This window comes from Plasmodium vinckei (assembly GCF_900681995.1).
Source record: "Plasmodium vinckei vinckei genome assembly, chromosome: PVVCY_13".
In the NCBI taxonomy this organism is placed as follows: Eukaryota; Apicomplexa; class Aconoidasida; order Haemosporida; family Plasmodiidae; genus Plasmodium; species Plasmodium vinckei.
This window is the reverse complement of record NC_051305.1, coordinates 2,274,202-2,545,956: the sequence shown is the minus strand read 5'-3', so window position 1 is coordinate 2,545,956 and position 271,755 is coordinate 2,274,202. Positions and strand designations below refer to the sequence as shown.

At 22.5% G+C, this 271,755-nt stretch overlaps 67 protein-coding genes and 3 pseudogenes across 67 annotated transcripts, besides 3 other annotated features; 31 read left to right on the top strand and 39 right to left on the bottom strand.

Annotated features, from left to right (window-relative positions):
• Positions 1-476: 476 nt before the first annotated feature.
• PVVCY_1307000 lies at positions 477-2,545 on the bottom strand (annotated as a pseudogene).
• Positions 477-2,545: a sequence feature (PIR protein CIR protein, pseudogene).
• A 1,467-nt stretch (positions 2,546-4,012) lies between these two features.
• Positions 4,013-6,181, bottom strand: PVVCY_1306990 (PIR protein CIR protein; the record flags this gene model as incomplete). Its single annotated transcript, XM_037634817.1, has 3 exons — positions 4,013-4,285; positions 4,376-6,022; positions 6,164-6,181. The coding sequence occupies 3 exons, from the start codon at positions 6,179-6,181 to the stop codon at positions 4,013-4,015; spliced, it is 1,938 nt and encodes a 645-aa protein (XP_037490863.1).
• A 1,983-nt stretch (positions 6,182-8,164) lies between these two features.
• On the bottom strand, positions 8,165-10,848 carry PVVCY_1306980 (annotated as a pseudogene).
• Positions 8,165-10,848: a sequence feature (CIR protein PIR protein, pseudogene).
• Positions 10,849-13,411: 2,563 nt separating this feature from the next.
• Positions 13,412-15,279, bottom strand: PVVCY_1306970 (annotated as a pseudogene).
• Positions 13,412-15,279: a sequence feature (PIR protein CIR protein, pseudogene).
• Positions 15,280-18,683: 3,404 nt separating this feature from the next.
• Positions 18,684-20,342, top strand: PVVCY_1306960 (fam-a protein; the record flags this gene model as incomplete). Its single annotated transcript, XM_008626363.2, has 6 exons — positions 18,684-19,066; positions 19,207-19,444; positions 19,538-19,607; positions 19,719-19,828; positions 19,922-20,152; positions 20,307-20,342. 6 exons carry the CDS (start codon positions 18,684-18,686, stop codon positions 20,340-20,342), a joined length of 1,068 nt encoding a protein of 355 aa, XP_008624585.2.
• Positions 20,343-23,588: 3,246 nt separating this feature from the next.
• PVVCY_1306950 (fam-a protein) lies at positions 23,589-25,176 on the top strand (the record flags this gene model as incomplete). Its single annotated transcript, XM_037634816.1, has 6 exons — positions 23,589-23,725; positions 23,898-24,117; positions 24,209-24,278; positions 24,426-24,535; positions 24,637-24,861; positions 25,009-25,176. The coding sequence occupies 6 exons, from the start codon at positions 23,589-23,591 to the stop codon at positions 25,174-25,176; spliced, it is 930 nt and encodes a 309-aa protein (XP_037490862.1).
• A 3,096-nt stretch (positions 25,177-28,272) lies between these two features.
• PVVCY_1306940 (fam-a protein) lies at positions 28,273-29,834 on the top strand (the record flags this gene model as incomplete). Its single annotated transcript, XM_037634815.1, has 6 exons — positions 28,273-28,427; positions 28,568-28,802; positions 28,893-28,962; positions 29,132-29,235; positions 29,329-29,655; positions 29,811-29,834. 6 exons carry the CDS (start codon positions 28,273-28,275, stop codon positions 29,832-29,834), a joined length of 915 nt encoding a protein of 304 aa, XP_037490861.1.
• A 2,632-nt stretch (positions 29,835-32,466) lies between these two features.
• On the top strand, positions 32,467-33,931 carry PVVCY_1306930 (fam-a protein; the record flags this gene model as incomplete). The annotated part of the gene is made up of 6 exons (XM_037634814.1): positions 32,467-32,621; positions 32,766-33,000; positions 33,090-33,159; positions 33,328-33,431; positions 33,525-33,752; positions 33,908-33,931. The coding sequence occupies 6 exons, from the start codon at positions 32,467-32,469 to the stop codon at positions 33,929-33,931; spliced, it is 816 nt and encodes a 271-aa protein (XP_037490860.1).
• A 1,357-nt stretch (positions 33,932-35,288) lies between these two features.
• On the top strand, positions 35,289-35,655 carry PVVCY_1306920 (fam-a protein, fragment; the record flags this gene model as incomplete). The annotated part of the gene is made up of 2 exons (XM_037634813.1): positions 35,289-35,494; positions 35,643-35,655. 2 exons carry the CDS (start codon positions 35,289-35,291, stop codon positions 35,653-35,655), a joined length of 219 nt encoding a protein of 72 aa, XP_037490859.1.
• A 6,865-nt stretch (positions 35,656-42,520) lies between these two features.
• On the bottom strand, positions 42,521-43,730 carry PVVCY_1306910 (PIR protein CIR protein; the record flags this gene model as incomplete). Its single annotated transcript, XM_037634812.1, has 3 exons — positions 42,521-42,613; positions 42,718-43,560; positions 43,698-43,730. 3 exons carry the CDS (start codon positions 43,728-43,730, stop codon positions 42,521-42,523), a joined length of 969 nt encoding a protein of 322 aa, XP_037490858.1.
• A 1,712-nt stretch (positions 43,731-45,442) lies between these two features.
• Positions 45,443-47,499, bottom strand: PVVCY_1306900 (CIR protein PIR protein; the record flags this gene model as incomplete). The annotated part of the gene is made up of 3 exons (XM_037634811.1): positions 45,443-45,529; positions 45,617-47,362; positions 47,482-47,499. The coding sequence occupies 3 exons, from the start codon at positions 47,497-47,499 to the stop codon at positions 45,443-45,445; spliced, it is 1,851 nt and encodes a 616-aa protein (XP_037490857.1).
• Positions 47,500-49,895: 2,396 nt separating this feature from the next.
• Positions 49,896-53,188, bottom strand: PVVCY_1306890 (PIR protein CIR protein; the record flags this gene model as incomplete). The annotated part of the gene is made up of 3 exons (XM_037634810.1): positions 49,896-50,168; positions 50,259-53,036; positions 53,168-53,188. 3 exons carry the CDS (start codon positions 53,186-53,188, stop codon positions 49,896-49,898), a joined length of 3,072 nt encoding a protein of 1,023 aa, XP_037490856.1.
• Positions 53,189-60,742: 7,554 nt separating this feature from the next.
• On the top strand, positions 60,743-62,245 carry PVVCY_1306880 (fam-a protein; the record flags this gene model as incomplete). The annotated part of the gene is made up of 6 exons (XM_008624358.1): positions 60,743-60,876; positions 61,027-61,267; positions 61,359-61,428; positions 61,568-61,677; positions 61,781-62,002; positions 62,150-62,245. 6 exons carry the CDS (start codon positions 60,743-60,745, stop codon positions 62,243-62,245), a joined length of 873 nt encoding a protein of 290 aa, XP_008622580.1.
• A 994-nt stretch (positions 62,246-63,239) lies between these two features.
• PVVCY_1306870 (acyl-CoA synthetase, putative) lies at positions 63,240-65,501 on the bottom strand (the record flags this gene model as incomplete). Its single annotated transcript, XM_008624357.1, has 1 exon — positions 63,240-65,501. One exon carries the CDS (start codon positions 65,499-65,501, stop codon positions 63,240-63,242), a length of 2,262 nt encoding a protein of 753 aa, XP_008622579.1.
• Positions 65,502-69,847: 4,346 nt separating this feature from the next.
• On the bottom strand, positions 69,848-70,817 carry PVVCY_1306860 (fam-b protein; the record flags this gene model as incomplete). Its single annotated transcript, XM_008624356.1, has 2 exons — positions 69,848-70,540; positions 70,749-70,817. The coding sequence occupies 2 exons, from the start codon at positions 70,815-70,817 to the stop codon at positions 69,848-69,850; spliced, it is 762 nt and encodes a 253-aa protein (XP_008622578.1).
• A 2,552-nt stretch (positions 70,818-73,369) lies between these two features.
• On the bottom strand, positions 73,370-74,635 carry PVVCY_1306850 (exported protein IBIS1, putative; the record flags this gene model as incomplete). The annotated part of the gene is made up of 2 exons (XM_008624355.1): positions 73,370-74,287; positions 74,489-74,635. 2 exons carry the CDS (start codon positions 74,633-74,635, stop codon positions 73,370-73,372), a joined length of 1,065 nt encoding a protein of 354 aa, XP_008622577.1.
• A 1,794-nt stretch (positions 74,636-76,429) lies between these two features.
• Positions 76,430-78,986, bottom strand: PVVCY_1306840 (vacuolar fusion protein MON1, putative; the record flags this gene model as incomplete). The annotated part of the gene is made up of 3 exons (XM_008624354.1): positions 76,430-76,834; positions 76,988-77,108; positions 77,290-78,986. The coding sequence occupies 3 exons, from the start codon at positions 78,984-78,986 to the stop codon at positions 76,430-76,432; spliced, it is 2,223 nt and encodes a 740-aa protein (XP_008622576.1).
• A 971-nt stretch (positions 78,987-79,957) lies between these two features.
• Positions 79,958-86,662, bottom strand: PVVCY_1306830 (conserved Plasmodium protein, unknown function; the record flags this gene model as incomplete). Its single annotated transcript, XM_008624353.1, has 1 exon — positions 79,958-86,662. One exon carries the CDS (start codon positions 86,660-86,662, stop codon positions 79,958-79,960), a length of 6,705 nt encoding a protein of 2,234 aa, XP_008622575.1.
• Positions 86,663-89,772: 3,110 nt separating this feature from the next.
• On the top strand, positions 89,773-90,643 carry PVVCY_1306820 (thioredoxin-related protein, putative; the record flags this gene model as incomplete). The annotated part of the gene is made up of 2 exons (XM_008624352.1): positions 89,773-89,908; positions 90,135-90,643. The coding sequence occupies 2 exons, from the start codon at positions 89,773-89,775 to the stop codon at positions 90,641-90,643; spliced, it is 645 nt and encodes a 214-aa protein (XP_008622574.1).
• A 1,508-nt stretch (positions 90,644-92,151) lies between these two features.
• On the bottom strand, positions 92,152-96,534 carry PVVCY_1306810 (conserved Plasmodium protein, unknown function; the record flags this gene model as incomplete). The annotated part of the gene is made up of 1 exon (XM_008624351.1): positions 92,152-96,534. One exon carries the CDS (start codon positions 96,532-96,534, stop codon positions 92,152-92,154), a length of 4,383 nt encoding a protein of 1,460 aa, XP_008622573.1.
• Positions 96,535-97,931: 1,397 nt separating this feature from the next.
• PVVCY_1306800 (conserved Plasmodium protein, unknown function) lies at positions 97,932-99,572 on the top strand (the record flags this gene model as incomplete). The annotated part of the gene is made up of 1 exon (XM_008624350.1): positions 97,932-99,572. One exon carries the CDS (start codon positions 97,932-97,934, stop codon positions 99,570-99,572), a length of 1,641 nt encoding a protein of 546 aa, XP_008622572.1.
• A 440-nt stretch (positions 99,573-100,012) lies between these two features.
• PVVCY_1306790 (U3 small nucleolar RNA-associated protein 15, putative) lies at positions 100,013-102,310 on the bottom strand (the record flags this gene model as incomplete). Its single annotated transcript, XM_008624349.1, has 8 exons — positions 100,013-100,090; positions 100,209-100,276; positions 100,373-100,536; positions 100,654-100,745; positions 100,857-100,944; positions 101,085-101,170; positions 101,393-102,043; positions 102,143-102,310. 8 exons carry the CDS (start codon positions 102,308-102,310, stop codon positions 100,013-100,015), a joined length of 1,395 nt encoding a protein of 464 aa, XP_008622571.1.
• A 1,142-nt stretch (positions 102,311-103,452) lies between these two features.
• Positions 103,453-106,404, top strand: PVVCY_1306780 (ABC transporter B family member 6, putative; the record flags this gene model as incomplete). Its single annotated transcript, XM_008624348.2, has 1 exon — positions 103,453-106,404. The coding sequence occupies one exon, from the start codon at positions 103,453-103,455 to the stop codon at positions 106,402-106,404; it is 2,952 nt and encodes a 983-aa protein (XP_008622570.2).
• Positions 106,405-106,969: 565 nt separating this feature from the next.
• Positions 106,970-112,099, bottom strand: PVVCY_1306770 (conserved Plasmodium protein, unknown function; the record flags this gene model as incomplete). The annotated part of the gene is made up of 1 exon (XM_037634809.1): positions 106,970-112,099. The coding sequence occupies one exon, from the start codon at positions 112,097-112,099 to the stop codon at positions 106,970-106,972; it is 5,130 nt and encodes a 1,709-aa protein (XP_037490855.1).
• A 412-nt stretch (positions 112,100-112,511) lies between these two features.
• Positions 112,512-113,705, top strand: PVVCY_1306760 (conserved Plasmodium protein, unknown function; the record flags this gene model as incomplete). The annotated part of the gene is made up of 1 exon (XM_008624346.2): positions 112,512-113,705. One exon carries the CDS (start codon positions 112,512-112,514, stop codon positions 113,703-113,705), a length of 1,194 nt encoding a protein of 397 aa, XP_008622568.2.
• A 1,070-nt stretch (positions 113,706-114,775) lies between these two features.
• On the bottom strand, positions 114,776-115,529 carry PVVCY_1306750 (conserved Plasmodium protein, unknown function; the record flags this gene model as incomplete). Its single annotated transcript, XM_008624345.2, has 2 exons — positions 114,776-115,233; positions 115,448-115,529. The coding sequence occupies 2 exons, from the start codon at positions 115,527-115,529 to the stop codon at positions 114,776-114,778; spliced, it is 540 nt and encodes a 179-aa protein (XP_008622567.2).
• A 1,004-nt stretch (positions 115,530-116,533) lies between these two features.
• On the bottom strand, positions 116,534-120,066 carry PVVCY_1306740 (inner membrane complex protein 1f, putative; the record flags this gene model as incomplete). Its single annotated transcript, XM_008624344.2, has 3 exons — positions 116,534-119,698; positions 119,838-119,897; positions 120,022-120,066. The coding sequence occupies 3 exons, from the start codon at positions 120,064-120,066 to the stop codon at positions 116,534-116,536; spliced, it is 3,270 nt and encodes a 1,089-aa protein (XP_008622566.2).
• A 2,379-nt stretch (positions 120,067-122,445) lies between these two features.
• On the bottom strand, positions 122,446-123,951 carry PVVCY_1306730 (glycerol kinase, putative; the record flags this gene model as incomplete). The annotated part of the gene is made up of 1 exon (XM_008624343.2): positions 122,446-123,951. The coding sequence occupies one exon, from the start codon at positions 123,949-123,951 to the stop codon at positions 122,446-122,448; it is 1,506 nt and encodes a 501-aa protein (XP_008622565.1).
• Positions 123,952-125,413: 1,462 nt separating this feature from the next.
• Positions 125,414-126,812, bottom strand: PVVCY_1306720 (60S ribosomal protein L17, putative; the record flags this gene model as incomplete). Its single annotated transcript, XM_008624342.2, has 3 exons — positions 125,414-125,701; positions 126,149-126,417; positions 126,773-126,812. 3 exons carry the CDS (start codon positions 126,810-126,812, stop codon positions 125,414-125,416), a joined length of 597 nt encoding a protein of 198 aa, XP_008622564.1.
• A 1,611-nt stretch (positions 126,813-128,423) lies between these two features.
• PVVCY_1306710 (conserved Plasmodium protein, unknown function) lies at positions 128,424-129,464 on the top strand (the record flags this gene model as incomplete). The annotated part of the gene is made up of 1 exon (XM_008624341.1): positions 128,424-129,464. The coding sequence occupies one exon, from the start codon at positions 128,424-128,426 to the stop codon at positions 129,462-129,464; it is 1,041 nt and encodes a 346-aa protein (XP_008622563.1).
• An 806-nt stretch (positions 129,465-130,270) lies between these two features.
• PVVCY_1306700 (conserved Plasmodium protein, unknown function) lies at positions 130,271-134,638 on the bottom strand (the record flags this gene model as incomplete). Its single annotated transcript, XM_008624340.2, has 1 exon — positions 130,271-134,638. One exon carries the CDS (start codon positions 134,636-134,638, stop codon positions 130,271-130,273), a length of 4,368 nt encoding a protein of 1,455 aa, XP_008622562.2.
• A 1,171-nt stretch (positions 134,639-135,809) lies between these two features.
• On the top strand, positions 135,810-136,846 carry PVVCY_1306690 (conserved protein, unknown function; the record flags this gene model as incomplete). Its single annotated transcript, XM_008624339.2, has 6 exons — positions 135,810-135,897; positions 136,008-136,089; positions 136,172-136,235; positions 136,426-136,496; positions 136,580-136,691; positions 136,796-136,846. The coding sequence occupies 6 exons, from the start codon at positions 135,810-135,812 to the stop codon at positions 136,844-136,846; spliced, it is 468 nt and encodes a 155-aa protein (XP_008622561.1).
• Positions 136,847-137,333: 487 nt separating this feature from the next.
• On the bottom strand, positions 137,334-141,878 carry PVVCY_1306680 (phosphatidylinositol transfer protein, putative; the record flags this gene model as incomplete). The annotated part of the gene is made up of 4 exons (XM_037634808.1): position 137,334; positions 137,421-137,483; positions 137,580-137,698; positions 137,823-141,878. Coding segments are annotated over 4 exons (4,239 nt in total).
• A 3,737-nt stretch (positions 141,879-145,615) lies between these two features.
• Positions 145,616-147,301, top strand: PVVCY_1306670 (transcription factor with AP2 domain(s), putative; the record flags this gene model as incomplete). The annotated part of the gene is made up of 1 exon (XM_008624337.2): positions 145,616-147,301. The coding sequence occupies one exon, from the start codon at positions 145,616-145,618 to the stop codon at positions 147,299-147,301; it is 1,686 nt and encodes a 561-aa protein (XP_008622559.2).
• Positions 147,302-148,458: 1,157 nt separating this feature from the next.
• Positions 148,459-149,280, top strand: PVVCY_1306660 (conserved Plasmodium protein, unknown function; the record flags this gene model as incomplete). The annotated part of the gene is made up of 1 exon (XM_008624336.1): positions 148,459-149,280. One exon carries the CDS (start codon positions 148,459-148,461, stop codon positions 149,278-149,280), a length of 822 nt encoding a protein of 273 aa, XP_008622558.1.
• A 188-nt stretch (positions 149,281-149,468) lies between these two features.
• Positions 149,469-150,719, bottom strand: PVVCY_1306650 (N6-adenine-specific methylase, putative; the record flags this gene model as incomplete). The annotated part of the gene is made up of 1 exon (XM_008624335.1): positions 149,469-150,719. The coding sequence occupies one exon, from the start codon at positions 150,717-150,719 to the stop codon at positions 149,469-149,471; it is 1,251 nt and encodes a 416-aa protein (XP_008622557.1).
• Positions 150,720-151,517: 798 nt separating this feature from the next.
• PVVCY_1306640 (conserved Plasmodium protein, unknown function) lies at positions 151,518-152,566 on the bottom strand (the record flags this gene model as incomplete). The annotated part of the gene is made up of 3 exons (XM_008624334.2): positions 151,518-151,524; positions 151,681-151,768; positions 151,921-152,566. 3 exons carry the CDS (start codon positions 152,564-152,566, stop codon positions 151,518-151,520), a joined length of 741 nt encoding a protein of 246 aa, XP_008622556.2.
• A 1,778-nt stretch (positions 152,567-154,344) lies between these two features.
• On the top strand, positions 154,345-156,678 carry PVVCY_1306630 (conserved Plasmodium protein, unknown function; the record flags this gene model as incomplete). The annotated part of the gene is made up of 1 exon (XM_008624333.1): positions 154,345-156,678. One exon carries the CDS (start codon positions 154,345-154,347, stop codon positions 156,676-156,678), a length of 2,334 nt encoding a protein of 777 aa, XP_008622555.1.
• A 210-nt stretch (positions 156,679-156,888) lies between these two features.
• Positions 156,889-158,787, bottom strand: PVVCY_1306620 (ubiquitin-activating enzyme E1, putative; the record flags this gene model as incomplete). Its single annotated transcript, XM_008624332.2, has 2 exons — positions 156,889-156,952; positions 157,076-158,787. The coding sequence occupies 2 exons, from the start codon at positions 158,785-158,787 to the stop codon at positions 156,889-156,891; spliced, it is 1,776 nt and encodes a 591-aa protein (XP_008622554.2).
• A 603-nt stretch (positions 158,788-159,390) lies between these two features.
• On the bottom strand, positions 159,391-160,308 carry PVVCY_1306610 (conserved Plasmodium protein, unknown function; the record flags this gene model as incomplete). Its single annotated transcript, XM_008624331.2, has 1 exon — positions 159,391-160,308. One exon carries the CDS (start codon positions 160,306-160,308, stop codon positions 159,391-159,393), a length of 918 nt encoding a protein of 305 aa, XP_008622553.2.
• Positions 160,309-161,019: 711 nt separating this feature from the next.
• Positions 161,020-161,674, top strand: PVVCY_1306600 (small nuclear ribonucleoprotein E, putative; the record flags this gene model as incomplete). The annotated part of the gene is made up of 4 exons (XM_008624330.1): positions 161,020-161,067; positions 161,192-161,281; positions 161,394-161,518; positions 161,644-161,674. The coding sequence occupies 4 exons, from the start codon at positions 161,020-161,022 to the stop codon at positions 161,672-161,674; spliced, it is 294 nt and encodes a 97-aa protein (XP_008622552.1).
• A 999-nt stretch (positions 161,675-162,673) lies between these two features.
• On the top strand, positions 162,674-164,587 carry PVVCY_1306590 (lysine--tRNA ligase, putative; the record flags this gene model as incomplete). The annotated part of the gene is made up of 2 exons (XM_008624329.2): positions 162,674-162,864; positions 163,039-164,587. 2 exons carry the CDS (start codon positions 162,674-162,676, stop codon positions 164,585-164,587), a joined length of 1,740 nt encoding a protein of 579 aa, XP_008622551.2.
• Positions 164,588-165,161: 574 nt separating this feature from the next.
• Positions 165,162-166,804, top strand: PVVCY_1306580 (conserved Plasmodium protein, unknown function; the record flags this gene model as incomplete). Its single annotated transcript, XM_037634806.1, has 8 exons — positions 165,162-165,336; positions 165,463-165,535; positions 165,633-165,706; positions 165,855-165,934; positions 166,013-166,086; positions 166,206-166,371; positions 166,458-166,538; positions 166,679-166,804. The coding sequence occupies 8 exons, from the start codon at positions 165,162-165,164 to the stop codon at positions 166,802-166,804; spliced, it is 849 nt and encodes a 282-aa protein (XP_037490853.1).
• A 331-nt stretch (positions 166,805-167,135) lies between these two features.
• Positions 167,136-167,944, top strand: PVVCY_1306570 (conserved Plasmodium protein, unknown function; the record flags this gene model as incomplete). Its single annotated transcript, XM_008624327.2, has 2 exons — positions 167,136-167,175; positions 167,487-167,944. The coding sequence occupies 2 exons, from the start codon at positions 167,136-167,138 to the stop codon at positions 167,942-167,944; spliced, it is 498 nt and encodes a 165-aa protein (XP_008622549.2).
• A 246-nt stretch (positions 167,945-168,190) lies between these two features.
• Positions 168,191-169,414, bottom strand: PVVCY_1306560 (nucleolar preribosomal associated cytoplasmic ATPase, putative; the record flags this gene model as incomplete). The annotated part of the gene is made up of 1 exon (XM_008624326.2): positions 168,191-169,414. One exon carries the CDS (start codon positions 169,412-169,414, stop codon positions 168,191-168,193), a length of 1,224 nt encoding a protein of 407 aa, XP_008622548.2.
• Positions 169,415-171,578: 2,164 nt separating this feature from the next.
• On the bottom strand, positions 171,579-172,520 carry PVVCY_1306550 (conserved Plasmodium protein, unknown function; the record flags this gene model as incomplete). Its single annotated transcript, XM_008624324.1, has 1 exon — positions 171,579-172,520. One exon carries the CDS (start codon positions 172,518-172,520, stop codon positions 171,579-171,581), a length of 942 nt encoding a protein of 313 aa, XP_008622546.1.
• A 1,048-nt stretch (positions 172,521-173,568) lies between these two features.
• Positions 173,569-181,491, top strand: PVVCY_1306540 (conserved Plasmodium protein, unknown function; the record flags this gene model as incomplete). The annotated part of the gene is made up of 1 exon (XM_008624323.2): positions 173,569-181,491. The coding sequence occupies one exon, from the start codon at positions 173,569-173,571 to the stop codon at positions 181,489-181,491; it is 7,923 nt and encodes a 2,640-aa protein (XP_008622545.2).
• A 506-nt stretch (positions 181,492-181,997) lies between these two features.
• PVVCY_1306530 (cytidine and deoxycytidylate deaminase, putative) lies at positions 181,998-183,274 on the bottom strand (the record flags this gene model as incomplete). The annotated part of the gene is made up of 5 exons (XM_008624322.2): positions 181,998-182,047; positions 182,134-182,231; positions 182,361-182,436; positions 182,573-183,014; positions 183,215-183,274. The coding sequence occupies 5 exons, from the start codon at positions 183,272-183,274 to the stop codon at positions 181,998-182,000; spliced, it is 726 nt and encodes a 241-aa protein (XP_008622544.2).
• Positions 183,275-184,228: 954 nt separating this feature from the next.
• Positions 184,229-188,338, bottom strand: PVVCY_1306520 (tyrosine kinase-like protein, putative; the record flags this gene model as incomplete). Its single annotated transcript, XM_008624321.2, has 1 exon — positions 184,229-188,338. One exon carries the CDS (start codon positions 188,336-188,338, stop codon positions 184,229-184,231), a length of 4,110 nt encoding a protein of 1,369 aa, XP_008622543.1.
• A 2,636-nt stretch (positions 188,339-190,974) lies between these two features.
• PVVCY_1306510 (glutamate--tRNA ligase, putative) lies at positions 190,975-193,359 on the top strand (the record flags this gene model as incomplete). Its single annotated transcript, XM_008624320.1, has 1 exon — positions 190,975-193,359. One exon carries the CDS (start codon positions 190,975-190,977, stop codon positions 193,357-193,359), a length of 2,385 nt encoding a protein of 794 aa, XP_008622542.1.
• Positions 193,360-194,188: 829 nt separating this feature from the next.
• PVVCY_1306500 (nucleoside diphosphate hydrolase, putative) lies at positions 194,189-195,082 on the top strand (the record flags this gene model as incomplete). Its single annotated transcript, XM_008624319.2, has 3 exons — positions 194,189-194,578; positions 194,696-194,816; positions 195,006-195,082. The coding sequence occupies 3 exons, from the start codon at positions 194,189-194,191 to the stop codon at positions 195,080-195,082; spliced, it is 588 nt and encodes a 195-aa protein (XP_008622541.2).
• Positions 195,083-195,486: 404 nt separating this feature from the next.
• On the top strand, positions 195,487-198,043 carry PVVCY_1306490 (conserved Plasmodium protein, unknown function; the record flags this gene model as incomplete). Its single annotated transcript, XM_008624318.2, has 11 exons — positions 195,487-195,634; positions 195,761-195,931; positions 196,030-196,167; positions 196,261-196,439; positions 196,568-196,699; positions 196,838-196,930; positions 197,021-197,073; positions 197,157-197,232; positions 197,417-197,557; positions 197,653-197,744; positions 197,845-198,043. The coding sequence occupies 11 exons, from the start codon at positions 195,487-195,489 to the stop codon at positions 198,041-198,043; spliced, it is 1,422 nt and encodes a 473-aa protein (XP_008622540.1).
• An 855-nt stretch (positions 198,044-198,898) lies between these two features.
• On the top strand, positions 198,899-199,258 carry PVVCY_1306480 (conserved Plasmodium protein, unknown function; the record flags this gene model as incomplete). Its single annotated transcript, XM_008624317.1, has 1 exon — positions 198,899-199,258. One exon carries the CDS (start codon positions 198,899-198,901, stop codon positions 199,256-199,258), a length of 360 nt encoding a protein of 119 aa, XP_008622539.1.
• Positions 199,259-199,685: 427 nt separating this feature from the next.
• On the bottom strand, positions 199,686-205,219 carry PVVCY_1306470 (E1-E2 ATPase, putative; the record flags this gene model as incomplete). The annotated part of the gene is made up of 4 exons (XM_008624316.2): positions 199,686-199,755; positions 199,890-202,160; positions 202,283-204,407; positions 204,520-205,219. 4 exons carry the CDS (start codon positions 205,217-205,219, stop codon positions 199,686-199,688), a joined length of 5,166 nt encoding a protein of 1,721 aa, XP_008622538.2.
• Positions 205,220-206,179: 960 nt separating this feature from the next.
• PVVCY_1306460 (WD repeat-containing protein 16, putative) lies at positions 206,180-209,136 on the top strand (the record flags this gene model as incomplete). Its single annotated transcript, XM_008624315.2, has 8 exons — positions 206,180-206,825; positions 206,998-207,147; positions 207,246-207,365; positions 207,468-208,243; positions 208,351-208,618; positions 208,717-208,776; positions 208,874-208,954; positions 209,066-209,136. The coding sequence occupies 8 exons, from the start codon at positions 206,180-206,182 to the stop codon at positions 209,134-209,136; spliced, it is 2,172 nt and encodes a 723-aa protein (XP_008622537.2).
• A 238-nt stretch (positions 209,137-209,374) lies between these two features.
• Positions 209,375-210,785, bottom strand: PVVCY_1306450 (conserved Plasmodium protein, unknown function; the record flags this gene model as incomplete). The annotated part of the gene is made up of 4 exons (XM_037634805.1): positions 209,375-210,256; positions 210,386-210,441; positions 210,545-210,606; positions 210,730-210,785. 4 exons carry the CDS (start codon positions 210,783-210,785, stop codon positions 209,375-209,377), a joined length of 1,056 nt encoding a protein of 351 aa, XP_037490852.1.
• Positions 210,786-212,203: 1,418 nt separating this feature from the next.
• On the bottom strand, positions 212,204-213,495 carry PVVCY_1306440 (TBC domain protein, putative; the record flags this gene model as incomplete). The annotated part of the gene is made up of 2 exons (XM_037634804.1): positions 212,204-213,135; positions 213,381-213,495. The coding sequence occupies 2 exons, from the start codon at positions 213,493-213,495 to the stop codon at positions 212,204-212,206; spliced, it is 1,047 nt and encodes a 348-aa protein (XP_037490851.1).
• Positions 213,496-216,197: 2,702 nt separating this feature from the next.
• PVVCY_1306430 (conserved Plasmodium protein, unknown function) lies at positions 216,198-226,543 on the top strand (the record flags this gene model as incomplete). Its single annotated transcript, XM_008624313.2, has 3 exons — positions 216,198-226,009; positions 226,138-226,351; positions 226,460-226,543. The coding sequence occupies 3 exons, from the start codon at positions 216,198-216,200 to the stop codon at positions 226,541-226,543; spliced, it is 10,110 nt and encodes a 3,369-aa protein (XP_008622535.2).
• A 1,365-nt stretch (positions 226,544-227,908) lies between these two features.
• PVVCY_1306420 (elongation factor Tu, putative) lies at positions 227,909-232,169 on the top strand (the record flags this gene model as incomplete). The annotated part of the gene is made up of 3 exons (XM_008624312.2): positions 227,909-231,183; positions 231,398-231,977; positions 232,107-232,169. 3 exons carry the CDS (start codon positions 227,909-227,911, stop codon positions 232,167-232,169), a joined length of 3,918 nt encoding a protein of 1,305 aa, XP_008622534.2.
• Positions 232,170-232,815: 646 nt separating this feature from the next.
• PVVCY_1306410 (step II splicing factor, putative) lies at positions 232,816-233,625 on the bottom strand (the record flags this gene model as incomplete). The annotated part of the gene is made up of 2 exons (XM_008624311.2): positions 232,816-233,372; positions 233,562-233,625. 2 exons carry the CDS (start codon positions 233,623-233,625, stop codon positions 232,816-232,818), a joined length of 621 nt encoding a protein of 206 aa, XP_008622533.2.
• An 876-nt stretch (positions 233,626-234,501) lies between these two features.
• On the bottom strand, positions 234,502-236,223 carry PVVCY_1306400 (GTPase, putative; the record flags this gene model as incomplete). The annotated part of the gene is made up of 9 exons (XM_008624310.2): positions 234,502-234,528; positions 234,606-234,671; positions 234,809-234,869; positions 235,038-235,086; positions 235,152-235,224; positions 235,316-235,419; positions 235,572-235,673; positions 235,889-235,998; positions 236,108-236,223. 9 exons carry the CDS (start codon positions 236,221-236,223, stop codon positions 234,502-234,504), a joined length of 708 nt encoding a protein of 235 aa, XP_008622532.2.
• Positions 236,224-237,192: 969 nt separating this feature from the next.
• PVVCY_1306390 (conserved Plasmodium protein, unknown function) lies at positions 237,193-241,401 on the top strand (the record flags this gene model as incomplete). The annotated part of the gene is made up of 4 exons (XM_008624309.1): positions 237,193-237,204; positions 237,586-237,615; positions 237,710-237,868; positions 238,018-241,401. 4 exons carry the CDS (start codon positions 237,193-237,195, stop codon positions 241,399-241,401), a joined length of 3,585 nt encoding a protein of 1,194 aa, XP_008622531.1.
• A 1,271-nt stretch (positions 241,402-242,672) lies between these two features.
• Positions 242,673-248,315, top strand: PVVCY_1306380 (conserved Plasmodium protein, unknown function; the record flags this gene model as incomplete). The annotated part of the gene is made up of 3 exons (XM_008624308.2): positions 242,673-247,753; positions 247,919-248,018; positions 248,244-248,315. The coding sequence occupies 3 exons, from the start codon at positions 242,673-242,675 to the stop codon at positions 248,313-248,315; spliced, it is 5,253 nt and encodes a 1,750-aa protein (XP_008622530.2).
• A 120-nt stretch (positions 248,316-248,435) lies between these two features.
• PVVCY_1306370 (leucine-rich repeat protein) lies at positions 248,436-250,002 on the bottom strand (the record flags this gene model as incomplete). The annotated part of the gene is made up of 6 exons (XM_037634803.1): positions 248,436-248,583; positions 248,710-248,804; positions 249,050-249,249; positions 249,376-249,482; positions 249,683-249,731; positions 249,831-250,002. 6 exons carry the CDS (start codon positions 250,000-250,002, stop codon positions 248,436-248,438), a joined length of 771 nt encoding a protein of 256 aa, XP_037490850.1.
• A 651-nt stretch (positions 250,003-250,653) lies between these two features.
• On the bottom strand, positions 250,654-252,702 carry PVVCY_1306360 (ethanolamine-phosphate cytidylyltransferase, putative; the record flags this gene model as incomplete). The annotated part of the gene is made up of 3 exons (XM_008624306.1): positions 250,654-250,708; positions 250,868-250,941; positions 251,143-252,702. The coding sequence occupies 3 exons, from the start codon at positions 252,700-252,702 to the stop codon at positions 250,654-250,656; spliced, it is 1,689 nt and encodes a 562-aa protein (XP_008622528.1).
• Positions 252,703-255,355: 2,653 nt separating this feature from the next.
• On the bottom strand, positions 255,356-257,924 carry PVVCY_1306350 (conserved Plasmodium protein, unknown function; the record flags this gene model as incomplete). Its single annotated transcript, XM_008624305.2, has 14 exons — positions 255,356-255,402; positions 255,499-255,541; positions 255,702-255,766; positions 255,862-255,906; positions 256,027-256,087; positions 256,175-256,211; positions 256,349-256,416; positions 256,541-256,584; positions 256,714-256,744; positions 256,861-256,898; positions 257,039-257,195; positions 257,381-257,419; positions 257,564-257,655; positions 257,873-257,924. The coding sequence occupies 14 exons, from the start codon at positions 257,922-257,924 to the stop codon at positions 255,356-255,358; spliced, it is 819 nt and encodes a 272-aa protein (XP_008622527.2).
• Positions 257,925-260,630: 2,706 nt separating this feature from the next.
• On the top strand, positions 260,631-261,864 carry PVVCY_1306340 (DNA/RNA-binding protein Alba 4, putative; the record flags this gene model as incomplete). The annotated part of the gene is made up of 2 exons (XM_008624304.1): positions 260,631-261,167; positions 261,277-261,864. 2 exons carry the CDS (start codon positions 260,631-260,633, stop codon positions 261,862-261,864), a joined length of 1,125 nt encoding a protein of 374 aa, XP_008622526.1.
• A 1,282-nt stretch (positions 261,865-263,146) lies between these two features.
• Positions 263,147-263,548, bottom strand: PVVCY_1306330 (conserved Plasmodium protein, unknown function; the record flags this gene model as incomplete). The annotated part of the gene is made up of 1 exon (XM_037634802.1): positions 263,147-263,548. One exon carries the CDS (start codon positions 263,546-263,548, stop codon positions 263,147-263,149), a length of 402 nt encoding a protein of 133 aa, XP_037490849.1.
• Positions 263,549-266,046: 2,498 nt separating this feature from the next.
• PVVCY_1306320 (nucleoside transporter 1, putative) lies at positions 266,047-267,291 on the top strand (the record flags this gene model as incomplete). The annotated part of the gene is made up of 1 exon (XM_008624302.1): positions 266,047-267,291. One exon carries the CDS (start codon positions 266,047-266,049, stop codon positions 267,289-267,291), a length of 1,245 nt encoding a protein of 414 aa, XP_008622524.1.
• A 1,191-nt stretch (positions 267,292-268,482) lies between these two features.
• On the bottom strand, positions 268,483-270,513 carry PVVCY_1306310 (DNA topoisomerase 3, putative; the record flags this gene model as incomplete). The annotated part of the gene is made up of 1 exon (XM_008624301.1): positions 268,483-270,513. One exon carries the CDS (start codon positions 270,511-270,513, stop codon positions 268,483-268,485), a length of 2,031 nt encoding a protein of 676 aa, XP_008622523.1.
• Positions 270,514-271,755: the final 1,242 nt, after the last annotated feature.

The following is a 271,755-nucleotide window of genomic DNA, read 5'->3' as shown; positions in this document are numbered from 1 at the left end:
GATTCCGAGATTTTATCGATTGGGCCATAAACCATTAACCACAAATTAACAATAAATATAAAAAATACATAGTTCACCACATTTACCATTAAGTTATATTAACATGAAATCCAATTATTATAATTTGCCCTATACATATTTTTAATAACTCATTTTCTATATGTATTTAAAGCAATTCCCTAAACTAATACATAATAAAATTATACAAAATTAAATTCATTATAGCACTTAACCCTAGCCAGAATATGGGTTCCATATACACAACATCAAACCTAGCCCACATCATAAAAAATATCCAAAAAATATGAAAAAATGAAATAATTTACACATATATATTTATATTTTATTGATTATATTATTTAATTATTCTTATAGATCCAAAAATTGTTATCAAAAATTACTTATTTCCAAATAGACAGTTACTTAACATATATAAATAATTATTACTATTCCTGGAATAATCACTGTTCTTCGAATCATATATAATTATTCATTTTCTTCGTTATTTTTTTTATTTTTTCTCTTAAATATTGTCTTTGAAGTTGTTTATCAAATCCAAATAATGAATACTAAAATAAAATGTTAAGAAGCATATCATGTTAAAGTTTGCATATATTTAATGAAAATAATTTTGAATATTATATTTATAAATTTCTTATCATTTACCTTATATGCAATTCCCAAGAAAATTGGTATTGCAAATATCAATAAAGCTGGAATTAATTTGCTTGCTATCGACGAGCTTGATGATGTAACCTCAGAACCTTGTAAAGAAAGGTGTGGATTATTTTGTACATGACTTGGCGTAGAAGTTTCTACCGAAACTTGTGTTGTTTTTGTCGTTGGAAGAGATGGAATACTGCTACCATTGCATTTTTCATTACAATAACTTTTAAAATTATCATAATCAGTTGATAAACTAGACAATAATGTTGTATGTGAACTGTCATTAGTGTCATTACTATTAAGGAGTTTTTGATATTCATCACCAAATGTTTTAGCTTTTTTATAATGTTGGGTGCAATCTGCTGGGTTAATATTAATATCATTGTACATGCTACATAATAATTTTAATAAATTATAAAATTTAGATATAGTGTCCTTATTCAGATTCATTAAATATTTCGTATTATTTATAAGATTATTAATAATGCTAGAATAATCTTCACTATACCCTGAAACCAAGCTATGTCCCCCATTTTGATTTACATAATTATCATATGTTTCATTTAAATCCATGATGGTGTTACTATCTTTTAGCTTTAACATATAAATTAACCATATTATAATATATTCGCCAATATTCATATTACTTTGTTCATCATTCTGAATCAAATTAAACTCATGAAGTTTTTTAAAAAGGGATACAAACCCAGTCATAATTTTGTCGTTATCATCCTCACAATAATTATAACAATTTGTACCACAATAGGTTTCGCAAATTTTATCACGATCAAAATTATAGTTTCCATCATTGCCCAATGTATCGGGGAAATCCTTCCATATAGTCTCGAAAAATTTACACTAAAAAAGCAATTATTAGAAATATGGATTATTAAAATAAATTTTAATGTTGCTTATATATAATACTATGTTAAAAAATTGCATACCATTTCCTCAATACTATAAGATGGCTGTCCCATATTTTGTACAGAATATTTTCCAGAACTTTGTGCAGAAAGTTGTGGTGTTTTTATCGCTGGAAGATCTGGAAAATTGCAAGATTTATTTTTACCGTAATTATTTTTTAAATTATCATAATCATTTGATAATGTAGACAATAATGCTCTATGTGAACTTCCTTCTGTGTTACTAGAATCATTATTAAGATTTTTAAATTTGTTAACAAAATCTTTAGCATCTTTCGAATATTTCTCGCAATTTTTCGTTACATCTTCAATTTCATTATACATTTTACATAAAATTTTTAATGCTTCATAAAAATTAGATATTTCTTTAATACTCATATTCATCGAATTAATTTTTTTATTTATAAAAGTTTTATAAGTCTCATCACTATAATTTATTTTATCATTATAATGGGAATTTGTTTCTATATGGTTAGTATAGAAATCTTTTAACGTGGTGGTTTCTATATTTTCATATTGCTGAATTTTATAACTTAACCATAAAATAGCATATTCACCATATTGTCCCATTTCACTTACAAAACTACTAGGGTCACAAAGATTCTCGAACGTTATTAACAACCATATAAGCCCAGCACTAATTGTATCCTTATTTGTGTCACATTGTTTCATTGCACTCTCTGTCTTTTTAGGGCAGTGATCAGTGAGTATATCGCCATTATAACAAACACTTCCTGTAGATATACCTATTGGTAAACAATCGTCAATCTTTTTAATTCCTTCACACTACGAATATATTTTACGAATTAAACAACAAAAAGTATTAATATAAATGCTAATAAAATGAAAATTAATATAATTTATGAACGATACAACATATAAAACACATGCGAAGATAATATTTTATTTAAAAAATTGTATACCACACCCTCAATATCATAACTTGGATTTGCCATAATATGGAGATTATGAGGGACAATAATATTTATATATATTACGTAAATATTTGCTGTATCTATTTAAGCTCTTTTTATAGCAATTATATTTCGTTAAATATGTTATACTTATTTTATGGCAATTATCTAAATTACCTTAAATGGATAGTTGCTTAATATACTTTTGCCATATGTGTATATGATACATTTATACAAAAAATTGTATTATTACTATAATCCTTAAAAATATATAAATAGTTATTTAATACGATATATTACAGTTTTATATATCTGTTTCTTATAATATAGATTTTTCTAAAATTATAGTATTTTTAAATTAAGTTACATGCTCCATTTTCTAATTGCATATACATAATTTCAATATTATTTTTATTTAATATAGATAAATTCATGCCTGATTTTAATGTGTTCAATAACTTTATTTTTAATCCTATATACTTCAATTTATAAATATAACATATTGGGTTATCTTATAATATATTTTGAGCATCTTTCCTATGGTTTAAAATAACAATTAGAACGGAAACCATATTATTGAGCCATTTTAAGCTTAAATAAGTCTTTGAATACAAACCATTTTAAAAATAATACTTAGTAAATATTAAATATATAATCATAAATAAGTATTGATGCAAATTTTATAGTATAACATAAAAATATGTGTAATTAGATTGTTATATTACATTTTGAGAGGACAAAATATAATATAATTGCTCTTTTAATGCATAAATTTAGATAAACGTTCAATAAATGTTATATATTGCTCATTTTATAATATATATTTTATTTCTATAGTTATCAATGTATATGATCCAAGTAATTTATTAAAAACCCTAAAATAAAATAATTCTATTTTAAATTTAAAAAGTTGCAATTCATTAAATACTGTAATATAATACGTGACAATATGGAATAATAAAAGACATTTAATATAATTGAGTCGTTAACTCCTTCTCCATCAATCCCATTTTTTATAATATAAAACCGTATATCCCCAATTGTATATTTGACAAAATATATAACATTGATACATTTATAATGCACTCTTATATGTTATTGATTTATCATTCATTCAATAAAACAAATACTTATGTATCTATGTTAGAAAATTTCATATATAATTTTTTACTGAATATTTATAGAAAACAATTGTATGTAGCATATAACAAGGATTTAAGGGTGGCAATTATTATATTTTTTATTCATTCATTATTTTAATAATGTTTTTATTCTTAAAATTATATAAATAAATATATAATTGAAAATTAAGTAAACCATTCTAACAACATCATCTTTATATATATATTATAATTATATAAGTATATTTTTTAATTATACTTATGAATTCATTTACCTATAATAATAGTAATAAACAAATTTACTTATTTATAATTTTTAATAATTATATCGAGGTTAAAAATAAGGTTCATGGAATATTAATTCCAAAATAGAAGTTATTAATTAAATTTATAATTCCAAAAAATTTTCTTTTCTTTTATAGACAAAAAAAATTAACAAAAAAAATAAATTAATAAATGGTATAGGATCTGCCTGCATAAGTTTGTATATATTTAATAATGGATCTTTTTTTCTACCAACTGAATTTATAACCGGTTTTAGGTCTTTGTTCCTATCATATGAATTTATAATTATTTGTGTCTTTCTCTTTCCATCAGCTAATTTTATAACTCTTTTCATGTTTTTTTTTTCCGATTTTTTTGATGATCCAAATGATAAATACTAAAATAAAAATATAGAGAAATATATAATATTTTACAATAATGAAAAATCTTTATAAGTGTTGTATTTAGTAATTATATTATTATTTACCTTATATGCAATTAATAAAATAATGGGTATTAAAATAAGTGTAACCGAAACTCCAGTTAAACTACACTGCTCAGAAGTGCAACACACTAATGTGGCACTCATAAAATTTATTTTAGGTGTACAATCCCCTGATCCATTCCATGTAGTTGGAATTATATTCCAGGGGTTTTTCGAAATGGGGTCAGAAATTGGTGATTTTAACAATTGATCATTTATTTGGGCAGTTGTTTTTTGAGTAGATATATCGGTTTTCGAAGGGATCGACGTGGTAGACTGTGGTTGTGGAGATGATTGGTTTTGTTGCGATGGATTTGGCGATATAACTGCTGGTGAACCTATTGGTGGATCGGATGGTTGAGGTGGTGGTGAATCTCCAGTTTTTTTTGATTGATCACTACTTTGTGGTAAGTTATTTTCTGAGCTGCCTGATTTAGGAGTCCAAACTTGATTAAGTTGGGTAGTTATATTATCAATAATGCTGTTAAAATAATCATTAGATGCACTGTAAATACTTTTTAAATTAGCCGCAGCGTTATTATATGTATCACTGATTTGATCCTTAACATCATTAATCCTTTGCTCAATAAAATAGGAAGCTTTATCAAAATAGTCCTTTCCATTTAATAGGAATCCACGAAATGGTGACCACAAATCAATAGATTCTCGTAGTGTACTTGGTGTTCCGGATCCCCCTGATGCAGGATTGTCAGTTCCACCAGTTGGAACTCTTGGATCATTGACTCCACCACCCGCATTTAATTTTTTACTGTCTAAACCATTTTGTTTACCTTTAGGATCGTCTGGTCCATTTTTATTGATTTCCCCTGATTTTTGAGGTTCTTGTAATTTAGTTTTGTCTTGTGAAGATGATACAGGCAATGATTGCGATGATGGGGGGGTCGTTTCTTTTGATTTGGTAGTTTTTTTTTTTGTTTCGAGTTTACATTTTGGATCACTAAAATCAAATGCTTTAGAATCATTCGCAAAAAATACATCGTCTCCTTTTGGCTTTGTAAGTGTTTTAAGATCCCCTGCTAAATGTGGATATTTGTTTGTAATTTCCTTATGAACAGGGTTTCTAAAATTATAATATATATCTTTTAAATTATCCAACAAATGATGATATGAACTACATTTAGGAATACTTTTGTAAAGAGATAAATATTGATTAGAACATTCGGTAGAATAATTAATAAGTTTACTAATATCGTCATAGTTTTGTCTATAATATGCAATTGCTTTACATATAGAATTAAGTAACTTATAAAATTCGTTCATATACTTAAGATTAACTTCTACCAAGCCCTTTTTTTTAACTAAATTATCCAAATAAATAAAACCCATAATATTATTCTTTAAATATTTTTCATAAGCCTCATATAAAGTAATGTCGTCTTCATTGGCTATCTCAAATAATTTGTCGCTTAGCCACATCAAAAAAAATTCATCATAATGACCAGAAGTTTCCACTCCTTGTGTTTTCATATATAAATACGCGCTCATAACTCCAATACGTTCCACATTTGTTTCACATTTAATATTAGAACAATATTTATTATAATTTGGATCATTGATAATTTCATTTATCGTCATATCGTCATAATATTCACCATCAATAAGCCTATCAGCTGCAATAAATTTCGCACACTAAGAAAATATTTATAAAAATTAATAAAAATATGCATTTATGAAAAATTTATTCAAATAAAATTTAATATGATTTGTAGACAAATCAAAAACAATAAAATAAAGGACATATATGTTTTATTTTAAAATAAGGTTATTTACTAGTTCGTCGACCTCCATTGTAGTGGAATTTTGTTTTTAATTTGTAAATTGATATCATATTGTTTTTATATAAAATATTTATACTGCAACAAAATAAGTTAAACAATGTCTCGATTCATATATATAAAATTGGCAATAGTTAAACGCACTATTAGTATTATTCTCAATAATAATATTAATTTTAAATAAATATACAATAATATAATGAAATAAAACTTATATTAGCTTTTATTGCATTTTAGATAAGCATCCTTATTTTGTGACTTGTTTGAAACATTTTTATCGTATGCGAAGTATCGCTACTCTTAATAATATTGGAATAGCTTCATTGTATAATTTTGTGTAACCTTTCATGAGTTTAAATAAAACATATTTTCTAATCATTATACACTTTTATATAGAGAATTATGTATTCTCTAGATTTATAGTAAAGAAATCACAAATTTATATTATTATAAATATATAAAGAATTAGAAATATATTATTATTACAACGGTTAAAAATGTATTTGTATCTCATTATTTGAATGCCGTATATTAATATACGTTATTATTAAACGTGAAATATTACACATTTTATATTATTTCTAATAAGTATAAAACACAATTTGTGTTTAAATTTAATATTAAGAAATAATTTAATATTTTCTTTTTCTAAATAAATGATATATAATATGCTTAATTATCTTAATTAATATATATAAATTAATAATTCATTTTAGAACATGTAATAACTTTGCTTATGTGCTAACATTTCTTATATATAAATATAATTAGTGAATTGTTTTGAGTGCATATCTTATCTAATTTTTTAAATTTAAAACATATAATATACAAATTAAGTTAATTGAGCTATTACAATTAAATGAATATGAATATAAATTAGTTTTGGGGTAATATTTAGTATATATAAAATGTATATTATTCTTTTTATTCTTATTATCTATTTAATATATAATTAATTATAAAAGATATTTTAAACAATAAAGAAAATAAATATAATTTAATATATTATCCTTTAATTTAAAAGTCTTATTAATAGTTGGGTTTGAACAATTAATTAATTTGAGAAGCAGTATAATATGAGTTACCATTTTAAGTACACATTTATGTTTATATCCTAAGCATATATTATATATTTATAATAAAACGTTATTATATTTAGATATAAAAAACTATATATTTAGGGAAAATTGTAGAATTATTATTAGAATAAATAATATATAGCTTAGTAGTGTTAATATTAATATTATTACATTAAAAGACGCTTAACTAAAAATTATACTAATTAATTTTTCGTGATATATTCGTTTTCAGTCTTTTCATAAGCTAAATAATATTTATCCATGTATCCGAATCAAATAAAATAATAGATTTATTCGCATTTAATATGTTTACCTATTGTTACCATATTTTCTGGTGTTATTTCACTGTATATTACAACGCTACAAGTATTGCACTCAATATAAATACCTTAAATCTATGTAGAATGTTTCCTTATTTCATTGTTTTAGAATAAAATATTTAGCATACATATTTATTAATTTATATATGTATAATAACAAACAATATTAAAAAATTCAAATAAATTAATTAAAACATATAATTCCTATAAATATACTTTTATATAATAGTCATATGATATTTCCATAATTTTAAATTATTTTTGTGCCTAATTATTGATACAATATTTTGTTCATTTATATCTATATATTTTAGAATAATAACATAATTCTATATACACAACTTTCGGGAGTTATTAGGAAATTTACTAACAAAATATATCATAAAACATACTTATATATGTTCATTTTAATTATTTTAAAATGTATTATGTTTTAAATAATTTATTTATTTCTTAATTCATATACATATCAAGTATGAAAATATTAATTTATTGTATGAAGAATCTAAAATTCAACCCAAATAAAACAAAGCATTAATTAATAAAATATGAATTAATATTAAATGTATAACTTCGAAAATAAATTATTAATTAAATTTATAATTCTAAATAATTTAATTTTCTTTTATAAACAAAAAAAATTAACAAAAAAAATAAATTAATAAATGGCATAGGATCTGCCTGCATAAGTTTGTATATATTTAATAATGGATCTTTTTTTCTACCAAATGAATTTATAACCGGTTTTAGGTGTTTGCTCCTATCATATGAATTTATAATTATTTGTGTCTTTCTGTTTCCATCAGCTAATTTTATAACTCTTTTCATGCTTTTTTTTTTCTTCGAATTTTTTCCCGATCCAAATGATATATACTAAAATAAAAACGAGTTAAAATATAATATATTTCTTATATTTGTAATTATATAGTGGCAAAAATATATTTAAATGATATATTTAATAGTTGCACATTATTTACCTTATACATAATTGCTAAAATAATGGATGTTGAAATAAATATAATACCCATACCCATTGTATCATATTTTTTATTGGATCCTATATACCATATTGATTTTTTTTCGTTCATTTTAACAACATTTCCATTGGTGCTTCCATTCCCTGTGTTTGATGGACCCGTACTCGAACTTAGTAATGTAGATTTAGTAATTGTCGGTGTTTGAACTCCTCCTGTTCCAGTGGGTGAATCAGATTGCTGCAATGTGTTAGATGCACCATTTTGAACTGTGATTTGTAATTGATCTTGTGTTTGGTTAGAATGTAGCTGCGACGGCGATGGAATTTGTGATGGATCCTGTGATTGTGACAATGATGGATTTTGGGGATCTGATGGAGACAACGGTAAAGTTATTGATGGTGATGGAGATGATGGTAGAGATTGTAGTGGAGGTGGCGATTTGGGTTGTGACGGATCAGATGTATCCACCCCACCCCCCTAAACTATTGAATCCAGATTGATCGTCACTTAATTGAAAAGTACCGAATGAACTTAATTGGTCAGTTACACTATTAACAACACTACCAATATAATCAGTAGTTGCACTATAAGTATCTTTTGCAATGCTCACAGTTTTATCATAAGCATCTTTTACAGTGGACACAACGGTACCATAAGTATCTTGCGCAATGGCCTTAGCACTATTATATGCACTCGTGATTTTATTAGCGGTATTTGTTAAAATATTATTTGAAGATTGATATATACTGGAAACACTAGGCATATAACCCGTAAGATCGAAACTCATTCCCCAATTTCCTAGCCAACCTCCAGTGGATTTTCCTGATGGATGCGTTACATCCTGATCCCCTGATACCTTTGAGTCACTACTTGATCCACTACCTGATCCACCTTCTGAACTTCCAGGCACACCAATTCCATCACCACCTGATTCATCACCAGAACCTCCTTGGTTAGTATCTGGATTTTCTGAATCACCATTGTGATTCACTTTTTTATCCTCGTGATTTGTCTGTTGACTATTTGTATCCTCTTTTTGATCTTTTGGATTACTTACTACTCCATTTTGTATGTCTGTTGACGGTGTTGCACTTGTTCCAGATCCCGTAGTCATTGATGTTGATGTACTCGTTGGTGTTGTTATACCTGTTGATGCGGTTGTGCTTATTGGTTGTGTATATGAATCCTGCCCCGACGGTGATTGTGCAGATGGTCGTTGTTGTGACCCTGGTTCAGGTACTGGTGGTGTTCCTTGTGTGGTATTTTGCAAGTCATCACCATCTTCTTCTTCATCTAAATCTAAATCATCACCGTCATCATCAGAACCTAATAATTCGATTAAATTACTTAATTCGTTTTGGTCGTCTTGTTCCTCTTGTTCGTCTTGTTCCTCTTGTGACTTGTTTGCAATCTTGGATATATTTTTTTCGAACTTTTTATGCACTTGTTTGCATCCTTTAGTATTGAATTCAGATAACAACTTGGTTGTATCTATCGATGAAAGCATTATAAGCTGATTATTTAATTCTTGGTCATTGGCATCGAATTTAATAACACCACTTATAATATCATCATATATTGTTTTTAAATGATAAAATAATTGAAGATACGGATCACAACGATTAACAAAATTATAAAGTGTGTGATAAATAATATAGAATTGTTGAATATCGTATGTGTGTTCGTATGTTTTTGCATTAGGATTGTTATATCTATTAATTGTTTCACAAATTTGCTGAAATAAAAAATAAAATCCATTCATAATACCAATGTTAGAATCATTAAAATATTTTTTATTACGTAAGATGCTCCAATTATGAATCCCCCCCAGATTTTTACCTAAATGTTTCTCAAATGCATCTTTTATAGATATATTCGGATCATTTGATAATTTATATAATATATTAGACAATGACATGACCAAAAAATCAGCACTTGGGTCATTTTCACTTTCTAGATCCACATTCTTATTTTCAATTAATTCCTTATATGCATATCCAGAAATAGCAATCAGTTTTTCATAATTCGTTTCACATTTTCTGCCCCCATTATTTACAGGGCAATAATTATTATATGATCCATATCCATTGTTAAATTGTTCATCATTGGTCTCATAGTTGGTAAAAAGTTCATCAATTTCACGAAATGTACTACACTAAAAAACATTTTTTAAAAAATAATAAAATGTTTATTAACGAACAATCTATTAAAATGAAATTAATAATAATTAATAGCTCATGTAAAACATGGAATACAATAAATTATTTTTATCTAAAAAAATGTATTTACCGATTTCACGCCCATCACAATGGAGTTATGTTTTAATTTGTAGATTAATTAACATCATTTTCTATTTTATGTAAAACATATATACATGCTAAACAAGTTATATAACTACTTAAATTATATGCATAGTTAATATCATAAATCAAACATATTCCTATTATTTTTATTATTTAAATATAGAATAATAGTGTAATATTATTACCAAAGATATATTTTATTTTACCACAAATATCCTAATTATCTTAAATTTTGATCTGTTTAAAACATTTTGTCTTAGATGTAAAATACAGAATATACACAACATCACTATTTTTAATAGTAACAGGTATATGCCAATTATATAATTTTGTGTAATCTTTCATGAGTTTAAATAAAGCATGTCTCCTAATTATTACACGCTCGTACATAGAAGAAAACTATACATTTTCTATATTTATAGAAACAAAGCCAGAAATTCTATATTATTATAAATATATAAAGAATTAGAAATGTATTATTACTATAATTGTTAAAAATATATTCGTATCTCATTATTTGAATGTCATGTATTGATATATGTTATTATTCAATTTGAAATATTACACCTTTTATATTATTTCTAATAAACATAAAACACAATTTGTGTTTAAATTTAATATTTTCTTTTTCTAAATAAATGGCATATAATATGTTTATTTATCTTAATTAATATATGTAAATTATAATTCATTTTAGAATGCGTAATAAAATTTCTTATGTGTTAGCATTTCTTTATTTATAAATATAATTAATGAATAGTTTTGAGTGCATATCATATCTATTTTTTAAAATTAAAAAAGTATAATCTACAAATTAGGGTAATTGAGGTATTGCAATTAAAATAAAACATGAATATAAATTAGTTTTTAGTAATAGTTAGTATTATAAAATGCATGTTATCCTTTTCATTCTTTTTATCTATTTAGCATATAAATGATTAAGAAATGTATTTTAAACAATAAAGCAAATAAATGTAATTTTTTCGTACAATTAAATTAAAAAATTCTATAAATACTTTGGTTAGAATAATTAATTAATTTGAGAAGAAATATAGAATGCGTTACTATTTTAAATACACATTTATACCTATAACCTAAGCATATATTATGTATTGTATGTTTTAATAGATATATTCTCAGTAGAATTATAGAATGATTAATAAAATTTAAGTTATCTTACTTGACAATGCTGATTCTAATATTACCATATTAAGGCTTAAATAAATGTTATAATTTTTCATTTTATCTTGTATGCATACAATTTTAATCTTATCACTCGTTAAATAATTTATATAATGGATTTATACCCATATGGTGTATCAAGTAAAAACAATATATTTGTTCATATTTAATAATGTATTAATCTAATTTTATTGTTGTTGTTTCAGTTATAGCATTGTATACTACAATGAGATATATAATGCGCTTAATAAAAATACATTAAACCAATTTGTAATTTCCCTTGTTTCATTGTTTTAAAGTATAACATTTTAGAACATATATATTATTTCGTAATAGCAATATATTTAAATTATATATTTAGAGTTTGTATATATATAATAACCCAATAAAAATGTTATTAGTCCAAATAAAATTTGTTATTATCCGCCTTTTCGATAAAATTAATGTTTAATTATATAAAGCTCCCCAATAAAACAATATTTCAATATTATTTATTAGTAAAGTATTTTATTATATGTATAGGGGATATAATGACAACTCTAATTTTACCTGTTATATTATTTATAATTATTATAACAAAATGCTACATGAAATTTTATTAATAGCTTATATTTATTTTTGAACTATTTTAAAATATTATTTATTTATACCTCAAAGTTATAAAACTTAAAATATTGTATATATAGTTCAGCTTTTATTGTATTATTAAAAATGTTAGATGCATAAAACATCTTTTATAGATATCGTTGTATTGTCGAATCGCAATCGATATTTTATGCATCTATATTTATGATTACCTATTATATATTGTAATATGTTTAATTAAGCTTAAAAGTACACACATTAATATGAACATATATTGTAATGTAGAGGAATATTTTAAATGATTTTTATTATAATTTATTGCTACATATATAGTTTTATTATTACAGTTAAGTTGGTATAATATAATTTAAATCAAAATTATGATGGAACAAATAATATGCTTCATCAAATAAAGAAACATATTATGTTATTCATGATCCAATATAGCTATGAGTTAATAAGACTTATATAATAGATGATATGGGTTCATATATATTGTTATCCAAATGTTAGCAATAAAATATAAAATGGGAAGTTATAATATCGCAGCATTTAATATATATGAAGTAATTATGTGGCAGTATTATAACTTATGGAAAGCATGTTATGCGTCCCCTTTCATATTAATGCCTATGCTCTTTTAGGGGTGCGTATTTGGGATTATTTAGATATTAAAAATATGGTGATGTTACATATATTCAACCAATATTTACAGGCCCCCAATATTACTAAACTATAAAAATTTAACATAAATTTTGGCATTATAAAATATGAGTTCATATTTATTATTCAACTTATTAATATAAAGAATTATATTTTCTTTTATAAACAAAAAAAATTAACAAAAAAAATAAGTTAATAAATGGAGAAGGATTAACATATATATGTTTGTATGTATTTAATAATGTTATTTTGAGAGAGGGGGGTTTTATTCTTTGTATTGATATATTTTTTTCATCATATGGATTTATAATAACTATTGTTGTTTTTTCTTCATAATCTGAATCCATATTTGTTTTTACACCCCTTTTCCGATCAATTGGGCTTATAATTCTCTTTTCCCTTCCTTTTTTATCAACTAAATTTATAATTTTGTTTCCCATTTTTTTCTTCTTCATGGGTTTTCCACATCCATAATATAAATACTAATATAAAAACAGTAAAAATATATAATTATTTGTTTTTTATATATCATAAACTATGTAGATTTATATATTTTTTAAATATTTTATTTAGTAAACTTTTTACTATTTACCCAATACATAATTGCTAAAACAATAGTTATTGAAACAACTGTGAGAGCTATAATAGCTACTTTATTTCCTTCAAATTTAAATGACAGCAATCTTGTTATATTTCTATTTAATCCTATTAAATTACATCCTGAGACATTCAATACCTTTGATAATATATTATCCGAACATACTGTGGTTCCTCCAGTAGTTTGTGGTGGTGTTGGAGGATTTACTTTTTCTTTTTTTGATTTTTCAGATTCTTTTTCTTTATTATTTGGTTCTAGAATCTGAAATTTTGGAAATTTTACTTTTTCTATACCTTTTAGATATTTGGCACCTATACCAACCATATCATTAAAATTAGATGTTACCATATTGCGTATGTGATGGTCAATCCTAGTAGCGGCATGATTAAATAGTGGACTATATTTCTTGAAAATCTCTACAGAATAATCTCTAATATTCTCAAAATCTAATTCTTTACCAATATTTGATGGCTGGCTTTCCTTTTTAGTTTCTGAGCCATTTGGTGGGTTTTTTGGTTTAGGTTTTTGGCGCGGTTGTCCAAAAATTAAATGCAATTGTATACACCCATTACTTTGAAATTTTAATTCTGGGTGATTATCATTATTAGTTATTTCCGAAAAGTTAAAAATTTGTAATCACTATCTTTTTTAAAACTTCCTTCATAGCTAAGATTCTATATTCATCATATGTTTTTTTTAAATCAGTCAATAATTGAATGTATGGATCACATTTATTTTGCTCATCGTTAATTAATTTATACCTTCTATAACATTCAAAATCAATCTTCCTAAATTTGTTTATATCTAATTTGGATATTTCATTTTCTACAAGTGCTTTACATATATCCAGAAATAAATAATAAAATGTAGACATAATAGAAAGATTACTACCCTTCAAATATTTTTTACTATCCAATTTGTCCCAACAATTAAAGTTACTTCCAGATTGAACTATAACATCCTCATAATAATCACTTATACTGAAGGAAGGATCACGGGATATCTCACGAAATTTGGCAGCTAGCCACATAAAAACATATTCATAATTCTGATTAACATTATTATTACTACCCTTTTGTTTTTTATCAAATTTTGGTAATTCTGTAAGTAAATATTCGCATAAGGCACCAATTCTATCATAATTATTATTACATCCTCCTACAGGACAAAAATTTGTACATGAGCTATTAAATGCATCTTCTTTGACATTTCCCTCGATAAAAAGCTTGTCAACATTAATAAATAAATTGCACTAAAAAAATTTTTTTAATTTAATAAAAACACGTGTTAATAAAATTATTATTAAAATGAAATTAATGATAATTTATAGGTATTATAATATTCATAAATATAAAAGGAAACATTTTTATTTAAAAAAATTGTATTTACCACATCTTTGTTCATTATAACAGTATATTGTTTTAATCAACAGGCTATGGGATATCATATTTGTTAATATATATAATATTTTATAATATTTGATATAATTGTCTTCTATATATAATTATTATATACATTTAAACTTATATTTTTAAAATATAAACTAATATCAAATAATAATGCAATAACATTACTAAATTAAACATGCCTAAAACATTTTGGATTATATATATAATGCATATATGAAATATAATGATTATTAATAAAAACAAAATTGTTACATTATATTATCAATTTAAATAAGTATATATCTTATATTTATATTTTTTCACACATATATGAAGCAAGTGTAGTGTGTGTTTTAATATAGATGTTCCCATTATTATATACAGTAAATATATAGAAAAATATGAAATTTAATATTAGTAGGATTATTAAAAGGAATATTATCTCATCATTTACATGTCATTAATGTATATGTGTTAGTTACTATTCGCTGTTACATATTTCAACCTTTAGAATTATTTTTAATAGATATAAAAGAAATTCTTTATTTAAATTATAATACATACAAAATATGTTAGTTTATTACATTTTGTAGATAGTCCATATATAATGAATACACCATTTTATTTACCTACATTGTTAAAATCCAATTTAAAGTGCGCAATAACTTTTTTATATCCAAACATTTCTCTACATATAAATTTTATATATTAATATTTTATGGATGTAATTAGCTCTAAATACATTAATTTATTTACAATAATATTATAATATTAAATTATTCACTATTAATTTTTAAATTACAAAGTTTTGAGGTATAAATATATTTATATTTTAAATATAGTGTTATTACGAAATTATATTCTCTAAAATGTTGCACTTTAAAACAATGAAACAAGGAAAATTGCTAATTGATTTAAAGTATTCCTCTTTATTGCATTAATTATCTCATTGTAGTGTACAGTGATATACCATTAGTAACAACAACAATAATATTAGATTAATATATTATTAAATACGAACAAATATGTCATATTTATTTGATACTCTATATGGGTATAAATTCATTATATATATTCTTAAAGGTATGATAAAATTAATATTATATGAATGTAAGATCAAATTAATTATTACAATTTTTGGCTATGTATTCTTTAATATGGTGCTATGGTATTAATGTTGTCATTCAATATAATATTAATAATTCCATAATGCTCGTTAAAAATAATATGTTTACATTATAAACTAATTGATATGATATTATAAAATATTTAATACGTAATATATTTTAGGTTATATTGTCAATATGAATCTAAAATAGTAACCCATGTTGTTTGTTTTAAAACTTTATAATTATCAACCATTAGTTACGTTAACATTATAAAAGTCCTAATTTAAAAACAAATGGGATGATAATAACTACTTTCAGTCTTTTTTATAATTTTAAATAAGAATTAGCAATTCTTTATATATTAAATAATTAATATGGGTGAAATAGAACAATATATTTTAAAAATCTCTTTATATATCATGGTTTGTTTAAGATTTAATTATATGGAATATATTTTTAAACTTATATAAGAATAGATAATTTATATCAATATAAATTATAACTTTAACGTAAATGCAAAATATTGAAATGAAAAAATCGAGTAATATATATATTTACAATTTATAAATTTATTATACATATATCTATAGTGTATTTTTTATGCATTACTAAAAATGTTAGATGCAAAAAATGCCTTTTATAGATAATGTTGCATTGTCGAATCTCGATCGATATTTAATGAATCCATATTTTATGATTACCTATTATATATTAGTATTGTGTTTAAATAATATTAAACATATGCATATTAATCTGAAGGTATATTATAATGCAGATAAATGTTCCAAATGAGTTTTATTATTACAGTTTATTTGGTATAATATAATTTAAATCAAAATAATAGTGATACAAATAAAGAAACATACTGTGTTCCTCATGGTTCAACATAGCTATGGGTTAACACGCCTTATATAATAAGGGTTCTTATATATAGTTAGACAAAATTAGAGATAAATTATAAAATGTGAAGTTATAATATTGCCACATGTAATATATACAATCGAATTCGATGAAGGTATTGTAACTTATGTAAAATATATTATTCGACCCCTTTCATATTAATGGCTATGTCCTTTTTGTGGTGCGTATTTAGACATAATATTGAGATAAAACATACGGGAATGGTAAATATACTTTATCAATATTCACAGACAAAAATATTATCAAATTATAAAGAATTAAATTACAATATACCCCGAACCCGAAATCAAAACGAAAATTCAGTGAACGAAACAATAACCCATTATGCATAACCTTGACCCATAATACTTGAACACCTCGATATCGAAAAAATTAAAATAAAAAAATTAATTAATTTTATGTATATAAATATTTCTTGATTTTACAACTTATATTTCATTATTTTATTTTTATATTTTATTTATTTGTATTTTTTTTAATTTTATATATACTTTGTTTCGCTATTAAAAGCAATTTATAATTTGTGTTAATTTATAAAAAAAATATGGATATCAATATTACCACCAATAAATAATTTTTATAAAATTAACAATTTTGATAGAAAAATGTTATTTAGTAAAATTTGTATTAAAAGTGATAAAAAATTACAGAAAACGCGATTTATCATCATATATATTTTATCATACTATTATTTTGATGTAGTAAAAAATACTGTTATTATAATAATATTAGTAGCATAAAATTAGCTGCATTTCTCGGATTAAATTAAATTGTTTTTATATTTAAAAATATAATAGACATGCTTTGTATTAAAAACGATGTATTCTCAAAGAAATTTTATAAACAAATAGAAAAAAATATAAAAACAACTATTTAATATAATTATTAATAAAGCATATATATATTTTACATTATTTTCTTGCTCTTATATTTTTATTTTAAATTATTGATTTTCTATAGGTAAAAACAACAGTTTTTTTCTATTATATATAAATAAAATATATATATGTAATTCCATACGTAATGGGACACTTTGGAAAATTTAAATTGATTTTTAATTACATATAAAAATATAAAACTTACGTATTCATAATGTTATATATTAATCAAATTATGAATCATAATATTTTTAATATTCATTATTTATGAATATTTCTGTTATTGACGTCGTTTTTTGATTGAATTATTTGAATAAAAAATATATTAAATTTATAAATCTGACAAAAGCATACAATTTGTTGTTTAAATAATAATTTGTATTTTTTTTATATGTATTGGAAAAAATTATTTGCTTTAATTTTAATTATGTTATGCAACTTTTCGAGTTATTAATTTTTTATTTAAAAAAAATACTAATATATATTTTATTATTTTCTTTCTAAAGTTCAAAATGAATAAGTTTTATATTCAAATTTCTTTTTTTCTTTTAACCATCTTCGTATATGTGAATAACAAAACCCTTGCAACTGAGATAGCTCCAAAAACAAAAATCGAACAAAAAACAAAAATCCCGTCAATACCAAAAATCGTATCAATAATCGTATCAATAACCTTATCAAAAACCGAATCAAATACCGAATCAAATACCGAATCAAAAATCGAATCAAATACCGAATCAAAAACCGAATCAAAAGCCGTACCACAAACCGTACCAAATACCGAATCAAAAACCGTATCAAAAACCGTATCAAAAACCGAATCAAAAACCGCGCCAAAAACCGAATCAAATACCGAATCAAAAAAAAAAACCAAACCCTCAAAACATTATCCTACGTAAGAAAATACAAAATATATATATTACATATTTCATTATGAAAGTATTAAATATACACACGTGAAACAATGTTATAATGTAAACACAATAACTTTATTTTTGTTCACATTAAAAATATGTCCATTTTTATCAATTATAGCGCAGAAGAAATATATGAAAACAACAAACATCTATTATGTACCGATCCAGAAGAAACTAAAAATGCGGTCGAATATATGAAAGAAGCTGTAAGAGATTTTAAATATCATGCTTTAGATTTTGAACATTTTAAATATCGTCCAGTAAAAGATGATGCTCATGTGATTTTATATGAAAAGAGGCATGAAGATCATACAGATTTTCAAAAAATTCAATCTATATATGATAATCCCAATGAGGTATGAATTAACGAACAATATTAAATTTATAAACCAAATCAAAATTAAAAAATGATTATAATATATATATTTTTTTTTCTTTGCTTCCATTAGTTTAATAAAGTAATAAATAAGTTATGGGATCCTGATAGGGCCAAATATCCCAATACTAACTCTGTTAAAAGTATGCAAAAAATAAATAATTAGTCAAATTAGCATGCTATTGCTACTATTTATTCGGCATATCGTGATTTATTATTGTCATTGTTATATGATAATATTTATTATTTTTTAGGGAAAATTGTCCGTGTATACAATCCAAATTTAGTATTGATACAACAACGTTACAAAAATTCGACTTTTGGCCATTGGAAATATTTTTATGCTTTAGCTGCAAAGGTTGAAGTAAGAAAACTTATTCTCTTCTGTTTATATACAAGTTGTATTTTTCATGTTATTCACAATAATTTATTCAAATACACTTTATTAATTTTGTAGATATCAGAAGACATAACTATAATTGTCATGTCTTCACCAAATATAAATGACCACCACCCTTCTAAAAATGAATTTAAAAACACGGTAATAGAAAGTGCAAATTCATTCAAAATTGAAGTTGATTCTGAAGAAGATATTAGACAAGGAAAAATAAAAAAAACATTTGTTAACATAGCTGGATATTACCTTCATACATATAATAGTATTATTGATTGCATATTTGTCTCATCTGTAAGCGATATACAAATTTTAATAATATAATAATTTATTTCAACATTTTTTAAAAAAATATAGTTTTAAATAAATGTACATATATATAATATGTATTATATTTGCAAAAAATTTAAACGTTTTATATATTCATACATTTATGTTTTTTTATTAGGTTGATGGGCATTCTGCAATTAGCAAATCTGCCTAATCGGAAAAGCTTTAGATGATTTTTTTCCCGTATCGTAATATTAGAAGATTTTTGTTAATAAAACGATTTATTTCATTGCATAACGAGGGTTTTAAATTACCATCATAAATTGTTTCTTTGTTTTAAAAATGTTTTCTTTGTATATTGTTTGTTTATGTCTTTTAAAATTAGGATGCATTTATATGTATTAATTTAATGAAAACTACAAACGTAAATATTATAATTTGTGAAAAATGTTTCTTTATGGTATATTTTCATATTATTATGATAATTCACTTTTTGTATTCAACATCGATAAGTTGTATTTTTCTGTTATTATTTCTGTGATTTTAACTCTTCTTGTAACCCAAATAACTTTCATTAAAAATTAATTACTTCCAAATAGGACATGTCTTAATTATATCAATTGATGTCATATGAATAATCTATTAGTATTTTATTTCCCTCTTTAGTTTTTTGGCTCTTAAATTGAATCTTTAGAACTTTCTTCAATTGTCTAATTTTTTATAATATAAAATCACATATTTCAAATTGGATCTTTAACAAATATATAACAATGACTTTTTATGCTACATTATTATATGCCATTGATTTGTTATTCATTAATAAGACATATATTTATATATCACTGTTATAGAATACCATTATATTTATATATATAATGAATTTATATCCATATAGTCTATCGAATAAACATAATATATTGTTCATATTTAGTAGCATACTAATCCATTATTGTTACTATTATTGCTACTAATATACCACTGTACACTACAATGAGATAATTAATGCACTCAATAGAAATACTTTAAACCAATTACTAATTTTCCATGCTTCATTGTTTTAAAGTGCAACATTTTAGGGCATATATTATTTCGTAATACCACTATATTTAAAATATAAATTTATAAGTTTGTGGATATATAATAACCTAGTATAAATATTATTGTTCAAATAAAATTAATTATTATGTGCTTTTTCGATAAAATTAATATTTAATTATATGAATTTTTTACAATAAAATAATATTTCAATATTATTTGTAGAATATTTACTATCTTATATTTATAGGCATATAATAATAACCCTAATCCTATATAATTAATTTTTTTTAATTATTATAAAAATTTTTAGAACAAAATATATTTGCCATTTTATTATTATACTCATATATCTACATTTTAATTATTTTATAATATAATGCATTTTATCATTTTATAATATATATAAACTATCAAGATTAATATTGATAATATAATTTTATACCATTATGACAAGTAAATCAATAAAAACGTATAAACTGTTTCTATTAATATGAATTAATATTTTAACATAAAAATACAATATGATGTATAACAGCATATTTTTTATAAAAAATTAAATATATTATATTTTATGTATTATTAAAAATTTTAGATGCATAAAATATATTTTATATATATCGTTGTCTTATCGAATCTCAATCGATATTTTATACATCTATATTTATTATTTCCTATTATATATTGTAGTATGCTTAATTAATCATAAAAATTTCAGTATTAATGCATATTGGCTATATTATAAACAACTATTTTTAACGAATCTTATTATATTTTTGAAAGTTCATAAACAATATTAAACCACAAATATTGTATCATCCAAATAAAATATTTTGTTAAATACAAAAATTCGTCTAATAAACATAATTTATGTTATATATATATATATGTGTTAATATAATTTTAAATGTGGTTATTCACATTTCTTATATAATAGACTGTTATAATATATAATATCACGACTCAATATATATGGCAAACTCAAAATTAACATCAAATACAAAATATCGAGATTATACTTCAACATACTTAATATTTAATTTATAACACTCAAATGTAAGTGTTGTAATTTATGAATATGTATTGTTGTTTGGGACCATTTCATAATAAAGCTTATACACCTCTTTATGTATTGCAGATCTATGCACATTTAGCGACCAAAATACAGAAGTTGTAATATATGTGTTTGTTCGTTTAATAATTTATTATATATATTAAATAAATTAAATAGACTAATAAATATTATAAAAAATCAAATGTAAGTATATTCCTGAACCCTAACCCCAATGTACATAATACAAAAAACCCTTATTTCGAACACCTTAACATTAAAAAATATATAATTAAAAAAAAAAAAATTTATCGTATATAAATACTCTATATTTTATTTTTACAATTTTATGTAATTTTTACTGTATTCTTATTTAATTTTATTTTTACAAATTTATGTAATTTTTACTACATTCTTATTTAATTTTATTTTTACAATTTTATTTAATTTTTACTGCATTTTTATTTAATTTTATTTTATATATTTTTTTACATTTTGTATTGTTTTATATTTTATTAATATTTGGACAATTGTATTCAGATTAAAATTAAAAAATAAAATTGCAAAATCTGTGATTAACTATAACAGAAAATTTAATATACTGTTGTTATGATGAATTCAAATATTGTTATTGTAGTTGTAATTGTTGCAACCATATATAAATAATATATATAATTTCGATAAATTAAATTCATTAATACATAAAAATATAAAAAATATGTATACTCAAATAAAGGCAAAAAATAACAAAACAATAACTATGTATTTTATACAATTACTATTATATCTATTCCGATATAACCGTTTATTATCCATTACGCATATATGTATAATCATAGTTATTCCAAATCATATATTGTAAAAATTATATTAAAACGAATATTTACTTTTTATATTGCTCCCCTCTTTAGATTTTAAATTGTCTGTTTTCATTAAATAATTCAGGTATGTAAGCATATGTTTTTTTTTCAAGATGCATGTAAGTAAGGGCATGCAAAGTCCTATATATATATTATATTTTTTTTTGGATAGAACCTATAAAAAAATGAATAATACGCTCATAAAGCGTAGCAACAAAATATATTATATATAATTAAATCTGTATTTTTAAATATTATTATAATACTAGACAAATTAAAATAATAATATTTGTGGTACTCTATAATTTGTGACATTATTTTTCTTCTCTTGCAATGAGTTCATTTAAATAAAAAATTTCCCGTTTAAATAATTATAATAAATTTATTTTTTTATTTTTAAATATATATTAATTTTTTATAAATTTTTCGCATATTCTTTCCCTTCTATTTTAAATATACTTATATAACGTCTTTTTACATTTTTTAATTAATATTTTACTTATCAAATACAAAAATGAATAAAATATATATTAAGGTTGCTTTAGCACTTTTAGGTATCGCAGGATATATGCAAAATGTAGCATTTGCAAGCGAAACTGATGAAGAAAATTGTGAGGAAGACTCCCCCATCATCATTGATCCAACACCAATGTATGAAAAAATGAAAAAATATATACATATAATATAAATATGCATACTCGTGAAACTCATGACTTTATAATTATTAAATATTCATATTACCATTTTATAAATTCATTTTTTTCTTTTTTTTTTTACCCATTAAAAATGATCTCATTTTCACTAATAATATTTCCAATGAAAGATTTGAACAATACGAAGATGAGATAAGTGAAGACAAAGTAGAAGCTTTAGCAGCATTAAAGTATGTGGGCCAATCTTTAGATCTTTTAGAAAAACTTTCTCGGGTTGATGTACACGATTACTCGACCGATTCTACAGAAAGTGAACACATAATATATAATAAGAAAATTGGAAAAACGGATATTGGAAGACTTGATTTTACCATCCCATCTGCCTCTAAAGTATCAAATAACAAGCAATTTTTAACATATAAAAATAACTTAAAATTAAATAATCATTATTATATTTATCGATATATTTTTTTTTCATTAGTACGTTGATGTAGTAAGGCATTACTGGGATTTCAAATATGAAAAAAATCCAGATAAGAAAATTATTAATGGTACATAAAAAATAATCAATAAATTTAATATGTCCTTATCACTATTTACGTATCTTTAAATTTTACTATTCTTTATCCATTATTTTCATTAATATTTTCTTATAATCATAATATTTCATTTATATCTCCATAATGATCATTTTTTAGCAAAAGTAGCTCGTTTATACTGCAAAAATCTGGTCGTATTTGAAAAACATAACCCAGATCCTAATTATACACCCCCCAAAAAAATATATCGTCTATGCTCAAGACGTCCTGTAAGCACATTTTTTCCATTATTTTTCTAAAAATTCTATTATTTATATTATTATACATTAATTTACACAATGCATATATTTTTTATTCATTAATTTTGTAGTACAAAACAATATGTTCAATTTTAGCTCCTTCAAGAGCTCTAAAGTATGACGGTGAAATCAATAAAAAAACTGAATTGACAAAAGTTTACAAAAAACAAAAACCTATCGAATTTGATATTAATCCAGAGGAAGCATTATCCAAATTGCGTGATAATCTAGCCGGATTTGTAATTAAAAAAGGTGGCCATGGTGATAATAAAGTTCATGTTACTTATATCAACGCTGTAAGAAATCTCAAAAAATAATACCATAATCATTTTTTCTTATTTTACCATTTATCAAAATTTACTTTCTTTATAAGTCATATATTATATGATATTCACATACAAAATATTGAGATATTTTATATATTTATCCATTTTTTTTCGTAGATCTATGATAATGGCAATTCTACCGAGTTTGCCGACAATAAAAGACAAAGAGATCATGAATATACAAAAATCCTAAAGTTAGCACAACGCATTATAGATGATAAATATGATTATCGTCCACGTGCAGGTTTTCAAAGCCCTAACATATGTTGTTTACCCACATTTTAATAAAATTAATTTATCTTTATACAGAATGTCTATTTAAATTACAATCACAACATTTTGACTGTTTTTAAATGATTGTTTAGTATATAATTTCTCGTTCTTTTGTATTAAAATATATTAAATACGTTTATTTCGTCATGAAATCAAATAATTAATGTTATAATTCAATTACATTTTCTGTGTTATTCCCCTTTATATTACTTCGATCATTTTTTTTGACCGTTCGAAATTTATCTTTGTACTTTTGTTATTATCATAAAACTTAAAATTTCTTAATAATTAACTATATATCGATCATCATCATCAAATTAACATATAATTTACTTTTTTCTTTATTATTTATATTTTGTTCCTTAAACTTTGTCTTTGAAAGACTTACAGAACCCAAATAATCAATACTAATATAAATATTAAAAATTACAATTTATTTTATCACTTATAATAGCTTATTTCTTATATATGTTTAAAACAATTCATTAAACTAATAAATGTTATCAAATCATTCAAAATTATACAAATTAAGTACAATATAATACATGGACCTAACGCCAATATCTGTTCCCCAAACACTATCTTAACCCTGGCCCACAACATAAAAATTATATAAAAAATTATATTATAATATATTCCGAACCATAACTCAAAATGCAGATACAGTGAACAAAACAATAACCCATAATGCATAACCTTGCCCCATAAAACATAAACACCTCGGTATCAAGAATATTAGAATCGAAAAAAAATTAATTATATATATTTATTGATTTTACAACTTTATGTTTCATTATTTATTTCTACTTTTTTAATCATTTTTATATAAACAATAAATATTTGTGAATAACTTAAAATATTTTGGCTAATTGTACATATAACATATAATAATATTTTCTATAAATTCACACTTTTTTATTATTCTTCAATTAACGAGATATATTTTTATATTTTACTTAATGAGTTCTTAAATGTTGCAAGGTGATACTTATAAAGTTAATTATTATTTTGTAGTATTACAAAAAAGAGAACAAAATTCTAGGTTGGCATTTACAAAGTAATACCCCAAAATATATTAATAAAATGAATCTACAGCGTCACACTCAAATTTGAGTATTTAAAGCCAAATTTTATATAAAATAATAAAGAAAATATAAGTTATAAGACAGAATATACATTAAATATGCAAAACTATTTATTTTATAAATATGCATATCGAATATAAGATTATGTGCATACAAATAATAAATATTATGATTATAGCAAATGAATCAATCTTATTTCAATTATTAATTATTTTCGGAATATTTTTTCACAAATTATAAACAATAATGTAAATAAGCCAAAATATATTTCATGCAAGTAAATGTATTAGTTTTCTATTAGCAATTTATAATAAATAAATTGTATTTATTATAACATTTATACACTCAGCCATAAACTTAAAATATTAATAAATAAATATAGAAATGGAGAGCATAATCATATATCTAACCATAATAAGTAATCAAACCACAACAGCATGGAACTGGCTTGTACACTTTATCACTTAAATGAGTGTAATAATCAACACATTCATCTTTATCATCATTATAATCCTTGTTATTGTTATTATTTAATTGGGTTTCTCGTTGAGATTCTATAACATTTTTTTTGCTACTTCTCTTTATTTTTTTGATAGCACGAATTATTCTACTTCTTAAGTCAGATGTCTTAAATCGATCATTCTAGAAATAAATATAATAATATATATGCAACAACATGTAAATAAACACTATTATATAATTTTCTATATACTAGTTTATATTTTGTTTTGACAACTTTCTGTTCCGAGCAATCTATTGATACAGCCAAAATGACATACAAAATGATACAAACTAAACTAAATATCCTTTTATTCGTTTTTTTATTTATAAAAAGTTTTTCCACAAAGAAATACGCTTTAAATAATATATGATTTATTCTTTTTATCTTCCCTTTTATATATTATTGTTGTAAAATAATAATGCTATTATTTAATATTAAATTATTAGCAATATTCTCTTATACAATTTGTATAAGTTTGATTAATATAAACAAATTATTTGATATTTATGAAAGTATATTATAATAGAATTGTATGCTACTTCTATTTTAAACCATCCAAAAAAATATAATCCTGCAATTATAAGTTAACAATGTTTAATATTTTATTTTTACTTTAATATAAATAATAAAAAAAATAAATAATATAGTTTATTTTAAATGCATACAAAATATATATAACAATTTATTATAAATACATAAAAATGTATATATTTGTTCTGAATATTTTTGTTTAACTAAACAGTTATATTTAATATAACAAAATTAATTTTAATATTTAAAATATAAATAAAATAATGCACTAATTTATATGTATGTCTCATCACATAAATATATAATAACTACTATCATCAGAGATATAGATATATAATTTCGAAAAATTATATTTATGTTTTTTTCAAATAACAATCAATACTTGTACAGAATGCATTATTTTAATTATAAGAAAATAAGTTTGTACAATAGATTTAATCTAAATTTATTTTTGCATGTTTTTATTTTAAATTATTTATTTTCTATAGGTAAAAACAACAATTTTTTCTATTACATATAATAAATAAAATATATGCATGTGATTCCATATGCAATGCGACGTTTTATAAATTTTAAATTGAGTTTGATCAATTATAAAAATATAAAACTTACGTATTCATAATGTTATGTATTAAAAATATCATTTATATAATTAAAAATATTTATTTTAAATATTATAATATTAACGAAATTATAAATCATAAAATTTTTGATATTCATTATTTATGAAATTTTCTTCTATTGACGTCATTTTATGATTAAATTATTTAAATAAAAAATATATTAAACTTATAAATCTGATAAAATCATAAATTTTGCTATTTAAATAATAATTTGTATTTTTTTTAAATAAATATTTGTTTTTTATGCTTTATTGGAGAAAATTATTTGTTTCAATTTTAATTATATTTATGCTATTTTTCGAGCTATTAATTTTTAATTAAAAAAAATACTAATATAAATTTTAATATTTTCTTTTTAAAGTTCAAAATGAATAAATTTTATATTCAAATCGCTTTATTTATTTTAAGCATTTTCGCATATGCAAATAATGAAGCCCTTGCAGCTGACCCTGATCTAAAAAAAGTTACCCAAAAAGTTCCCAAAAAATTTAATACAATCAGATCAAGAGGTTGTTATCTTAGGTAAGAAAATGCAACAATATATGCATATTACATATTTCATTATGATCATATTAAATATCCACTTGTACAACAATGTTATAATATTAATACAACTTTATTTTTGTAAACATTAAAAATATTTTCATTTTTCTCAATGACAGTTCAGAAGAAATATATGAAAAATGCAAATACTTATCATGTCGCTGTCGCAACCCTACACGAGTGATCAATATTATGAACGATGCTGTAAAACAGTTAGAATACTATGCTACAACCAAAGATGGTTATGAACCATATTTAAAAAATCCTGATGATAAAACATCGTATTATGTAAAAAAATTTGACAATCAGACGAATATTGATAAAATTCAATATACAATTACTGGTTCGGATAAGGTATCAGTTAACGAACATCATTAAAATTTATAAGCCAAATTAAAAAATGATTATAATTTATATACATATATTTCTCTTTGCTTCCATTAGTATGATGAAACAGTAGACACGTTGTGGGATTCCGGTGTCCCCAATATTTTCAACGAAGACGTTCCTAAAAGTATAAAAAACATAAACAATTAGTCAAATTAACATATTATTGTTACTATTTATTCGCCATTTCGTGATTTATTATTTCCATTGCTATATGATACTATTTATTGTTTCTCATGTCTTCAAATTCATAATATTTTATTTTACATAATGCAAAATTATTTTTTTTTGAATAGTTCTCCATATGTACGGTCCAAATTTACTAGTTATACGAGAACGTTTCAAAAGTATGCATGAGGGTCGTGATAAATATTTTTATGCTTTAGTTACCAAGGTTGAAGTAAGGAAACCTTTCCTTTTCTATTTCGTTATAAATCGTATTTCTCATATTATTCACAATAATTTATGCAATATATTTTTATTAATTTTGTAGATATCTAAAGACAAAACTATAATTGCCATGACTTCAATAAATGGAAATGATGATAAGCTTTCCAATATAAAATATAACAACCCAATAATAAAAAAAGCAAGTTTATTCAATATTTACATAAAATCTAAAGATGATATTAAAAAAGAAAGTTTATTAAATACTTCCACAAAACCTAAAGATGATATTAAAAAAGAAAGTTTATTAAATACTTCCACAAAACTTAAAGATGATATTAAAAGTGGAAAATTAGAACAAATATTTGTGAACTTAGCTGGATACCTCATTGAAAAAAAAAGAAATAATGTTGAAGTCACCTATATCGAATCTGTAAGCGATATACAAATTTTAATAATATAATAATTTATTTCACAATTGCTAAAAAAAAATACGGTTTTAACGAAATATACATATTTATAATATATGCTATATTTTGAAAATTTTTAACGTTTTACATATTTATCCATTTATGTTTTTTTTCTTAGATTCAGGGATATTCTTCCATTTAACAAAAGTGAATTATTGGAAAAGCTTTAGATTATTTTTTCTCATATATATTTTTAAGAACCATAAAATTAGAAGATTTATGTTAATAAATTGATTTATTTTCATTATAATAATGTTTTGTGTATATAATTTGTTTATTTCTTTTAATATTAGATCGCTTTATATGTATTATTTTGTGAACACTACAAATATAACTGTTATTATTTATGAAAATTTTTTATTTATGGCAATTCTTTCATATTAACGAGTATGCAACTTTTGGTTGTATATTTACCCACTATCCCGAGATTAAACATACGGGATGACATATATATTTAATCAGGATTTATAGACAAATAAATATGGACAAATTATAAATAAATTAATTAAAATATGGTTTTAATTCAAAGTATAGGCTCCATAAAACAAAGCTGTAGCCCATAGTCCCAAACCTTAACCCCAAATATGGGTTCCCCAAAACGTAACTATATTTCCTGAGCCCACCCCCCAATATAGATTATAATTTTATTAATAAATGTGTTTAAATTAAGTGTATTTAAAATAATCATAAGTATTAACTATAAATGAGTATATTCAAAATCCATTAATATATATGCATGGAAATAATGATAAATGAGTTTTTGACAAATATAAAATAAAAATAAATTATATACGTGAATATGTATTAAATTAAAAATATATAAAATAAAACAAACACAAATATAAGTTATAAGACAGAATATACATTAAAATGCACAAATATGTATTTTATAAATACGTATATAATATATAGTTATACGGATACAAATAATAAATACTATGATTATATCAAATGAATCAATCGTATTTCAATTATTAATTATTTTTCGGAATATTTTCACGAATTATATACAATAATGTAAATAAACCAAAATGATTTCCATGTAAATAAATATATAGGTTTTATATTAACAATTTATAATAAATAAATTGTATTTATTTTGACATTTATGTAATCAATTATAAACTTAAAATATTAACACATAAATATAGAAATGGAGAGCCTATTCATATAGTTCATCATCCCAAAAAAAAACAGAAACAACAACATTTATCACATTCATCATAATCGTCATCATTTAAAATAATACGATCATAACTATACGTGTTATTATTATTATTATTTGATTGGGTTTCTCGTTGATATTTTATAACTTTTTTTTGTTACTTCTGTTTATTTTCTTGATAGCACGAACCCTTTTATTTCCTACAACAGATGCCTTAGATCGATCATTCTAGAAATAAATATAATAATATATATGCAACAACATGTAAATAAACACTATTATATAATTTTCTATATACTAGTTTATATTTTGTTTTGACAACTTTCTGTTCCGAGCAATCTATTGATACAGCCAAAATGACATACAAAATGATACAAACTAAACTAAATATCCTTTTATTCGTTTTTTTATTTATAAAAAGTTTTTCCACAAAGAAATACGCTTTAAATAATATATGATTTATTCTTTTTATCTTCCCTTTTATATATTATTGTTGTAAAATAATAATGCTATTATTTAATATTAAATTATTAGCAATATTCTCTTATACAATTTGTATAAGTTTGATTAATATAAACAAATTATTTGATATTTATGAAAGTATATTATAATAGAATTGTATGCTACTGCTATTTTAAACCATCCAAAAATATATAATCCTGCAATTATAAGTTAACAATGTTTAATATTTTATTTTTACTTTAATATAAATAATAAAAAAATAAATAATATAGTTTATTTTAAATGCATACAAAATATATATAACAATTTATTCTAAATACATAAAAATGTATATATTTGTTCTGAATATTTTTGTTTAACTAAACAGTTATATTTAATATAACAAAATTAATTTTAATATTTAAAATATAAATAAAATAATGCACTAATTTATATGTATGTCTCATCATATAAATATATAATAACTACTATCATCAGAGATATAGATATACAATTTCGAAAAATTATATTTATGTTTTTTTCAAATAACAATCAATACTTGTACAGAATGCATTATTTTAATTATAAGAAAATAAGTTTGTACAATAGATTTAATCTAAATTTATTTTTGCATGTTTTTATTTTAAATTATTTATTTTCTATAGGTAAAAACAACAATTTTTTTCTATTACATATAATAAATAAAATATATGCATGTTATTCCATATGCAATGAGACGTTTTATAAATTTTAAATTGAGTTTAATCAATTATAAAAATATAAAACTTACGTATTCATAATGTTATATATTAAAAATATCGTTTATATAATCAAAATTATTTATTTTAAATATTATAATATTAATGAAATTATAAATCATAAAATTTTTGATATTCATTATTTATGAAATTTTCTTCTACTGAAGTCGTTTTATGATTAAATTATTTAAATAAAAAATATATTAAACTTATAAATCTGATAAAATAATAAATTTTGCTATTTAAATAATAATTTGTATTTTTTTAAAATAAATATTTGTTTTTTATGCTCTATTGGAGAAAATTATTTGCTTCAATTTTAATTATATTTATGCTATTTTTCGAGCTATTAATTTTTAATTAAAAAAAATACTAATATAAATTTTAATATTTTCTTTTTAAAGTTCAAAATGAATAAATTTTATATTCAAACCGCTTTATTTATTTTAAGCATTTTCGCATATGCAAATAATGGAGCCCTTGCAGCTGAGCCTTCTCCAGGAGAAGATACAAAACACCTTATAAAAAAGAGTAATAAATTTAAACCATTAAGTCCTCATGATACGTAAGAAAATGCAACAATATATATATATATATTACATATTTCATTATGACCATATTAAATATCCACTTGTACAACAATGTTATAATATTAATACAACTTTATTTTTGTAATTATTAAAAATATGCTCATTTTTATTAATGATAGCCCAGAAGAAATATATGAAAAATACAAGGAAGTTGTATGTCGCTGTCACGACCATACACCAGCGATCGAACTTATGAACGATGCTACAAAACAGTTAGAATACTATGCTACAACCAAAGATGGTTATGAACCATATTTACAAAATCCTACTGATAGTATATCTTATTACATAAAAAAATTTGACAAAGAGACAAATATTATAAAAGTTCATTTAAATATTTATGATTCCAGTCAGGTATCAATTAACGAACAATGTTAAATTTATTAGCCAAATTAAAAAATTATTATAATTTATATACATATATTTCTCTTTGTTTCCATTAGTATAATGCCATAATAAACAGGATATGGAATCCCAAAGCTCCCAATATTTTCAATAAAGGCCTTGCAGGAAGTATACAAAACATAATAAATTAGTCAAATTAACATATTATTGTTACTATTTATTCGCCATTTCGTGATTTATTATTTCCATTGCTATATGATACTATTTATTGTTTCTCATGTCTTCAAATTCATAATATTTTATTTTACATAATGCAAAATTATTTTTTTTGAATAGTTACCCATATTTACAATCCAAATTTAATGTTTATTCGCCAAATTTGCGAAAAAGATTCTAATAGCTATGAGAAGTATTTTCATGCTTTCGTTTCAAAGACTGAAGTAAGGAAACCTTTCCTTTTCTGTTTCATTATAAATCGTATTTCTCATATTATTTACAATAATTTATGCAATATATTTTTATTAATTTTGTAGATATCAAAGGACAAAACTATAATTGCCATGACTTCAGTAAATGTAAATGAATGGAACCCTTACAATATGAATTATACCAACCCAATAATAAAAAAAGCAAATTCATTCATCAAACCTCCACGTTTTGAAAAACATTTTCCACAATGTTATGCACAAATATTTGTGAACTTAGCTGGATATCTCATTGAAAAAAAAGGCGATGCTCTTGAAATCACCTATATCGAATCTGTAAGCGATATAGAAATTTTAATAATATAATAATTTATTTCACAATTGCTAAAAAAAAATACGATTTTAACGAAATATACATATTTATAATATATGCTATATTTTGAAAATTTTTAACGTTTTACATATTTATCCATTTATGTTTTTTTTCTTAGATTCAGGGACATTCTTCCATTTAACAAAAATGCATAATTGGAAAAGCTTTAAATAATTTTTTCCTTCATATATATTTTTAAGAACCATAAAATTAGAAGATTTATGTTAATAATACGATTTATTTTCATTATAATAATGTTTTGTGTATATAATTTGTTTATGTCGTTTAATATTAGGATGTATCTATATACTAATTCATGAAAACTACAATCGTAAGTGTTATAATTTATGAAAAATATTTATTTATAGCATATTTTCATATTATTATGATAATTCACTTTTTGTACTCAAAATCGATCAGTTTTGTTTTTCTTTTACTATTTCTGTGATTTTAGCTGTTCTTACAAACAAAATAACGTTAATTGAAAATTAATTACTTCCAAATAAGACATGTATTAATTATATCAATTTATGCCATCTAAATAAGCTATTAATGGTTCGTTTTCATCTTTCGTTTTTTGACTCTTAAATTGTGTCTTTAACTCTTTCTCCATTTATCCAGTTTTTTAAAATATAAAATCGCATAATCCAAATTGGGTCCTTAACATATATGTAACAATGATATATATTATGTCATTGATTTATTATTCATTCAATAAAACAAATATTTGTATATAATTTTTATTGAATATTTATAGAAAACAATTGTATGTGGCATATAATAGGAATTTAAAATGCATATTTTACATTTTAGAAAAATTGTAGCATTTTTTCAATAATAAATAATTCATTTATAATAAAAATATTTTTTAAAAAGTCTTTATATATTATTAAATACTGTTATTAATAGAGTTTTGGAAAAAAATAATAATCAGACATTAATAATCCTTGAAAATGCAATCTTTATATATATTATGAAAATAAAAAATTATAATTTTATATTCAACTATTACATAAAAATAATATCTTATTTATCTCATTGAGCATAATCATTTATATCAATAAACAAATTTATTTATTATTATTGTTACATATTAACATTTACTTTAAATATAGTACCATAAACATCTGAGCATTACAAAAAATATAAGATATTAATTAAATTTATTATTCTATGGTGGCTCGTTTTCTTTTATAGGCAAAAAAAATTAACAAAAAAAATAAATTAATAAATGGTATAGGACCAACATACATATGTTTGTATATATTTAATAATGGAAGTTTTTTCCTATGAACGGAATTTATAGATTTTTTAGTCTGTTTTTTATGACTCGATGAACTTATAATTATTTGCGCCGGTCTTTTTCCTCCAATTGAATTTATAATCTTTTTCATGTTTTTTTTCACTCCCAAATCATATTTTTCATATTATTCACAATAATTTATTCAAATACGCTGTTATTAATTTTGTATATATCAAAAGACAAAGCTATAATTGTTATGTATTCAGGAAATATAAATGATCACAACAGTAAAAATACGATTCACTATAAAAATTTAATAATAGAAAACCCAAATTTATTCGAATCTGATATTGATTCTGACGACGACATTAAAAATGGAAGCGTGATCAAAGCGTTTGTTAACATATGTGAACACCTCATTGAAAAAAAAGACGAGGGTGTTATATCGCCTATGTCGTGTCTGTAACCGATATACAAACTTGAATAACTTATTCCAAAAATTATTAAAAAATATATTGTTTTAAATAAATATCATATTTATAATATATGCTATAATTTGCAAAAAATATAAATATTTTATATATTCACCCATTTATGTTTTTTTACTTAGATCAATGGCCTAATTAATTTCACCTTAAATAAACCATCCGAAAAGCCTTAGATTATTTTTTCCTTCATATATATTTTTCAGTATCATAATATTAAAAGATTTATGCTAATAACACGATTTATTTTCACACATAATGTTGCTTTAAATTAATATCATAGAGTGTTTTTTATTATAAGAACGTTTTTTTTGTATATCATTTGTTTATGGCTTTTAATATTAGGATGCAACTATGTGCGTCAATTTTGTGAATACTTCAAATATAAATATGATTATTTATGATAGTCCTTTCATAATAATGACTGCCCTTTCTTTACCTGCATATTTAGACTTTTAAAATTCATCTCGATATTAAGCATACGGGGTTTCATATATATTTAATCACCATTTATATACAAATAAATGATCAAATTATAATAAAATTAATAAAAATATAACTTTAGCCCAAAGCATAGATTTCTTAGAACAAAACTATAACCCATAGTCCAAAACCCTAACCCCAAATATGGGTTTCCCCAAACACAACTCTAAATCTGAATCCAAATCTCCAATATAGCTTATAGTTTTATTAATAAGTGTGCTCAAATCAAGTTTATTCAAAATATTATAATTATTAACTAAAAATGTGCATATTTAAAATCCATTAATATATAATATTATGCATGGAAGGGGTGAATGTGTTTTGACAAACGCTAAGCAAAGGTAAATTAATTATATAACGTGGTTATATATTAAATTAAAATGCATGTAATAATAACATTATGAATAAAACAAACAATAAATCAAATTTAATTATTCTATAAAATTTAAAAAACGTAACATTTGTGCTATAAAATATTAAATATATTATTTTTAACCATTTAATCAAGTACAATAAAGATTGTTTTTTAATATTCTTTGTAATTCATGAATCCGTGCATCCTCTCCCATAATAAAACATATGAAAGCCACAAAAATTGAAAATAAGATTGTCTGCCCCGTCATTGATAATGATATTATCACAAAAAGTGTTGCAGTCAACAACATCATCTTTATAATTATATTTTTTTTTGATTTTTTAGACTTTGAAATTTTTTTTAATTTCTTATAACAATTACTTGATTTAATTTTATTATATCCATTGTTGAATTTGCTATTGTCAATCTCAAAAATATTTTCACTTTTTTTTATTACTCTTTTATCTTGTATCGGATGTATTGATAATTCGCCATTCCTTTCATTATCGAGCTCTTTTTTTGCTTCATTTAATTCTTTTTGAATTTTATGAATTAATTTTTTCGTTTTTCCATCTACATTATTTAAATTGTGTCTTGTATTACTTTCTTTATACTTCTTTACATGTGAATCTACAATATTTCGAAGATATATTATATCTTCGTCATCATCATTGTAGTCATTAAATTGATTTACAAGACTCGAAGTTGATTCATAAAAATTATTCAAATCGAATTGGTTGTCTGCATCTGCTAATATCCTATTATTTTTAAAATTTATTATATTCCTTTCAAGATATATCTTTCTTTCGTTTATAAAGTATAATTCCTGCAAACAAATGAAATATTCATTAACATATATATAATTAGTTTTAATGTGTCTTTAACTTAGGATAAGCTTTTTGCCGATACATGAAACAATAATATAAGGTTAATGTATAACAAATAAATATGGAAAATATAATAAAATAGTATGTAACTTACTTTTTTGGCATATTCAAAATAGCAAGTAATAATTGAAAACAAAACATACTTTAAAATTTTGATTATCATTTTTAATTTTATTTATTAAATAAACGAAATAATGATGGTAGCTCCATATTTATTAATTTTTTGTTCTAAAATATATGAATAAATGAATATATTTATAAAAAACTATGACATTTATTAATTTTCCATTTTCTATAGAATTAATGTAACCGTTGTAATAAAATTTGCTATATTCATTAAAAGTGTTTATTTATATAAATATTATATTACTTATTTTTTCAAATAAATATTAATTTTTCTCTAAAAATACAACATTTTTAATATTTTAATTGTAAAAAAAATATATGTATATAATAATTTTTCTATAAAAAATATTTTTTTGAAATTTGTTATGCAAACTGTTTTTTAATATAATTTATAATATATTGGTATATTTAATGATACTGTTGCATATTTATAAACTTATATTTTTCTATTTTTGTTTACATACAAACAAATTTATAAGCATCAATTAAATAATAAAATATTAGATACATATATATGAATAAATACAAACATATAATGAAAACATAAACAAATCGTCGTTGTTATTTACGTTTAAATGGTTTTTAATTTATTATATTTTATTTACCGCTTTTTTGCAATTTTTTTTTTCATCGATTGGTATGTAATAATTTGGTATATAAATATATCCCAGAATATACAACATCAAATTTAATATTTTTATTGAAATCACATAAAATATTCATATCAACTAATTCAATACAAGCAAATAATCAATTTACATATTAATCACAAAAATAATACATATATAACCAATTTATCGAAAAGGATACAAATTCATTTTATTCCAAATCGAAAAAAGAAATATATTTAATGCTATTATCTTTTTTTTTCATCATATTAATTTAACAAATGTTAAGACACTTTTTGTATTTAAATAATACAATATTTTAACTTTTATAAATAATAATTAACGACAAATAAATATTACAATTCTGTTATAATAAAAAAATTATTTTATGTTTTGTTATAAAATATGAAATCGATCCTTAACCTGGCTCTCGTTTATAAAAATTAATTTTATTAATGGACAAATTTACTATTTAGTATTCTTTAAATTTATACATTTTTTAAATTCATTTCAAATATAAGTTAATTAAATTTATCATTCTATGGAATTGTCTTTTCTTTTATAAACCAAAAAAATCAACAAAAAAAATAAATTAATAAATGGTACTGGATCACCCTGCATAAGTTTGTATATATTTAATAATGGTGTCTTTTTCTTATGAACTGAATTTATAGATTTTTTAGTCTATTTTTTATGACTTGATGAATTTATAATTATTTGCATCGGTATTTTTCCTCCAATTGAATTTATAGCCTTTTTCATATTTTTTTTTCTCTTCAATTCTTTTCTCCATCCATATGGCAAATACTAGCGTAAATTATGAAAAATATATAATATTTTATAGTGAGGAAATATTTTAAAAAATTTATACTTCACAATTTTCTTTTTATTTACCTTATACATAATTAATAAAATAATGGGTATTAAAAGAACTGTAATGACAATCTCAGGCTGTTTATATCCTTTAGATATATCTATGGAGTTTACTAATTGTGATGTTTTGTCTTCCACATTGGTTCTAGTGTTTCCTATTCCAATATTTAGACTAGGTGTTTTTTTTCTAGAATCGACTGGTGATAGAAACTGTTTCTTATGGTTTGTATCTGAAGTTTTTCTTGTTTACTATGTGGTGATCTATGTTCTTGTGTAGGAAGTGACTCTTGTGGATTATCATTTCTTTGGCCAATTTGTACTGATGTTGGGATATCTTGTGATTCTTTTTACCTTCTGGTAAAGAAGATGTAGGCTCCAATCCATTTCCATTACTTAGTGGCATATTCTTTGATGCTTCAGTTTTTTTTCTTCTTTTGAGTCTTCTCCCTTATCTGTTAATTCGTTATCACTCTTTATTGAAGGATCTTCAAGTTCGGACGATTGACGGTCTTCCTGATGTTGAGAACCAGGTGATTCTATTTTAATATTTTGGGGCTGTGATTGTGGCAATAGTAGTACTGGTGATGTTGGTTGGTTTACATTATCTTTTGAATCTTCAGGCCCCGACTTCTCAACCTGCAATTCTTGCTTTTTTTTCACGTAAATCCTCACAACTTTCTATTTCATCTTCATTAAATTCAGGAAGTTGCGATTCTGAGTCGAACGTATTTTCTTTTCTAAAATTATCATATGACTTTTTTAAAGTGGATAACATATTACTGACCTTACACTCCTTTACATGATTATCTATAACATTTTAAATACATCTTATTCCATCATCATTAAAAGCATCTACAAGATTCAAATTTAATTCATAAAAATTATTTAAATAAAATTGATTGTCTACATCTGTTAATATCCTATTATTTATTAATTTTTTCCATTTCTATAGAATTAATTTATGTGCCATTATAATAAATTTAATTCTATTCAATAAAAGTATTTATGGATGTAAATATTATATTATTTATTTTTTAAAATATATATTAATTCTTTTATAAAGGATACACCATTTTTATATTTTACATAATGAGTTCTTGAATCTTGCAAAGTGATACTTATAAAGTTAATTATTATTATGTAGTATTACAAAAAAGAGAAAATATATTAATAAAACAAATGTACAGTGTCACACTCAAATTTGTGTGTTTAAAGTCAAATTTTATATAAAATAATAAAAAAACACAAACATATGTTATAAGACAGAATATACATTAAAATGCAAAATTATTTATTTTATAAATGTACATATAAAATGTAAAATTATAAGCTTACAAATAACAAATATTATAATTATAGCAAACGGATCGATCATATTTCAATTATTAATTATTTTTCGGAATATTCTTTCACGAATTATATACAATAATGTAAATAAGCCAAAATATTTTCCATGTATGTAATATATAAATTTTATATTAACAATTTATAATAAGAAAATTGTATTTATTTTGACATTTATACACTCAGCCATAAACTTAAAATATTGACACATAAATATAGAAATGGAGAGCCTATTCATATAGATCATCACTTTCTAAATAAAACAAACCACAACAACATGGTTCTCGCTTGCGCATTTTACCTTCGATATGGGTGTAATAATCAACACATTCATCTTTATCATCATTATAATAGTTGTTATTGTTATTATTTAATTGGGGTTCTCGTTGAGATTCTATAACATTTTTTTTGTTACTTCCGTTTATTTTCTTGATAGCACGAATGATTCTACTTCTTAAGCCAGATGTCTTAGATCGATCATGCTAGAAATACATATAATAATATATATATACGTTACAACATGTAAATAAACACTATTATATAATTTTCTATATACTAGTTTATATTTTGTTTTGACAACTTACTTTCTGTTCCGAGCAATGTATTGATACAGTCAAAAGGACATACAAGATGATACAAACTAAACTAAATATCCTTTTATTCATTTTTTTATTAATAAAAATTGTTTTTCGAATAAGGTGGTTTAAATAATATATATGATTTATTTTTTTTATCTTCCTTTTTATATATTATTGTTGTAAAACAATGATGCTATTATTTAATATTACAAATTGTTTAATTTTAATTTATATAAACAAGTTATATGCTATTTATGGAAATATATGTTGCTGCTATTTTAAGTCACCCACAAATTTATAATCCTGCAATTACAAGTTAAAAAAAAATTATATTTTATTTTTAATTTAATATAAATAATAAAAATAAAAAATAATATATTTTAAATGTATAAAAATATATATATTGTTCGTGAATATTTTTGTTTAATCAAACCATTATATTTAATATAACAAAATTAATTTTTATATTTAAAATATAAATAAAATAATGCACTAATTTTATGCATATACAATAACTCTATCATCGAAGATGTAGATATATAATTTGAAAATTTTATATTTATGTTTTTTTCAAATAACAAACCATTTTCGTAAAGAACAAATTATTTTAATTACAAACAAACAAGTTTATGCAACAAATTCAACCTAAAATATTTTTTTACATATTTTATATAAATAAGTCTTTAGTGTACCATAAAGGTTCATTTAATAACATCCTTGATACTTTATAAACATGTTTTTTATTTTTGTATGTCTACATCCAAATTAATATAATTTAATTGTGGTAATAAATATTGGATGCATATATATTGTAAATCAATTTATGCAAAAATATGAAAAACGACTACCAAAAATTATTATTTGCATCTAAATGCGTTCTTATTGTTATACTTCTCAAATGTTTAATATCATTTAATAATATTTTGTATTTTTTTTATAAAAATAGGTGAATGAGCCTTAATATGGCTCCCATATATTAAAACCCGAATTATTTATACTAATAAATGCAATATGCCTTATTTATTATTGTTTGAATTTTATATTGTCTTTTAAATACGAAAATAAAACTTATTAAAATTATCATATAAATAATTCTTTTCTTTTATAAATAAAAAATAAATTAATAAATGTACGGGATCAGTTTGTATAACATTCTCTATATTAATTAATTCCATTTTCCCACAATTTCTCATAATAAATATTAAATTATTTAAATCGAAGTTATCTTATAGAATCAAATCGACACTTTGGATTCATTTTTCTATATCGATTTCAATATTTGATCGATTACCCCATAAACCATTAACCATAAATTAACAATAAATATAAAAAATACATAGTTCAAACATTTACCATTAAGTTATATTAATATGAAATTCAATTGTTATAATTTGTCTTATATATATTTAAAACAATCCGTTAAACTAATAAATATTATCAAATTATTAAAAATTATACAAAATTAGATGTAATGTGGTACTTAACCATAACCCATATATGGGTTCCATAATACAATCTTAACCCTGACCCACTACATAAAATCATATAAAAATTATACAAAAACAATGCAAAAACGCAATAATATGCATAGTAATTTTATATTTTATTGATTATATTATTTAAATATTCTTATAGACACAAAAATTATCGTTAAAAAATATCGTCAAAAATGACTTGTTTCCAAATAGACATATTCTTAACATATATCAATCATTATTACTGTTCATGGACTAACCACTACTCTTCGAATCATATATTAACTTTCATTTTCTTCTTTACTTGATTTAATTTTTTTCTTATATATTGTCTTTGGAATAGTTTATTAATTCCAAATAATGAATACTAATATAAAAATGGTAATTGTATATATATTTTTTGATAAACGCATATAAGGGATCACAAAAATATAATTTAAATATTATAGTTTTTAATTCCTTATTATTTACCTTATAAGCAACTCCCAAGAAAAGTGATATTAAAGAAAATGTCGATAAAACTGGAATTACTGTGTTTAATATCGATGAACTTGATGATGTAACTTCAGGACTTAGTGTAGTAGATTGTCCAGAATCTTTTCCAGAAATATCTACAGGATCATCTACAGGGCTTTTATGGGTGTTTAATTCTGGAAGTGAATTAAAATTGGTACATTTATTACCATATTTATTTATTAAATTTATATAATCATTTGATAATGTAGATAACAGTTTATTATATGAAATGTCTTTTATATTATTAGAATCTTTATTGAGATCTTGAAATTTTTGAACAAATTCTTTAGCTAATTTCAAATTTGTTTCGCATTTCAAAGGTTCATCATGAAATAAATGATACAAATAAAATAATATATTAAATGGACCATTAAATTTAGATATTTCTTTAATATTCATATCCATCAAATATTTTTTTTTATTTATAATATCCTTATAAGTCATATTATCACTATCTTTTATTGTATCATTATAACATTCTTTTTTTTCTATATAACTATTATAAAAATCATTTAATTTGGCGAATTTATGTTGTGGTTTTCTATTTAGTTTATAACTTAACCATAAAATAACGTATTCGCCAAGTTTATCATCTTCTAATTTATACTTTTCCTTTATCGTTTTTAGCAAATAAATAACACTACAATTAGTCATTTCAAGATGATTATGACAATTGTCTTTTCCTTGGTTCCACCAGGAATTACAATAATCGTTGATTGATGTGTGTGCAGTATCAACTCTAAATACACCTTCCTCCGTCACATAAAAATAGTCATCGATCGTAGCAAATTCTCTATACTACAAATATATTTTATGAATTAAACAAAAAAACATATTAATATAAATGCTAATCAAATGAAAATTAATATAATTTATGGACGATATAATATATAAAACGCATGCGAAGATAATATTTTATTTAAAAAATTGTATACCACATCTTCAATATTATAACTTGACTGTTCCATAATTTGGAGATTATGAGAGATAATAATATTTATATATATTACGTAAACATTTGGTGTATCTATTTAAGTTCTTTGCATATCAATTATATTTCGTTAAACATTCTATACTTATTTTATGGCAATTATCTAAATTACCTTAAATGGAAAGTTGCTTAATATACTTTTGCCATATGTATATATGGTACATTTATACAAAAATGCTATTATTACTATAATCCTTAAAAATATATAAATAGTTATTTAATACGATATATTATAGTTTTATATAGTTGTTTCTTATAGTATATATTTTCTAAAATTATAGTATTTTTAAATTAAGTTACATGCTCCATTTTATATTCAAATTAGATAAATTTATATTATTTGTATTTAATATAGATAAATTCATGGCCGATTTTAATATGTTCAATAACTTTATTTTTAATCCTATATACTTCAATTTAGAAATATACCTTATTTGGCTATTTTATAATATATTTTGAGCATTTTTCCTATGGTTTAAAACAACAATTAGTACTGAAGCCGTATTATTGAGCCATTTAAGCTTAAATAAGTCTTTGAATGCAAACCATTTTTAAAATAATACTTAGTAAATATTAAATATATAAAACACAAATAAGTATTGATCCAAATTTTAAAGCATAATAAAAATATGTGTAATTAGATTGTTATATTGCACTTTAGAGGACAATATAAAATATATTTGCTCTTTTAATCCATAAATTTAAACAACTTTTGCTAAATGTTATGCATTCCTCATTTTATCATATATGTTCTACTACTATAGTTATCAATGTATATGATCAAAGTAATTTATTAAAAATCCTAAGATAAAACAATGCCATTATATATTTAAAAAATTATGATTCACTAAGTACTGATAATATAATATGTGACAATATGGAATAATAAAAGACATTTAACATGCTTTGAAAATTTAACCCTTTCTCTATCGATCCAGTTTTTTATAATATAAAACCGTATATCCCCAAATTTATCATTAACAATATATGTAACACTGATACCTTTATAATGCACTCTTACATGTTATTGATTTATCATTCATTCAATAAAGCATATATTTATATATCTCTGTTATAAAATGCCATTATATTTTTATATAATTTTTTACTGAATATTTATAGAAAACAATTGTATGTAGCATACAACAAGGATTTGATGGGGGCAATTATTATTTTTTTTAAAAATATTACTATTAATTTTTATAATAATAAATGATTTTATAAAAAATATATTTTTTAATCATTCATTATGTTAGTGATGTTTTTATTCTTAGAATTATATAAATCAATTTAGAATTGAAAGTTAACCATTCTAATAACATCATCTTTATATATATTATAATAATAGTAATAAACGAATTTAATTGTTTATTATTGTTATATATTAACATTTACTTTAAATATAGTACTATAAGAATCTGAATATTACAAAAAATATAAAATAATAATTAAATTTATCATTCTATGGTGTCTCTTTTTCTTTTATAGACAAAAAAAAACAACAAAAAAATTAACAAAAAAAATAAATTAATAAATGGTGCAGGGTTTCTTGCATAAGTTTGTATATATTTAATAATGGACTTTTCCCCCATAGATGGAATTTATAAATTTGTTTGTTTATTTTTTTCGACTATATTATTTTATAATTATTTGCATCTTCTTTCTTCTATCACTTAAGTTTATAACTGTTCATGTCGTTTTATTTACACCAAACAAATTTGTAGATTTTTTCATTTTTTTTCTTTTTAATTTCTTTCTCCGTTCAAATACCAAAAACTAACATAAAATTATAAAAAATGAATAATATTTTACAGTGAGGAAATATTTTAAAAATAGTACACTTCATAATTTTCTTTTATTTACCTTGTACATAATAGCTAAAGTAATGAATATTATAATAACTATAGTTGGAATTCCAATTTTTTTGAATTCTTTGAATATAAATATATCACCTATTCCTATTGTTCCATTTCCTTTTACTTCACTTCCAGGATCTTCTGTTTTAATCACTTGATCATCCACCGGTTTTTGAGGTTCTTTTTGATCAGTTCGATCAGAATTTTGGTTTTCAGATGGATCATGAGACGATTGATCTGTTTTATTTTCTTCTGTAGAACTTGGTAATAATGAGCTTTCCGAAGTTTGATGTGAATTTTTTTTGGATTGTGATGGATCATCCCCTCCTCCCTCTGATCCAGATTTATTATCACCTAAATGAGGAGGTTTTTCTACTTGGTTAGAATCGATACTTATATTATAAATCATTTCTTTTAAAAAACTACTATATTTATCGTAGGTAGTTTCTAAATTACTCAAAGCTGTACTATATAAATTCTTAATAGTGTCTGTGGTCTCTGTAATTCTTTTATTAATCGTTTCAAATGAAGTGGTAGCATCATTTAATTTCTCCATGCCTTTTAATGAGATACTAAAAATTAATGGTCCAGTATTAAAAGGGTCCACTGTCGTACTTTGAGTTCCATTTTCTACCAGAACACTATCTGAGACACCTTGTTCACGACCTGATCCTCCTTTATCATCTTGTCCACCATCTGTATTTAATGCCCGGTTATCTGTATCTCTTGTCCCATCATTTGAATCTTCTGATCCACCTACTGATGGTCCTGTATCACCACTTGCACCCCCTATATTTCCTTCAATATTGTCTGAAGTCTTTAAATCAATTTTAGAATCGTCTTGTACATTTGATGAACTTGATTCTCCTGTTTTAGTTTTTTCTAATACATTAATGCTTTGTGAAGATGATGGTCCTTCGTCTTGACTATCTTTTAGTTGCTTTAAAGGTTGTGGCGGTTGTATTTCTTCCGAAGAAGATGGTAATCCTGGTGGGTCCGTTGGTTTTGACATTGTAATTTTTTTATGCAGGGATTTACAGTTTGAATGATTGAAGTTATATGATTTAAAACCTTTCACCGCGTCCATCTCTTTTCCATCTGGTTTTGTAAGTGTTTGAAGTTTAGTTTTTAAATCAGTGTTTGAATCATTTCTCATAATAGCATCATTTCTAAAATCATCATATATACCTTTTAATTTATTCAATAAATCAAGATATGATCTGCATTTATGAATATCATTATAAATGGATATATATTGATTAGAACATTCGGTAGAATTCGTAATAAGGTTCGCAATTTCGTCAGGGTTTTTTTCATAATATGTAATTGTTTTACATATTTTATTAAGTAATTTATAAAATTCGCTCATATACTTAAGATTAGCTTCTTTCAAATCATTTCTACTAAAAAAAATATTCCAATAATCCAATATTCCTTTATGTTTCTTTAAATATGTATCATAAGCCTTATTTAAAGTAATTTTGTTGTCTTTGTTTTCGCTTTTGTTGTGTATCTCAAATAATTTATCACTTAGCCACATCAATAAATATTCATCATATTTATTATACTCATGATTTTCTATTGAAGATTTGAATTTCATAATTATATATTCGGCCACAGCATTAATACCAGCTTCATTTGTTTTACAAACACCATTATTACAAAATCCGTTGATGGTTGGCTCTTTGTTAATTATCTTCGTTTTGACATCTTTACCATTAAAATAACTATCAGCTATATTAAGATATTTACACTAAGAAATATTTATAAAAATATACATTAATTCAAAATTTGTTCAAATAAAATTTAATATAATTTAAACATAATAAAATTAAGGATAAATATGTTTTATTTTAAAATAAGATTATTTACCATTAGTTTGTGATCCATTGTAATGGAATTGTGTTTTTTAACTGTAGATTGGCATCATATTGTTTTTACATAAAACTTATATACTACACCAAATAATTTATGCAATTATTTGTCTTTATATGTGAAATTTCCAGTAGTTAAACACACTATTAGCATTTTTCTTAATAATAATAATAGTTTAAAATAATATACAATAATATAATTAAATAAAACTTATATTAATTTTTGTTGCAATTCAGGTAAGTATGCTTATTTTGCGTTTTTTTTGAAACATTTTTATCATATGCGAAATATCGCTATTCTTAATAATATTTGGAATAGCTTCCTTGTATAATTTTGTTTGACATTTCAATATCTTTAAATAAAACACATTCTCTAATTATTATACGCTATAATATGTAATAACTTTGCTTATGCGCTAACATTTCTTTATATATAAATATAATAATGAATAATTTCAAGTCCCATCTTATCTAATTTGTAAAATTAAAAAAGTGTAACACACAAATTAAATTAATTGAGCTACTACAATTAAAATGAATCATGAATATAAATTAGTTTTAGGATCATAGTTAGTATATATAAAGTCCATATTATTCTTTTAATCCTTATTATTTATTTAGCATATAAATAATTAAAAAATATTTTTTAAACATTAAAGCAAATAAATATAATTTAAAAATATTAATTTTTAAATTGTATTCATGTTTTGGTTGGAATAATGAATTAATTGGGGATCCAATATAACACGGATTACCATTTTAAGTACACATTTACACTTATAACCTAAACATATATTATATATTTTATAATATAAATTTATTTATTTAATATTTGCATTTTTAATGGAAACTTTAAAATTATTAATAAAATTAATGTTATATTGCTTGGTTGTGTTGATTCTAATATTGCCACATTAAACCTTGCTTAAATAATTGTTATAATATTTCATTTGATGTTTTATGCATACTATTTTTATTTTAGTATACCTTTAAGAATATATATAATGAATTTATATCCATATAGTATATCGAATAAATATAATATAATTTTCTTATTTAGTAACATACTAATCCATTATTGTTATTGGTATACCACTGTACACTACAATGGGATAATTAATGCACTCAGGAGAATTACTTTAAACCAATTACTAATTTTCATTGTTTCATTGTTTTAAAATATAACATTTTAGAACGTATATATTATTTCGTAATAACACTATATTTTAATTGCATATTGGATAGTTTGTATAATTAATGTTAAAAACTCATATGTTAATCTGAATATATGTTGTAATATAGACGAATATTCAAAATAAGGCTTATTATAATATATTGCTACATATATAGTTTTATTATTACAGTTCAGTTGGTATAATATAATTTAAATCATAATAATAGTGCCACAAATAATATTTTTCATCGAATAAAGAAACATATTGTGTTATTCATAATTCAATATAGATATGAGCTACTATCCCTTATATAATAAGGATTCTTATATATAGTTAGCCAAAAATCCCCAATAAATATAAAATATGGAGATATAATTTTACCGCATTTAATATATACGAACGAATTCGATGAAAGTATTATAACATATGGAGAATTTATTATGCGACCCTTTCATATTAATGCCTATGTTCCTTTTTTCGTTACATATTTGGGATTCATTTCGAGATTAAATATATATGGACGGTACGCATATTTAATAAACAGTTACAGACAAAAAATATTATCAAATTATAAAAAATTAAATTATAGTATACGACGAATTCTAATTCAAAACACAATTCTATACCTGAACCTAACCCCTCGATGCAGCTTATAATTTTATTAACAAATGTGTTTAATTTAAGTTTATTTAAAACGATTATAAATATTAACTAAAAATAAGTAAATTCCAAATTCATTAATATATAATATATCTCAGAATATACAATATCATGTTTATTATTTCTGGTAAATAGTATAAAATATTAATATTGATAAATGTAATCCCAAAAAATAATCAAATTACAATAGTAAATCGGAAAATAGCCATATAGAACCAATATATTGAAAAAAATACCAATTTATTATTATATGAAACCAAAAATGAAGTACGCTTAATAAGCAACGCTTTATTTTGTCGTATTCATTTAGCAGGTGGCAAGACACCTTTTGTATTGAAACAATACAATATTTGACTTTTATAAATAATAATTAAAGACAAAGAAATATTATAATTCAGTTATAATATATAATTCCATCACATAGAAAATTTATTTTATGTTTTATTGTAAATATGGAAAAAGCCTTAAATTGGTTCCCATTTATAAAAATTAAATATATTAATGGACAAATTTACTATTTAGTATTCTTTAATTTTATACATTTTTTAATTCGATTTTAAATATAAGTTAATTAAATTTATAATTCTATGAAATCGCGCTTTCTTTTGTAAACAAAAAAAATCAACAAAAAAAATAAATTAATAAATGGTGCAGGATCAGCCTGCATAATCTTGTATATATTTAATAATGGATCTTTTTTTCTACCAACTGAATTTATAACCGGTTTTATGTGTTTGATCCTATCATTTGAACTTATAATTATTTTTGTCTTTCTGTTTCCATCATGAAAATTTATAACTCTCTTCATGTTTTTTTTTTCCGATTTTTTTGATGATCCAATCGATAAACACTAAAATAAAAATATAGGGGAATATATATTTTTTTACAATAATAAAAATTCTTTAAAAGTGCTGTATTTAGTAATTATATTATTATTTACCTTATATGCAATTAATAAAATAATGGGTATTAAAATAAGTGTAACCGAAACACCAGTTAAACTACACTGTTTAGATGTGCAGCACACTAATGTGGTACTCATAAATTTTATTTTAGGTTTACAATCCTCTGATCCATTCCACGTAGTTGGAATTATATTCCAGGGTTTTATGAAAATGTGGTCAGAACTTGGCGATTTTACTAATTGAACATTTGTTTTGTGATTAGGTTGATCAACTTTTTGGGGGGGCAGTGTGTTAGGTTGTGGTTGTGGAGATGGTTGTTTTTGTTGTATTGTGGTTGGTGATGAAGGTAGTTGTGGATTTTGTGGCTGTGGTTGTTCTGGTGGTGATGCTGGTGGCGATTCTGGTGGTACTGGCTGTGGTGGTGTTGGTTGTGATAATGTTTGTATTGGTGATGCTACTGGTGGTGGTACTTCTGGGTCTTGTTGTGGTGCTGATGGTGATCCTGATGGTAGTTGTGGGTCTGGTTTTTGTACTGGTGGTGATGGGTCTGATTGTTGTACTGGTGGCGATACTGTGGGTGATTGTGATCCTGCTGGTGGTTGTACTGGTGATGGTGTTGATGGTGATGTACCTGGATCTCCCTTTCCCCCATCTGGTCCACCACTTGAACCTCCTTTTCCACCAGCTGCACCCCCAGGTTCACCCCCTAGACTTCCTTTTCCTTTAGATGGTTCTGGTTGCATATTGCTTGAACCTCCCGATCCATCACCGGATGCACCACTTTTACTTCTTTGTTCATTTTTTCCATCGCCTATACCTTCTTGACTATCTTTAACTGATTGATCACCTGATATAACACCTGGACCCCCAGATTCATGGACTCCACTATCTTGCCCACTACCTTGTCCACCATCTGGCACATTAACTGGATCTCCTGTTCCACCCGAAACTCCCTGCTTAGAATTTGGATCTTGATGTTGATTTACTACGCCTTGTTTAGTCCCTTGATTTTCCGATCCTGGTATTTGGGGCATCGATGGGGAATCACCCGCTTGGTTTGTTTTCATTTGTGGGTTATCTTTTGATTCCCCTCCTGAACTCCCTGGAGCACCATTTTGATCCACTTGCTTACCGCCTTGAGTTGTCTGTTGATTACTTGGGCCACCTTTTGGATCTTTTATATTATTTAATCCAGTTTGCATATTATCTTGAGGATTTTTTACGCCATTTTGTGTATCTTTTAATTCTGTACTTGTTACAGGTGTTGTAGTGGATGTACCTGGTGATTGTGGTATACCTGTACCATCTGAAGCAGGTGCTGAATTCTCGGAACCTTTTGTTTGATTACCTGATCTACTATTTGTACCTCCAGCTCCACCATCTGATATACTACCTGAATCTCCTGATCCATCTGGACTTTTTTGATCGCCACCTGATACATTACCTTTTCCACCTTTTGAAACATCTTTCCCATTATCGATATCTCCTGCTTCACTAACTTTATCAACTAATCCATCTTCTGAATCACCTTTTTCAGTATTTGTACCAGTCAATTCACCATTTCCTCCACCACCTGTATTTAATGGCCCCTTGTCTGTATCGCCTGTCCCACCATTTAAATCTTCTGATCCACCATTGTTACTGCCTTGATCACTTGATCCACTACCTGATCCCCCTGGTTCACTATCTTTGACACCTTCCCCATCATCGGAACCTCCTTTATTGGTAACTGGAGTTTGATCATGATTGTTTAAATCACTTTGAGGACGATTTTGATTTTCTGTGTCGCCGCCTGGATCTTTTTGCTCATTAGATTCCCCATTTTGTGATATATCTGAAGTACTCTTGTCAGTTTCTAATTTTGGTTCTTGTGGTTGGACTAAATTTGGTAATTGAAGTTGAGATTGTTCTATTGCAGTTGGTGATGGTATTTTCTCTTTATTATCTTTTGTCTGTTCTGGAGCCTTTGGTGGAGATTGTGGATCATGTTTTTGTGATTTTTGCAATGGTGGTGCTGGTCCTGGTGGTTCCACTTTTTTTGATGAGACTATTTTTTTTTGTTTTATGGGGAATTTACATTGTTCAGTACTGAAGTCATATGTTTTAAAACCTCTCACCACCTCCATCTCTTTTCCATTTCCTAGTGTAAGTTTTATAAGTTTAGTTTTTAAATCATTTTTTGAAGGGTTTTTCTTAATAGCAGAACTTCTAAAATAATCATATATACCTTTTAATTTATTCAATAAATGAAGATATGATTTGCATTCAGAAATGTTCATATAAAGGGTTCTATATTGACGACGGCAACCGATAGAATTTTTAGAAAGATTCTTACTTTTGGCACTGTTTGTTTCATAATCTACAATTGTATTACATATGTGATTAAATAACTTATAAAATTCGCTCATATACCAAAGATTAGCTTCTTTCAAACCCTCCATCATACCTAAATGAACCCAATAATCCAATTTTGCTTTATATTTCTCTAAATAGTCTTCATAAGCCTGCTTTAAAGTAAAAGCATCCATACGGCCTTTTCCAATATTTTTGCCTTTTTTTTTTTTGTGTATCTTAAGCAATTTATCACTTATCCACATCAATAAATATTCATCATAATCATTATACTGACTTTGTCTTTTTATTAAATTTTTGAATTCGCTATGTATATATGCGGCCAAAGCATTAATGCCATCTTCATTTGTTTTACAAACATCGCTACTACAATATCCTTTGATGGTTGGTTTTTCGTTAATTTTCTTCGTATCGACATTTTCGTCATTAAAATAACTATCACCTTCGAGAAGTAACTTACACTAAGAAAATATTTATAAAAATATATATTAATTCAAAATTTATTCAAATAAAATTTAATATGATTTGAATATAATTTAAACATAATAAAATTAAGGATAGATCTGCTTTATTTTAAAATAAGGTTATTTACCATTTGTTTGTGCTTGTTCATTGTAATGGAATTTTGTTTTTAAACTGTAAATTGACATCATATTGTTTTTATATAAAATGTATACACTGGAACAAAATAGATTAAACAATGGATCGATTTCTCTATATAAAATTGTCAAACATAAACGCACTATTAGCATTATTCTCAATAATAATATTAATTTTAAATTAATATACAACAATATAATAAAATAAAACATATATTCACTTTTACTGCAATTTAGATAAGTATCCTTATTTTGTGATTTGTTCGAAACATTTTTATTATATGCGAAATATCGCTATTCTTAATAATATTTGTAATAGCTTCATTGTATTATTTTGTGTAACATTTTAATAAGTTTAAATAAAACACATTTTCTAATTATTATACGTTCTTACATTAGAGAACTATGCATTTTCTTGATTTATAGTAAAAACATAACCAATTTTATATTATTATAAATATATAAAGAATTAAAAATGTGTTATTACTATAATTGTTAAAAATGTATTTGTATCTCATTATTTGAATACCATGTATTGATATATGCTATTGTTCAATGTGAAATATTACACTTTTTTATATAATTTCTAACAAATATAAAATACTATTTGTGTTTAAATTTAATATTATTCTTTTTTCTAAATAAATAAATAAATAAATATAATACGTTTAATTATCTTAATTAATAATTCACTTTAGAATATGTAATAACTTTGCTTATGCATTAGCATTTCTTTATATATATAACATAATTAATGAATAGTTTTGAGTACATAACTTATGTATGTTTTTAAATTAAAAAAGCATAATCTACAAATTAAATTAATTGAGCTACTACAATTAAAATGAATCATGAATATAAATTAGTTTTTGGGTAATAGTTATTATATATAAAATGTATATTATTCTTTTCATTCTTATTATCTATTTAATATATAAATGATAATAAATGTATTTTAAACAATAAAGAAAATAAATATAATTGTTTTCGTATAATTTAATTTTAAAATTATATTAATACTTTGGTTAGAATAATTAATTAATTTGAGAATCAATATAATATGAGCTACCATTTTAAGTACACATTTATACTTATAATCTAAACATATATTATGTGTTATATATTTTATAATAAAACGTTATTTGTTTATATAATAAAATAGATGCATTTATAACGAGCATTATGGAATTATTATATTGATTGATAACTTTAATGTCATAGCACCATAATAAAATATACTTAGCAACAAAATGTAGTATTTTATTTGATTTATTATGCATACAATTTTAATCTTATCATACCTTTAAGAGCATATTTAACTAATTTATACCCATATAGTGCATCAAATAAACATAATATATTGTTCATATTTAGTAGCATACTAATCCATTATTGTTACTATGATTGCTACTAATATACCACTGTACACTACAATGAGATAATTAATGCACTCAAGAGAAATACTTTAAACCAATTACTAATTTTCCTTGCTTCATTGTTTTAAAGTGCAACATTTTAGGGCATATATTATTTCGTAATATCACTATATTTAAAATATAATTTTATAAGTTTGTGCATATATAATAGCCTAGTATAAATATTATTGTTCAAATAAAATTAATTATTATGTGCTTTTTCGATAAAATTAATATTTAATTATATGAATTTTTTACAATAAAATAATATTTTAATATTATTTGTAGAATATTTACTATCTTATATGTATAAGCATATAATAATAACCCTATTTCTATATACCTAATTTTTTTAATTATCATAAAAATTATTAGAACAAAATATATATGAAATTTTATTAACATTTTATATTTTATTTTTTAACTATTCTAAATATAATATATATACCTCAAATCTATAAAATTTAAAAATTAATAATGATTAACCTAATGTTATACCTTTATGAAAATAAATAAAGGCTTACAAAACTATTTCTATTAATACTAATTAATTTTAATAAAATGTAAAGTAATCAGATAAAGCGAAAATATTATATATTGTTAAAATTTAATAAAATATTATACATATATCTATAATATAATTTTATTGTATTATTAAAAATGTTAGATGCAGGAAATGCCTTTTATAGATAATGTTACATTGTCGAATCTCGATCGATATTTAATGAATCCATATTTTATGATTGCCTATTATATATTAGTATTATGTTTAAATAATATTAAACATATGCATATTAACCTGAAGGTATATTATAATGCAGATAAATGTTCCAAATGAGTTTTATTATTACAGTTTATTTGGTATAATATAATTTAAATCAAAATAATAGTGATACAAATAAAGAAACATACTGTGTTACTCATGGTTCAACATAGCTATGGGTTAACAGGCCTTATATAATATATAATAAGGGTTCTTATATATAGTTAGACAAAATTAGCAATAAAATATAAAATGTGACATTATAATATTGCCACATTTAATATATACAAACTAATTCGATGAAAATATTATAACACGCGGAAAATATATTATACGACCCCTTTCATGTTAATGGCTACGCCCTTTTGGGGGTGCGTATTTAGACATAATATCGAAATTACCCATATAGGGTGGAAAATATATTTAATCAAATTATAAAAAATTAAATGAAAATATAACCTTAGCCCAAAGCATAGATTTCTTAGAACAAAACTATAACCCATAGTCCAAAACCCTAACCCCAAATATGGGTTTCCCCAAACACAATTCTAAATTTGAATCCAAATTTCCAATATAGCTTATAGTTTTATTAATAAGTGTGCTCAAATCAAGTTTATTCAAAATATTATAATTATTAACTAAAAATGTGCATATTTAAAATCCATTAATATATAATATTATGCATGGAAGGGGTGAATGTGTTTTGACAAACGCTAAGCAAAGGTAAATTAATTATATAATGTGTCTGTATATTAAATTAAAATGCATATAATAATAAAATTATGAATAAAACAAACAATAAATCAAATTTAATTATTCTATAAAATGTTAAATATATTGTTTTTAATTGTATAAACAAGCATAATAAAACATAATAATAAAGAGTGGCTATCTTGATGATTTTATTTTTTTAATCTTCGAATCAATGAATTTCCGTATGTTCATAGCCATATCAATCAAATTCGGCATAACTAAAAGCAGAAATGATAAGGCTGGCGATATGAATAACGCCAAAAAAGCTGCAGTCAACAAAAGACCCTTCATAAAAATTTTTTTGATGACGTTTTTCGTCTTTGGATTATTTTTTAATTCGTTTTTACTACTTGAACTAATCTCCTTATCCTCAGTATCCAAGAAATTTTCACCATTTTCCAATTGGCTAATGTCTTCATGTTCTGATACTGAAATATTTTCACCATTTTCCAATTGGCTAATGTCTTCATGTTCTGATACAGAAATGTTTTCACCATTTATTATTATTCTTTCGTTTTGTATCGGTTGTATTGGTATTTTATCATTCCTTATATTGTCAAGCTCTTTTTTTACTTCTTCTAATTCTGTCTGAAGTTCATAAATTAACTTTTTCGTTTTCTCATCTACATTATTTAAATTGGGTGATATATTACTTCCTTTATGCTTCTTTATACGTGAATCTATAATATTTCGAAGATTTGTTATTTCTTCGTCATCATCAATGTACTCACTGAATTGATTTGCAAGGCTCAAGGTTGACTCATAAAAATTATTTAAATCGAATTGCTTGTCTTTATCTGCTAATATCCTACTATTTTTAAAATTTATTATATTCCTTTCAAGATATATCTTTCTTTCGTTTATAAAGTATAATTCCTACAAACAAATGAAATATTCATTAACATATATATAATTAGTTTTAATTGTATCGTTAACTTAGCATATGCTTTTTACCAACATATGAAACAATAATATAAGGTTAATGTAAAACAAATAGATACGGAAACTATAATAAAATAGTATGTAACTTACTTTTGGGGCATATTCAAAAGAACAAATAATAATTGAAAACAAAACAAATTTTAAAATACTGACTTTCATTTTAAATATTATTTATCAAATAAACAAAATAATATATGTAGTTTTATATAATGATGATAACTTCATATTTATTAATTTTTTGTTCTAAAATATATTTATAAAAAATTATGACATTTATTAATTTTCCATTTTCTATAAAATTAATTAATGTAACCGTTGTAATAAATTTCGCTATATTTATTAAAACTATTTATAGATATAAATATTAATTCTTCTCTAAAAAATAAAGAAATTTTAATATTTTAATTATAAAAAATATATTTATATAATAATTTTTCCATAAAAAATATTTTTGCAAATTTGTTATACAAATAGGTTTTTAACATAATTTATAATATATTGGTATATTTAGTGATACGGTTCTAATATTTTATAAACTTATATTTTTATATTATTGTTTACATACAAACAAATTAATAAATATCAATTAAAATGATAAAATATTAGATACATATATTTTTTTTATATGAATAAATACAAACATATAATGAAAACATTAACAAAATATGGTTGCTATTTACATTTAAACGGTTTCTAATTTATTGTTATATTCCTCCAAATCTAAATACTAATTAATAATATTCTATATTTTATTTAACACTTGTTTGTAAAAATATTTTTTCATAGTTGGTATATAATAATTTTATTTATAAATATATCTCAGAATATACAACATCAAATTTAATATTTTTATTGAAATCACATAAAATATTCATATTGACTAATTTAATACAAAAAAATAATCAAATCACTTATTAAATCACAAAATTAATACGTATAGAACCAATTTATTGAAAAGGATACAAATTAATTTTTATTCCAAATCGAAAAAAAACAATATATTTAATGCTATTATCTTTTTTTTTCATCATATTAATTTAACAAATGTTAAGACACTTTTTGTATTTAAATAATACAATATTTTAACTTTTATAAATAATAATTAACGACAAATAAATATTACAATTCTGTTATAATAAAAAAATTATTTTATGTTTTGTTATAAAATATGAAATCGATCCTTAACCTGGCTCTCGTTTATAAAAATTAATTTTATTAATGGACAAATTTACTATTTAGTATTCTTTAAATATATATATTTAAAATTGACTACAAATATATGTTAATTGAAATTATAATTCTAAATAATTTAGTTGTCTTTTATAAAAAAAAAAAATAAATTAATAAATGGTACAGGATCGGCTTGCATAAATTTGTATATATTTAATAATAGATCTTTTTTCTACCAACTGAATTTATAACCTTTTTTATGGTTTTTTTTCTCTTCGATTTGCTTGTCCACCCAAGTGATAGATACTAACATAAAAATGGGGAAATCATATTTATGTAGAAAATAAATGTTAAATACATTATATTTACTAATTGCATATTATTTACCTTATACATAATTGTTAAAATAATGGGTATTGAAATAACTATAATACTAATACCCGTTATGCCACATTTGGTATTCGGTTCTATACGCCATATTGATGGAGCTTCTTTCACTTTAACATTTGCTACAGTAATTACGTTTTCTTTTTTTGTATTTGAAGGATTACTACCAGAACTTGTTAATGTATCTTGACCAAATGGTGGTGTTTGCGACGCTATATTTCCATCAGTAAGTCAATTTGGTGAATTGGTGTAGAGCTAATCTGTGAATCGAGGGATTTTGGATCTGATGGAGATGGTGGTAGAGATTGTAGTGAAGGTGGTGATTTTAGTTGTGACTGATCAAATGTATCCACCCCACCCCCTAAACTATTGATCCAGATTGATCATCATTTAATTGAAAAGTACCGAATGGATTAAATTGGCTAGCTATACTACTAACAGCACCACTAATATAATTAATAGATCTAGTATAAGCATCTTTTACAGTGGTCACAGTCTTATCATAAGCACCTTTACTATGCCCACAATGTTACTATATGCATCACTGATTTTATTAGTGGCACTTGTTAAAATATTCTTTGAAGATTGATATATACCCTAAACCTAAAACCTGAACCCTATATAAACGAACTGAAAATTAACAACAAATACAAGATACCGAGATTATACTTCAACATACTTAATATTTAATTTATAAAACTCAAATGTAAGTGTTGTAATTTATGAATATGTATTGTTGGTTGGACCCATTTCATATTAAAGCTTATACGCCCCTTTATGTATTGCAGACGTATGCCACATTTAGCGGCAAAAATCCAAAAGTTGTAATATATGTGTTTTTTCGTTTAACAATTTATTATATATATTAAATAAATTAAATAGACTAATAAATATTATAAAAAATAAAATGTAAATATATTCCTGAACCCTAACCCCAATGTACATAATACAAAAAACCCTTATTTCGAACACCTTAACATTAAAAAATATATAATTAAAAAAAAAAAATTCGTATATAAATACTCTATATTTTATTTTTACAATTTTATGTAATTTTTACTGTATTCTTAATTAATTTTATTTTTACAATTTTATTTAATTTTTACTGCATTTTTATTTAATTTTATTTTATATATATTTTTATATTTTGTATTGTTTTATATTTTATATTTAATTTTGTTACATAAAAAAATATTTTATTATATTTGTGTCAATTTGCAAGAAATAATGTGTATCATTACTATCACCAACAATATAGGATTTTGTCCATCTATTGAATAATATTGGAACAGTTGTATTAAGGTTAAAAATAAAAAATAAAATTGTAAAAGCTGTGATTAACCATAATGGAAAATTTAGCATACTGTTATTATGATGAATTGGAATATTGTTATTGTAATTATAATTGGTGCAACCATATATAAATAATATTATAATTTCAGATAAATTAAATTTATTAATACATAAAAATATAAAAAATATGTATACTCAAATAAAGATGAAAAATAACAAAACAATAACTATTTATTTTATACAATTATTAATATATGTATTCCACTATATCCGTTTATTATTTATTAAACATATATTATAACCATAATTATCCCAAATCATATATTGGAAAAATTACATTAAAACGAGTATTTGATTTTTATAGTGGTGCTCTCTTTATATTATAAATTATCGGTTGTCATTAGTTAATGGGGAGGATGTATACATATGTTTTTTTTTTCAAGATGCATTTAAATAGGTACATACACAATCCTATTTTATATATTTTTTAAAACTATGTATATTTTGGACTAACAAACTATAAAAAAAAATGCATGCACATAACGTGTAACATATAAAATATTATATATAAATAAAGCTACTTTTTTAAATATTATTATAATGCTAGAAAAATTCAAATCATAATATATGAGGTGCTCTATAATTTATGTACGCTCTTTTTCTTCCCCCGCAATGAACTCATTTAAATAAAAAATGTATGTTTATGTAATTAAATAAATTGTTTTTTTGAATAATTATTATTTTTTTATATATTCCTTGGATATTCTTTTCCTTCTATTTTAAATCTACTTATATAACGTGTTTTTACAATTTTTAAATTAATATTTTACTTCTAAAATCCAAAAATGAATAAATTATATATTAAGATTGCTTTGACACTTTTAAGTCTCGTAGGATTTATGGAAAATGTAGCATTTGCAAGCGAAACTGATGCAGATGGTGCTAAGGATATCAATGACGTTCAACAAAAAAATGATGAGTATGAAAATATGGAAAAATATATACATATAATATAAATATACATATTCGTCAAACACATCCCTTCATAATCACTGAATATTAAAAATTCCATCTATAAATTCATTTCTTTCTTTTTTTTACCCATTAAAAATAATATCACTTTCACCAGTAATATTTCGAATACAATAAATCAAAAACCCAATGGCACGATATATATTGACGTTGATGATGTTTTACTAGCAGTAGAGCATGTAAACCAAACTTCAGAACTGTTATTAAAACTTTCTGAGACTGGTGTAGAAGATTATTCTACCTATTCTACAGAAAATCAAAATTGTACTATATATTCTAAGAAAATTGGAAATATGGACATTGGAAGGCTCCATGTTACAATCCCATCTGCCTCTAGAGTAACAAATGCCAAACAATATTTAACATATAAAAATAACTTAAAATTAAATAATTGTTATTATATTTATCCATATGTTTTTTTTTCATTAGTACAATGATGTATTATCGAGTATCTGGGATTTCGATGATAAGCAAAAATCGTATAACAATATTATTAATGGTACATAAAAAATAATCAATTAATGAATTTAATATGTGATTATCACTCTTTACGCATCTTTCAATTTTACTATTCTTTGTCTATTATTTTGTTATATTCATAATATTTCATTTATACCTCCAAAATAATCATTTTTTAGGAAAAATTTCTCGTATGTACTGCAGATATTTAATCTTGTTTGAAAAAGAAAGCATAGATCCTAATTATATACCTCCCATAAAAAAATATGCTTTAGGCACATTAATTAAAGTAAGGACATTTTTTTCCATTAATTTTTTAAAAATTCTATTATTCATATTATTATACATTAATTTATACAATACATATATTTTTTTATTCAATAATTTTGTAGAAATCACATGACACAACTGTAATTGTATCTCCTTCAAGAACTCTAAATTATGACGATGAAATAAATCAAGAAACTGATTTGAAAAAATTTTACGTAAATGCAAAATCAATCGAAACTGACATTGATCCTGAGGATGCATTAACCAAATTAGGTGATAACATAGCCGGATTTGTAGTTAAAAGAGGCGACGATGATCAAGTTCATGTTACTTATATCAACGCTGTAAGAAATCTCAAAAAATAATAACATAATCATTTTTTCTTATTTTAGAATTTATCAAAATTTATTTTATCTATAACTCATATATTTTATCATATTCACAAACAAAATATTGAGATATTTTATATATTTATCCATTTTTTTTCGTAGATCTATGATGGTGGTAATTCTACCGATTTTTCCCACAATAAAAGAGAGAGAGGTCTTACATATACAAATATTCTAAAATTAGCACAACACATTTAATCTAGTAAATAACAATATCCTCCAAGTGAAGGTATTTCAATACTTTAATATTGGGATGCATATGCTAATGAAATTAATTTATCTTTATACGTAATACCTATTTAAATTGCCATCACAACAGTTTGATCGTTTTAAAATGTTTATTTATTATGTAATTTCGTGATAAAATTAAATAATTAATGCTATAATTCAATTATATTTTCTGTGTGATTGCTCTTTATATTAGTTCGATCGCTTTTTTACCATACAAAATTAATGCTTCGTACTCTTATTATTTTTAATATTATCATAAAACATAAAACTCGTTAATAATTAATTATTGTCAATATAGAAATATCATAAAATATATCGATCACCATCCTCAAATTAATATACTTATGATTTTTATCTTTATTATTTGTATTTTGTTCCTTAAAGTTTGTCTTTGAAAGCCTTTATGGAACCCAAATAATCAATACTAATGCAAATATTAAAAATTACAATTTATTTTATCACTTTTAATAGCTTATTTCTTATATATGTTTAAGACAATTCATTAAACTAATAAATATTATCAAATCATTCAAAATTATACAAATAAAATGTAATGTGATAGATAAACCTAACCCATAAATGGGTTCCACAAGCACTACCTAAACCTTGGCCCATTATATAATTTGAAAATATAAAAACGTAAATTTAAATATTAAAAATTTAAATGTTAATAAGCAAGTTGCTTATATTTTATGCGCATATTTATTTAATATATTTCCTTATTTTACGGAAATTGACAAATAAATTTATAAGACAGAAAATGACAAAAGTTTTTTGTGTAATAAAAGCAATAAACAACACGTTTTTAATTATTTTTAATTATTTATATAATTGGAATTACAAACAATTATATTTTAATTTATATATAAACAAAAAAGCATGTTTTTATGTAAGATACAAATGTAAGGGTGCACAAAAGATATAAAATGAAATTCATAATATGATGATAGTTTATTGTTGACTAATTTTTTGCAGGATGTTTTTGACCTTTTAATTTTTCTTTATATTTGGATTTCACTTGTTGGAAGTAAAAATCGTAATCTTTTATTAATTTAAATCGCTTTACTTTAAAAGTTGGTGTTAAATAATTGGAGGTGTCCCATAATCCCATTGTGATATATATATCATTAATTAAGTTATATCTACTTAAGTTTGTTTTATTATAGGCTTCTAACATATCTTTTTTAATATAATCAACATACTCTTTTTTTTTATTAACTTCTTCATCTAATACTTTATCCATAAACTCTTTTCTAGATATATTTAATTTCTTAAGTATACCATCATTTTCTAAATGTTGTGAAAACAAATTTTTATCAACAGATAAAATCGCCATCGGTCCATCCATTGTGTCATCAGCATATGCTACACAATAATTAATATATGGAATCATTGAGTATAAATTATTTAAACTATCTGTTTCTATATATTCACCTTGAGATAATTTAAGTAATCCTTTAGATCTATCTAAAAATGTAATGGATCCATTATTATTAATTTGTACAACATCACCTGTTTTAAAGTAATTATCTTTTGTGAATAAACTTTTTGTTAAATCGTCTTTTAAGAAATATCCTCTAAATAATTGATCACTTTTAATTAATAATTCTCCTTTTGGTGGTTTTGATTTAGCATCATATGCTTCCCATGTTGACACCTTATATTCAACAGTTTTTATATATGGTCCACCAACAGTATCAACACTTTTATCTTTAATATCTTGTAGAAGAATTGGCCCAGCTGTTTCGGTCATGCCATATCCTTGATATATACCAACATCTAATAGAAGTGATAACTCGTTTTCAACATCGGATGACAATTTTCCACCAGCATTAAAACACGATTTCAACGATGGGTTTATTTTATTTCTTATTTTTTTAGAAACCCCTGTAATAGATTCAACAAAGCGGTCAAGTTTACCATGTCTATGCGATCTACGTATGCCTAACGATGTGTTTACAATAAATTTTTTTACTGGTGGAAGTTTAGCTATTTCTGTTTGTATATCACCGTAAAGTTTATTAAAAACTTTAGGAACACCAATTAGTATACTTGATTCTGATCCTATCAAATCATCTTTAAAATATTTTATATTGTTACTAAATATATTTATTGAAACGGCTCCAGATAGACAATAGTACATAGACATTCTTTCAAATATATGTGACATAGGTAAATAAGATAAATGATATTTTGATGAAAAATACTCAAGGAATTGGGAATCTTTAGATGCTGCAATTGCATTATATAAATTTTTGTTACTTAGCATAACACCTTTTGGTTTTCCTGAAGTTCCAGAAGTATAAATAATCGTACTAATAAAATTTGGAGATTTATTTTGCTTCTTTTTAACTGCACCACGCTGAGCCAACTTTTCCATAGCATATTCCATCGTATGAATTTCTATGTTATGTTTTTTTGCATCTTGTCGAACTTTCATATATGTATCATATAAATTTTGTTTATCTTTTTCAAGAAGTTCTTTATATTCTATTTCTTCAGCAGTAGATGAGGATTTCTTCGTTTTACGGGAACCTTTTAAGGATTTTTTTTCGGTATTATTATTTTTATTTAATTCTTTTTGCTTCTTAGGATCATAATTTGGGATATGATCAAGTATTATAAGTTTTTTTAAATGTGGCAAATCCTTTATTCTTTCTAATATTGTTTGCGTATGTTTTAGGTCTAAACATAGCCATTCTAATTTAGATTCATTTAAAATATCAATAACTTCATCAATACTAAATCTTGAATGCATAACTAAGGTAGTAACACCAGTATTCATAGCAGCCATATCTGCTACTATCCAATTTATTGAATTATTTCCATATATGCCCAATATTTTAAATTTACCATCATTTTCTTTTTCGTCATATAATTTTTCAGGAACACCTCCATCATATGAATCTAAAACAGATGAAAATGCATTAACTTTATCTATCAACGTTTTGAATGTATATGTTTCAGCGCGCTTTCCATGTGCATTTTCAATTACTGCAGGCATATTCAGTTTTTTTTGTCCTGTTTCTATTATTAAATCAAGAACATGCTCATATCCTGGATTTGATTTATCTAATGCTTTGTAAATATTTGATTCGTTTTCGTTGGACGATGATGTATGTACTTTAGCATACAAAATAGAGCCCTCCTTTTTATCTTGACATTTATACTTCGACGGTACCAATGCATAAATAATTATCCCCAACAAACTATAAAGCTTCATTTTTTTATTATTAACAAATTCGATTATAAATAGTTAGATTGACTGAAAATGTGCTGCCATAGATAAATAACTATATTTTTTTCATGATATATAAGAAATGCATAGCTAAACAAGCGATAAATTGGCAAAAAAATACCAAAATCATGAATATTCTATATATTTTAGTGCACGTGTTTTTTTCAAAATAATTTTAAACAATTAATGTAATTTCATCAAAAATATCCATTACAACATTTATTCTGAACATTAGTCTAACAACTTCATATTAAAATGAATTATTCTATTATTTTATGTATGAATTTATATATACTTATAATATATATAAACATATAAATACAAATAAATATATAATCTAACAAAACATACAAAATTATAATTTTTTTTGGGATATTCAAATTAATTAAAATTTGTAATTTAAAATATATTAATATAAATAATAATATGTATTTTATTTATATAAACCTATATATTTTTATAGATAAAATATAATAAGATTATATCTATATATAGCATGCATGCATAATAATAACAACAATAATAACAACAATAATAACAACAATAATAACAATAATAATAACAATAATAATAACGACAATCATAATAATAACAAAATAATAATAATAATAATGTATAGGAATAAATAAAAAATCAGTGAAAAGGAAAAATGTGCCTACATAAGTTTATATTATGCAAACACCAATTTTAATTTTTTCAAATTTATATATGATAAAAAAGGAATGTCAATACCATCTCTCTCTTTATTCAATAGGTGATTCCTTTTTATTCTTAACTGCAATCGGCAGCAGCCCTTTAACGCCTATAATGCATAACATTAATTGAAAATATATAAGTAAAAACAAAATAAATATAATCTTTATATGTTCACACTATTTATTTTGTTTTATTTAACTTATCAAATGCTATGTATTATATTGATGTCCAATATATGCATACGGGTATAATCTTTACAGCTATATATTTTTTTAAAATAATTAAATGTACATAAATATATGGAACTTTACCTTGCCTACAAATAAGGCATTTTGTGTTTTGCATTCTGACATTATTTGTACACTTTAAAGAAAAATATAGTAAAAAAATGTCAAAATGTTTGATAATATTTACATATATTACGTACTGGGCATCCACGCCCTCTAATTATTTTGATATAAAACATGAGGTATGAATTAAAAAGACACATAAACTCTTTTCGCGTAAATATAACAACATATATATATTTAAAACATATTTAAATTATCGTATTACAAAGACACATATTCCTATATAGCGATATAGCGGTGTTTCGTTCTTCTGTAAGGAAAATTACAAATTCTCTAAGAAAAAATAAATCGGAGTGATATATGCAATGCATACATGTGTACTTATACATATATTATCATAAACCCGTTTCAACGAATTAAATATACTTTCCTGAGAGAGACATGCCAACTGAATTTGTTTATGATTTTAAGTCATTTATATCAAATATATTTAAGTTAATTCCTTTCTCGGGGTGGTTATATACATTTTATTTATTTATTTCGGAGATACTTTTGTAATAGTTTTATATTTCCCCGAGGAGTAAATTCATATTGTAACAAAGGTGGAAACATAAATAAAATATGATGGAATATATAAATGTGCATATGCGTGCTCTTAAAAGAATTTGTTATATGCATCTTAGCAGTTGTATAACAAAGTTTGCATTAATTAAAAAGGAAAGCCTAATTTCATAACTTATTGGTACATGTATTGTATGCATTTTCCATTTTAATCCTTACAACAATTCTCTTATTTCTGTAAATCCTTATTTGCAACAAAAATATATTAATATTTAACGTCGTAAAGAGCGTCCAAAAAATTTATTAAATAAACATTATTCCCATCATTAATAATGTGAAATGTCTTTCTGCGTAAATTTACGTAATTTCGAACTGTAGATGTTCTTTGGACATTTATATTCGGTCCTTTGGACTGTAGGTCATATAATTGGTTACTGCTTGTTCTCTACATATGGAAGTTATTGTGTATATAAAAATGTTTTTAATGAAATGTGCTGAATTTAATATAAAATCTATGTAATAAAATTGAAAAAAAGTGAAAAGTAATGCATATGTATACTTTAACACTATATTGTGCTTAAAATAATTATAGGGGGATTAAATTTGATCGTTCATGTCTATCGGAAAAAAAGAAAGATGAACAAAATCAAAATTTGTGAAAAAAATAATATGTATTCGTGCAGTTAAAATATGGAAGTATTTTATGACCATAACTATATAACCAATATGTATGTTCATAAAAATCAAGACAATTTTTATTCTTATTATATTATATTATATTTACTGAAACTTGATATTTCCATATAATTAATATTTAACATATGCCTAGTATAGTTATTTTACATTAAAAATAGATATTTATTTTAAAACAACCTTAAACCCTGATCTTTTATACATACAATTATAATATTATCACATGTTTAAGAATATGCATAACGAATTTATACCCATATATTGTATCAAATAAACATAATATATTTTTCGTATTTAGTAACATACTGATTCATTATCATTATTATTATTGCTGTTACTGATATACCACTGTATACTACAATGAGATAATTAATGCACTCAAAAGGAATAATTTAAACCAATGGATAACATTCCCATATTTCATAGTTTTTAAATAAAGTATTTTAGAATATATATTATTTCGCAATAACAATTTATTTAAATTATATATTTGAGAGTTTGTACATTAGTTCAAAGAAATTTTATTGTTATGTACCTTTTCGATAAAATTAATATTTAATTATATGAAATTTCCACAATAAAACAATATTTCAATATTATTTATTAATAAAGTATTTTACTATTTTATATGTATGGGTATATAATAATAACTCTAGTTCTATTTATCATATTTTTTATAATTGTTAGAGCTATAATATTAAATTTTATTAACATTCTTATATGCAATTATATTAACTATTTTAAATACAATATATTTCCAATTTATTTATACCTCAAAACTATAAAATTTTAAAATCAATAGCGATTAATCTAATATTGTACCTTTATGGGAAGTAAATTAAAATTTATAGAACTATTTTTATTAATACTAATCATTTTTAATAAAAATATAAAGGAAACACAAAAAGATAATAGTAACTATAATTGAAACTTCAAAAAATATTGTATTATAGTGCGATTTGTATTGTATTATTAAATATGTTAGATGCATAATAATATTTTATAGACAATGCCATATTGTCGATTCTCGATCAATATTCTATGCATCTATATTTTATGATTATATATTGTATATTGGTAATATGTTTAATTAATATTAAAAATATACTATTAATCTGAATGTATATTAATGTAGACAACTGTTATAAATAAGACTTCTTATAATTAATACCCAACCTCATATATAATGATATTATTACTGTTTAGTTGATATAATATAAATTAAAATAATTGGAGCACAAATTATAAGTTTTACCAAATATCAACTTTAATCAAATAAAGAAATATATTGTGTTATGCATAATTTAATATGATCACAGAACAACATATTTTATATAATAGACAATTATGATATATTAAATATCTATATTAATATATGCGACATAAACATTTTATTTTAATCATATTAAATCAATATTGACACTCAATATATATATTATACTTTATGGAAATATACGTTATGTGACCCATTTCATATTACTGGCTATTCTCTTTTTTAGTTGAATATTTAGATACAATCTCGAGATTAAACATACGGGATGGTATATATATATATATATATATATATTCAATTAACATTCAAAGACTAATAAATATTATAAAATTATAAACAAATTAATAAAAATATTACCCTATCCAAAAACATAAATTTCATAGAACAAAACTATAATTCATAGTGCAGGGTCCTAACCCAAAATGTGAACTTCTCCAAACACAATAAGCTTAAACCTAAGCCCTCAATATAGCTTTCATTTTATTAATAAATATATTTAAATTAAGTTTATTTAAAACAATTATAAATATTAACCAAAAATGGTAAATTAAAAGTCCATTAATATATAATATATATAATGGAAATAAGGATAAATGAATTTTTGGCAAATACTAAACAAAGATAAATTCATTATATAACGTGATTATATATTAAATTAAAATATATATAATAATAAAACAACCAATTAAATCAAATATCATTATTCTATGAAACATAAAAAAGTATAACTTTTATGGCACAAAATATTAAATATATTATTTTTAATCATTTAAACAAATATAATAAAACATAATAATAAAGAGCAGTTATTTTAATATTTATGGCATGTTTATGAAATTTAATTTAAATTTAAAGTCTCTCCAAGATTTCTTAGCTAAGGAAATTATATACGGTACAATTAGCTTTGTTACTTGACATAATTCTGATGCTATTGTCATAAAATCATCTCTTACACTATTCGACACATTAAGTGACGTGTTATTTGTTTCTTTTAAATTTTGATTAATTCCGAATCCATTATGATTATTACTTGATGAATTTTCATTATATTTATCTTGAGTCTCCAAAATATGCTCATAATTTTCCATTTGTTTAACGCCCTGATATTCTTGTACAGAGTTGTTTTCATTTTTTTTTATTACTCTTTTATCTGGTATCGGTTGTATTGCTAATTTACTATTCCTTATATTATCAAGCTCTTTTCGTGTTTCTTCTAATTCTTTTCGCATTTCTTGAAGTAACATGTTCGCGTCCTCATATTCATTATTTAAATTTGGTAGCGCAGTACTTTCATTATGGTTATTTATATGTGAATCTCTAATATTTCGAAGATATATATTTCCTTTATCATCAACATTGCGGCCATTAAGTTGATTTGGAAAACCCGAATTTGATTCATAAAAATCATTTAAATCGAATTGATAGTCTACATCTGCTAATGCCCTATTATTTCTAAAATTTATTATATTCCTTTCAAGATATATGTTTCTCTCATTTACATTGTATGATTCCTGCAAAATAATGAAATATTTATTAATATATATATATATATATATATATATATATATATATATATAATCAATTTAATTTGTTTCTTTAACTTTACATAAGCGTTTTACTAATATACGAAACAATAATATAAAGTTAGTATAAAACAAAATATATACGAAAACTATAATGAAATGCTATTAATATAAAAGGAAATCATGTGTAACTTACATTTTTGGAATGCTTCAAAGAACAAATAATAATTGACAAAAAAACATATTTTAAAATACTGATTCTCATTTTTAACTTTATTTATTAAATAAATGAAAAAATGATGATAGTTTCATATTTATTAGTTTTGTATTCTAAAATTTATGAATAAATGAATATATATACAAAATTATGAAATTTATTTCATTTATTAATTTTTTCCATCTCAATAAAATTAATTATGTAACAGTTGTAATCAATTTCATCATACCCATTAAAAATATTTAAGATATAAATGTTATATTATTTTTTTTTTCAGATAAATATTAATTCTTCTCTAAAGAATATACCATTTTTAATATTTTAATTATAAAAAAATTTTTTTTTAATTTTTTATGAAAATATCCTTTTAATATAATTTATAATACAATGATATATTTAATGATATGGTTTTAATATTTTATAAGGTTATATTTTTCTATTATTGTTTGCATACGAGCAAATCAATAAATATCAAATCAAGTAATAAAATTTAGATCATATATATATATATATTGAATAAATACAAGCATATAATGAAAGCATTAACAAAATATGGTTGCTATTTACATTTAAACGGTTTCTAATTTATTGTTATATTCCTCCAAATTTAAATACTAATTAATAATATTCTATATTTTATTTAAAACATTTTTGTAATTTTTTTTTTTTTCATAGATTGGTATGAAATAATTTTATTTATAAATATATCTCAGAATATATAACATTAAATATATTATTTCTATTAAAATCATATAACATATTCATATTTTCAAGTATATCTCGTATAAATCACAACAAATAATACATAAAACAAAAAATTAATGACAAATTACTAATTTATTATTATATGAAACCAGTAAGTGAAGTACATTTAATAAGAAACTCTTTTTTTTTCATCATATTAATTTAACAGATGTTAAGACATTTTTTATATTTCAACAATACAATATTTTGACTTTTATAAATAATAATTAAAGACAAAGAAATATTATAATCCAGTTATAATAGAGAATTTCATCATATAGAAAATTTATTTTATGCTTTATTATAAAATAAGATACAAACTCTTGGAATGTATCATATATATACCATACTTCTTTATATTAATAGGCAATTTTACTATTTATTATTCTTTAAATTTATACATATTGTAAATTCGACTTCAAATATAATTAAATTGATAATTCTAAAGAGTTATGATTTCTTTTATAAACAAAAAAAAAAAAAAAAAATAAATTAGTAAATGGTGCCGGACCAGCCTGCATAAGTTTGTATATATTTAATAGTGATTTTCACCCCACGAATGGGGTTTATTATCGGGTTTGTCATTTTTTTATAAATGATTTTATAACTATTTGCATCGGTCTTTTCTCTTCATTTCCTTTCACCATCCAAATGTCAAATACATAAAATTATGAAAAATATATAGTGTTTTATAGTGAGGAAATATTTTAAAATATAAAATGTTTTAAACATTTCGTAATTTATATATACCCCAAATTTTTGAAGGTTAAAAAATGTTGTATGATTAATCTAGTACTATACCTTTATGATACATAGATAAATAAATAAAAATGTATAAATCAATTTCAATTAATAAGAATTTACATACTAACATAAATATAATATAATAAATTCAAAAAATTTATATTATATATAATTCAATTTTAAATAAGTTTTTATAATATGTTAAAATGTACATAGAATAAAACTCGATTTTGCTATAGACGGTATTTTAATACGTCTTGACTTATATAAGATGCACTATATTTTATGTTTATCTATTATAATATATAAATAGTTTATTTAGTTGTCTTTGATATAATTTTATACAATATATATAATATTGTTATTGCAATTTGATTGAGCGGAATTATAATTTAAATTAAAAAAATGTAAAATGCAAATAAAAGGTTTTTTAAAATAAACATCCTCGTCAAACATAGTAAGGATGCCGCATATTGTGATATATATGATGAAACGTAACGCTGAACCTTTCTTATACAATAACCATTTATAATATAAGATATTATGAATTATTATGCATGGTTAGACAGCATTTTACATTAAAATATACAATGCTGAAATAATATTTGGATCATATTTAATTTATATGAACACGTTAGGTATAAGCATTATAACCGATGAAATACCTTTTATTGGTTGTTTCTTTTAATAATAATACTGCCAGCATTTTTATGTTAAAAATATGCAAGCTACAATTTGGAAAATTGTAATATGTGTTTTTTCTTTTTTATGATTTTTAATTTATATATACTAATATATTTTTATTTCTGTTTTAATAATGTTTAGCATCTCGGGTGTCGATAAATAAATATTATAAAATACTAAACAAATATATCGAAACAAAATGTAATTTAAAATATAAATAGACGGACAAATAACAAACACAAAACACTATTTCTTATTAATCATTTTTACGAAATGCTTCAAAAATGTTATGCTCATAATTAAATATCACAATATAACATTCATCTCTAATCAATATGTGTTATACTTTGCATATATATATATATATAAATAAAAAGAATTTTTAAGCATAAAAATTCACAAAATATATTATTTTATAATTAATTTGATCATAGAGGTTGAGCTTTATACTCCGTTTTAGATGCATTCGGATTTGTTTTTCTTATTCTTCTTCTTCTATTATTATTATTATTTGTGATGATACCAGAAATCTGTCCTATGGTGAAAAACAATAATATAAAATAAACTATAGATAAAACTACTGGTGATTGATTTTTTAAGAAATCCGGAATGAACAAATTATCAACCATAGTTTTTATTAACGCCATTTTTCCAAGGGTCGCAAAACCACTAAAGATATCATCTTCAAATATTTGATTAATACCCAAAGAATTCAAATTATCAGCTACAAAGCTGAAAGCATAGTTTTTATGCTCTTCAATTAATTCTTTCGCGGTATCGATATATTCTTTACATGCTCTTTGGAACTCGGGTGATTTTACTTTATTGGCGGCCTCTTGATAACATGTTTTGATACCATTTAATATGCTATCAACATCGTCGGTGAATGATTGGTAATCATAAGGTTTTTGTTGATCAGAAGTTTTTTGTTCGTTAGACGATTTTTTTTCATTAGTAGTTTTTTTTTCGTTATAGGATTTTTTTTCATTAGCCAATATTAAATTTAAAATGGAAGATATAGTATCAGCATAAGGTTGTTCGTCAGTTGATGGTGTTTCTCTAGCAGATGATGCTTCTCCAATGGATGTCGAATCATTATCATCTTTTTTTTTATCTTCGTCTTCCCCTTTGGTTTCTTCATCTGTTTTTAATATCGAAATGTCAGAGGTTAGCTCATTTATATTCGTTGGACTATTGGGACTCTCAACCGAAGAATCTTCATTGCTTTCTGTTTTATAATCTGTAGTCTGAGTTTCATTTTTATCCAATTCTGATAATATTCTGCTTTTTCCTAAAACCAAACCATTATGTTGGTATTCTTGATATGAGGATGTATTTTGGGTGCTCTAAAAAGTAAAAATACAAGTAAATAAATGTGAATAACGTTTTAGTTAAAGGATATAGTAAATTTTAAAATAAAAATAACACGTTTTATTATAATTAAAATTATGTATCATCAAATATATATATGCATATAGCACAAAAAGGGAAACATCTAAACAAAATATATTCAGATATTTTACTATTATTTATTATTTTTTTCATACATTGTCACAATTTTGGCATATCAAAAATAGCACGCTCAGCGCAAATAATTTTGTACAAGAAATTAAATTTAATTTCTTTCCCAAATTTTTGGATTGTCTCGTGGATGGTACTATACCATCATTATCTATCTTTTTTCCTTTCGTCATGTTTTGACTAATATATTTTCAAGAAAAATATTTTATGTAATAGTATAAACTAAAAAGATAATTAAATAATTAATTATTAATTAATTAACTATATTATTTTAAATTAATTTACAATGTATCCGCCAATAATAATATATTATAAGTATTAAAATTAATTTATGTTTTTCGAAAATATTTAAAAAAAAATTATTATATAGAAATAAAAAATAAAATAAAATATATTACTAATATATGAATAGGTTCATAAAAAGAATACATAGTTTTTTATTGTTGCAAAAATACTATAAAACAAAAATATAGTTCTTCGTGTATATTTCCACTTATCACAATTAATTAAAGATTTTCATATAATATATTAATAATTTAGGATCAAGCTTAAATAAAAAAAATTTCTGTTATTTGCATATTAGGTGCATAATGAAAAAACAGCATTTTTTATTAAGCGATTTTTAATTCAAATCATTATAAAATTTTAAAACCATAGGTTTCGCAAAATAACGATCTCGAAGAAACGAAATCATGGAATTATTAGGTTATATATCTCCTCATATAACTAAGCTTACAAATTGAATATTATGATATATTGTTCTATTCTTCACAAAAAAACTACCAACAAATACATTATCATGGTATTTCCCTATCACAATTTTTACAATACAATTATTTTTTTATGAATTCTAAACACTTTTATTGATTATTATGAAGCAAAATTTTATTATAAGAGTGTCATTAATATTCTTATTTTTTTTTTGGGGTATACCATTTTATAACTGGATATTTCAAACCTTTCAAAAACTATGAAAAAAAAAATATAGAATCCATGCATGAACTACATAATATTTAATTTTCCATAAATTGCAAATATTATATTGTTTGTTATCTATAAAAGATATTGGAGCCAACATACAAATTTAACTTCTTTCATTTTAACAAATTCTTACGTTATAAAACAACCCCTATTTTATACAACCAATTTAGTAATTAAATTAAATTTTAAATATAGTTAAATAATAACAACAAAAAGCAATCTTTATAAATTGTAATTTGTGTTAAATGGTTTAAAAACTATATCACATAATTGTAGTATTAATAATGTGCTAAAATCTAATATATTTTTTTCTAATTATGATTATTTATCAAAATAGTGATCTCCATTCTTACAATAATTATGCGTTATTCCATTTGGATAAATATAATAAGATCTATAATGAGTTTAAAGATTTTTATCTAATATTAATAGAACATGAAGAATTACAATTTATAATTCTATATATTCAATTAAAGTTGCTATTAATAAAAATTCTAAGTCATTTTATATAATTCTTGCCCCCTTCCTTTTTATTTATCTACACTTAGTTATAAAAATAATACAAACAGCTGCAATGCCATATAGTTTATTATTATTTGTAAAGAGAGTATACATTTCTTTTTATTTACATGTTTTTTTTTGGGCGTGAATCATCATAAATTAAAATAAAAAAAACGTATTCCTCTTAAATTATAGCTATTATGTATATATATTATATTTTGTAAATTAAAAAATTAAACAATGCTAAGAATAAAAAAAAATGGTAATAATATAATATTAACTAAATAAATACGTTAGGTAACAACCTAATGAATTATGCTGAAAAAAAGCGAAAAAAATATTAATTTTATTATACTAATTCAAATAATATATTTTATTTAATAAAAATAGTTCAATTTGATTATCACTATGTCTAATATTTCATATGCATGAGCATGCTACAAAAATTAAAAATCCTGTATCTCCTTTCATTAATATACCTCAAACTAAGAACTAATTTGTTTAATGTTATTAATGAATATTTCTTTATGATATTTTGCTATAACTTTTAAAATCTCATTAATACTTTCTTCATTAATATTAACATAGAATGGTACCGATAAATACAAATAATAAAGGTTTGTTTTAATGAAGTAAAAATTTTCATATTCTGTTTCCATATATATTTGTGCTGGTAGTTTAGAGTCTTTTATTATATCGTCACATTTTTGATATGCTCGAAAAATTCTTTTTATTTTATTGGAACATATTTTTGTGCTGTAATATTGTTTTAAATAAGGAATGTAATAACACATGTGAATAATGTCTATACCGGGAATATCAGGAAGTTCAAACGAACTGGTATTTGAAGCCTTAATTATTTCTTCATAACAACCTGAACTTGTTAGTGTCTATAAAAATATAATCAAATAAATCAAACAAATATACAAATTTTTTATTTGCACCAATAAATGCATAGCATACATACACAATAACCATAATATACATACATTTTTTGACATTACTCGTGCAAAATTAATTTAAAATTTTTTTTTCATGATAACCGTTTCAATCATGGAGGTATGGCTAGACAAGTGGAAAAAATCTTGAGACGACGCCCCGGAGCATATGTATACACAGAATATTTTATTTTTGATACAATTAATATATCCATACAAAAATTGGCTGCCAATAAAAAAAAATTATTAATATTATAATTTTACATTTTATTACTACCAATATATATACATACTGTTGTGATATTAAAAGGTATATTTATAAATATATGCAGGCACGAATGCATGATACTTATATCCATTTAAATATAAATTTAATGTAGTTATTTTTTCTTGGGATTTTTCAGTACTTTGGGTTGTATATAGGCAAACAAATAGGAATCCATGATTCTGCATTTTTAAAGGATTTCATAGATGTTATCATATTTATGAGTATTACTATATCAATCGAACTAATTGTATATTTTGAAACAGATATTCCTATAATTTTATCATTTATAAACAAAAAGGACAATAAAACATTGCTAATTTTGAATGAAGAAATTAAATTATGTATTTGGTTTCGATATTCTTGTTTTAATGGTAATGGCTCAAACCCATCAAAAATAGAATACATATTTTTCGAATAGGAAGAAATCATATTACACATAAGAAGGTCAGCCCCATCTAGCAAATATCTTACATCGAAAGATGGTTTTATTTTGAATGATTTTTCAATGCTTTTTGTTAATAATGATATAATTTGCAAATACATATAATTCAAAATGTTCAAGATATAATTATTACTCTCATTAACACTAGATATACATATTAAGCATAAAACTTCTTTATCTAAATATACGATTTTTGTATTTTTACTCACAATACATTTTAATGAGTTTTTTTCGTTTATGCTAGTTGTCTTATTACTATTATTATCTGTACTTGCATCAGAACAAAATGAAAATGACCCTATTTTTGATATTATAGCAAGTAATGTTCCATAAAAACTTGTTAAGTTTTCTTCATTTCCATATCTTGTAAAAACTGGTTTACCAGAGTAGGTAAAAATAAAAAAGTGTCTTTTATGCTTATACCATAGAGGATTTGTTTGATCTTCATGAATCTTTTTCTTTTCTAATAAAAATTTTGAATTATTTGGAGAATCATTATTACTACTGTTGTCAAACTTATTTAAGGTTTCGGTTTTATCTGATTTTTTATTTTCTCCTTCTTCATTTGACTTATCATTCACTTTTTCACTTATATTTTCGTTTAATTTTTCAACTAAATTATCACCAAATTCCTCAGTTTCTTTTTTAATTTCCCCCTCTTCCAATATCAGGTCGACAGAATTCCCATTTTCAAAAAATTTATCATCGGAATTAGTATCAACAAATAAATTATCATTTGATTCCTTCTCAATGTTTGTTGGATCGATAATCCCCTTATTTAAAATTAAATCTTCATTTTTTATCATATTTTCTGAAGACAATTTTTTATTATTATCATCCATCATTCCCATACTATATGCATCACTATTTATAAAATGTAAGTCATTATTGTTGTTATGCTTATCATTTTCTTCACATTTCCCTTTTTCAATGAAACTATGCTCGGTCTTTAATGTTATACTACTATTATCACATGTGCGAAGTTTATTGGTATCATTTTTGTCAGTTTCTTCATCTCCAAATACATTTGTTTGAGGATATTTATGGTTATTATTTATTTCTTTCTTTTCACTTTCTCGATCTTCGAAAAAATTTTCAAGATCATCGTCTGTATTTGAATTTATAATATCATCATATATTCCTAGTTTATATTCATCCCTTTTTAACTGTTCTTTATATGACTCTTTATTAACACCAAAACAATTTTCAAAATTATCATCAGATTCATTTATTACTTTTGCATCATAAAAATTTGCATCATCACTATTCAAAATGTCACTTTCGGCATAAAAAGAATAATCCATAATATCTTTTCCATTATTTTTGTAATTATATTGGCTTAAATCTTTCGATTCACGTTTTTCATTTTCATCATCATCATGCATATGTTCCATTTCCCTTCCTTATGTTCTCTATAAAATACATTTAAATATAACTTAAAAATAAGGATAAAAATATCCCCCAATATATATAGTATGTTATTATATAGAGAGAAATATATACACACAAATATGATAAACCTTATTATATTAATATATATAATAGTATGGTTTATTTAATGACATATTATTCTATTGATTATTTTATTCAAATATTTCATATGTAATTTTAATGGATCCTATATGTATTATATTTATTTGTTATTTTTAAAACCATTTTTATCAATAAATATGCTAGCCTTCATTTATTTAATTCTTTCCGTTTCTATAATAATACTATAATATAGCTTCCCTTTTTTCTTCATTTTTTTTGTTTTTTACTCATAGTTATTTTTATTTTTTTTAGTTTTATTAGTATATTTCATTTGTATGTGATATATTGAGGGTTAAAATTTTTTTTTTTTAAATATGCATTAAAGTAAAAAGAGGTAACATGCTTAAAATATATATACCTTCTATTGTTAATAAAAAAAAAGTTAAATGCCATTTCACAAAAGTATAAATGTACATTTTATGTTTAAATTTAATATTTACACGGAATATTCAAAAATTACATGGAAATTATCAACACAATTACCACTGTGTTTTTTTTGTGTACGATATTAAAAAGGTACGCATAATCCATATAAAAAACATAATATATAAATTAATTAGCATTATACCAACTCAAAAAATAGAATCGTATAGAAAATGTTAAAGTATAATAAGTAGCATATACTCAAATACATAAAGAAAATTTAATGAAAAAAATTATAAAAAAAGTAAATAATATAGATATAACCATATTGTGTAACATTTTCACAAAAATCTAAAATATTTAGCATCTTAAAAGATTTAAGCTATTTCTTGACAATACAACGAAACATGGGCCTATGCTAAAATTATATCATGCGAGTCTTATTTAATTTATTACTTTATATCGTTATTTATTTTTTGTCAGTAATACTCGAGTCATTGCTTAATTGTGCATTTGATAACGAGTATAAAACACTGTAAAATTGATTCAAATCTTTTATGATAACTGGAGGATTATTGCATTCTCTTTCTATAGAATTAAAATTTTCATTCATTTGTAGCGAAAGATCTAATTTATTTTTCTTAAAAAAATATAATGGCTTTTTAAATTCATAATTTTTTTTATATAAGTTGTAATTCCCAACAACATATAATCCGTATCTTGCTCGTGAAAATGCAACAATCAATCTTTTAATATTTTTCATATATCCAATACTTTTTGATCTAACTAATGAAATAATAACAAAGTCATTTTGCTTACCTTGATACTTATCAACAGTTGTTACTTTTTTGGGTATGCCGATTAATTTATTATATAAGCAATTCTTTTTTAAAATATCTAATATTAATTCTTTTTGACCATTATATGTAGTTAAAATTGTTATCATTTCATTCGGGTACCCTATCAGCCTCATATACATAAAAATAGCAACCGCCATTTCTGCTTCTAATAAGTTTTGATAGAAATATGGAACTGGTGTATATTCTTCTGATTCCACATGTATAAATTGATACGTATATGTAAATCCCGGATTAAAATTCTTTAAAAATTTATCCTTATTTATACAGTCTAAATTTTCAATTTGTATATTATATTTACTATAAAAATATTTATAAACATTGCATATTTCATTTCTCATACGTCCTTGCTCATTTAAATAAATTGATGGTAAATCTAATCTTAAAAATCTTTTATATAATGATTGCTCATAATTAGCATAATTTTTTATATATTTATTTTTTATTATAGGAGGTAACTGATTTGAATCTCCTACAAAAATAATTCTTTTTAACTTACTTTTATGATATCTATTTTCTTGAAGTAATAATGGTAAAAATGTATCATTTTCCGTTATTTGTGTGCATTCATCGATTATAATATTATCAAAATAAAATTGTAACTTTGCTATTTTACTTCTATTTATGCTTGCATGTGTACAAGTCATTGCAATGACTCTTGCTAATTTTGTTATTATATAAACTCCTCTTTCTTTCTGACTTTTTAATATCTCAAATGGCCTACAATCATGAAGGTGCTCAAAGATCATTACTATTTTTGATATGTAATATTTACTCACATAAAAATCGTCATCCGTTCCAAAAATCATATCATTTGCAATATCACCTTTAAATATATCATAATATTTTTCTTTGATCCCCTCTTTAATATCACAATTATCATTCTCTTCCTCACCAATACCCTTATCAGCTTGTTGATTATTTGAACTTTCTACACTTTCTGAATAATCTTCGGTTATTTCTTTTTTTTCATTATTTTTTATATTTTTACTAGCAAATATACTTATATAATTCAAGTATAAATCAATGTCAACTTTATATAATTTCAAATTTATGTATTTTTTAAAAGGGAATAAAACATGATATATGCTCAAATTTAATGTATTAATTTGATCCTTAGGATGTATAAAATAAAAGCATGCTTTATCCTCATCTAATATCTTTTGGTTTTCTATCCCTTTACAATTGTATGCATTTGCATTTTCACTCTTCCATATAATATTTTCCACAGCATCAGTATTTTTTACATATATTTTGGAGCACAAAAATAAGTTATATATATCTTGATCGTCAATACATGATGTAATATATGAATTAAAAATCTTATCCATATCCTCATCTTCATTTTTTTTAAACATATTAACATACTTTAAAAATTTTGAAACCCTTTTTTTAACAACATTTTCATAATATTGATTAGCAGATAAACAATTATAAATTTTATTATTATTAGTTGACTCTGATAATAGATTGGCATCATTCAATAATTTTTCTCTTAAATCAATCATATAATTTATTCTTCCATATTTTGAAAAATTAAAATTATCGTCTTCATCATGTAAAGAAACATTATTTAATTTGTTTACCAAATCAGGAGATTCTCCAAAATTGTTATCCCCATTTTTTGATAACATTTTTTCCAATTCCTCATATTCATTTCTTAAATTTTCTATATCTACTTCCCCCATACCAACTCTACACAAATATTTTTGATGAATTAAATTTTCCTTAACGAGCAAATTAAAAATATAATTTAAGCAACTGTTGCTATGTGTACATATAAGAATTTTCTCCTGTTTTTTATTATTAAATAATATATTTATTATTTTATTTAATATGCTTGTTTTTCCACTACCTGGAACACCTTCGATTATTGTAATACCTTCATATAAGCCACTTTTTATACATTCAATTTGCCTTTTTGTATAATTTATTTTATTTTTAGCATCATTTTCATTGCTTTCTTTTTTAGCTAGTTCCACATTTGTACTATTTTTTTTTTGAGAATGTATTAAAAGACCTTCAAGTGGATAATTTGGATCCTCATATATATTATTTTGTATCCTATATATATCATCTTTTGTACTTAAATGTTTTATTGAATTATTTAATATATGCTCAAAGATTTCTTTTATTCCCTTACTATCATTTATTAATATACCACAATCTTCTTCATTGGCTTCTGCACGTATTTTTATTTTTTTTAAAATCTTTTCAGCTTCCTCCTTACGAAGCTCTTTATCAATATAATTGTTTAAAATTAAAATATATTCCTTCTCATTAAATTCAAAATTAAAAAAAAATTCATTATCATAATAGTATACACCTTTAATATTTGATGTAAATTTAGAAACAAAATTCATATCATCAATTTTGTACTTATTAATTATACAAATATGATAATATAAACTTTCCAACATACTTTTTTGTAATGAATTTTTTTGGAGGGATTTTTTTTCATTTTCATATTTTATTGGAACATAACTTAAAAACAATGGCTCAATATATTCATTTATTATATTTTTTATATTTATTTTATTATTTTCATTTGATATATTTATATGGGATAAGTCTATACACACATATGCACCATTCGTTGTGCTAAGTGCATGTTTAATGCTTAAAAATGTATTTAAATAATTAATATCATCAATATTTTTTTTTATAAAATTTAAATTTTCTTTATTGTAAGCTAATTTTTTTTTTGAACCTTTCACATTCTTATCCATATTTTCCTTATTATTTTTAGTTGTAGTATCACTTTCATCATCTGAGTCGTCACTATATAAATCACCTACAATCTCCGTATTTTCCTTTTTAGGTAAATAATCTTGATAATATTTTATTGAATTCTTACAATATCCTAAAAATATATCGTGCACCCATGATGGTATAACTGCATCATCTGGGTTCATTATTAAAGTTTTAATATTATTTAAAATATAATAAAAATTATTTTCCTTCTGTTTTCGTCTTATTAATAAATTAAATGAGTTATATATATCAGGATTTACTACTATATCTCTTTGATACTGTGCATAATCCAAATATACTGTTATTTTTTTCAAAGTACATTTTTTATAATTTTCATCACCTTCGTCAGTTTCGAAAGCATTGCCATATTGAATTACCTCACACCCTCTTAAATAATTAATTCCTAGCAAATTTTTTAAATCATTATCATTAATCATATTTATTTTATTTTTATAATAATTTGTGTAATTTTTTACACTAACCAAAAATAAAATATCAGAAGTTCTAATCATATTCCATTCGTTGTAAACTTTTTCATATTGTTTATATTTTAAATCTATTAAAATTTCAGCAGTCACCTTTTTAGTAGTAATATCAACATTTACAATCTTAAATGAGTCAATTTTATTACTCATTCGCCTTTCATTAGCAAAGTATGTATTATCAAGTTTATTCACATCGTATACGATGGAATTTAATTGATATTCATTATATAATTTATAACTATATGAACTATTCCCATTATTATCTATCATTTTATATTCTTTCAAATCTTCATTATCATATGTTTTCCTTTTTTTTTCAAAATTGATAATACTATTACTACTATTTTGATTCCTTGAATTTACTTTGGTATCGAAATTTACAAAATTGGGGTCATCTTCTCCTCTTCCTGCATCATATTCATCGTTAATATTATTTTCATCGATTTCAAAAACATATTTACATATCGTATTATCGTTTACTTTTTTATTTTTGGGATTAGTCTCATATACATAATCAATTATATCTTTCCTTATATCATGATAGCTCTGTAATTTGAACAAATTATATATCCTAAATATATAATCGTTTATACATAAGTATTGCAAATTTAATTTAAACAAAGGCTTTGTATAAAGAAATGTTTTTTTTCGTTTTCTTTTTTTATCTTTTAAATCATCTTTTGTATCAATTAAAATATTTTCAAATAAATCCTTTTCGTTAGGATACTCACACTGCTTATCAATATCTTCAAATATATTACTTTTAAAACACAAGTTTTCCATTAATAAAGTTATATAAAATAATTTGTTTTTTTTATCAAATATTCTCATATGTTCAAAAACATAGATATTATTATTGCTATTTGATATTCCTGTTGTGGAATTTTCGTTATCATTCTCTTCCTCAGGTGTAACAATGTATTTTAAATTCTTACACAAAAACAATAATTCGTCACTTTTTAATTTAGAAAAGCTTGTTAATAATTCCTTTTTCTTATCCATTAAAAAAACGGATTTTAAATAATATTTTTGCAATACCTCGTGTTTTTGAAAATGCTTATAGCAAAAAACTTGAAAGTATTCAAAGTTTTTGTAATGTTCATTGTTTATTTCTAAATAAGTTAGTGAATCTCCTGAAAAATTATTTATATACATTTCAATATAATATTTAAAAAGCCTTATTAATTCTTTAAACTTTTTATTTTTGTTTAAAATTGATATTTTACAATAAATAAAGATGTTAAAATATTTCATCAAAATATATAATATCCTTCTTGAGTAAAGCTGGCTTAATAAGTCGATAAAAAATTCAATACATTTTTCAACAAACAGTATTATATATTTGTTTCTTTGTTTACGATTTGTTTTCACTTTTTTCCTCATGTTCTTTGTAGCATATTTTTTATTCTTCAATTTATTTTCATACTTCAAAAACATTTCTAATATTTCCTCCTTTTTATATTCATTAATATCACCAAACTTGTTGTCTCTTTCATCATCGCTAAAACCATGCATTAAATAAAATTCTATTGAATCATCATTTTCCACTCCTTCTTCATTATTATTATTATTATTTTTTGTATTATTCATCAAATTATCATCTTGATCTTCATCACTGCTATCAGTCTTTTCTTCGAGTAGTCCATAACCAGAATCACCTTCTTTATCAGGTAAATTTGATTTTTCTAAATTATTGATATTATGACTCTGTTCAGAATGAAGAAGCCTCAGGTTATGTTCATACTCTTCTAATTCTAAATCGTCAATATCGTTGTCACTACAAGAAGAAATAGATGAATTACTACTTAACTCATCAAATTCTGTGAATTCCCCTTCAATAATATCTAAAATTATTAAAAAATAATTTATCAAGTTGTAAAAAAACTCATTTTTATTTATAAATAATATAATATTTTCATCGTACTCATTTATCTTTGCATCATGGTTATCATTTTCAAAAGTTATTTTACAATTACTAGTATATACATTTATTTCACCATATTTTTTATTATTCAAATATTTTTTTTCCATCATTTTTGATATATTATCAAAAAGATTCTTCGCATCTTTGTTTTTTTTAAACAAAAAAAAATTTAAATAATCGTAATTTATACGTTTCCATATAAAAGGATTACACAAATCCAAGCACAACTTGAAAAGAAATTTCTTATCAATGCTTGAATATATGTTTATAAAAAATTGAATTACAAATGATTTTTCTAAAAAATCAAGTTTAAATAAACACTTCCTATAATCTTTTATTTCTTTATAAAAATTGTCTTTATGATCAGCATCATTTTTACTTGTTTTCCCATTATATTCATTGAAAACAAAATTATAATTTATCAATTTCAAAACGTTGTAAAATAAATTATTAAACTTTTGTATTAAAAAAAGTTTATATAAATTAAATCTTTCATTTATTTCATTAGCATCCTCATCGAGGTGTCCATTTTTTTCTACTTCTACCAGCTTTTCAAATTCGTCTATTTTATTGTAAATTATTTGATCCCATATTTCATGTTTTCCCTTTTCTTCATATTTATAACAAATTAAAACAATTAATGATAAAATATGTTTTATATATAATAAATGTAACTTATTATCTTCCACATTATCATTTAAAAAAAACACGTTATTGTTACTTAATGTGTATAAATTGTCATACATATTATATTTTGACCATATTATTTTTTCAAAATATTGAGAATTTTCAACTTTTTTTAAATCATTGAAATTAAATTTTCTTGCTTTCAACATATCATATGTTTTTCCTATAAATCTTAAACTATTCTCGTCTATTCTTTCACCATTCTCCCTATTTAAATCACTATCACAATTACTATTTTTATTTATATCATCACTAGTTTCTTTATTTTTCATACAAAACAAATCAAAATCTATATGATTAATTACAAATCCAGTTTCATCATAATTCTGATCATCATCATCATCATTTTGTTTTTCACCTTTTGAAACATTAGTATCTTCGAATTCATCTATATCATTTCCTTTTTTACCGAATATGTTTATCCATGACCTCTTACCGGATTTTTTATTTTCCAATTTCTTACTCATTTTATTTCATCCTTTTTATAATTTTAAATTTCCATACAAATTGTACTATAAAACTAATATCAACATGTCAATCTGTTATAATGAATTATCACTTAATTTTTTTTTGTGATTTTCTGTAAAAACAGAAAAACATACATTAAAATAAATATAAAATAAAATAGTAAAAAATTTCTTTCCCCTTTAAAAGTACGGCAAATATGACCAATCCTACTTTCCTTTTTCACATGAAATATAAATTATATATATTTATAAAGATTAGTATTATATATATATAATTTCTTATATCTATTACTCTTTTTTTGCATTTTTTAATGTCACAGTTACTAATATTATTTTCTGAAATCATCCAATACTATTTTATCGCAGTGAAATATTAAAAAAAAAAAAATCATACAAAATATTAAAGCCCATATTTTTCTCTGCTTATAAATTTTATAATCGTAGCATAATTCTTATTTATAAATGCAATATTAATGTTATAATATTTTGTTAATCATGACATAATAATATATATATAATTTTTTTCTCATTAATGAATATTCTATTAAATATGTTATGATCAATTTAATCTTCACAAATTTAAATGGAAAAATATGTTATCAATCTGAACACACCATATTTTGTATCTTTACAAAAAATTTGATAATAAATAATCATTAAAATACAAAAATTTAGTATGTATTAGAATTCATATGTTAATAGTAATTTTTTATAACAAAATTGTATAGAAAATGGTATTAAACCAGTATTATAAATATAAGTTCAAAAATATTGGAAGAAGAATGTTTTGTGATTCATCGTATTTCTACCATAGCTTTCATTTTTATCATAAGCAACTAATTATCAATGCTTAATAAATACTATATGATAAAGAACAAAACCAAATTAGGCACATTGCTCAACATGGGTATATATAGAGATATATAACATTTTGTTGTTATTTATTTTATATCAGCAATTTTATATAAAACACCTTCACAAATGTAAATAATGATAATATCAGTTATATCTTGTAATTTTATTAAATCTTAGATAAACTATTTGGAAACCATCAAAATACAAATATTTTGTTATTATAGAAAGTGTACAAACATAATTGTATATTAAGTTGCTATACAACTGTTCTAATGATAATCATAATATCAAACAAATGTGTAAAAATATAAAAAACAATTTTGGATATTATTATTTAGGTTTTTTTTACACAAAATATAACATTTTAATTCATAACAAATAATAATCATGAATGTAGTGTATCCATCATATAAGAATATTATCTACAAAAAATAGTAATACCGGATATTGCTTTTTTATATGAGAATTGTTATGTATATATTTAAAAAATATTTAATTTTTCCTTTCCATATATTATACCTTGTCTCTTAAATCAATTTATAAAAATTTATAAAAGATTGCTCTAAAAGTATTTAAAAAATTATATTATAACTAAGGTAAATTCATATGCCATTATTTGTTAAGCTCATTTTTTCATATTTTTATTTTGAATACACAATATACCAATGTATATATACACATATGTTATTTATTGCTATGCATATAACATCATCATTTTCATTTTAAAATAATAAATAAAATTATACAAGTTTTATAATATTAAAACTAAGAATTATATTAATTTTAATGGCAAAAGATAATTTAATATACTTCATAATTTCATAACAAATTTTCAATTCCTCATATGTTTCCTTAAACACAATTATTATACTACTACTTATTCATACTTTTAAAACAATCTTTTAATTCAGTTCTTTAATTATATTAATTTGCTTATGCCATTTTTTATTATATGCAAATATTTATTTGTTTATTCTGGAACACATATTTTTAATCATCATACTAAATATATACAACTAATACATATATTATAATATTTTGTTATATTTTTCACCTTTCCGAGAACATTATAAATATATTACCAAGGAATAAATAATAGTATACTCAAGTTTTATGATTTCTTAATACAATAGTATGCACATTCATATAAATATTAGATTTTTTTCCCATTCTTTGCAATATTCTTATAATAGTTAAGTATAAGACTTTTTGTGTTTTCTTAATTATTCATATAATATTTGTATAGTTGCTTAAATTCCATTTTTCATTACTCATGTCTTATCATTTTTGACGCATAGTTAAATAACCAACCCATTTATATACATATATTTTTTACGTTTGACATTTTTTTACACATTTTTTTAAGTGAGTTAATATTTTGGTTCCAATTTCACCTATTTTTTTTCATTTGCCATAATCATAAAAGAATATTTGGTTGAATTAAGAATATAAAATTTGTAAATAAGCAAGTTTTCATTGTATTTTTATTATGGTGTATTTATAAGTGAAATAAATATAAATAGTCAAGTTTTAATTTAAATAATTTATAAGCAATTTCTTTTTTTTTGATACTAAAAAATAAAAAAAAATACAAGCAGAAGTTGAGTTGAAATTGCATTTTTATTTATGATTTATTTTATTTTAATTATTATCGTGCTTGTTTATATATATATATATAATAGTTGTGTGCACGATGTAAATAAAAAATAGGAATAAAATAATACAAAATAATACGAATGAACCTTCATAAAAAAAAAGAAAATATATAAAAATAAAACGGCGCGCAACCATTTTTAATATATTAGCATGAATATGTACATTTTGGTAATTGTTAAAAAAATTAAGGCAAAAAATAATGCACGTAAAAAATAAATAAAAAATATACATATATAAAATATAATTTAATGCGTATTTATTATTAATCCTAAATATTTTTATGAATACTATAGTACCTTTGGATATATACACATTATATGTACTTTAAAAAATTAATATGTTTTTTTATAATTTGCAATTTATACGAAATCGTATTTTATTCAACGTTCTAGATTATATATTTATTATTTTATTATTTTTGCTTATTTATTTTTTTAACATAAATAATATATTATTGTATAATAATACATACATTTTTTATTACATTTTTAGAGGCATTTAACAATAATAATTATTATTTTTATAGCAAATTTTTTACCATTAAGAAGTATTTGACATTTTTTTAAAATCATTTATTTTTTTATTAAAATTTTTTAAAAATGGTAGGTTTTGCAAAAGGTTTCATATTTTTTCTTTTTCTTACACTTTTTAATTATTGTTATGCTCACGATGTAATTGAATTAAATGACTCAAACTTCGAAAGTTTAACACAAATATCAACTGGGAATACCACAGGTTAATATTATTTTATATTTTGTTCATATTATTTTATTTTATTTTGAAAAAGATAAAGACTTTTGCATTTATTTTATTACTATTAAGACGTGGTTCATAATTATTACTATTTGATGTGTTTGTATTGAAAAATATTGCAAACTCTAATGAGTATATATTATTATTATTATTTTTTGAAACATAATCATATAATTTTTATTACTGATTTTTTGTTTTCTTTTCACAGGATCATGGTTTATAAAATTTTACGCACCATGGTGTTCACACTGTAAGGCTATGAACAAGGCTTGGACCGAATTAGCTACAGAAATGAAAGGAACTACAAACATAGCAAAGGTTGATGTAACCACAAATTCTAAAACTAGAAAACGATTTAAAATCGAAGGATTCCCAACAATAATTTACTTTAAAAATGGAAAAATGTATGAATATAAAAGTAATGATAGATCTCTAGAAGCATTAAAATATTTCGTTTTAGAATCTTACAAACATGTTAAACCATTAGAGGCACCTACCCCTCTTAGCTATAGTGATATTTTGAAAGAATTAGCGCATGAAACTTTCTTAAATATTGATCGAATCTATAAATATGCATTCCCTGCATTAGCACTCATTTCTATTATATCATTTTTAATGGGAGTCATTTGTTGTTTAGCTATATGCAAAGCATGTTGTAAAAAAAATGCTGCTGCCGCTAATGCTAACGCTGCCGCTGCTGCAAAAAAAAAAGAATAAAACATCAAAAGAACTATTGTATTTTGTGCATAATTAGTAACTTATGTGTTTAGTTAAAAATACAAATACAGAAAAATAAATCACGGTATTTCCCTTAGGAAATGAATACGCACAAAATATAACATAATGTATCATTACATATGTTTAACTATAGAGACAATGCATTAGAAGGTCTATTAACTATGTAACAAACTATATAAGCAAAGAAAGAAATAATACCATACGGGAAAATATTTAAATAAAAAAAGTTAGACACATAAAAGGACTTTTATGTTTCCATTACATATATTTTCTATTTCATATTATGTAATAAACGTATATGTAATGTTTATTTATTTAAAGTATTTACATCGTCAGTTTTTATAATTCTTAAAGTGAATAATATATATCAATGAATATATTTTGTTTAAAGTATATTTTTTTCATTTTTTTAATTTTATATTTTTAGTATACTAACAAAACATAAAATTTATGAATCATGAAATTAAAAATTTCTTATAACATTTTTAATGTAAAAAAAGAAAAAGAAATATTATTTTAACGCTTCATTTTGTATGAGTATATTTATTCAACTATTATTTTATACTATACAATAATGATTTATACTCTTATATATTTTTCATCAAGAACAAGTTCTCTTTTATTTTTCTTTCCCTTTTTAATAAAAAAATATTCAAGTTGTTGTTACTATGATTCAACAAATTTAGTATCGATATATTTCAGATTATTTTTTTTTTCATTACAACAAAATAGTGAACCTATTTGATATTCTTGTTCTTTTTCGCATTTTTCATTTTTTGTAGCTTAACATAAAAATATACATATTTAACACACTTGTATTTATAAAATCATGTATTCCTATAAGCATATATTAACAAATCCGTAAATTATTGATGTATCTATGAATTACACAATTTTCATGATCTCCAAACAGGTCGAATAAATATGCTAAGAACATAGCTATATTTCACAATACTACATACCTTATCCATATCTTATTTTGTTTCCTTTAATTTGTAGAATAATAACAAAAGAAAATATCTTTTATAGGTCATATATGTGTGTTAATAAAATATGGCTTATCGAAAAATAAGCATTTTTTAGCATATTCTTCAAAAAATGTTAATATCCATACATTATATGTATGCATTTTTATAAACAAAAAATGAAGTACATGAAATAAATTCACTTTCTACGATTTACAAATTAAATATTTGTGAAAAAAAAAATATATATAGAGGTTTAAATAAAAATATAATGAAATTATCAACTCATACATAAAATAAATGCACAAAATTAATGAAAATATTGACACATATACACTGATAAAATGCATGGGCAGCATAGCCAAACATGCTATTCAAGTAAATTGGAAAAATATCCTACTTAACAAAAACACTGAGTATGTATTACTAAATTTAAAATAATCGCATATGTATTGCGCATTTTTATAACCATACTCATCATTACTTTTACCAAATTGACTCCATATATATATATTTATTATTTTAACTATAATTTCTAAATCGATTTCTATAAGGACTTTCATGATGAATATGATTGCTATCTGATCCATACCCAGCATTATACACATTTGGATTAAATTCATGATTACCCCTATAATATGTTTCACTAGGTGTTCTATAAAAATCTGTATTTCCATAGCTATAACTATTATGAGCATTGTTATTTTCATTTATATTATTCCTAAAATTATATAAATCATTCTTTAAATAAGAGTCATAATTATTATTCATATTTGATGTTTTAAATTTATTTGCATTATTCATATAATAATAATCATTCATATTATCTCCAGTTGGAATTTTGGGTCCATCTTGGTTATCATGCATTCGATTAAATTTCATATCATTGGGGGATGAATATAAATTGGAATTTTTCATATCACTAAAAATATTATCATTTTTCATATTATACATATGTGGATTTTTATATTGTAAATGTTTTGGATCCAAATGATTATAATTAGATCTATGATTACCATAATCATCATTTATTAAGTCTTCATCCTTTTTACTAAAAACATTTATTTTTTTTAAATAAGCCCATTTTTTATCAGATTCATTTAATTTTTTATTTTCATTTAAATAATTCGAATAATTACCATCTTTATTATTTTGATTCATATAATATTCATTATATATATCATTTTCAGTAAATCTACTACGTCGTTTATATAACATTGGGTTTGTTTCATTAATAGTCATATTATTACCAACTCCAGATGTAAAAAAGTTTCTCTCAGGATTTTTCATTGGAGTTTTGCTCATAAAATCTTCATGGGAAATCCTATTTGTGAAACTTTTCATTCTATTAGAAAAATTTTCCCTATATTCATTTGGTTTATTACCAGTTCTGTTATATGATATATAATTATTACCATTATCTGACATATAATCATTATCATAATATTTGTTTCTTCCACTTAAAGATCGTAAAATATCATTATTGGGCATATATGGATATCCCATTCTACCACCCATATTGTTATTTTCATCATTAATGTTATATAAAAATATATTTTTGGGGTTTTCTAAAACTTTTAATAATTTTTCATCTTCATTGTTAAAGTAATCATTCATTTTAGATACTTTATTTAAAGAACTATAAGATGAATAAACAAATGAATTTTTTATAGTAGCCCATTTTATAAATAACAAATATTCATTATCGTTATACTTGGTATTTATTACATAAACATGTAATGGGAAAAATACTTTTTTATGATTTTTAATAATATATAATAAATTATATTTAACATATTTCGTTAACTTTTTCGTATTTACATATATATATTCATTATATATTTTCCATTCATCTTTGAGTATGGGCTCCTTTTTCATATAAGTCGAATATAACATATGTAATGGATTACGGTTTGTTGGATATGGATTATTTTTTAATGCCTCAATAGCATTATAATCTAAATGCACATTTTTCCTTATCTTATATATATATACATAATCTGTTTCAGTATCGAGAGCTATCAAATGTTTATTATCCAATTTTTCTATTGTAAAAAATCGAACATTTAAAAAATTTCTATGGCTATAATCGTCACCAGAACTATAATATCTTGGCAACAACACATTAACAATATTCTCATTTTTTAAATTATATAAATGTCTTTTAACATCTTGAATATAATTAACAAACATTTTCCTAATCGAAAATTGATCATTTTCTTTATTATAATCAATTAAATCTCCTCTTTCGTCTCCACTATCATTCATATATAATTTAGTGTTAGCATCTTTAATAGTAGAAATATAATTATTAAAATCTTTTATATTAATATTTAACATGTTTTCAAAATTTGCGTCTTCTTCTTCTAAATTAGTTCCATTCTCTATCAACATTTCTAATATTTTTATTTGCTTCATATTTCCTTCAATATCTGTCACATTATCTTTTAACAAACCTCTCACCAACATATCATTGCTTTTGCTATTTTCATAATTTTTACCCGTATATGAGTTTAAATCAATAATAATAAAATTGCAATCGTATTTATAAAAATAATCACTATATCTTTTGTGCATTCTCATTTTTTTCTTCTTAAAAAAATGACTTACATTCTTTTTTTGTCTCCTTTTTTCAATTTCTCCAGTATATAAATATATACTATGACTATATAAATGATATTCGCAAATTGAATTGTAGTAAATATTCTGATCTATAAAAAAACATTTCACTAAGGAAAAACTGTTTAGCCCATCGCTTTTGGAATTCTTCTCATATAAATATATATACCCATTATCATTAAAAACGCAATAACTATTATTATTTATCCATAAGAAATTTACAAATCGAGAATTATAACAAACGTTTGGAATTTCGTATATGGAAAAATAAAAAAAATTACAAATATATAATGTTTTACTAGTTAATATTAAACAAAAAAAAACATTAGGGGCAAAACCAATCTTTATTACAGATCCATTTAAATATATTCTTTTACACAATTCATAAGAAAACTTCTTATTCTTATTTGAATAATAATCAATTAATAAATCGCAATGACTAATATTATTGTAAACTATTTTCCCATATATATATTCTATTTTTCCAGTATTATATCCCAATACAAAATTATTAATTAAATTACAATTATTAGAATTATTATCAAAACTTACACATGTAACATATTCACAATTATTTGTTTGGTCTCTCATTAAATGAGATGGTGCACTATATACATATTCTTTTAAATCAGATAATTTATATAATTCTCTCTTATACATATTATTATCCATATTGTCTGTCACCGACATATTACTATCATCATTACTGTTCATATTACTACTATGATTACCTCCATATGTATTATTAGTTCCTCCCATATGTTTATCTGAAAATTCATTATCATCATATATAAACTGTTTTGGATTTTCATCATTGATAGCAACATCTGGATATTTTTTCTTTATATTTTTCAAAATATTTGATATTAATATATCAGTATATTTTATATGCTCTCTTTTTTCATACCCCAAAATTAAATTACTCACATGTATTTTTTCATTTTTAATTTCTATATTTCCAATAATATTATTAAAATTGTTTTCTAATTGTTTAAAATTAATAAATATCATTTGTGCTTTTCCAGCAAATAAAATATCTTGAATTAATTCACCTTTCTCATTAATACAATTTTCGTATCTTTTTAAAAATTCAGAATATTCATTATTATCGTTTCCTCCATCTCCGTCATCATTTCCCATACCATCACCATCCTCATTGTTATCATTATCACCCTGATTTAATTTATTAACAAACTTATTTTTCATTTTTTTTAAATACTCAAATATTCCTGTATTTCCAAAATATTTTTTTTGTTCACCATTTAACACATATTCCAAATCCTGTTCCCTATTTCTTGCCTCTTTTAATTTATAATCATAATCAAAACTATGAATAAATGGTAAGATCGATGACAATATTACTATACCATTATCATTAGTATTATAATTACAATCCACACTATTATATATAAAATGTGGTGTAATATATTTTCTTCTTAAAAGAAAATCTTGATTTATTATTCTTGGATCATCATGTTTTTTTAAATATTTCATATATTCTTTTACATTTTGATCAAAATAATCTGTTAATGAATAATTCTTTATATTATTATAATCCAAAAAATTAAAATGAAATATTTTATTTAAAAATAATAAAATCCCTTTTACACCATCTTTAAAAGATAAAAGTATATGAAAAATATGTATTAAAATACTATCTGATTCTAAAATATTTTCAATTATAGTACTTTTATTTGTATCGAATGAATATTTAAGATTCATTGACTCAATTCCATGTTCATCTTCTTTTTCTTCACGTCCATCTTTTTCATCTCTATTTATTTTTAATTTATAATATGCATTATCATTTAAATATATATACTCTTCATTATTTTTTATCATATTTCTTGATAAATTATTTGGTTTCTCTTCTATTTGATAGTAATTATTTTCTAAATCGGTTTGATTTGTTATATATTCATAAACATTCTTTTTATTTGCATGTATATAATATACTATTTCATTTATTTTTACCAATTCATTGATATTACTTTTTTTTGAACTAGTTTCTCTTTTTTTCAATTCATTTTCTTTTTTTAATCGTTTTAAATACGAAAATTTATCATCTTTCTCAAAACCATTTAAGGTATTGTTGTATTTATCATATTTACTCTTTAAATAAAAATCCTTTTCATATTTTTCTTTTTCCAATAATATATCATCTTTACCTTTTATGATATCTCCACCTTTTAAAGCATCTTTATTTATTCCATAATCATTGTTGTTATGTCCATCGATCTTGTGAATTCTTTGCATAAAATCGTATTCTCCACTGAAGTCATTCATTATGCGCTTATTTACAATTCTCCGTTTTTTTTTTGTTTTATTCCTACTTCTTTTTTTGAGGAATGATAAAGAAAAAGATAGTGTGGAGAAATGCACACCTTTTCTAATGCTTCTTTAAGTATACACATATAAGTGTATATTTTTTTTTACTCGAAAAATTTGCTAAGTGTCTTTTTTACTACATAAAATTTACGATACTTTAAAAAAAAGGAAATTTGTTTTTTTTGTTTTCTCTCCACTCTTTTTCTCTTTTTCTTCTCATTTCAATTTACATTATGCTTAAAAGCACACATTTATATCATATACTTATTGAAAAAAACAAATTGTATAACTAAAAATTTGTATTTAAAAATAATCGAAAATGAAATAAATAAGTGTTGAATAAAAAATCTTATAATAAACTATTTATTTTTTTTTGCATTATGGCATAATAAAACACATGAATATGCATATATTAACAAAAAAAAAAAATGATAATCTTTTATAAAATATAGTTTTTCTTAAATTATCATTTTTCTCCAATATATTTATAAATGTATATAATATGCATGTAATTGTGTGTTGATAATTAAGTATTGATGTCTTTGTGTATATGCATTTATGGACGTATTAAGTATATGTTAAAAGGAATTAGGTTATTATATATCCAAGCAATTCATATTTAAATCATTATGTAAGTTTTTTTGCTCCATATTCATTCTTGAAAAAGGATGAAACTTACATAGAATAAAACAAATATTACATAAAAAAAATATATATAATAAAAAATACAGTATCTCAGTGTAATAAATAACAAGTTATATATATAATGTAATATATATAACATTATATACTACGAGAGAACAATTATTATATTCTTCTTAAAAGTTAAAAATAAAACAATAAAAATATAAATATAAATACATTAAAATATTACATTCATATATATAATACCATTGATTAAGTTTAATATAAAAAAAAATATTAATATAAATACGCATATAAGTTCCCTATACATTCATTAGTATTGTAACACATAAAGTTAAAATAATATTTCATCATTTTGTATAATATTAAAAAAAAGAAAAAAAATAAGCGCAAGTTTTATTATATATATTTTTTTTATATGCATATTATAAATGTATATATGTAAAATTAAATTATACTCATATTTTTTATTACGTATATTTACAAATATACGTACATATATAATATGCGGGTATGCTACAGTTTTATTGAGGTATTTGTTTATTGTATTATCATTTTTTGTATAGTTAATTATGCTTAATTTTAATTGGCTATTCTTTCATTTTTATTTTATGTTTTTATAAAGTATTAGAAATTTTCAATTTTTTCAACAATTACTACTAAAACAATGCCATATTAATTATGTCACACATAATTTTTAATTATATTCAATGTATCTTTGCTTCACCAATTTTAGTTGTAAAAAAATACCTAGGAAAAAATTATATAAATATTGCGATGAACAAACGTATATAAACAATTTGACATATTTATACATATACTATCACTTAGGCCCAAAGGTAGTAAACACAAAAAAAAACACATACAATGAAAACATAAACAAATATGTAGGGAAAATATCAAATCATTTAAAAATCAACAAAAATAATTCAAACTTGGTTTACTCTTTACAAAATATTTGGGATATATTTATATTTAACTACTTTGAATTTAGCTATAATTATAAATTAGTTTTTCTGTATAATCTATTTTATACGATAAATAAAAATGAAAACCAACCACAATCTTTAAATGACAAAAGATATCAAAAAAAAAAACATGAAATTTTAAATAATATATCTAAAATATTATTAACATATGACCTATTATACATATTCCAAATAAAAAATTTATATATAAAAAAGTTCATCGAAATAAATAAAGATAATAAAAAGAACTACCTTCATTTACTCGAAAACGAAAGCAATCAAAAGTATTCCCTTGTTCTATTTCATAAAAAAACATTTATCGAGCATTTAGTAGAATCAGCAAAAAATATCAAGGATTTATCTATTCTTATTTCAATTATAAGAAATATATTTTCTATATATCATAAGTTTGATTTCACTAGAATTTTAGACAATATATTAAAAAAGTTTTATTTGTTTTTTAAAAATATATCCATAATAGAAAACACGGATCAAACCAAATACTTAAATAATATTACACACATAGACAAACATAAAAAAATTGACCATACTAAAAATATAAAATTACGAGATATTATATATTCATTTTATCAGTTTACTAATCTTAAAAATGAAAAGAAATACCAATTCATTTTTTTAAAAGTTCTCTCAATAGTTAATCAAAACTACAAATATATTTATGATAATTCTGTAGACAATAATTTAAGTCAAACTAATAAATCGTTACCAACCCAAGAAATAAACAAACAAACTGATATCACCAATTTGTTTTTATCAAATAAAGATATTGAACAACTATTTTTTTTAATGAGCAATAACTGTTATGTTAAATATTATTTTGCTCCTCTCTTAGTTACACAATTTTATTTGAAGCTTTTTTTTTCAAAATATTTACAATCTGTTTTATATACCCATAAATTACTTACACAAAATTATAAAAATATAAACATAACATTTCCTATATATTTTTTTCAGTTTAATACTTTATCCTATATCAAATTTTTAAATAAAATAAGCCTACAAAATAATTTCCACACTTTTTATCAAGCTATATGTATTAAATATTTGTTAAAAAAAAAAAATTATGAAAACCTTAATTCTTTAAATAAGACATGTGAAACTGTTAACTATCCTTATGTAAACTACATTATATTCTATAAAAATGTCATAAATAAAATAATTGATCAATCTTTTGATGATTATATATCCAAATTAGAACAAAAAGAAAAATTGAATTACAACAATCTCAAAATAATTATGAATAATTCATATTTTAAATACTCAGAAAACTTTATTTATAATTTTTCGAAAAATAAGTTTTTTTACTTAATTTATCTCAAACAAATAATTAAAAAAAATATGTATAATAAGAAATATACATAATTTGTTTCATAATTAAAGATATCCTTCAAAACTACCCGAAAAATGTACATTTGTGGAGAATTTAAGCTCCAATTTAATTAACATCATTAGTATATGGAAATTAAAAAATAAAACAACACATATGCATTATTCAAAAATTTATAAACACTAAAAATAATTTATATATTTTAATTTGTTTTTTTTCATTAAACTAATTTTTTTTTAAGCAAAAACTATAACTATTATAAACATTTTTAATAGTTAATATTAATTTTATAAAAAATATATTCAAATATAATATATTTAAAAGAAAAACATATAAAAAAATTATATAGCTCAATTCGTAAATATAATCTTACGAATAAAACTAAAGAGACATATATTTGATATGAACAAAATAACACAATTTAACAAAAAATTAAATATCCTTGCATATTAGACACATATACTCATGTTTATATTTACTTATTTTTTAAATCATCAGTAATTTCTTTTAAGTTCTTATAATAATTTGATATTCTTATCATTCTACTAAAACCCTGTAAATTCAAAAAAACAAAATAAATTAAGAGAATTAAACAGTATAGAATAAATAACATAGGTTTATACCATAATAATATTATATATGCATTAAATTTGTTTTGTTCCTTATCCTACATATTGTAATTCCTTAAACAAATTCAAGATCTCTTTATTTTTTGAAGTTTCAATCCATTTATTTGCACCTATAAAATATAATCAAAAAGTGTGCATATAAAAACGTGTATATTCGCGAAATCATTATCCCCAGAGCAGTGTAAAACTTAATTTTCATGACTTACTTAAAAAGGAAAAGAAAAATTCAAACATTAATATATCTAAAACAAATCTGCTTTTGAAAAACTTTAAAATTCTTAATACTCTATCCTCACAAAATGTAGAGCATGCTGCAACCAACATGTTTTGTTTGGATAAATAATCTATTAATGATAATACGCTTCCACTTCTGTAAGTTTAAAGAAAAAAAAAAATAATAATGAGCTATAGAAATTATATAATTAAAAAATTGATAAAATACTATATATTATTTCAAATATATTTCTTATATATATTTATATATTACTCATAGTTAATTGTTGCCATTAATGCGTCGTTATATTTGAATGTTTTAATACATTTATTTATATTTTTATTTGTAAATCGATGTTTTTCGTCCTGCGAAAAAGATAAAAATTTTAATTCACATAATTGTCATAAAATACTTATAAATAAGAAAAATTAAATACCGGAAAAGATTCTAAATATTACATATTTATCTGTTATTACCTCTAAACTTATAATAGAATGCTTTCTTTTATTCTTGATAGTTTTTTTTTCACCTTCACAGTATGCATATATACTCCAGATTCCCTTACTATATAAATAAAAAAAATATATATATATATTTAAGTAATGAAAAAATAAGACTATTAAATATAAAAGATAATAATCAAATATTTCTTATGTATAGCAATAAATATCCAATTTTTTAATAATAATTTTTTTTTAACTTACCTTTCTGCTAGACATATAGTATTTTCATACATTGATACACATTTTGATGCTTGATGAGTTGAAAATATGCTTACAACTTTTGTTTTCTGTTAAAAAAAATGTGAAAAATAATTTATTTTAGATTAATGTTTGCTTTTCTCCCATGTAATAATGAATAAACAAAATTATAAAATATATCTCAATGCTATGTAATTTGTTTGGAAATTATTTATATATTTTTTATTATCTTTGTTTTATTAGCTATGATATGTAGAAAAAATAAAAGGGATTGAACATATCTATATACTCATGAATATTAATATACATACCTCTGGATGTTTTAATTGAGGATCTATAAAATATATACTTGCATCAATACTTGCTGCTACAATGTATTTATTAAAGCTATTTAAAAAATATATCGTTTTTGCAGTGATTATAATATCTTTTATAAAGGACATATTTTCAAGAGAATATATTTTGATAACGTTTTTTACAGCAACACATATATATTCATCTTTATATATATATATATATTCTATAGGGGATTTTAATTCTAATTTATTTGTATTCTCAATTTTATCTAAGTTGTAAAAATAAATATATCCGTCATAACTCGAGCTAATTAAATAATTATCTTCATTTCTTTTATACATACACATACTAGTTACGCTATCAATATGATAATCTAACGTATTCTCACATTTCCCTTCTAATATGTTCCAAATTTTAATAGTAAAATCCCGAGAACAGGAATATAATTTTTGAAAATTAGAACTAAAACACATATCATTAATTGATGATTTATGCCCCTTCAAATTTTTTATTCTATCAAAAAAAAATATCCCTATCAATTCTATATTCCCATTTTCCATACCAATTCCTAACATTTTATCATCTCGGAATTTTAAAAAGCTAACATTCTCTTTGCAACTGTATTTTTTCTGCAGCCAGTTTCCCTTTATGTCATGTAATGAAACCTAAACAAATAAATAACCATATAAAAATATACATAATAAATATATGCATATGTATATGCAATTTGTCCATATATACTCGTTTTGATGATTTTTACTTACCGTATTATTGCAGCCAATAGCTGCATATTCCTTCCAAATACTTACTGATTTAATCAGTGAGTCTGCATTTTCTTTTTTTACAATTTTAAAGTTAAATAAATAATCTTTATAATCTTGTATTATCGTTTTTTTTTTCCTTATTAGCTCTATCGGCTGAAAGAATGACATTTTTTATAATTCCTTTTTGGTTATTTATTTGTGTATTGATATGTATATATATTTATAATATCATTCAAAATAATTTATATTAAACAGGCTTGAGAAATATATAATTTATTTTCTGTGAATCATTCATTTTTTTCTTAAATATCATGCTATCTATAACATGCATACAGAACAATATATATTTAGAAAAATATAATAATGAATAATTCATATATTTTTATATAAAGGAATCAAAAACCACATTTTATCCTTCTTATTTTTCTTTTTATAATTTTTTTGTCAAAAAAAATGTATCTATATTTATATATATATTTACTCATTCATATATCTACATTTAAAAAAATGGAAAAATTATTATACATATATTCACGCATATGTTTTTTTTTCAAACACGACTCTGCATATTTTTAGTAAAAATTCCAGGAGATTATCCACATCATATTAATATATCCGTATATATATTTCCATGAAATATATTTAAATAAATAAATAACCAAAAATTACAACAATAAATATATATCTATATTTATGTATCTATGCTATGTATATATATTTTGATATTTTATCTTTTCAATTAAATATGCAACTATTGCATATGCAGAAGCTTGCATAATATTTTTTGAAATGATACATACTTCCTTTATATTATGTAACATATCCTTGTAAATTATGATATATATAATATTTTTTTTTCTTTATTTTTATGGCTACATAAAAATTGACATACATATATAAATGCTTATTTCCTTCTAATTATTTTGATTACATAAACATTTATTTTTTTAAAATTTGTTTAAATGTACTGCATTCGTATATTTTTTCGCTAGTCAAGTTTTTGACACTTTTTCACACATATAAAAAGAAAAAGAAAAATAATCAATGGGAAATATCAGGGGAAATGAAAGCGAAAAAACATACAATTTTATAACCCATTAAATGTCTTATTTTCCCCATATATATTGTATGCTATATATTTTTTTTCGGGGATTGCTTTATTCAAAGTATTTTTATATTTTGAATATAGTTAAAAAAATAAAATTAAGTTAAAGTATTTGTTACTTTTTCTGCAACATTTTTATACCTTCAAATTTCTTATAATACATATATACAATTATAAGAGTAAAGAAAAATATATTTTTTTAAATATGCATAATTATAACTGTTTAAAAAAAAGTTCAAAAATATCAAACCTTTTTTTTTGTCAATATGTATCCCCAACTTTAAACAAAAACCTTCTCATATCTTGTAAAGATATCAAAAGAAACAATCAAATATCAGACCATATTTATTTGGTTACATTAATTAGTAACACTAACAAGAAATATCAAACCTCACATATTTTTAATTCAATTAAAAATAAACATATTTTTTTGTCTTCCTATATTTTTCAAAAACAAACAAACAAAAAATTGTTAAATAATATATATAACAACCTAAATACAATTATTAACAAGAACAAAATTTTAATAAATAATTTATCAGAAAATAAAACAAGTACCAAATTACATTACAACTTTAATTACACTTCAAAATATACATCAAAAAATGATAGCTATAAACTTTTGTCAAACATACAATCGGGATATCCACTTATTTGTGCCTCCGATTCCCCTATATTAAATGATGAGTACACATTTATGATTCAAAATGTTACAAAAAATAAATTGAATAACAAAACAGACAACTTGTATAATTATAAAAATAATATATTTTATCAAAAAAATATTCTTTCCAACAAAAAATTAAATGACACACGATCCTATACCTTCTTAATCATTCGAAATAATTTCGGAACTAAAACAAAAAATGTAGATAAAAAGAGTGAAGAAAAAAATGTAGATAAAAAAAGTCAAGAAAAAAATGAACATAGTAATGAAAAAAATAAAACAAATATACAATTATACAACTATACAAATAATAATAATGAAAAAGACAATGATCCGTTAAGAAAATTTGAAAATATAGATGCAAAAGAGTTAGATACCATTTTACATAATTTAGAAAAAATTTACGAAAATAAAAATAGCAAAGTAAATATAAACATAAAAGTATTAGTATATCTATTTAAAAATTTTATATTTAAAAATAAAGAATTAAAAACAAAGATATTTCTTTCTTTTGCTTTTTTATTATGCTCAAAAATATCAATAATATATACTCCTATCCTTTTATCCTCATTTATTGAAAATGTAAATTTACAAACAAAATTATCAAACGATAGTTTGACTACACTATTTTCAAATGACCCTTGTGTTACTATATTATCAGCATATGTCTTATCCCGAGTTTTATCATCGACATTAAACGAATTAAGGAATAGTGTCTTTACTACTATAAGTCAACGAATATCAACATTTATAAGTAAATTGTTTTTTTATAAAATTCATAACTTAAATCTAAACTTTATATTATCTAAAAAAAATGGAGAATTATCTATGGTATTTAATAGAGGATGCAAAAGTATTACAAACTTGTTAAATGTAATCGTATTTCAAATTATTCCAATTATTTTAGAATTTATTCTTTATTTATATATATTATCATATAAAATACATTATAGTGTTTCTGCTGTCACATGCCTTAATATGCTATTATATATAATATTCACAACTTTAGTAACAAAAAGAAGAACTATTATTCGAAAAAATATGAACAAATCAGAACAAAATACATTCAATATATTTCTAGATTCTATACAAAATGTTGAACAAGTAAAATATTATACTAATGAATTACATGAATTAAATAAATTTATAAAAGAACAAAAAATATACGAAAAAGAAGCTATAAATGTTCAAAAATCTTTATCTTTTCTAAATTTGGGACAACAAATGATTCTTAATTTTAATCTATTTTTATGTTTATATTTAACTTACTTAAATATAGCCAATGATGTTTTCCCATTTAGTTATCTAATATTAGTAAATACTTTATTATTTCAGCTAGCTATGCCATTAAATATGTTCGGAACTATTTATCGAGAAACAAAATTAAGTTTAGTAGATATAGAATCTATGATTCAAATTTTGATTAAAAAAATGAAATCAATTAACCATGGCCATAAATATAATATTCAAAAAGGAGACATCATCTTTAACAATGTTACATTTAAATATCCACAAATTAATAACGATTCTTATCTCAAAAAAAATAATGTCGATGTAAATAATAAATCAATCCATAATATCAAACAAAATCCAGGAATAATAAAGTCTATTTGGAATTCCACTCTTATATTTTTTTCTAAATTTAAAACAAAGTCAGAAAAAATGAAAGAAAATATAAAATCAAATAATGATCTATATACCATTGAAAATATTAACAATATGAACCCCGAAATTAAAGACAATCTAAACAATGAACTTAGAAAAAATATAAACACCTCTTCTGATACTAATAATTCAGAAACAAAAAATAATTATATTTTTCAAAATTTTTCATGCCATATTAATGATGGGGAAAAAGTAGCTATAGTAGGAAAAAGCGGGTTAGGAAAAAGTACATTAATAAAATTGCTATTAAAATTTTATGAAATAGAATCAGGAAACATATATATAGATAATAAAAATATACAAGATATCAATTTATATACACTAAGAAGAAATATATCTGTAGTACCTCAAGATACTATATTATTTAATAATACAATTTCTTACAACATAAAATATGGAAATTTTCAATGTACTGATAAAGAAATGATTGAAGCATCCATTAAAGCGGAATTACATGATAAAATTTTAAACATGGAAAATAAATATGATACTATTGTTGGTGAAAGAGGTACTAAATTATCAATCGGTGAAAAACAAAGAATATGTATAGCTAGATCTTTTTTAAAAAATTCTAAAATTCTTATTCTCGATGAACATGCTAGTAATCTAGATAATGAAAATAAAAAATTAATAGAAAAAGCTTTACATAAATTATGCTATGGAAAAACTACTTTTTTCATTACTCATTTAATGGATAATTTACAAAATATGGATAAAGTTATTTATTTCTCTGGAAAAAATATTTATGTAGGTAAACATTCTGACCTTATGAATCAAAATGAAGCATATAAAGAATTCTACAACTCAAAAAATAATATAATTTAATGATATAGAAAGAGAATATTAAAATTTTATATAATTATACAAAACATATTTCATAAATTATCCATGTTTTATTTATTTTTTTTTAATAAACATAGTTTGTTATTTTTATAAACTTATACATATTTTTCACGATGCTGATTTGTTAGTTATGTAGTTGCTATGTGTATATATCCAACACATATATACTACCTAAATTTGTTTATAAAAAATTATATTTTTTTCTTATATTTTGTTATTCATTGTTTATTGTATTTTTTATGTTTTGGTTAAAATTAAAAAAAATAAAATCTTATATTCACAAAGACACAAAATGCGTGAATAAGCTTACAAACCATATTTATATAAATATGTGTGTGTTATATATACCTGTATATTTTTTTGAAAAATGATTAAAAAAAATTAATAAAACTTGTATAAACAAAAGTAAAGAATTGTAAATATAAATATGCATATATATGGATATGTAACAAAATTATTGGGACATTCCCCATTTTAATAATTACATACAAAAACAATCATAACACTATAAATGTGCTACCATGCCAATTTATTAAAAATGCCAATCTTATGTTTTCTTTTTTACTGAAAAATCAAGCATTCCATATTTTTTGTGGTAAGGCATTAAAGAAGGTCTTCCAATAACATCAACATTTTTCAGTGTATATAAATCAAACTCAAGATTTTGAAAAGAATAAAAAGTAATACACCCCAACCCTTGAATATGAATATCATAACTACTATTATCTATATTTATATATGGATTATTTATATTAAAATAACATTTTTTAAAATCATTAATTTCATTAAATCTGTCAACTGTAAATGGTGGATAAAGATATCCACTTTGGATTCTCTTCTTCAGAAATTCTTTTGGATCTTTTGAAAATCTTTTTCTTTTTATAATTGGAATTTTATCAGACATAAAAAATGACATTATAGAATAATATTTTTTTATATTTAAAATATTAATATATACTAATCCACCAATAAATATATAATCATTTTCATTAATATAAATTGAAGGAATTTTTTTTTTTAATTTTGTACAAACTACATATTTCATCTCATCAAAATTTAAATAAGACAAAATCGAATTATTTGAAATTATACCAGGAGTATCATTTATCGTTAAATTATTATTTAATTTTATTTTTATATTTTTTAATGTTGTACCTGGTATAATACTGCTACTGATTAAAAAATTGTTAAAACCATTATTCATATTTTTTTCTTTTTTTAAACTTTTTAGTAAATAATTTATAAGTGTAGACTTACCACTATTTGCATTCCCTACTATATATAAATTCACATTTTTAGGATTTTTTTTTTTTCTTGTCTTTCTTTCATATTCTTCTAATATTTTTTTATTCTCATCATTTTCATATAATTCACTCATAAAATCTTTATATTCCTCATTATGGTTTCCAATTTCTTTATATTCTTCATTATCGTCTCCAATTTCTTTATCTTCTTCCTCCATACCCTCCTCATTTTCTTCGTCAACTTCTTCAGTGTCTTCCTTTTTTTTTTTTTTTTTTTTTTTCATAAAGGCATTTTTACTTCGCATATAGGCAGTGTAAATTAATTTTTTCACATTATAACCAGTTTTTGCACTTACTAAAAATATATTATTAAATAATATATTTATTTTATGGCTTTTCAAAAAATTATGAATATACGTTTTAACAGTAAATTCTTTATACCCCTTTAGTAGATCTATTTTATTAATACAAAAATAAAACCCTTCAACTTTTTTTTTATCTGAATGAAGTTTTTTATAAATTTTAAATAATTTTTGTAAATTTGAATATATATATAAATCTAAAATATCAACTATATATATAATAAAGCATTTCTTTTTAAAAATATTTATAACATATTTTTCAAAATCATGTGCACTTATTTCATTGTTATTACTATAGTTAATTATTAAGTTATTTTTTATGCTATTTTTATATTTCAAATCAAAACATCTTTCACATATATACGGCTTGTTATCCACCATTTCGTTTTGACTATCCTTCATTTGTTCTTCTTCTATATACTCCATTTCTGTGCTATTTGCACCTTCTTCATTTGTTTCACTTTGCCTTTGAATGTGCTCCTTTGTTGATTTCATAATTTCTTCGAACTCTAGTTTATACTTGTCGTCAGTATTTTCATTTTTCCCTTTTTCATTTTCTTCATATATCTCTTTTAGTATACTATCTTTATCTGAATTTTCTTCATCAGTCATTACTTTTTCATATATATGATTTTTTAAATACCCCAATCTTTTTTTATCTATTGTTTGAAATGATATACCACAACCGACACATGTATCATTGCTTATTTTTATCTCTGCTTTCATATCCTTAAAAAAATTATTAATTTTTTCTTTTTCTTCTTTTTTTTTTTCAATATTCGCCTTATTCTCAGTTCCTATTATGTCTGATCTACGCATGTGCATATTATTATCTTGTAATAGTTTCTTTATAGATTCATCAAGTTTGATTTCCTCCATTTTACTTATTCCTTCATTCAAATTTGGGGGCTCATTGTAATTAAACTCGTCTCTTTCTTCTTCATTAATATTATTGACGTTATCAAACTTTCTGCTTTTCCCACCTTCCCTTTCTTCATTTGTAAAATGCTTAATCGCACCATCTAAATCCACAATGTTAATATGCTTTTTTATATTTTCCTTCATATTCTCTAAACTCAAAAAATCGTTTATTTTTTTTTGTTTCTCTATCATTTTTTTAAAATAATTTTTTTCCACCACATTTGGTTTTTCAATTTTTTCCCCCTTTTCAATATATTCTTTATTTTCATTTTTTTCCCCCTTTTCAATATATTCTTTATTTTCATTTTCCCCCCCCTTTTCAATATCTTCTATATTTTCATCTTTTAATTTTATAATATTATTAAAATTTTCAAAATCTATCAACTCTTTATCTATTTTTTTACTAAAATCTGTATCATCCTCATCTTCCACTAAATTTGTAAGATAACTATTTTCATTTTTTTTCTTATTTTCTTCTAGACTTTTTTCTCTATTTTTTCTTTTGTTTTTTTTATTATCATCAATGATTGAGTAAATAGGAATCCCATTCCTCCATTTTTCACCACCAAAATTTATCCCTTTTCGAGCATCAAATATATTTGACTCAACATTTTTAATAAACCTATATTTTTTTAATCTACATTTTGATGTTATAGGGAATACAAATAATTTTGAAATTCTATTACTTTTAATATTTCCATCTTCATCTTTTCCAAATAAATTAATGTATCTACTCTCGACTTTACATTTGTCTAAAATTTTGTTTACACTAAATAATTCATCCTTCTCATCAAATGTATAATTATTTAAAAATTCTTTAGAAGATAAAAATGAAAACTCCTTGTTTTCTTTTTTTATTTTTATTAAATAATTTAAAATATTTTTACTAAAATAACAGTCAAAAGATTTTAAAGTATTTATTAAATCATCAATATTATTTATTACTTTTCTATTATTTATATATATATTTAAATTAAATGAAATAAAATCATTATTAAAGAAATTTTCATCATTACTTAATAAATCATAAATATTTTTATTTGTTTTTTTTAAATCTTTTTCGCTACTAACTATTTGGTTGTATCTATCACTTGTAATTAATATCTCTTCTTTATCTGAATAATTATAATTTTGTAGAAAATTGTATTTTTTTTTTTCATCAACTTTGTCATTATTTTTATCTTTTTCGAACATTTTAATATCAAACTTATTTAATTCATAAAAATGTAAATCATTATCCCATATTCTTAAATAAGTATATAATAATTCCCTTTTATCTTTTTCTTCTATATTATCATAATTTATTTTTTTATTTATTTCTTTTATTATTTTCTGTTTTTTCTTATATCGTTTTTTATATGGAAGAGAATATAATTCGAATAAATTTATGTTTTCTATAAACTTTAGACTATCCTCACTTAGTTTATTTTTTTCATCACTATCAATAATATTATCATTAGGCTCTTTTCCTGTGTTTATCATTTTTATTTTCCCCAAATTTTCCAGATTTTCCAAAATTTTCAAATTTTCCACATCATATACTATAACACCTATATCCGTTCGAAATTCACATTTATACTTATTATCATAAATAAATTTTATTAAAATTATATCACTTTTATCTTCTTTTTGATCTTCCTTTTTTTCCTTCTCTAAATTATCACAATTTTTTATTAAAATGTAAGAAAGTGAATTTATTTTCTCGCCCTCTCCATCATCATTCCGTCCATTTTCATCCTCCTCATTTTCATTCCTTTCACTATCATCCTCCTCATCTTCATTCCTTTCACTATCATCCTCCTCATCTTCATTCGTTTCACTTACATCCTCCCAACTTTCATCATCATCACCATCATCATCATAATCACCACCATCACCATCGTCATCATTTGAGGGGTCTAACTCGAGTTTCCCTCCATATTTATTGTCCTTCTTCCATTTTGCAATTTGGCTGTTTTCTCTTTTTTTTTTTTTTTTTTTCTTCTTATCTTTATTCTCTACAGTTTCATTTTCCATTAGATCACTTATATCGTCATCATCATAAAGTATGTTTTCTACTTCCTCAATATTTCGTCTCTCTTCTAAAGCATTAAAATTATGCATATAATCATTAAATGTTTTTGCATTTCTTACATTAATTTTTTTTTTTTTTAAAGTTTTTTCTTCTTCTTCAACAAATTTTTGAAGTTGTATAACATTTTCCTTTTCTTTACATTTATCAAAAAGTGCTTCATTTAAAACCTTGTGTATTTTTTGTATATCAATATTATGTTTTATAAAAATATTTTTATAAGTTTTTTTTCCAAAAAATAAATCGATATATGGTTCTATTTCATTTAATTCCATGGTATTATATTCTAATTTTTTAATATACTCATTTAATTTTTCATCTTCTTCTTTTGTATTTTTATTGTCTATATCTATGTTTACTTCTTCTACATATTCATCATCTTCAAGCTCATCATTTGTCTTATTTTTTTTTTTTTTATATTTTTTTTTTTTTTTTTTCGTAATTTCCTCATTAACATCATATTCAAAGTTTACCAACTTCAATATGTTCATAACACTATAATCAAAGGAGTAATCAAAATTTTCTGTTTTTTTTTCTTCTTTGATTTTTAAATATTGAATTACTATATTTGTACATATACATGCTAAAATTGATATTAATTCACTTTTTTTTAGTCTATCATTTTCATTAAAATTATCTTTAAAAATACTATCAAATGTTGCTGAACAAATTCGGCTGTTTCGATTTAAGCTACACCCTTTATTTTTATATTTTACAGGAACATAAAAACATTTACCACTGTTCTGATCATCATATTGTGTATCCAACTTATCTAATTCCCCTTCATTAGCTAAAAAAAAACACGCTGGAAATTTCTTATCTACATGTTTATATTTTCTTCTACCATTTTGATATCTTTCATTATATTCCTTACTTTTTAATTTTGTAAAAAAGTCTCTCTTTTTACCAAGAGCTTTTATTTTCTTACTACCATTTATATCAAAGTTATTTAAATTGTTTGAATTATAACTTAAGAAAAATAAATTTTCAAAAAATTTTCTTCTTATATAATATGAATTACATTTTGTGTATATAAAACAAATATTAATTGTGAAAAACAAAAGCAATTTTAAAAACATTATAACACAAAAATAGAAAAAACATACACCAAAAAAGATAAAAATATATAATCCATAAACAAGCTGATCAAAAAAAAAAACAACAATCTCATAAGTGTACAATAATTTTATTTTTCAAATTAATAGAGAATCCTAAAAAAAAGAAAAATATGTATGTCATGTGCTTAATCATCAATCCTATTTTTATGCAAAACAAATACCCATAAAAATTTAATCGCATATAAATATGATATACCTACTGAAATATCCATACATATAATTATAAAAAAATATATTTAAATTTTATCAAAGTTATTATATAAAAAATATATATTTTTTTTCCATATCTGTAATTATATTTTCCATAAATATGAACTAAAAAGTATTTCATAAATATTTAAATATCCTATTTTTAATTAAAAAAAAATGAAGTATGGCTAAGCGTGGAAAGAAAACTGACAAAACTCAAAAAAATGAAAACCAATCAGAAAATAAATTAGAAAATAAACAAATTAAAGAAGAAAATAATTTAAAAAAGAAACAGGAAGAGTCACCTAAAAAAAATGATATTGAAAAGATAAGCCAAACAAAAGTTATAAATACCCATGAAGACATAATAAAGCAAACAGAAATTACGAAATTCATTACAAAACAGCCAAATAATATTGAATCAAAAAAAAATTTAGAAAACTTATTGGCATATTATGATTCCAGTGATGAACAAAATGATCAAGTAGAACCAAGCGAAGAAAAAATTAATCCTCAAACTAAAAACACAGCAAGTAGTAGTGAAGATAGTGAAGATGGAGAAAGTAGTGATGATATTCAAAACTCTGATCATGATATGTACAGTAATAATAAAAAGCATAATGAAGATACAAACAAAAGTACTATAGAAGAAACAAATCAAAATAATTCAATCAAAGATGATACAAAATTAAAAAATCATGAACATAATAAAATAAACGAAGAAAAAAATACAACCACCAATCCTAGTCCCAATAAAGAAACACATAAAATAAATCAAAATCATATGATAAATTATAATAATATGCCAATGGCAATGCCACTCAATAATATAAACAATGCATATCAAAATTATCCTACTAATATGCTATACCAAGATTATAATTACCCCACAAATTTTGCAAATAATAATTACCTTCAAAACTACCAAGCAAATTATAACAACTACTACAATACAATGTATAGTACAAATTACCATTCAACCTTCCCCAACTACCCTCAACCAACAAATAATACCTCCCAAATAAATGTAAATAAAAATTTCGATAAATTATTTAATAATCAATATTTTTCAAAAGATAATAAAAAAATTAATGCCGAATTTAAAAATATTCCAGTAATAAATCAAAAAGAAATATTAAAAGATTGGAAACCTACAATTGTAGAAGAAGAAAAAAAAAGTAAAAAATATGACATAAAAACAAAAGTTTACAACCCAACAAATAATACATTTGATAAAGTTATTATTCATGGAAAAAATCAAAAACGAAAACATCAAATAAATTGGCTAGCCAAAGAAGCTGTTGAAAAAGAATATGAAATATTACAAAAGGTTAATCACAATAAGCGACGAACAACAAATGATAAATATGGATGGTAAAGAATTTCTACAACATTCTAAATTAATTTATTTTTTTAACATATTTATTTCATTTTTTCTTATATAATCAATTTGTTTTGGATATTCCCTATAAAATATTTATCTCTCCTTTTAACCCTACATTATTTATTCCGTGTATTGTTGAAAGTTTTACTTTTTCACACTATGCATATGTGTGTGTAATCCCTTCATAACCTTTGAAACCCTATATTTTTTTAGTAAAACTTGTTATTTTTTTAAATTTTGAGAACAACAAAATTGGAAAAATGACCAATGAATGCAAATATTTTATACACACATCCTCATTTCCTTAACAAAATGTAATTATTGTTTTTATTATAAATATATAAAATTTATCATTTAAAAAAATTGTTTTTTTAAATATCAAGTTAACAACTCTTGAAAGAAAAATAACAACATATGACCGTTATTATTTAAAAAAATATACAAAAAAATATACAAAAAAATATACAAAAAAATATATATATGCGCAATTAACACAACATAATGAATTGAAAAAAATAATACTCACCCATATATATAGTATATACTACTTCCTTAAACATTATAAATAATTTTTAATAAACTAATTGTCTATAGCAATGTAGACAATGGTAGTACCAAATATACATTAAAATTAATACTTATATTATATATATATGTATTTTTTTGATTTTATTTTAATAATTAAATTTATAACAAAAGTTTTAATTAATAATCAACTATACAAAAAATCAATAAAATTAAAAAATTGGAATAATAAGAAATGTACCAATATTTATGCATAAAATAGTACACACTTTTAATAATCTTCATTTATATTTACTTAAAACTGAATTTATTTCATTTTTTTTCTTTATCTTATATACTAAAAAATAATAATATTAATATGTTATAATTTGTTTAATTCTGTAATGTGTAATAAATTTTATTGTTCTCGCATTTCAGCCATTTATTATATCCTCAAAAAAATCACCATTTTTTATTCGGTTGAAATTTCTTTCTTGTTTTATCAACCCATTACAAATATAATTTATAAACATATTAATTATATAATTAATTTATATTATTCAATTTTCAAATTTACTAAGTAAATGTTTATAAAATGCTAATATCTCTTGAGACTCATACATTATGTGATTATCTATTTCTAAAGCAGGCACACGAAGTTTACCTCCTTTTGTTTGTAACTCATGATAAAATTTACTTCTCTCAACTGAATCTTCCTTATTTATATTTTTTAATATAACAACAATAGGTTTATCGGTTTTTATCAAATCCTCTAATTTACTATCTTCATCCATATCTACCATTTCAACATGCTCATTACCTTCTAAAGCATCCATTATTAAAGAGCAATAAGAGCAAATAGAACTATGGTAAATATAAGTTATATATTGCTTTTTAGGTGTTTTATCTATAATACTTATTAATTTTGTAGAATCTTTAATTACTGGTAGCTTATTTATTTTAGAATTCCTATTCGAATTTCTACCTCTACTTTCTATTAATCCTAAAAAGGATAACACTATAACGATTAAAAATATTAATTTTCTCATTGTAATATATTTGATAAAGCAAAAAAAAGAAATAATAAATAATCGTAAATTATCTTAAATTATATATAATAAAAAATATATGTAATAATAAATTTTAATCAAAATTTATATTAAAAATTATTTCATGTAGACTCACACTAATTTAATTATATATAGATAAAAATCAAAAAAAAAAAATCGTACCTGTTTTTTTTTCCTTAATACATAGAAATCGAGCTAAAAATAAAATAGCAATAATAGCAATGTACTTTGAAATTTTTTTCATCCTTAAAAATCTATAACGTAAAAAATAATAAATTTAACCAATAAATTAATTTTTTTTATATTTATATATCATTGCTACACAAATCCCAATATTTCAGGCACATTAAATTATTCTTTTTACACTTATAAATAACTACTAAATTTTTAACATAAAATTATCAATTTATATATTATATCAACCTTTTTAAAATATTACTTAATTTTATTATACAATACAAATTATTAAGCTAAACATTTTTCCCATTATTTACGCAAGTCGAAATATATACACCCTTTCAATATATTTTCTCATATACAATATATTAAAAAAATAGTCTTAGCATAAATAATATCTTATGTGTAAAAAAAAATTACATAATAATTTTTTTTCGTTAGTAATTTTATTTTTTAAAAAGGCTAACCATTTTTTCTTTTTGAAATTATTTAATTTTTCGAATCTCAATCGAATATAGTATCGATTTATTTTCTATATTTATATATTCACAATTAGTTAGTAATGAATTAAAGTTAATAAATAAAAGTACTACACCCCTACTTGGCACAAAGGAAAAAAATCAATGTAAAAATGTTGAATATCTCTGTATTATATATAATTAAATGTATACACATATTATTATCCTCAAAAAGTAAATAAAGTAAAGAAAAGGTTTTTATACATGTTGTTTTACCACACAATAAATAAATAAAACGTTTTAATTATACAATATGATAAACTGACACATAAACAAAATAAAATATATACTACCAAACAAATTAAACCACAATAATTTTAACACCATCTTGTTCTTTCCAAACCTTACTAAAATCATAAAATTAATGAAATAAACGGACTAAAAGAAACTCAATTTCACACACAATTCATTCTAATGATGATAAAAAAAAAATCAATATACATATTTAAACAACTGCCACTTAACATGTCATAATATTTCTAAAATTGTTTTTCATTTTTTTTTTTCACGTCTTTCTATTCTTCTCTATGAACTAGAAAATTTACTCATTTCCCTATCTACGCATATCACCACTAAAAGAATAATTACTACCTATATTTTCTCCCATGTTATTTAATTCATTAGTAAAACTACGGTCGCTAATTTTTCTTTCATCATCTCCTAAATATTCAACAACATATGTGCTAATTCCATCAACTGATCCGACACTAGGACTTAAGTTTCTTGAGGGTGGTATACTATTGGAATTATTTAAACTTCTGTAATCATTACTTCTTATATTTTCTCGACTACCTGATTGGTACTTATATAATTGTTCTTTATTCTTAAATTCGTTTTTCATATCATTTATATATCCATAATTATTGTTTCCCTTACTTTTTTGAAATTGAGAATTGCGATCAAAATTCAACTGTTTCCCACTGTGTAATCTATTCGATGAATTTAAACCATTTCTTGTCATTCCACTTCTATTCCTACCTTTGACAATTATTTCTTTTAAATTAAACGTAGAAACACCGTTACTATTATTATTCATCCCTTTTATTGGGTTACTCGAATGACAAACATTTTTTGAAAAGTTAAATGCCCCATTATTACTCATACCTATTTTATTATTACTATTCAAACTTTTCGTAAATTGTAATCCATTTGAATTTTTATTACTATGCCTATTATTATTTCGAGACATGCTTCTTGGAACTTGCCTCATATTATTTCGTACACCTGGGTTATAAGAAAAATCACAATTTTTATCGAAATCTATTTTATAATATTGGTTTGACGACATATTATTCCTATCAATTTTATTTATTCCATTAAAATTTATATTGTTAGATGAATAGCAAATATCACCACCATATTTTATATTTCCCATAAGATTACTTGCACTCATTGATCTTTGTAAGTTGAAGTTATTTTTATTTACTCTATTAAATAATTCATTTCTAATTATTGGATTCAATGAATTTATGTCTAATTTTCGAGCATATACTTCCCGTCTACCACTACGCATATCATTTTCAACATACCTAGGAACAATTGTATCATGTGTAACAATGTAAGGTTTATGTATAGGTATTTCTATCACCTTTTTACCTTCATACTTATATACGGGCTTAATTGTTTTTGAAACTGGTACAACTACAGGTCTATCAACATATTTATTTATGTATACTGGTTTATCTATTATTTTTATTTTAGGAACTTTTACTGGAACTGGAATATCTATAATTTTTGGAATATTTTTTACTAATTCAATTGTTTGCACTTTAGGAACATATCTAATCTTTTCTATTGGAATATCTCGATATTTAATTATTGGAACATAATTCGGTTCTTCAATTATTTTTTTAACAGGAACTTTAACTTTTTTTATTATTTCATTTGGTATTTCCACTATCTTCTTTACTGGTACTGTTTTTATAACTTCCCCTATATCATCATAACTTTCATATTTGTCGACTATTTTTATTACAGGAACTTCAATATACTTTGGTATTATTTTTGTTTCAATTTTATTCTTATATACAAGTCTTTCTTTCACCTCTTCCTTTTCTACAACCTTTACAATTTCTTGCAACTCAGGAACTTCGACTATTTTGTCTCGAAAGTGTAATTCAGGTACTTCTATTTTAGTTTCAACATATTTGTTAATTGGCTTCTTTACTACCTTTTCTACTTCTTTAATTTCATATTTATTCACATATTTGTTAACTTTATGTATTACTGGAACCTCGACAATTTTTTCAACTATTTCTACTTCACGGTACTTGGGAATTTTTATTGTTTCAAATCCTTCATGCACTATTTTTTTATCAACAACATGGGAACTGTGAGTTGCTCTGGAATAGTCAGTGTGCGAACTAACTTTTTCAGATATTGTAACATCATTTTTTCTCACTTCATTTTCCAATATCGTATTTGTAGGCTTTAATAATTTATTTTCGATTTCTACTGTAGGTTCCTTAATCATACAATTACTAGATTCATTATTAATATGCTGACCATTACTATTATACATATCTAAATTTATTTTATTATCATAAACATTTCCAACGCCTGTAACTCCAAAATTAGATGCCCCTAAAGTTGACATAGGTAATGATGTACTTCCATTAATTATGTAATTTGAATTATCAATAACATTTTTGGTGCTATTATTGTCTATTGGTGTATAACTATTATACATATTTGTAAAGTCCATTTCATTCGTTATATATGGATTGCTATATAATTCATGTAAAGGCTTACTATATGCTTCTATGTCTTTATACTTATTTTCTATATTATTAAAATTTGAGTGAGCTGCGGTAAAATTTTCCTTAATTAATGAATTATTATTCCCATATAAATCAATATTATTACTAGTAGGACTGATCAAATTGCTGCTAAAATTACTATTATTATATGTAGGCAAAGTGTAGCTATTGTAATTACCAGCCAGATATGGGTTAAAACTGTTAGTGTAATTATTGAAATTCTTCTCGGGTATATTCAAATTATTATTCATAAAAAATTTCAAATTCTCTTTGTTAATAGCTTCTAAATAATTATCATTATACAAATTGACGGTGTTATAATTTGCACCAACAATAGAAGATGATTTAAATGTATCAGGTATATTGCAATAATCTAATTCGTTTTTTAAATAATTACTTTTGTTATCATAATATGGATATGGCAATGTACTATTAACAATAATATCACTACGTAAATTATTTTCAGTATTTATCAAGTTGCCTTTTTTAAATGGTATTATATGAGATAAATTTGTTATATTCCCACCAATTGGTATATCTGTTACGTTCTTCAAAAATTTTTTATTATTTTCTTTAAAATTATGTATTGCTTGATTTTCACTTTGTATTTGATTGCTGATACCTTCTTGAGGCTTTCCACTATATACTCCAAAGTTATTTTCTATCTTATTATAAATTATATTGTCACCTAAATTGATGTCTTCTCTTTTCAAATCTCCTTGTTTTATGTTATTATATGAAACTGTGTTGTTATCCTTATTAAATTCAGTCACTTTATTTATTTTGTATGAATTTTTTTTATTAGATTTTGCCGAAAAATTTTTCAAATGCGATTTACTGTTACGAACAAATGAGTCAGTATTATCAACATTTGAAATTTTTGTATTTGATTTTTTCAATATATTTAAATTAATGTTGCTGCTGCTGTTTGAATCTTCTTCTCTATCTTCAGATGAATCCTATAAAAATGTAAAAATATTACTCGAAATTTATAAAAATTTAAATGACACACATATATATGCAAAAAAGGAAAAAAACACGCCACACCGACATGCTTGTACATATATAAATATTTATTATCCATGCATTTATTATTACACAAAATTTTGTAGACGTAACAGAATCTTTCGACAACTTTTTTTCTAATAATGCCCTACTCTATAAAAAAATTAAAAAAATGATAAAAAATATTACTAAATGGGTTTTCAGAAAATATAAATAGATTATGAGAAAATAATTGATATATATCTTAACAAAATAACGAAAATAAAAGAATATTTACTTCTTCTCGCTTTGTTCTATTTGTTTTTATGGTATTTTTCAGCATATTGATAATTCAGCAGTTAATGGATATCTTAAGCATTCAACAGTGCACCCAATGTACAAAGATACACATATACATACACATATATATAATATTAAAACAAATTAATATACTTAATTCTAATATGTTATAGGATTATTTTATATATTTTTGAAATGTCTACTTTTTTATGATTTTATAGAACATTGCTGTCTATTCGGAAAAATATCATTATATATATGTATTTTTCAACAAAACTCTAGTAACTATTTAATGATTTATACAGCGATGTTGTACAATAAACAAAAAATAATAAATAAACAAAAAAACAATAAACAAATAATACAAAAAATAAATAAAATAAAACAAAATAATGAATATAGTATAACAAAATAATAAAATATTTCACATACACAACGTCTTTTTTAAATGGAAAAAATAAATATGAAAATATATTATATTAAAAAAAAAAATTTATTATTATGGCTTTTTTTTATCGATATTTTTTTAAATAGGCAAGAACAATTCTCAAAAAAAAATATATTATATATAACATATAAAAATTAGCGTGTTGCCTTATTAAAAATTATGGTTATTATATTAATCTCCAGTACTACATATATTTTTTTAACTTTTTTTTTATTACATTAACAAAACAGCTAAAAATTATACACACAACTAAAATTATGATTTGTTAATAAAAAAAAATTCTAAATGTTGGTTGTTGTAAAAAAAAAAAAAATGTAGAAAAAAATTTGTTCATAAAAATTAATGATTAAATATTAGTTAAAACTAACTAAAATTAAAATTTTGTAATATATATATTTATTTATTTATATTACTAAAATATAACTTTCATTTTTTATATTTTTGTATTCGTGCATCCTTCAATATATATATATTAATGAACATAAAATTTTTCTTTTATATATATAATACAACTGTACTATATTTTTTATTTTTTATCAATGTTACAAATATATTCAATAAATATTTAATAGATGATATATTTTTGTTTTGTTACAAAAAAATAGTATTTATAACATACAATTTTGTAGTCACGGTAAATAAAAATAGATAAACCATTGTTACCTATAGAAATATTTGTGAAAATATAGAAAAAAAAAAAACATAATTCAAATGTTTTTGAATAAGTGTGTGTGTGACAAAAAAATCAAAAGAAATTAAATTTAACAATTTTACTTTGTTATTAAAATCTCTTATTTATTTCTCCACACCCCAACAATAACACTATATATGTAGAAAAATTCTAATTCCCTCGGTGTTCCAAATATATATATATGTAAAAAATTATTTTCCAAAATTCCAAATTTTTTACAATGTTAATTTTGTAGTACATTGATTTAATATTTATCTATATTTTTTTACAATATAAAAATATACTTTAACTGTTTTAGCCAATTTTTCACACACCACATTTTTTTTATTTATACGTAGGAAACATTACTCTTGTTTTTTTATTTATTATTGTCCTTTTAAATATAAATATATATTACATACATATAGCAGTTCCCATTTATTGTAACGTCACATAAATGTACTTTTAATTATCGTTTTATACATATAGGAAAATATTAATTTAATTCCATAAGTTATTAAAAGTTGTTTAAATTTGTTCACGTGCTCCTTTAATAGCAAAAAATAAATAATAATAAAATAACACAATAGGAAAATAATAAAAAAAAATATGTATATATAACAAAATGGTAATACGTTTTAATATTACGAAATTTAAAGTGAATATTAAACTACACAATTTATAATAAAAAAATATATTATCATTAAACAATTTTGATGATAGCATAGCAACTATGCAATTTTTAGGTAGAAAATATTAAAAACAAAATAATCTACATTATATCTAATCGTCATTCCGCAATTAGAATTAATTTACTTTCTAATTTCATGCTGCCTAGCACATGAAAGCGTATGCATATTTTAATACATTTGTTTATATACTTATGTGCAACATTAGGCAAATATCCCCAGATAAGTATAGAAATCCATTTTATTATGTTTTTTGTTTACGCTTTCATATAATGCCTTAACATTAGGCATGTGCTTTAATAACACCACAAAATTCTTCGTTTTCCACATTAATACAATTATTACTACAATAATACTATATTATTATGGATGTTATATTTACGTTCTTATTGATACTATTATAACCATATATATATATATATATATTCCCCATAATTATAACTCGCCAATGTAAATAAGCTGTAAAATATTATATATACATTACAATGCGAGAAATTATGAAATTCTGGGAAAGTATAAAATGGTAGGTAAAGAAACGGTAATGTGCTTACATTAAAAAAGTAATAAAAAATATAAACAAATTCGAAACAATTATAAATAAAAATGAGATAAAGATTATGATTCTAATAATTCTTTATTAACGGCTTTATTCCATTCTTTCATTTTTTTGCTTCGACTCTTACTGTCCATATTGGAATTAAATGTGCATTCCTTATTTCTTATTAAACTTTTAACACTATCTAAATCTTTCCATAGTTTAATTCCCAAACCAGCTAATACAGCAGCGCCAAGAGCAGTTACTTCCTCATATTTCGATACTTCAATTTGTGTATTTAATATGTCTGCATTAAATTGCATGAAGGCTTTATTTTTAGTCATACCTCCATCACATCTCAAAAGATGAATCATTTCTATATTCATATCAGATGTTAATGAGTTTACTATTTCACTTAATTGGAAAACTATACCTTCTAATAAGGCTCTAACAATATGAGCCCTGCTTGTATTAAAAGACATGCCACTTATACATGCTCTAGCATCTGACCTCCATCTTGGAGCAAATAAACCACCAAAAGCTGGAACAAATACAACTCCTTCAGTGTCTTTACAATTTTCCATAATTTCACTTACTTCAGACGTGTTTTTAACTAAATTAACATTTTCTAACCATGATACACCCGATCCAGCTGTACCTATTGAACCTTCAAGAGCATAATTTGGTTTATCATCGTCGTTAAATTTATAACAAACTGTTGTGATTAATCCACAAGAAGAATATACAATTTTTTTTCCTGTATTAACTAATAAGAAAACACCAGTTCCATATGTACACTTTGCTTCTCCTTCATCAAAAATTGCCTGACCTATACATGCACTTTGTTGGTCACCTATACAACCACTAATTGGAACATTTAAATATTCAGGTACCTTTTCTGATTTTACTGAACCAAAATTATAACAATTACTTTTTATTTCAGGTAAAGAAGACATATTACTAATACCAAACATTTTACACATTTCTGGATCCCATTGTAATGTTTTGATATCCATTAAAAGGGTTCTAGATGCATTTGTTACATCTGTATAACAATTGCCTTTAGTTAAATTATAAATCAACCATGTATTTATATTTCCAATCATAGCTGTACCATTTTTTACCTTATCCTTTATAGTTTTATTATTTTTTATTAACCATAATATTTTAAAAGCACTAAAATAGGTATTAAAGTATGTACCTGTTTTTTTCTGAAAATAATCATTATTATACTTTTTAGAAAATTCCGTAACAAGTTTTTCTACTCTTGTATCTAACCATACTATTGCGTTGTATAAAGGTTTACCAGTTTCTTTATCCCATATTATAACAGTTTCTCGTTGGTTAGTAATACCTATACATTTTATTACAACCTGTTTATATTTTTCTTTTAAAACACTCATTCCTTCATTCATTAATTTATATAAATTCTCAATAATCTCCTCTGGATCATGCTCATACCAACCAGGCTTAGAACATTTTTGCTCATGGTTTAAGCTGTTCATATGCAACACCTTTAATTCTTCATCAAAGAAGATCAACTTAGTGGACTGAGTACTTTGGTCTATACTTAATATTACATTCATTTTGTGTGTTTAATTTTTAAAAGATAAACAGAAAATTTTAAGTTATAATTTTATGGAAAACCTGGATAAAAAGTTAAATACAAATTATTTTATATATGAATCTTCAAATAAAAAATGAAAAAAATATTTTAACACAAAATGTATTAGTTAACATTCGGTATTTTTATTTGTGAAACACACTATACCACAAATACATAAAAAATATATAGGTACATATAATCAAAAAAAAAAATGAGCAACATATAGTAACTAGGCATGTATATAATTGTATTATTTTTTATTTCTTACAAAACAAATGACGGAAAACAGTGTGTTAGTACTTTATCTACAAATATAATAAAAAACTTTACTCTTATTATTTATTTTATTATTATTATTTTTTTTATAGCGATTTAAAGCTCAATTAATTTTTTAACTACGGATAATCAACTTTCGCGTGTTTGCTTAAAAAAATCATATCCCCATAACCTATACTTATTATATAATATCACCAATTAGTGCACACTTTATTTTATGAAAGAACTTTTATATACATATAAAAAAATATATACACCTGTGACAGAGTATTACGCACACACTAATAGTGTATTTATCAAAAATGTAAACATATATAACATTAATAATAATTGATGAAAAGGGTTAAGCTAGTGTATTACAACAAAATTAATTACTCTTATTTGTTTCGCATTTTTTTAAGGTGTGTAAATAAAAATTATTTTTTGGTGTACATTTTACAATGTATTTATTTTTTTTTCTTTTTTCTTTTCTAAAATGTATATGCATGTAAATAAGCATAAGATCTTATTATAAGCAAATAATATTATTAACTAGTTTACAAAGCTTGTACACATAATTTGTATAGGTAACACACCTTATATTTAATTTTTTTTTTTTAACAAAAATAGTTAACCAAATTAATACAACATTTTGATATCATATATTTATATACTAATATTATAATAAAAAATTACAATATAATTTTTTATGTCACATAATATTTACGAATTTTTTTTTAAAGTGATAATTCACCATAATATATCATTCCCTATATTCTTCAATTTATTTACCGGCCTAGGAAAAAAACTAATACACCTTATTACCTCCTACACACTTGTACGTATGTTATTCGAACTACCCATAAAATAAAAAAATATATTTTACTAACCATTCTATTTAAAACCTATTTAAACTTATTTCGCATGATAAGCTTATGGCCTTATAAGGGCACAGGATGAAATTTTATAGAAATTCGATTTTTTTAACAATTTTATAAATATTATTTAATATAGTTTTTTGTTCGTAAAAATATGCACACATAAAATATATATATATAATGAGATTATGTTTTTTATTAAAAAAAATGATTTTTATAGGATATCCTTTTTTTCTTTAAGTTTATATATTCTTAATTATTCATAAATAAATTATATGTATACATATATCCATCACATTATATACAAAATTATTTGGCTAGTTTTTTAGCTTTATTAATTCTTTGCTGAGATAAATTTAACTTTACTAATTTTTTTAAAGTAATTCTGAAAGGTAATTGTTTTTGTTTTTCCTTATTTGTTAAAAGAGATTTTTTAGCGGGTTTTGTGATTTCTCTTGCAATTACTTGAATATGACATGGGGAGGACATAAATGGGTTGATTCTTCCGTGAGCTTTAAATGTTCTTCTTCTTCCTGGTCTTGCTCTATTAACCATTATATGTATTATCTTTAATTTTCCTATATCCAAATTTTTTGACTGTAAATTAATGTGAAAAATAAAGAAACAATTAGTATAATGTATATATTAATTATGTACAAAATAAGGGGATATAACTACATGTACATTATGCATATACAAAATGAACGACTACTACTATTATTATTATCATTATTTTTTTTTTCAGCCAAATGCCTCAAATAATCATGCAATAAAAATGAAAAATACATTTATTAAATATTAATAAGTACATAAAACATGTATTTAAAAATAATAATAAACAATTTTCATTTTTTCATACTCGTCATCGTTTCATCATTAAAAAAATAAAAAAAATAATAATAATAGTAAGTTGAAATAAAGTGAGTAGCAACATGAACACCAATAAATAATAAGGACAGCTATCATTATCGATCACAGTAATATACATGTATATATTCCCCCTCTGTGCTTCATATAAATTTATCTCGAATTTTTCAAAATTACCTCTGCATTTGCTTGAACATTATCAAGAACATTTAAAAGAAATTTGCATGACTTTACTGGCCATCTACCTTGGGTATGGTTAAATTCTTTTGCTTGGTTAGTTCTTCCAACACCACCATTATATCTACGGAATGGTATACATCGTTTTTTATCAATAACAGCATTTAAATATTTCTTAGCTTCTAATAAGTTCATTCTTCTTATTGCTCTTGCTGTTTCATAAGTGTTTTTGAAGTGCACTCTTAAATCCACAGCTGCTGCTTTTGCGCCTGAAAGGGATACGTAACATTACCAAATAATGAGTATTAACATAGTTATACACTTTCGTACAATCACGTCAAACATGTATGGCATATAAAACTGCCACAGAATATGTACATAATAAAACAGTTATAAACATACAATTTTACAAAACATTTATAAACATACAATTTTACAAAACAGTTATAAACATACAATTTTACAAAACAGTTATAAACATACAATTTTACAAAACAGTTATAAACATACAATTTTACAAAACAGTTATAACTATAAAAAAATATGCATATTTTATGTACATAGAAAACTTTAATATATTTCAACTATTTAACAGTTTAGTAGTTTATTTTTTTTTTTCCTTACATTTTCCTGGATTCCTTATTTGTTTAGCATATTTAACCATTTTCGCAAAAAATGTTTATATATAAAAAAAATTAATTAAAAAGCCTTTTACAAAAATAAAATATTTATTTTAAAAGTTCACTAAGAAAAAAAATTTATAATTAAATCATATTTCTTAAACAATAAGGGAGAAATAAAAAATCAATTTAAAAAATCATTTGAGTAAATAAGGAAACGATGAAAAAAAATATGTTATAAATAAATATGTATAAAAAATTATGAAATAAATAATGTAAGTATAATATACCGTTTACAATTTTGTGCTTATTTAGAAAACCCCAAAACTATGCAATATTAAATAAAGTAAGCATATAAAAATTGCATTGTTTTTTATTATACATACTATATTACATTTTTTAAATAATTGTTAATTAGCTATAAATTATCCCATATGACCATTTAAATTATAATATATTCCTTAAAAAAAAAGAATACTATTACATATGCATATATATATACATACATATGTAAATACATTGCCCGCCATATTTATGCAGCTTAAAAAAAGGAGAGCAAAGGGCTTTAACCGTACCCTAATAAATAATCTGCTATATACTCATTATATATATGCGTAAAGATTTAGCCGCTTTTTTAAACGCCCTTAAGAATAACCTTATTAAATATACAGTAAAAATTGCATTATATAGGAAAAAACGCTATTAAAAAATATATTGTAATAAATAGTACGCGTTTTTCTAAAAATTACCTATATATGCCTATATAATAATTAATAACACTTTTTTCCGCATTCGACATAGTACTATATATATATATGTAATAATTTTTATACGCGCAAAAAAAAGTATAGAAAAAATTTGATTTTAAAAAATAATATATAGCTAAAGCGTAATAAAAATAAATATTATATATGTAACATATAATATCATAATTAACTCATTTAAAAATAAAATTCATATTAATTATTTAAAAAAAATTAAACCTATTTTTTTTTTCTATTATACATATATTTATTATTACATAGCCAAAAATATATAATACTAATCATTATTTATATATAATTATTTTTCTATGTTTTTATATTATTACTATTTCCTTTTTTTTTGAATGGCTTGATGTTGTTTTATTTTTTTAATTTCAAATAATTGGGCCTAATTTTTTGTTTTATGTTTTTTAGTATTTATTTTTTCCCAACCAAATTTTTTTTTATTTGCTGAAATTTGTACTAATATAATATTTATATATGTATAGATTATATAAAATACTTTACTTTTTTAGTTAAGAAAATTTTATAAAATTTTCTTTATATTTATAATATATTAATTAGTGTAATATTAAGGAAGTAAATAAAATCTCTCGTGTTAATAATTTACAATATTATATATGTACAGTACTAACATTATATATATACATTCGAAAGTTGTTATATTTTGTTTATAATGCATTTTGATAATAAAATGTATATTTAGATAGTCTTAAAAATGTGATTGTATGCAACACCATAACATAGTGTTATAATATATATATGTGTGTATAATAAGTATATGCAAATATATATATATATATACATGTAAACATGTAATAACATGAAGGACAGAATAAATAAAGATCAATCAGTTCTGGAACAACAAATATTTAAAAGATTTTTCAAAAGATGGACGACCATTGCTATATAATGCCTGGAGAATTTGGACTTTTAGTCCAAGGAATTCTTGCAGCTAGTTCAATATCAATTTTAATAGCAAAATATATATTTGAAAAACCAAGACGAACATTATTAAATTTTTTCGAAGATGTTGCTTTATTATTACTTGGAAATACAATAATTCATTTTTTTAATATCTTTTTTAGTATGTATATTTTTCATTGTAAGATCTTGAAATATTTATTTAAAATAGATATGGATGAATGTTCTGTATATTTCACTCAAGTTATTTTAGATGGAACTATTGGATTATATTTGCAAGCCACCCTACTTGATATTTTTAAAGTTACGAAATATTTTAAATTTAGTTTTTTTCATAATAAATGTAAATCAATTGTTCGTAAAAAAAACAACAATTTACCTCGCTATCCTTCATTTGATTTAAATAATAATAGTAATGATAAGCAATCAACCGATGACTTAGCTTATAATAATAATGACACTATAAGTACTAGCCCAAACAATGACAAAACAACCAATGATGATTATACTACTAATATAAATCGTAACAACATCGAATTACCAGATTTAAATTCAAACTCAACAAATCTCAATTGTGACGATGACATAAACAGAATCCACACATCCATAGGCTATAATAATAATGAAAATTTTCAAAACAAAAATAAATTAATGCCATATAATACAGAATTAGCAAACAAAGAAATATGTATTAATGTAGATGGAAATAATAATTTAAAAAATGATGAGATATATATGATTAATAAAACAAAAAAAGATCATTCAATTAATTTAATTGATAACGTAATTTTATGGTTATCTGTAATTTTATCAGCAAAATTTATTGTAGTTTTTGTTTTTGTATTAACATCACCTATCTCTCATATATTTACTCTTTATACTATATCATATATTACAGATATAAGATATAGACTTGTAGCTATAATGGTTATTATACCGTTTTTCTATAATTTTGTATTATATTATATTTCCGATATTATAATTAAAAAAAAAAGTGTAATAAAATGAAATTAATAATCATCCTTAACCGTACAAATATGCTATGCATATATAATGTAAAATTTACATATATACATGTGTTTACACATTTTGTAATCTCTTACATATTATTGTATTTACCATTTTTTTTGGAATAATAATTATTATCATTATATTATTAGCATTTTTTTTATGGCCTTTTGATTTCAATAATTAAATATACTTATTTGAACTGATGATTTTATTTTTGTTTCAAACATGCTTTATTTTTATATCTTTTTTTTTTTGCACTTTTTTGAGAATTAATTTTTTTAGTTTATATAACAAGTGTTTAAAACATAACTAATTTTAATAATTAATGAATAAAATATATACTAAAAACTATCAACAAAAATTTTATTTTTTTTTCAAAAATAATATGTAGATAAAATACTTATCTATTATATATATAAAAACACGAATATTTCGCATATATAAGGTTTCAAAAAAAATAAAATACACAACTCCCCGTAAAATAATGGGTGCTATATCTAATGTTGAAAAAATCGGGAAGAAATATGAAAGACAAAATGAAATGAAGCAAAGCCAAAGAACAAGGGGTACTATAAAAAAATATATGCATATATGATAACATTATATAGGCCAAAAGACAAATTTATATTAAACAAATGCCTTAGGCATGAATTCGAAATAATCCTATATAATATTATCCATTAACATATTGACAAAAAAAAATTAGTAAAAAATGGAAAAAATTATTTTGCTTAAAAAGGTTACACATACTCTAGTCATATTTCTAATATGTGTTTGTATAAACAAAAATGATACGCTAAAAATCATGAGTCCAAAAAGTCACTCACATTTTGAATGTCCTCGCTATTTGACTCTTCTGTTGCATCATCACATGAACTATTTACATATATATTGTGTGTTATAATATTTTCAATTATATTTTGATAATTTTGTTTATTTCTCTCATTTTCTTCTTTAGTTCTAAAATAATTATTTAATGCTTTAAAACAAAAAAATGTAATAAAAACAATAAAACTTAAAATAAAAAGCAATAAAAGCCAATTTACATATTTCTCTTTCTTTGTTAAGCTATATACACCACCGTGTAAAACTTCTTGTACTATTTCTACTTTATATGGGTTACCTCCAAATTCATCAAATATTATTATAGCATTGATACCTTCAACTAACCAATCTGTTGGTATTCTCATATATCTTGTTAAAGGTATAGTAACTAAATTTTCATTATTTGCCATCTTTTCTTTTTTTGTTTTTGTTTTCGTTTTTTTTTTCTTTGTCTTTTTTTTTAATAACATATCTTCATTAATTTCATTTTCATAACTTTCTTTATCATCTGTAACCCAAAAACTTCCTAACACATGATTATTAATATAAACAAATCCCCTAAACAATCCATCTATTGTATCAGTTTTTTCATCATATGAAGTTAATTTTAACGAGTATTTTGATCTTATAAAATCTATCTTGTTAATATAATATAACAATGTATACCATGATAATGGTGAATTAACTAAATTTTTATTAACCTTATTAAATTTTTTTAAATGTTTAAATATTCCAGTTTTACAATAATAATTTATTTTATTAAAAAAAAAAGATAAAAATCCTGATGAGCACATTTTTAAAATATTTTTTGTAAGATTTTTCATTTCTAATTTTTTATTACTCATTAAAAAGTCCAAATTTGATCTACTATAATTCACATTCTTATTTATGCTACTCGTTCCAGTAGAATATTTGCCATTATTTATATTTTCCCCTTTATCTACATTTCCAATACTATTTTTATCACTATTTTTTTTTTTCGTTATATTTGTTTCATCATTATTTTGGGATATAGAAAATGTTCTATTTTGTATATCGTATTTTAACGCGGAAAAATCAAACATATTATATATATTTTTATACAGGTCTATAGATTTTTCGTTTTTCATTATTTCCCCATTTAATCCAACACAATTATATATATCATATTCATTTTGTGTAACAATAAATACAAAAGTATTTATACTTTCTCTTTCATAATAATTATGATTAATATTCTCTTCATACATTCCATTAATACTATCGTCATTTTCGTCATTTTCATCGAATTCAAAATCAATAAAAATTGATTTTTTCTTTTGTTTATTATTCTCCTGACTGTTCATATTATTTTGTTGTTTTCCATCATTTGTGTCTTTTGGCATATCAACATTTTTATCCTTATTACTATTATTATCGTTATTATTATTACTAAATTTGGACTTTTCACCTGACTTGTTCATATCATCTTTTTCGCTATTATTTTTTTTTTTTTTTTGTGTGTGTGAATTTAGGTTAATATAGCTATTTTGTTCAGAATTTTTCGATTGGGTATTTTTTCCATCATCATTATTATCATTTTCAAAATAATCGTGATCTCTTAGATCATTTAAATTTACATTTTTAATAAAATCTGTTCTAATATCTTTCTTTGGAAAACCAATTCCCAAATTTGTACAAATAATGTAAATATTTTTTGCATTTATAATTTCAACATATTTATACTCATTAAATCCTCCATATATAAATTTGTTATCTGCATATATATAAATATATAAACTGTGATTACTTAAAAATAACTTCACATAGTTTATATTATCTTTCATTACTAAAATATACCATTGAAATTTTGTTAAATCCAACGTTAGATAATAATGATTTAACACATTTATTTCGTATAAAATTTGAGAATGTTTATATGGAAAATTCCGTGAAAGCACATTAATAAATTTAGTTACACTGTCTGGTATTAAACTGTTATTTTTTGATTCAGATATGTTTTTTTCTTTTTTGTTTCTCTTTTTTTTATCATATTTTGAATTTATAGTGTCCCTCTTTAGGCACATACTCGGTCCTTCATTTATAGCTTCTATAGAATATAAATATTTATCAATAGGCTTGTATGTTTCTTTTTTTTTAACATACGAGTATTCATAACTATAATTATAAGATGAATCATAAATAACTTTTTTCTTATTTGTATTATATATAATACAACTAAAACTATTCATGTTGTAACTTAAATGGCCTAATCTGAAATAGTTAGTTCCTTTTATGCTATTATTGCAAATGATTTTTATAACATCATAGTCGTAAATTTCCATATTATTTGATATTTTTACAGGATGTATATATTTATCTTCTTTCAATAAATATTGACCATATTTGGATATTATTTTAAAAAGCTTTTTAATATGAGAATATAATGGTTCTTTTTTATTAAAATAAATATCTAAAGGCTGTCCAGTTTCTTTACTATAATGCTCTAAATAGGAATATAAGTTATTTATGTTATTTCCACTATAAAAAGGAAAAATATTTATAAATACACCACCTTTTGCTAAAAAAATTATTATGTTAAACATTAAATCTTTGTAGCTTCTTATATATCCTATGTAACTATTATAGTTTTGTTGAATTCCCTTTGTTTCGCTACTTTTATTACTTATATTTTCGCTTTCTGTTTTTTCATTGTCTGAATATGTTTCATCATCATTTTGCTCATTGCCACTATTTTCACTTTCATCAATGTCTAATTCAACAGCATAATCATTTTTATTATGTCCAAAATATTCTGCATTAAATTTGGGGGTCTTATCCTTATCAATAATATTCCCAGTATTACTATCACGACCTTTTACAAGACCCGTTTTTCCATCAATATTCGATTTTTCTGTATTTTTTGCAATTTGATCAACATTTGAAGATGATTTTTCTGATGCTTTATAAAGTATTGGATCGTCAAATTCCTTTTTTAAAATATTTGGTGAGCTAACATTATGTATACTATATTTAGCGCCTGTCCAGACTTGAGACCAAATACAAGGCTTATTCAATTTTATACATTCATTATCAAACCAATTATTTTGTAAATAATGATTATAACAATTATTTCCTGCATATGTAGTTATAAATTCATCTTTACTATATGGGTAATTTGTTGTTAAGACATTAATTTTTTTTAAGTGTTTTTGTACTAATTTATTAATCTCGTTTATATAAATTAATCCATCTTCATAAGCATGTATAACTTTTATATATGTATTAAATCGTATATATAATAAATACCCTAAAGTTAATATATAACTTCTTCTAATCCTTTTAAAAAAATTTATAACACAACTTAAAAATGATGTACCACTTTTTTTTTTATCATTTTCAAAATAACCTTCACTTTTACATATGTTTTGAAATATTTTTTTTCTTTTTAAATAAATTATTGCATACATATAATCATTATCAAATGTTTTGTCTATATTTATATATATAACTGGCCCATTGTTTATATTAATATATTTATTTAATTTTGGTAATATATAGTTAAACCATTTTATAACTCTTTGAAAATAATATAAACTGTATATATAATTATTTTCCACACTATTATTTTTATTATATGCATCTTTCTTTTTATTTATAATCTTTTCAATATCATATTTTTTAAGACTATTCAAATCCTCATAATTTTTCTCGTATCCTTTTTTATTTCTCTTCCATATATTCCAAGGGAAAAATCGATATAACCCTTTATTCCGATTTTCAGAATATGACTTGTTAATATAATTGTTAACTTTTTTATTAAATAAAATATATGGTGGTATATTTGAATTATATACATTATCGATATATGGTCCTATGTCTAATATAACAAACAACCCATTCGATGCACAAAAGTTTAATAAATAAAAAAGCTTCGAATTACTAGTGTCATATTGATCTTCTAAATATTCATTTTCAGGCCAAAATAAAAATGTATAAACTGTATTAAAATTTAATTCTTTTATTTTTTTTAAAACAATATATATATCTCTAACACTCATATGTATATATGGAATATACGCACTTAATATATACGTCTTATAATTATTAATATATATTAATCTGTTAATATGATTTACTTCATATCCTTTTTTTTCACTATTATTTATTAAATCTTTATAACTTGTCTCTCTACTATTTTTTATAAAATTATATGTTATAATATTTTTATCTCGTTCAATTTCTTTGTCTACAAATAAATCCTTAAACTTCGTCCAAAAGTTTTGTAAATGGCTTTTCCGTTTGGTAGTAGAACACAAACAGCCGCATTTTATTTTTAAACTTAAAAAAAAGAGGAATGAAAAACATTTTAAAAAATAAAAGTTCATTTTATATTTTGCTTTTAAATTTTACACTCATTGTGGCACATACACGTTTATACTTTCTCCTGATACCAACTAAATCAAACTTATTTAAAAGAAAAAAAACAATAATAATAAACCATTCAAATGTATAAACAAAAATTGTACTTATGCCCATATATATTATATCCATACATAATTATGCTTCCCTAATTCATTCTGATCGCCATACATTTTTCTGTACATATATGACACTTATTCCTCAAATATAATTTATACTTGTTTGAAAATATACACCATAACTATGTATATATAAACATATATCTGTTAATATACGTGTATGCGAGTATACCTACTAACACATGCTTATTATTATATCCTACCCCAGTTGGTTCTTACTGCTTCAAGCATTTTTCAAAAAGTTTTATACAAAATTATTCTTCTCATAAAAATTGGAAACACAAATTTAAAAAAAAAACTAATCAAAAATAAAATATTCTTAATCCATATTTATAAAAATTATTTTTTTATCTTAACATTCTTATCAAGAACAATTCATTTGAGGATAAATTATATATTTCAAAAGTATGCAAATATTCATAAAAAAAAAAAATTGTAATCCATAAATATATTATACATATATGTATACCATGCTTGGATCTTAAAAATATTGTTCACATTTTTTTCTCATGGTTTTCCTTTTTTTATTTTTCTCTATTTTTATAATATTAAAAAAATATAATAATTTATTTTTTCTTTAGTAAAGTAACCTATTAAACCAAATTAAAATAATCATAAAAATAGTATAAGCAAAATAAATATTTAATTTCATTACTATTCTTAGTTCTAATTTTATTGTATATCCTTCTTTTACTATATCACATCTTGACAAAGGTAAAAAAGTTAATATAAAACAAACACTCATATATTCACATATGTATGCATATACTGTAATCTTTGAAGATTTCCGTGCTCATCTAAAATTTATCTCATTTTTACAACATATCATATGCTTATCATTTCTTTGTAAATTTATTTACTTATCCCTTTACTTACTTCTTTACCTATTTTGTGTAATTAAGGAGAGTTATAAAATACTTGTCCGGGAAAATATCCCCGTATTATGTGACAAAATATAGATTCACCATTTAAACATAATTAAGTAAAAATAATTAAAATTTTATAAATTAATTAAAAAATGAAAAACACAGTCTTGCGAATAAAAGCTGAACTTGAAAATGTAAAAAGAATATATTGTGATGACGACTTTTTATGGGCTTTCAACAGTAAGCATTTAAAGTGTAATTATTATCATTTATTTTTCTCTCTATTCTTATTATAATTGTATACCCATTTATTTATGTATATAATAATGTACATTTGTTTTATTCTGTAGTAAGAGACAGCGTCTCAACTTTAACCAGAGAAAATATAACTTTTAGTAAAAATGATCAGCTAGCTATACCTAATAGCAGGGGGTATGTACATATATATTTGCATTTATTTGTCTAATATATTTATCAAAAATATATGCCCCAACTTTTTTTTAAAAAATTACAGAACAGCTAACTTTCTTGTTAAATGGACAGAGTATCCTAAATATTCAACAATTAATTTTGTAAATGTAATATTAATTTTTTTTTAAAACCATTGTAATTTTATTTCATTATATATTCCAATATCCATATATACAAAATGAAATTACATAAATATTCATCCCACATTCTAAAATGTGTAAACTATCCAATTTATTTCCTACACCCTACTTAGACCCCTATTATTATTTTTTTTATTTTATTATTTTTTTTATTTAGACAAAAAAGTCATGTTCTTACGATTCCGCTAGTAACGAATGGCAGGACTTTGCCACTTTTGAGTGCCGAGGGTATAAAATAAAAACTTTTACTTTCACCCCCCAAAAAAATACACATATAATATAACATTAATCAATATTGCTTATGCTTTTAGGATTGAACTTGCCGAGTTTATTCCTTCAGGGGATTTTATCATTGAAGATACCCAAGGGAAAATTTATTACAATGTTAATTTATTCGATTTAAATTGGTGTGATTATAATCAAGTAAGAAAGTTCATCTGTTGTGCTTGTGTTTTTACAAAAAAATGCATAAATATATGCATCCATTATGTAGTGACTATAAATAATGTTTACAAATTTTTTTTAAGGATCACGAGATGTGCGTAGGAGTATATAACTTAGAACATGAAATAGTGTAAATATACACTATATTGATTTGTATTTTTTATAAAGTTTGAAAATTAACAAAAAAAATTAATATAATATAATATATAAATGCTTTTACAATACATTATGTATGCATAGCTATATTTTATGTTAGCCACAAAATATATTATTACCTTTTCTGGTAAATAAAATATAGGCTATTTTTATACATTCATAATTTTTGAAAATAACATTTTTTATACAAAAAAAAAACAAATGATAAAATAATTAAATTTTTTTTCTTTAATTATTTTGGGATTTATTGAGAATGGGGAATGCATACACATATATTCCATATATATATGGATTGAAATTGTCTAAAAAAAAATCATATTCTATAAAACTAATCGGGTATTATGATACACATTATTTTTATTTGATCTTTGTAAAGGGTTAAACATAAACAATTGGATCTTTTCCTCACATCTTTGTCTTGCATTCTTTCTTCAATGCTCTTACTTTGATATATTCTTCATTTAATCTAGAAGCATAAAGAATGAAAAAAATAAAATTTATTACACCAATCCGGGCTTATTATTTTTCCTTTATTTTTTATTTTAAATTTACCAAACTGAATTTGAGTCATCATTATATTCGATTTCCATTTGAATATCATCCGTATTGCTATATCTAAGGGGAACCAAAAAAAAAGTGAAAATGATCACATTTGTAAGTACATTTTTTATATGCATTATAAAATAGGCATATTGTAAGAGCCAATCTTACCCTTTATCATCATCAACAATAATTTTATCAAAAATATTTCCACTCAATGTGTTGGTAATTGTTTCATTCCGCTTAACAATTCCACAAAACTGTCCTGGCTTTGCATACTTATCAATGAACTGAACAAAAATAGGCATAAAAGCGAATGTATATATACATGTATGGTAACTAAAGTGATATTCCACACTTTTATGCACAGATAAACACAATGAGGGTTTGCAAATAATCATTGTTAGGACATACCTTGACACTAGCCCAATTTCCCAATGTATCAGTAGCAACTAAGTTGTTACAAAATGTGTAGCTCAGATTTCCTTTTATCAAATTTGTTAAGGATATATTTGGAAATACAAATTTGAATTCATAATTATTGTTACTCTTAATTATTATATCATTATTTATAAATATATCTACTACACCCATTGATGAATCTGATGTGATATGTATTTCTGAATGTAATTTTGTTTTTGTTTTATAATTTTCAGTTACTATTGAAAATGTAATAGGCATTTCATTTATCATTGTTATATAAATATATGAATTATTATATTTCCCTTGAAATTTTTCATTTTTTTTTGGAAAAATCCATGATTTTTCAAATGTATTATATAACAATTTTAAACCACTCAATATATAAATAACATTATTAATAAATAAATTATCAGAATAAAAATTAAAATCAGAATGTCCATCTGTTAGCTTTTTTATTATTTTTTGATTTTTTATTTCATATAACTCTATCTTATCAATTATATAAAGAAATACTTTTGATAAATTAATAATAAAAAATATATCATCTATATTTTGTATTAATCTTATATATTTATTTGTGCTCATATATTTTAATCTAGTTAAATTATATATATATTTTATTATATTTTTTGATATATCCTCATTATTTATATTAAAAAATATATCTCTACATATTTCTTTTTCATCTTTTTTTTTATTTATATGTAATTTTATATTCTCTTCATTTTCATCTATACAAAAATTGTTTTTTTTAATTTTATCAAAATCAATTTCAGACTTTTCATGTCTTTTTTTGTTATCACTGGATGAGAATAATCTTACCAGATTTTTACATCTTTCAATATTTAAATAGTTATTAAAAATTGTAGATTTATAATTATAACATGTTAAATATTCAATATTACATATTTCATTTCCCTTTTCTCTAACTATATATATATCAAATCCTTCCCCTTTTACATATTCATCAAAAAGTCTATTTTTAATTACTTTAAAAAATTGTTTTAACAACCCAAGTATACACCATTGTATTAGTTTTCCAACTTTTGTTCTACTCATTCTTAATACAATATTAGACATCTTTTTCGTTGAAAAATTGGCATCATATTTTTCATTATTTAATGTGTCTACAGTCGTAGATATATCTTGTATGGACAACTTTTTTATATGATTAAAATTGGTGTTTCCCTTTTTTTGTTTTTCATCACCCTTATTCATGTTGCACTCGTTTAAATTGTGAGCCAAAATAAACTCCTTATCAAATTTATTTTTATTTTCAAGATTTATTAAACTGAAATATTCTTTCGAAGTTTTGTTTGTATATTGCACAATGATATAGGATCTCAGTTTTTTTTTATCACTCTCATTTTTTGAAGTACCAAACTTTTCATCTTCAACATGACTACTATTCATTTTATCAACTTCTCTACTTTCTTCCCCAAAACATTTTGTCATAAAAAATTTTCTAGGTCTATAAAATTCGTATATCTGTTTAAAAATAGGGATATCAAAATATAGGAAGCTACAAACATAATGTGTATATTTATTCTTCGAATTAATAACATTTTGATAATATTCCCCTTTGTGAATTTTATTATTATTCAATAAAATAGACATTACAACATTTATATTTGAATAAGCATTGAAGTAGCATTTATACACATTATAATTCCTACTATTACTATAAAATCCATAATAAGAAATTTGATCGTTATAAATAAATGCTCCCCAAAAGAAAAAGAAAATTGGTATAAAAATATAAAACAAAAAATTAAAAATTTTATGAAAAAATATATAAAACAAAAAAATTAAAATTATATATAAAAAATACTCAATTTTTTTCCCTTGTTTTTTTTTAAAAATAAATAAATTTTTTAAATGATAATTTAATCTATCATTTGTATTAAAACTAATTTTAATTTCTTTTAATAATTCTTTCACTCCTTTATATTGTATATCCTTATTTATCTCAAACATTTCAATACCCTCAACTTTTCCAAAAAGCATATTTATTATATCTTTCAAATTAAAAGATTGAAATGGTTTTCTACTTTTATTTCCTAATAAAGGGGATAGATATTCATCACAATAGCTGCTATTATTATCGTATGTCCACCTATCATTTACTTCTGACCCCTTATTATTTACACTATTAAATGATTGTAAACCTGTTGAGTTACTTTCAATTTTATTCTTTTTGGTTGCTTCTACCCATTCAAAGTTGTCATATTCATTAGGCTCATTAATTTTTAATGTTCTATCTTTGGTTATATCATTTTCAGCTTTTATTTCGTCACTTAAATTGTTAAAGGGTTGTCCATTCTCAACATTTTCCACTTTTATATTGTTACATGAATTTTCCTTTTCTACACTATTCTTTGAATTATTTGTTTCATTAATTAAACTAGCCATTTGAATATCTATCATACATTTTTTTGCTTGCATTTCATCATCCACACTTAAATAATATGCATTTTTATAAAAACATTGAATTAAAAAAACATTATGTCTACCTTTATATTCACCAACCCAATGAATTTGGGCATTTAGTAAATTTATTTCTCCTCGTAATTCATTTTTTTCATCATTAATATAATAATATAACTTATTATCTTTTATATTAAAATATCTATATGTCCATGAATAAAATATACCATCACCTATTTTATATAAATATTCACCATATTCATTCTTATTTTTTTTAAAAAAAAAATATTCAATAATTTCTTTTTTTTCCTTCTCTACCAATATTTTATCTCCTTCACTTTTGTCAATCTCATCAAAAAACTTTTCTTTTTCCTTACTTACATTTACATTCTCATCATATTCAACATTTTCTATTTCGCTTTCACCTTGTATTACTTCATACTCTCTCAAATCATATGCCTGATCATCATAATAAACTTCGATATTCCTACTATTCACAATTTGGCTTTGAATTTCATCATTTTTATTTCTCTGATTTTCAGACACCTCATTCTTATAATTTAAACTGATTGTATTTGAACAGGTTATACTATTTTTATATACATATTCTATATTATTGAAATGCCTATTTACTTTATTAATATCATTTTTTATATTTTCATTGTCGCTAATATTTGTGGAACTATCACATTGCGACTCTTCTTCAGTTGTTAAGGATTCCCCCGTACTACTATTTTGGTCATTTTCATTTTTTTCCGCTCCCTTGCTTGGCTCACTATTACTAATAGGATCGACAAGACTGACTGTCGAAATCTCTTGTCCCGTTTCTGGCCAAAATTTTCTGAGCTTTATTTGGACATCCTTTTCAATCTTTCGGATATCCTCGATTTTTAAATCAAACCATTCATCAATCCAACAAAATGCTTTTTTATGATATTTTAATAAGTTATCTCGAATCGCAGATATAATCCAGTTTTCTATTTTTGAACAAAATAAACCAAAATATGGAATATCTAAAGTTATTAATTTATAGCATGTCATTACATGTTTACTTGTTTCTTTCCAATTAGATTGAAAATGACCTCTTCCTGTTTTTTGACTTAAAAATAATGAAGGTTCTTCATTACTATTATATTCTTTAGAACCTACTTTATCATTAACTATATCTATATATATAATTTTTCTTAAATTTAATAAATCATCTGATAAATTTAAAGGATTATATTCTGTATCAAAACCTAAATGATGTGATGACTCTAATTCTATTCTCGCTTTTGGAAATCCACTACTTTGAAAAATTGTTTTAATATATGGATATGCATTCCAACATTGTTCTTCTATTGTACAATATTTTTTATCAACAAAATTTAATAACCATTTAGGCATTTTATGTAATATATTTAATTTTTTTAAAGTATATTGTCCTTTTGTATTATTTTCTACATATGATTCATTCTTTAATATAACAACACCTACACTATTTTCACTTCCATACTTTTCTGCCTCTTTAATTCTTTGTTCTGCATCTTCTAGTGTACCCTTTGCTACTAAATAAAGTTGACATTTTTGATATTCTTCAACTGTTAATGGCATACAAATTCGAAACTCTACTACTTTCATTTTCCATTAATATGAATAATTTTCTTCACACCTTATTTATCAATATATATTTCCTAACCATATGTAACTTTATCTTTCCCCATAAATCTTTCTCTTTATAATGTCCTTTTTTTTTTTGCTTTTTTATTATATACCTTTTCTTTTTACACTATTTTTATAACTCTCATTTTATTCATATTTAAATTGTTCTTTTTTCTTGTATCTCATTTATTTGCAAAAAAAAAAATTTTTTACACTTTTCACGAAAAATTCGTTCATTACTATTGTATATAAATACACATTTACACAAACTTATTTTGACGATTCCCATTTCATGTATCCATTTATATAGACTTATAACTATTTATGATATATATTACGAATTATTCTTAAAAAAATAAAATATATATAAAAAAAAGCACATTCCATATGTATATATATATATATACAATTTTATTTACCCTCTTAAATACTATCTTTTATTTTTTTATCTATTCCATACATTTATCCGGCACATAACTTTGAACATAATATTATTATCTTTATTTTGTTTCCCTCTATTTTTTTTAAACCTTTTTATCAATTAAATTTATAATTTAAACATAATCATACCTCATAATCTTGTTATTAACTAATTTTTTCACAAAAGAAAAAAATAGGAAAATTATTTTTCTAGACGAATAAAAAAAACATTTTCAGGCATATACACAAATATTATGTATACCCCTGAACCCTCAATAATCACAATAAATATGTCATAATAAAATAAACCATATGAATATTTCTAAAGATATATATGGTGAAATATAAATTTTATACCTTCATGACCTATACACACCTTATGACTTCTCAAACTGGCATACCATAATTCTTATTTTATTTTTATTTTAATATATAGTGTAATTTATCACCACCTATTTTTGAGCTATAAAAAATTATACCTGTTAATCCTCAACATTAACAAGGTTATTCCAAAAATAAAAAGTCGTACATTTTGTAAGCATACTTGTACACATAAATATATTTTTCCTTTTATTCAAAACCAATTATTTTTTAATTAATACGAATGTTAAATACTCTGAATTTTAGAACGCTCATAATTTACTCCCATGAAAATTTATGTAACTTTTTGAAGAACATACATATAGGCATGTTTTTAATTAAAATATTACATTATCTTTTTTAATATACTTTATTTATACTCATTTCTATAGTCGTTATATCAAACAATGTATACACTATACTTACTACTTAAATAAAAGAACAATGCTTTTCTATACAACTAAATTTGTACTATATATATGCACACAAGTAATATGTGTGTATGTTTATTTATTCAATTTCGTGGTTGTAAATCACTAAAAAATTATATAGCCAAATATAATTCATCGGTTCTTATTTTTTAGTTAAGCCGCTTGAAAAAATCCGATGCCATTCATATTGGTTTACTTTTTCCCTTTTCTTAGTTATTCGAACATTTCTATGTATTTAAATTTTTAAGTTATCCATATTTCTCCTTCCATAAGCAATTGAAAATTTTTAATAAAATGTATTGCTATGTATAAATAATTATTATATCGATATAAAAAATGTAAACCCCACTGTATTTTTATTTTTTTAACCTATCCCATTTTAATGGACTTAAATTTTTATTTATGGTGTAAATTTATTCAATCTTTTTAAAAATATATTTCTAAATTGTGCATAAAAAAGCTATTTATCGCAAAAGGAAATACATAATTTATTTTTAACTTCTTTAAATTTAAGTGTAAATTCATATTCATAAACAAAAATTACAAAAAAAAACGACAGTTGTGGCAAAAGAATGATGCACCTATACAAATTCAAGACTACATAAAATACGCACTTAATACAATAATAATTGTGCCACTAATTCATATGCTTACATAATATACATATGAGAACATGCTTATAGTCATTTATTTTTTTTAATTATGTATATTTATAAGTAGTACCTAAATACCTGTACCCCTATAAAACTCCAATACTATAACATATAAGGACATTTATATTTAAAAACAAGAAAAAATTTACTCCATATTTTTATGACCATTATTTATTTTGGAATTATAAATTTTATTAAAACATTTTTAAAGCTCTTATTATACATAATTGTATTTTTTTTAATTAAATCTTATTTTTCCCTACCACTAGTTATACATGCATAGTGACATATATACAACTACAATTTTATATATGCATAAATAAGTACATATAAGCAATTATATGAAAAAAACAAATAAACACACAATAAAATATATATATATAAGCACATATGCAAATACATACCTATGCTACCATATTTTTAGATTCTACAAGTTGATATAAGTGACTACTGCAACTCATTTTTTACTTTCACTTTTTATTTCCATTTTTACTTTCATTTTTTACTTTTATTTTTTTATTTATTTTATATATATATTTTTTTTTTTTTAATGAAAGCACAAAATAGCTAGTCCGCACATTTGCAACATACCAGCATACATACCTGTACACCCTTATATAACATAATCCCATATTTTCACATAATTTACATTTTTTATATAAAGTTAAGTTTTTATTTAAATATAAATAAAATTTATAGTAAATCGATAAATAGATAAATACATAAAAGTATCATAATCTTTTGTCTACAACTTTTAATAATTTTTGTACATATTTTTTTTTTAAAATAAAAAATTAACATAAAATTTATAGTTACATTGCTAGCTTTTTTTCTCATATTTTTTTTTTTTTTTTATTATGTTGTAAAATTATAACTTTTAATTATTCTTATCTAAATTTAAAGAGTGTCTTATAAAAAAAATTGTAAACATGTATTTATTTATATTATATGACTATAGATAAGCCCAAAAAAAAAACATAATAAAAAAAACACAATTTTGAAATATTAAAATTGTTTTTATATAATATATATTTTTTATGGGCATTTTATTCTCTTGTGAGAATATTTACATTTTAAAATTAGGCGTTTTATCTATAACTATATTATAAATATTAAGCTTGTTAATTTTATTATGTTCTTATAAATTTATATACACACATATATTTATATATTACATATATAGTTGTAAGCTGCTACTATTTTTCATTTGCATGCTGATCTTTGGTGTGATAATTTTATCTTTTTTTTTACACTCCATTTTTTAAGTACATTATACATATATTTTATTTAACTATTTTTTCCTTTAGATTTTTACTACTTGTTTTTTGTTAAATATAATCTACTAAATTAAAATTCTTAAATATATCGTCAAAATTAATATTTACAAATGTTGTATATATCCATTTAACCTTTAATTAGTCTCTCTTTAATTTTTATTTCATTATATGTGCACAAATACATGCATATACACACACACATATATATATATACATGTATAAGCCTACGTCAACTCCCAACTTCACAACTTCATATATGGAAATGGGTTATGAGGAATTTTGTTCTCCTCTTTTTTTTCTTTAAAATTTGCTTAAACCCTTTTATTTATATTATAAAATTTGAAAAAAACTTCATGCTTTATAATATTTATACGAAAAAATATATAAATGCAAAAAGATAATAAACACAAAATTGGGTCCTCTTAAATTTGTACACATACATATCCACATATATTTACTTATTTATATAAAATAAAAGTGTGTATACTCATATGAACAGAGTATTAGTTAGCTCTCTTTTCAAAATTCACAACGACGTTGATATATCACATACTGGTCTATAAATCGATTTTAATATGAATTGTTTACATGAGAATGAATTACCATACACAAAAAATAAAAAAAAAATTGAAAAATGCTACAAAGTTTGGGAAAAAATAATAAGTAAAGGTATAGGATGCAGAAAAGAAGAAATAAAAAATAATATAACTAAAAGAAAAAGAGACAAAGAAAGATTAATATCTACCTTATATGGTAGTGTATTCAAAGGAGAAAAATATCTTTTATATTCTAAAAAATGGAGAGGGAAAACTTTGAACGAAATAATTAATCAAGATAAAAAAAATTATCTAAATTTAAAGAATTTAAAAAATTTAAAAAATGTAGATAACTCATATTTTTGTAAATTGGCTATTGGATATTTAGATCAAGAAAATAATAGTTCTTTAAAAAAAAAGACAGATTTAGAATGTGCCCAAAATTATGATCAAAATATGGATAATAAAAATATGAATGCTAGTCTAAAAAAAAATCAAGCTATTAATAATGCCAGCCTAATCAATAAAAAAAAAAACCAATCAATAGAAAAAAATACAGAAATTCATAATAATGACGATGTATATGAAAAACTTAATTATCTAGAGAAAAGAAGTTATAGGAATAAAATAAAAGTAAATTCTAACTATAATTGCAACGCCATTAATAATAATTTAACACCAAATGATACTGACATTACAAATAGTAAAACTAATAATCATGATAATGTTCTTTTAAATAGCAACAACAATATCAATAACGATCATATAAATAATCGAGATAATCATATGTCTATTCATAATATTATCCATAACAACAATGAGATTAAAAATAGTAATATAAGTTCCAATATCAATAATAACAAAGAGGCTTATAATAACGATAACAATTATTATTATTATTCCCATTTTGATACAAATAAGAATTATAATAATAGCCAAATCCAAAATGATAATAAATGCTATGAAAAAAATAATAATGATAATAGATTAATAAAATATAAATACCTACCAACTGGTGTATTTTATAGTAGAGTATCCAGATCTTTTATAGCTAACTGGATTGATGATAAAACAAAAAAACAAATAAAAATGCCATATAAAATATCCGAATTTGGAGTAGAAAAATGTATGATATTAGCTATACTGTCAAGAAATTTAAGAATAAGTAACATAAATAATTGCCTAAAATATTATGATAAACTAACAGAAGATCAAAAAGAACAAATGCTTCAAGCTATTAGAACTACACAAAAAAGTGAAAAATTATTTAATGATATCCTTAAACCTAATATTAAAAATGTTACAAATTCCATTAATGATATCTGTTCTGTGTCTACAAGTAATTCCAATAAAAATAATGAAAATGAAACAAAAAGTTTAAATATCAAAAATAAAGTTATTGAAAAAAAAAAAGTAAAACAGTCATATAATAATGCCGAAAAATTACCAACAGGTGTCTATTTCTATCAAGGATCTTATGTAGCTAACTGGTGGGAAACCAATCAAAAAAAACAATTCAAAGTTCCATTTAAAATTTCAGAATATGGAATGACAAGAGCAAAAAATCTAGCAATCATTTCAAGACTTATTAGATCATCCTCTATACAAGAAGTAAATCTAATTTTAACACAAATGGAACAAAATAAAAACATCACCAAATTAAACTATACTACTATTTTAAATTTAGCTTTTAAATACATGAAAAATCCACCGAAAAAATATTAATATTCCTTTACGACTTATCCATATACCTTATCAGTATCTCTATGAATACTATAAAAAGCAATTCACATATATAGAGAGATATATGCTTAATGGTAGAACTCGAAAGTGAGCATTTTCTACACAATTATCTAGCATATTTGTTCGTAAATTGCAATTTTACAAAAAAATGCAAACCCAGTTTTGTAATAGACAAGGATATTAAATATGTATATATATAGGGCAGTTCGTTATGTTCACAAATTTTAATTCATAAAGTTTATACACTTTTAAATGTAAAACGGAAAGAATAACAAAAATACATGTTTGTGTACGAATTTTTACACACATTTTCCTTTTCTTTAATAACGCCTGTTTATGTTGTGGGTTTTCTTTAATCTATGCTCACGCGTTCTATCTTTGTATTTTTCTATATCTCTTTACACATTGTTTTTTTGTCCTACTTTTTTTCGTATATATATATCCATATATATATTTTTTTTTTTCTTACATTTGTTCTTTATTTGAACATAATATATTTCTACTTGAATATGGTCATATGAATTTAAATTATATATACTTTTATTATAGCTTAAACGTTGTGATTTTTATGTGTACATACGTATTAATGTGTATATCTTAAATCTAATAAATGTAATATACATATAATATTGCTGAGGCTTATATAGCAATAAAATTTAATTGTGTGCATATAATACTTACACACTTTATTTTTCTATATATATCCATACTCGCACATGTATACTACTTTGTGTTTTATTGTGCCAGTAATGAAAATATTATTTGTGTATATGACTTTTAATTTGTTTGTTTATTTAGTGCAAATTGCATTTTTTAGTTTTTCCATTATTATAAAAAAAATGAACTTATATACCTTCTATATTTTGGGAAACATAATGAGCAATTAAACTAACTCTTTTAAATACCATTATATTGCCTATAAATTGTTATTATAATTTTATCAGTAAATTTATAAAAAAAAAAATTGTTTTAATAGCTAGCTACTTATAATTTTTTTTTTAAGCTAGCCAACTTGTTAAACCATATTAGCTTGTTTGTATAAGTTCAATAAAAAAAAAAATAGACATTTTACAACGGCTAGCAATAGACCTATACACACACACACATACTAATCGCCTAACCATCCCTATAATTTAAAAATGGATAATTTTTTAATAAAGCTTAAGCAAATATCAGAACAATATAACAATCTGTTATTGGAAAAAAAAATAATAGACAAAAGAATTGCAAATGTAGAAGAAAATATAAATAAATATGAAGAGGTAAAACAGAAATCCATAAAAGAGGTTGAACTAAAGAAAAATCAATTATTAAAAAATAAAAATAAGCATTTAATAAAATGCCAAAAAATGGAAGAACTAAACAATAAACTTAATGAAATATTAATACGAAAACAAAGTATAGATGATGAAGAAGAAAAAAAAATTATAATAAAACAAATCGATACTATTAATAACACATATAATTTATTAAAAAATGTACAAAAATTAAATGATGCTATAGTTAAAGAAGATAATAATTATTATAAACTAATTAGCAAACAAATTAATAATAATGGTTTTAGTAATAAAAAAATATTAAATATGTTAAACTGTTTCATAATCAAAAGTAGGATAAATATACATGAAAAGGACTGTGATGAAAATAGTTCATTAAATAAGATTGGAAATCCTGTTTCGAGTGTGGATACTAATTCGAGTAGATCCATTCCTACAAAAGCCTCTACAACCAATTTCAAAACAATTCAAACTAATGAAATAATTAAAAAATTGATATACTTATTTTCGAACAACTATGAAACATTTCCTTTAGAAAAACAGCAATTCTTATTTGTTCTATTAATGAATATTTTAAAACATGTTATTTATCAAAAAGAAAAAATTGTTATACATGATAATGACAAAGACAAATCAAACCAAGTCATTCATAATTTTTTATATCACAATTATATATTATTGTAACTTTGTTATATTATTCTATTTTTGTAAACTTATTAACTATTTCGATATTTGTGTTTTTTTTTTATAAAAGCTAGTTATACAAAAAAAACGAAAAAAAATAAAAGTAATATTTTAAAAATATATAAATTATACATAGCATACAAAAAAAATATATGCACATCCAACACACATCATACATTAGCCTAAAGTTATATATACTTTTCTTGGCGTCGTTGTTTCCTATTATAATGTAATGGATAAAACTCTTCCTGATTTATAGTGTGATCGTATTTCCCTGTATGATTAATAACATATATAGCAAAATAAGTTCTTCCGAATTTTCGATTTCTTAAACCAATTAAATTATCAACCTTTTGTGGTAACATATCTATTTCTTTAGGATACTCTATAAAAATAAGAGCATCATTATCAAACAATTCACTTTTAGATATACTATGTACTAACTCACTATATATGATTTGCTCATATGGGGGTGTAAAAAACCCTAAATTATATTTGTCAAGTACATCAAATTTAAAAGGATTTTTTAATAATTCTAATACATCAGATCGAATTATTTTATTATTTAAATGTTGTATATTACATAATTTTAAATTTTCATAAATAGTTCTACAAGAATTTAATGATAAATCTACAAAAGTTACATTGTTAAGACCTCTAGAAATGCATTCTATACCTAAATTTCCACTCCCACTAAAAGCATCTATTACATTCATATTATTAAAATTAAATACTCCTAAATGGACTAGTATATTAAATAATGACTCTTTAACTTTACTCATCATAGGTCTTGTATAAGTATCTGGTGAATATAATTTTTTATTTTTAAGTATTCCTTCATTAATTGTTAATATTTTTTTCTTTTTATAATTTATATTAGCTGTTTCATTATATGTTTTTATTTTAAAAAAGTTATATTTTGATTTTATTTTACTATTAGGCAATCGTCTTATGTTTAGCTTTTCCTCTGGTATTCCATACTTGTCTTTTTTTATCACCTTTTTCTTTTTATTATTCAAATCTGGATTCACTTCATCTACCTCATTTTGTTCTTTTTCAAATTTTTTTTCATTTATATCTTCTTGGTATTCCACAAATTCTTCTTCCCCCTCTGATAAAGTATCATTATTTTCCCCCCTTTTATTTTCACTACTAAATATTTTACTCCCCTTAAATTTTGTATACCTATTTAATAGTTTATATTTTACAATGTTTGAATCATTCGGTTTTATAAAACTGTAAAAATATTTCTCCTTATCAAATCTATTTTTAATATACTTCCCTAAAATATTCCATTTTTTATTGGCCCTATAACATCGTTTACTATCAATATATGATTTATATATATCTTCGGGAAAATTTAATTTTTTATTTTCAACAAAATTTTTTTTTACATTTATTAGCAAAACTACCAAAGCTAATATTTTTAAAAAGCTCATTTGTCACAATTTATCATTTTTGATTTGTTTTTTACTCTATTTTTTGTCATTCCTTTTTTATTTCATTTTTTTTTAATAAAATAATAAAATTTGAAGTTAATTCGTATGAACATGTAAGCAAACTAGGGTCAACAAATTTTATTCATTGTCAATACCATTTTTATGTCATGGTTGTTTCTTTTAAAATTGTAAATATAATTAATGTGTGCCAAATAGTAAAATTATAATATGCATTTTTTTTTATGTGATATATTAAGAAATATAAATAATCAAAGGTTAAAAATATGAAGTGTCGTAAAATGCAAAAAAATAAGAGAAACGGAAACATGTAGGTATATAAAACAAAAAATGTAACATAGTCATACTAATGATATAATATGGAAAGGATAAAAATTAATAAATAAGTTAGTAAAAAATGAACAAATTAAAATTGTCCATATTTTTCAATTTAATTTTATCAAATAAATTCATTCTAATTATAAGAATTTTACACAAACTTTAATTTACCCTAAGGTTAAATGTATAGGCATATTTTTTAGTCCTATACAAATGCTAAGATTATCAAAAAAAAACATAAAGCCATAAAATATTAAAACATAAAAAAATATAATTATATAATACGTCTTATTATTCACAAAGAATATATAAGATTGCATATATTACTGCATATACAATAGGTAGTACATATTTTATAGATATGATCTGCATTCCTCCAGGTTCTTCGACGTCTTATGAAAAATTCTATATCCTTTTTCTATATTTTCAATAGAACTTACACAATCCAATCTTTCTTTTTCTTTATTTACTGTAAAAAAATAAATGACAACAAGCAATTATGCATTATAAATCGCATAAATGAATAAAAATGTTAGGAGATCAAAATTGAAATGCACAAATGGGTGTACATATTTTTCATGTAACTTAACAAAGAAATGCTACTTTAAAAAAAATTATTTCTTACGCTCGAGCCATAGTGAAATATCCAACATTATGTTTTTTATATCCTCCCTCAAATTGAATGTATATATCACCAATGGTATTAAACAACCCTGAATAATCTTAAAAAAAAAAAAAATGACATAAAAATTCCAAATAGCTAGCTAGCTAGCTAGCTTAGTAATATTTTTACATGTACAATATTTCATACGTAATATATATTACACAAACATGAATATAAAGTATTTCTAAAAAAAAAACTTACACCTTCGATAGGCAACTATAACATAATACATGCGTATATTTACTCCAGGTAAATGCTTAGGAATAATAACAATTAATTTTTTTTTTCCTCTAATATAATTAAAACTTAATCTCCATCTTGGCATATCTGAAGTAAGTTGAGTTTTTTTAGTAACAACCAAATTACTTAAAGAGCTCATAATTGAATTTGATAAATCTTTTTTTTCTTCTATTTCTATATGATGATTTTTTTTGAGAGTTATATTAAATTTATAGACAGAAAATTTACGAACAAATTGTTGATATATTATATTTGCATTTGAAAATATTTTTTTAACTGAAAAACTATCGTCATCATATGCTTTATTAAATTTTCTTTTCATTCGGCAAGTCCTTAAAGAAAAGTTATTACCATTGTGACTATTTCTATATATATTCCATTTAAATTCTTTTTCAAAATCATCATCACAATGAACATAAGCATCGATTTTATATGTCCCTAACACACCATCGTCTTTCAATAAATATGACTTTTTATAATTTTTAGCATATCTACTTACTTTCTTTTTTAAAACTTCTATATTTCCTTTTTTACTATTTTTTTTAGGTATATGCGCATGGATACCCAGAACAATACACATAAGTAGTAACAAATATTTACTCACCATTTTTTATATTTGTAATATTTCTATGTCGTTTTTTTATTTCAAATATGAATGTATAAATATGTTTATCACTTTTTTGTAACACTAAACATGTAACTATATTATTAATAACGGTCTAAATGTTTCACATAAATAACTAGACAAAATTATAAAAAAAAAAACAATTTCCAAATTTTATCACCACAAAATAGCGATCACATTAGACTGTAAAACATTGTTTATATATATTTTCTTTTTAATTAGTTCTCAAATTTTTAATTATTTTAATTTTGCGAAAATTTATTCCATTCTCTCAAAGTATATATATTCATAAAATTTTTTGTGGTTGCATTAGGATATTTATATGTCTGTCTTTATATTATACACATTTATAGAAATAAATGTCTATAAATATTTAGTTTTTTTTTTTTTTATAATTTTATATAAGCACTAATCCGCAGACAAATATAGACAATACAATTTTAGTCCCATTATACATAGAATTATTTTTTAATAATTTCAATGATGTATTCTTCTTAAAATGTTTCACCATTTTACTAATTGTATTTGTTTGAATAAGTAATGTAAAGTATAACACCAAAAGAATATGTATATATGTATTTCTTTATTTTTTCTTTATTTTATTTCCTAATCCTTTTTACTTCTGCCTTTAATTTTGTGAAGGAAGACAACATATTAGAAAGTGTGCACCAGAGTGGGCATTTATTTTATGAAAAATATAAAAACAATTTTAAAATAAATAAACAATTAAATTGAAATATAAGAGTATACATATTTTGACACATTTTGATAATTAAATTTTATTATAAATATTTTTCCCTTTCCATGTACCCACATATTAAGTCTAAAACTGTTTATTATTTTGTAAATATAAATATGCAATTATAGGAAAAAATAACAAAGCAACCCGTATTTTTTTATAAAAACATGTCGATTATTTTACTACGCATATATACATATATAAACAATGTAAAGACAAAAATATTTAGTGCCACTTTTTTAATTATTAATTTTAATTTTCAAAAATAACCAAACAACCAGATGATTAATACTTTATTATATTCCCCTAATATTGTCATGCAATAATAAAAATATTTAATTAATGAGGGAACATATTTTATTACTTTTTTTTTTATTATTTGTAAATATGCATAAATTGCAACAAGTAATTTTATGCTTTTCAAAGTTCATGCATTAAAAAAATTATAGTAATATATGTTCTTTTTTAGTATGAAAAGAAAAAAAGTTATCTATCATTAATTAAATAATTCCTTTTATAGTTATATCAAAATATTATTATTTTTTTTTATCATATGCAACATAATTATGCTTATGATTTATTTTTTTAAAAAAAATATATTATATAATAAATGGTAGTATATATTACTAATCATTCAATAGTAACCAATTAATTGCATATGATAAATCGATATACATATATTTTTTTTAAACTGCTTTAGTATTTATATTTTAATTAATTCATGTATATTATTCACGTTGCAAAGTTTGTATAAATTTGTTTTTGTGTGTTTAACAGTTTTTAAGTTAATCTTTCATTTTTAAAAGCTGCTCCTGATTTATATAATGATATAGGCTAATAAAAGGAAAACCACACTTACATAAATGTAAACACAAAATAAATTTGCATAAGCCTATTTTTTTCCCCCTACTATGTGAGAGTAATAATATATTTCTTTGCAATGCTAAAGGAAAAACCAAGAAATGCAAAAATAAAAAATAAAGCAACCACAACACTCATATAACATTCTCAACCGAAATAGATGGAGATAAAAAGTTTAATCTTCTATTTTTACGCACTCATATTAGCAATCATATATACAAAATGTGTACATACTATACTAATATCAACAGCATCAAACAATGATGGCGCAGCAAAAGAAGAACAAGTAAAGGTTGTCACAATTGTGAATAACACCATGAAATCAAAAATAGAGTATAGTAACAATTATCGAGAGTTAATATATTTACTAAGAGACATTTTAGCTACCCCCCAAAAGCCATTTAAAGAAACAACAATTACAAAGAGATTCAGACCATTAAATATAAAATTATTATCACACAATGCATTTTATAAAAGTGCTAGCAACGAAATAGTTAACTTTTTTAATTTGCTAAAAGCAAACTATAATCATTTATTTAATAATCATATTTCATCAGATAAATTAGATGAATATAATGACAACTTTGATGAGGCGCGTAAATATTTTAATAGTTTATTTAATGCAAATAAAAATAAAGAATATGACGTTGAGAAATATTTTCTCAGTTACTATAAACTAAAAAAATATATCAATTTATCAGTATCTATAAATTTTAGATTCTCTACTGGATTTATTATTTTGATAGCTCAAATCGATCAAGCTAATAATAAGTTTAATTTAAAATTTACAGATTATTTAACAAGATCTGATATAAAGGTATTAGAAGATTCTCAAACTGGATTAAAAGATAATGATCTCATTATTGAAAATTTAATTAGTACAATGAAAGGCCTTAGAGTTTATATAAATACTGGAGTATTTGATTCCCCTAAACGTCATTTAGAACAATTATGTTCAAAATATGATTATGATATTCCATCAAAAAATTGGCTTTCCTACTTCCATCCACACAATGAAACATTATGTCGTGTTCAAGTAGTTGGAAATGGTGATTGTTTTTTTTCTACATTAAAACATTTATTATTTCAAAGTGGAATTGATACTACAAATTATTCACCTCCTAAAAATGTAAAAGAAAGTAACTTTATTCCTTGGTATTTAAACACAATAAGAAAACACCCTGACAAAACACCCTTTAACGTAATCGATCTTAGATATATAACAACATATTATACTATTAAATATTTTCCGGGATATAATAAAGACAGTGATTTAGACTCAAAATCTTTAAAAAGTATGCTCGAAATGCTAACCAATTTGGAATATTCAAACTATAATTTAAAAAAAAAATCATTAATTACCAAGGTGCAATCTAAATTTTCAATTTCAAAACTTTTGGGTCTTGAGTCAGGGTTGGCGAAAAAAATAAAATCCATTTTTATAAAAAAAAAAGATAAAAAAGCACGTAAAACTAATAAAAAATCTATTCAAAAAAAGTCACAAAATGCAGATCCAAAATATAAAAAAAATAAATCTCAAGGAGTCATACAAGCACCAAACGAATCAGAATCAAATAAACCACCTGCTTTATCTAAACGTGATGTGTATACTAAAGATAATAAAAGGTATGATGAATATAGTGATGACGAAGATGAAGAAGATGAAGAAGATGAACAGGATGAACAAAATCAACAGAATGAAGAGGAAGTATATAACTATGACGAGATTTTGGAAGATCTTCATGGGTTCGATAACAGAATGTTTGAATTAATTTTTTTCAAATTAATATCACTAAAAGAAAATAATATAACTGATTTTGGAATTCGTAATATTCCATCAAATTTAATTCCAACCTTAAAAGGAAAAGTTTATAAATCCAAAGTTTTAGCTTCACATTTATACGCTAAAACTCCAAAAAGAGGTGATGTTTTTCCATTTTTTAATTTTCATGATGTAACGAAGCAATTACATCACCCATTTAATAAGTACAGTTACCATAACAAGGATATATATGCTGTTATTCTACATACAACTTTTCATAAAGTAATAACAAGAAAAAGAGATAAAAAAAAAACATATAGTATGTTATTTGCTGTACCTGGGGATGATTTATCTTACTCTTCAATACTTAATAATGATTATCATTTTGCACCCCATTCAATAATTGTTGAAACAAAAACTATGCAACAAAAAGCAGCTGCATTATTTTTCGGAAGAACAAGACCTGGACATTCACATTGGGGTGATGAAACTGATTATAATGCTTTTCAAAAAATGTTTAATATTGGATTAATCACATTTATGCACGACTCAACTAAATTATTTTTTCCTAAAATGAATTTTAATGAATATCCTAAATATTTTTTAATCTATTTTTTTTCGGAATTGCATTTTGAGCCTGGAGTTCATGTCTCTTATGACCAAGGTACCCCAATATATAATTTATCTTATGATCGAAATAACATTCCCAATTCCATACTAACCATATCATAATTATTACTCTATTGATACAATCACTAATTATGTTTTCATTTTTTACAATTTGTTTGATTTAAAATTCGAAAAAATTGTAAAACATATTGCCTTTTCTTCTGTTTCTTCTACTTTATTCTGTTTTATTCCGTTTTAGTTTTTTCAATTTTTCATAATTTTTTTTGTACCATTTTTATCTCGTTCCTTTTGATTTCTTATCAAGTTTGTTTCTCAATCTTTACAAACTCTTTGACTATTTGAAATACATGTTTTTATTAAAATATATCCATACACACTTAAAAAAATAAGAGAATGGAATAAATGAATCCCCATATGCTTATGCATTGGGAAAAAATACCGATTCTCTTTGACAACACATAAGATAAAAAATGCTTCTTACAATTTTCAAACTTATTACCTATGCATAAATTGTAAGGAACTTGTTTTTATAAAATAATAATTTATATGTGGCTTTAAATATATTGAGCATATTTTTATAACTTCCTGGGTTATTAATCCTGACATAATTGTAGTTAAATAGTTAGAAGAAACATGTTTAAGCTTATCTAAATCTTCAAATAATTTATTACTAATTTTTATTTTTTCCAATAACGTATTAACATTAACATCAATATAAGACATGCTTCGTAATTTTTGATTATCCATTTTGAAAAATAAAAATGTGCCATCTTTATCATTACAATTTTGTTTTACTACTTCCTCTTCTACTTCTCCCTTTTTTATGTTATTAAAATGGGTGTGCCTCCCAAAGTTTAGCAAGTCCTTTTTGTCATTGCAAAGTAGTAGTTCACTGCTTGCTAAGCTGTGCTCTTCCCTCAACCCGTCTGAGGAACAATCCCCATTATCATTTAAACTGCTACCTAAACTATTATCATGATTACATGAAACACTGTGTAAATAATAAAAATACAAAAAGTTTTCCATCAATGTTTGGTTTTTATTGACCCTCTCTTCACTATCAACAAAATTTATGTAAAAAAAATTTGAAAATAAATAGACAAAATGAGAAATTTCAAAATCCTTTTTAAAGTTATATTTTTTTTTTTTTTTTATAATTAAAAATTTAATCTCTTTTTCATCCTCATATTTTCTTTTTTTCAAAATAGTTTTAATCTCGTTTATTCCTCGAAATGGTTCTACATTTTTACTTCCATCATTATTGCCATTGTATAAATATGGCATATATTTTTTTTTTTTTATAAAACTTTTATAGATAATTAAAAATAAATATATATGGTTATTACACCCTTCATTAGTTATATAATTATTATTTTGTAAAATGAATTTTATTCTTTTTTTAATATTCAATAAATAAATAAAATAGTCTACCTTATTCAAATTTCCATAACTTATATTTGTTAATTTTATTTTGTCTTTAACACATTTTATTATTTTTTCAGATCTTATTGTCTCATTAATTTCATAAGAAAAGTTATGATAAATTTTTGCTAAAAATAATATTTTACTTAATTCATTATTTGTTTGAAAATTTAAATAATCTACATCATTTATATATTCCTTTAAGTCGTCATATAACGATAAAGCTATGTTGTAATAATAAGAAAAGGAATATGTACTATCATTACAACTTAATTTGTTTGGTTGTTTTTTCCCCATATATATATGCTTTCCTATTCTTATATTTAAATACCCTATAACATTAGTAACATTACAAGTAATTATTTTTTTATTATATTTTCTACACACTTTTTCAATTTTTAAATTATTTTTTACAGACAAGTTACATATCAATATATCATAATTATTATCATTCATTATATTATTATAAAAATAATCAATAGGATTATTAATAACACATTTTATATTTGCATTTTTATTTATATTTATCAAGTTCTCTTTTATTATATTACATTTATATTTATGTAATTTACTTGAATTGTTCAACATATAATATTTTAAATCATTCTCACCAACCTTTTGATCGTCTATAATTGTTAAGTTATGTACTCCACTCAATAATAAACCTTTACAAATTTCAAAAATTATTAAATCACTTCCTAAAAAACAAACACAACTACTCATTAAAATATCCTGATGTTCTTTTCCCCATAATGAAATTTGACGCTTATATTTCTCAAGCTCGTTCATGTTTTAAATTGTCAATCCATTTCTTTACTCCTTTTCATTATTTCTATGTAGAGAATCCAAATAGCAAGTAAAACTATACTCTTCAACCTACTCTCCTACATATATAACAAACATACTCATGATTACCCAACATGCAAGAACATACTAGCACATACAAGTATGGAATTCATTTATTTATCAAGGATTTATAAAAATGGTAGGAAATAAATATTCGTAATCAAACTGATAAATAAACAAGCTTTCAGATTTATGCTCCTTTCTTAATTATAGAAAAGAAATTTCAATTTAAAAATTTCTATAGCATAATTAAAAAAAAATTAAACTCCATTTAATTATTAATACTACTTAAACATAAGAAGTTATAACAACTTATTATTGTTAATGTTTTAAAAAAAATATTCATAATTCAATGTAAAACAAATTAAGCATATCAAATAAAAATTTAATAAAAAATTAAAGTATAAAAAATTAAGAGTAATATGCATACATCTTTTATATATACATTCCCCAATTTGGGTAGTGTATGAATTTTTTAAAAAATGAAAAAAAAAAAAAATTTACAAAAAAATTGTATCCCCTTTAAGAATGTTACACATAATGCAGCTAGAATAAGTTTGTTTTTTTTTTATATTTTTTGTTTTTACTTTTTTTTCTAAAAACATCATGCATATCAATACTATCACCTGTTTGAAGTTTCACACCCAAAATCTTTTCTGTTTCTTTTCTCTTCGATATATATTTTTTTATCGATTTTTTTCTTTGCATAAGTTCAGGATAATGAACTTTTTGACTCTTATCAAATTTACCACCTAATAATTTAATCTGATGATTCTCTACATTCTTTCTTTGAAATTTATTTAAATGAGGTAAAGTCAATTTTCGAATTTCATGGACAGCATCCATAAAAGTTTTTTTCATCTCTCTTTTTTCTTTATATTCTTTTTCTCTCTCTTTAACTTCTCTACTCATTTCAAACTTATTTTTTTTCTCATCCAGATTTTTATGAAAACGGTCACTACTCTTGCTATTACTCATTATGTTATCCTTTTTAATTTCCATCTTATCAAATGTCACTTTTTTTTTACTTTTTTCAATTTGGTTTGATTTATTATTTTTAACTTTTACAGAATCAAATAAAAGATTATTATATATAGGTTTGTTACTATTCAATTTGATATCCTCGTCTTTTCCTTCTTCACTATCACTTAATTCATTGCTATACATGTTTATATTATTTTTTTCTTTTCTAAATTCTGTTAATAAATTATTATCTTTTATATAACTATTTTCATTTAATTTATTTTTTAAAATATTATCATTATCAATATATTCTTTTTCTTTTTTTAAATCTGTCATATTTATTTTTTCTTCTTTTTTTCCATCTTCTTCTGATGAACTAAACCCCCATAATTCATCCATATATTTTTGTACCTCATCTTTTTCATAATTATTTTTTTTATTCTTTTTCTTTTTTACTTTATCACCTTTTTTTATTTCACTTTTTTCCTTCTTCTTTTTCATTATGTAGTTATATCACTATCATCAATAAATAAAAATTTTATAAAAATCTTTGGATAGTACCTCCATCAAACTATCTCTACTCTTTTTATTTTACTTTAAAGAGTTAGAAGTTTACTAAATATTTTAGCAAAGAAAATTATTTCATTACTTTTTAATTTATTTTTCTTTTAACGACAAATTTTATTTTCATAAAAAAAACGTGGCACAAAAATGACATTCATGTTGCTAATAATTATTACGTGCTGGGGATGACATACATTATTGAATTATTTTTTGGCGTTATAAAATATTAAATTATTTATATTTTTTTTTATTATTTAATTTGGTAAAAAATATATATAAATTAATCAACATAAAGGTTTAATTTTTCCTAAAGATTTACATAATTTTTTACAAGAAAAAAGGATAACCCTCTTTATGCTTTTTTTTTCCGTTTTAAATAAGCATACATATAAATATAGTTCTTCATATGCCATATTATCCATTTTTACATAATGCCTGTCCCTACATTTTTAAAATGTGAACTATACATGTAGCAATGATATACATTTATTACATATGCATAATACATAAGTACACCTAAAGCATAAACTATTTACTCTATTTCACAAAGGAATAGCTATAACTGCTATATAAAATAATACTAAATAATATACATATACCTTTTTTAATTATAAATTTTTACATTTTTCAATATATTCTGTAATCAAAATGGCGACTACGAATAAAAAGTTACAAAAAATTATGACCCAGCCAATAGTAATCATACATATCTATACCTCACAAAAAATAAAAACTCAATACCATATATTATTATTATTTTATTATTATTTTTTATTACTCTTATGAATACATTACTTGTCTTTGTTCTCCTTTTCTTTAGAACCAAATATTTCGGTTTTTCACGAACCAAACGGTTGTACAAATTTGGCTATACGATAAACCGCATACCAGAATCGAAGGAAAAATTCTCGTTAGTTTTTAGCAATGTTGAAATTTTAGAGAAATTCATATATATAAGCAAATATGCACACTTTTTCCCATTTTTTCCCCATTTCTTCCCCATTTTTTTTTTCATTTTTTAGGGCTTTGACGAATATATGAATATGGTTTTAGATGAGTCAAAAGAAATTTCCGTTAAAAAAAATACAAAAAAAGAATTAGGGAAGATTTTATTAAAAGGAGACACAATAACTCTTATTATGGAAGCGTAAGAAAAATAGCATACATGACAATGCTCCTTTTCCTATTTATTGCCATGCACATCCTCATGTACATAGTGTTATAAATAACCTTTCCCAATCTAATCCTTTTTATTTTTCTTACTTTTTACAGAAAAAAAGATGAAGAAGAGGAAGAAGAATAAGAATATGGACACTAAAATATAATTTTTTTACATTTCTTATATCCGTCCTATCTTATAAATTTCATTTTTTTTTATCATATTTTTTTTTTACTATTCCATCCCCATTATGTTTTCAAACTATTTGTACAACATAAGCATTGTTTTATTTATTATACTTTTTTAATATTATTCTATTTTTAAATGTAAATACCCTATTTATATAATTTCTATACCTCAACTTAACGCACATATAGTGCAAATCAAATTTCAAAAATACAATTCATTTTAAAGGAATATAACAAAATGATACTACAAATAACTATACATATTCTTACTTATTTACTAAACTTTCTTTTACTGTCTTATAAGTTCTTTTTTATAATATTCTTTTTCAAATTTAAACCCTTAAAGGTGCTAGCCATATTACATTCCCTTTAAGGGGAAACCCTCATATTACTAATTTAAAATATGCCACACTAAACTAATTAATATTGTAAAACAAAAGAAGAATTAAATTTTTTTATATGCCATATATTTATTTAAACATTCTTCTTATCCATAATTAACAACCCTTTTTGAAAGGGATTAAGATTATAGAACAAATAAAAAAAAAATTAAAAATGTGATATGCATAGTTGTGAAATATAATAATACCATTGACTTTTTCAAATAACTTAAGATGTAAAAATAAAAAAGCAATAAAAATATAAGTTTTAAAATAATTTATAAACAAATTAAAATAAATTAATTTAAACAAAATATTTATTATATATGTGTAAAGCTATTTCTTTTAATATAACCCATGAAATTGTATAAGTAAGCATATGCATATATAAATATTATACATATTATATATCTAGTTAGTGGTGAAAAAATATTTATATGCGCATTTATCAATCTATGTATTTATAATTCACTTTCCTACAATATCTTTATTTAATATTATTTAAAAAAAAAAATAAATCATATAAAATAGCCAAAACAGCCAAAATAGCACAAACCATAAAATTTACTCTACTTATGCTGACGCCTTTTTTACCTATTTTAAAAAAAAAAAAATTTATTCGACAATTTTTTTTTAATCATAAGTTCATTACATTATTCGAAAATAATTTTAAAACAAATATTATCAAACTTCATTTTACAACAATGACTGAAAAAAGAGAGCATGTCACTCAAAATCAAAAAAAAAGTAAACCCACACCTCCAAAGTAAGCCCATCAATCCATGCTATGCATATGCATATTATGCTACATTTTACCTGACTTGTTAATAAAAATGTTACACTTTTTTCAAACCTTTTATGCTCAAAACGGGCATATACTAGCTTAGAAATTATAATGAATAAACATTTTTATAATATTATTTTGCTTCACAATTTATAGGGACACAAAAAAAGATGATGAAGCAGAGTTAGATCCAAGATTGTACCATGAAAATCGATCTAAATTTATTTTAGATCAACAAGCAAAAGGTGTAAATATATACCCACATAAATTCGAAAGAACAATTACTATTCCTGATTTTATAGAAAAATATAAAGACTTAGAAAATGGAGAACACTTAGAAGAAACTATTTTAAATGTTACTGGAAGAATAATGAGAATTTCATCCTCTGGTCAAAAACTAAGATTTTTCGATTTAGTAGGTGATGGAAAAAGAATACAAGTATTAGCAAATTTTTCATTTCATGATAAAGAAAAATCAAATTTTGCTGAATGTTATGATAAAATAAGGAGAGGTGATATAGTAGGTATTATTGGATTTCCTGGTAAAAGTAAAAAAGGAGAATTAAGTATATTCCCAAAGGAAACTATTATATTATCACCATGCTTACATATGCTACCTTTGAAATATGGTTTGAAAGATACAGAGATAAGATATAGACAAAGATATTTAGATTTACTTGTTAATGAATCTACTAGAAATGTATTTATTACTAGAACAAAAATAATTAGCTTTTTAAGAAACTTTTTAGATAATCAAGGTTTTATAGAAGTAGAAACTCCATCTATGAATTTAACAGCAGGTGGTGCTAGTGCACGCCCATTTATTACACACCATAACGAGCTAGATATCGACCTTTATTTAAGAATTGCTACTGAACTACCATTAAAAATGCTAATAGTTGGTGGATTAGATAGAGTATATGAAATTGGAAAAGTTTTTAGAAACGAAGGAATAGATAATACACATAATCCTGAATTTACATCCTGTGAATTCTATTGGGCATATGCTGATTACTATGATTTAATTAATTGGTCAGAAGAATTTTTTTCAAAATTAGTATATCATTTATTTGGTACATATAAAATATTATATAATAAAGATGGACCTGAAAAGGATCCAATTGAAATTGATTTTACACCTCCATATCCTAAAATATCTTTAGTAGAAGAATTAGAAAAAATTACAAAAGTAAAATTAGAACAACCATTCGATTCTCCAGAAACTATAAATAAAATGATAAACATCATAAAAGAAAATAATATTGAAATGCCTAATCCACCTACTGCTGCTAAATTATTAGATCAATTAGCATCACATTTTATTGAAAATATTTATCAAAATCAACCATTTTTTATAATTGAACATCCTCAAATTATGAGCCCACTTGCTAAGTATCACAGATCAAAACCAGGATTAACAGAAAGATTAGAAATGTTTATATGTGGAAAAGAAGTATTAAATGCATATACTGAATTAAATGATCCATTCAAACAAAAAGAATGTTTTTCGGCACAACAAAAAGATAAAGAAAAGGGTGATGCTGAAGCATACCATTGTGATGCAGCTTTTTGTACTTCTTTAGAATATGGATTACCACCTACAGGAGGGTTAGGATTAGGTATTGATAGAATTGCAATGTTTTTAACAAATAAAAATTCTATTAAAGATGTCATTTTATTCCCTACAATGAGGCCAGGAAATTAATACTAATGCATATTTTTTTTTTTTTGCAAAATTTATATACATATCTGTGATATTTTTTAACATATACACATTAATACATATAATTATTTGAATGTATACTAATACTAGGCACATAAAATAATCATTTGCACTTTTTCATACTCCACTTAATTGCAAAGCATTTCAATATGAACTTTTTTTAAGAACTAAACTTTTTTTTTTTCAAAAACTTTTTTCTAAACTTTGGATATTATATACGATTTTGCTTCATTTTGAAATTGTATAACAACACTAAATATATACAGTTCTGTCTACATATTATTACAAATTTTTTAAAATATAAGGAACAGATTTTACAATGTATATACACCTCTCAAACAAAATTATACTTGTATAAAATTTTTTTTTATTATTATAAAACTTAATACACCAATTTGGCTATATATTTTTTTTTTTGCTTTTTTTTTCTGCTTTTTTTTCTGTACAAGCAATAAAAATTTGTATAAATAGGAATGAATTGTACATAATATTTTATAGCTAGCTATGAAAGCCTTTTCATTTTTTAGATATTATATTATTTCTACACCTTTCAAATATGAAAGACAGTCGCTTATGCAAATTTGATGTTAATTACTTTTTAAAGAGTTGTGTAGAATTAGAAAAGTCATATGAAAATATTTTAGATGAAAAAAAAAAAAATGAGTTAAGCCTCTCCGATGCGTTGAAAAATGTTCATTGTATTAAGGAAAAATACGAAAAAGAAAGGAAAAGTATGTATATAAAAATGTAGAGAACTATTTTGATGTACAACCCTTTTAGTCATTTATTACACACACATATATTATCTTTAGCATTCTAAATATGATTACATTTTCATCAAATTAAATAACTTTTAGATAATTTAGAGTTATCACAATATATTTCCAAATATACCGATGAATTAGTAAATAATCAAAATTGTACAGAAAAGTAAAATAATCCGAAAACATATTTTTTATTTAAATCAAATAATTTATGTTATTGCTATCCATATGTCTGCATATTTACTTTTTATCAAAATAAACAGCTATGAAATAGTGAAAAAGCAAAACACAAACTATAAGAAAAAAATAGAAACCCTTAAAAGGGAGAAAGAACAAGGTAATATTATTTAAATATCACCAAACTTGTTAAAAAAAAACGAAAAAATGTGTTTTACCCTACATGGCTAAGCATGTTCCCAATACATAACCATGTATATAATTGCTTGCTTACTTACTCATACCCCTACTCCATATGCATATCATAGAAAAGGCAAACTCAGAAGAAAAAATAAGAAATATGGAAAATAAATACAGTAAAGAAATCGGGCTATATGAAGTTCAAATGGTTAGACAAAAATAATCTGCTTATTATATTGGGTTGCTTTGCATTTATACATACTTACATTTCCATGCTCATTCTCAGAGGGAAAATATAAAAAAACTGAAAGAATTAGAAAATAAGCATACCGAATTAAAATCGCAAATATCTTCTAAGGAGTAATAAAACAAAACCATATTTTTTTTAATAAAAATTTATCTATACTAATAATGCAATGCTAAAATTTTTCTGTACATACATGTATATATAGGCCCCATTTTTATGGCTATTTTAGTAGTTTAATAAATCATAAGTCAAATTTCTATTCTCTTAGTTTACAGTTAAATAAATTATCTTTAGCATTAAAAGAAATTGAACAAGAACAAGAAAAATTAAAATTAAAACATGAACTCCAAATTAATAATCTGATAAAATCTAATGAGGAAAATATTAAAAAAAAAAAGGTATATAAAATTTTATAACTAATAATAGTATATTTACAAAGAGATTACCCAATTTATTTCACATTCATACTTCATAAAAATTATAGGACAATATAAAAGAAATAATAAACAATAGTGAGAATTTAACATTAACACATTTAAAAAATAAACACAAGCTACTACAAAAAGTAATACATACACATTTTTTATGCCAATTTATTTGTCTACTAAAATTATGTCGTATTTCTTATAAATATATTAACCAGTACAATTTTACACACACATACATATATTTTTTTTTTTATGACTATTGTTGTGTATATTTCAGAACTTTACAGCATTGGAAAAAGAACATTTAAATTTGAAAAAAAGCATAAATAAAACGACAAAAATACAAAGAACTTTAGCTGGAAATCCAACAAATAAAAACAATCAAAACTCATATAAAATATAATTATAAATTCGTTCTATAAACATTTTGAAAAATAAAAAAATACTTTTCCAATATTGCCAAATGGCTAGTAAAAAAAAAAAAAAAAAAAAAAAAAAAAAAAATCTAGCGATATAATATTATCTTATGCATACATAATACCATTTTGTGGAAATTGTGAATAATGATGTGGCATAAAATTTTAAAATATCATTTATAAAATAAGAACATCCCTAATAATAATAATAATAAATAGATTAAGAATAACATATTAATATTATTTCCTTTTTTTAATTTTTAAAAATATTATAAAAATGTTCATATGGATATATTACAAAAACAAGTTAAATAGCTAATGGTATTAGCTGATCATTTAAAAATAAAAGCCTTTTTTAGTATCATTAAATAAGTGAAATAATACAACTTATTATTCTTTTTTTTTAAAATGTTGTAAATTTTTTATTAAATAGCAGAAAAAAGGCTATACTAATATACATGTCATTACTTTTATCTTAGCCGATTTTGTAGGCACACAAATGTGTACTATATATATGTATGACATACATATGCATGCCCATAGACTTACTTTTTAATTAACGCCGTTAAGCTTAGTAAAATATAATAATGAAAGTGATTGTTTTATTTTTTTTAACTTTTTCGACAATAACTTTAAAATGCTTGTCTTGGAATGTCTCATTCCTTAAAGGGAAAAATAATTCGCTTTACATCAATAACTTTGCAATAAGCTCAAAAAATTTAAAAAATAATAATATTTTTTTACATACAATAAAAAAAAAATATATATCAGATAAAAAGTTTAGTTTAAAAGAAAATAATGATGAAGAAAATATTCAACCAAATAATAAAATAAATCCAAATATTTTTCGAAATCAATATAATTATATACCAACAAAAGATGAAGTAAAAGAAACATTAGAAAATTTTAAAAAAGAAAAATCTTTTTATTTTACTGAGCATAGTATACTCGAATTAATTAATATAGAAAATAATATTATTATATTAAATATTGAAGGACAATTCTTTGAAGATATTAATGTTGTTTTTTCTGAAGTTACCCGATATCTTTTGGAAAAATATATGGGGATATTAGGTGTCAATCCCTATAACATTAAATCACTTAATATAAAAAGTGATGACTCATAATTTGTTTTTCTTTTTTTTCTCCATTTTTTTTCGTACCATTACTTTTGTTGCATGCCTTCGATTATTTTGTCTACCATTTTTATCTATACACATTTGCATATACTAACTACACAAACATAATAATATTTTTAAAAAACCTGCATCCCCTTTTCAAATCAATGTAGCAAAATTTGTAATTATTTTTTCTATGCATATTAAACATGGTCTGTCAATGATAATATATTTTTTCGATAAAATTATGTCTGCTTACATGTCATAATTGTCATTGACATCTTTGTCTTCCCCATATTGAATTATAATATCGATTGAATTTATAATAAAATCTACATTATCATCATCATATATATTTAAAGGAACAAATGAAACTAAATTGAAATCTTCAATAATATTAGCAAAAGCTGAATTTAATCTATAATATTTTTTAGACATACATTTACTTGCTGTTATAATAATATCATGAGGATCAAGTGATAATATATCATTTAATTTTTCATAATTTTTTTTGTAAATATTTTCTTCAATGTCATCTGAAACATCACTACTATTATTTTGTGATAAGTTACTATCATAGTTATTTTTTCCATCAGATAAAGATCCATATGAAATACTAGAACCACTTCTACTTGTATAGTCTGAACCCCAAATATATTCTTCTTTAAAAGAAAGCTTATCATTATTACTAATATATTCAAGCTCCCTAAAAAATGAGTCATCATTTTCCTCACCATTGTCAATTGCATTCATTTTTTTTTGGCTAGTTTTCATTTTTTTTAGCTTTTTATTAATTTTTCTGTAGAGCTTTTTTTGAAAAAAAAAATTATTATTATATTTAAACTTTTTAAATTCTTCATAATAATTTTTACTTATTAAAAGATCACATTTTGTTAATATATTAATGTGTGGTAATTCAAAATTTATCATAGTTGATAAACTTGTTAAATATGCTGATAACAATTTTGTATTTGAACTAATAAATGAAATATCTATTAAAAAAACGACAATTAATTTAATATTTTGACATGTAAAAATGTCTAAAATTTTTTTAAAATAATCTGTATGTGTATATAATTCTATTTGTCCAGGAGTATCAATAATAAAATAATTATCATCATCATCATAATTATTTAATTCATCTTCAAGTAAATTACTATTTTCATATAATAATTCAATACTTTTTAATAATGCACAATTGGGTCCTAACATTTCTTCTTCCATTAAATGATTTACTTCTACATAATTTCTTATATCTATATCATATATCGTATTATAATAATCATTTAATTCTTTTTCAATATTTGAAGTTGTATTTATAGCTTTTTTTTTTTTTTCATAATAATATTCTTCACTAGCACTATCTAAATTAACAACATAACAATTGCGTTTTTTTATTTTCATAAATTCTTTCATCAATTTACAATAATTTGTTTTCCCACTTCCTGCGGGACCTACAACAACTTGCCCATATTTCATATTAACCCTCCAAAATTGTATGTAATAAAATTATTGGTTTTATATAACATTAAAAAATATATATATAGATTATTCTTCCATTTTATTCACATAAACTTTTAATAATATTTTAAATTATTCTTTAATATTATCAAGTTAATAATTTATAAAACTTTTTATCCATATATGATTTCAAAAAAATATTTACAAAAGCTACAAATCATTTGCTCACCAATTATATTTTTTTTAAACCACGTGGCTTATTTTTTCATGGATATTTTTTTTCATTACATTTGCATTTAATTTATAAAAAATTTTTAAATAACGACAACGACTTATATACACAAAAAATGTTATTCCTTAATTTTGTTTATTTCCATTTTTTTTGTAAAATATAAATTTTTAAAAGAAAATTTTAAAAAATTGTGTTGAAAATGATGTAATATTGTTTTGTTTATTTTTTTCAAATATATGTAGCCCCTCATTATAAGGCGGTCTTATTCACTCACTCAATCATTTTTAATTGAATTGATAATTAACAAGGAATGTTGTAAAATCATAAGTTTAATTTCATATAGTAAAATTTTATTAATAAAATTAAATGTATGCATATTAAAATTGTAAGTAGCCAAAAATTAAAAATAAAACAATGCCTTACATGTCCAAATAATCATGTAGAAAAATATATTAATTTTCAAACGGTTTTACATGAATAGCACCAATTAAATACATTGTTAAAAATATAAATCCTAAATTAATAACACACCATAAAACTCCACAAAATTTTGAATTACATTTTGTTAATTCTGCATATTTATATGCATCGGATTCCGGTGTTGTTCTTGTAATTAAGTCATCAAATATATCAACCATACTATACATTTCATTTAATACCCCCATAAAAGTCATAATAACTTTTAGGGGCCAATATTTTGCTTCATTAAAATACACACAAAATGCCCATATTCCCATTATTATAGCCAAAAATAAAACACAAAGAAATCGTAAAAAAAAATTGTTTGCGTAAAATATTAATACAACTAATAATAAAAAACATAAAAATGCTGCTGATGATAGTAAAGTCCATTTGTTAATATATGCCATTAAAATAAAAAACATTCCATAAAAACATGACCCAATATATCCTGCTGGGAGAATTAAAAACTTATTTCCACCAACGGTATTTGTGCAGCCTCCATGGTCTCTATTTACCTCTACATTTTTTGAAAAAAAAAAAAAAACATACATAATATAAAAGGTAACTATAATATGTATCTATTTACGCATATAAACTTGGATGTTCATAAGTGCTACTGCTCAAATCAAAAAATTTAACTTTGCTATACACACATGGTACATAAAATAAAAGATAACTATAATTGAACAAAGCAAAACAGGTTTATACATGCAATATGCAGATAGTTTTTTTAATTTATTTCTTCATTTCAAACCTATCCCTTTCACTTTGCCCCCCGTCATCCAACAAGCGGATGCATGAGAAAATTCATGCAAAAAAACCGTCAACAATTTAAACGGCTCTAAAACTTTACATTTCCAACATATTGTATTTACTATTATACAGGACAAAATAGTTATATAAGTTATATTTTGATTTTTATCACAGCAATATTGCAAACTAAAATCAAAATCCATTATTGTATTGCTAATTTAGTTATTTAGTTAATTTAGTTAATTTTTTTGTGTTTATTTTTATTACTATTCAGACAAAAATTATTAATAATAAAATTTAAGTTAAAATTATGTCTGTTCAGAAAATTTTGACAAAATTATATTAACATTCATATTTTTTTAATTTTAAAAAAGTACTTTTTATTAACTGTTGAACATTCAACTAAAAAAAATTATGAACATGGAATACAAAAAAATAAAAAAAATACTAGCGTTCATATTTTATTATATATAGTTAAATATAGAAATATGTGGATTATTAAATTTATTAATGTAATATCATCACATATACATAATTAAATATAGTTAAAAAATTAAAAGATATATATTATAAAAATTCAAACATTATAATACCGAGGAGGTATGCAAATAAATATATACATGCACACACATAATTTATTTTATTTATTATTATTATTTTTTTTTTCTTTCCGGTCAGGAAAATAAACTAATCCATTTATTCATATAGTATAACTATTTTATTTTCATACGTTTTTTAGCTATCTTCTTCCTTTGTCTTTTTAGGTAATAAATTAAGCAATTTTAATGTTTCCTCAGACAGACCAATATTTTCAATGATATTTTGTTTTTCATCAGTTTTATTTGGGATAGTATTAACATTGTCTTGTTTATCATTTATATGATGTATACTACTAATTTCCTCTTCTCTCATTATACTGTCTATAAGATTGTTATGTCCCTCCGATAGATTAATTTCATCGAGGTGCTTTTCATCTTTTTCAGTTTTAAATATAGCAGAGTCATAAGATTTATTTAAATAGCTTGCACTATATTTCATTTGACTTGTATTAAAATATCTTTCTCTGTTTGGTTCTTCGATTTTTGAAAAGTTTATTCTTATATTTGCATTTTCTATCAATTGCTTAACTGCATAACTATTGATTGATAAGCTATTTGCTTCTTTTACTCTATCATATAAATCCGTTTGGTTTTCATCTTCTTCCACTTCGAGGGTTTGTATTAAATCATTTGGCAAATCACTACTCAATTCAGGCATAGAAATGTTATGGTCTTGAATTTTTTTTACTATATTATTTATTTTATATTCATTAATTAAATGTAATGTTATTAAATTCTCAATAATAAATAATAATGGTACATCCATTTTATATTTTTCATTAAGCGTTTTAATATTTTCTAGAATTTTTTCTAATTTATTTTGATACTCTCGAAAGTTATCAATATTTTTTTTGTCAATTTTACTTATAATATTTGTTGTTGTTGAATTTTTATAATCCTCATAATCACTAATGCTAAATTTTTTTTTATTATTATGATACACACATGGATAATTAAGTAATTCAAATATATCTTTTATTTCAATCTTTACATTTTTTGCAAAATTTGATAAGGATTCAAAGAAAGACTTTATGAAAAAGTTACTTTCGTTTTCGCTATTTTTCAATAATGGATCCATTTTTTTAAAAGTTATAATATTAAAAAATCAAAATAAAATAATATAATATCTTTGTATTCCTTCTATATGAGTTGTTCTTATTTATGAGCATACTCCCCTAGGTAGTTTTACATGAGTTAGTACATATTCGTTTCATATGTTCTGCATTTTATTTTACATATATGCATACACAAAAACATAAAAAAAATTAAATCATACGGTATAGTACTTTCCTCAAAAATGTGTAGTAAAATATATATACATGCTCGTATTATTCAAATATACTCCCTTTTTGTCCTTAAAAACTTTTTAGTCTTCTTTTCAAAAACTTAATATTATGATATGCTAATTTGTGTTACTCATATTTTCATATCCTTTTTATAACATATTACTTTTCAATAAAATAACTTTACTATTTATACAAAAAAAAATAAATGTGTTTGATTAATAAAGTATACAAATATATATGTAATTTTTTTTCAAATTAATTTCCCTTTTTATTTCCACTTTTTTACGCATTTAAAAAAAATGAAACCGAGTTATGTATTTAAAAAAATACAGGAAATTTTCCATTTTTTAAAAAAAATACAAGTATATATTTTTTTAAAATTAATAACGCAATATTTTGTTTATATTATGATGATGCAGTGTTAAAAGTGTAACAGTAGGTATACTTCACATATTTAATTTATTTTACGTGATATTAAATCTATCATTATTTTTTTATTTTTTTCTTTATTTTATTAGCACGTCCTTTTAAGGATTACATATAGTTATTACAAATTTATGTTTTTTTGTTCCTTTTTATATCTCATAAATTCTCTATTAATTTTTTTCCATATATTGTAAAATTTATTACAAAAATGTATACAATTGTGTGTGTACATATAATATAAAATTTTACAAAAAAAAAACGATTTTTTTTTTATTTAGCCTAAAGGATATTGTAAAAATATATATGTGTAATAAAATGTATCTCTAAACAAAAGAATATTTATGCAATGTTTCACAAACATATCAGTATTGTGTAATTTACTGGTTCCTCTTTCTCATATCCCTGTTGCAAATCATGCTGCACTTAAACAGCTCATGCATACCGGATTTTGAAAATATAAAGGATTTGCTAAAAAGTAAGGATTATCATGGCGTAAAGGAAAATAAAGATATCAAAAAATTTTTCGAAGACATTAGTCTAGCATTTAAAGACTTTGGAAATTCATTAAAAACAATACATAACAATGGAAATAATATAATATCAAATATTCATAAAAACACCAATGATGATAATAAATTTGAAAACTTATATTTTTCAAAATGCTTTCTTAATGTAATATCTCTTATACAAATATTTTCCGAAGAAAATTTATCCTTAAGCGAACAAATCCAAACAAAAATTGTCAATAAATTAGAAGAAGAAGAAAAGGAAAGAATCGAATCCATTAATTCTATTTACAAAGAGGATGAGAAAAAAAAAGATGTTGAAAAATGTAGTGATAGTACTTCGATAAATAATAAGGATAGTCATGCTGAAAATAAAAAAAATAAGTCAAAGGATGAGGATAATAAAATTGCAAGTACCAATAATAATTCTGAGAATATTGCCAAGCCTACTAATCTGGGCCATAACCAAACTAATGAAATATTTATTGATAATATACCTCTAAATAATTTTGAAATAGAATTAAAAAAATGTTTAGAAAATAATGAATTTTCAAATCGATACTTAAATCATATAAAATATAAAAGACACTTCTTAGAACTTAACAGATTAAATATCAATTTGGATAAAGAAATTAATTCTTTTAAAGAATTAACACAAAAATTTGGAAAAAATGTTAATAAACTTCTTATGACCAAGTCAAAAGAACGAATACTAGCTATCCAAAATAAAAAAAAATCAATTTTTGAATTCTTATATGATGATATTGAAGAATTAAAGGAACAAAAGTTACATTTAATGGGTATAGAAAAAGATACCCCCCAATCTGGTGATAAAGATGATACACAAAATGAAAAACCACCTAAAGACAATGCTCATGCCACTTCAAATGAAAAAAATGAAAAAGAGAAAAAGGAGAGCACTATCAAAAAAGAAAATCTTTACTTGGAAAAGTTTGAAATAAGAGAAAAATATAGAATTGAAATTTTATATTCAAGCATTAGAACATTTATAAAACTAATTTCTCTTAAACATATTGATATGAATATTCTATTGCTCGAAAAGTCAGATCATATTAGTTCATATGATTCATTTGTAGATTATCAAAACTGGCTAAGTTGCGTTTTAAATAAAGATATTGATGTAGATAATTTACAAAAAAAAATTAAAAAATATGATATATTAACTAAAGATGAGCAATATATGTTATATCCATACAAAAAATCGTCTTCAAGTAATAATTCTAAAACTGTAAAAAAAAATAGCCAAAAAGAAAAAAAAAAATCTATAGCTAGTTCAAATTTTCGGAAAGGGGAATTGATGGATAGTGAGAATATTTCAATAAATAAAGAAAAGGAAATTTTAGAAGAAAAAGAACAAATCGAACAAAAAACGATACAAACAGATCAACAAAATTATAAACAAAAAAAAGACAAAAAAAAACGCGCTAACTCACGAAGGGATTGTCAATTCCCCGATAAGTTCTATATCCCTATAATCATAAAAAAAAAATATACCAAACTTGAAACAGTAGATCATATAAATGAACATGATCATATAAAAAACGAAAAAAACATGCACAAGCAAGGTGAAAATGAAGAAAAAAAAAACACACACATGGATGTTCATATTAAAACATATTTAAATGACAATAAAATAGATAATGAAAAAAATATAATAACATTTTTTAAAAATCGACAAAAAAATTATGAGAAATATTTACTCCAGTTCAGTAATGTAGGTGAAGGATATTTTAGTCGTAAGTGGCATTGGGGAATTAATAACCAAATTAATAATGGAAGTGAAAGCGAAACTGAAAGTGAAAATGAAAATGATAATTTTGTTAATACAAGTGAAAATGCCCTTGAAGATATAACACACTTTCGAGGATATTTTCACGAAGAAGCTCATTATATGTATCCCTTCAAATTTCCAAAGGGTATCACAAGTATATCCCATTTTAATAATACTCTAAATAACTTATATACAAATTCATTAGATTTCGGGGAAGATGATATAAATGAAAATGATTATAAACTATTGGCATATGAATCGATACTCCTTGTATATTATTCTTTGTGCTCTCAATTAAATATGTGCTTATTCTTTGATGATAATAAGAAAAGTAATGTTACTAGCCAATTATATAAAACGTTTCAAAAAAAATATTCACATTTATTACCAACATTAGAATGGAAAGAAAAGGAAAATACAATAGACAACCCTCCAAAAATTATAAATAAAATAGATACTTCAAAATATTATACAAAAATGAAAAAAATAAACAACAATAGTAATGAGCCAAAAAAAACTAAAGATAATAATAACACTTCAACACATTTTTTTTCTTCTTATAATAATGAAAAGAAAACGGATGATTTTTTTCAATATATGAGTTATATAGAAAATGTAAAAATGGAAAATATATTATTAATAAAAAGAATATTAACTATTTTTAGAATAAAATTAAATTTAGACTCAAGAACAAATAATTTAATTACTTTATTTACACTTCCTAATTATTATCTAAATAATGGACATACCTATTCTTTTCATATTCTTGATATAAGGTTTAGAATTATTCGAATTATGGATACCCTTGATTTGAAATATACATCAGATATAAACATTAAAGAAACACGCACACACAACTTCCGTCGTACTAATAGTAGTAGTAACAACACTAATACTGATTACACAATTTATGGGGAATGGATAAAGAGACAATTACATATATTTTATATTTCTTTATATTTAAAATTTAATCGATTTATTAAGTTTATTCCATATTTTAATTTTTCCCATTATCCTTACAATGTTAATAACATTTTTAGCAAATTTAAACAAAATGAAGAATATTTTAGTTACATAAATAAAACTACTGAAAATAGTAATTTTGTAAAATATATTAAACATGTACAAAAAAAAATACAAAAAATTCATAATTATATTCTTTCAAAAAAGAGGACAAATAATTCTGAACAAATAGGTCAAAATAAACAAGGTCAAAATAAACAAGACGACCTTCAAACAAATTTCATCGATTTTAAGAATTTGGAAAAAGATGAAAAAATTATATTTATATCCAATTTATTACTGAAAAATTTTATAAAATCTTTTCGTATTGTTTTTGAATTAAAATCAATATTAAAACAAAATCAATGGAACACTGGAAAATATGATGAAAAAATGAAATTATCAAATATGATTAAATATTTTACTAAAATTGAATATTACGATTATGAGATCAGAAATATTTTTAGTCAATGCACTGATATTGATAAGGAAGAAGAAACAATAAACAAAATAGACAAATATGATCAAGAAATAAATGAATCACCCATAAATACCAACATGGCTAGTCATAGTAACAATAGCAACTTATTTAACTACGATAAGTTAATTAAAACAATTTTTGAAAAAGAATTGAAAGAAAGCGATAATATACGTAACGCTAAATTTATGGGTAGTTCAATTCAAAGCTTTAATAGCATGACCACATCAAAACATTTAAAAACTAAATCACTTAACACAGAAAATATATACTTTAACAAATCTAACAATATATTAAAAAATAAATTATCAAAACAATTAAAAAATAAAATATTCTACAAATTAAATTTAGAAACAGTTTTACTTTCAAGTTGGTTTATGGATAGAAATTTATTACATTTTTTTTTATATTTTTATATGTCTTGTGTAATTGACAAAAACTCAGACATGAATACCTATTCGGATGCACCATATATAATACAAGGAATATTCTTTATTATGTATTATTTACAAACAGGAAATGATATAACATTAAAACCTAAAAATCAAGCATATGAAAATGGAAATGAATCAACATTAATTCCTATGTCTACTTTTATTTTGTATTTTTTTATTCATTTATTTTATTCATTTTTAGATAAAAATATGTTAGTTATATTGTCAAATGAAGATTTAAATGGAAATATAGAATTATTTTTAAACCCTCAAAATATAAATAAAAAAAATGAACAAATAAGTAAAACTAATAATGCTAATATTGGAGATCCAAAAAAAAAAACACAAAATATTATTACTTTACAAATTGCTACAAAATTTTATTATAGTTTAAAAAATTTTCATAAATTGTTATTCTATAGAACTATTGATGATACTATATTAGAAAAATGTGATGAAGCTATTGATTTAAATAATTTAGAGTCTTACATTTTCAATTATGGGCATGCTAATAATAAAGATAATATGAAAAAAGGATTTAGTAGTAAACTATCTTATGAAGATATGGGAAGGATGTCACAAAATGCTAAGAAAGGAAACAAATTTAGTGCTGGTGGTATACCTAGTGAAATGTATAAAAGTTTTGAAATAAAAAAAAAAAAAAAAAAAATATTTCGAAAATCTTCCAAAAAAGACAATCTGGTTACTCAAGTTTTAAATCTTAATGATATTTATGAAAAATTATTAATTGAAAATTATGTAAAAAAACAAAAACAAATTAATGATATGATATATTTAAAAAGATATCGAAATATTTTATTATATTATAATTATTATAATGTTGAAAATTTGGCTAGTCCCTATATTCCCAATACATTATCTTTTTATATGAACAAACAATTATATTCATTTGATCATTTTTTTTTAAATTCAATTTTATTAAATTATGAAAATAATGATGGAAATAACGAAAATAATCATAACTATTTATTTGATTATAATTTATATAAAAAAAAAAATAAAAAAAATCCTTTAATTGATAATTTTAGCAGTTTAGAAAATATTCAATCATATAAAGAAAGTGTGTGTGTTGATAATAATAATATGAACAGTCATAAAAAAAATGATAATTTTAATCCAAATTATTTAAACAACGATTGTAATTTCTCTTTAATAAATATAACACGAATTGAAAAAATAATATCAGATATAAATATTATGAAAATGATAAGTTGTGATTTTAGAAATTATTTAATACTTATTTTATCGAACTATCGAAAATTTATTGACATGTATTCCTTATCATATATTTTGGACATGTTTTTAGTCATACACACATTTTTTGAAATAAATAAAAATAAAACAAATTTGGAAGAAAAAAAAGAAGACACTCTTAAAATATCTCAAAAATCGATAACTAACACAAATTCGAAAATAATAGAAAAACATACATCCAACATTCTCAATCATAACAATAATGTAAAGTCACAAAATAATGGAGCTACCAATTTTATAAATTATGAGCCCTGCCAATCCAACCCAGAATTTTTAACTTGCTGTGAAATTGAAAACTATTTTAAATTCTTTATTTATAATTCTGTTAAGAACATTTTTTATAATATTTTTTCTACAACGAAAAATGAAATTGAAATGAAGGAAGCAAAGAAAGCAGAAGAAGAAAGTAAAAAAAAAACACAAACCGAAATTTTAAGCTCAAAAAGTAAACAAGTTGATATAAACCCGTTTAATAATTGTATTGATAGCTCTACAAATGCAAAAAAAAGTAAAGAAAATAATAATGAACAGAGTATGGACAAAAGCCAACTTGATGTTACTAGCCAAAACATGGAAAATGATGAAGAAGAAAAAATACCTCTTATTTATGAACTCGTATATAATCAATTTGGTGATATGGTTAATAAATATATTAATGAAATAGTTATGGAAATTTTATTTTTTTCAAAAATATGGAAAGAATATTTATCATTAGATGAACATCCTTTAACTGTTTTATATGGAGCTAATAAAACATTATATCATGAAATTTTAAAATTTTTAAAATATAATAATAATAATACAGATTTTTTATTTAATCAAACTTTATCAATTATTGTTTCTTTATATAATTTTAATTTGATAAATAAAGAAATTATAATTCAAACAAACTGCTATCAAAAATACCGAGCCCTAATTCGTAACAACTATCAATATTATTCCAATCCTAAAGAAAATGAAAATGAAAATAATAAACCTGATGCAGTAAATAATGAAACACAACAATCTGATCAAAACAAAACTATAATAAAGCAACCAACTTCAAGGATGGAAAACAAAATAATGAATTATTATGGAAATCAAAATTCACTAGTTAATAATTCCATACAAATAGACAATGAAAATAAAAATAACAAAGGTGCACCAAAAGATGAAAATATTGAAATAAATAATGACAAAAATAAAGAAGACATATTTATAAATCTATCTCTAATAATTTCTAATTCAAATAATCCATGTATGGTAAAATTAATGTTTAAATTGGAAAAAATATTTATACAAATTATAGATAAAAGATTAAAACATACAAAAAAATTATTATATGAATGTTCAAAAAATGAAAAGCTAGTTCCATTAAATAGTCCAGATATTATATATAATTCAACATGTGTTGATATATTTTCAATTATTTTAAATATTTTAGAAATACTTTTTCAATATAAATGCCCAATAGAATGGATTATGATACCATTTTTAGATTTTCTTAACAATTTTATTATTGAATATTGTGAAAATTATAAAAAAAAATATTCCTCTTTTATCATATCTTTACTTAATCAATATGCAGATAACTATTTTAACGGTTTGTTAAATATTACTGAACGACAAAAAATTAAATGGGATAAATATATAAGTATTGGAAAAAAAAAAAAAATACAAAAAAATATGAACAGCAATAATATTTCGAGCCCAAATAATGATTTAAACAAATTTCCTGACATATTTAAAAAAAATGATTTAGACATTTTAAATAATAAAAAAGAAAGTATATTATTTGATGAAAATCTTGAACAAGAGTTTAGTGATATTAATGAAGTAACAAAAAGAATTAAACATAAAAAAAAAAATATTTTTTATAACTTATTTAATTATGAAGGATTAGGTGTAAATAAAATCAAACATAAAGTAGGAGAGATATTAGATGATATTAATGAGCTTTCAAATTTATCAACATTATATCATGGTACTAATACTAGTAATAAAAAGATAGACAGTGAAAAAAAAACAGCTGAAAAAAATGACGAAAAAATTAGTGAAGAAAATGAAGATAGTGGTAAAAAATTATTTAGTGAAGATTTAATAAATATAATCGAAGAAATAAATTATTTTTTTAATGATTCAGATATGTCTGAATCATTAGTATTAATATGGAATATAAGTTTTTTTATGAATCAGATAACTGAGATACGGAAAAAAATAGAAAGATATATTTTAAAATATATATGTACACGTACAGAAAGTGTAGAAAAAATAAGCAAAATTTTTAATAATTATATTGATTTTAATATAAATACAGAAACATTACAAAAAAATTATTATACTAAAACATTACTAGGAGTTTTAGACACATCTATTGATAATATAAAAAATAATTTAAATAATTTTTTATATCATGTATTTAAAGTTTTATCAATACGAATTGTTTGTTATGAATTTCAACAAGAATTATTTTATAATTTATATAGACCATTTCATATAAACAATCTTGCAAGTATTGTATCTATATTTCCAGATACCATAGAAAAATTCTTTATTCAACTTCCAAATAAGTTTTTTAAAAATATGCTAACAATTTTTATTGAGCTACTTATAAAAATATGGATTCTTATTATTATTGAAAAAGGTTTTTCAGCTACCTTCGAATTTAAAGATCGCCATATACATATAATGAAAAATGATAATTTGCTTTTAAAAAAATATATTCAAAATAATCAAATAAAACTTAGCCACACATTTTTAACTAAAAAATATGACATTAATGAGTATATAGACGCATTTTTTGATGCCCTATATGCAAACAGAAATATGTTTTCCGACATTTCTGCTGATAAAAGTAAAAACAAAAAATAAAAAAACAAAAAAAAAAGTAGAAAAAAAAACAGATCCTACATTTTCAGACTAATCTTACTTCAATATCCCTATTTCATAATATATAAAATCCCGACCACTTGACAGTTCATGTCTCTTATTGTTTGTTTTGATTAAACTGACAAAAAAATAACTGATTATTTTTATGTCATACTACTATTTATTATCATATTCTTATTTCATTACATGCTCTTAAATTTTGTTTTTAATATATTTTTTCTATCACCTATTTTTACACATTTCTTTAACCTTTTTAATATACTAATATGTTCCCAGTTTATTTTTTTTTTATATTGCTTTTTTTAATTACAAAGAAATTTATATTTTTGGCGTTAAACATGTATTTAATTTTTTCTCGTATATCTTTGCATAAATATAACAAACTTTTATTCTTCCGTTTTTTGATAATTATAAAATAAAATCAAAAATTTTGAAAAAAATATAATAAACATATTATATAATGGCATCAGTTTGGTAGTATTATTCTACTATTCAAGGGAAATCTCAATCAAAGGCCTTTTTCTTTTTTCATCAGGGGCTAATAAAAAAATAAAAAAATAAAAAAATTATAAAATAATCATATTATTAAAACAAACTTAATAATAAAACAAAAAAAAAACAAACCTGATGGATTTCCAGCTTTGTAAAATAACTTCATAAGATTAATGCTCCTATTTGTACAGTCCTTACATTCTATATAATGTACATTCATATTGTTATACCTTCAAAGGTTTGGAAAAAAAATTAGGAGTAAATTGGTTTATTCGTTTTTTTGCACACACTTTAGTTGTAAATAATATGAACAGGCAATGTAATATTAGATTTTTTTTTTTTTTTTTTTTTTTTTTTACATTTCATGTAGCGAAAGTACAGATCCACAGCCTCCAAATCGCTCGTTTAAGCAGCAAAAATAAATATTTTTTATTCCTACAATTTAAAAAAAAAGTTTTAGCTAGCTATATACATATCTTGCAAGATCGATTAAAAGAAAAGACATTTTAAATTAGCAACAGTATATTCGTCGCAACTTTTTGCTTCTTTATTTTGCTTCTTTATGATTTACCGACTAACTTCAAGGCATATACACACATTATGCAGGGTTCACATGTAACAACAATACTAAACTTTTTTAATTTATCAATTTTGTCTGCTATTTCTTTTTGTCTTTCTTCAAATTTTACACAGCCTTCTTTATTACTGTTTGTATTTTCCTCACTATCCACAAATTCCTTATCCGATTTTTCAAGGCCAGCAAAATAATTGGATAAAGATTTGTTTATATCATTATTTTTATTATTAAAGCATTTTATTAAATTTTTGTTTTTCATTTGCTCATAATTTTTTCCATAAATATATTTATCTATAGCTATTATTTCACAATGCCTACACCCATTTTTTGCTTCATTTGTGTAATTATAAGAACTTGATACTATTTGCTTTTCCTCATTTATCAGTAAACAAAATATAGGCATTTCTTTTGTCTCTACTTTCAAGCTTTTTTCGGCCTACCAAAAAAAAAATAAAAATATGATTTCCATATATGTCTATACATGGTACTCTTCCAGCAAAATTTAAACAAAACTAATCTCTATTTTGTAAATTTGAAACAAATCATAATAAGCCAATTAAACAAAAATAATGTTTACTTTCTTAAATATATGACTAACATATTTTTTTTTGTGTGTATTTTTCTAATTATGATTACCTCATTTAATGCTTGCTTTAAAAACTCTATGGCCTCTTCATTGGTTAGTTCAGCCATCATATATGAAAAAAAATGAATATATATATTATTTCAATCCATAAAATATATTTTTATAAATTATTAAATGTATTCTATACTATATTTAAAATAATATGATATTCTGTTTATCCAAAAGTTGGCATATTTTTTTTTTAATTTTCCATTATATATATGAAGAATAACTAAACAACATATTTCTCTTCATATTTTTCTTTACATTTTTTAAAAAATTTAACAAAACAATCAAAGTTTCATTTACAGGATATAATATCTAAATTTTATAATTATATGCAAAATATTTTATTGAAATTCGTTGATATATAGATTATCACCTTGCTCGGAAAAAACTGTGTTTACTACATACGGCTTAAAATTTAATAAATAAAAGCGTATACCCATATAAAATAAATTAACAACAGAATAATTAAAAAATATTGTAAATGTTTCTTTTTTATATTAAAAAAAGCAAAAAAATGATATATAAGTTATACTAATATATGATAAAAAAATAGTATGCATATTTTATATTGCATAAGAATATACACAAAATAGAAAATAAAAAAAATTAAAACAAAAAAGAAAAGTAATAAGAAATACTACAACAATTTCTTATCACTCCCAATAAAAACATACAACTGATCTATGTATTTTATATTGAAATAAATAGAATACAAAAATATAAATATACAAAGTTTATATCAATGAATATTGCATAAGCATATATATCCAGACAAAAGTTTGTTATTAAATGGGGGTAAGTATATACTGACCCATTACAAATACTTATACTATATATATGAATTTTATTTACTCATATATAGACAAAAATTGTTTTAATTTGTTTAACAATAAACCATAAGGTTTACTATGTACATTCTCTATTCGCAAAAGTTTGCGCCAAACAAAGAAGGGTTTATTTTTTTACATTTTTTGGCTTGATTTTTCCATTTTTTGAGCATCACTTCTTAACTAGCTTTATCCATCTAAAAATGAAATCATGTCAAAGTGTAGCCGCTTTTCAGCTGCTTCCGATATATGCTCTAACTTTCGAGCTATAACATCAAATAGAGGTCTTTTAGTAAAATCATATTCAAGGGTACTCCTTAATAAATCAGATATATCTTTAGGAATATCATTAGGTATTGGTAAATATAATTCACCTGATGATATTTTACAAAAAGTTTCAGAAGATGATATACCATCATATGCTATTTTTTTTGTTAAAGCTTCCCAAAGACTAACACCAAAAGACCATACATCCGATTCTTTAAAAAAACCTTCTCCCTTCAAAACTTCAGGAGCTGCATAAAAAATATTGCCATAAATTGCATACGCACTTGGACTATCATTTAATGAAAAATATGTAGATAATCCAAAATCAGATATAAAAGCATTTTGATTTTCATCTAATAATATATTAGACAATTTTATATCTCTATGAAAAAAATTATTAGAATGTATTGAATACATTCCTTTAGCTACTTGTTGAAATATTTTAACAATTTTAGGTCTTGATAAATGCTTATTTTGTTTATTTATTTTTTTTCTTTCATCATGATATATATATTTTTCTAAACTTCCTCCTGAACAATATTGTAAAATTAAAGATTCTTCTCCTTCTCCTAAACTACATACTCCTAATAATTTTATCACATGTTCACATTCTTGTAATGAATATAAAATCTTTGCTTCATAATTTCGATATTTTACAGGTGTTGGAAAATATCGAAAAATTTCTAAATTTGCCATTTTTTTTATTTTTTTATTTCTTTGTAAAGTACATAAATTAGTTACAGTTTCCTCAGACACTTTTGTATCATTTTTATCTGATACATCAGTATAACTTTTTATTGAATCAACATACTTATCAAAAATTGTGCTATCAACAATATCTCGATTGGTATCTCCTATTTCGGATTCACCACTTTGCATTGTTTTAAAAATTTTTGGAAAAATATATTGGTGAGTAGATCTAGGTGTAGATATATAACTCTCACAATAACTTTCTTCACTTAAATCTTTTGTATTATATACAAATAATTTACAAGCAATAGTTATTCCTTTATATTTCCCTCTAAAGACTTGAGCATAACTACCACCTCCTACTTTATTCAATATTGTTATATCATTATTAGAAATATTTGGAATTTTATTAAAAGAAAACTTTTTACTTGTATTAAAATTTAAAGATAATGGATCTGCATTATCAATTGAATTTACTAAAAATCGAAAAACAGATAAAATATATTTTCTAGTATATGGATTATTTACATTAAGTTTTTTTAATTCACTATCAGTAAGTTTTAATATATGATATCCTCTAATTTTATTTATTTTAAATAAATATGCTTCTTTTTTTAATCCTATCATTTTTAAAAAGTTGTATAACATATTAACAGACCATTTATTATAATCAGAAGCTCTTAATCTAACATCATTACTTATTATATCAAATTTATAATCATTAGATGTTAAATAATCATCAATAAAAAGAAAACAATTTTTTTGTCGATCATCATGTGTTTCTGGAAATGTAGCACCTCTCATTTTTCTTCTCATTTCATTTTTTAAAACTTTACAATATTTTACTTCATTCTTTTTTTCATCACATTTGCCATTTTCTTTTCTTACATCGTCTATATTGTAACTCTCTGCTTTATTTATTTCGAACTTGTTGGAATTTTTAACATCATCGATTGGATCGGGTGTAGAATCTAAAATGTCTGCATAATCACTTCCTATATTTCCAACATTCTCTACATCTGCTGCATCTGTACTAATGGTAAAATCACCCTCATTTAAAAAGGTGCCACTATTTATTGGCTTGTCTACTTTTAAACCTTCCTCACACATTATTTTGTTTATCCTGCTACATTCCCATTCCTTGTCACTACATCTTTTTTGATTCTCTATAAATTCTTCAAAGATTTCAATTTCATTATTCTTAATTACAAAATTATCATTATTTATATTGGCACATATCAAATTTTTATATTCATCATCGATTTCTACATCTAGAGTATTTTTGCGTCCTTTTACATTCGATAAATATCCATCACCTTCTATTTCACTTCCTTCATTAGTTATATCAAAATAGTTTTCATATTTTTTACTTTCACTATTTATTATGTCTATATCGTTTAATCCTGCCATATCCCTTGTCGTATTATTTTCAGACTCATTACAATTTCCTGCATTTACTTTATCCTTATTTATATCATTATCATCTGATAATGTATCCGCTTCCCCTATATCATCATCACTGTCAAATGACGTTACGATAATGTTTATAGGCGAAAAAGTATGTGCGGTTGTTGATTCTTTTTTTTTTTTTTTTGTTAATATTTTTTCATTTTTTGAAATACTATTTTTATTTGAAAAAATATTATTTTTTATAAAATTCATGTTAGGTGGTTTTAAATAATTTAAGGATTGTGCTGGAGTTGTTTTATGTTTACTATTCCTTCGAACAAAACTAGATATGACATTCAAATTGTTCGAGTTGTTGTTCTTCAAACTGTTTAACTTTAAGTTTGCATTTGTACCTTTTGAAATGGAATTATTTTTATAAAGTAGTGTAGAAAACTTTTTAATAGAACTATGATCTTTTTCAAATGAACTAATGCAATCTTTGTCTATTCTATAAGAAGAATATGAATTATTTTTATATTTTAATTGGTCTGAATTAGGTATGTTTTCAAAATTTTCAAACCCATTATTACATATAAGTATATTGTCTAAATTACGGTTTCCCATTTTATATGCAAGTAAATCTGTTCTATTACTTCCAATACTATTAATTCGATAAATATCTTCATCCTCATTTTTATTATTATTATTTAAATTTTCACATTTATTTTGAATTATAAAATTATCATGATCACTCATAATAATAACAGATTTTATACTTATAGGACTTCTATATCCAATTTCCGTTGAATATTCATTATATTTAATAAAATATCCTATTGCATTATCCATTTTATATTCCCCTTCAAATATAACTCTATCATTATATACTAACATCCCCCATCCATTCCTCATATTATTAATTGTTTCACCAATGTAATAATATTTTTTATATTTATATTTTTCAGACACATTTATTGATAAACTAGATATAGATGAATTTATATCACAATTTTTATTATAATCATATGAGCAACTTAATTTGTCGTTTTCCTCATCCTTTATAATTTTATTTTTGTCATTTTTCCCCCACACTAACTTATTATTACTTCCTTTTGTTTCATCGCCATTTCTCCCCTTAAGCTTATCCTCATATTCATAGTATATATTTGATATTCTATTTCCTGTATAAGTATGATATAAAAATTCTGGATTTTCATTTTCAATTAGTTCTATATCAATACCACCTGTATTATGTACAACTAATGATTTTATATTTTTTTTTAAAAAAACTTCAGATATTACATAACTTTTTACTATTTTATTGTCTAAAATGTTTGTTTCTTTTTCTCTTTTTTTTATATATTTTTTTAAATCATCTTTTTTATTTGATATATATGGATCGTTTTTGTCTGTAATCGCTAGCTCATCACTCATAGAATATTTATCCATTTTTTTATGATATGATTCAGTATAGCTAGTAAGTTCATATTTTTTATTCGATAAATTACTATCAAAATGGTTAGGCAAACCATTTATATATAACTTATTATTTAAATCCTTTTCATTACATAATGTATTACTATCTTTTTTATTTTTTTGAAAATTTGGAGACTCATTTTTTTCGCTCTCTTCTGTGTCACTTTTATTTATTTCATTGTTTTCATCCTCCTCATTATTTTTATATGATACACTTTTTGAAAAAGGGCTAAATATATTTTGAAAGAAAGAAGAGTAACCAGCCAATTGTGAATTTTCACTTATATTTTTAGGAGGCTCGGTTTTAAACCGTCTACTATTTCTTATAAACTTTTTATCGCAAACCTCATTATACCGATTTTCATTAAAATTATTATTCAATTTTAATCTTTCATCTAAATTTATTAAATTATCATAAAATAATTTATCAGAATTTTTCAACAACATCAAGGAACCACACAAATTTGTTTCATTCATCTTTTTAATCAACTTAACTTACTCATATTTTTTTCAACTAAACAAAAATAATCACACATTTATATACCTGTGCATTTCAATACTTTTATTTATTCTATTAAAATTACTAACATAATACACTTTTTTTTTAACTTTATTTCATATCCTATTTATATAATAAATATATATATTTATATATATCATTATTCATATTCCTTTTGCCAAATTGTAGACATACATATGTATATGCACAAATAGGCTGCTTAATACTTTTATTTAATTTATTTTGCTCTCTTATTTAAAAAATGGCATTTCTCCAATTTTTTATATTAAAGTTGGATTTATGAAAAAATAAAAAATCCAAAGATAAATAAAAAAATTGTTATAAACCCAATAAATATAAATACTATAATGACACTAATATTTGCACATACAAATAAAAATAAAATAAAAATTTTATAAATATAGCTCAAAATAGTATTTTATATTTTTTCCTATATTTTTTAAATATAAATTTTAGCATACAAAGGGAATAAATATTAATATTATCGAAATATTTTAACACACTTTATTAAACATTATCTCTTAAAAGGAGTAAGAAGGATAATGTAAAAATAAAACCTCATGTCATATCCATATAACTATGCTAATTTTCATTGATGCTAAAAATTATAATTCTTTATAAAAAAAAATTAACTTGTATCTCCACAATAAATATGTGCATATAATTATGTGTTTAATAAAATTCCATATGCTTATTTACTATATAATGTATATGCATATTTTTTTATTTTGTATCTTGTGCTCTTATTTTGATATTTACACATATTACCTCTTTTTATCCAATAAAAATATTACATAAAAAAAAATTTTTAAGCAAAATTATATCAATATACCCTTCACATTTTACCAATCATTATTCAAACTCAATGATATATAAAAAAAAATAAATGCTACACATTTTAAAACAAAAATAATAAACCTCAACTTTGATTATATATAAATATGCACAAATTACAAACTAATCTCCTATATTTATACACATTCAATAACCATATTTTATAGTATATTGTGTAGACCCACATATACATTATTTTTATGGCATAAAATGTCTTTTTCATATATTTTATTTTTTTCATTATCTAATTATTCTTACCTATCCTACCATATTCTACAATCTCACTGAAAAATCTCGAACTTAAAAAATAAAATGATAATGAACTTTAATATATATATCTTTTTCAACAATTTCAGTACTATACTATTTAATATTTTGTTATGCATATTTTGTAAACACGTGTGTAAACTTATTTATTCAAATCATTTCTGCTTTTTTTCAAAAAATACAAGTATGATACTCTTTGTGTTTGTAATCGAACATATTCACTATTTCATATAATGCAAATATAATCTATTTGGATATAAGGAAATATTTATTTAGTTGTTTAACAATTTATAGGGGAAAATCAAATATTATTTCTTATACTATATACCAGCAGCTATAAACTCAATATGCCGCTACTTTTTTCCCCTTCTTTTTTTATTCATTTTTATTAGTGATTACTTTTTATATATAAGAAAGGAACTAAAATAAAATATAAACATTCATAATGTTAAAATATTTGAAAAGCAACTCAAAAGTGATAATACACATGAAATAAAACAAATAAAAAATATGGTAAACAAAATAAAACAAAAAAATAACCAAAAAACAAACAAAAAAATATACAAAAAAATAAACGAAAAAATGCTATAGATATATATGCAAAAAATGCATAAAATAAATATTATACTAAATGAGCATTGCGACTAAATAAAAAAATATATAAACATTCCTAACGTCATACACAATTACTTGAGAGGTCGTTCTATATACTCATAAAAAATTATTTATATTACCATATAAGTATAATATATAATACATATGCAATACCGTTTTTTCAATTAGTATACTAAAATAGATATGCTATAAATATATATCATCCCCATATTATGAAATATAGAGCATAAAATAAATATGCATTATTTTATTAGCAATACTCAATTTATTATTTAATTAGTGTCACGGTTTTTTTTATAATATACGAATAATTTTATATATATTTATTTATAAGCCTATATTAATATATAATATTATTCTATATACATAAAATATTATTTTTATATGAATATATTTTATGACTTCAGTTCTCTGTAGTTATTTTTTTGTTCTTTATTCTACATTATTTAAAACTAATTAATTCTCATCCTTTGAATAAATGCTACCCCTTTTGAAGTCCTTACACTAGCTAATATAAAAAGCGAAAAAAAATAAAAAAAAAAAAAAAAATAAAAAAAAATAACCAGGGTTAAATAAGAAGGAAAATACAAAAAGAAACAAATAAAATAATAAAATCGATTTATGTGATTAAGTTTGTTAAAACTAAAAGATTATTTTCGTTATATATACAAACATTTATGCATAAGCTTATATAATATTTTTATTCTTTTTGGATAATAATATTAGAACAGACAACCTGCATTGTGCAGGCAAAACTGTAATAAATTACTAGCCAAAGTAAATGATAATTTTCAACTGTTAATACATTTGTGTATATAATTTATGTACATCAAATAAAAAAAAAAAAAAACAACTATAGAAAAAATAATAATAAAAAATGATAAAAGATTACAAAATTAATATTTATTATGGTAAGAACTACCCATTTTTATGTAGAACTGTGTTTGATATATACCAGAGTTATTTAAAAAAACAAAAAGCCAGCAACGTGACCGATGAATACTTTGAAGAAGTATACGTAAATTTTATAAATGACAAAACAGTTGTAGATGATATAAAAGTTGAATTTATAAGAAGCAGTGTATCTGACGAAGCTAGCAAAAATCCTAATACTATTCATGTATCAAGCAGTGATAAAATTTTTGCAATAAATCTTGATTATTTATTAGAAACAAATTTATACTATTTTATAAGATATAATGAAATTGTTAATAAGAATCTAATAACTAACGTATTTTTTCAAGCACAATATAATGAATGGATTGATTTTTTACGAAATAAAGATATCGAAAAAAATATAATACCTATCTGTGAACATATTAACAAACATTTATATCTTAATACATTCTTATCTTCCCATTATTTAACACTTTCTGATATATATATATATTATGAAATGCATAAATATTTCAGTGGTAATATAACTACAAATTTAAAATATCCAAAGCAATATAAAAATATTAATAGGTGGTTTAAGTTAATAACATCTTTAATACATGAGCATGTATCTACTGATGCTGAATTAACACAACATTTGAAAATAAAAGAAAAAATATTTAATTCAAGTGGTGGTAGAAGATCAGGAAATTGTGGAGATAAATGTTCTGGTGATCATGGAAAAGGAAGTATAGCATCTTATGAAGGAAAATTACAAAATGCAGAAAAAGGCAAAGTTGTTACTCGATTTCCACCTGAACCATCAGGTTATTTACACATTGGTCATATAAAAGCTGCATTTTTAAACAGTTATTATGCAAATATATATAAAGGAAAAATGCTACTAAGATTTGATGATACAAATCCAGTTTTAGAGGATGTAAAATATGAAAATTCTATTATGGAAGATTTAGAAATATTAGGTATTAAGTATGAAAAAATAAGTTATACTTCAGATTATTTTGAATTATTAGAAGAATATTGTATTAAACTTATCAAAATGGATAAGGCATATGCTGATGATACAAATGTTGATGAAATGAGAAATCAAAGAGGAGAAGGAATCGAATCAGTAAATAGAAATAATTCGATTGAAACAAATTTAAAACTATTTGAAGAAATGCGTAATGGTACAGAAATTGGTAAGAAAAATTGCATTAGAGCAAAAATAGATATGTCCAGTAAAAATAAATGTATGAGAGATCCAGTATTATATAGATGTATAGTTGATATACCACATCATAGACATGAATTTAAATATAAATGTTATCCAACTTATGATTTTGCATGCCCAATTATTGACTCTATTGAAGGAGTAACACATGCATTAAGAACTAATGAATATAGTGATCGAATTGAACAATATAACTGGTTTATATATACATTAGAATTAAGAAATGTCGATATATATGAATTTAGTAGATTAGCTTTTGTTAAAACTGTTATGTCTAAAAGAAAATTAAAATGGTTTGTTGAAAATAATATTGTTGATGGATGGACAGATCCAAGAATGCCAACCATAAAAGGAATATTAAGAAGAGGATTAACAAAAGAAGCTTTATTTCAATTCATACTTGAACAAGGACCTTCAAAAGCTGGTAACTTAATGCAATGGGATAAATTATGGTCTATCAATAAACAAATTATTGATCCTAATATTCCGAGATTTGCAGCTGTTGATATGAATAATGGTGTTATATTAAAATTAACTGATTTAAAAGAAGGAGAAGTTATTGAAAAAACTAGAGATTTACATGTAAAAAATAAAGATCTAGGTACATGCACTATGTATTATACACAAAAAATTTACATAGAATTAGAAGATGCTCAAATGATAGGGCCAAATGAAGAAATAACTTTAATTAAATTAGGTAATGTTATTGTTAAGGGAATTATTAAAGATGCTGATGATGTTAATAAAATAAAAGAAATTATTGCTGTATCTAATTTTGATGGTGATTTTAAAACTACAAAGAAAAAAATACATTGGCTACCTTATATTCCTGATAAATTAATTAACTGTACTTTATATGAATATGACCATTTAATAACTGTTGATAAATTTGAAAATGATAATAAAGAAGATTGGACAAATTGCATTAATCAAAATAGCAAGTTCGAAACAGTAGCATATGCTGAACCTGCTCTAGCCGATCTTAAGGTTGGAGACAAATTCCAATTTGAAAGACGAGGATATTTTATTGTTGATGAAATAACAGAAGATAACCACTTCCATTTAATAAAAATACCCGATGGAAAATCAAAGAATATGTCTATTATATCTACCAAAGTAAATCCACAAAGTTTAGCAGGAACTAAAAAATAAACCCAAACATAGGCCCATCACAAATAGTGTATATCCACATGTACATATTTATGAGTTTTTATTTTTATTGCAATTTTTATATTTACTACTTGTTCAATTCGATAGCCCATTTAGCATCGAACATTTTATAACTTATTTTATTTCATTTATTTTTTAACAATATTTTTGAAACTCCATTATCAACAGTAAATGAAAATTATGCATTTACAAATATATTTCATCATACTTAAATAAATTTTTAAAAATAAATAAATAGGAAAATATTTTTTATAAACTATGGTACTTATTTTTCAGGGGGTAAATATATCTTTGTTCAACCAAATTCGTTGTAAACATTTTTCTATATTTTTTATTCAAATTTTAAATAAGAACATTCTTATATTTTTTTTGTTTTCCATAAAATTTTCAAATAAACCAAACGAATGAACAAAATTGTGCATAATTAGGTTTAACATAATTTTACTAACAATTTATGTTGCTCTCTTTTTTATTATAAATTCCCAAAAGCACAAACCGATACCTCAAAATATATTATGCTATATATTTTTTTTTTCTTTCCCACACTTTTAATTGTACCATTTTCAGTAAAATTATGTGAAATAAAAAATATAAAAATATATGCATATTTTTGATAATAATAATAATAATAGTAAATTATCCTTTTTAATATAATTACATATTATTATTACAATCCTACATTTATTCATACTTCCCTAACATTGTAATAACACAAATTTTGTAAAAAATATATATACATAAAAATATTTTATTTTTATTCTTTTATAAGGGTATAAATATATTTTTTTCTCCTTCCAATTGTTAGAGCAAAATGGAAGACACTATTAACACCAGCTTTGAAGATAACAAGGATGAACTTGTAATTATTGTTGATGATAAAAATAATTTTGTCAACTATCAACCTCGTAAAAATATGCGATTAAATAACTTATGGCATAGATCATCATCAATTTATGTTTTCACTAAAATCAAAAATGAATATTTTATATATATCCATAAAAGATCAAAAATAAAAGATTATTGTCCATCATATTATAATATTGGATTTGGAGGTGTATTAGCAAAAGGTGAAAACTATTTAGACAATGCACTTAAAGAATTAGAAGAAGAAAGCGGAATAAAAAAAAAACCTGAACAATTATTCGAATTGGGAATGTATAAATGCCATTCTGAATATATAAAATCCTATGCTATGGCATATGTAATATTAAAACCTTTTTTTTCTACACTTTATTTTAATTATTAATATTGTTGATAGTAGTATGCTCATTATTTATTCAGCTAAACTATATTCCATCATTTTTATTTTTTTGTATAGATCACATTTATAGATCCAGATTTTACGACAGTACCCCAACCAAATGAAGTGGAGTTTATCACAAGATATTCTTTGAAAGAATTTGAAAAATTTTTTATCAAAGAAAAGTTTACTGAAATAAGTAATGCACAAAATTGAGTTACATATATATTTGACTATGTTTATTTTAATAAGTATAATCTACATATGCTAGCTAAATAAAAATTTTAATCCCTTTTATATACATTATTTATGACATAACATATTAAAATGGAAAAATGTTTATATTTTTTTCAATTTAATAAATATACTTTATTTACTCATTTTGTAGGTCAAGGTATATATAACAACTTTAAAGACAAATTGACATTTGAAAACTTGGAAGAAATTTATAAAAAAATTAATTAATACACACACCAAATAAATATTCTTCAAATTAAAATTAAATAATTTGTATCGACAAATGTCCATATTCATGCATGTGCATATTTTTTTACTTTATTATTTACATGTTTCATTGTAACTGCTTGTAAACATATTTGCCAACTTTTTTATATTTATTTGGATATGATAAAAATTACTTCCAATATAAAGGGCACCAACATTTGCGTTCTACACATACATACAATTTTATTTTTTATTTTTCATGCTTTCGATTTTGCCAAGCACTACCATACATATAATTGTGTGTACATGCATAAACCTATATGATGACTAACATTTTTTATATAACAAACCTAAAACATATATTTTTTTAATTTTAAATTTATAATTTTTAAGGACTTTGTAAATTATTCTACTAATAAAAAAAAATGAATGTTCTCTACGTGTGTGACACTAGACTTTATAATTTTAACAGTAAAGAAAAAAAATATTTATTTAAATATTGGATTTATTCGTTGCACGATTTATTGATTAATAGTGAATCACGGAATATTAAAATATGGTTGGTTTGTATAAGTAGGTCCATAAAAAAAAAAATTAAAAACAAATATGCATTTATAATATTGTCTATAAATATGTAATTAATACCTACATATCATGTATGCTTATTTTCATCGCTATTTTTTTTTATTTATTATATAGATCTAATTGACTATATAGACATTATAAAATTTACCGATCTATTTAATTATGAAAATGTAAAGAATGGTATAGAAAGTATAGCTCCATATTTTCAAAAAAATAATGAAGATTTATTAAATGACAAAGAAAATACTATAGACCCATTATTCAGCTTTTTAAAAGCACCGAAAAGTATGATCAATTTTTAATTATAATATCTTCCTTTTTAATTAGCACACATAAAAGTATATACAAATTTTTTTTTTACAACCCTTATGGTTATCCTTCAGATATTTCAAAAATTAAAGAATGTAATAAAATTATAATTTTATCAAGTAATCTTTATATTTGGGCTAACAATATTTCCAAGCTAAAATTAATTGGGGATGCATTTCGATCATGCTCCAGTGAATTTTACCTATTCAATGGTTACTCAAATATACATATATATGTGTGTATGCATATAAAAATAATCATAAACATTTTATATACCACCATTTTCACATACCTTTTTTGTGCAGTTCAAAACAACTTAACAGATAGTATTGCAAAAATACACCAACTTGATTCTAATTTACTTGAATATCCAAATTTTTTTTTTAAAAATATTGAATTAAACAAAATTAGTATTTTACAAATATCAAAGGAAATTCTTGCCATCAAATTTGATGTTTCTTTTACCCTGAAATTAAAAAATGAGGTCACCTGAAAAGATAAAATAATATAGAATGCATAATAATAAATATTCTCCAAAAATATACTACACAAATAAAACAAATTACAACCACGGAAATAAAAAAATATTCATTAAAAATACATCCTTTTCAGACATTACTAAAATGCCAAGGGAGACCTATAATAACTGAGCTTGATCATTTAGCCTTTGCAGGATTGAGAAATTTCATCGTTGAGTTTGATGTAAGGGCACGAGCCTTAAAGGAAGGAATATCCCAACACATGGTTAAATTAGTGTATTACAATTCTTTTATGCAACATAAATATATTGTATGACCTGTTCATACAGTTTTAAACCCCGTCTACAAATTCGATTATTTCACTTACTCATTAAACGCTTATTTTAATTTTTACTTTTTTTAGATTTACGGAATACCTATTTTTTTAAGCAGCGATTTTTCTTATAAACAAAATTTAATTTCGATGACCTCCTTAGCAAAAGAATTATACGAAAATGTAAAAAAACGTGCCCGAAAATGTTTTCAAAATTTTATATGACGTGCATACAAAATAATAATTCATTTTATTATAAAAATATAATTACAGGACCAAGTACTAATTTTAAGATCTAATATAAATCCTATTGATCTAAAAACACAGTAAGCAAATATAATATAAAAAAATAATATATTCAAATAAAATGAATTAAAATATAGTTATTACTATTTTCTCTTTTTTATAGTGAACAACAAGTTCGATTTTTGTGGGTAGCAACACCTATGATTAAGGATGAAACACCAACGAACTTATGTTTACATGTAAGTTTTGCACACACAAAAATTATTTGAAAAAAAATATTTTTTTTTTTAATTATTTTATTAGTTAGTTTTACCTGCATGTTCATAATTATTTAATTCATTATATATATTTATGTGTGTGTGTGTGCAACTAGCTTTTTTTAACCCTATTAATTTGTTTATTGTTTTATAACATATTATCAAGGGATTATCAACCCAGGAAACTTATTCTCTTAATATTGAGGAATCCTATACATGTGATACAATCATAAATGAAAAAACTGAAGATAGCAAACTAAAAGACATTATGAACTTTTTAATTTTAGTTGATGATTTTAATCCTTACGTAAAAAATAAATATAATAAATAATATTATACTTAGAAAATCATGCCATATGTTTACATACTTATTTACTTTTTTTTCTATATACTTAACTATAGCATTATAGCAATGAACGGTTTGATTACTCTTTCAAGTTTTCACGAAATTCGTTAACCCATCTTATAGCCAAAGACAATGTTTCAAAAAATATGTACGTGCATAAATAAACTACACATTCTTGGAAACAACCTATATATTTCCCTTAAATATTATACCACTTTTTTTTTTTTTTTTTTTTTTTCACTTAATAGGAAGAAAAGATTAACCCTTCTAAAGAGTATAACATGTGATAATGACTCCTCTACAAATCAAGAAAAAAGAAAGCTACTAAAAAATAAAGATAATTCTTTTCAAACAAATAATAATTTAAAAAGAAAAAAAGAAATTCCAGATCCTCGATCTCTTCTTTTGGCTAACATGAATAAAGCCTTCCAAAAAAATATAATATAATATAATACCACCCCCTTAAGCTAAATAAGTTTTTTTTTCAATTATTTTCTTATATATATATATATTCATATGCAACACTTTCCCTTTAAAAATGTTTGTACTCATAAATATATGCTTAAACAAAAATACATACTTATGGAGAAAAGACATAAAAATTGGAAATTATGTTATGTAAATATACACAATTTTATAGCATATTCCTTTGATATAAATTAGCAATATTGTATTTATTATTTATACATTAATTATTTTATTTCCTAATTCCCCATATAAATAAATATCGTAAAGCGATAAAGAATATAATAAAAGATAAGTATATAAAATTAATGGCGTATATTAATTTTTTTAATATAAAAAATATTGCAGTAAAAAGTTTGCTTTTTCTACAGAGCACTAAAAATGTAAAAAAAAATAATACGCGAAAAAATACGAATAAAACTTTTACAATATTTACATATACCAACTTTCTCAGAAAAAAAAATATGATAATGTTTTAAAGCATAGTATACTTTTTTTGTGGCTAATTAAGAAAGTATAAGAATGTAAATAAATATATGTATTTGTAATTATATTATCATATTTCCTGTTATATTTATTCAATCAATTTTTTGTTAGTCTCCCGTATTATGAAAGTGGAAGAATTACTTCATAACTTGAATTAAATAACAGGCACAAATATATATTTATTTATACAATTTATTACATAAATTATATTGTATGGATAAAAGCATTCCCAGTAACAACTATTTTACTACAACTTTATTCAGAATATTATTCCATTCTCAAACAAATAGCATATAATACAGCTGGATTTTGTGGCTAGCAACCCTTTACAATGAGAAATAAATAAACAAAATGGAAGAAACAAAGTCAGATTTACAAGATAAACAAAAAGAAAATATAAAATTTTCAAAATTTGTTACCTCATTAAGTTTTATGAAAAAAAATATAAATGGAAAAGAAGAAAATGCCAAAAAAAAAATAAAATATTCTAATGAAGATCATGTATGGATACTTAAAGAATATGAAGAACAAGGAAATATTTTTTTAAAAAATAAACAATCCATGAAAAATAAAAATAATGTTGCCTTAAATTGTATGGGAAGAAAATCATACAACAACTATAACAATCATATAAATTTATATAATATAGAAATTAAGAAATTTATAAATTCAATAAAAAAAAATAAACCTATTAAGTCTTTAAAAGACTAGACGAATATGTTATTATTTTTTTTTGTATTTCTTTTTAGTATGTGTGCACATGCTATAGTTTATTTATTTTTTTGTTACCTTTTCATTATCAATTTTTTCGTCTATTTATTTTTAGCATTATTAATTATAAAATAGTAAAACTTCTATTTTTTAAAATTCTCTTAGTTTAATCATTATACAGTGTTAAATTAAATGTTAATTTGTATTCATTATACAACTATTCGTAAAAACATAATAAAAATATAACCAATTTTAACAAAATGAAAAATTCTAATTATCACGTATTTCTTTAGTGTTCTATATGAGTATAGGGCTTCTTAATAAAAACATGAGCATTGTCTTGTTTTAAATAATGGGAGAAATAAATTGTTATAGCTTTATAAAAAAAATGAAAAAAAAAAAATACAATAACTAAAATTGTCATTCCTTATATTTTCCTATCGTATTTATATCTTTGGGATAGAGAACTTCTTTTGTAATCATTCATCGTGTCAAACCTGAAATAAAAAAAACAAAAACAAATAATTAAAAATGGAAAATAACCATAATATGTTGCTTCCATAGAATGAAGTATGTCCAAAGGGAATACGCTATGCTTTTCCTCTTTTCATTTTAGTGTTGCATAACTTACATTGTTCGTTTCTGAGGCTCGTGTAGATTTTGAAAGCTTTTGATAAAATTAGAAGATATGCTGAATAGGCTAATAAATGATATAATATTGTAAAGTACAAAGTCTAAGATACAAAATAAAAAGCAAATACCCCATTGAGCTAAAGTTAATCCCTTTACATGAAAATTAAATACGAAGGATCCATATTGTATTATAATAATATGTAATAGTAATAAAATTATAAAAGCTAAAAATGTTTTATAATTTACAATAAGGCAATCAAATAGCATTTTCCTTTTATTAATATCAACATAACTAACTTTTTCTTTAATAAAATTTTTAAAATTATATAATGACCCTCTTTCCATATCTGTATCATTATTTTGTTTATAATCAGTATGTTGCTCCGTTATATTCCGTTCAGACACATTTTTGTCATTATTATTCGCGTCATAACAATTACATGAATCATCACCACAATATATTTTTTGATAATTTTCATCAGTGTTTAATAATTGTGTTTCATTAGCAGTTTTAACATTGTCTTCATCAAACTTAAATTCTTTGATCAAATTATTTATATCCTTTGATAATGTTTTATTTTTTAATAAAGAGAGATATTTATGATTTTCTTTTTTATTTTTTTTAATCTGTTCACAATACATATCAATCTCAGCTAAGAATGTTTTAATATAAATATATATATATGAAAAGAAAAAAAAAAGAAAAAAGACATTAAAAATGATGGTGGCATGTCTATTAGGACTTATATGATGCTCCCATTCTTCTATTGTTCTATAATCATTTTTTATATTAATATTATTTGCAATTTTTATATTTTCTAAATTCTTTTTAAAACGTATACATGATCTAATTGTGTTGTAATAAAACATTTTTGGTTGATTGTTTGAAAATGAAAATTCTGAAAATTCAAAAAATTCTCGTACATCAGGATTTACAAAATCCCAAGAAACTTCAGGTATAAAAATATGACCAAACAAAAATATTATCATTAAAAGTATTAACTTTGAAGCTATAGATGACATTAAATTATTTATTTCCTTTTTACTAAATACACTATAAGAATAGTTAGCATTTTTGCAACGCCTTTTTCCAACACAATAATTACTTTTTCTATAACATGAAATATAATGAAATATAATATTTTTAATTATATATATATATAATATCTGAACTGTAGTTAAAAACTCTAGACCATTTATAAAAGTTGATATAATTGAAAACATAACAATACATACATATAAACATATATTATATTCTATAAATAATTTTATATTCATTAACATTGAATTTGAAAAGTATTTTAATTTAATATAATCATACAAACTTCTATTTAATAATATAATATCACTTTTATTTTTTACAATATCATTACTTCTTATATCACAAACTTTTATATTACATAATTCTTTATCTTTCACAAGGTAATCATTATTGTTTGTTACAACACAATTTGTTCTTCCATATGATTTTGATAAATATAATAAATCTAATAACTTACTTTTTGAACAATTGCAAAATACATTATTATTTAAAAAAAATGAATATTCTTTCATACTCTCATTATTTATAAATGTTTGTACTAAACTACTATTACAACTATATTTTAAATTATATCTTTCACTTTCATTTTTTTCATTTAAAATACTTTTTGTAATATTCATGTCTTTTATTTCGGTTCGATTTTCTACATAAATATCTTTACGTCGTTGTTCAGTTATTTCCATTTTATTAATATAATGTCTATTACTATTATATTTTTCACTATTATATTTTTCATTATTATTTTTTCCTATTCTCATATTCGTATTACTATCTATATCACCTCCATACATAAATCTTGATTTGTCTACTTTGGCCATAGACTCAGTGTCATAAAATTTTAATTTTGAAATAAAATCAGGATAATTATTAAATATCTTTTTAATTTTTTCGACATCATATTTTGTAAATAATTTTATATGTAAATTATTTGATTCCATTATTTTATAATCAACATAAAATCGATTACTAATAGCTTTTTCAAAAACAAAAATTGAAATACATGTAAAATCATTCATTTCTGCATATTTTAAATATGTACTGCTCATATTATTATTATTATTATTCATTTCTATATTTCCAAAATTATATTCATTATTTTCTCTATAGGAAAATAATTCCTCTTTTTCTTTTTCTCCTATTATTATTTCTTTGTATGCAAAGCAAACTGTTAGGTCATATTTGCTCTCCTCAAGTTGGTTAGCCTTTTCTGCAAGCTTGTCTATGTCCCTGAAAAAAAAAAAATAAAATAATATACTTGAACAGGCTGATAAGTTTGGTGAATAAACCAAATATTACATATTCATGTTAGACACAATAAAACATGTAAAGGATGGTGAAACGCTACGCACTTTGAAAAAGACTGTCCGTCGAGGTACTGACTGCATTTTGGCAATATCATGTGTGCCTTCCCTCTTATAAATACTCTCAACACACTTGATTTATTTTTTAATTCATTTTCCTTATAATTATTTTTTTTGTTAGCTCTCGAATTGTTTTCTTTATTAATATAAGACTGGTCCGAAAAAACAAAAGATATTACATAATCGTTTTTATTTGACATAATGGTAAGAATATTATTTTTTTTAATAAAATAATTTGAAATATTTAATCTTAATGAGCTTATACAATCAAGTAATGATAAATCAATTTCCATAAAATCTTCGTTATAGCTATATAAATTACTAGTAGCTAAAATAGTTTGAATTAATAATGAAAAAAATAAACTTGAGCATATTCCTTGATCCTCCTCCTTTTCTACAAACTCTGTATATGATTTGATATTGTCTTGAAATTTCATTTGAGAAGATATAATATTCATATCGAAAGAAACAAAATATTCAGTATTAAAAAAAAATAAAACACATTTATAATTAATATACTTATTAATATCTATAAAAATAGAATTTGTCTGTAAAACTTTTTCAAATATATTTTTACTTTTAATTATATAACATTCATCCATTATTTCTTTATAATTTATAGCTATACAGTTTTGTAATAACAATGGCATATTATCGATTGATAATAATAAATATTTTAAAATTTCAATTATAATAATATTTAATAAAAACATTAATAAGTTGTAAGGATATGTTTGCATATTATTTTCAATCAAGCTTATCAAAAAATGGATAAATATAAAAAGTATACATAAAGAGCAATAAAATAATATTAATATAACAACATTTTTTGAATAGCTATTTATTATTATTTCAAGGTTTGTATTTTCTTCTATCTTTTTAATAGAGTTATGAAACATTTGTTTATTTTTACTAACACAAGTTGCTATCATTATTCCTGTACCTTCAGTAACAACCGATTCAGAAAGTAATAATGGAGAATATTCATAAATATTAAAATAGGAATAATCAGATTTTATATTATTATTATATTCTTCATTTAAATTACTAACTTGAATTATTTTTCCATTTATTTCGGTAAAACGTGTTTCTCTATTATCTTCATCATCTGACTCTTTATCATCATTATACATATCTTCTAATTTTGGATAAACATTCCTTTTTTTTCTATTATTAAAATCACTATATTTTTTAAATTGGTTTCTAATTTTTGAATTTAATATTTGAAAGTAACTTAATTTTTTATCTTTTTCTAATTTTGTTATATCATTTTCTAATTCATCCATATTTGTTTTTCTTAACTTATCCATCTCATATATATATTTGTCTATACTCATTTTTTTTACATATCTTTTTGCATTATATTTGAATATGTTTGATTCATCTACCATCATATTGTTGCATTGTATTAATATCCCATCTGCTGGTATCATACTTCCTTTAGACAAATATATAATATCCCCTACTAGTAAATTTTTCCTACTAATTCTATATATATTATTTTCGAACAGTATATAATTTAATAGCTCATTTTCTTTTTCTCCTTCTACATTATCTCCTATATTTAATTCAAAATTACAGACACTACTACTCGTATCGTTGCACATGCTTAAATAATATTTTGTTTCAATATCATCTGTTTTTCCATTTATTAATTTTTTCTTATTTTTATATATATCACCCGAATCAGTATTAGTTGATGTTGCTTCATTATTTTCTTTAATCATGTTTAAATCATTGTTTTTATTTATTGATAAACTTTTTATTTTATGGTCTCCTTTATAATATTCTTTCATATAATATGAAAAATTTCCATTTTTACGTGTCTCATAATCATATAGTTCTTCATTTATTCGAGTTAAAAAACTTTTTAAAAAAAAATATTTCGAATACTTTTTTATTTCAATTGTTTTTTTGTTTTCAAATTGAAATTGCTTAGGTTCTTTTTTTTCTTTTCGACTTTTTAAAAAATTACGACCTACATAATTTTCTTTAAAATCATTGAGTTTGGATGTTATTCTGTTAATCCGGTTCTCTTTTATGTAATGCGCCCAAGCGAGACAAAAACAGCCAGCCGTCACTAATACCAGAAATAGAAGTGATTCCAAAAATTCTGAAAAAAAAGAAAAGCACACAAACGTATGTATATATAGCCCAAACAAACACGGTGACAAATTGACAAAACTAAATGGATAATCATCAAATGCAGAGAACAACGGCAATACCTATCAAATTGTTGCGACCGCATATGTATGTCACAAATGTGTAGAAATAAATACAGGATAAAAATATCTTTAACGGGTAATTTGTAAAATATATTTTGATTACAGACATATAAGTAAGTGAAGGTAATGATTGAATTATATTTGAACAATATCTATAAATTCTATAATTATTGATCATATTAATTTTTTTATTAAATATAAATAAATCTTGAGCTTTTATAGTTTGGCTAGCTGTATCATTACTACTTGTCTTTTTATTAAAATTGGATTTCAATGGTACACTATTTATTTTTTCTAAGTTACAATTTTCTTGATCTTTTACCTTTATTTCATTTTCATCAAGTTCATTAAATTTTACACTCGCATTATCTTCATTTATTTTTTTTTCACTCTCTTTTTCATTCTCGTTTTCACTCTCGTTTTCACTCTCTTTTTCATTATTATTTTCTTGCAATATTTTTAGCAACTTTTTAAAAAATGGCAATTTACATTCCTTTAAAAAATTATAATTCAAATTATCTTCTATATAAAAATTAAGTCCAGTTCCTTTACTAACAATTTCTTCCATCAAATTTTGAGAGCTCTGAAGAGCTTTTAAATATTTCCTATAATCATCATCATCATTTATATATCTATCAAAAATTCCTTTAAAATATTTTGAATCATATGGAAATAGTCTTTTAGATATTTCTTCATTCATTTTATAATTTTTTTTTTTTTTTTTAATTTATAAATTATGGCTATCTTTTGAAAATACTCATTCTGTATATAATAAACATATAACATAAAAAATGTAGAACATGTAGAAAATGTAAAAAATAAAATAATCACATAAAAAGGTATATTTCTTTAACTTAAAATGATATTCATTTTTTTTTCTCGTTTTTTATCCATGTCTTATCCTTTTATAATTTCATATTATTCCTATTTTATTCACTATATTTTACAATATTGTATGTAAATATTTTTTTAATGTTACTATGAGAAATTTTTGCCTTTTCTCTCTCATATTTTATTATATTTTTTCAATTTGCACACCGTTTAAATTTACGCTCTACATTTTCATAATGTTTTTTCGTACTTGCTGCTTTAATAATTTTAATTTTTTTATTATGCCCATTTTATTTGCTATTTATATGTAAAAAATCCAAATGCACACAAATATGTGTCGAACATTATTTAGCATATTTTATTTTCTATACCGGTATAAATATATTATAAGAATATGCATATATAAATGTAAAAAATAATTGAAAATATAATAGACACTAAGTTTTTACTTCAAAGCAATATCTACATATCTTTAATCGCTGGCTAGGTAAAAAATGTATATATACACATTTATGAGGTAAAGAATAATTAACTTATTTGTCTATCAAGCCTTTTAAAAAGTATACAAATAAAATATTTCATAGGAATATATATTGTTAAATTATATTTTTACATAATATACATATGTATAAATTTGTGTATAGCATAGGTAGGTTAAAAAAATAAAATATTCCAAACTAATAAAAGTTCACGGTATGGAATAAAAACAAGCAAATAAAAATAGACATTATACATACGTACCTACAATTTGTCAGAAGTTTAAACTGTTGAGCCTTCTTCATACTATATGCACAAACAAGTTAGAAAAGGAAATATATAGACATCCAATATGGAGAAAGAATTAATTGTAGACTCATATATCGGATTTAATGGAAACATAACAAATAATTTAATATTAGTTAAGCAAGAAAAATGTATGGATAGAAAAGTTTATTTAGAAAAATTAAAAAGTATAGAAAATGAAGAAATGATGGAAAATGCAAAAAAAAAAAAATTAAAAAGTGTGTATAATTTAAAAAATATTAATATAAATCATAATTATTATGAATTAAAAAAAGAAGAATTAAAATATAATTTTTTTATGATTTATGGGATTGGTACAAATATAATAAAAGAAGATATTGTAAATAATACTAGAACTATTTTTAAAAGTGATCAAAATAAAATAACAAAATTATATATTGATAAAAATCAAAAATATATTTGCTGTTGTAAAGAAAGTAAATTAATGTCAACTATTTGTATATATGATTTTGAAAATAAAAATAAACCAATCACATTATCATTACATAAGTTTAAAACAGAAGATATATCCATAAGCAATGATGGAAAATATATACTTTCATCTGGTGGAGAAGATGATAAACAATTAATATTAACAGAAATATCAAACCAATATTTTATTTATAAAACCTCCTCTGATTTTCCCTATTCCAATGTCTCTTTTTTTCATAAGACAAACAACTTTATAATAGGTTAGATTAAAAAAGGCTAATTATTAAAATAGTAGAAGTATTTTATATCCAAATAGGTAGTAGAAGTATTTTATATATAAATAGGTAGTAGAAGTATTTCAGAATTTTCTTTTCTCCATTTTCCTTTTTTTTCTCCCTCATTTTTTTGCTTACCTTTCTCGCACCACCTTAGCCAAACTAAACAATATACGAATTTGCAACTATGATTTTACAAAAAAGTTAATGAGCTATGAAGATATAAATACGTCAATCTACAAAAGAAAGTTCGTTTGCTTAGAACTCAAGGAAAATGATGAGCAAGCCTTTTTTGGAACGACAACAGGTAAATGGGCCCACACCCACTATGAGCCAAACAAATTTGAAAATTTTCTGAAAATGTGCAAAAAAACATGGACAACATTGTTGACATTATTTCCGTAGGGGACATTCTTGTGGTGAACATAAAGTCAAAGGTGTTAGAAAAAATAATACCTGAAAAATATTTATTCGGTAATGGGATAAATGTCGTAAAAAGTTTAGACGACCAAACAATTTTAACAGGTTATAAAAGAAATTGAAATGAATTTGCTCACTTTAAGGGGTCACTAAATTATTTATTTATCTATTACTTACATTTTATGTTTTTTTTTTTTTTTGGAACAGGTAGCGGTGATGGATATGTTAGCTTGATAAGTGTACCAGAAAAGAAAATAATTAAACAGACAAAAATATATGGATCAATCAATTCTATTCAAATGCGAAACAAATCAACATTGTTTATTAGTGTGTGTGAAAATGTTATATATGTAATGGATATTAATACATATAATTATAATGTTTTATTATTAGCTCATAATAATTATATACGTGATTTATGCTTTCCTGAAAAGTACAATTATATCATGTATACATGCAGTTCTAATAATGTTATGGCATGGATGTTTTATGATAAAAAGGCTATATATTTAAAAAATATAAGTAAAGGTAAATTTATTTATTACGATAAAAAATTTTTAAGTATTCCTACAGATAAATATCAAAAAATATGTAAAATAAATAAAAATAATATTGAAAAAATGAATAATAAAATAAAAAATAAAAATACAAGTATAGATATAGGACCACCAGAAAAAATAATTAATGATATAACATGTTATAATATAAAAATAACAAAAGATGGAAAATATATTGCTTTGTCTATGCATAATAATATTTATTTACTAACGTCAAAATATATGAAAATCGTTGCTATTATAATTATACCTCATTATGATTATTGCAATGTCTTAATGTTTTATAATGACTATGATTTAATAACTGCTGGAAATAATGGAGATATAAAATTCTGGAAATTTCAAAACAAAAAATATATTAACATCAACACAATAAATTATCATACCACCATAATTAACAAAATTATTCTATACAAAAATAAATATGTAAACAACTAAAATGACAAATAAAACATTAGCTTATAAATAAATACACACATTTTTAATATGTCTATACATATTTACCCCATTTTCCTTCTTAAATGTTTTAACAGCTTTGTAGTTGCAGTGAAGATGGACTAATAACTATTTACAATATCGAAGAAAAAGAAATTGTTAAAAAAATAATAGATTTAAATAATGTGCGATATAAACAAATCGCTATAAATCATAAATATGATATTCTATTATGTTGTGGAAATAACAACATTTTTATGTATTATGATTTAATAAAAAATGATGTTAGCAAACATTTTTATTATTCTCCATACCATAATGTCCTTTCTGTTGATATTGATGATAAGGGAAAGTACTTTATAACAGGTTTGTTTTGGATAGCACTTTGTCCTATATATATATATATATGCGTATACATATGCATATACATATTTACACACAATAAAAATGTTTTCCCAACTTAGGATCTGACGATTGCAGATTAAGGCTATATGAATTCAAAAGTTGCACATGCTTATATATAGGTACATTTTATTACAGTAAAATATTTCAAGTAATAAAACGCCATTAAATTTTATTTCCCTACATTATGAACTTATGTGTAATTAATTTTTTTTTTAGGAAATGCCCACAACGATGCTATAAATAAATGTTTATTTACATATGATAATCATTTTATAATTTCAACATCAAAGGATGAAAGTAAGAGATGGAATAAAAAAAGAAATTGTAAAATAATTTAAGTTAGACAGTGAAAAGATAATATAATTAAAACCAAACATATTTATATCCCAATTTTTTATTTTCATACAGGCATAATATACTGGAAGGTTCCCCATGAGACAAGGGAAATAGAATGTGAAACTTCCGAAAAGAAAGCTTAAAAATTTTCAATAAAATTAATAATATATTAAAAAGTTTTGAAAAATCACAAAAAATATGCACATTTTTACAAATATGTATGCACCATGCATGTCTATTTTTATGTTATATACAAATCAATTTAAAAAATTTTTGTTGTGTAAACGTGAGCTAATATATACTCATAAGCCTATACTTCACATAGCCACAATTTAAAAACTGTAAACAAATTTCTTCAATTTAAAACTTACACAAACTTCGTCAATTTAAATGTGTAAAAAGAACTTCGTCGAATTTGGATGTGAGCCATATCTCAGGCCCATATATATCCAATACTATTTGTAAAAACAAAAATAAAGAGTTAATCTTTTGATTTTGAAAATCATATGTATCAAAATATATCATATTATTTTTTTTAATAATGCTCTTTACTTCTTTGCTATTAACATTTACTATTTCATTATGTGCAATTTTTATGTTAGATAATAAAAACTGTTTTAAATTTATACCATTATCAATAGAATCTTCTAATGTATTTCTCACGTTGTTTTTGGTATTTGACATTCCTCTAATATTATCATCATTTTTTGTTTGGTTTATATTTTTTTTATTAAAATTTGAGCAAGACTTTTCATTTTTTAATAAGCTTGATAATTTATTAAATAGAGATATTTCTTTTACAATTTTAATTATATCATCATCTAAAAAAAATAAAAAGCTATAACTTCTATTTGAAGTTTTTATAACTATATAATCCATTCTATTTACATAACCTGGGCATTTTTTTTCAAAAATACATAATTCCGTTGTACAACATGATCCAATATTTACTTGTGTTATTTCATCATAATTTAATATTTTCCTTGACCAAGATCCTATTATAGTTATATTATATGAATTAAATTTTAATCTTCTTTTTTTTAATTTTCCATTTTTTGACACTTTTAAAACAGTAACACCTTTAATCATATGAATAATGGAAAATAAATAGTTCTTTAATAATTCTCTCTGTTTAGATATATATAATAAAGTTAGTCGAACCGCTATAGGCACACTTATACTTAAGCACGCTTGTACATATTTAGACAAAGAATATACATTCATATCATTTTCAGAAATGTTGAATGAAAAATTGTGTATATCCTAAAAAGTAAAAAAGTAGACAGATCAAAATATGTAGCGAAAAATCGACTTTATTTATTATGCTTAACAATTTTCAATTAAATAAGCAACTATTTTTTTATTCCTCTTTTTATCTCTTAATTAGCTTACCTTATTATTTTTACTCATAAAAAATGGCAATTTCTTAGACAAATTATTTTCATCTTCTGTAAAAAAAAATAGTAAAGAAGACAAGACAACATATGTATAAGAAAAAAAAAAATAAAATTATTAGAAAATTTTTTTTTTAATTTATAAATTTTTATATACCATATACAGAAACCTTTTCTCTATTATCCGTTTTAACTTCCTGGGTCATTTTCCCATATGCCCTAAAAAAAAAAGAAAAAGAGAACAAGTATATAATCTATTCAGTTGTCAACTATTTATAGAATAATTAACATAAACATAGTATTATGTGTCATAATAAATGATAACTATTTTTTTTGCCTTACTCATATACCACCTCTTTGGGATTTGCTTTTTTAAAAACCTTTTCTCTAAAATCCATTTTTCGATTTTAAAAATATAACAATATCAGTGGCATAAAAAATAATGGGTATATTTATAAGTAAATCAAAAAATTAGTATAAACAAAAATAGACAATAACAAATTTATAAATAGGGTAAATAAAAATAATTTAAATATTAAGATAATTATTCATTTAAAATACATATAAATTTATACACCAAAAAAAAACAGTATGGATGGTTTATAATGTATGTTATACACATCCATTTACTTTACATAATAAAATTATTTTATTGCATTCTTTTAAAATTATAAAGAGAAAAATATTACTCTCATTCTCTTTATTATTATGTTTTATATTTATATATTTTTTTGTCTCCTTATTTTTATATGGATATTTAAAATTAATATTACGGTGAATATATTTTAAAATATTATGCTATATATTATTCCCCAAATTTTTTAATAAATAAAAATGGGAATTATTCCCATTTAACTTATTTTAATATACGCACAGGAATATATATATTTTTTTTTTAATAACTTTTAAAACATTATTTGACACCAAAAAAGACAGCATTCAAAATGTGTCATATATGTGTATGAAAATTTTTATAAGAATTTGATAAATATAAAACTATATTATATTGTTTTTTTCTATTTTTTTACATTTATACTTATATACATATAGGAACAGAATTAATCATTTAATATAATTTCTCATATAAAAACATCAAAAAATATATGTGTGCATGATTTATGAATGCTTGTATTTATAAAACCAGACATTTTATGTATTTTTTATTTTAAGGCAAACAAAAAAATTAAACATTCAGACAGTTCTTATATATGTATATATATATATATTTATTTATTTATATTTTAATTGAATTAAACCATTTTGATGGATTAAAAGTATCTTATTTGTTTTGTTTTATAAACAAAATATACATAATCCTAATTAGGAAAATGTACCAGTTTTACCTTAACAAGCAATAATAAATATAGTACCAACTTGATAAATAAATGTTTTAAAAATATTTTATTAACAATGTATAATCATAAGATAAGTAAAACAAGTTAATAAAAATATCATGAAATGGTAGTAATAATAATAAGAAAAAATATTGACATAAAATATAAAATGTAATGAAAAAAATTGTTCTGTATATAATATATTTACAACTACTTAAAAACGTTTAATTCAAACACTTTTCACAAAATTATTATATATAAAATGATTAACATTATTCTCTTTTTATTATTTAATTTTTTTTTTTCAAAATCTCAAATGCTTCATATAAAATATATATATTTATATTCACAAAATCGACAAATATGTATATCTATGTAGTGGCAGCAAGCACATACTAGCAGACTAAAGAAATTATAAACGCACACCCACTCATATGTATATATATATATATGAGTGTATGCGGTTTTAAGCGGAAAATAAACTAAGAGAAATGCTTCGGAGATGATTGGAAAGCATTTTTTAAAACAAAGGCTTCTGATAAAATCGATTCGATGTCTTGAATTTTCCAATTTTGTGTTGGGAAACGTTGCATAAATAATAACATTTGTTGAAAATCCATTTGCATTAAATGTTTAGACCAATGTACTAAAAAAACAGCACATATATATGGGTGGAAATCTGTAAAAATATCAGATATATCACTAATATATGTATCTAACAACCTTATAGCTATATCAATTGGAAACTCTCTTAATAATAAACAATTTACCCATCGAAATGAAAATTGAATAAAATCTATATTATTATCATATATATGATTAAATAAAGATTTGTCAACTCTTTTGACAATTTCTTTAACTTTTATTATAGCTCTTTGTATTCCTGGTTGCCCAAATGTATAATTATCTTGAATTTGTTCTAATAATTTAGAAAGGCAAAAATATAAATCGGATTCAACATTTTTTAATTCATCGTTTGAAACATTATCAATATCATCAGAATTTATTTCTTTCTTTAAAATTATAGGTCTTAAAAAAACTACCAAAAATGGTGTTATTAAATCATTTATTCCTTGTACATATCCACATGCAGGATGTCTGACAGAATAAATAAATAATACACGCTCACTTAATTGTTGTATTTTATTATTATTAAATATATTATAACATGATTTGGTTCTAGGAATATCTACTTTTATCTGCCTTAATATTTTTAATTCATCTTCTGATAATTTGTTTTTGTTATAATATTGCTTTTCTAAATTCTCATATTCATCCCGTTTTTTTTTTAAAACCTTTTCTGTATCTTCTCTATTTAATGGTAAATACCCAAGAGCTAATTTCCAGCATTGCTCTCTTACGTCAAAGGGCACTTCACATGATATTCCTCCCCATAATATATTTTTTAGTTCATCTATATTGAAAAGAAGTGAAAAAAAAGGTGAACAATTACGAATAAATATGTTAAATAAAAAAGTATTAACACTATACATATGTACATTTCAATAGGACGGATTTAACATGTGTGGAAAAATTACAAAGTCACAATTTGCTTAGCACATCTGCTATACATATATTTTCACATATTTGCACATAGCATATGTAACATATAATAAGATAGAGAAACATAGGGCAATATATTATTTTTTTTTTTCATACTTATATCTATAATTGGGTCATTCAAAATATGATGCAATTTCTTCATCTTATGAGAAATGTTTTTTGGTTCCATTTGGGGTTGTGGACTTTCATTTTTTTCGTCATTTAGTTTCATTTTGTATATTATTATATTTTCTTTTACACTCTATATTTATTTCCCCCCTTTGTTTTGCGTGCTTTTGTTTTTTTAATAATTTAAAGTCGTGAATCAGAACAAACTAGAAAAATATACAGTTTCTTTTATAGGCATACAAATATATGTTATGTTTTTTTTAATATTTTCATTTTAGAATATTTTATTATATATCTTCACATAACATTTTGTTATCTTTATCTTCTATTTGTATGCTAATATATTTTATCTATACATTTGTTCATTTTATAATTCTACTTTTTTTTTTTATTTTAATCTTCTAAAATAATACTAATAAACTATTTCCTGAATATCAATTGTTATATTGTAGTCATTAAGCTTTTCTCATGTTATATGATTAACGACTTTTATAGCGACTGTTATTTTTATTATTCTTAGTACTGATGTTATTGTTGTTTCTTTTTTTTATTATCCATATTACTTTTGATATTTTTTTTTTTTTTTTTGGTATCAGCTGATGCAATGTAATTAATATAAAGGACGTTAATGACAAAAATAAGAAAGCATGTTTACTCCCTTTTTTATAAAATTCCCAATGTTGGCACGGATTAAAAAAAATGCATACATGCATATACTTATAAGATGACAATAATAATAAATTAATTATATTTTATATCCATAAAATACATTCTTAATCATAAGTTTAATAAAAATAAAATAATGGTTTTTAAAAATTTAGATAGCTTAATGTATTACCAAAGTTATGCATGATATATCGCTTTAAAGCGATATTTTTATAAAGGCAGGAAAATTTCCATAACATACATTATTCTTTTCTACCTCACTATTTTTACAAAAAAATTGTTTGTAATTTAAAAAAATGTTTAAGTATTTTATGTAAATCCATTTTAAAATATTGATACATAATTATATTCAATTCCTTATATTATAAGTGTATATGTGCAAGCTTATATGAATATACCACGTTGAAAATTTTACGAAACTGGAAGGAAATTACAAAAAAAGGGTATAATACGCACACATGCCTAAGAAATAAATATAATTTTTATTATACTTATAAAAATGTTATAATATGTTTTCAATTATGAATAATTATATATAATGAAAGTCTGCATTGAAGCTGTAAAAGCTATTCATGTGTAATGTTTTAGTCAAATAAGTATATAATATCCTTTAGTGTATTTTATTAGTGTAAATACAAAGGGGGGAAAGGAAGAAAAAAAATGAAAATTATAAATACAAAAGCTTATTAATTAAACAATTGCTATAAAACCTATAGAGGAAAACTATTCCCCAATTTTACAAATTAATAAGATACATTTTTTTTTAATGAATGAAAATTATGCAGTTTATTTCCCTATAATATAAAACACTTTTATTATCATTCTCAAATTTACACCAAATTTTATACGAGTTTTTTTTTTTTTTATTCGATCACTAATAGTTATATCATATGGAATAACAAAACTACACAAATTATATTCAAATTCAAAAATCATAAAATTTATATTAAACAATTTGCAAAGTTTCAATTTTATAATTGTAATATGCTTAAAAGCATTTTATTTAAAAAAAAATATATAAGTTTATTTCACATTTAGTTTTGATATACAATCAGATTAAAAAGCAGACATGTTTTTTTTTCGTATCTACAATATTACATTTTCATATATATTTTGTAAATCTTAATAAAAGCTTTATTTATTAATTTTTTTTTTACTGTATCTCCAATTTGTTTAATAATGATATTAACATTTTTTTATATGTAAAGAAAATTGTTTGTATTAAAAAAACAATATAAAGATCGTCTCTTTTTTATTCTTTATTTATTTCGTTTTTTTTTTTACTTGTTTTTATTATAATTATACATATTTTTTATTTCATATTATTTGATTTTTATATGTACACATTTTAAAATATTAGATCTGCCTTTTTTTTTTTTAATAAAAACTGTACATGGGAAATTTTGTGATAATAAAGTAATTAGCATTTTTGAAAAAAAAAATATATAGAGATAAAGAAAGAAAAATTAAAAAAGTAAAAGTAATTTTCATACGAGCCAGGTATTTATTTTTGCCCCTAAAGTTAAGATACTTTTCTTTATATCAAATTTGTGTCATCATTTTTTTTTTTTAAACCTTAATTAAAATGTAGGTTGCGAAATGAATAATATAAAAAGAATAAAAGGAAAAACATGGGATAAAAATTAATACCAAGTAACATCATTTGCGCACACACATATATATTTATCTACATTTTAATGTATATATCATTGAGCTTGTAATATATACATTATGCCTAAGTAAAATATACTTCCCATTTGTTCATTCTCAACTATTATTTGAACCTGTTATTGTTTTTTTATTATTTTTTTTGTGATTTAAAAAAAAATAAACATATGCATGTATATGCATACGTTACACACCATTTCAGATTAACACATTTTTGACACAAAAATTTTAAAGCTTCCAAAAAATTAAAATCGTCGTATGCCTAATAAAATATCAACAAGAACAGACACAACTTCCCATATATCGGAAAATCATAAATATGCATATATGTACAAAATTTCCAGAATACATATGCACACTAAACGCTTAAATGTATAAACACGCGTGTAGTGGCTATTTATAATATTTCACAACTCTTACTATTAATATATAGAGATAGAAAGAGAAATAGTGTAAACCTGATTTGCCAATATGTTTAAAAGCATCGTTCCGACAACAGTCGGGTTAAATAATTCAAATTACGTTCATGCCAACATTGATGAGGAATTTAATTTTTATAATAACGGCAATAATAAATTTCCAAAAAAAGAAAAAGCTCAAATAGCTATAGATCATGAACAAATATTAAATGTATCAAATTCTTACAATATCAATATTGAAAATTTAGTTAATGCAAAAACCCCAGAAGAAATAGCACTTCGAATATTAAAGTCCCAAAATATACAAAATAAAAGAAAATATACAGATAACAATATTGCAAATTATGAAATAAATAAAAAAAATTGTAATTTATATGACCCCAATTTATGTTATATAAATAATTCAGAGCTACAAGCAAATATTTCATCTCAAAATGCTTTGAATCAAAAATATTTGGATCAACATTATTTTAAATACAATTTTTCAGAGCACCAATTTCAAAATAGTATAAAAGAGAAATGGAAAAGACATAGTGATAATAGGGTGGTGTATAACACCCATGGGGGTAGCCAAAATTTATGTCAATCAAGCAATAGAACTAGTAATGGCTCCAATCCGAACAACAATAGTAATTACTATAACGATTTTCATCATTATTATAATAATAATTACAACTCTATATATATGAATAGACCTTACATTACTAATGAATCACAATTTGTTAATTTTCAAAAAATTCCAAATCGGGCTCATAATAGTGTGCCTCTATCCCAATTTAATGATCCTCAAAACATGAATTATATAGATAGCAATATAATAAATCAAATTGACATGATTAAATTCGCTTATAAAAAAAAATTCCTTAACCACAAAAATATGAATAATATAAAACAGGCTTATGATATTGACAAAACTAACTATTGCAATAATATTTATTTAACTCAAAATGATCATAAACTAGTCATTTGGCCGAGTTCCAGTAACCCACTTCCTAATTATACAGTCCCCCAAAATATACATATAGGACCATATCAAAATAATACTTTTCTTCCCATTTTAGAACCACAAAAATTTGAAAAAAAAACGGATGAAAATTCAGAGATTTATAAAATGGTCCAAAATTTAGAGAAAATTGGTGAGCCCACAATTGCGAAAATACAAACGGAAGACAGTCATAAAATTAATACTGAAAAAATAAATGAAATCAACAATTCTATTATTAGTGAAAATAGCAAAAATAATCACAATATTGATGTAGTAGAAAAAATGGAAGAGAATATTCCAAATTTTATAGAAAATGATAAATCTTTACCAATGCCATCATTATTGTTTGAAACAAAAAAAACGTCAGATATTTTCGAACCACCTGAATTGGTAGATCAAATCGATGATGAAATATTATGTAAATTAAAAGATATAAAAAATAAAGAAATAGAAAAATATAAAAATGATTATATTAATATAAACAAAGATAATGATAATAATAAAATGCGTATTTTTTTTGAGCAAAATGTTGAATCCTTTTTAAATTTAGATTCAAATGATATAAATAGAAATAAGAAGTTAAAAAATATTATATCATCCATCGAAGTATGCCTAAAATGTGAAAAAGATTTAATTTATGCAGATACGAGAAAAATTGAAATATTGTTTGACAAGCTTTTATCAAATATTGATAATTATACTAATAAAGAAATTAGTTATAGGAAATATGTAAAGGAAGATAAAGAAATTCATTCTTCTTCATCATGTTTAGACGAATGTGGAAACGATAACAATATTAATGATGACGAAGAAGATGAGCTTATTGCGTCAAAATTAGAGAGTAATGAAAATATGAAAAAAAATTCTCAAAAAAATAGACAAAAAAATAAAAAAAAAACCAACTTAAAAAATAGCCAAAATAATAATTCAAATGATGAAAAAACAAACACAAATAATATTAATGATATAATTTATGGAAATTATAATATTCTATTATATTTACTTTTATTAAATTTTACCTCCTTTAAAAATTATATTGATATTGAAGAAATAAATAAACACATATTAATAAACTTAAAAACAAATTTTAAAAATGTTATAATAAAATTATGTGAAAATGAAATTAAAAATAAAATAGTTCAATTTTATAATATTCATGAACAGTTTTTAATACAACTTATTTGGGCATATGAAAAAGTATTATTATATATATATGACATATATATATATATTGAGAAATATGATACAGTATTAATCAATTTACTTGATTTATGTTTATTAACATTTCAAGCAAATTACAATATACAAATTATTATACTCCATTCTATTAACTTATTACTAAAGGTTTTTAATACTAGCCAATCGAAAAATATGAAAAAATATATTCTAGACAATTTAATCATAAATATAACCACTATCGATTTTAAGTATAATAAAATAAACTTTAAAAATAGTCATACAAATTCTACTTACATACATTTGTCTATATTCCTTATAATTAAAATTGCTGAATCATTTTCCTTTTATTATGGCGATGTAAAAAACAAATTTATACTACAACAAAAATCAAAACAAATCAAAATACAAAATAAACTTGACAAAAAATCTGATAAAAATGGGACAAATAAATTAAAAAATGGAAAAAGCCGAGAAAAAATATACTCTCTTTCCTCTCATGATTATACCAGCCTCAATGACAAGGAAGAAGACGAAGATGAAGACGACGATGATGATGACGATGATGAAGATTATAATTTTTCGGATGAATATTCTCGAGGAAAAAAAGGAAAAAAAAATAATAAAAAACTGAAACTTAAAAAGAAAAACGCAAAAACAACAGAAACGAAAGAAGTAAAATATTCGAGCTCATCTTCCGATGATTCACTTAATTTTAGTATTTTTACTAGTGAAAATGATAGCGAAAACTTTCAAAGTGATATAGATATAGAAAAAAAAATAGCTAGCAAGCCTAGAAATAGTGATAAAGTATCAAAATTAAGAAAAGGCAAAAATACATATACTAACAATTCCAAGCATTTACATAAATATGGGGAAAGAAAATATTCGATGAGAAAAAAAACAAAAACAAAATCAGACATTTATGAATATGATAATTTAAATGATACACAAGATATGAAAATAATGGACCATAATAATAACAAAAAAAATATAGACACCGATAAAGTAATTGGATCTATAAAATATTCTGATAATAGTGGCCAATATTTTGACATAAAATATCTAAAGGAAAGTCTAAAAACATATGAAACAAAAAAGAAAAGTGATATAGCTAATTCAGCGAATCCAACAGAAGAGGAACTTAATAAATTTATGATGGAACAAAATTTTAAACGATTAAATAATATAATAAATTATATATTAATAGAAATAATAAAAAAAATATTATATGATGATAATAAAAATGGTCGAAATACTTTAGAGGTCATTGTTTTAGATTTAATTAAATGTTGTGATAATCCATTATTAAGTTTAAGTACTATGTTTGTAAAAAATTTAACTCATCTTTTTTTTGATATACTAAATAAAAAGCAAGAAAATAATATTAAAGAAACTTGTCTTTTTATACTCAGATATATGATCAAATATATATTTAGCATATACAATTATATCAATAATTCATGTTTTCATTTACTCTATAACTTTAACAATGAAACAAAAAACAACAAATTTATAAAACCGATTCTTAACATTAAAAATAATAATAATCAGATAGATTCTACACAAAATGATTTAGAAAATAAACCTAGCTCATCTTGCCGAAAAAATAGGAAAATGCTTACTAGCGAAAACTCGAATAATAGTAGAAGCAGCTACAGTTTCAGTAATTGCACTAATTCGAGTGATAAAAAATTAACACAGACAGCTAAAAATAAAAAGACAATCACTAAAGGAAAAAATTCGAAGAAAAAAAAACAAAAAAAAAATGAACAGAATGAAAATAGCGAAAAAATAAATATCTCTAACACATCAAATGATAATGAAAATTTCAAAAAAAAAAATACAGAAAAAAAAAAATATTTTAAGTGTTGTCATGAAAAGAAAGAGGGAGAACAAATTGTTCGATGCTCTATATGCGAACAATTATATCATATAACATGCATAAACAAAGGATTTAATAAGTTAGATTTAGAAAATGATAATATATATTTTTCTTTAGAAGAAAGTAAAACTGATGAGACGCCCCAAGAGGTTGAGGAAAATGACAACAATGCGGAACATCAAAATGAAGTAGAGAAAAAACAAAAAGATAAAGATAATAATAGAAATAATGACATCTCTAAATTTGTTAAATATAATTGTGATAATTGTAAAATAAAAAATATTACTAAGTCTTTTATTATAAAAGAAACACAAAGGCATAATAGCATTTTAAATATAAGTTTAAAAAAGAAAAAAGAAAAAAAAAATGGATTCTATTGTTTACAAAAATTTTTAAACAATTTGAATATTTTTGATATCTATTACTATTACTTATTAATATATATTAAAAAAGAAAATTTAAATGAAAACATTGAAAAAAATTTCAATAATATATATAGCTATATTTTACTTTTATACAATAACTTTATATACACTGCTCAAGTTTCAAACATTTCAGAAAATCATAAATTAGTAGAAATAACTAGTGTAAAAAAAAAAAAAAAAATCCAAACAAGCCGAAAAAATAAAAAAAATAGAAACAGCCAAATCAGTGATATAAGTAGCATCATATGTAAAGACACACATACTAGCCAAGATAGTGACCAAAATATATTCGAATTAATGGAAGAAAAAAATGAAGATCCAGAAATGAAGGAAAAAGAAAAAATCGTATTTTTAAAAAAGTCTAATAATCTATTAATTTACGAATTTAAAAATGTGAAAGAAAATCAAGATACAATATTAAGCTTAGGTGATATGTATAATTTTGATATATATATAAGTCATGTATGGAAATTATATCTTTACTTTTTTTTTTACGATTTTTTTACAATATCTTTCAATCAATTATTTTATATATTATACGAAAATAATAATAAAAATTTAAGATATTATAGTATATCAATAATTAATAATATAATAAATGATAATTATTTATATTTAAAATGTAAGCAAACTCAAAATATTCTGTTGTCCTGTCTAACTGATAACTATTTAAAAGTTCGAGAATATACCTTATGCATTTTTTATCATTTTTGCAAATCATTTTTAGAAGTAGACATAATAATAAATAGAACCCCAAAACCGGATCAAAATTTTTTATTGAAAAATCGCCATACTGAGAAAAAAAATAATGATTTAGAAATTAGTGAAATATCTGAGAAAGTACAAAATCTACAAAGTAAAGATATAGATAGTGTTACAAATAATGCAAGCGAAAATGAAAACAAATGGAATCATAAAAATAATCAAATAAATTTAAATGAATATATTACAGATGAAATAATTGAATCCGTTAAAAGGTGCACTAAAGATATAAAAATTAGTGTCCGAATTATTAGTGTAAAAATTTTAAAATATATTATTTATTTTAATAAATATATAAAAAGATATGACCTATTAAAACAGGATAATAATACAAATTTTGAAGAAAATAGCCAACCTCATAAAGAAAACAAAATTAATGATTCCGTTACTGATAATATACTAATATTAAACGATATAATAGACCGATATGCATCACCATTTGATAATGAAACAATGAAAAATACTGTTTTAGAAATAATAATTGAAATATTTTTCATAAACATTTTTACACTTTCAAATAAAAGAAATGAAATAGAATATGCACAAAATAAATCTTCCAACATAACAAACAAAAATACACAAAATTATAAATTTACAACGTTGCATAAAAGTAAAAATTATTCAAAAAACTTATCTAACGAAACAGAATCTGATGGGGAATATGAAGAATCATTTAATGGTCATAGTAATAGTAAATATGTAGAAATAGAAGAAGATGTAACTAATTTATTTATTCATTTGCTATTTGTTTTTAAAAATAAACATGATATAAATATAATAAATAAGATGCTAGAATATATGGATAAAAATTTAAAAAAATATGAAGACAAATTAAACATAATACAAAATGTGATGAATAAATATAATGCTGATGATGATGACTACGAAGACGATGAAAATAATCCGGAAGCAAAAAAAAAAGAAGAAAAGAAAAAAAAATTAATGCTTAAAAAAAAAAAGAAAAAAAATACAATAAAAAATAAACGAAGTAAACAAGATCTAAAAAATGGAAATACAAAACATAACTACAATGATGAAGATGAAAATTTAGATGATAGTAATTCACTAGAAGAATCAAGAAGTAGTGATGATGAAGAGAAATTAAAAAATAAAGAAAATAACTTAACAAAAACCAAAAACAATATATACAATATATATATAAACAATTATTATAAATATATAGAATTGTTGGGAAATAAATGTATAAAATATATTTTAGAAGTATGGATTTATAATTTAATATCATTGTTTGTAAAAACCCGAAGAAATAAAATCCATGAAAATGAGACAAAAAAAATTATAAAAATTTTTAATATAATTATTGAAATATATCCAAATCTATTTATAAAATATTTGACTTTTTTTTATTTATATATTTATAATAATGATGTATCAAAAGATATATGTGAATTATTATCTTCTGTAATACCACATTGTAAATTCGATTTACACTTAAAATTACAATTAAAAAAAATCAAATTTAATAACACATTATTATATAATAATAATATATCTATATCAAGATCATATATTCAATTATTATGTTCTTTACACACATATATCTTTTCAAATTTTTCCTATTTTAAAAATTATATTGAAGATTGTTTTATTGTTTTGTATAAATATAAGCTATTTTTTTTAGTAAACAATTATATACTCCAACTTAACGAGTTTGTAAGAGAATTTTATTACATGTCTGAAGAAGATAAGACAGCTATCAAATATAAACTTTGTCAATTATATCTTTTAAAATCGAATGAAAAAGATGAACAAATAATAGATGAAAAGGAAAAACATGAAGATCCTGAGTTTCAAAAACAAATTCAATCACAAGGACTTGATGATAATGATAAAAATAGTAACTTACAAAATCCAGAAAACTTTTTCCTACATAATATTATAGATATTACATATGAAGATTTTATTTCCTTTCTAAATGAGTATAAAAAATATATTTTTGAAATTTTCTCAATATCTCATAATGATGTTTTAAATATAAATAAGTATACTTGGCTAGTTTCAGTTATTATGGAATTTATAAATGTTAATAAAATTATTTTGAATGATGTGTATAAAGACGAGATAGATAAAAACATTCATGCAACTTTAATTGATGAAACTAATGAAAATAAAAATTATATCAATAACTATTCAAGTGATAAAAACATAAAATATATTAAATTATCGGATCTTAGTAAAAATGTACAAATATATACAAATGGAATTTTATACTTTGAATTTATGCATAATAAACAAATGGATTATATTAAAAAATGGAATATATTAAAATTAAAAAAAGAAATAATATCAGAAATAATAAATAAAAAATTTAATATTAATAAAATTGAATCTTTTGCTGATATTTGTAATTATAAATTTTATGATGTTGTTTTAGTTTTAAAAAAATTATTAATAGACTTATTTTATATATCGAATGATATTAAATGTAAATCATTCTTTCTATTATGCTTAAGTAAAATATTATCAAATTATCATAATTCACATTATATTAATGATTTAAATCTGAGAAATTTATTTTTTTTTTGTATCAACTCACAAAATCCATCTTTACAAAAAAATTTTCTTTATATACTACTTCAGCTTATTAAGACATACGAACATTTTTTTAATAACAAGGACAACATTTTTTATACACATTCCCTTGAAAATAATGAAACATTACCTAATCTTTCAAATAAAAATAAAAAGATGTTAGAACTTGTTGAAAATGCTGATCCAAATTGTAAAATAAAACGAAGACAATCAAACATGGCACGAAATAATAAAGACAACCATTACAAAAAAGAAAAACGATCAAATCAAACAGACAAATTACAATCACAAAGTTATGAAAAAGAATCAAATTCATCTGCCATCTTTGCAAACACTGATAGCAAGGCCAATGATAATAATCACATTTCAAAAGGGAGAAATAAAATAAATTGTAAAAATAATACAATAAAAATAGAACAATCTATTGGCGATGATGATGAAATAGAAACTCAAATTGGAGAAGACGACGATGCATACGATGATGATCTAAATAAATCAAGAGATGAACATTTTGCTAACAAAAAAAAAAATAAACAAAAAAAAATCACAAATAAAAGAGAAAGCATTCGTAATGGTGAAAATAACAGTTGGAATGAAAATGAAAATGAAAATAAATTAGGCCACCAAACGGATACACCAAAAAATAAAAATAATATGCATGTCTTATTATTAGCTTCTTTATTTACACAAAAAATAGTTGAAATTCTAAAAATTAATAAATTTTTTTATTTAGATTGTTCTCAAGAAGAATTAAATCATATCAAAAATTTAGGAATTCAAATTTTAAATCATTTATATAGAGAAGGGTTTATACAAAGTACAAGCATATGTCCTACAATCTTTCCATTATGTTTCTCATCAGATATAAAATTAAAATTACAAGGTCAAAAAGTTATTCATTTTATTATGGAAAAAGAAAATTATAATTTTTTAAATAATTTATCAGAATGCTTACAGGGTTTACTATTTTATATTATTGAAAATTATTATATTCAAAATAAAAAACAAAATTGTTCTAATAATGAAGAATATAAAAATATAGACAATATGAATCAATTTTTTTTATTTAGTCAAATGGAGCCAATTTTTTTTAAAACATTACTTGATATTTATGAAAAATTAGAAACAAAAAAATTAAAAATCATGTTTTTAAAAATTATACTAAAACAAATAGAAAATACATCTCACTCTATTTTATATGAAAAAGTTATAAATTTCATTCGATTTATGAATCAAAAATATGCCCAATATAATCAAACAATATCACAAAATATGTCACAATGGGAACAAAATGATAATATATACACAGACATGTATAATAAAAATGGAATTATTCAAATATTTTCTATCAAGGATATTTATTGTTATATTTCTAAAAATTATTTACCACAAGATAGACAAAGAATATCCAACGACTTTGAAGAAAACCTTTCTGATGATAATTTTGATACATCAGAGAACGATGAAAATGATGATGAAAATGAAAACGAAAATAATCATAGGTTAAGAAAAGGATGCAATGCTAGAAAAAATAAAAGGAATGGCTCAAATAAAATTTTGAATAGCAAAGAAAGCATAAATTTTGAAAGTGTTACAGTAGATAGTACTACAAATTATGAAAATTCATCTGATAAAGACACAGAAAAAAATATATATATAAAAATAAAAAAAAAATATAATAATATATTAGAAGAAGATATAATTATTGATGAATATACAATTGTAAATTATTTCTTATTTTTATATTTACAAATGTTAGCATACCTAATTTCATATATTAATTTTTCAACATACAATGAAATAGCTATATTAATTCATGACATAAACAGAGTATATTCTATAACATCATCAACTATTAACATTGGTAATGACGCCGATAAAGTTAAACCCGAAGATTTTCATTTTTTAGATGAACATATAAAACAAATAGCAAATGAAGATGATCATATTAGAGAAAAGGAAATGCTTAATACACCATATATAGCCTCAAACCTAAATAAAGTAAAATGCTTTATTATAGTTATTCTCTCCAATCTTGTAACTAATTTAATGGGGAACTATAATTTGGGTGCAGACAGGTAAAGAAAAAAAAATGCTATATGTACTTTTGCATAAATTCGATGCATTTCAATTTATCTACATATTTAATAATATCGTTTTTTATTAAACCTCTTTTCAAACTTTTTCATTTTTTTCTCATTCATAGATTGAGTGATCTAATCGATGACAATAATTTGAAGGAAAACAAAATAGACGAAGAAAAAAGAGAAGAGAAAAAAAACAATTTTAATTACTATGATTATATATATGAATGTATTGATATATATATGGGAGATAGTACAGAAATAGTTAACAAATATTCGAAGCACAATTTAAATACATATGAAATAAATAATGATTACTTAAACAAGCTCATAAATGTAAGATATAAAATTAGCTTCGACATGTGTATGCATACATTTTTTAGCTGTTTCAATTTATTCATTTTTCACTTTTCACTTATTTGTTTTCTTAACACTTCTTTGTAGGAAGGGAAAAACAATAAAATTTTGCAAAAAAAAAGGAAAAAAAAAGTTGGGAAAAAAATGAAGGTTAACAATGAAGAAGAATAAGTTAAATATAGCCTTATGAATTTTGCAGTTATATGGATATTTTTTTTGTAATAATAAATATTTTTGTTGTGTATTAAGATACTATTTGTTTCGTTCTATATTTTTATTATTAATTTTTTTTTTTGTAAAATTAAAAACATAAAATATGTTTGAAAAATCATCAGGATTTTCTTTTTTTATGTCTTTGTTGCATTTATCTGGATATTTGTACATCATCATATGCATATATACAAATACATATTTTTTTCCGTAAATATGTGTGGAGTTAATGTGATATATATTGCCCACATAATTTTTTATTTTACACTTTATAACCTTTTAAATGTTTTAAAAGAAAAAAAGTATAAAAATAATTATAAAACAGTAAATAAAGAGTTTAGCTAAACACTTTCATGTTTTTCCTTTTAACTGAATAATAATTATTATGAAATATATAATGCTAATTTCTATTATTACTATTTCCAATGCTCCCCTTTCCGTTGCCTATTATAATTTACTCACCAAGCTTATATAACAAACTAATAAAAAAAAAATTAATTATATTATAGCAACATGTGTTATTGTGACTAAAGCCAAAACGAATAATATACAATTTTAAAGAAAGGTCATAGGGACTACAAATCTAATTTTTATAATTATAATTCTTTATATTACTATTTCATATCGTTAGGTTATCTGTTATTGTTTAATTACAATCCCCATTTTTTCTAACGTTGCATTTAAATAAATATTATTTTTTAATATATGGCAAGTAAAAATATAACGTTTTTTGTTAAAATTGGTGCAAAGCGGTATTATGTAAAATGCTATATTTCATCTAAAAAATTAAAATAAAATAATTAAAATATATTAATTAAAAAAAATTAATAAAATAAAAAAAATAAAATCAAAATTTAATATAAAAAATACAAAAAAAAGTAAAAGATTGATAATCATAGGAAGGAAAAAAGCCCTAAGGCTATCCTCATATATTAAATTATATATTTTTATACATATAACGTTTTAAATTATGTACATACAAATGTGCATACACCTTACTAAGAATGAATAAATAGTTATATCTATATTGTTTATTCACAAAAAGCATGGAAACATGATTAAAGAATAAGGTGGCTAAAGCATATTTGACAATATTTTGCAATATTATTGCTTATTTATATTTTTTGTGTGTACTTTTTCAAAATGTTACAAGCATTTATTTCATAATTTGTGTTTAGCTTGTACTTATTAGCTTTTGTAGACTTTGAAGGGTTTTCAATCCATAGTTAGCCATACTTTTGTATATTTTTTTTCAAATTTTTACAAGTTAATTTTTGCCTTTTTGTTTTTATTCATTTATATTTTCTTTTTACTGTTTTAAATATTATGGATTTAGTAAAATACCTTAATAAAAATGAACAAATCCGAAACATTTGCATTTTAGCCCATGTAGATCATGGAAAAACAACACTAGTTGATAATTTAATCAGTTCAAATAAAATTATAAGTGAAAAAAATATAGGGAAAGTGAAATATATGGATAATAGAGAAGATGAACAAAAGAGGCAAATAACCATGAAAAGTTCTAGTATACTTTTAGAGTGTACTTATAATAAAAATTATGTTACTGAAATGTTTTCAAATACTACAACTTCTGCTGAAAAAGAGATTAATGAAAATGGTGAGACAAATCAAACCACAGAAAAACCCATTAACCCTCAAAATGAAAAAACGAGGAAGGAAGATAATGAAGAAAAAGATGGAATACCAAAAAGTTCAATGAGCGAAAGTACATATTTAATAAATATAATTGACACACCAGGTCATGTTGATTTTTCTTCAGAAGTTTCAACATGTGTAAGAATTTGTGACGGAGCTTTAATTTTAATCGATTGTATTGAAGGATTATGTAGTCAAACAAAAATAGTTTTAAGACAAACTTGGAAAGAAATGGTTAAATGTATATTAGTAATAAATAAAATTGATAAATTAATAACAAATAAAAATATGGATAGTATGGATGCATATGAACATATTAATAATATTATTGAAAATGTAAATGCTTATATATATCAATTATATATGGAACAAAATATGGATAATGAAGATATCAATAATACAATAGAATTAGAAAAATATACATTTTCAACTTTAAAAGGAAATGTTTTATTATGTAGTAGTACACATTGTTGGTGTATCGACATGAATATATTTACTTATTTATTTTGCAAAAAAATGAATATTGATATTAATAATTGTGATAAAATAAAAAAATATATGTGGAATCGATATTATTTTAATATTAAAGAAAAAAAAATCTTAAAAATTCCTAACGATACTAATATATTACCTTCTAGCGGGGCAACAAGTGTAGCGAAAAAAAAAAAAAAAAATTTATTCTCATTAGTTGTTTTAGATTTTTTATGGAGAATATATGATATTACTATTACAAATAGAGATGATGAACAAATAAAAAAATTATGTACAGAATTAAATATTTCCGATCAATTTTTACAAAATAGTAAATATAAACAAAATAATAATGAAAATAATGTTTTTATATTAACAACTATTATGTCAAATTTTTTAAGTCTTTCACGATCTACATTTAATGCATGTATTGAAGTATTTCCATCATCAAAGAATATAAGTGAAAGCAGATTATTTAAAATATACCCATCCTTATATAATAATCCTATTTATAAAAATATGTTAAATTGCGCATCAGATCAAACTTTTACTATTATCTATATATCAAAAAATATATGTGCAAATATACAAAATAATACAATAGTAGGGTTTAAAGATTTTCATGGCCAAAATAGATTTTTATCGATTTGCAAAATATACTCTGGAATGCTATATGAAAATATGGTTCTATATGTTTGTGGAAAAAATATTCAAACAAGGATAAAAAAAATTTACATATGCATGGGGGGAGATCTAATACCTATTAAACAAGCATATGCAGGTAATATTGTTGCCATCTATTTAGCAATAGAAAGTCAACATGCATATGATTTTAATCAGGAACCAAATGATTACAATATTAATCATTCTACTTATGAAAATTCTGATTCTAATTTGGGAATAAAAAATGGAATAATAGACAAATCTGAATGTACCACTTCATATGAATATGATAAAAGAAAAGAGGGTGTAAAAAATTCAGACATAATATATCCGCAAGAAAATGTAGCAAATCCGATTGGTCATTGGGATTTGCAATATTTGTCAAATACGGTAATGAATTTAATAAAAAATAAAAAAAACAATAAAGAGCATAATATATTTCTAATGAATGATAATGATGGCATATTTTTAAATAAAAATATTACTTTGTCAAATAAAAAAAATGTTGATTCATTTATATTACCATTTTCTGATACATGCTCAACAATATTACATACAATTATAGAACCTAAAAATATTCAAGATATGAATAAGTTTCTTCGTGGTCTTATTTTATTATACACATGTGACACATCAATAGATATTGATTTTAATCAACGAGGAGAATATATATTAAAATTTTGTGGAGAAATACATATGCAAAAATGTTTATCTGATTTTGTTAACATATATAGTAATATAGAAATAAAAACATCAGATACCAATATATCTATAAGAGAAGGTATAAGTGACTATAATATCAAAGTGAAAAAAAAGAAAAATATTGTTCATGATAATATAAAACAATTGCATTCTTATTATAAAGAAGTCCAAAAAAAGATTCCTTCTAAACAAAATGAGGATAATAACATAACAACAGAAAATGGAAAAGAAAAATTTAAAAACTTATTAAATACAGACAATACTAATATAAACAAAGGGTCTACAAACCCTCAAAATATTCATCCCAATAATGAGCCAATAATTTCTTCTAGCCCATTTAAGCATATTCACATAGAAAAGGATAATGCATTTTTAAACACACTATTTAATTATAGTAACAATATTATAAGTACCAAACTAAATAATGACTCTTTTTATATTTTTTTAAGTGCATTAAACATGCCAGATAAAATGTTACAATTTTTTGATAAACATTATTCTAGTATTCAAACAATACTCGAAAATAGAGGAATATCATCCACTTTTTTAAATTATAGTAAAAATACATTCTCTGGGAAAAAGGAAGACTTTATGTATAAGCAATGTTTAATGAATTTAGAAAAATGTATCAATGATATTTTTTTTTCTGATAATTTTAATTGTGAAACTTTTACTGGTGAAAATGAACCTCCTTTAGACGAAACTAAAAAGGGAGAATCTGAAGTGCAGCAAAGTTTTTATTCAGCAAATAATGAACACAACGAACATAACAAAAAAACGGAGCCTACGACAAAAGATAACTATCAATCCAACTTTTTAAAAAAAAATAAAACCTATCAACTTCAATTATGGGACATTTGTGTTCAAAATGAAAGTATAACATTATTATGTATTAAAAAATATCTTAATAAAAAAAAAAACAATAATGAATATGCATATGATAATATCATAACCAATGAAGAATACAAAAATGCAATTAATCAGAGATCTTTCGTCGATACATATCTTTCAGAAAATAATAGTGATATTAACATTTATTTGAATAATTTGTGTCTAGGTTTTAAACTTGCTTCCAAATATGGCCCAATAGCTCAGGAACCAATCAGGTAAATTATAAAAATATAAAAAGGGATAAACAAACAAATTCTATATTGCATAACTGGAAAATAGTGGCATGCTTTACGTTTGTAGTATATATTTGTATACACATGTGTAATTTGTAATGCTCGGTCTTTTATTTTACACCGAATTAACTATATATCTTTATATTATTATTTTATTTTTTTTATATTTTTGTGTTGTAACTCACTTTTTTCTTAGGGGAGTTATATTCATCATTGAAGGACTGATAATAGATGAAAAATGCACAGATATACCTTTTGAATATTCCAACTTAAAAAGAGAAACACTAGAAGAAGAGGAAGATACGAGTGGCTCTGCAGATACCGATAAAGATGAAGAAAAAAAAATAAACACTGGAAATATTATTGGCTTAATGAAAGAAGCATGTTTAACTTCCATGCAACAAAGTAAACTTCGGATATATGAGCCAATGCTAAGATTAAATTTAACATGTGAAAGTAATGTGTTAGGAAAAGTATATAATGTTTTACTAAAAAGAAGATGCTCTATATTGTCAGAAGAAATTAAAGATGGCTATTTCCTATATTTTATAGATGCTTATTTGCCATTATTTAATTCTTTTAAATTATCAGAAGAATTGCGATCTAAATGCTCAGGAAATGTAATTTATGATATTCAATTTAGTCATTGGAATAAATTAGATGAAGATATTTTTTTACTAACTGATTCTTCTACTATAATTTACGACGAAGATTTTGATACTAAGTTGGCTGATAATACAGCGACAGAAATTGTTAATTATATTAAACGAGCTAAGGTATGTTAAAAAAAAAGTAAAATAAAATCCCCATGCATGCTCCTCTGTTTACTACCATTTTGTGTACTAAGCCAATTCATATAAAATTATTTTTACAAATAAAACATAATTATATTCATTTTTTTGTAGGGTCTTGAAACAAATGAAAAAATCATACAGAAGCCAGAAAAACAATGCACCCTAAAAAAATAGTTCTAAATTATATACTGTATAATATTGCAACAATTCGAATTTTGACTAATTTATATTTATATAATTTATGTAAATACCCCTTAAGTTATTTACATATATTATTGTTTACATAATTTTTGAATTTTTTTCCTGTTTTTAAAAATATCCATTATTCCTCCAACAACAATAGGCATGTGCATTATTTCATGCACATAGTCTTTTTGTTATTTTGTATTTCATTATTTTGGTATATATTGGTCTATTATTTATGTTTTCATTTATTGTTTTGTTGATATTTAGTTGCTATTTCGCTGTCATTTTGATGATCATCGAATGGCTACCCTCATTAATTTGTTACCAACAAACAATTAAAACGCTTTTAAAAATTACAAATTCATTAAAATATATATAATTATAATCTTTTCAAAATAAATTATATCATTAATAAATGAGTTTTTGAATATCTCATTTAATATAGTTATTTTAAAGTTAATTAAAATGAAAAATACGTGTATATTGCATATTTCATATAGACACACAGTTTATATGTCAAATTAATCATAATATAATTCGACAGCACCAAAAAAGTAACAAATAAAACAATATAAAAAAGGAATATACAGTAAAAAAAAACAAAACAAGCAAATGCATACTAATAAAAATTTCATCATAATTTATTCAAAATCGCTGTTATACTATTATCAAATGTGCCTTTTTTTTTCTTTTTCTTTTTCTTCTTTTTATCGATATTAACTTTTTCTATATCCTTTTTAATAGGTACGGCATCTGAATTAGTATTTCTGTTATCAAATGGGTTATTTGGACAGAATATATTTTTATCAGTTTGCTTACAACACATATACCCCCATTTGTTTTCTTTTCGGTCATAATATGAACCATAAATAGACTTATGATTTTTTACAAAAATATCTTCATTATATTTCGATTTTATAACTAATTTATTAATAGTAGGATTAATCACATTTTCTTCGTTTTTTTTTTTATTATTATAATTAACTTCTTTTTTTTTATTTTCTTTGTTAATGTCATATAGAATATCATGTTCTGTATCTTTATTATTCAATTCATTTTGTCTTAATTGCTTTTTTAAAGCATATAATTTATATTGTTCTTCTCTCTTTTTTAAATATTTTTCTTCTTCTTCTTTTCTTAACCTTTCCTTTTCTTCAGCTAGCCACACCTTTTCCAAGTTTTTTATATTTCCTATAAATGTGTGCAAAAGAGAATACTAATTAATTTATATTATTTACAAAATGGATGGAACATATTTATGAGTATTTATTTGATGAGATAGACAATTTTACCAAGTAATCTTACATATATATATACCACATGCAATCACAAATATACATAAGTTTGCTATGTTTTAAGTTTTTATATATAAATACGTACCTGGATGAAAATGTTTGTGATTTATAAAGGATGCACTTTTATTTCCTATTTTGTTTATCCACATTTTAAACAACAAAATTTATCAAGAAAATTAAAAAAAGAACGAACGGACGAACAAACAAAAATGGGGCGTTTTACTTAACTATTTTTGGCGTGTTTTATTCATTTGTTTCTACATTTTTTTCCTTTTTTTGTTTATTTCCCTTTAAATATAATAATATTTTGCTTTCAATATCATCAAAATTTTTATTTTTTCTCTTTTTTTAAAAATTTAAATAATTTTTTAAAGCAAGATTAAATTATAAAAAAAAAATAGCATTAAAAAGTGCCATAATAAGATTAAAATTAAAAAAATAGTATAAATTGAATGAACATATAAATAAAATAAATATTGTAAATAATGGGTAAACGGTAATGAGAAAGACGCTTGAAAAAAATAAATTTTTAAAAATAAATAACATAAAAACATAAATAATTGCATAAGTTGGAAAAAAATGAAGACAAAAAAAATTAATAAATATGAAAATTTATCAATAACACGTAAACATATATATAATATGATTTAATTGCGTTTTATCAATTGTTCACAAATTTTGCTAACAATATAGAAGGATTTCAAAAGTAGAATATTTTATATTAAGGCCACAGGGTCATTGAAACATTATCCAACGAAAATATTTGAAATATATATAAGTATAGAAAAAAATGTACATATATAGCATTGGCAACTATATATATATAAAACAATATTAGCAACTAAGAGCATTTTCCTTGGAAAGATACTCTTTAAATATATATATTATAATTTGTTTACTAATTCATGATATGTGAAAAGTGATGTATGTAAAATATATATTCAAAATATGGCTTAAATCTCAATCTTTTAAAGATTGAAAACAATTCAAACACACTTTTACCAACGTCTTTAAAATTATCAATTTCAATCTTCAGAAGATTCTGACATAGACTGAAAAAAAAAATAAATAAAACATTATTTATCATTTGTATATATTTAATAAATAATTTTAATTCATTTCTTATTACATCGTCAGCATCATATTTCCATAGATTTGTATTGTTGTACACCATATTAATTACATGTACGAATAGCTGTAAAAATTAAATTAAAATATATAAAGGGTAAAATCAAAGGCTATTTTTAAATATCTATATTTAATTATGCATATCTTATTAATGTGCATTGTACATTTTATAAAATAATAAAATCAAATAAGTAACTGCTTTACCTTTTTCACATTCTTTCCAGTATGAGCTGATGTTAACCATAGCTGGATCATGTGTTCATTACTGTTTGGAAAGGAAAAGGTGGCGTGTGTGTGTTTATTAATGTATATATCCACATATATGCATACATATTAATTGGGTAATAGAAATAAACAAGGCATAAATCGTTGCATATATTTATGTACAAACTAACTAATGTAAATAAATATTCTGTTTAAAATAAAAACTTACGAAAAATCTTCGGCCTGTCTCAGTAATTCATTGTTTTGGTTAATCAAATCTAATAGAAAAATATGTAATTATATATGTATTTATATGTATATCTATTTACATGTATATGCAAACCTTTGTTTGATTCATCAGCTTGAGAAAAAATACCGTATTTATTTCCAACAAGAGTTATAAAGGGCTTAAGTGTCTTTAAAAAAAAATAATAAATAAAAATATTAAGAGGGAAAGAAAAATATTAGGTTTAAAAATTATTTTTTTTAATGTTTTTTTGGAATTACATATAGTCGGTTATATACGTTGGACATGTTTAAATATATCATCTTAGCATATTCAAATGTTGATGGATTAGTAAGATCGAATACTAATAAATAGGCCATCCTTCCTGAATATATTATTTATGTTATAAATTTATGTGTTATGATATTTAATAAATATATAGCAATAAAAACAATACAAATAAGGATGTAGTTCTTTAGGTATAGAATTTTATACAACTTTATAAGCTCTGTTAATATTATTGAAATTTGTTATAACCATAGCAAACTGAATTATACTGATCATCATGACTAAAGGGAATCATTGGCTTTTCAAATAAGCTAAACACTGGGTTTGTCATATGATTCTTATTTGTTTTAACTGCAAATATGTTTTTTAATTTAATATAAAAATGTATATACCAAAATAGTTTTTTTTATGTGCACATATTTACTATATACTTTCAATGTATATTATAATAGAACAACCACTTGATGATGTACATTTATTTTTGTTATCACGTATTCTCAATATTAATATATGGATATATATTATTCACACTATTAGTAATCATAAATAAGAACACAAGTACATACTTTCTTTCCTTAGCATGTTCATAAAAATGTTTACGTTTACATCAATAGAAGTGTCTTCAATTTCAACACAAAAACTTCGATTTCTTTCTCTGTATACTTTATAATATATCCTTCAAAAGAAGAAAACAAATATATATATTTTAATAAGGTGTGTAAATATATGTGGTGTATATTGGTATAGTATCATCATGCATATTTATATGTCTATGTATGTATTACATGGGCATCTCTGTATGCATATAAGTGTTGAAAACTTCATTATTCATAATAGAATTAACCAAAGATGTTTTCCCCGTATTTAAATATCCTAGAACTGTTACTTGTAGTAAAATCATTTTTTTTTTTTTGAAAACCACATTGAATTATTATAAAATAATCCAACTATTAATTGCTTCGTATATTCATTAGTGAATTCAGAATTGTCATATTCAAAAAAACAGAAAAATCAAATATAAATATTGGGATAAAATATTAATTATTATAGAAAATATTCAAATAAAAAATATATATTTTTTTATATTTTCATATTATACAAATATTAATTTTTATTACACCTTAAATGTGTGTGCTTTAGTTTGTTAAACCCTTATAATATATTTGTTTATTTATTTTATAATTTTTTACCCTTTTTTAATTTATTATATATTTACTTTAGACACATAAATAAACGTATCTAATATATTATTTAAATGTTTGTACTACCCCTTAAAAAAAATTAAATTAAAATAATAATCATGAAGTGTTATTCTTGTATATGTCGTGGCATTTCCAGAGAAGCGTGAAATAATACAAAAAAAAAAGATACACATGTATGCGTCACATATTGTCTAGTTATATGTATATAATATGCAAAATGGTGTAAAAAAAATATAATATATATATGTTGTAAAAATTAAATTTCCTAAAAATATATATATATTTATGTGTAGCTTAAAACATATATAATGTTTGAGACATTTATAATTAATTTATTTGTTTTATAAAATTTAAGAGAATAATTCAGGATTTTATTCATGGTTTATAATTCATTTAATGTTTTAAATATATTTTATTATGCTATATTTTTTTCGTCTTTTCCGATTTTTGCATTTAAAATTTAAAGCACCTAAATTCATATTTATAACTTTTATAGATTATCTAAAAAGTATTTTAATTAAATAGAATGAACAAATTCATATAGTATTATTATTTCACAATAAATATAGTATATCTACTATTACCGCTTAATATTTTTAAAAATACGCCCTTAATAATAAAATATATATACCAATTAGCATAGGAGCTTGTCTTGTTAGAGTGAGAAAATGAGCTCAAAGGTAAAAAATAATCATAATAATAAGAGCATTCAGCATATGCGTATATATACATAAATTATATGTACACACCGTATGCCTGTGTCAATACATGAACTATATGCATTTATATTTGTACGTGTATTTGATAAGTTATAAAGTAAATCGTAAAACAAATATTTCATGTCAAACAATACAACTTATCTAGAACAAATTGGGGTGATCTATGCACACTGTATTCATATTATATCCATATTTCTATACAATCCTCCATTTCAACTTCTATATCCTTCATGTCGCACACAAAATACAACTATAAGAAACTGTTACATAAAATATTTTCAAATTATATCTAAACTATATAAACATCACAATTTTCCATTAATTCATTTTGTAACTTTTTAGGGAAGTATAGAAGTTAGCCATTTAATAGAAGTAATTTTTTCTGAATTCTTTTGTTAATATATATGCATAAAAAACATAGCAATATAAGTAATAACATTCCATATTATATATATATTTTTTTAAGGAAAGAGATAAATGGATAGAAAAATATGAGAAAAGGGATTCAGAATATCTAGTTCTAAAGCAACAATTAGAAGATATCACAAATAAATATAATAAAACAAAAGGAGATGAAAATGAAGAAATAATCAAGAAAGACATTGCACTGAAATACAATCATATGGTAAGAAAATTATTTCAAATGCATACATAAACGATTATTTTGTACATATCTATATTTTTAATTGTCTATTTTTCTACATATTTGTTTAATACATTAATTATGATATTTCTTTCATTTATTGATCTTGGGTTATCCCTATTTTTTGTTAGGAAACACAATGCAACTTTCTGAACGTTCAAGTAAATATTTTAATTCTAGAAAAAGAAAAGGAAATAAAAAAAAACAAAGAGCTTGAAATAATTATCAATAAACAAAATAAAGAAATCAACTGTTACAAACAAATTTTAGAGAAATTAAAAAATCTTAATATATCATTTAAAAAAAAAAAAGAGGAAGCTGAAACTAAAATGCATATTATGATAGACAATGATTTGGTAATAAAAAATGATAATTCTTTATTAAAAGGAATAATAAAAATAAATGATAAATTAATTGATGTAAATAATAAAGTGCATTCTAAAATTAATATTCAATTAGAAAAAACAGCCGCTAAATTGTCATTAGCTAATAAAAAAATTAAAAAATATTTCGAAGCAATTAATAATATGAATGAAAATTTTTTAAAGTATAAAAAGGAAAAAGAAAAAATGTTACTAGAAACATTAAAAATAAATCAGGAATTAAGAGAACAATTAGAGAAAAAAAAATCCATAGAAAAATATAACAACGAATGTAAAATTAAATTAGAACAATTCGTTGCATCAAATATTTTGTTAAATTATTATCAATCTAAATGGAAATTGACTGAATATTGTATGAACTTACTTTTAAAGTTTATTAGCTCCGTAAATGGAATAAATAAAAATGGATGGATAAGCACTGAAATGTCTACCCCATGGAACGGTCACAATAGTCACCATTTTTCAGAAGAATCAAAATTGCCACCGGATTCCTACAACTTGTTCAGTGTGCATGTCGAAAAAAAGGAAGGAGAAAACAGCTATCTACAATATATTGAAACAATAAAAAAAAATGTCTTATCGAATAATTTTTCTGAAGTAAAAATTAAAAAGATTGATTTATCGATGTCTGGTATCGTATTGAATGACTATAAGCATACAGAATTAGATTATTTGGATAAATATATTCTTACTAATAATAATAACATAAACTCTCTAAATATTATTCAAGTATTATATTGTAATATTAAAATAATTCATGATATTTTTGAATGTGCAAATATAACTTTTCAACTTCTTTTATATATATATGAAACATATTTAAAAGAAGTAATAGATAATTTACATAATCCTTCTTATTTAGAAAATTTAGAAAAAAGTAGTATACGATTTTCAATATATTTTTTTATGGCACTTTCTTATTTTTTATTATATACTCAAAAATATATACAAATAATTAAAGGATCGAATATCTTTTTCCATTTTGTATTATTATATGATAATAAATTTTCATATATATATTCTTTATGTAAATATTTACTAGAAGAATATATGGAAAAGATACGAATTAAATTATTCAATCAAAATGTTGATTATTCAATGTTACAAGTTTTAACAGAAAAACTCGTGAACTTTTATCATTCCTTACGAGGTGAAAAAGAGGAAAATAGATGGGATGAAATGGAAGAAAGAGTAGAAGATGAAGACGATATAAATAAACAAAATATCAATGAAAAAGAAAAAGAAAAAGAAATAAAATGGAGCGAAAAGGAAGAAAATAAAATGAGAAAAGAAACAATATCTTCTATTGAAATAATATGCTTCCTAAATACAATAACTGCAGCAAGTATTTTACTAATAATAGACAAAGATGTATATACCGAAATTTATAACTATAGAGATATAAATATTCAAAAACAAATTATTGAAAAATGTGAAGAAATATTAAAATTAATTAAAATGCCTCAAAATGTTTTAAATTTTTATTGCCCTATAAAACAGTTTAATTTTTCATCAAAAAAATTTGTCGAATATGCAACCAAATATAAGCTTATTCTTGTCAACATGATAGATGACACTATGCCACATAGAAATGACGAAAAAAAGAAAAATTCTAAAAAAAATGAAAAAAATATTGTAGATACAACTTCAATTGATCGTAAATCCAGTGCCATAATACAAAGTATTAGTCAATTCATATTAGAAGAACTAGAAAATGTTTTTCAAAAATGTAGCACACATTCATTTTTTGTTAAAAAAAAACAAGACGAATTATTGCTAACACAGATTTGCAACAAATATGTAGAAATGTACAATTTAGAAATCTCAAAAGAAAATAAAAATAATACAAAACATGATATAGACCAAAAAAATGATATAATTAAAAATTTTGAACAAGAGTTAAATGGTTCGAAAAATTTGATAGACACACTTAACAAAAAAATAAGCATATTAAGTATAAGAGAAGAAAAGTATAATAAAATAAAAATTGATCTAGATATATATAAAAAGGAAAAAAATGAATATGTAAATATTATTAACGATTTAAGAAAAGCCAAAAGTGACGCATTAAATCAGATTACATATATTACTAAACAAAAAAATGAAATCAAAAATAAATATAATGAACTACTAAAAAATAATCAAAAAAAAAACAAGCTAAATGAAGTAAGCACAAAACATATGGAAAATTCAAATATAGACATATATTATATGAAAAAAATTATAAATAATTTATACAACGAAAATTTTATAAATAAAATAAACAAACAATATTACTATTTATTTGATGATAAAATTAATTATTATAATAATAAGTATGACAAAGATGGACAATTTTTTAATTTTTTAAACACACACGATGAGATACAAAGCGAAGAAATATATGATATTCAAAAGGAAAGTAAAAAAAGTTTCGACGCCTTCCTAAGTAAAACACCACAACCTGAAGAAATACATGAAACACAAATCAATTCGGATCTTAACAATTTTTTTTCAAAAAATATTTATTTTGTAGATCAAAAACATACTGAAATATATGATGATATATACAACTGTGAACTAATTAAATCTAGATTAAGCATGCACAAGACAGAATATTTTAAAAATAAATTATACATTACAAATTTTTCACAGTCTTTTATTCCTAATCATAAAAAAAATAATAATTGGATCCAAGAAATCATTCATATAGTTCAAAAATATAATAATTTAAAAAATGAAGTATATAAAGAGATATTAAATATGCCTATTAATCTAAACAATGACAAAACTACATCAAAAAAAAATATGACAATGTGGAACGAATTATACTATAAAGTAATACAAATTCAAAATTTAATAAAACAATTTTGTATAAAAAATAATTTAAAAAATAAAAATCATGAAATATCACATTTAAATAATGTCCTCAATATTATAATAGGAAATGGTATAAACACTGAATCACCTACCGATCTACTTAATAACAAAAATATAAATGATATAAAAATATCTAATAATGATAATAATAATAATAAAAATTATGAATATAATTTGAATACCAATACATGTGTAAAGACTGATGTTATACTTAATGATAGTGCCTTTTCATATTTAATTAAGAACATATTCGATTTTTCTACTATTGATTAATAACACTATTCACATTCAAACAAATGCATATCATGTGTGTATATCATTTCTTAGGTGAAACATGGTGTAACAATTGCAATTATCTTTGCAATTTTATTATATTCAAATTAAAGTAACTTATTTTCATTTATGGGTCACTAATAATTATTAAAGATGGTACTCAATAACTAGTAACCTATTTTATTATAATACCTTTTCTGTTTCTATATTCTTTTCTTTGAGATAGAAAGTAAAAAAAAAAAAATTACCTCAATAGTGCATACTCTATGATATATTTTTCAAGAGTTGCATAATAGTTACTCTGAATTTAGTTTATTGTGCCTATAAAACACATTTTAGCCTTAAATTGGTATGTGGAGGTCTATAGTCGATATATATTCCGTACATACATAATTCACTACATTATATATATACCATTTTTATGCCCAGATATTGTACCCTTTTTATGCGTAATAATTTTCCTAAATTTGATTTTTAACCGATTTTGAAGCTTGGCCTTACATTTAATGTGCAGTTCTATATATTTTCATAAATACGTATAATATATACTAATTTTCGAGCTATTATATATTTTCCTCCCATATATTTAACTCTTAATAATTGATAAGAATTAAGCACTTCAAAAAAAAACACATTTTTTTCGTTTTATAAAAATTATTACCAAAAATATATAAAATAAAAGATGTGAACTGAACAAAACAATACCACGGCAAAAAAAATGTAAAAAATAATGCTATAGAGCAAGCTAAAATTTCAAAAAAAAAAAATACGAAATTACCCGTAAACAAATGCGCATTCATTTCATCAATAAAAGGCCAAAAAATATATATATAGAAAATAAAATAAAATTAAATAAGTGGCCTCAAGTAAAGAAATAAAGGGAAACAAACAAATATCTATATATAAATAAATGTATGTATATATATAATAACAATAATAGATAAATTGATGGCTACACAAGCTAACGAGCTAGTAATGCAGAAAACACAAAAGTAGCGAAATAACGGAGTACCAAAATATAATTATGAACATTTTCTGAGAATGTTCATCAAATATTCCCTAATGTTTTTTTAACACTTCAATATATTGTGTAATGTAGAGAGGACGAAATTAGCTGCACAAATACTATGCTTTGATTAGTAATCGTATAAAGCGTGGAGAATGAGCGCAGTATGCCATATATTTATTATATATATAGTTTTCTATATACGTCTTAATATATACACCCACATAGCTCATAACTCTGGTATCTATTCAGTAGCTACTTCAAAATGAAGAAAACAAATATGTTGCTACCAAAAAGAAGTGAGGAAATAATAAAAAAAAAAAGTAAGTTATTTTTTCTGAGCATCAAAAGATATGAAAATACAAATGTATCCATCCAAAAAAATAATGATAATATTAATATAAGTGTGGAAAAAACAGAGGATATAAAAAATGATAATTCTATCAACGATAACAAAAACGATGAAAATGCTAAGAGAAATATAGCAAATGATTATTTGATCAAATATCATGATGAAAATAAAAATATAATAAAAACGACTAATTATATTTTAAAAATACACTTAAGAGATAATATATTTGTTAACCAAAAAAATGCCTTTTACAATTATTTCTATAATTCATATCCATTTATTATAAACAATTATATTTCACAAGTAAAGGGAAACTATCTTTCTCTTAACAACATCGATAATGACAACAATGGAAATAAAAGCCCCAATGACACACCTAAACAAAAATCAAATGATGAAATTGAAAAGTTGTTGCAAACTTTTCTTTACTATAATAAGGATACCAAAAATTCGTTAGAAGATGAAAATTTCTTAAATATAATAAATAATAAAATGAACAACCTTAGTAATGCTTCAGAACTGTTAAAATGGTTGAATAAAAATATGCACTTAACAACTTTAAAAACTGGAACAAGTAAGAATGAAGAATTATCTAATAAGATAATCAGTAAAGAAAAAGCCAAAATGTATGGAAAATTTAGCAAGCTATTTCAAAATATAATTAATAATATTAATCATACAACTGATATGAATAAAAAAATCGAGATACTATTGTATTTAATAAACATATGCAATAAAAATGTGTTTCCACAAATTTATGAACAGACTAAAACATGTTTAGAAAGCATTTATGAGAAAATAAAAGCTAACCAAAAAAAAAATCCAAAAAAAGGAATTGAACAGCAATATATGATGTTTTTATTATATAAAAATTTCCTTTCAAAAAATGTTGACAAATATGTTAATATGGAACTTAAGAAATATTTGACGGAAGAGATATCTTTTTATAATTATTTAAAAAATGAAAATATAAATATTTGTTTATTAAGTTTGATATATCGAGATTTATCTTTTATTAATAATTATGAAATAAAATATGTTCTCATGAATTTGGCATTTTCAAAAATAAAAACTACAGATATGTTTGTAGACATAAATAGTTCTTATAATGCCATAACGCCTATGATAAATTTACAAAGTTATACAAATCTTAGTAGAGATAGCAATAGTAATGCCTCACTTTTGAATAATTATCAAGAAGGAAAAAGTAATATAACTCAAAAGAATAAAAAAAATAATATTTTTCTCAGCGATTCTTATTTATCATTTTTCTCTAACACATTACTAAAAAACAACTTTTACACATTTTTAAAAAACGACTGCATTTATTTCGATGCAACAAATAAATTCAATTCGCAGACAGACATAAATAATACCAACATTAATATTTATGTATTCTATAATTTATTAGTAGCTATTATACAATTAAAAGAAACACATTTAAAATTATGTGATAATACCCAGATAAAAAAAATGAAATTTTTTCTAGAAAATGAAAAAAATACAGCATTACTTAATCATATTTCCAAAATAAAAGACAACTCATACTATTTTAATGATTTTATTATACAAAATATAACATTTTTTACTAAATATTTTGTTAAACATAAAATAAATTTCCCTAACAATATCTACCCATACATATTGAACATATATTGTAATCTTATTGATAATATGAAAAATATTGAAAATTATTCCGATATAAAAAAAGGAAAAAATTTAATAAATGACAGTAAACACATTGTAAATTATATTATCAACGAAATTTATTATAACATCAATTTATATACCCTCAAAGAATATCTATCTTTAATTAAATGCATTCAAATATTACCAAAAAAATATACATTTGAATTAAAACGTGATATATATTCTTCTAGGAATGGGGACAAACTAAATACCCCCATTTTTTATAATGGCGAATTTGATAAAAATAATGATAAGTTAAATTTGCAAAACTTGCTTGACTTCAGTACAACGAAAGCCGAGAAAAAAGATGAGCAAGTTCAATCGCCTCATTCACGTAGTAATAATTCTACTAAATTTGGGTCAATACAAAAAGAAATGAAGAATAATATTTTTCCAAATGGGCATATGGATAATTTAATCAAAAATAATTTAAAAACAAAAAAAAGTGTTACAATAATAAGCACACATGATTTTATTGGGTTAACATCGTTGCCAATTTTCAACGAGCTGAATGAAGAGTTTGTCATAAAAATAAGACAAAATGAGCAAACGAAAATAATGGAAATGATACCAAACAAGTTTTCCAACAATACAGATGTGACTTCTATAAATTTAGAGAATATTTATGAATATATATATGCATTTCATTATAAAAAATTTGTAAACAATTCTGAGGATTATATAAAAAATATATCTATAAAATATGACGAACTAACAAAAGATCAAATTATAAATTATTTTATTTTTTTTACACACTTAAATGAATTGGATATATCTGATATATGTGTTCTTATTAATATAATGAACCAAATAAATGTGTTTCATCCATTTATCGATTTTTTTATTTCAAAACGAGTTGAAAATTTATTACAAACCAAATGGAAAAATGAAGAAACAAACATATTAGGAAAATTTTCATCAGATCTTACTAATAAAAATACCCTCAATCAATACAAATTTAGTGATACATATCTTGATGATTATATTTCAAAAATGAAAAGAATAAGTGAGCAAGATAATTTCAAAATAAAAGAAACTGCAAATAATAAAAATAATATCAATTTAAATGATAATAATATTCATGGGGGAACTTATAGTCAAGAATTTTTGAGGAAAAATATAGATAATTCACAAAAACATTTTAATGATTTAAATTTATATACTCACAATATATATGCATCAAATTTTGAAAATATTAATTACAATTATGATATTACTACAAACACAATAAATTTATTTTTATCTCTAAATAGCAAATATAAAACTAAACATATTATAGAAAAATATTTAAAATTTTTCCATTTTGAAAATGTTAATTTATTTAAAATTAACTTTAATCATTTTATTCAAAAAAGACACCAAGAAACTTATTCAAGCACAAAAACATCGATACAAAGTTTAAATAGTACTGGTATGCCTTCCATATTATCAGATGATCTATTGACCAATCCAACCCTTAGTAGCATGCTTGTGCATGCTGATACTATAGAAGATCAAGTTTCTTACAAAATTATCCCAGGAACATATAATAATACTTTTGATAAATTAAACATTATAAACAATATTGATAGAAAAAATGATGAAATTTTTTGTCTACATCCAAACTCTCAAAAAATGGACACTGAAATAAATCACAAAATAATATATGACATCATTGAAAGTAGAATAAAATATGACATCAACATTAAAAATTTCATATTAAACAATGAAAACAAATACAATGAAGATATAAAACAAAATTTGGAAAAAGATTTTCTTTCTATAAATAATATTATTAATCTTATAAGTTATCTTAACAACATAAATGATGATGAAAAATATATAAAATTATTAACATTATGCTTAAAAAATATAATTCTATGTAAAAATGAAATAATCGATATAAAAACATTTAGACTATTAACAAACGAGCTATTAAATATTAAAAAAATTTATCAAAATATTTATATATCATCAGAATATTCTTATTTAAACATGTTAATAAAACATTATATTAAAATTATGGAAAATTTTATTCCGTTTTTTGATATTTCAGATTATTTTAAAGTTAAACAAATATTTATTAAATATTCTTTATCGAACAAATATTTAAAACCATTAATTATATTAAATAACGAGCTAAATAAAGTTAATATAAGAAACATTAATCTTAATTTTATTCATATTATTTTGCACTTTTACTTGAAATTAAATTTTATAAACGAACAATTTATTGAAAATTTATTGCACCGTTACGTTAATTTTATATATCAGCAAATAGAAAATGCCCCTAATACTACTATAATTCCAAATGTTATCAAAACAAACGAATTGCTTTTGTCTTTGTGTATAAAAAATAAAGATATGATTAATCTCAATTTTGTAATAGCACAAAGATACGCAAATTATATGAATGAGTTTAAAATCGATGATTCTAATATGAACGACAATTTATCTAACACTGAAGAGGCACATAATATTTTGGAATATAACTTAAGCAATTCAAAGGATGAAATATATGATCAAAGCAATGAGCCGGTCATTGAATATGAAAAAGATAACGAAGAAAATCACGATAATAGCATATTTAGTAATGTAGAAAAAGAAACCGAAGGGGATATTCATAATAACACCAATACATATTCGATAAATAACGAAATAACTGATGATTCTATAGAAGATCAAACTATGGGTGACTATAATAATAAAAATAATCATAGTGAGCTAATTCATATACAAAATGAAAAAAATGAAGATGCTAATAAAAACGATGCAATTGTACAGAACAAAAAATACGAATTATCATTAACCCATAAATTGAATATAATATACTTTTTATGCAAATTTCATTTTTATAATAATATAATAAAATCATACTATTTCCAATTAATTAACGAATGTCTAAACAGCGAGAGTTTACCATTTAATGATGAGGACTATTGCAGATTATATGAAATTTATGTCCATGTTATTCTTAATTTTTATTTCCTTTCTTTTGATAAAAATAATAAATATATTAATTATATTTTAAGTAATTTACCATGCTACCATTGGTATAAAAAAGAAGAAGAAAAATTAAATTTATTTACAGCATCAAAAGATTATACTGATATTAATACAATTTTAAGAATTTTAAATCTTAATTTTCTTACACCCACATTAACAGAAATATATTTTATTCATTTTTTTAATGACCTTAAAAAAATTAATTCTATTGAAATACCACAAAACGTATTTCACCTCTATCAAAAGTATAACTTACTTATTGAAGATATTCAAAATAAAAATGTTGCAATTTTATGTGTTCCCGAGGAAAATGCATTACTGTAAGGAAATATACCTCAATACTTTTTTTAAATTATAATAATTTTTATAAAAATTAATCACAATAAATGTGAAATAATATGCTAACAACATGATATATTATATAAAATTCAATTCTCTAACATATAAATACATCCTATTTTTTATTTCATTTGTTTCCCTTTTAGTGACGAAAATCAAGACTATAAAATACTCATAAACGAGAGCCACTACGTTTACGAAAACATCAGGAAAACATATACAACATCATTACTATTTTTGAGCGAGGTAACCTATATACACAAATAAATTTCAATACTATTTTTATATTCCCTATAATTGGGCATGCTAAATATTAACGTATATATATAGTGCTATTACAAAATTAGCACTATTTATAAGTCCAATAATTCATGAAAAAATGCAAAATGCTGCCAAAACAAGTTAATCCTATAAATAACATATACATACACATATTTATACACCGTTTTCGAATTGTTATTTTTTTTTCAGTGGAAGAACTTAAACATTGAAGAAAAATGCGATTATATCCTCCGGATTTTATATACTTCTTTGAGAAGCTGATCACTATTCTTCATCTTGAATATTCATCAAATATTTCCTGAAATCTGAAAATTATAGCACATAAATACATTCAGTTGTATTCATATCATAATTAAATAGACATAACTACACATTTTAACCTTAAAAATATTTAATATGTATAATAAATAAGGTATATAAATTCATACATTCAACTGAATTTTCGTGCTCCATTTTTTGTTCTAGTTTTATCTTTTTTAATTCATCTTGCTCTCCTTTCGTTCCATATTCAAAAAAGGCTTTAACGCACCTGTTTTATTTTGTAATTATATATATGCATACATATATAATGTGTATGTATATACATTGTTTGGTTTGCTTATCCATAAAGCTGCATGTATAAAAACAAACAAAAAAAAACAATTAAAAATATCACCTTCTCTCTTCATTTGTAATTGGTTTATAATCCAGAAATGTTAAGCTTGGCAATGTATTCACAAATAGTTTTCGGTAATTTTTATATTTTGATAGCTGAAAAGGAATGAAATGCACAATAAACTTATTATAGAATAAAATGAGAAATAATAACATTTTTTCTTTTTTAATTATGGACACAAAAAATTATTCTACTTCCAAGTTATTTTAAGACATTGCAACTACGGTACCATAATCATACTCCACAAATTTTAAAAATAATTCATGAATATATTACTATAATTTATATACTCATTATAATTTGTATGTAAATCAAAATGTATATAAATTTAAGGTATTACTCCTGGGTTATTCATTATATATAAAATGTTTAGATGTTTCAGGTTGTAAAGATTTTCCAAAATGTCCTCTTCAATTTTGTTATTACTAAGATTTAAAATAGTAAGACATTTATTCTTTTCTAAAAGTGATACCATACTACATCCCTTATCGCCTAAGCAATTGTTACTTAAGTTTAGATCTTCAAGGAAGGATAAGTTTTCTATCATCAAAAAAAATATTATAACATAAAAAATGTACCAGGTATAATCATCGAATCAATAGTATGTACATTTTATAAAAAATACCACAACACATAATAGTAGAAATATTAAAAGCATGAAATTACCTAAATTTTCTATCGTATTAATATAATTATCCTCTAAATTTAATACTCGTAATTTTTTTAACGAGCTCAAATTTTCAATTTTTGAAATTCTGTTGGAGTTTAAATAGCTTTTTATGGTTAAGATAAAGAAAAATAAAAAATAATAAATAAAAAATGTGTAAAAAACATTTGTAAAATAATGGAATAAAATAGCCTCTAAAAAGGAAACTCTTCATATAACTACTTGTAGACAAGCGTTATGCTTGCCTAATATTATGAGTTAGCTTATTACATATATACGATTCACATATTTATATATTGAACTAACAGAGCAACTAGGTTTATACAGCTGTCCAATCCACAAATCCTTTCCAATGCTGAAAAAGTTATGCAAATATTTCAAATAGAAAGGAAAAAATTAATTCATTTTATATTTTGTTTCGTTGCCTATTTATTCATTATTTTATTTCTTTAACCATTGTTATTTAGATATAATGCTTTTAAATTGCTCAAGTTTTGAAGGCATTCTATTTTTTTATATAACTTATTATTTAAATATAGTACGTCGTTTAATTCGATAAGAGAGTAGTATGCGTCATTCTTTTGTACTACCCTTTTAATTTCATCATCGTTTAATACGTATTCCATCTTTATATAATATTTTAGTTATAATTTAGTTTGGTATTTATTTGTTTCGACAAATATAGTATTATATAATATTTTGGAAATGCTTTCCTAGCACATTCTAATAACATCCCCAATGCTCGGATATAAATCCATGGAACTATTATAAATTATTATCTTTTATTTTTAAAATAAAGTTTGTATTTTTATATTTTTTTAAACAAATAATATAAATTTAATAGAATATGGAGCATATATTATATTATGCATAAAGTTAATAAATATGAATATTAATAATTGTACATAAATTAATATGAATCATTAAAGAAAGTATATATATCATACATAGAAAAAATATTTGCACATATATATATGTATAGTTAATAAATATATAAAAATGGAATAAAATATAATAAAGTCTTTAAAGTTAAATATAAATAAAGAAACAAAATTCTTAAATTAACTCTTAAAAATATTAAAAACAAATATAATAATATAGAGTATAAAAATAATATGATGTTTTCTTTTTTCTTGTTTTTGGATAAAATTTTAATTTGCTTTTATAATAATTTTTTTTATCAATAAATGATTTAATATCCATTAATATATTTATATTAACAAAGTTAATTTTAAAAAATTTCATGCCAGTATATATATGACATACGTCTATATATATTATTTTAAAGTATATGAATTATTATTTTTCCAAATGTTATCTTCTTTCTTTTTTCTGCAAAAAGGACAATAACATAAAGTAATATGTTTACAGTTTCGTATGCAAGCATATGTATAAACAAATTTACTCAATTAAGGGTTATACAATTTCACAAAAAACAAAAACTATATCTAGTATAATGTATAAATCGTGGAAACTATCAAAAATACTTACCTTGCTGCGATGATACTCAACAAATATTGTTTGTTTTTCTCAATTCTATTCATTATTTCATAAGTAGTCATATCCTGAAAAAAAAAAACAAAAATGTATAGAAATGTGGATATACCTACATATTACATTCACATATTTGTACACTTGGCCAATATGAACATATGAATTACAGAAATAAGCATATGCTCCATTCCAATACATATAAAAATATATAGCTATATATAAATGCGCATTTTTCTAATCATTTCTATATTTAATAGGAATATGATTCATACCGATTCTGATGGAATTTCCTTAAATATATTTAATTTCTTAGGTACAGCATATGGATCGGGACCAAAATTCGAATAATTATAATCTGCTATAGAACCTCTAACAACTGTGTCAATTTGAAAGCGTTTAATAAAACTTTCGCTTATGACCCATGGTGCGCAAATAACTACATCGTCAACACCTTTCATAGCTAAAACTGTTAAGGTTCTTTCTAATACTGATGTAACTGGAAAATGATTTCCTTTCAATTTCCTAACAGTTTCATCTGAATATACTCCTACTAATAAATAGTCCCCTAATTTTCTAGCATTTTCTATCATTTTTAAGTGTCCCAAATGGAACATATCAAATGATCCATCTACATATACAACTTTATGGTGCTTTTTCTTTTCATGTTTTTCCATAAATAAATATATTTGTGAAGCTGCTATATACCCTTTATTTTTACTTATTATGACTTTTGTATTTGATGATGATACATCACTGTTTTTTTTCTTGTCGCCCTTTACTACTTTGGTATTATCTATATCAGTTGAATCACTTTTGGAAATTTTTAATTTCATTTTATCTTCTGTGGAATTTATATTATCGGCACCATTTTCACTGTTAGCCATACTATTTGTATCACAATTTTTATTTTTTTCTTCATCCTTTACATCTAATAGAGAATTATTTTTTAGGTTATTTAACTGAGGTGCGCTTATTTTATTTGGATTGGTAACGATTTGTAACAAATGATTTACAATAGTTGTAGTTGATATCCCATAACTCCTTTCAAATACTTTTAATCGATTATTTTTTTGTACATCTTCATAGCAGCATACTCCATTACGATCATATGCAATATCACTACCATGAGCTGCATAATCACAATTATATTTTTTTAATAGCTCCATATCTACGTTATATTTTGTTCCTATAATAACCTCATCGACCCATTTACAACCCGCTACTAATGCCCCTCTTTCGTCTTGTGTATATACTGGAGTAACTCCTTTTGAATTTAAAGCATCTTCATCTGAATTAATTCCAACAACAACAACATCCCCTAATTTTTTGGCTTGTCGCATAGCATTGAAATGCCCTGAATGGGATAAGTCAAAAATACCATCCACATATATTCTTTTTTCCTTGGGTTTTTTTTCATATGATGAATCAAAAGAATCTATATCAAATTCATTAATTTCCTCAGAATTATTTGATAAATCGCTATGAACATCCTTATCATATTCAGGAATAATCGGATGATTTCCAGAACAGTGATGATTGTGATGGTTACAACATTCTACATGATGATTATTATAATAATTAGAGGGAATTTTATGTATACAATTTGGATTACGTCGTCTATTATTAATACTTACAATTCCATTTTTATTTATGTTTTCCAATTCACTGAAAAATTTGTTATATATTTCTTCATCGTCCTTTATATTGAATTGCTCATTTATTTTTTCAATATAGTCAAACTTATTATTTTTCTTTATACTTTTAATTAACCCTAAAACCTTTTTCAAATATTCATGATTATAAATTGTATCAACTAAAAATTCATTCGACATTTTTTTTATTTTTTTTACAAATGTATATATGTTTGATTTATTTACATTTATTTATATATTGTATTTTATTGATATATGCATAAACAACTACACATATAAATAAAATGTATACCAAATTTTATTTGGTTTCAAAAAATTATAATTTTTAGAAAGGTCTAAATAAGATAAATATGCATGAATAATATATAATGCATGGCAATTAAATATGTTTGTAATATATTGTATGCTAACAAATCGTAATGTTGAGCTAGGGTATGTTAAATATATATTAATAAAAAATATAATATTTTAAACTATTAAACTTGTAAAACAAACACATGTATAGCTATATATAAGCATATTATATACGGTTCATAGGCACGTACTTTATACACATTTAAAGTTAAAGATAATATGTATATCTATTTTATAGAGTCGATAAATGCGTGGTATCAGGCTAAATTTGAATACGGGATTAATATTTATATATATTGTCTATTCATTACATTTTAAAAATCAGAAATTAAAAAAAGAAAAAAGCATCAAAGAATATAGCACAAATGTAATTATACAAGAAGCTCAAAAAATCGATTTATTTAAATCGTAAAAAAAATAAAACCACACCAAATTAATTATATGCAAATATATAGTGTTTATATTATGCACGAAAACAAAAATTCATTTATAAAGGTTTGTTATACAATACTTATTTCTACATTACTCATTTATGTAGGTATCTATAAGTATTATATATATGTGGAAATCTTGATAAAATATATGATACTATTAATAATATTAATACATATAAACAATTATTATTTTATATCATTTTTCTATAGTTGTAAACAATATAATAAAATATGATTAATCTGTGAAGGTAGAAAATATATGTATTACATTTTTTATGATTTTTTAAAATTAAATAATTAAATTCCTATTTATATAGGAACTTGTTATTTACTAAATCAAAGATGTAATTATAAATGTAAACATAAAAAGGGAAAAGTGCTTATACTATATTTAAGGTGTTATTAAATATATTCATAAAATATATATTTTGTATTCCTAAGTAAATATATAAAAATTAAATATAAAAATGAAAATATAAATAAATAAATAAATAAAACTCATAAAAATTATAACAAAATGAATTTGTCGCTATTTCAGGATAATTAAAGTATATATTAGCTATATATGGAGATTTACATATAAAATACTATTAATATAATCATTAGTATATAAATATTCACAATATTAAAAAATTATATATATTCTATATATCATAGTTAAATTTATTAAATGCATATATATATAATAACACTATAAAATGATAATAATAATTGTATAAAAAAATGCATTTATATATATTTTTTTTTTATTGCCAAATTATAAATTCGTAAAATATAAAACGGAAAAATAAGCACTAATATTTGATTATATATTTAATATTTCAGTATAAATAAATAATTTTTTTCATATAATAAAAGCATATAGTAAAATATTATTTAAAAAAAATGCATTACTATTTTTTTCAATAATTTTAAATTACTTTCCCAGTAAAACGGGATTGTGTATAAGTAATTATCATATATTTTCAAACGTATATAATCGCTAAGCATTACCTCAACAGGTGAATCAAAACTATCTTAGCGTTTAATAAAAAATTATATATTTCCTTTGGCTCACCCATATATATATGCTAAATATAAAGCCAGTTAATAAAAATCCCCTAAAAATACATGGCATTATAAGCAAACCTCCAGATTAATTTATATAATTTTTCTATATATTATTATACAGATGTAAGGACTAGTGCACCGGGAATACTCATCAAAATTGCCCAGGTTATTGTAAGCTGGAAAAATTAAATAAATACAATTCATACTTATTAAAATGCATATTTTTTTGTTCATTTTCGAATTTGAAATAATTACTTCTTAACATTCTTCTTTGGTTCTTTGTTTTAAAATATAAGTATTATACTGAGCTAATTTTAAAAGCAATAAGGAAAAAATTTTAATATTTTAATTATCATAATTTAAACTATATTTGTAACAAATTAAAATAACTTTGGCCATTATTCTTCAATTTCATCTAAATAATTTTTATTAAAGCTGCTACTCACACAAGCTTATTAAATATTTATGCAAAGGATATAATAGTTTTCCATTTTATATATTTATTTTGTCATATTCATTTCATATTATAGTTTTTTTTTCGTTTTTAAAACAAATATATGCACATACTTCCATAGATACTATGGCAAAATAATTCTCCAAAATAAAAAAAATATTAGTGAAACATAAAAATTTATAGTGTATATACAAATATATTTTGACTATACCACATTAGTATAAAAAAACCAATACATTGTAACTCATTATTTTTGTGAGCATATCGAAAAAACACTTTCTTTATGAGTACATATTTAAATATAGTCTAACGGTTAACTAATATATTATCAGATTGGTGGCTTTATCTTGTATTCCTTTTTCAATAATTGCAACTATTCTGTGAACAAAAAGTTCTTTACCTTTAGCACAAATTTCTTCCTTTCAAATGTTAATACAAATTATCGTATATGTACATATAAGCTTAAAATTATAAATTCATAAAATTGAAAATAAGGGTACTTGTAACCATAAGTAATTAAAGTTTTTTATCTCGTCTACTATCATTGTGCATAAGCAATGTCACCCTTTTTATAGTTGTAATAGTTATCTAAGATATAAAATATATACATACATTAAGCATTATATATATATGTATGTGAGCATGGTAAATGCGGACAAATTTAATAAATTTAACAAAACATACCATCTGGAACTATTGACCCATTTAATGCCGTTTGTTCTTTGTTCTAAAATAATTAAAAAATTGTGTTTTAGTGTATATGCAAAATAATCTAATAAAATATATATGAAAAAAAATACTATTTCTATCTAAGCCAAAGCATTATAAATTTATCATGCGTTTATGTGTCTATTATATAAACTTTTCTTAGAGTTTTAAAATATTACTATTATGATTTTTCTCCTATCTTTATTGTTTTTTGCTATATTATGCCTGCTTTCATTGTTCTTTTCTATGGTATAAAAAACATTTAGTAATTATATATTAATTCCTTGGATTTTTTATTTGTAAAACATATTTTAACACTATATGGTGTTCTTTATTTACCTGCTATCAAAAAACCTAATTTACTAACTCGATTTATAGGGGGGCCTAGTATGTAAAAAATGAAAGAAGAGGTATTTATGTGATAGTAATGTTCCACATATATATATGTATATAGCAAAATTCTAGTCTTTATGCATAAAATAAAGAATGTTTTATTTCTTTTACGAGAACAAAGGATAGACATGTGCTTATCATTTTCTTCACTCCCTAATTTCTTGTTATAATCCTTTAAAAACAAGCAATAATAAAATAAAAATGTACATACATATATGTCGTTCTAAGAGATAACTTAATTTTTAATTATATCCTTTACCAAAATGATAAATTCACAATTTGGAACTCGATTACACCTAAATATAATATTCACAAAAACCAATAGAAAAAAATATAAATATGCCCAATTAATATTGAGAACATATGATAAATGTTATTTGTTTGCTATCTAGCCGTTAAATTTTATTTTGTTCTGTCTTTTTTTAAATATTACTCTTCGGCTGCCTCCTTTGGAGATATGTCCTTTGAAATTTTCATTAGGATGTTATTTTTGTCACATTCCTAATATAAATGATGCATATATAAAGAAAAAGTAAAATATATATTATTATCAGAGTCATATTTTTACCATATATTTTTTTATTATTTTCTTTTTATTAATTCTTCTATTCCACTTTTAAGATACCCCTGACATATTCATGTAAATTGTTCTATAATTTTTCATTTGATCTGCGAACAAAATGTGGAAAATGCCCAAAAAATATATAGCATTGTTATGAAAATGATAATAAAACAAATGGGGACAGACATAACAATTCAATAAATTGAGAAGAATAAATAATATTAAAAAATTTAGACCTTTAATATGGTTCCCCTTAATAGCAGTTACCTAATAACAATTTAATATAAAATCAATATATTTAAAAATATATAAATATTAAAATAGAAAATTAACTTAGTTGAATCAGCCATAAGTTGAGAATAGTGCATAAATATATCTCTAACCCAATATTTTCGAGGACGAGCAAATATCCATTTATTTCCTTACACAAATAAAATAAGAAAATAAAAATATATTAAATCAAGAGTGTATAAGAAAAAAGAATAAGACATAAACAAAACAATAGGCTTATGAAACTAATAAACATGTATGCATAGTTTCTATATGATATTTTTGCAAAACCTGAGCATATCCAATTTGCTCCTGTATTTTCCACTTCTTTATCATCTTCATAAAAAATAGAATTTCGCAATACCCTTTTATCAGAATAGGAAATATAATCACACGTTTTTTTATAATCGCAAATATCTAATACTTTGCTTAGATTGTTATGTTTGCCCTGAAAAGGTGGTTTATTTGAATGATGCATAGTATATATATGTACATTATGTATATATTTTCAGCCACACTTTTTATATCAATAAAATAATATAATATTCTCTATCCTATTATATATTTTTTCATATTTATTTTTGGTTATCATCTATAATATATAGATTATATGCATAGACATAATTCTCTTACAAGGTTTGGGGCCAAAAGAAGGTTTTTCCCTTCACAATACTAAAAATCGAAGATTTCACAAAACATCGTAAATATTCCAAAGTGTTATATATGCGTATACGAATCAGAATGGTAAAAGCTATATATACACATTTATAACATTTGATATAAACACAGAAAAATACATTATACTTTATAACATACGTTTTGTGAGTTTCTTAATATTAAGAAGTGATTTAAATATTCCTTAATCTCTTCATCAAAAGATATTTTATTTAACGATATACTACAAACTCCTTAAAAACATTTTCATAAATTTTCGTTATTATTTGGTGTCGAGAACATGTATTTTTTTTCTAAATATATTTTTATATAAATGAAATGTCATGCCATGGATGTAAGAGTGTATGTAACACTTCAAATGATGTCTATTACAAATTACACTTTATAATATGCACCCTAAAGAGAGAGAAAAAAGAGAAAAACACATGTATTATAATCATTATACCTTACCAAATAATATCAAAGGAAGATACGAAAAAAAAACAAACAAAATGGTATTCATTTTTAAAAAATATTATATTAATTTGGATAACAAAAAGCGAAATATGAATGCCCTATAGTATAATTAAGAATCTTTTATAAGGAAACCTTATGGCATATATATATATATATATATATATATACTCATCAAATTAGAACGAAAAGACTATGTGAGCAGACATCCTCACTTATATGCATATATTTACATTACATTGTGATGTATGTACATCATTAGTACATAAACTTTTGCTGTAAATAACATTTGTTTTATTTTTCTATATGTTTTTTATGCACTGATCCTTATAAAATAACTTCGAAATAATAAATATTTAAACAAATCGCCAAGCCATTTTAAATGGCTAAATTTATATATACACGCATAAATGTAACGCATACACACTTGCATACAGTGTGTAGAAAATTCAGAGTATATAATTCTTTTTTTCATTAGATTTTAATGCAACTTAAATTTTTTCATAGTTATGTTTTATTTTACTATTATCATACTTTTATTAATATTCAATCTACATAAGTTTTTCCCCTTTTCTAGCACCAAAAGTGGTAACAGGTTATTAAAAAAAATGCTTAATATAACCCTGAATAATAATATAATAAAAATATTAATTTCCTTTTTGTATCACCCCCTTTTTAGTAAACCATTTAGGAATAATCCAAGCATTATAAGTTATTCCAAAAAGAACAGAACGAATATTAAAATGAAGACCAAATATATTGAATGATCACGAAAGAAATTTAGTGCATGATCTTATTTTTTAATTTTGTATCCTTATTTAAAAGCCATGTTTTATTATCTTATAAATTTTTCATTTTTACCCCCAATTGTACATGCATGTTTGCATTCACATATAAAACTGAAATGCTACTAACTAAATTTATATAAAAACCAGTTATTGTGTTATTCCTTGTATAATCATTATAGTGCGTATATACGCAAAAAGCCTTTTTATCCCAATTTATTGTGGGTAAATAAAATTATATAACCGCTAAGAATACATGTGTGCACACTTTTATTATAACCAATATACTATTTGTAGATAAAAGACAAAAATAGCTCATATGTGTTGAATGCTTTAATAAGGGCATTATAATAAACTGATTATTTAAAATATAAGAACAATGTAATAAATTTATAAAATATGTATACTTAAAAGAAATATTAAAAACTACTGGTACACCTTTATAAAAAATGTATTATATCTTAATGAAAATAAAACCTATATTTTTATTCATACCCTAATTACATAACATTATATATAAATATATGTTTATAATAAAAGTGCATTTAATAACATAAATATAATATAAAGTATAAAATATAAAACGAATAATAAAAATATTATAAAATATATAACAGTATATAAGTGAAAAATATTGTAGAAAACATTACGTGTATTTATAAAGTAACATTATTTTGTGTAAGATTTATTGAATTGTAATGAATAAATATGAAATAGGGAAAAACAAAAAGAAATTAAAAGAAAAAAAAAGGGAAACATATAAATTAATGAAAATCGAAGAAACCTATCCTAGATCATAGGTCAAATACAAAATAAATAAAATAAATAAATAGTAAATGTATATAAGAACTTATTTATTATCACATGTAGGGTGCGAGAATACACTAATGTAAAAATATTTTTTAAAAAACGATATGTATGTACATGCTAGCATTATGCCCTGCAATTATTACTTTGTAATAAATACTACCAATGTTATATGCATATGATATATATATTATACCCACTTATATATAATTTATTAATAAAAATTAAAAATAAAAAAAACCTATAATATATATGAAAACAAAAAAAAAAATATATATTTATATATATAATAAACGAAAAAATAATTTAAATAACAAAAAAAAACATAATTTTAGAAAAGTTTCATATTTTCGTAAATAAACGTGATATGTGAAATAATGTTATATAAGGAAGAAAAACGAAGCGCCAAGAACGCACAATAAAATATTAAATACCGACTATTTAGAAAAAAGAATGCAAAATTAAAAATTATATAAGCCAAACAAAATTAAAAAAAACTATTAAATAGGAATAAGAAAAATTAATTTATTTATTACATGTAGAAGGAAAATTAAATAGAAAGGGTTCCAATAGGAATACAATTTTACATGCTTGTATATATATTTTAGTTATAAAAAATTAATATACATGAAAACACAAATTTTATGATTATATATGCAATATCCTTTACATATATTAGTATATTGTATATCTTATAAATACTATCCCGTTATTGTATAACAAATACGTACCGGACTCCACTATTTATATATAGTATGATGCATATAACTATTACTCGCTATTAGTGTTAATGCCAAAATAAAATATTGCTATCATATAGTTTAAAATAATTTATTTTTTACACAATATAAATAACCCAGTGAATTTAATTATGTATTTTTTAACATAATTGTGAATATACTTAAACGCAGTTTTACTCCTTTATATTTATATATCGTTTGTTTTTTATTTTTTTTTTATTTTATAATATTTTTACAAAGTTATATTTTTTTTGACAAGTATATACATAAAAGTTGGCCATATTTTATATAAAATCTATCCCTTATATTTATATATAGCTACACTTTTGAAATATCATCAATTGATAGATATATATATTCTATAAATACACATACTAATATAATATATACCTATAGTTAATATTTATTGCAAAACACAACAAAATGGAGAATAATAAGAAAAACAATCAAAAACAAAACAGTATAGATGAAACTGAATTCCCTAATTCAAAAGTATTATTAGTATCAGTAAAAAGGACTAGAAGATTTTTAGAAAGAACTGCAAGGGAATTGTTAGCAGGAGGCACAAGATATATTATACTTAGTGGATTAGGAGATGCTTTACCACTTTGCGTACAATTACAAGCCTCATTACAATCTAAAAATGCTGCTACTGTTGTTAAAATAGAAACATCTTATAGTTATTTTAATACTAATTATTCATATACACCTGGATTAAAAATATATATGGAAAAACATCCAGAATTTAAAGGATCTCGAATATCACCAGGATATGTCAGTTTTTGTGATAAACCTGATAAATTTACTCCAATTTTTGATGAATCACCAAATGAATATATGTGCTCAGTCAATGCAGGAGACAATAATTTACATGTAGGAGGAGAAGGTATTAACGCCGCCTTTTCCGAATTATTATCTTCACATGGACATGAAATTGATAAATACGAATCACTATTTAAAGTAAGAAAATGAAAAAAAAACTAGCACATGCTTCATTTTAATGATCACAACAAATAAACATGATCATGGTTATATATATAAAATATTCTTTCTCTTTACCGTTTTACAGGAATTATTAGCCAAGGCTGCTAAGGAAAACGCCGATAAACCAGATGACGAAGTTAAGTCTGTTTTATATGAAAGTGTTGAAAAAAAATATCCCGATGTAAAATTAGCATTATGCAGAGTTAGAAACAGTCTTAAAAAAGGAAGCGATAATACAACAGGATCCGTTTTTATTGTTACATTCAAAAAAAAATTCCCCCATAAAAAAGAGAAAAATATGGGTATGGTTTATGTTGTAGGACCCAAGGGAAAAAATTTCAGTGGCGTCGAAGATTTCTTAGATGCTGTACATGAAACAGCAGAAAACTTAATGACTGCATTATGTGATTATAATGGATTAGTAAAAAGAGAAGAAATTAAACATGTAAGAATGAATACATGCAGAATATGCTTATTCTCAGGACAAGCATTTAAACATAGCAGCGCATCTAAATTAGATGTTGCAAAATCTATTTTAAATGGTCTTGCTGTTGGATATAGACATGGCCCATCACCTAGATTAAATTTCGCATATGATGAAAATGTCTTTAAAGATGCATGGATAGAAACAACCGGACTTCAAATTTTTAATCATAATGAAAAAGAACAATAAAAATATATTACACATGTGAGATCATTTTATTGTTTATTTTTTTCTTTATATATATAATATAGTATTCACTAAAAAATATGCTAAATTAGTAGATTTTTGTTTGGATGCTATATATATTATATAAAATAATTAAGTTTACATGTTTGTAATTAAAAGAAGAAAAGCGAGCGAAAATGAGTGAGGTCGTGTTAAAAAGAACAAATGAAAATAGATTAAATAGAATGTAAAGTTATGCAACTAAATAAGATGTACTATAGATACTATAAAAAACGTCACTATATATGCTTGTGTGTGCGTGTACGTGGGTACGTGTGCATATATTAAAATCGAGAGAATTTTTAGAAAAAAAAATATATACCCTTATAACAATATTGATTGTGAATTATATAATGTGTATAAACATGCTTATAACATACATATACTAAAGGAAAGCAAAATAATAGTAAAATTGTGGTAATAACATTATATTAGTTATATGATGTTACTATACACATAGTTTTATTTATACACACGATCATTATTTTTACAATTTTATCGATTTTTTACCAATTTTTTTATTCATTTTTACCAAATTATTTATGTATATTTTTTTTTTCATCGTTCTCTATTATTATATAAAAATTATTTATAGCACAAAACAACTATTTATAATTTTCATATTTTTAATTCAATTTATAAATAATTTTATGGTAGTTGCAAATAATTATAATTATGTTTTTAAGAAATATTCGATGTATGCATAAATCCATCATTGAATTAATTTTTTTTGATTAATATCACTAAATATTAAGGTTGCACATTATAAGGTTTGTTTAAATTTGTTCAGTTATTCACATATATATATTAATAAATATGAATAGACAAAAAAAATTATAAGGAAAATAAAATGAGACATATATTTTTAAGCCCGCATTATTTTCATTCGATATAAATAGAACATGAATAAAAATGTAATATTGCACTTTTATTTTACTAAAAAGACAAATCGCATATATTATTCTATTAATATTTATATATTTCATACATAAATATAAAAAGGAAAAAAATGTCAAGCTCACAAATGTTAAATAAATACGTAAATGTACGGATGGGAAATAAATATCCAAATGGAGACATATTGCAAAGTATAATTATTTTTCATATAATACGTTACAATAAGTTTATATTAATTTCCATATTATATATCCTTTAACATAATTATCAATAATGTGGCTAGTGTTTTACTAAAATATTGTATAATAAAAATAGGAAAACAAAACAAAAATATATATATTGAGATATTTCACATGGTCTTTTTTTTATTTTTTTCGGTATTTAAATAACGGTTGTCTTCTTGAAAGGCCAAATAAGCATACAGTATTGTTAGTGAAAATATATAGAGAATCACAAAATATATACTATATAATAAAGCGTTATTTTTTGTCATTCTCAAACAAAATATAAATAAGTATTTGTATAAACCTATTAAAATTATGGGTGATAATATAAGTAATAGTACAAATAGGAAAAACGTTTTAAAAACACCTGAATTCTCTTTATTGGATAAATAATCGCCTATTTCAAAATGCCTTGATCCTTCGTGTTTAATATTTCCCGCATAATGTGCTTCTTCACTGTATTCATTCTCTCCATTGTTATTTAACACATCGTCGCCATGCTGTCCCTTTCGTTTATTTTTCAACATTTTTCAAAAATACTGGGATTATAAATATACCAAAAAAACAGTTAAAAACAAAAATATATTTATAATAGCTGTACGCTTATTTTTACGAGGAAAGCCTTTATAAGGTTAGCATCATAAAAAATCATATAATTTTGAAAAAAATAAAAATAAAACGTAAATAAGATTACAGATATTATAAATTAATAATTATGTATTTTTATATTGTGCAACAAATAAACAGTTAAATTTTTAAATGAAAATTATATGCAAAAAAAATAATAAAATGCTGAAAAACAAACGCATATATTTTCATTTAATGTATGCCTTAAATCTTATATAATTTATGTCACAAAAAAATATATTTAGAACGATATACATATTTAAGTGCGCATATATATATAAAAAACATGCATACACTAACCAATAAACCGTTTTAATAGTTATTTCCCACAAATATAGAGAATATTAGTAGCTTAAAACATTTTAAATATATTAGCAATAGTTGTGCATGTATATGATCATATGTTTTAGTCTTACAGTGATTAAAAAGTTAAATAAAAAGCAATGTAATAATATTCTTTAAAAAAATGAATTTAAACAACCCTTGAAAGTTTGTGCCCACATTTATCCGATTTTTTAGACCTCTTTATTGTGTAATACATGTTACAACAGTACGAATCAAATTCTGTTCTATATAAAGATATTTTTATTTGAAAAAATACAAGCATACTATTGTTTTAAATATGCATTTATAAATATTTACAACAAGAATTAAATGGTGTCATACACGATCAGGAGTTCTATGTCACTAAATATCTAGCTTGTTTGGCATTTAACAGTTTTATTTTAAATAATAAACCCAAACAATAATTATAAATTTGTATTTATAATGTTATACGACGATTAATTAAATAATCTATTACAATAATATAAAGATTTATAAATGTATTATTCGGAAAATTATTCCCTTCTTTTAAATATCGACACCATTTAACACTTCGGACGACTTATTATAAATATATATTTTCGGAATTGATACATATAAGACCATATTTATATAGCAGATGAACAAAACATTTTACATCAATATAAAATTAATAAAAGGATGCATATAGTAATACAAAGTTAATTTTCGTATATTAAGATACTTAAGCTCAAATAGTTTATGTTTCCCCTATGATATGCAACGAATCCATACACGCACATATTTAATATATAGTTATCATATTATAATTATATTTATATATTCACGAATTTGTGAATGACAAAGGAATTTATTTCTAAAGGTTGGGAATATGTCTATATTATAAACTAAAAACGTATTCTATATTTTTGACACTCCCTTTTTTACATAATATGGGTATACCCCCAAAACAACAAATACCGTGTTATAAATTATCAATATAAACATCAAAATGTAGAAAAATATATACATAATAATATACACATATATAATATATTATTTTCTATTGACGCATCTAATATGGTCTTATCTTGTATTACGTTTATTTATTCTTTTTTAATTTACTTACATCAAAATGATGTCATTTGGGCACGTCACCTTAAAATTTGTGGGCAGTATAAAATACCAAAAAAAACAAAAAAGGAAAACTATCAATTATTATATAAAAAAATAAAATAAATATGGGGAGTTTAATTTTATAATATTCCTTATTTATTTTAACATGTTGGAAAATTATACATATGCCCATCGTTATATTTATCCTATATATATATCCAGAGAAATATTATTAATTAAGTATATTCATGGGCTGAGTTTTCTATAAGTTTCCAAATGTAAATAAAGCCAATATAACTAGTATATAATAAAAATATATATATACTGTATTATAATATATATAATTTCCGGCTTATTTAGTAATATAAAAAATTTGCGAATTGTAAAATTAAAAATTTTTATATTCGCGAAAGCTATTCTCTATACATTCACGCATGCAGCATACTAATTAATTCTTTTTATGGGTTCCATATACTCTCATTGTAGAAACAGTTATTAATAAAAAAATTGGTGATGCTATTTTCACCGGGATACTCATCTTTCGCTTTTTTTTTTAAATTTATTTTTATTTTGGGTATAATAATTTTTTACTTGGGCATTATTAATTTAATTATTTGAATTTAATTAATACCGAAAAACATTTTTTAAGCAAACACTTTTTATAAAGCACCAAAAAATATTCGATTATATATATTTATGGTGCAATTATTTATATAAATTATCCAAAATATTTTGGAATATCAGCAATTAAATATAAGCAAAAAATCATAATCGCAATTTTCCATTTTTCATAAACATAAATTTTATATAAATTTTGTTAAAATATTTTAACAATGTTTTTTTTTAATTTGTTAAAAATTATTAAAAATATTTAAAAAAAATATAACATATATTATTAAATATATTTTCTACATTTTATTTGAGAAAAAATATAAATATATTGTGGATTTTAATATATTTATTTAATTCATTTTTTTTTATTTTTCCATAATAAGTCAAGATGAGTGAAATTAATGAGCCATCAAGTGGTATATTAGCCTCTTCTAATAATACCAACAAAGGGTCACCACAAAGGCCTTCAACATCTGCAGCTTTGCCAATAACTTATATATTAATCGGTGTTAGCTGCTTAAATGTATGGAATTCAGCATTAGGGCTAAACATTAAAATTACGTATAATATATTTCAGATGGCAGGTTTGTTAGGCTCCTCTATTTTATCCCTTTTCGTAAATTTCCCAAGAGCTTTGTTACCAATGAGTTTAGGAGTATTGAGTTTATTATGCGCTGGTTTTCAGATAGCACACCAAACATTTTCTGAAACTGCATTTGATGCATACTGTTTAGGAGCTTTTATAACAATTGGACTAATGGCTGGTATAGCTCAATCTATTGCCTTTGCTATTGGAACAACTAAAGAAAATAATATGAGTGGGTACCTATCTGCAGGTATTGGTATGTCCGGGATTTTAATATTTTGCAGTAATTTAATTCTAGATTATATAGTTTCAAGTGATAAAAAATATGAAATAAATCAAGCCAAGCTATTATGGTTATTTGGTATTTCTGAAGTATTTTTAGTTATCACGATTATTTTTTGTTTATTATATATAGATATATTCCCTAAAAATGACAATAACAATTCAACAGATATTGAAAAGGGAGAAGGAAAAGAAGATAGATTACCACTCATTGAGATACTTAAAGATGGCTATAAAGCTATTCTAGCTATCTTTTTAGTTAATTGGTTATCTTTACAATTATTTCCAGGAGTTGGGCATAAAAAGTGGCAAGCACGTCACGGAATGTCTGATAATCATGTTACTATAGTAGTAGGAATGTTTCAAGTTTTTGATTTTATTAGTAGATATCCTCCAAATTTGACCCACATAAAAATGTTCAAGTATTTCACATTTTCATTGAACACTCTTTTAATTGGTAATTTCCTACGTTTATTATTCATCCCATGGTTCGTATTAAATGCAGCAGTTGCACACCCATTCTTTACAAATATAGTTCAACAATGTATTTGCATAGCTGCCCTTGCTTTTACTAATGGATGGTTTAATACAGTCCCATTTATGGTATTTGTTAAAGAGCTTAAAAAAGTAAAAAGTCAAAAAGATATAGAAGTTATTTCAAGAATTATGGTTTTGGCATTGTTTTGTGGTTTATTCTTTGGTATGTTAACCACATGCTTATACGATAATTTCCCAATAGTAATTCCAAAAGCTGTCGCAAAATAATAAAACTATACACTATAACATAGAATTGACTGCATATTAATTTTTACATATGTGATCATATTATGTTTAAGTAAATCTACGTGTGCCTCCAATTAAAGGTATGTACTTATTCGATCGGAATATTGCATGCAATCAGAAATGTAATTCAAGATAAAGGGCATGAGTATCACGTCCATAAGCCCAAATTATCTATAATCAAAGACCGAAAAATCATGAAATAAAAGAAAAAAAAAATTTTAATATTATGTTTTAATATCCTGAAATATATGCTTACAGAAGCTTCAAGATGGTAACATAATAAATTATACTTATATTTGAATATACTTATATACTAATTCGTGTATATACATTTGTTTTAATAATTGCAAAGCCAAAATATTTAATTGTCTTAAAAAAATTAAGCATAATATGAATTCATTATCATCAATATTAATATTGTAATATCGAAGTTACCGCTTTTTATTATGATTGGTGCTATTTATTATTCAGTTAATTTTTTTAAATACTATGTATATATTTATATATATGGGTAGTATATTTATTTACTTTTGTGTATATAAATTTCATTTTCTAATGTAACGTTTCCGAATTTTAGAATATTTTTAATTTTTTCCGGTTTTTTACATCTATTAAAAACTATTCATATGCATGCAATACAAAAAATTATAAAATTGTTTGGTACACATTTTAATATATCACATATTATCAAAAATAACAATAAAGCGAAACAAAAAATACCATTGGCTATCAGTAGCAATAGCCATTTGAAATGTTTGCTATACCCATATATTTAATTATATGTCTACACGCGTATTTATATATGTAATATAATAAATCCAAAAAATTGGCATTTTTTATATTCCCATTACAATATTAAAAATATGTTTGGTTATTTCTAGTGATCTTTAACGCGTAAAAACAATATCTATGGGTATTTTCCTTCAGTAAAATAAGTTATATTAAAAATTTTTAAATATACTATATTTTTACTGTCCTCAGTATGCATATAATATAAAAAATAAAATCATTAGATTTTTAAAACAAAATATGTTAATTTCAAAAAATATTTAATTAAATAAATAGTGAACAAATGGAGAGAATAATAAATTTTTTCAAAACAATAAAAGATTCGTTCAAAATAAATTGCCTTTTGACAATTAAAATAAGCACATATATATGAATAAAACAATTCTAATTCAGTATTTCTGGGTTATTTATATAATAATTGATATTTTCATCGAGTAAATCTATCCTGTTGTATATTTCCTGATATATATATTTCATTATATCAATATAATTTCTTATAATTTCATTTTTCCCCTTTTCACCTGAAGCGACTAAAAACATATCTCTTTCCATCTTAGCTCTTAAAGATGGCTCGGTTAAATCTACACCTATATCTTTAAATTTTTTATAAGACAATATTAATGCAATTCCCAATTTTGTTGGAATAAATAAATTTTTAGAATTTTTATAAACATAATTTCTTTTTTGAATATTTTCTATATGTTCATGCATTGTTGCATCAGTTCCTATACCATATTTATCCATAAGTGACAACAAATCAGATTCGGATAAATATTTTGGTGGTTGCGTTATTCCTTCTTCAACTACTAAACTATATGGATAAAATTCATCATTAATTTGAAAAGGTGGCAAAATTTTATCATTCCATTTCTCATATATATAAATTTCTAGATAATTTTTATTTTTTATTTTTAATCCTTTGCAATAAAATTGTTCCGCTCCTATATTAGCAACAACTTTTGTATCAAAACCTATTGCATCATCACTACAAACAGCTAAAAAATGTCTACAAATAAATTCATATATTTTCCATTCTTTAAAATCAACATTGTTTGCCTTGTTCATATTTTTAACTGGGTGTATAGGGGGATGTGCTTTATCATTTAGTTTCCCTTTTCTAGGTTTACAATTACCATTTTCAGCTAATTTCGCAGCATAACTACCAAAAATATTATTTTTTTTTAATTCGTTTATAAATTTTCGTAAATTCATAGAATCTACAAAATAATTAGTTTCTGTCCTAGGATAACTAATATAACCTTTGTTGTATAACTTTTCAGCGATATTCATACATTCTTTTGAAGATATATGAAAATACTTAGAAACAAGTTTAGTCATTTGCAATGTATTTAAAGGGAATGGCCGATATTTTTTTACTTCTTTTTCGAAAATGTTTGATATCCTACATAAAGGATTTTTTAACAAGTCTTCATAAATTAAAACAACTCCTAAATGATCAAATAATTTTAATCGAGACCAGGTAAAATCTACAACGTAATTTGTGTTTGATGAATCTGGTCTATTATCTCTACCATAGCTATTATTTTCATCATCATCGCTACTATAATAATCACTGCAATTTTTCTTTTTTTTGCCTTTTTTTTTCTTTTTTTTTTCACGCCCTTTTTTATTCTTTCCAATATTGTCCAAAAAAAGATTGGAATTATTACCATCTTTATCCTGGTATAAATATCCCATTTTGATAGTCCAATAGTATTCGTTGTTAAAATTTTTTATTTGCATATATCTATTTACTACAAATCCTAATGTAGGGAATTGGCATGGCCCATAACTAATAATTTTTGTGTCGTTTTGTACTAATTTAAAATATCGAATGGTCATAAATCTAGTGAAAATAGAACCCATTCTTAAATCAATTTCTCTTCTAACATCCACACTTTGAGCTAAATTTTTATTTGGGGATTTCAAATTGTTAATTGCATATTTTATATCTTTTTCTGTAACAGCTGAAAACTGAGCTCTGTGAATTTTTAATTTCTTATTAGTAACAGAACATGCATTTATTACTTCAAAACAAATATGCTCTCCTTCTCTATCACAATCTAACCATAAAATTAAAACATTGCAATCTTTTGAATATTTTTTTAAATTATTTTCAATAGGCTTTTTATCTTTGTCTATATATATAGTTATTTTAGCATCAAAAAGTTCATGCGGATCTGTATTATTCCAATTCTTGTATTTGTCATCAAATTTTTGATCTGTTAAATGGCCCGTTACTGATGTTACAAACATAGACCATGTTTCATTTTCCATTTTATAATCAAACGTGAATACAGGATTATATTTACTATAACTTTTTTTTTTATTACTTTTCCCTTTACTAAGGATCGAAACTATTGCGGATGCAACTGATGGCTTTTCAGCCACATTTAGAACTTTTATACGCCCCATGAAAGCTAGGCAATTTTTTAATTATGTTTTATTCTTTTTTCCCTTTCTTTTCGTTAACCATTTTATTGGATACCCCTCTTTTATTCCTTTCAATTCGACAGCCTTAAAATGCATATGTGTGTCACTATGTATATCCATAAAAGATATGTATACAAAAAAATATGATATAAAAAGGATACGAAATAAGACGTAATATATATAACCTAAACCAAAGCAGCATATATCACGTCAAGCGTGTTACATAAAACCATATAAATGGTCGCTGTAAACAAATTGTCAAAACATCTTTCTCTTTAAATTTGTAAATTAAAAAAATACATAATTAGGAGTGTACAATAAGCATTTTTTAAACAAAAATATGCAACATATGTCTTAATCTTATCAAATCGTTCTATGATATTAAAAAAAAATAAATATAATATGTGTATTTTTTTTTAATATTCTTAATTATATTTAGGAAACAGTAAAATATTAATATCCCAAAAATTAGTAATAAAAGTAAAACGTGAATCGATAATAATTCTTATGTTTACTTTTTCAAATGTTAGTCTTAAAAAGCATATCAATTAAAATGGTAATGGAATTGATAAAATATATAAATTCCATGCCCTAAAAGGGATATATTAAAAAGCTTTATATTTTTTCGCTGGCACACATATATATAATGATAAAATAATCATTTTCAAAAAAAATAAAAACTAAAGAAATGAAAACAAAATAAATAAAGATAATTGAATAAATTGAGCAATTAAATAAAGTAAGAAAATCAATTACACCCTAACAATAAAAAATAAAAATATATAAGCATATATAATAAGGCATATTTGACAATTTTTTTCCTTATTCTATCCATTGCTCTCTAAATTCTTTAAAACTCGTTCTTATATTTGTATACAAATGCTTTTATATACCAATCGACACAAATATGCGCATCAGAATAATATAGTATATAGAGATAGAAAACCTTTTTGGACGAATAAATCGTTTTATAGAAAGTTTTCCCTTCCAAAGGGATTTGAATGGTTTAAAATTATTGTGTTAGTATGCTTTCCTTGGGCATGCTATAATTACAAGCATAAAGATTAAGAAACTGTAAACTGTTTGTATATACCCTAATATATAAATCTTTATAATAAAATGTATAATGGCCTATATATTGCTAACTACAAATATACTCCACTATCTAAAGTATGGATATTCATTGTACTTAATATTTGGTTATTTTCCTTAGATACACATACA